This window comes from Haemaphysalis longicornis, unplaced genomic scaffold (assembly GCF_048455015.1).
Source record: "Haemaphysalis longicornis isolate Haplotype H1 unplaced genomic scaffold, Haemaphysalis longicornis Haplotype H1 scaffold_7, whole genome shotgun sequence".
NCBI classification, from domain to species: Eukaryota; Metazoa; Arthropoda; class Arachnida; order Ixodida; family Ixodidae; genus Haemaphysalis; species Haemaphysalis longicornis.
In genome coordinates, this window is record NW_027526422.1 from 51513465 (window position 1) to 51801822 (window position 288358).

Below are 288358 nucleotides of genomic sequence, written 5' to 3' on the forward strand. Positions count from 1 at the left end.
ATAAAACTTTCATCTTCACAAGATCATCTTCATCTTCACAATAACATATTCACAAGACATTATGTCTCTATCTGGCATGCTTAGAAGTCGTCTCGTAGATTGCTATTCAAAATTTTTGAGAACGTCGTCAAAACGGAGAATAAACGTTTTGTTGCTTTCAATCCAGATAGTTATGAGGTGTTTAGTATTCGTCCTGTAAACGTCTTGTTGGAATTTTTAGCAGTCTCAGATATCATCAAGAATATCTTGCAAGACATCTTGTAGCTCAGGCATAGCGTCGCGTTAGCCGAGCTACAGGATGGCTATCTCCCGTCTTGGCAATGTCTATAAAAATCTTGATCAGGTGTTGCGTAGACATCTTGGAGGTCTTGCCAAGATGTCGTATAGAAGTGTGGTAGTTGTCCTAATGTGCAGATTAAGATGTCTTGGACAGCTACCCAAGATAAGTTTGAGACTTCTACAAGACGTGCTTGCGTTCACTGGGTAGGAGACATAGGGGAAGCAGGGGACACATGCACACTCAACGCTGGGAGGCAGCCAGGCCTAGAGCTAAATGGAGAACCTACAGACGTAACTGAGAACGTTGACAGAAGCGATTTAAGTGGAAACAATGGAGCGAACAATTTTGTAAAAGACAAAAATAGACCCCGTAAACGGAAAGGGAAAACCAAATACAATAAATATTTAATCAGCTATATAAATATGCAGTGAGGCAGAAAGCCTGATTAGTGGGTGGAAATTCTAAAGCAACTTGAACAAGAAGGAATAGACGTTCACGCTTTAGCCGAGACTCACCTCCGAGACGTAGAAGCCCCACCGGTCATAGGCAATTATGTTTGGGAAGGTTGCAACAGGACCACAGGAATGAAGAAAGGGGGAGGCGTTGGCATGCTCATTAAACAAGGGAGCGACTGGCAGAGAGTGCATGAAAGCTGTAAAGAGCATCTATGGGTTAGAGGCACCATTGAGGGTAAAAATACATGGTAAGGAGTTGTATATCTGTGGACCGGAAGTAGTGCTAGGGAGGAAAATGAGGAAATGGTAAACTGTTTTAGAAGAGATATAAACGGGTTCAAAGATTCGGGAGAAATAATCTTAGTGGGGATATGAATGCCCATATAGAAGGTTTGGATGGATACACAGACCACAACGGTTATCTAGTGATAGATCTATGTCAGGAAAACCGGCTTGTTATGGTAAACACGGAAAGCAAGTGTGACGGACAAATAACGTGGGAAAACGGTAACAGACAGTCCAGCATAGAATACAGTTTAGTATCTGAGACAGTATACGAAAGGTTGCGGGAAATGAGGATAGATGAAAATGGAAGCGACCACAAGCGGCTTAGCTTGCACTTTGGAGGCGCAACCGGACAAATGTAGATGTAGGTACAATAGGAGGAACTAATTTGAACAATGAGCAGTTCAGGATCATCGCTGATAGATTGGAAGAAGAAATCAATAAATACCCAGGCAAAAATTGGGATTACGACGAAATGATTGCGTTCATAAAGGCTAAGATGAATGAAGCAAAGCAACGAAACCGATGGAAAGGGAAGAGAAAGCCGAGAAGCTGGTGGAATAAGGAAATAAAACAGGCTATTTACCAGCGAAGAAAGGCGTCGAGAGAACATAGAGAAGCAAAAAGAACTGGTATGGAACCGGAGGTACTGAAAGAGAAGTGGGATATGTACCGTGGGAAAAAACTAGAAGTGCAGAAAATGGTGCAAGCAAAGATCAAGCAGAATAGCGAACAATGGATAGCAGAAATACGGAAGAAGGACAAAAGCGCACCCAAGAAGTGTTGGAACCATGTAAAATTACTAAGCTCAAAAAACGATATCCATCAAAAATTCCTGATTGATGAGGAAGGGAAACATTTAGAAGGAGAGCACGTGTTGGCGCACATTCATCGAGTGATTAGTGAGAAGTTTAGGGCAATAGTGATAGGGAAGCCTGCACCGATAACATCAGCGCCGCAGAAAACTTCGGAAAGGGAAATAAGTTTGAGCAACATTGATTGGAAAAAAGCAGAGCAAAAGGTTTCCCCCCTGACAGCAGTGGGCCCGGACGGAATACCAATGCAACTGATAAACCTATTTGGACCTAAAAGTAAGGAATCGTTTATGAGGGCAATAGATAAGGTGATAGAAACCAAACAAATACCAGACGACTGGTTAGAAAGTAGGATGAATTTAATATATAAAGGCAGAGGACACAAAGCCAGTATTGATTCATACAGACCACTCACAGTAACGTCAGTGGTGTATAGATTCGTAATGCATGCGATAAAATCAGAAATTCAAGCATGGATGGAAGAAAATGAAATACTTGGGGAACTGCAGAATAGATTTAGACAAGACACTGGATGACAATTTTTTCGTGATAACGCAATGCATTGGAATTGCGAAAGCACAGAATAGACCATTATGGATCACGTTCTTGGACATTAAAGGAGCATATGACAACGTAAACAGAGAACGGCTGTGGAGGATGCTGAAACTTCAGGGATTAGATGACGAGTTAATACAGTTCCTTATGGCAATCTATAAAGACAATAGAGTGCACCTTACATGGGAAGGACAGAAATGCGCCCAGCAGGTCAACATCCATCGGGGACTGAAACGGAGACCCTATGAGCCCAATACTGTTTATGCTTTACATGGCAGGGTTAGAAAAGAAACTATAAGAAAGTCAAGTAGGGTTTAGCCTAACCCATATGCTACAAGGTGAAGTGGTTCAACAGCATATTCAAGGAATGTTATACGCAGACGACATTGTTCTTTTAGCTGATAACCAAACCGATATGCAACGGCTAATAAATATTAGCAGTCAGAGAGCCACCGACCACGGATTAAATTTTAGTGCAGAAAAATCAGGGATAATGGTTTTCAATGATGCTACCACTGACGTAGTGCCTATCCAGCAAGGCGAATTACCCAGAGTGAAGGAATATAAATATTTAGGAGAGTGAATAAACGAAGGGGATAACTACTTAAGAACTCACGAGGAGCAACTTAAGGTTAAGGGAAAGCGAAATGCAGCTATAATGAAGCATAGAGCGCTGTGGGGGTATAACAAATATGAAGTAGTAAGAGGAATGTGGAAAGGAGTAATGGTTCCGGGTCTCACGTTTGCGAATGCTGTACTCTGCTTAAAATCAGAAGTTCTAGCAGGCCTTGAAGTAAACCAGAGAACGGTAGGACGTTTGGCCTTAGGCGCGCATGGAAAAACAACTAACGAAGCAGTACCAAGAGATATGGGCTGGGCGTCGTTTGAAGTTCGAGAAGCACAGAGTAAAATATGTTTTGAGATGAGGTTGAGAGCAATGGATCAACGAAGGGGGGCAGCTAAGGTTTTTAGGTACCTATACTTGAAAAGCGTGGACACGCAGTGGTTAAGAAAGACTAGAAGGCTAACGACGAAATGCGGAAAGAACAGTGGAGAATCCAAAACAGCCATGGTAACCAAAAAAGAGGCAAGGCAGATTGAAACGAATAAATGGAGGGGAAAAAATGGAAGCTAAAACGTCGTTAGAGATGTACAGGGCTGAGAAATTGAACATCAGAACGGAAAATTTCTACGATAATACCCAGGGAAGTGCTTTGCTTTTTGAGGCTAGAGCAGGTTGCCTGCGAACTAAGAGCTTTGTGGGGAAGTATTCACAAAATGATGGGGTATGCGTGGTCTGCGGAAAAGAAACAGAAACTATGCGGCAAATAGTGTTAGAATGTGAGGGTATCCATCCAAATCTACACGAGGGAAATATTCGGGTTCCAGAAGCGCTAGGATTTAAGGGTATCACAGAGGAAGTTAACTTCAAGGCTGTCGAGGGGACGAAAAGAAGATTAGAATGCTGGTGGCCGAAAAGCAGAGAGGGGAATATTGCCTAAGACAGTTACCACCTGTAACAGAAAAAAAAAGTATTTTGTGCCTAATAAGCTTTTTGTGCCTGCCCTAAGGAGCGCTAGTATTGAACCAAGAGTGTAAACCATAGGTATATTAGTCCTTTTTGGTAAAATGACATGTCATCACCCCGATACAAAGGGGAAACCAATAGAAATCGTCATCATCATCAGAATGTTGAATTTGTGTTGTGCAAAAAAATCCATGTTTTATGACATGCAATGCCATATGCATTGTAGCGTATTCCTAGAGAGGAATCAACATTACGTTTGTACTGACCGTTACTGAAATTTTGGTTATTGCTCTGAATGTGCTGCACTGAAAAATAACCGCACATATTTCGTCCATTAAAAGCTCTTTCTTGCATCTCGCCCTCGCTCGCCCACATATTTTCGCTGCTCGCGTGTCTTTGCGCAGCTTGCCGACACCTATCGCCGTAGTTGCTGAATTCACGCTTATAAAATGCCAAAAAAATAAATAATCACGGCACGATGGCCAAAAACCGGCAATTGACGGCCGGTTTTAAAGGAGCCACGAAGAGAAAATACAACTTCGTTTAATTTGAAAGAACTAGGATTCAGTATCTCACTCAGTTCCATTAGAGCCACAAAAGATGTTTTTTTAACGAAAAAAAAGCAAGAAGTATTTAAAAACTTTCAAATTTTGCGCCACAGGGACGTGTTATGAGCAAGAATGACGTCATACGGGCCAACAATAAAATAATTTTCAGTGCGTTAACTGCACGTTAGCATTCAAGTGATGCGGTCAAATGGAACTAGAGGCCCCATTACAGACGTCCAGTCATGTGTCGAGCGACAGGGCAGTTAGGAGGCCGCCAATCGCACAAACAAGGTTCCGTGACGTCATAGAAAAGTTGCCAAGGGAAATTGGCTAGGGGGTCGCGACTGCTTCACACGTTTTCTTTAATATCTCCGTTATTTGTTCGAAGATTGCGATGATATTGGTATCATTGTTATCGGGACTAAGCAGTCTTCCTAATAAACCCAACTTGTATTTTGTTTTCATGGCTCCTTTAAGTACGGACCGGCAACCGGTACGCTGTCTAAAAAACCGGTCGGGCCGTCAAAAACCGGGCAGGTGGCAACACACATACCAGGAAATGTGCGGTTCCAAGATATTCCAACAAATCCTGCACGAATTGTTCAAATAAATGTTCCAGTGAATTCAAGGTAAATTCTAAGCAAATTACAAGTGTTTTCAAGTTAAGGTTGAAGAGCTCTATGTAGAAAAGTAAAAAATTACCTCCAACAAATGACCTCCGCTGGCATTAATTATTACTGGTTACAAATATTTCTGTATGAATAAATCAACTCTGCGAGTAATTACCAAACTGCTTTGCGTGTAAACAGAACCATCGGAGACTAATTGTATTTTGGTTTCTCACCTTGGTTTCTCACCTGTTTTCCGACCTTCAAACCGAGAAGGGTGCTGGAAGTACTGGAGGGAGGGGGGAGGGGAGGAGATTCGAAGTTAATTTTGCTTGATACAAATCTGTCGTACAACTGGAAGACTGTTAATTGCATGAGGTGACCAGTTGTCTGACATCGGTTCTGCCCGAATTTTTGTAGCCCCAGTTTAGTTACGTCGCTTGACTTGTGCGTGGCAAAACATATCACATGAAAAATTTGCACACATTTTTCTCTGTGTGTGTGTGTGTGTTGGTTCCACGCAAATTAGTGAGTACTCGGTAATGTCATTTCTGTATTTTTTATGTATGCAATTTTGTATTGTCAATCGCTGCAGCCATTACTAAAAAAAAGGTGCGCAGTTTTTTATGTCCTCGCACTTTCTTTTTCTTCTTCTTCTTTTTTTTTTTATAAGAAGGAAATGAATAGTGACCTTGATCGAAATCTCTACCGATGGGGACTGATTGAATGTGTACCCTAACCAGACATATAAAAACCACCTAAAAGAATACGTTTAGGAGGTTGTTGGTCAAATACTGTCGCTATGCTAGAATAAGCCGCGGTCTCCAGACCGCTCGTTGCCCAGCGCAACTGCCACAGCTGCAGTCTTCATATCGCGTTCGCGCTTCAGTGCGCTTGCTTGGGCGAGAGAAAGAAGGCGTGGAAACGAGGAAGCGGAACTGACGTAGATATGCGGTTGCGCGCTGTTTGACGCGATCCGCATGAGGAGCGAATACTACGAGGGAGGCATGTTTAAAAAACTAGCGGGAGGTCTGCCCCCCGGGGAGAGTAGCGGCTAGGGAGGAGGAGATCGAGACATCATCGAGCGGTCTGACGTCGTAGCGTCGTAGTAGCCGCCGAGAGCTTCATCTACGGGCGCCGCTCTCCTCCGCTCTCCTTGAGAGAGAAGAGAGAGAGGAAGAGCTGAACGAGCGAGGAAGGAGAAAAGCGCTTGCTGCGTACGGCCGACCGCCAGTGCAGTGCGCATCTTCGGACCCCGCGGCAGCGCTTCGCCACACGCTTTCTCGGCGGCCGTGCGCGTGCGTGAGCAGACGATTAGCAGACGACAACTTCGGGCGGCTACTTCGCGGGTTTGTTTTTTTGCGAGCAGACGACTGACGTCGGCTGCTGTCGTGGGAAGTTTGTGGGTGTCGTGGTGTCAGCGAGGAAGCAAACACACAAGTCATGGCGGATGAGCTTTCCGAAAAGTTTGCTCGCCGGGAAGCGATCGAAAAAGGCGAGATCACGGACTTGAAAGTGAGCACGGGATTCAACCCGTACATCGAGTTCTCGCGCAAGGAGATCAAGGAATACGAGAAGCACTTCAAAAAGTGAGTATCGTGCATGACCTCATGCTTTTGCGCTTGTAAAGCTGAAAACAAACAACTTTAAAATATGCGAAGAGCTGTCGCTGGATTTGTATTTGACATAAAAAAGAGCCGCTGTAACAGTGTTGTTCCACGATATGAACTTCGAAGACATCTGTCAATAGCAGTTCAAGCCATTAATACCTTTCAGCGGTGCGCGAATTTTACCGGTAAAGAAAAACATGCCGCTAACGTTTCTGTCGTGCATTTAAAAAAGCCAAATCTCGACAACTGCAAATATGCAATTGAGAGAATGCGATAGGCAGGGAATCACAAATTTCTTTAGCGTCGTCTGCGCTCGGCCGGCAACCGGTTCAGTTTCGTTTTTGGATAAAAGCGTCTGCTTTCGTCTAGCATGCGTTAGGACTTGAAAAGGCAGAGTGATGTCGGGCATCAGACGGGCTCCAAAAGGGGGTAGAGTGCTCTGGAAGTACGACTCGCAGAGTTTTCATGTTCTTTATGATGACAAAGCCAACAAGATGACATTAAGTGTAACTGTGACGCAAGCTCGTAACTTTCACTAGATTCTGCTGGAACAGAGTGTTACCTTCTGTGAAAAGAACCCTTACGTGAGCTGTCAGAGGTTCGAATAACCATAAATGCACACAAGAAAAGGGAGACACGACATTGCAAGCAGGCAAGAGTCTTTTTCTGCGCGTTTTTTTTTTTTTTTTTAGCTGTACGAAATCCGAGCACGTGTTTAACGTTGGTTACCAATGAACAGCGCAGGAAACTCGTACTAAAATCTCTTGACCGACACATGCGAGTTGCATGATGTCCACGACGTGCTGTGATCCGCGTTCTGTGCCCTTTTCAGAGTTTTCGGAGTTCCATCTAGTGGTCTGTGTATGAATCAGCCAGATCGGATAGACGGAGTTCGGTCGTATAATTTATGGCTAGGCCGTCGTCTCTTCGGTAAACCAGACACGATAAACTGCGTCAGACATGTACCGTAAACAGTTCGTGCAACTCAAAGGGAAAAAAAAAGTGTTTTGACCTTAGTAAACTTCATCACGACACATTGGTGCGAGCTCTGGCAGGTGTACTGAAGAATTCATTGTTCAAAAGTAATTTCTGTACGTGACAGACTGGGCGTGTTAGTTTAATTTTATTGTTGCCTGGCGAACAACGCATCCCCGAATCTTGGCCGTGTTTCTTTTCTCACTTTTACAGCTACAACAGCGGTAGTTTTGCAAGCCCAGGTCGCGACAACCATTAAGGTTAACAAAAAAAAAAAGATTTTCCAGCCATCTTTCTTTAAAAAAAAACCGAGGAAACGTGTCTTCAAATTATTTGGAAAACATTAAAATCTGTCTGCCTGTCAACAGTGCAGTCGATGATGATGATAATAATAAAAATAATAATTACAACAGCAACAAAACGCCAGCTCTCGTACATAGTTGGCAATATTCGGGAAGAAACGAAACCAGCGAGAAACACGTGTATACGCTTACATCCCAAGTTCTGCTGGCTCGAGACTTCTCAAGGGTGCGCGTCGTCAAGAAGCGCGCGTTTCTCGGCCGTTCTTTCCCGACGGCGTGAGCGGCATTTAATTATCTACCCGCGTCATGCTCTTCGTACAAGGAAAAGAAGCGACGGCTCTTACTGACCGCTCCCCATTACCGATTCCGACGCGTGGGCGATTCTGCCACGATATGCGTGAGACTCGCCGGCTACTCACCGTGATGAACGAGGTATACCAACGCGCCAACTTACGTGGTTTTACCCACCAAGCTAGGTAACACGTGGGCTATATCGGGTGTCTCGTAGTGGGTTGGGATTCGAATCATCGGCCTTGCGCTGAATGGAGCCACGCTGCACGACACTTTCATCTTAAGAACTCGATTCTCGGCGGAGATGTGAAAATGTCAATACGTTCGTAATCACGCATAACTTGCACGTATGAGGTAGGCTCCCGGCTAGCACGAACTCGGAAAGACGGGGAAAATCCGGGCTTCCGTAGTGATTTTACCTATCTTGCGGAAACGAAGCAATAGACGTTTCTTTCTGAGCTGCTTCGATGTACAGTCGAACCTCGTGAAAACGAAGTGGTATCGGGACAGCAAATTAGTTCGTTATATCCGATATTCGTTGTAACAGTAGAGGTAAAAATCGGCTCTAACAAATCGAAAATCTGGCTCACAGAAAAATACTCGATACAAACTTTGCATTTTTGGGGGCTTCGAATCCACTACAAACAAGGTAACCCTTACCTTTTCTCCTTGTTGCATTTCAAGCTCAATGAACCGGAACATGAGTACGTGAAATTACAAAAGAACAAAGTTCGCTTGACAAAACAGTCCTGCGTCGTGGTCTTCGTCTGGTGGCTACTCACAGCACTGAGCAGTGTGAAGTTTTCCACAGTGTCCACGAACAAAAGGGCCTTTATACTTCTGCAATTTCGGACGACGGGTTTTCTTTTTTTTTTTTCCAAGTAGCTTCTGACACTCCTGGTCAAATATTTCTTCGTTATATTCGGTATGGCGCGCGGCTATCACGTTTTCAGTGTCGTTATAAAAGAATACGTGTCATTGAAATAAAGCGTGACCAACCAAAGTTGTATTTAGTTCGCTCGATTATTCGCTATGTCAGTATTCGTTATAACGAGGTTCAGCTATTATTAAATTCGCAATAACAGAAACACGCTTTATTTACGTTGAACTAAAATGCAAGTGCCGCGATTTAGTGCGCGGCGCCTGCACGGTGGGTTTACGACGAGGTGCTGCATGAACACGCCGTTTCACTGCTTTGTTGTTTTTATTTATTTATTTATTTATTTATTTATTTATTTATTTATTTATTTATTTATTTATTTATTTATTTATTTATTTATTTATTTATTTATTCATTTATTTATTTATTTATTTATTTATTTATTTATGACCAAGGCGTTGCGCTGCTAGATACACAACACGAGGTCCTGGGTTAGATTTTCGGCCACAAAGGTTTACATTTCTGATTGAGATGAAATAGAAAGGACCTCCGTCTCTAGGAGATTGCGGTGCACGTCGAATACTTCCGAGTATCTGAATTAACGTGTATAGCCCACCACCACTATACGGTGCGCTTCAGGTCAAATGTTTCGGCGCGCCGGCTCAGTTTAAACTTTAATTTTTGTTTGCTTGCTTATTTTCATTCAGGTATTTCCCCATTTATGCACGGCTAACTGTTGCACTAAATTGAGTATGATTGGTGAACTGCAGGCACTTCGTCAATCGTATTCCACAGTTATCTCACACGTCTGGTGTTATTGGCGAGTAATTTCCGCTGCCTCTTTCTTACCGCTGTGAAACGTAACGGATGTGTCCGCTTTTGCGGAACTTTACGGTGATAAATCTCCATATCCCGTGCGAGTTATTCCGCGTCGTCGAATACGTGCCTTATCGTCGGGCTCGGCTCCACAATCGTTCGTTCACCGACAAACAACAACGTCGGTCGCGGCCGGCTATTCGTCATCGTTCACTGCAAACACAGGACGCGTTGAGACTCCACCGATACCTTTTTGGGATGAAAACCGTGATACAGTCCTGGCTATAGGCGTGAGTCATGGCAAAGGCTACGGCGGCACCTTTGCGGCGATGAGCTAAGGTTAAAAAATCGGTCATTGCCTCGCACACAAAATACCGACCTGTGATTTGCGCCGTGGTTCGGTCGCTTTTGTATCACCGCCGAAGATAAAGTGTTGAGATGGTTTTCCCCCAGATGTCCGTTCATGAGATAAAACTTCCCGATGCAGGTGCTCTATTTCCTTCTTTACATTTTTTTTCTGCACAGGAACATTTTTTCTACTCAAATGAAGCAGTCTTTTTTATTATTTAAGGGAACTTACTTGGAAGATAGCGCATACTTCTTTTTATACATTCTTGCTTCAGATTTGCTTACGTGTTGAACCTGGGTTCTTTAGGCCCTGCAGCGACTATATATGACTTTCAGTGTCTATACATCGATATTCAGCTGATGAGTTATTTAAGATGTGAGTTTTACATAATGTATTCCTTGAGTATAAATATTCCCTGTTATAGAGATACCGTCATAACAATATTTTTTGATGAGGTATACCTTATTTGCTTCCGCCAAATTGCAGTATTTAAAAATTCACGTGCTAAGAAATGCGCAGTGTCCACCTCTCAATTTCTTTCTCTTACGTGCTTTTATACGGGCCCTATACAGTGTACCAACGTAAGCAAAGGTTGATGTCAAACCAAAGGCCGGCGCAGTCGACAGGCTTCGCACCGGTTCTTTTTTTATTGCGTTCATAAATCCCTGCAAACATTCCGTCTGTGTGATGATAGTGCTGCTATTTCAGCGAATTATATTTGCGTAATTGTTGCACTAAGCAAATATGGCAAGCCAGGATCGCCCTTAGAGTCGTACGGTTAGTTAGTGCTTAAATACGTTAACGCCACCGTGAATATTATATTTCGAGATGTAAATATATAGGTGTGTATGTATTGGAGGTGACGCGGTGAGAATTTGGACAGCTCCTATACCTAAAAAGGTTTCACATCAGAAGTGGGCCGCGCGCCTGCGCGGGCACGTATAACTATAGGAGAGCCTGTGACGACTGTATGCATAGCCACGAAGCTCTGCAGGTGCAAGCTGCTGGCGGATGTTTGCGGAACCTTCGCTTCGGAACAGCTGCTCATCGCCCGTGGAATTCTCTGACGTATACAGAGCGAAAATGCCGAAAACAGCTACTGTGTACGTGCACCTGGACGCGTGCCTGCGATTCTTTGGTTGCTAACCCACGACAACACAATTTCGTGTCCTCGCCAGCGCCCTCAGAAGCGTCACCATAACGCAACAGGTATACATTACAGGTACTTACATGGCCCGTTCTGCGAAAATCTAGCGTCGTGGGCGTCGTCGGCGTGACTAAGGTGGTATCAAAAATACCATTGGTTGAGATGTCAAAATACCGACCCGCAATTCTCCTTCCATTCGCTGCGAACGCGGGTATGCTCCGGCCCGACGTTAGGCCTAACATTGCACTTTGATATCCGTCGTCAACTGGTACCCGAGCAGGTTGACGTACAATGTACTTGATATTACTTGGCACAGTCGTTGTGTTCAACTTTCAGGTCGCTGACGTACACTACCAGTGATTTGCACTACCGCACTAACCACGCCGCGACAGTGCCAACCTCGTGTCCGAAATCAAGCAAAAAAGTAAAAGGGCGTAAGAAAAGTATTCGCGTTTTTCTGTCTCCTATACATCCGTATTTGCTGTTTTCAGGCACAGGGAAAAACTTTTCAAAGCTACGTTGGCCAAATACAAGTCTAAGCAGCTAACGAAGCAGCTAAGCCTGCCAACATTGCGAGTGTCGACCCGACCCCGGCGCCCCTCTGAACGCTTGGGCTTCTCCACTGAGCGCTTTAGCTATCACGGGAAGAGGGGTGAAAGGGAGGGAGATGATACGTCATCATCATCGGCAACCATAAGAGAACGTGACTATAATCATCATCGGCAAACGATTGCTGGAATAAATCATCTATCATTTTGCCGCGTTTTTCCTGGCTGATGGCCCGAGCTCTGTCCGCTCTGGAGCGACAGCAGTGAACTTCGTGCTATCTAAATCTTGTGGGCGTTTTTGCGCTCCGCCTTTATAAAAAAAATGGCGCATCTTGCACTATCGGTGCAAGGCTGGAGAAACAGCAGAGCTGGCCGCCCCTCTCCATTTTTCGGAGATCCGGCTGTCGCAGCTCACATGGATTTCCGAACTTTTGTTCAACATGACTGGCAGGCCCGGATAGCTTCTGTCCGCAGGCTTTCACATCTCTCCAAAAGTGGACCACGTTTAGCACGCGCTAGAACCCGCTGAAACTGGCTTCGCGAACTCGGCGTCTGTACTCGCCACTTCTGGTGCGAGCGCACGTGAACTGGCGGGGAGAACAGCACGCGGGAGACCACGCCACGAACGCTGGGTTAAAGGTCCAGCTGGCCGGGCGCTCCTCGCGAGGCACACACTCACGTGCGCTCAGTATTTTTCTTTATATTGTTTTAGCTGCTCACGTGGTGGAAACCTGGACGACGCCGGACGCTCCTCAAGAGGCGTACGCTCACGTGCGCTCGGTATTTTTTTGGCATTTTTTCTGGTAATTAACGCTGGACGGCGGAACTAAAAGCTCTAACAGCTCTGCTGTTAAAAAAAAAATGGCAGCCGCGGCAACGGGGAATCGACCGACTCTTGCTCTCTAGCGCAACGCCTTAGCCACGGAGTTCCACTGTAGATATCGATTTGTATACAATGACCTCGCTTCGCGTGATTTCCGCTGGTATATAACGAATGATGTACGCGTAATGCGCCAGATGTCGATGTTCTCCCACGACAACAACAGCCGGGTTGAGCCCCTAAAGATAGCCAGAGAACGGGGTCAAGGGAGCCTTGTGTCTCGTGTCCTTTCTTGTCTTGTGTCCTTATCTTGTGTCCTTCTCGCAACAAGTATACCCTATCGTAGTTTTTTAGTGCGCCAGACAAATGGGATACAAGAGCAGAAATTTTACGCATGCAAAAAAAAGGGGGGAATTCGATAGGGTCTGAGATCTTGAAGTGATGTATATAACCCAATCTCCCGGAAGTGTGCAGATAAGGTTAAGTCAGTGCATATAGGCAGAGTACTTCGACTCTGATATAGGCAAGCAACCAAAAAATCTGGCCGCGCTCTATAACCTGGCTTGTTGCGTATTTTTGTGGGAAATACCACGTTAAAAGTGTACTCACTGCGCTTCACTCAATTAGCTAAATGCAAGTACTAAATTAGGAACACGTGGTTGTTCGACTGAAAGTCACGTCTTTATATATAGAAAACTGGGGCAATACGCTATAAGGGCGCCATAGTGAGCTGAGGACCTTTTTGTAAAGCTTCTGGGGGGTCGCCTAGTAGTAGTCCTCCGTCGAACCAATCTGTGGTCATTTGGGGCTGTCTAGGTGATGCGAGAGACGGATGCCGAGTGAGGAGGAGGAGCTTTTACCACTTTCGGCAGCTCTTTACGTATACGTACACACGGTATGCTGGGGATGGATGTTGGTTAGCACTATAACTGCTGTCGCGTCCAAACTATAGAGAGGAAGTTTGAAAAGGCGAGGATTACAAGGTTCAGTAACCGGCGCTCCGCCAACAGTCGGGCGGGAAGCGGAGACTTGGCGCAAGTAGAGGACCGTGTAACCGGAGTGATTTCCCCTGCGGAGACACAGATTAGGGCGACCTTGATTTCTTCTTAGGAGCCGGCGTATGCGCGTGGTCGCGATGGCGGGGTTCCTAGTCCCCGTTTCGGGCGCATCCACGGAATGTGCTCGTCGCGGGCGTGTATATACACGCGCAGTTGATGGAAACCGGCGCACGCTCCCCTATTATACAATTCTTGTTCTCTCGTATTTTATTTCTCCTTCTGTCTCTCCCTCTCTCTGTGATGCGCCGCCTTTTCAGTGAACGATCTGACTGCTATGATACCACAGGTCGGTTGGCTGCCCTCGTCAGCCACAGGCGCGCAATGAGCGATGCTGCCTCCTTCTCTGAATCGACACCGCCCGGGTCGCGAAGGCCTGATGACTTCTTCCCGCGTCCCGGTTTCCTACCTGTCGGCGACGCCTTTTGATCCGAGTTACTCAATTAGGCGCCTTCGAGCTGCCGCACTTCCTCCCTCGTGCATCTCACTGAGCGCTCGAAGGCGTCGTTTGCTGGGCCACCGTGCTGAGGAGCGTGAGTGCGCTCGTGAGCGCGACGTCATCAGCCAGACGATGTAAAAAAGCGGCTCCCGCACTGCTGAAGTCCTCGCCACTACCACCGACACACAAGCCCGAGGGTAGCGTCGACGTGACTAGACTGATCGCGAAGGCTTCGCCCGTTTCCGCTTGGTTGGGGTCATGACACGGATAAGAGTAGGAATGATTTGACGGCCGATCAAGCAGCCGTGGGGCAGAGGTATCACGGGAGGAGGAGGAGGAGAAAGTATTGTGACCTGGGAGGTGAGTGCGCTGCGCGGAATCGGACCACATTCCTGCCGCGGGCCGGCCATCCTCCGAGTTGAACACCGTCGCCGCCGACGTGGCCTCGATATGTGCGCGAAGACGAGGGGGAGAGGAGAGCGCCGGCAGAGGAGTCGCGCTTATTTTCAACGGCGGCTTCTATGCGGCATATAGCGCGAGCTGGCCAACTGCATAGCGCCTATTCAGAGCTGCAGGTTGCCCGCAAATCTTGCACCACTTTTCTTTCTTTTCTCTCTCCCCTGTTATTCTCGTTGTGGCGTCGTCGTCGCTTTGTTGCCGTCGTGAGGTCTCTACTTTTTGATCCAATTCTTCGTGGCCCCTTTCTGACGGGCTCTGCCCTGGATGTCGTGAATACCCGCCGCTTATGACGTAATCGATCACAATGCGCACCACACGTGGCCTGCAAAGAGCCCGCATGCAGGCTCTTTCCTTCTTTTCTGCTGCGCGATAGCTTGTCGGCCTCTCTGACCTGCCCACCTCCCTTGAGCTGTTCGCAGCAGCATTGCATACGCACTGCCCTCGGGGTATGCACCTCTTCAAGCCTGTCGTTCCAGGAATGTCACACATCAAATCGCGAAAAAGCGTTCCGTACCCTGCTGGACTCTTTCGTTCCGTGCCCTGCCGGACCGCTAAAATTTCCCTCGCGGATCCCCTGGGGTCCGCAGACCCTTATTTCAGAACCATTGCTCTATGGTATACCACAGGTCGTGCTGTCATATATACATGGGAAACTTAAGCCTTCGCGTTGCGTCTCGACACATCCGCTTGCAGTCCGGGACTGGTAATCGAGGAAGTCCCCAATGGTGGTGATAACGACAGAGACGCCGCGACATATGCGTGCATACGAGCGATAGAAGGCGCATATTCTCGCTTTTATCCACTGGCATACATCACTTTCGGTGGTGAAAAGTCGGCGCTAAATTCGTTTTCAGAGGAATCGGTAAGAACAACCCGTTGACAGGTTATGCGACGAAAGAGGGAAAGACGCAAAACCACGGGGTTTTAGTGCTGTATAAGCTTCAGAAAACAGGCTGCGCCCGAATGCTGCGTATGAATGCGGCGCCTATATTGTTAAAACAACACTTCAGCTTGTTTTTCTGCCTAGTTCTCACGTAACGAGGCAAGTAAAAAAAGAAAAGAAAACGAAACTGACTATGGGTATGCTTTCTAGCTAACATGAGAGAGAGAGAGAGAGAGAGAGAGAGAGAGAAAGAGAGAGAAAGAGAGAGAGAGAAATAGAGAGAGAGAAAGAGAGAGCTTTTTATTAGAAGAGAAAGCCGAGATGTTTCCCGGAAGTTCAGCGGGGCAAGGGAGGAAAGAAAAGGCCCCATAGATAGCATGGCAGAAGAAAGAGGAAGAACGAAAATCAATTAAAGAAGAGAGAAAAAACACAAAAAATTGAACGTCCAGTTTGTGTCAGTATTGCGATGAAGCAGTCTGAATATGCTGTTTTTGTAAATTTTAAATCACTGCAATGACTACCATGAATTAACAACATTAATATGTTTGGTATTCCGGTACGTATGCGGAGCGGCGAATGGGAAGGGTGGTGTAAGTGCTATCGCAACTGCAATTGCCACGAGCAATGAAAACTCGTTGCAATAAAAATAATTCTCGCTTGTTAACCCATCCTTCGTGAAATACCCCTGAGGGGGTTTTAAGGAAGTAAAGCGATGGAATGATAATGTGGTTTAAAAAGGACCCTAGTGGGAGATACTTACCTAACAAATCCTTCCAGGTGGACGCCCTTGTACTACCATATCAGTATTCTTACCCCGCAAACCGAAACGCGGGGCATTAATTCCGTGCAATGTTCGACACGAACAAAGCGGAGAGCACGACGACAGGAGGCAGCTCAGCAGCTCCTCGATTTCGTTTCAAGGGAGGAGGGCGTTGCTTCCTCTGATTCACGGAGGAAGCACGTGTGGCGGCTTCGGACTGCGCCAATGCTTGCGAATCGCGCCCGGAAACTATAAGACCGCGGGCAACCAAGGCGACGATAACCACCGCCGTGAAGTTGCTGAGTCCGTTCGAATTTAAGCTGGCGCGGACGAGATGTCACCATTTATTGATTGCATGCTGCGACGGCCGTGTCTGACGCGGTGAGACTTCCTCATTTTTTTTGTTCTGTTCAGCCCTGCAGCGCTAGAAGAAATTGCATGTTCCGCTTCGTGGCCTCATTTTATTGTTAACTTATGGAATACCGTTGTCTCCAGCAATGACGTCCTTATCCCGCGCCTTTGTAAAGAAACGCTGACAGCTGGAGGTATCATGGGCCAGTAGTCGTGACGAAGGGAGGACTGCCTCAGGGCAAACCTTCCTTACACAGGGGCTGCACTTGTTTCAATTCTCCGAGGAAACATGGCATCCACCCCGGGAGCACCACACGTACAACTCAAAGGAGAACCGTGAAGCTTTCTCAAATTTTGGTATATTTAAACGGAAATTGTGATGGGCCAGAGCTCGATCGTGGGGTGGAAGGTTAGTCACTAATTGAGATCACAAGATGCCGACCGCTTGGCTGCAGAGTACTGCTTTGGGCTAGCTGGTACGCGTGAGCGAAGCGACCACCAGCTCAAACTAGTAGTGCTATTTTATCTTACAGGGGTCTTTTATCGCTACGCCAATTTTAACTTTACAGTACAAACTGCAGTTAGTTTCGCGCCAGTTGCCGTAACGTACAGGTGCCGTCATAAGTGATTTGAACAAGGATTTGTGAATATCACAAAAATATTTGTCTTACTGGCTTTATCACAGGCGTTACCGATTTACAGCAAGCTCTTTCTATTAAGTAAAACTCCTTTAAACGCTCATCAATGCAGCGAAGCAGTTTCCGCAAGAAGAAATTCCTGGAAATTTACGAGACCGTGTTCAGATTACTCTTGGCGGTACCTGTACGTGGTCGTATACACTGCCTAATCTAGACTTTCTATGTTTCTAATCTAGACCTAATTTAGATTTCGATCCCGCTGAACGAAGCGCGAAATTATCATGCCCATCCCCCCCCCCCCCCCCCCTGTTTTTCTCGTGGTTTCAATTTTAAAGTAGACACATGGAAATAAAAGTTTCGCCTAGTGGCATCTATTCTGTATTTTTATACTCTCAAAACGTAGCGTGGCAGAAAAGAAGCTACAGCCCTGCTCCGACAGTCGCCCCTGCACGCGAGAGAAACTCATTACCGAGCGCGGATCGATGCGCTCTCGTCGGCAGCCCGCACGTACTGTACATACGACGTTGACGACGACCTTGTCTTTGGCTGGGTTGCTGAGGTGCGGCGAAGGACGCCTCACTGCGACCTGCTTCCCCCGGGTTTCGCCTCCGCGGCTTGGCTCGTGTGAGGCGGTCACGTGACGTGACTCACTCGCCTCGAGGGCCCCACGAGTTCGCTTTAAAGCGCCACGCCTCGCCGACCGAAGAATCCGTTTAGTACCCGGGGCAATTAGCACCGATGATTGGGTTCGATTTCAACTGCGTCGCAGTTTGCGGGCGCCGATGTCGCCTCAGTTTGTGGCGCGGCGCAACAGTGGAGCGAGGCCGTAAAAGAGGCGTACACTTCACGACTCCTACATGTGTACAACGAAGCCCCATTTGAGCGAATTCGGTTTTAGGTGCGAAGCACCTTAGGACCTCGCTTTGTCCGTGCCTTGGCGTCCGTGTACACAGTGTGCTGCGCATGCGCGAGGAGCATCGGATTGGATTGGATTGAGATGGATTGGATTTGGATTGGGTTGGATTGGATTGGATTGGATTGGATTGGATTGGATTGGATTGGGTTGGGTTGGGTTGGATTGGATTGAATATAATTGTATTGTATTGGAATTGTATATGCTGTACAAACGCGTTGTCACTCATTTACACGCGCGAGTGGGCAATGCCACGAGTGATTTACGGTAAGAACGATCCCCAGTGCTTCATCCACTCATCATGAGTCACTTCGTGGAGATGCGTGAACTATTCCCCCGTAATGTCAGTTAACCTCCCCACGAATGCGTTCTATAGTTAGTGGAGCCAAATATACAGCAGTACCACCATGTTACGCACATGACTCACGGTTATCTAAAATTCCTGAAACATTGATGGCGATAAGTCCCCTTCCCGCATTTTCTCCTTTCCTTTACGAGCAACACTCGGTGCAAGCCACACGGTTGATATTGAGTGATCTGTCGCCATTGGACTGCCACGGTTGGATTCACTGGACGTAGCAACTTCAGTACTGATGGACCTACATTGAATTCTCTGGGTGTGCAAGAACTGCGAATTGATTAAAACACCTTCCCTCCCTCCCTCTTTGAACCATACGTACACGCACCACAATGTTTCGCACCTAAAGGCTCATTGAGTTGGTTTCGTTTTCATCTAGGTTGTCTTTATCGCGTTAGTGTATACAAACGACACTTGGGAAACAATGGAACGCAAAAGGTCAACAAATGTCGACGGCAATTGGCCGTGTTGTCGAAACGGACAAAGCACTCTGTAGTGCGGGTCATCAGATATCGCCAGCTATATTGCAAGCGATGGAGAAACAAACGGTGCGTTGCAAGTAAAAAAAAAGCAAAAATAAATACGCAAGGGTGGTAGGAAAGTGAGTAACTTTTGTTTCCCAGCTTTCAGGTACGGGAGGCAAGTCTTCCTTTGTTTCAATGGAGTGGACACTTGCGATACTGCGTGTTTGTTTGTTTGTTTTGAATCGTCCTATATATTGCAACAGCCCAGGACACTGCCGGATGTGTGGCAAGAAGGAATAAACACGTCTGAAAACACAGGAATAGAACGCGCATTCTCGCCGGATGTTTGCATCACTCTTTTTTGCATGCAACGCCGCCCTGTGAGCGCTGTTGTTTTATTGCGTTGCCTCATTTAAAGGCCTCGTATCTACGCTACAGCTGCTATCCGTTAGCGGTTCGGCGCGTGTGTATACAAACATCAGATTTCCCAATCTCCAGCACTTCGTCGTTTCATCGTCATCAATATAGGAAGCTGCTGTTGGTGATTTTTGAGAAGTGCTCCTGTACTTCCCTGATTCTTGTCGGATCGTTTTTGTTTTGGTCCAATCAATCAATCAATCAATCAATCAATCAATCAATCAATCAGTATCTGGAAATTGTTATTCTTTGTTCTTGTACCCAACATAATAGTGAATGTTGCGCCGAAGAGAATATTCTTTTTCAGCCGACTCGCAAATTATAGGTCCCGAGCAACTAACAAAAAGTTTGTTGCTCGGAACTAGTTTCTTTGAAGTACGTACACATACTTGTTGACGGTGAACAGCACCGAAATGCTTGGATATTGTAGTTGTCATATTTTGTTAGATGTTCGGACTGGTACCACGTTTTGCCTTCCAGAAGTTCTAAAGCCGTGTCGGCAACAGTTTGTTCGGGAAACATGGAGGAAATTTAAAACTTTAGGGTGTGTGTGTGTGTGTGGAGGGGGGGGGGTGCATACCGATTGATTTTCACCTCCTGGAGATACCGAACGCCCGCTAAAGGGACGTATTCCTCATATTAGCAATAAGTTTTCAGTTTAAACTGTTCTCTTGTTCGTTCAAATCAACCCTCTGGAACCGTAAATCTCACCCCACCAGTATCTGAAGGGAAGCTCCTGTCACACGGCACATGCATGCCTATGGGCGGTGCAGTGAACCGTTGCGCCTTATCAGAGAGCCCTTACACTTTACCCTTCGTCAAGCCCTGACGAAGGCAACTTTTCTTGCCGAAACGTTGACACCGGACTGAGGCGCCGCGACCTCGTCCGAAGTCTTGTCCCTTATATATGTTCCTTTCTCTTATTCTCTCCACCTTTTTCGACGTGGAAGCACCATGCTAATCGAAAATCGATGGCCTCTCATAAAACGAGATAAGTGTCATTGCGCGCACGCGCTCAACGGAGGAGCACGCGCGCGGTCAACACCACTGAGGTCAGAATGCCCGATGGCTTGCTCTTCTCGCCGGTTTTTCTCGTAAACTCTCAACCTGCGCACGCCACACGTTAATTTGCGAACATATCATTCAGTTTCGCTGAACAAAGATTGCTGAACAAAGATAAGTTGCGCGGAGCGTAGTGGTGCGTATACGGCCTCGTCATCTGGGTGACGGTAGCGCACGATACACGACCAGGGACTTTCACCTCCGCCAGAAAGCTGCGGGTCGCGAGCCTTTCGCAGCAGAAGCAATCTTGGCCAGTCTCCGCTTCCGGCTTCCTCCGCACGCAGCCGGTGGCTTCGGAGAAAGCATCCGGACACGCCGCTGCTGTCTCGGCGAAACAAGAAACCACCCCCAGCGGGGAGCAACCGCGTGAGGTAGAAAGGGACCCGGCATGCACGCGGTATAAATACCTACACACGCTTTGCCGGTCACTACCTATTTGTGCTACAAACAGCTGCTGTTCCCCTTGTGTCACAAGCCGGTCACGATCGGCACTTTCCGTTCTTGTTCGGTCGCGACTGGTACGCCACTGTGCACTTTGTTTATCGCGCGCCGTGTGTACGACGCCGCGAGTGTCCATAAGGGGCTGTCATCTAGAGTATCGGTCGGCAGGATGCGATTGGAAGCATTCGGCCGAGTCGCACTACAGGCTCGACTTTCTATGCACGACTCACTCTTACAGCCGCGAAAACAGCCGCGAAAGCGTCCATCGGAAACGAAACTGACCAGCCGTTCAGTACCGGTATCCTATATACTGCTGATCAAACCGACGGACCTATAGTAGTTTAATTTACAATACACGTAGGTCTGTTCTTCCCCGCTGTCACATGCAAAGCAGTGACGGCACGGGCGAGGGAGTGAATCACTGTCGCGCTACAAAAGAATGGGTAGGGTTTATGGCGGCAGCAACTGACAAAGGTTAATTTGTTCTAATTGGCTCCCGCTCGTCAAAACAAGTAGCGCTCGTATATTTTCCTCGCCTCGTATAGCGTCCGCTGTTAGCGGGGCGTGCCGTCAACTGAGGTTCGCCGGTTTATAATTCACACCGCCTAGACAGCCGCTGAAGGCTGACATCCAGCTCAGAGACCTCGAGTGACGAAAGAATGCTTTTATAGCTGGCGTCGCCAAACAAAGGGTCGCTTAATTTGTGCCTCTAGCCTTGACAGCTGATCTGTCCCAGCGCGTGCACACGTATACCTGCAACGTATTTTCTGACGTACAATACGCAGTAAACCCTTGCTAAAACGAACTCATAGAGGCAGGAAGCTGACTTGGTTATAAGCGTCACCTCGTTTAAAGCGGAGATGACTTGCTTTCAATGCACGCAGTGGGGACCATGAACTGCTTCGAATAAAGCCAGCTTTTTAAGAAAGCGATTTTGTTATAACGGGGGTTCGTTATAACGAAGTCCTCGGTACATAAAACCGGCTTCATTATAAGCGATACTTCGTTAAAAGCGAAGGCGATTTGCTTTCAATGCACGCAGTGGGGACCATGAACCTTTTCGAATAAAGCTAGCTCTTTAATAAAGCGATGTCGTGGTATTAAGGGGTTCGTTATAACGAAGTCCTCGGTACTGAAAACAGGCTTCGTTATAAACGATACTTCGCTAAAAGCGGATATTACTGGTTCAATTCACTGCAGAGAAGACAATGAAACCGTTTGAACAAAGCGAGAGTTCGGATGAAGTGATTTCGTTATAACGAGAAACCCAGTAAGCGCGTTCGTTATAACAACGTCCTAGGTACAGGAGACTGGAACGTCAAAAACCCTTTTTTTTTATTCCGTTCTCAATAGACAGCAGGCGGTGGTGACCCCTCCCCCGGGTCGTCCCTTTTGCAGACTTTCAGTCACGACTGGGCGAGTTCGCCGCGGCCCGTCGAAGCAGGAACTGGGCTGTCCCCAGCAGCGGGACGGGCGTCCGCTGCTACTCCCACGCGCACTTCCGACTGTTTCCGACGCTTTCTTCACTTCCTGCTCGTTTCCTTCAGACACAGCCGGCGATTTCCGGCGGCACGACAGCGGCTGGCCCCTTTGTTCTTCACCACGCTGCGCCCTGTTCGCGTGAGGGCATTGTTGCGCCCTCCTCAAACTCTGCAGGGAGCGACGCACGCGTGAGACAGTCCGCGCAATCCACTCGGGGACAAGATACGGAGAAAGAAAAAAAAAAGAAATCGCGTGTTACGTGCGAAGAGGAGCGCGCTGAGAGGAACGGCGTCACACTATCGTTGCTTGTGCATGGCTGTATCGGCTTACTGTCTTGAGGAACTGTGTTTTTCGCGACGAGGTCCGGACCTTTCCGAGTCCTTCCTTATCCAAGCTTACGTTTACGTAAACAAACACAAGGCCTGCAGAGCTGGCGTCGTGTGCTAAGACAGGTGATCCTGGCATAAAAAAAAAAAAAAACCTGAACGAACTGAGGCGCAGCCAAGGAACTACGGTACAATATGAGCTGGAAGTTTGCTTTAACGAAAGGTAGTGGGGGAGTATGCTTTCCAAAAACGCTTCGTACATATCTGACCGCTAAACATTGCCATCGGTTGAATCAAATGCAGCAACTGTGGCACAGTAATTGTAGTTGCAACGGCGTGTTTTCTTTCTTTATTTTCTTTTTCTTTTCTGGAAGGCAGGGGAAAGCTCAACCTGTCGACAATTCGTAGCAACAGTCCAGGAATAAAGATTGCTGCCTACACGGAAAAACTTAATTACGCTTCCAGCTAAATAACTAATTTCCTCATTTTTTTTTTTTCGGGGCCCTGCACCTAACTGCAGTGCTGGAACTTGTATGCCATGGGCGAGGCAGGAGACCCTAACTCGGACAGCCATTCATAGTGGCAGTGTGATGACGCTTTGGAGGCCGAAGTTTTCGGTCAGTGAGCCTTAATATTAAGACATCGTATGGGAATTGTGGGCTGCTTGCAAGGCTCCGGACATGGTTATCCACCACAAAAAAGCTGGAGGTTCTCATCAAGTTAAGTCATTTTCCGCGTTTTTTTTTTTTCGCTTCGTTTCATCTTCCGTTTTGGTCATAAACGAGTTGTATTTTAGGACACGGCACAGTAACCGGTCGGTTTTTATATAATTTTTTTTCCGCCCTGAGCCCATAAAAACACTCGCCGCAAGAAGAGGTCGATCTTTATAGGCTATATATCTTGCCTATGTATCGGCGGCTTGGATGCATCTTCGCGAAATGGTCGCGCTGAGTCCAGGTTGCCGTCCGCGAAGTAGGCATTGTGTCCGCACCATCGTTACGCCGTTAGAAGAGCAGCAGCAGTATAGCATTGCGCATACGTGGCCCAGATGCCGTCGGCAACGTGCGTTTTCGACAGCGCCGGCAATAATATATGTAGGCGTGGCTCGCGTATCGGGAAACTCCGAAGTCCGCGGCATGCGGCCGAGCGGTAGCTTGCTTTGTTTGCGAGGGTCGCATGCGAAAAAGTGGCTACGTTTCGTCAGGTTCCTTGTCCCACTTGCAGATGCTCGTCTGCTCTTTCCCCTGAGGCTATGGAATATTCGGTATTCACCAATACCGTGAATGGGGAAAAGCAGCCACGTTGAAGTTGGTGTTTATCATCGTTAAAAAAAAAACACCAGCGCGAAGATATATGGCGTTGTAGGAAATGAGGAAGGGTCGACGTGAATTAAAAAGATTAGGAATGGTTAGTAAAATACAAAAGTAGAGCAAAATATCCTCACCCTCGTACGATACTACCAAACATAACATCCGGACTCCAGTGTCAAGTGCCTAAACCCGAGGTTGTGGGTGTGGATAGAGCTCAATAAAATATTAAATGAACTTTAAACATCAATCCACCTCACAAAGACGGCCGTCACAGGGAGTGGCCCACCGTGTGTAGTCATTTGACCGGCCCTCTGGTTCAGCACGCACACACTGGATGCAGACACGTCAGCGCGACTCAGCTGAATTTCGCTTCGCCTTTCAGTGAGTGGGCAGCTGAGTCCGCGGGTGCTCGGGGTCACGGCGAATCGGCCACCCCGGCTGCTGCCGCCCTTGTGTACGCTTTTCCTCGTGCATCGCTTACGAACACTGCTGCGTTTTACTCCCACCCCCTCTCTCTCCCTCCTTATTCCGATTTGCTTGCTCCTGCGTGAGGCGCGCATTACCAAGCGTCTTATCCCGTCAATCTTGGTCGATCGAGTAGGCGTTCCGACACAGCGGCCGAGGCTATGCGAATGACTGTTTGGCGGCCTTCAGTGGGCGCCCTGCGACTCCGGCGACTGCGATTACCTCGCTCACTCTTTCATTCATTCGCTATTTCTTCATTATATGGCTGTAGAGGAGCGAGCGCTGCAGCTCCTGCCACCGCGATTCATTCGCTATCCTTTAAAGGCGCTCCAGATGGAGACATCATCAGGCCCTGCATTGTAGCATGGGCTCTAAGGGGCCAACGCCAGAGCGGCTCAATCGTTGCGAAGAGGGAATTCCTGCTTTGGGGAGGTTAATCGAAATAAGAGATAATCTTGCCCAGCAATTTCGACGGCTGGTCGAATGAGCACACTAACCGGGCGATTCATACAACACCGATGTTCCTGTTTCGAGTACGGTTACTTTAAAGGCGAGCGCGACATTCCGCATGATACTGATCCATGCGCACAAATGACTAATCTGCGGTAGAACCAGCGCAGTTCTCGCACACGTGGATATTCTTTCCGAATGCGCCCGCTGGGCTCTTTTGTTTCGGCCACATAAATTGTGCTGTTCAAGGAGGTGAAACGCGTGTCTAAGGGAGGTGGAACATCCATCGTTCAAAAACGCCCCGTAAACTGGCGTGAACGAATGCAAGCTTGGTGTTTACGCAGTTTGCCGACATCCTCTTCGAACTGAGCGCGCTGAAAAAGCCGTCTTCCAGGTGTTCTTCCGTAGCAGCCAAACCTCAGTCAACGTATACAGCGCTGTAAGATAAGAGTTTTTTAACTCATATTATGCACGACAACTTATATGTGCGAATAAGCCAAACCCATCAGTAAACATGTGGAGGTGCCCTGCAGCAGCGGTAGTTTTACAGACAGGTGTTTACACAGAAGGTGTAGCTATAAATTGTGAGAGCACACCAAACACAGGACAGAAAATGAAAAGAAAAGTGTGGCGAAATAAAGCATTGCTGGGTACCTCACCTCAGCCACTCCCGAAAGAAAGTTTTACCACTCTCAGCTTGCCTCTTGAACTTGGTAAAAAAAAAATACACTCAATCTGGTAGCTGGTAGTTCATTAAAATTGCTGGAGCATACCATGGTCGTGCATGGTTCTCTCGTATAGAGTGTTTGAGACAGCTTCTGGTACAGCATAGAAAGAACTTTTGTGTTACAAAATTTCTAATCACTTCTAAAAAAATTACGACGTCCTTTATAAATACGCTTGGCAGAACTAAGATATCCTGCATATTTAAGTACTTTTCGTTTCGCACTCTATAGATATCACAAGTACGAAAAACTGGGCTAGTTGGATTAGACTAATGGTTCACAGCTCCAGATGGACAAAACACACCTGCATAGACATATACACAAAAAGACAAAACACACCTGCACTAGAAAGACAAAACACAACCTATATACACCTGTTACACACCCATTTGCCCTGTATGGATGCACCAATTTATGTTAGCTGGGTGCGTTTCTCGAAGGTCAAAGCCCCCCTCATCGCGTGCGCAATCCCACGGCTATCGTTCGAGTGCGTCCGCACGAGCCCCGGATATCAGCTAAAGCTGGGTCGTGGCAAGGGCAAGAGATCGCAGGTAGCGCGCGCGTGTATTCGCCTCCCCCGAAGGTCAAGCGTCCTCGCGCGAGGACGAGATGCTTCCGATGCCGACGGCGCCGTCGTTGTACGCGCAACTCGGGCATCACGAAGATTGCCTCACAGAGGTCCTTGGGGCCAACGATAGCTCGCCCAGAAAACCGGCAGCGGATAATGGACGTAGAAGACTCGCTGGATCTCATCCCGTGGCTTCTTCCCGACTGCCGCCTCACCGCGACCTCCTTTCTCGTAAAGTCAGGAACGACAATCGGCTCTGAGATGCCTCGTCGGCCGGCCCTCTTGCCTCGGGCAGTATTCCAAGTCCTTTCCTTCGGCTTCCGCGACGCGTAACTGAGCTGTTTACGAGATATAGTTCGCTCGCACGTGCGTGACCCTTTGTCTTTTTGCCGGCTTCGCTGCAAGATGCGGTCACGAATGGAATGCTGATGCAGTAAGCTAAAGTGAGCGATGCGTATCTTATCCCCGTTATTTGTGCCCTGACACTTCTCTTTATGCTTACTACAAGCTCTCTCTCTCTCTGTCCAGCGGACGTTTTCGTTTGATTGATTGATTGATTGATTGATTTATTGATTGTAGCGTTTAACGCGCCGACGCAGCGCAGGCGATGCGGTGCGCCGTAGTGGAGGGCTCCGGATTAATTTTGACCACCTGGGGATCTTTAACGCGCGCCGAAATTTCGTACACACGGGCGTTCTTTCTTTTCGCCTCCATCAGAAAAGCGGCCGCCGCGGCCGGGAATCGAACCCGCGTTCTCGTGCTCAGCAGCGCAACGGGAGTTTTCGTTAAATTTTGGCGCTTTAACGCGCTGGAGCTACACCTGGGGTATGAGGTGCGCCGTAGAGGGGGGCTGCGGAACACCTGGGTATTTGTGACGTGCGCCGAAATATCGACACACGGGCGTCTTCGTTTCTCGCCTCCACCAGAAAAACGGCCGCCGCGGCCGGGATCGATCACACGTCCGGCGCAGCGCAGCAACGCCTCAGCAGCTGAGCCATAACATTTTAGCTGAAGCTGAGAGAACTTGAAACCCCTGCTCGAAGCGGGCTATTAGGTAGTTGTGTACGGCGCGTTAAACCTCACAATTAATCAAATCGGTTGTGCACGAGGGCGCCTCGAGATCCTTTTCGAAAGTGGGCCGTTACGGCGAGTCGTGTCACGTTGGTGGACAGTTTGCGAAAGCAGCTTGCGTTCAAACAGGGGCGGAACTGCGAGTGTTTGCCCGTTTCAAGTAACGTCCATTTTGGTTATCGCACGCAAGGGACGAAACGGAAGCCGGAAGTGACTGTCCTGCCACGTCATGTGCACGCTGTTTCTGTTACAGCCGCCCAGAAGGTGCAGAATTTTGAAACGCACACAACTCGAAGTTGCGTCCCAGGTTACTCCTCTCGGCTGAATCACGGCGGTTTATTTTACAGGCTTCGAGTTTCCAAGTTCCGACGCTAGCCGGATCTGACATCTAGAGACGCCCCGCAAATGCAATTGGATTCCGTAAAGAAGCCCCTGCCTTATTCATATCCTCTTCCATTTCACCAGCACAATTAGATACTGTAAAGAACCCCGTGCCTTCCTTGCTTATTCACCTCTTCTTCCATTTCATGCGACGGCGCGTGTCTCAAGAAATGCGCTGATGCCGAAAAACAAGGCGGAGAGAAAGAACAACGTGGGCAAACTTTCAGTCCTTTGCAGTCCTGCTACGTCGCAATCTGCAGATGACAGAGCGATGGCGGCACAGATTACGCGACGCAGAAGATGTACCGCTTTCTTCGCCTCCCGCCCCTTTCTTTTGTATCCGCATACGATTCGGCTTAAGACGGCCGGCATATCTATCGAGAGCCCGTTTCCCAGGGCTGGTGTGTTCTTCCCCCGAGGGCCCCGGGATGCTGCAATCGAGTTACCGCGCGCCCGGCGAAATTGCGCGAGTAAGTACCGGAGAGCACTCTGGGAAAACCGCGGATCACGGAATGCTTTGATATCTGGACCAAGGTGGCTGCTTTAATTTCCTTGGTCTCTTAATGCACCGACGTTTTTGACTCACTTTGTTTCCTCGATTGCATTTGTCGTTCAGCTCGATCTGCCATTTGTACTCTTTTTTTTTTAAATCTCAGAACGTCGCGTTCACTCCTGGTACCAACGAAAAACTTGTTCGTCCGCAAATGCCTCTGTCGGAACGTGCGTAGGTCACGATGTCCTCCAGCTCGAAATTTGGTGATGTCGTGCCCCTTACTCACTATGGGGGTAACACTCCAGAGTAAGCCTGTGGCGTTGCGTACCGCGCCTCACTTAACGTGCGAAGCTTGTATAGAAGCTACTTAAAGGGCGCACCCAGACAACAAGGTGTCCTGTAACACCTCATTGCATGAAACCTTTCTTTTTTACCCTGAATAATCAGCTCCTACCTGCTTCGCATGAGTACATTCCATGTTAAACTGACTGCCTGGACAGCCTAGGTTGAATAACGGGATAAAGGGTATCCTGAATATAAACGGCAACAGTGTCATCTTAGCTGTAAGCGGTTGGCAGACAGAGCCGAGCATTTCAACTTCAGAGCACCATATATTCGGATCTCATAATGCTGAGCCCAAGGGCGCAGGTTCGATTCCCGGCGGCTGCGGCCGATTTTCTGATGGAGGCGCATAGCGAACACGTCAGTGTGCTCGAGATTTCGGCGCGACTTAAACTACCCCAGGTGGTCAAAATTAATCCGGAGCCTTCCTCCAGGGCGCGCCTTATCGCCTTTGTAGCGTCGACACTTTAAATCTCATATTCAATGGTCAATCGAATTTGCAGAAGCAGTGGCAATTTTCTTGATTAAAAAAATAGAAAAGCCCGTCCGCGTGTTATGGAAGCTCGTGGTGGTCTACATTAATCCGCGACCCATGGGGGCAGTCACCGTTCACCGCGGGGAGCGGGAAAGCATCCATGGAAACTGGGAATGAACAAAAAAAAAAAAACCCGTTCGTTGCGTAATTCGAAATTGCGGCAACACGCTCCCCTCGTGTCTGTCTTCGCTGAGTGAGCAGTGGGATGAAACGCGGCCGTCCTGTGCCTAAATAGCTCATCACTACGATCCTTGCATTAGGAATTGAACTAGGACGGAATGTCGCCGCCTTCCGCACTCCGAGACGTCATTTCTATTGCTGCATTGTACTTCTATTGCAAACAGTGTAAATATTTACGCCATTTACAGTGATTGCACTGACGACGTCAAAGGCTGATGATGATGACGATTCTCTCGATGTTTTTGGCTCGTACCACAAAGGGGGATTGGCCAGGACTATGCGGCACAGCAACATCTCCTTCTTGAGCTCGAGATTTGTGAGTAGTAGAAGTAGTAAACGCTATTCGCAACAAAGGTGGAAGGTGAGGGAGTGGAGTTAAGGGTGGGATCCTATTTCCAGGACTCCAGTGGCGAAAGCCCCCCAGCTTGGCTCTTTCCAGCAGTTCTCGCTGACTGGAGAGGTCCGAGCTGGACAGTGTCGCTTCCCAGGACTCTATTGATGTGTTGTAGTTGTTCTGTTGCCATATGGTCTGGAAGTTCCATATAGTGGGGAAGAGGCCTGCCTTCTGATGGCATTTACGGCAGTCTTCGCTGTACTTTTCTGGAAACATATATGTGCTGATCTGGACTTATGTATAGGTAGGTATTGGTCTGGATTTTCCTAAGATTTCTGAACCCTGTCGAGCTTTTTCTTCTTCTCCGAGCGTTCTCGTCTTCATCGTAACTATCTCCGTGACACCATTTCTTACTCACCAACTCAGGTATTGCTTCCAGTATTTGCGTATTCGTATTGCTCGTAGATATTCGGAAGTCTGCCACCCTCTTTTTTACATATCTAGCTTAAAAAACAAACAAAAGAAAAAAAAATAAGCTATGTGGCTTCCAGTACGCACACTGTCACGGTGTCTTTCTATTCTCCGGAAGTTCTTTTTTGTTTTTTTGTTTTTTGTTTTTAGGCAGCTCGCGGCAATTTCCTCGGACCGCGCTCTCGCGCCGCGTCGTGCTCCGTCGTTGACCGCAACGCGCGTCGTCCGGCACATCCAAAATTGCGCGCTCTAACCGCTAGGCCCCGGCGCTGGCTGAAACGGCCCAGAAATCTATTTTCGCCCGCATACACAGAGAAGCCGAGCCATATACGACGTCGCGCCGGCTCGAGCAATAAACAAGGCACAGCTGTCGACAGCACTGCACGTGCGTCCCTGCGTGAGGTCGCGCCGCTCGAGAGGGAAAGGGGGAGGGAGAGGCAGTTTTGCTCTCCACGGCCCTTTGGTTTGTGTACGCGTAAAGAACGCTGTTTGCTTTGCGAACGACCATTTTGGGGCAACCCGCCCCCTGCGTAGAGAAGAATGTCGCGAGCGTTTTGAAATTCCCAGTGAAAGAAGGACGTAAACGGTAAAGATCAGTCGCCATATATAGACCTTGCCAACTTCTTCGCCATGGGAGCAGCGATTTCATTATCGGGCCGGGCTAGCGCTAGTGCGATTAGCGACTAGTCGGCGGCAGATGATCTTATATACTGCGTATTGCCAGCACAACCGAGAACGGGTCAAGGCGTTATCAGTGTTTCAAGAATGATTCATTGCCCACGTGGGCATATGACCAGTGAAATTCGTGTTTCTCAGAAGCATATTTTGAAAAATAAGCGTTTATTTAAGATAGCTCGGGGCGTAAAAGGCGCGGAAAAACGAGGCAACGTGCAGGGAACAGGACAATGCTCTTGCCTCGTTACCTCGTTTTCCTCCGATTTTTTTCTCCGTGAGTTACACCTAATTAGCTCAATTTTCGATTTTATTTTCAAAATAAGATTCAATCACTTGGTGGCGAGGTAGAAAGCACGAGGATTACAGGGCGTTATTAAAAGAATTCCGGGCCATCTCCACTAACGTGAAACCTGGGGAGGGGTGAAGCATATGGTGTATAGGTGTATTATTGGCGCCTTGGCGCTTTTTCCCACTGAGATGAAACCCTTAAGGGGTAGAGGTATACAGCTATGCTGTAAAGGTCTCCTGTCTTTGAAGCACGAAGCGTTCTAGCGCGAGGCGTAAACGAGTGTCCCGGTGTTTTAGTACCGTGACCACATGAGACGACGCTTACGACGACGGCACGGGACGCCAACAACCCCAGCCCCTAAGGGGATTCGACCCTAAAAAGCGAATGGCTATAGAGGACAGACCAGCTGGGTGGAGTAAGGTGGAGCGGAAGCCATTCCCAGCCATTCGACAGGTACTGGCGCAAAGCCTTTAGAGTCACAACAGGGGGTTAAAACAGTCCCCTTCACAACGAAAGTTGCTATGGGTGCAACCCTTGCTCGCTCAGGCCGCATCAGCGAACGCGAACCGCCTGGCTTCCACTGGACCGGTGCTCGATATCGCTAGCGATGTTCTTTCGAGCGCACTATAGTCCCACACGGCAGGGGAATACAGCTGAACTGGTGAAAGCCCGCCTCTGCGTCCTGATTCCCCCCTACTGCAGCGGCATCCCCCATCTGGTCTCTCGATCCAGGTCGACTTTGCTTTGTCGACTGTAGTTTTGAGGGCTTTCCCGAAATCTATACTCCTGTCTTGTCGGGATGGCCAGCAGTGATCGCTGAGATGCCCGAAGGGCTGAAGAGACTGCTGATAAAGTACCTTGTCGTTGCCCTTAATGCATACTTGAGAGATGCGTGTTTTTCGCGGTGTTCAGCAGATAGGACGGTATCGGCCATTAACGGCGGAGGCAGCCTTAGGTCATTTGTCCCAACTGTCGCTGACAAAGAAGGCGTCTTAAGCTTTCTCCCGTTCACTCAAAATCAAAATATTGACACAAACGTTTGTAGAGCAGTTCATAATTCACACTGGCCGGCATTCAGTTTGCCCCTTTTCCCGTGCCTAGTATTTTTCTTTTTTTCAATTCTCTTCCCCGTATTTCAGGGAAGCAAACCGGGCTCTATGTTTTGTTAGTCCCTCTTCCTTTATATGTATTCGCTTTGTACTCTTTCGCCTCTTTCATGCTCTCACCTAAACAGTAGAGAAACCGCTTCCCTGTTTTTAGTTTACTATTGTATATATAGAGATAGTATACGGGCAATACTCAAGACAATATATAGGCTAGCCCCTTACCGGTACGTCAGTAAACGCCGTTGTTATTGCTCTCCATGTGCACGTGCTTCCGACTTCTCAGGCATCTATTTCTACGCTCTCGTTGCGAGTTTTCTTTCTTCCTATATTATATACATAGAAGGCCGAACTCTCGGCCGAAACGACGAAGAAATCCTTCTGTTGTCGCTTTCATCGAGGGTTCTCTTCTGCATATATATATATATATATATATATATATATATATACAGAAAGATAGGTCGGCAGTCTTCAATGCCTAAGGAGGCATAGGGGAATGATTAGGCTATTTTTTACGATGGTTAGTGAGGTTAACATTTTTTAAAGTTACATAACAAGGAAAGAAAGAGAAAAAAACACGCGCCCAGAGTGGGGACCAAACCCACGCCTTTCGATATATATATATATATCTGGCTAAATCATAACAAAGTTTATAATTATATTACTCTTTTGCGCTTTGTTCTGATCAGTGCATGTCGCGAAACCCGCATTCTTATGCGTGTGACGACGTCTTCTCCGGTTCCTCGGAGAAGGTGCATGCATGCACGCACGCTTCGATCGCGGGCGGCCGCGAATTCGTCGGCACCCCCAACGACAAGCAACGCTAGGCACAGACAATGCCAGCGGTGCACCGTCTCTGCACCGCACGAGCTCGCAGCACGGGGCGGAGGGGACGCCGGCGCAGCGAGAAGAGAACGTCGGGGACTGCGGCCCCGTGCTTCGCGTCCGTGAAAAACTATATGCGGAGCCATTGTTTTTCCCTCTCGAGATCGATGCGCCCTCGTGAGTCACGCGCCGAAGGAACCAAGGCGGTGGGCCTTCTCAGATGGCAAAACAATTGTAGGCTAGGCGCGGGTCAGGGTCAGTTGTCCGAGGCCATATGTTATTCGCGAACATCGCGGACACTTGAGATATGGATGCATATATAGAACGACCTGCACGCAGCCGGGCGGCCGCATTTCGGGAAATAGACAACTTCAGACGGCCTCCTTCGTTACTTCGATTCAATTCAATTCAATTCAATTATTTTATTTGTACGGAGAAAACGTTGGTGCCAAGAACATCTTGGCCCTTAGCAAGGCTGCTAAAAGTGGGCCCATGCAATACGTTTATGCAAATTAAAACACCGACTCAGGTTATAGGACATAAACCAAGTGTACAGGACTGATAATAATGTATGCGTGCAACAAAATGTGGAAACCAATTCGGTCCCCACAAAATATACGTAATATCTATGGCAATTACCAAAACGACACTGACAGAATCAGGCTGAAATATTTACAGGTGATGAATATAGAGTACACAAGAGGTTAAGCTTCATTTTATCCTAGATGCTTTTGTAACGCAAGACGGAAATTAGTGCTCTGCTTTACATTCATCTGGGGGCAATTCCATATTTTTGTTCTAATGTAGTTTATTGTGCGGTTACTCGCCGCTTACACCATGAGGCACCCGGACAATATTATCTACATTTCTGGCATGTATCTCCGGCTTTGGCGCATGCGTGGATGCCGGTATGGGCCCGAGGAAGGATGTAGTGTGTGTGTGTGAACACAATAGAAAAAGGACAAAGATGCGGAAGTCGATGAACGTCAAAAACATGTCATTACAACTGTGTTAAGTATGTGTGTATAGAATCAAAAGCAATTAAAGCCATAAACGACACAATAAGCCCGCATGTGCGGTTAAAAGATAGCACATATCACCAAACGACAAAAAAAAAAGATTAGAATTAACAAGTGCGTAAAAAGTGAAGTTGAGCGAAAGATTACTGTGCATAATAGTTAGACGCGAGGTGACGAGAAGTTGTAACAGATGCGATGTCGTCGGGTAGGTCATTCCAGAGGCGTATGGCATGTGGGAGGGCAGATGACTTGAAGGAATGAGTGGAACCATAAACGCGGGAGAAGCTGTGCCGGTTGTACAGTCTACGTGACGTGGTAAATGGGTGTCCAAAATTAAACGGGGATAAAAGTTGAATCACGTGCATGTCTTCTCGTGGGCATCGCGCCCGGGGCGCCTACACTAAAGCTTTCGGCACGATAAATATAGCTTACAAGTACCGGATCACTCATGCTAGGAGTGTCTCAGTGCTTGCAAAATGTTATTGCATTGATGTCAGTTCATTGGATGGACATTCCCAACCACGTGCATGTTCCAGTGCCGCTTTGTTCGTACGAATTGGACACGGACTCGCTGCGACACTTCAACGGTGCTAACACCGTCGTCGTCGTCGTCGTTTCTAGCGCGGGGTGTTCACCACAGCCCTTCGTCGAACGCTATAGCCGCGAGCAAGCACTCGCTGCAGGATCAATCCGTCGCCGGCGATGCGATATTCTGATCGTCATCGATATGGCTGGTCTGGCAGCCTCAAGCGACAACGCTTACTTTCGACTCGAAAGTAAGCGTTGTCGCTTGAAGCGTTGTCGCTTGAGCAATTAGTCCCTTTTGTCGTCCTAGTAGGACGACAAAAGGGACTAATTGCTTTTGCACCTCGTTAGTCGCACTGTTTAATACAAGGACACGTACGCATATGAAACAGCGTAAACAGAGCGAAGCACAATTCGTCCCGTCCACGCCGTTTATTTATTTTGTCCTCGCAATGCACAGCGCGAGTAACACAAATCGTTTCTGAATCGCTTGAATATTGTCATGTCCATTTCGCAGTAGTTGCGATATACTATCTTTCATTGGAGGCGGCGCTTTGCGACGTACTTTCATGCACGTTGCAATTTGCCTTCGTCCTGACGGAGGCAAGTCCCTTCGCCGAAACGCTGGCAATCACGCGGAGGCCGCTACCATGTTCTCTCTCTCTCTCTCTCTCTCTCTCTCTCTCTCTCTCTCTCTCTCTCTCTCTCTCTCTCTCTCTCTCTCTCTCTCTCTCTCTCTCTCTCTCTCTCTCTCTCTCTCTCTCTCTCTCTCTCTCTCTCTCGCTCTCTCTCTCTCAGATATATATATGTATATATATATATATATATATATATATATTCCAAATTCTTTTTCTGTTACCACATCCTCTCCTTTGCTTTCCGAGGTTTTATTTACTGCCAACTCTTATTTCTATATATATATATATATATATATATATATATATATATATATATATATATATATATATATTTATTTATATGCGAACACACAGAAATAGGGGACAGCAGTAAATAACGCCAATTGAGGCAAAGGGGAAAATAACTAAAAAAATGATTCGTCATTTATTCTTCTTGAAACAGATATAGTTCTTGTAATATTTAAAAAATAGAAAGAAAGTGGAGAAAAATATGCTCCCCTGGTGGGAACCGAACCCACGACCTCCACAATAGCGGTCTGGTGCGGTACAAAGTATACTTTACCTGGGAGACTGTGCTCCCTCCACTTGTTTATTTATGTTAGGGTAGTTGTTTCCTTCGCTTGGGGGCGGTAGCCATAGCCCGCTCTCCGACATGTCGGGGTGAAGGGAACTTCATTTTAATATACAGTAGGCTCCGGTTAAGACGAATTTCTGATTATACGAACAGATTTGCACGGTCCATACGAGTTTGTATTAACAGACGTCTAGTCTCTCTCTCTCTCTATCTATCTCTGTATATATATTAATATATATATATATATATATATATATATATATATATATATACATATATATATATATATATATATATTCTACGTTTGATTTTCGATATTACCTATACGCTCTACCGCAGTTGCCACACCCAGCTTGGCCGCTAGTCAAAGCGGATTCCATTGCGCGCAAGGCGATGAAGGGAGTTCAAAACCGCTGCGATGTGACAGGTATGGGCCAGAGCAGAGAACAGGTGCGTTGAGGCGATCTATGGGATATATAAATAGATTGTCAGGACAGACCCAGCGGTCTAAGCGCAGAAGCAGTAAAAAAGTATACGATTTGAAAATGGGACAAGGGAATCACTGGGCGTAGCCGCACCTCGGGCGCCATCGTCGCTGTAGATGTATATATTTTATACAGATGGGGACTTCGTTTCGAGCTCTCATACTCTCTCCGTCGCATGCTTTGCGCTTGGCTGCAACCACACGTCATAAAACGCAATCCGCAACCACACTTTATAAATACGAAAATTTCCGCTCTTAGAAACAAGGAATGTCAAAAAGTACGAAAAAAATTACAGGCAAATTACATACAGCTAGAACGGGCCACTTTTTTGTTCTTATAACGTTCAACGAGTCTGCTTTATACTTTTAAAATTGTAATGCGGATTTAGTGCTGCTGCCACTAAATGGCTTGGGAATTATTCAGTGCTATGCTGCCAGGGGCCAGCCGCAATTCGCCAAAGCCCGAGGATTATATTAGGTTCATAAAACTGCGCCCGCCTGCCTTCTTTTTCTTGCAACAGCCAAGCGCGTTTTAGCTTTACAAACACATTCATTCTCGTCGGGGCCATTCGTGTAATCCTCATTTATGTGTATCCACAATATCCTCATTTATGTGTAATCCACAATATTTATTGTAACGTTTCGACCAGGGGCCGGTTTTTTCAAAGATGAAAGAACCTTTCAAAGAACCTTTTTCAAAGGTTCTTTGAAAAAGACTGGCCCCTGGTCGAAACGTTACAATAAATATTGTTATGTTTTTCAATGTGACTTCTCTATCGTATATATATATATATATATATATATATATATATATATATATATATATATATATATATATATATATATATATATATATATATATATATATATATATATATATATATATATATATATTATAAGTCTGAAAACAAGAAACTAGCAAAGAGAGCGAGAAAATAACGCAAGTAAGGACAGGGACAAACGAGGAAAACATTTAAAAATGAAGTTTACTGACGGTTCAGGAACAGGAGGAAGTCCTCTTCCTCAACCACCAGTAAACTTTTATTTTTTGACCTATGCTGACTCCAAGTGACAAGTCGCCCGTACCTAAGGATTTCGTTTACTGTTTATCGCCATCGTCACGGCACTGATAGGCAACAATTAATCGTCTAACACAATTCAGTACCCCGAATAACGGCATAAGCAGTCTGCTTCGAGGCTGCGTATACACGCCCCTCCAATCGGGACCGTAACATTTGTATTGCGGTTAAACCTCGTTCGGCCTGCTCAGGCGAGATCTCGGGAGATCCGAGCGTCTTCGTTTTCTCGGCGCGGCGGCCTACATTCGAAGCGCGATATACCATATATGCCTGACAGCGCTCCCTCAGGCTCCTCCCGCGTTTATATTCGTCGCTGCCTGCTCCGTCACAGGCGGCGCACACGTGGCGGAATCGACTAGTACGCGAATCGTTATGCGGTGCGTTGACACGAGCAGAAATAATGCCCGACGCGTCCGCATTCTCGACGCTTCTTGTGTCCCCACGGCTGTTGGCGCCTTGTTTTCATCGTCGGCGGCGAAGCAAGGAGCGTATCCTCCTTATAGTCGTGCCGCAACCTTCGTGTCGAGAGGTGAAATACACAATGAGAAAACGGGGAGGAAATGAGGGCGGGGTGGCGACACATTTATTTTTAATCCCGTCTGCCGATAAGTGCGAATCTCCGAAGCGATCGCGTTTTCTCGACCGCCAATTACTTGAGAAAGTGACCCTTCCTTGCAAGTTTTTTTTTTTCTTGCAGAATTCCGCTGCGGACTAAACGAGGCAATCTGTCTGTCCGCCTGTAACGCTTGCTAACTCACGTTTCCGCCGCACAAGGAAATGTTAATAAAAAAGCCCGCCCTAGGGCCTTCATATTTTTCTACAAGACGCGTCTTTATTGCCCCCAAAAATGTCTTCTCAGCGAAACATCTGTGTGTAGTACTGAAGCTGGCTTTAAAGGGGACCGTTATTTACTCGTTCTTTCGTAAGCATACTATGGAGGTATTTATAATCAGCTACCCCTCTGTCTAAACGACCATGATGGGGGAACGCGAAGTTCTCCAAAATCAAGTCCAACGCCAAACGACCCAACCCAGAAGCCACATGCGAATGGACGTGTCTAATTTTGCACGTCCGTGCACCCCTCTCCAACCCAAACTGCTTCGACCGCACCGGAGTGGCGCGAGCGGATAGACGGCGGCTTCACGACGCGAGGGACCCAGGTTCCATTCCGACCACGGGACGCGTTTTAATTTTTCTTCCCTTCACTCACGATCATCATCATCATCGTCAGAGTAAGGTGGCTTTACTGCAGTGCGTTTTTGGGTAGACTGCAGACGACATCAGTGATAGGTTGAAAGCTTCGCGTTAAAATAAGGCCCTAGGGCCTTACTCGTCTCCAGGACTGAGACACAATGGCCGAACTTTTATGGTCTTCATAGTCAACGGATTATGTTGTGTTCGAAAAGATGTCTTTCCAGCTATGCACGTGTGCAGTAGTGAAGGCGACTTTAAACGTGCTCGAGGGGGAGGGGGAGGGAGGGTTGAGTGTCAGCATTTTCTAAAAGCGAAAGCTTTCTTGGTGTCCTGCCAAAAAACTAAGGCATTTCCCCATAGACCGGTCGGTCTACCGAAAAGATCTGATAATATCTCTGTACACACGGCGCGTGCGTGAAAGCGGGTTTCTATTGTGTCAAAACGGTTACCTGAAAATCGCGAAAGAGTAACGGTTCTAGATATAACAATGCACGCATCGATCATGAAAAAGGATTACAATAGTACACGTATTTCTCATACACCACGTATCGGTATGCATTTAGATCGCTCGTAGACGCGCTTACTTAGTGCGCGAGAAATCGTCGCATGGGCTCGTTCTTAGTTTGCGACTTGGGTCGTCGAGGGTTTGACGATCGAGTGGACGCACTTTCAGCGAAGATTGGACGCACTTTCAGCTTTCATTCTTCTCTCAATGTTATTTAGGAAGGGGTAGATTTTTTTTTCTAGCTTCGAGGAGTGTTTGTCGTTCGGTATGCGCTGCTTTTCCGCTGCGCTGTATTGACGACGCGTGCTGTTTCGCCGTCGATTGTATCGTCGCAATTCCGCGAATGTGATAAGCGTGCATGCTGCGGGTTTCTTTCGCGGAAAATAACGTTCCGCTAAACGACTTTCCAGGCACATTTGAAGACGTGACTGCGTAAACCGAGAACGCATTAGGAGGTTCGGCTGGCGGCCGCTGCTCCTCCTGATAGGCGCACGTGCTGCAACGGGAATTCGAACGGGTAGAACTTCTCTGCCCCTCAATAACACGATACACCTGTCTTGTTTTCCTGCGTGCCGCTTTTCTGACGCACCAAGGGAGAAGGAAACAGCAAACTCCGCCATGAGGAATGTTAGATGCGTAACGGGCTGACTGATTGAAAAGGAATGCAACTTTTTGTGAATTGATTGATTGTAGGGTTTAACGCGCCGACGCAACGCAGGCGATGAGGCGCGCCGTAGTGGAGGGCTCCGGATTAATTTTGACCACCTGGGGATCTTTAACGTGCGCCGAAATCTCGTACACACGGGCGTTTTTGCTTTTCGCCTCCATCAGAAACGCGGCCGCCGCGGCCGGGAATCGAACCCGCGACCTTGTGCTCAGCAGCGCAACGCCTTAGCCACTGAGCCACCGCGGCGGGTAACTTTTTGTGAAACTTTCGCTGAAACTATGCTGGGCTTCGGTGTAATATGCATATTTAAGTTGCCTTTTCGGCTACGCCGTGTCGCTGGAGCCTGGACCAAACGGTAAACACGAGGGTAATTAAATAACAATAATAAATCATAAAAAGTACTCGTAGTAGGCAGCAAAGTGTCGTGGTATTAGGGCATGAACTTAGATACACGCGTGAACAAAATTAAACAAAAGGCTCAGCGCGTAATGTGGGTAATGAGGCTAGGCATGCGGGGGGCAATTAATTTAGGCCGCCTTGATAGCCTGCCTTAATGAGCACTACACATGCTGCACGCCGGTAATTGTACATAAAAGACGGGCCCAAAGTAAACGCTGTCATTCGACGGCTTGCCAAAAGCGCTGACCTGTTGTTCGGCTATTGCAAGCAGCACGAATAAAAAAATGCAAAAAAGGACTTTTTACGCATTTCTACATTGTTTTCGTATATTCAGGAAAGGAATAATGGCCGATGATTGATTTTAGCGGTGACCGTCGAATGTATGCGTTTCGCCGGGAAAGTAATCAGCATATGCAAGTCGGCGTCCAATCCAAAGCTCGTTTATTTAAATCTGAAGAAATGGTGGCATAAAAAAGGGCGCATTTGACAGCGGCGTCAGCATTTCTAGAGTCGTTCTTCACCTGCGTTAGACAAGATTGTCTGTTGGAACCTTTAATTGTTGGAGCGTCGACTAGACGTGTGAAGAAAATACGAGCACGATCGATGAGGCGAACGTATAGTTTGGGAACTGTATATTTTGCCGAGAGCTGAGAACGCAGTCACAGGCCGCATATCCGGGTGACTGCCAGGAGTGCCCACGTTTTTACGTGACCAATTCCAGAAACAAATGGAAAGTACGTTTGTCGTTGTAAAAAATATATCCACCGACTCAAACTCCTCATACAGCCGCGCAGCGCTCGGTTCACGCGTTATCAAACCACCTGTACCCGTGGGGCAGCCAGAAATATTTTTAACGGCGGAGCTGTTATTGTTACTGGCCGTAAGTTCGGGGTTCGTGCGCGCCGAAAACTCCCCGCAAGGAACGCTATCAAGTTGGAGTCGCGCAGCTGTCACAATACCCACTCTATAACGGAAATACACGTGACATTTCGGGGGGTGCACGTTATACGCCGCCGGTAAAAAAGCAAGAGTAAATAAAAAGCTTACGTCCCAACAAAACTTTAGTCACTTTTCGGCCTTACTAAACTGACACCCTTCGTATTTATTTTTGTTTTTACACTACAGTATATCGATTCGGTGTGTAAATAGCATAGGCAAAAAAAAAAAGGGCGAGCGGAAAGGGGGGGGGGGGTTAGAAAATTTCTGGGGGTGTTCTGACACCGAAACGCTATACCCCTCTGGTCTGTACGCATTGTATATAGCCGCTCATTACAGTGGCGGCAGCTACTGAAAATCCGGCGCTGTCGTGATTAAATTAACGGCCCACACTTTCGCAACGCTTTGTCAGCCAAGGCAGTTTCCCTCCCAACCCCGTAATTAACGGTCGCCCGCCTAACATCCCACCAGCAGCATGCATATACATACGCGGCTAGTCAGCTGGCGCACAGCGGGACGAGCGTCTCATTAGTAGAGAACGAAAAGCAGGATGCGGGAGCAGGGAGCTGCCTGCAGCGCACGTGTTTACACCCGGCAGCTAACATGTGCACTCGATAAACAGCCCACGAGCGGGGGAGACGTCTTGGCCTCTGGTCTGGGTGCACGCCGCCGGCTTTTCCTCACAAGATCGGCGGGGGCATTGCTTGTTGCTGTTCGACTCCCGCCGCCAGCGCGTTGCATGGCTGCGCGCGTGTTTATTATGCGGACTCGACATCGTTCCCGGAACGTTCGGTGAACTTGAGGCCGGGGTTTTCCTCCTCGTGCGCTGGTCTCATATTTGCATGAGGGGGTGACGAGGCTAATCAAAGGTCGCCGCTCCTGTTCTGAATCCTTGTGCAATCCCTAGCCTAGTGATTCAGCCTATCACCCATGCTTTTGTTTTCGATGCTGGCTTCGCTTCGGCGTATTGCTTGCTCTCATATTGCGCCGTCGAGTAGTCATCATTTCTGACTAATTAAAACTTTTGCGCATGTGTGGAATAAGTGCCTCCCGTGATTTCTTCCTTAAACTTAAATCCGGCTGCAGTTTCTTAACTGATTACCCAACGGAATCATGCTTTCTGAGCATTACTCTGCCTTCAAAGCGAACACATTTGTCAAATCATTATGCCTGTTCTTCTACTATCCCTAGAGGTGCGTGTATCCGGAAGTGTTTCATAATGCTTATAAACAACCGGTAACCGTTTCTACGGTGGCTGTCAAAATCATTTTTTCATTGCAGTACGAAACTCGCAAGTTGCACCAACTGTTGCGTAATTTTGGCGCCGTAAAATACTGAGTGTTATTCTCCGTGTTAGTGGATATAATAGAGTGTCATGTTCCTGATGCGGGAACAGCGGACATTTGTACGAAGGGCGAAGGAAAGAGGCATACAACTCAATTGCGGTGGCTGAATGGAGAGAAGGCAGCAAACGGCAGTAGTGATTACGATGATGGCGATCGCGTTGTTCAAGTTTATTTTCATTAATTTGTTTGCCCGTTACACATGCAGGTTCGACATTAACGGCGACCACGTGCTGGACTTCGAGGAGCTGAAGCGCATGATGGAGATCCTGGGGGCGCCGCAGACCCACTTGGCGCTCAAGGAGATGATCCGTCAAGTGGACGAAGACTTCGATGGAACCATCAACTTCAGAGAGGTCCGTTGTCGTCCGTTACCGTCCGTAGTCCTCCAGCGATTTGTAAAGCCTGTTTTTCTTCTCCTTCCGAGCAGCAAAACGAATTGCAACGGAAAACGGGGTTCCATCGCTCCGCGACCGAACTCTCTCTTCCGTAGAACCGGTTTTTGGGAGTACGGAGCGCCGTCCTCGGCACGAGAGAGAAGAGAACAGTCGTTACGCAACGCTCACGCGTTTTGTTCGTACACACGCGCAAAATAGTGTGCTAGTTCTTGCGTGCATTTGAGTCGTTCATATGAGTCCTTCATTCGTTCACTAATATGAGTCCTTCATTCGTCCCCTAAATTATCCGGAATTAGAATCTCGTGTTGATAGATTAGTGACGGATTCACAAGCTGCGTATACGAATATGTTCTGCTCAATTGCATTTTACTTCCCACTGAGCAGATCGGCTGAGTATTTTCGGAACAAGGCAACGTACGTCTTCTAACCGATTGTGTTCCGTGCCTTGTAAAAAAGAACATTTGAGGATGGCACCGCTGCTTTTCTTATGTTATCTCCGCTTTGTAGGCTGCTGAAGAACAAACTGGAATTAGTGCTTCGCGCAGCCTTAAAGTAGACATTTCTTAAAGGGGCGCTAAATAGGGTGGCGAAGGCTATAAGGCCGGAGGTTTCTCCCTTTCCTCGCGCCTCAAAGCGCTGTGGATGCTACGAACTGATAAGCTCAAGCGAAACAGCCTAGAGGCACTTTTCAGCGCGCTTGCGCTCCGAGGTACGCGCAGCCACTGGCTCTGCTCAGCGGTTCGTCCGGATTTTTATGTTTAGCAACCGGCGCGCATGCTCCGCCTACTACTGGCTGCGTGGCACTGCTTTTTGCGTCGGCCGTGCTAACAATGGCACGTCAGTTCTATCATAGGGGAAACTAGCGTTTTAAGGCCAGATAGGAGGGCTCACGACCATAATTTAAGATTTCCACCTACGACTAGCGGCCCGCTTGCGTTTCCTGCATGCGGCGCTGTTGAGGCGAACAGGTCTCGGAGCCGGGTAGCGCAAAAAAAGACACCATAGCCGCAGTTATTCAGTCACCTCTTTATAAAGCCGCGCCGACGGCGATCCCCAGCACTATCTTTCACCGCACCCCTTTCACACATATTAGACTGATTTTCAGCACTGGCAGGCGGCGAAGAGGTCGGTCTAGCTGGTGGGATGTGGGGCGATTCGTGCGCAATCCATGCCCAACAAGAAGGCAGATGGTTTCCGCGGTCGCGTGCGTAGCATTTCCGCCTGTAGAAGGCGCTCCGTGCTTGTCAGCATTAAGGTCACCTTAGTCAGCATTATTCATATCTTGCAAACGACGCGCTATATCAGCAAATTCGACTAAGCTCGTGGGACGGATGGCGACGATCGACATTCGTCCCTACAAAGTTACGCCGTGCCGCAGTGTCGCTCTCGTAGCCGCCGCCCGAGCCGCTGAAACCACCTGCGGCTACCCCCCAGAGCCGGAAACGCTGATCGGCTGCACCACTTGATGGGACCCGCCAATACCAGCGCCGTAGTCTTCAGCGCCAGCTGCGTCATAGAGGATACGCCACAGGCAAAAAAAAAATTGCGTCAGAGCTCCGTTGAATGGTGGCGAGACGTCACATTTAAACAAGGAAAGAAAAAAGAAAAAACGCTTACCTAGCGATAGCGCGCTTGAAATCGACAAGGGCCACTTTAAAACGTGAGAACACAAAGCTGATACATCTGTGAACACACGAAATGTCGTTATCTCCGCTTGAAGTGCTGTCTGGAGGTTGGCTGTGCCACATACAAATTTATATGCCTGGCACAGAAAAACCACTGCTTTAACTGCGACCGTCCGGCGTAATTAAGTGTCCTCTTGCTGTGCACAAGTGGGAAAAAAAACGAAAAAAAAAAAACGGGCCATGTTATTCACTAACGTGAAACCGGGGTGAAGCATGCATGCAGTGTATAAATGCATGGTGCGGTTTCGATGTATGATGCGGTTTACAAGTTATGAATAAGTGTATAATGCGGTTTCGATGCTGGGCGCTCGGTGACTTAGTCCTTGGCGTTTTTGCCCACGGAGATGAAACGTTTGGGGTGTAGAGGTATACAGCCTTGCTATAAAACTCTCGTGTCTTTTCAGCACGAAGCGCCCTAGCTCGAGGCATTGGAAAACGAGTGTCCCGGTGTTTTAGTACCGCGACTACATGAGACGCCGACAGCCCGAGCACGTAAGGTGCTTCGCCCCTAAAACTAAAGAAGATTGCAGGGCACAAGAGCTCTTTGGTGGTTCCGGAAGCTATTGACTAGCGAGGGGCCCTCGCTAATGATCTCACATGTGCGCAGCAGTCTTCGAGCAAACATTCGATCTGTACTCAGAAAACCGCGCAAGAAAAGATGAATGGGGGAAGGGAAGGAGGGTTTGCTCTCCAGGGAATGCCAAAGATAGCGGGACTGCGTATTCCCGGGAAGTGCTGACGCATGTCCGCCGTCCGAGATAGAGTTCCTTCCCCGTCAGGTCCCATCGCAGCAGTGTGCTTTCCTGGCGGATAAGGCTGCATCGGGCAGAGCACGCCTTGCAGTGAAACACCTCCAAACCTACGAGGCATGCACTATTCGTCGGAAGTGTGCCACTGGCTACACCCGGCTACTAAGTTGCGAAGCCACACAAAAGGACACTACCGTCGTAGCCTTAAGCCGACCAAAGGGTCTGCGAGAGGAACACGGGGAAGGTGTTCAACAGGAAGTCCTTTCGTTCGCCTGGACGTTGTTGGCACGCGCCACACGTATACACACACACGCAGTACGCACGCCGGGCACGGCCTCTTGCGAATCGGTCAATTGAATTAGTCACGCGGCGACGCTGATTCACACGGCTGATTCGCGTATCCTGCGTCGGTGCAAGCATGCAGGCTCGCTACGTCCGCGCGAGCTCTTTCTTTTTCCTCTCTTGCGCGCTCTTATTAAGCACCCTCGACCGACTCGACAAGTGCTGTCTGCGATTGTTCCGCGCATGCTCTGCACACTGTACGCGGCGCGAGTTCGTTGACTTGAAGAAGGCGAATGTGCTGACGCATTCGGCCGTCTGCGGCCCTCCTGCGCAGAGTTTGTCACGTGTAGGCGTCTTATTCTGTGTTGCCAAGTGAGAAGGGCAAGAAGGGATGACATGGTGGGCTCGAGGCGAAGTGTCAGCACATTTCTCGCCCTCAACGTTTAGCGCTGGTTGAGGAGCCTCGGTAGAGATTAATCCACAGCTTCCCACTCCGACGCACGAAACGGGCACAAGCTACGTTTCTCTTCGAAGATAGGGAGAAAAAACAAAACCAAAATTGAAGTGTCAAATTATTGTGTGTGCCTTGCTCCGAGAAAAATTTGTCCATTTCATTCCTACGTCATGGCATCCTAACCATCATCATCGTTAGTATTACTATTATTATCATCGTAATCATCACCACCACACCATCTTCGCCGTCAGGATCATCATCATCATCATCATTAGTATCACAATTCCGCCACTACGACAGTGGGATTCTGCCACGGGGATCTTTGCAGTGCGTTGCACTCATTCATCCTGTAATCAGGCCGTCTGCCGTGCTAGACATAATTTAGCCCTACTGGATTCGCTTGTCAAGAATACGCGCGCCCAGCTCACTGCTTCGTCTGTACCACTTTCTTCGTGTTTCTTACTTCCAATTTTCATTAAATGGTGTTCGTTTTTACCTTTTTTCTTTCTTTCTCTAATCTCCTTACCTTTATTTCTCTACTCATCTACTGCTAATCCATCCTAATATTTAAATATTTTTCTTTCCCTACAAAAATTACCTAATTTCTTTCGGTAAGGCGCCCATTTCCTGGCCAATCCCCCTGAGTGGGTACGCGCCATTTCACTGGAACCACCACCACCACCGATAATCCCGATCTTCGTGACAGGCAGATGCAAATGAGTCCCTCTCGAGAAGGAGCATCATTATTTCTCGTAAAGCCAATTATTCATTCATTCATTCATATTCACAATAGGGACAATGGAGGACGCCCAGAGGAGCGAATAATCAAGGAAGTTTGAGCCTGTGTGTGTCTGTTTTGCCCATGAATACGGTACGTGTCGTTGTACTCTGTGCTGATATATTAACGCAGTAGCGTTATCAGTATCATTTTTTTTTTGTCGTGGCTGCTAGCCGTCCGCTATCAGCCGTGCTTATCAAGTGGAAGCACGTCATGAATGCTAACAGGAAACTAAAACTGACCCAGCCAGATCCGAGGTCTTGCCGTCAGTACAGGAGCAGCGGCAGATAGTGGAGAGAAGGACAATGACACCACTGCCGAGGCAAAAAAAAAAAAAAAAAGCCTGCCATTTCAACAGGCGCCGCGCCTGCGCAGTGATGTTCTTTCTGCGATCCGTGTGTAGTCGCATGTTCAGCAGACATGGACGCCAGCCGTGCACGCAACTTGCGCTACCACCAACGCGCCTCTCCAATGACGGAAAGTGAGGCCAGCGCCAACATTGTGTCACTTAGCTAAAAAGGAGAAAGGAAGAACAACACAAGGGTCTCAAAAGCCAAGAAAAGCCTTGATATAACCAGGAATGGCCAAAATGTGTCCCAATAAGAAATAAAACCGAGTATATGGTGTCTCATTACACAAATTTTAAACTCGCATCTAGGATTTTTCGCAGCTCTGCCACCGGTGCAGGCTCTCTCTGGCAAACCATGAATGGTCCCACGCGGCCAATTAAAAAACACCCCTAAAGATAGGTGAGAATCTGGCTGGACGTCTGGATGCCATGATGGATATGTAACCGATCCAGCGGCTGTCCATAAAAGCTTTCACACTAGCCAAAAACACGCACCTAAATCTGCACCAGGAGCTATAGGATTAAATTCCGTCGATGAAAGCCCCAAAACTATGAAAACACCGCCTACGTCGACTCCGGGACGTTCGAAAGGACGAAGGCAACAATTGTCGTAAAGGATACATTGGAAATCGCTGTGACATCATTACCCTCCTACACATAGAAAAGCGTAAATCTCCTTGGTGATCTGCCTAGCCTAACTACCGCATAGATGCTTAAACATCATTACCCACACTCAAAAGGCCATTAGTCTCTTGGCTGCAATCGTGGTACCTAAAAGCTTGAAGAGCATTTTTAAATCCACAATGATAAAAGTTCACAGCACATCAACTTCCGGATCAAAGGGTCTGGGAAGGAAGGTGGCGCCGACGAAGATTCGCGCAAACTCGCATACAGTGCTCCCCCTTGACAACGACTGTCACACCTCCCTCCCCGAATAATATTTAGAACGTCTCCTCATCCTGCGCCTGTAGGAATTCCCTGCTTCCCTGTGCCACACGGGAATCTCAACGCCGAAGAATAGAAAACTCCGCGCGGGATACAAGCCAGCACATATATGCACAAGTGCACGTGGGTGAATATGTTAAATAGGAAACGTGCGACACTAACCTTAAACTGTGCTAAACACGGGGAACCACCCACTATCCTTACTCAACCTGCTCATATTGAAGGATATGCTCAGGGGTGAACAACACAAACATTGCATATTACACTTACATCGACATACACGAAACTGTCCTGGCCAGCCTAAGCTGGGGCTTTGGAGTTTCAGTTCCACCCTTCGGGTCTACCTTCTCTTTAGCGCATTTTCCTAAACTACCATTAAACTTTTCTCAATAAAGGTATCTCTAAATGTGCGTGTGTTATAAAAAAACGAAACGTTCAGCCAGGCCACGACGCTCCAGAATAAACACTTTGAGGCACTAACACTGTCACCTTCTTGCTCAAACTGAAAAACACACCGCAGCCTCCATTTTCCACGCCCACATCCTGAGCCACAAAACATAAATGGCCTCTGCCTTCGCTGTACCGCAGTGGTCAAAAAATCGTTGCTGCTACTCTAGCTCTCGTCGCTGGAAAGCATAAATGGTATACATGCACGACCTCCAATTCAAAGCGCTCCCTGCACACCGAAATGACGTTATCGCGCCATACATCGTGAGACCTAAACGTGGATGTCACCCGCAACTTTTTTCTGGCTTTTCCAATCCAATCTGGCTTTTCTTCGAAAGAGCCAACAAACTTGCATTTTCATATCACGCGGCCAAAATAATTCAAATTTATTTTAACACAGCTATAGGGCTCCTTAATTCGGAAGTCTTATTGCTGATATTTTAAGCGCCATTTACAGCAGATGACGCGCGCATCGCGCTTTATCTTTCACTTCATTGTTGGCAAACAATGTTAGATTTCTTCTGAACCTGTCGCTTCAAACACACCATGTCCAGAAGAAATCGCCGAAGGATATAAACGGCATCTTCACAGCACAGTAGGGAGTCTCGGGTTGTTACCGTATTTTCGCGATTCTAAGCACCCCCCGATACTAAGCATCCCCCTACTTTCACAAAAAAAATCGAAAAAGAAAAGTTTGCATGCTAATCTAACCACTCCATTTTCTGCGAGGAACCGCGCCATGCCTAGGCTTCAGATTTATACGGTCCAGGCCGCCAACCGCGCATTTGCGCCATGTTTTTGAGCCTTTCACTGCACTTGAGTCATGTATGAAATGTATGACTGAACAAAAGACAACACGCCGTGGGATACTGAGAGCAGCGGCTCAAGCGGTGCTACACACTCGAGTGGTATTGCAAGTGACTGAGTATCACACGTAAATGGTGAGATCACTGTCTGTGCCTGTTTTTTTGAATGTTTGCTGTATAAAACATTATTCCTTGAGCCTGTCTTCTATAAGTATACAGCCGGGAAAAGTGTGTGTGTATGGAGGGGGGGGGGGGTTCATTTTAGGTTTCTCAAATCTGAGCACGCCCCCCCCCCCCCCCCCCCCCCCCCTTCACTTTAAGCATTGCTATCTTGTAAAAAAAGGGGGTGCTTAGAATCAAGTGAATACGTTATATTGCGATAGCCACAAGCGATAAACCAGACTTCTAGACCGGTCCCGGTCGAAGAATTTCGGCTTTATCATTGGTGCGAGAGCCTCTTAGAGGCTGCAGTAGTAAGACGCACGAACATTTCGGCATGCCTATAGTGATTAGTTTGCTAATATTGCCAATGCTACGCAGTAAGGGCGCCGGTGGCTTATATATAGTCGGTGCCAAGGGGTCATTTCGGCGACGCCTCGCGAGTTTGCGTTGGACCGGCCGCATGGAGAGTAACACGTGTTCATTATTCCCGCGCAGTTCCTTCTGATCTTCAAGAAGGCCCGCGACGGCGAGCTGAGCACAGACGGAGGCCTGTGCGCGCTGGCGCGGCTCACCAGCATCGACGTCGAGAAGGCGGGCGTCGGAGGCGCCAAGAACTTCTTCGAGGCCAAGGTAAACACGCCCCAACCGCACCTACCGTGTGTGCGCACTTCACGCGCGATCTTTTACTGCCGGTGAGATAAGCGCAAGAACACGCGGTGTCGCGTTATATCAGCAAAAATGCGCTGTCCAAATGCTTTCAGCTCGGGCACGGTGGCTATCGGACGCTGACTATTCTGTAACCTTAGGCGTCGTATACGTCATCAAAATCTTCCTAACCTGCTGCACACTGCTGCAGCAAGTAGCCTGGGCCGGGCATTTTATTGTGGGAATTCTGCTCAGGTGTCTGGCGACATACGTTACTAACGGTTAACCCAATTGAATGCGAAAGCATTTATAGGGAAAGCCTCAGCGCTTCCGTGTCCGTTCTTACAGTATACACCTATGGTTGTTCGTTTTCGTGTACTATAACCTGATTTTACCCTATTTTTACACCCAGAGCATGTTTGAGGAGAATCGAATTAAACCCGATTTCTCCCGAATGGACCTTTCCAAATAAGCGATCTGCACAACCGTGCGCTGACGGTCCTCCGCTCTCAAACAGTACTCGCTGGAAGCAAGCCCCACAAGCACAGCTTTCGAACTCGTTGAGCATTGGCATGACTCTAGCGCTCGCTACCCCAGGCTAGCAGATGCTGCACTGACATGGTTGTGCCTAACCAATGGATGCCGTGATGTCGAGAAAACTTCCTCCCAGCTGAGATACTTTAAAGCAACGATCGCACAGGTCTCGAACGGAGACCAACATGTTGCACATGCAGACGAGGATGTGTGTAAACAAAGATGTGTAAAAAAAATCGATGACTAGCTTTTCGTAAGTAATATGTTTCATTTCTTAGAAGTTATCAATGTTCTTTACTGTCATCATTGCTGATAAATTTCCAAACACGCCAAATATCGGAGAGTATTTGCTAGGAAACCCTGATGTCTCCTCCATTACGAGCTTGAAACGAACACCTATTTTAACACGTTAGAGTTATGAAGCTCGTCATATACGAGTACCTCCTGATAAAATAAACTGAGTATTATTTAGTACTATCGTGATGTGTGAAACGCCATCGTTCGATGTGTGAGCGTTTTGGTTTGCTTTCCCGTCGCGTTCGGCGCCCGCTCATAGGAGCGTTATCTAACTTTGTTGCTGCGCTGAGTGAAAACGCCGCACGCAGCTATATTCCTTTATTTTTATTTTTTTATTTCGTGCTGAGCGCCCAACGGACAATGGAAATAGGATGGTCTTTCCATATCAAGGTTGGTCACAAACTCTCGTAATCTGTTCGCACTGCGCATACGAGGCCCGTCGATCGCCAGGATGCGCAGCATGCACTGAAAGCCACGCGCTCCGTTGTTCGTAAGTTCAATTTATCGCGATAGTACAGCCGCCCCAATTTTTAATAATATAGCGGGAGCGACGACCGATCGGCATGTCAGCGCCTTATTACGGAGTTCACCGGCAAAATAGGCGAGGGTACGCGCACGCGCATAGAACTGTCTGTTGTGGGAGCGTTGTCTGCTTTGCTGTTCTTCTCAGGGCAACACACCCCATGTTCCTCTTATCGTGCAAGGCCGTTTCGCTACCGCCAAATGTGGCTAAGCAGCGTGGGGCACAAAGTCATTCAGGTGCAGTTGCAGGGGGTGTACCACTCCCAAGGAAACAGCGTAACAGACGACACTCTCGCAGCAGGTAGCCCTATGCGCGTGCGCGTATACTTTCGCCGTGGCCTCCGCGATTTGCTGCCGGCGGCGCGCCGCCGGTAGCCGATCGCGGAGGCCACGCTTTCGTCTATTTCGCTGCCGCCGAACACCGTGATAAGGCGCTGACGTGCCGATCGGTCGTCGCTCCCGCTATATTATTAATAATCTGGGAGGCTGCACATCTGTATATTTAACCCGAAAAAACTCGAATTTCAGACTGGTTTCACAAAGAAAATTCTGATTTCTCCCCGAATATCAGTTTGAAAAATAGCGCCCGATTTTCACCCCGCTTCCCCCCCCCCCCCTTCCCTTGATGAAAAAAATAAAAAATTTCCCCGCATTTCCCCGAGGGGAAGAATGTGAAAGTGCGAAGGCACGAGTTGAATTTGCGCGGTTCGGTAATGTTCGCGAAAGAGAGATCACACACACACACACAACTACAAAGAAAGAAAGACGCATTTATTCACAGACACCTATTTGTGTTGTCGTTGTACTTGATTGCTAGAGCGGATCTCAGCTTTGAAATTTCGTGTCAGTACTCCTTTAAGCGGGTGCATTAGCCCTTCTCACGCCCGATTCCTGGCCAATCCCCCACGTGGGTATGTGCCATGTCAGCGGCCAGGCAGCGCGCGCCCATCTCCCCCCGTTGCCAAGGAAGACGAGGAGATTCCTGGCCAATCCCCCACGTGGGTATGTGCCATGTCAGCGGCCAGGCAGCGCGCGCCCATCTCCCCCCGTTGCCAAGGAAGACGAGGAGTGCGCGCACCCGCAGCTGTTGCTATGTGGACGGACGGCGGTCGCCGGAATTCAGGGTCGCTTATAAAGTACATTCGCACTTAATAAAATCCGAAAACGAACAACCCTAAGTTTACCTAACGGCTTGCATGTGCGAAGAAAGGCGTAAAGGCTACTTATTACGCGTGCGAACTTGCTTGGTGCCCTTTCTGCACCCAATGACGGCATATATTTATCACCGTCTCGTCAGACCATTAGAGATGTCGGGACTCGTGTGATTTTCGCCGGACGGGGAAGTTGCCTGGATAGGAGTATACGCGCTGGAAAAATAGGAAGACGGAAGTTTGGCTGGACGTGCGTTTCCTATTGTTTTGTTGCACGGCTAGACCCCTCTCATTCTAAGAAAGATAAATTACGATAAAAAGTAAGTTGACAGACATAAGGGGAAATTCCTCTCTGAGATCGCTGGCCCGTGCTGGCCGGAAACCGAGCCGGAAAGCACGCGGATGGAAATAAAGCCACCGAATGAGTTCCCACAGCAGAATCCCGCTACCCATGCAGAAGCTGGAATGTGCGCTTCGATTTAGACTGGAATTCAGAAAGGAATTCGATACACTCTCAAGGGCAGACCACCGCATAGCCAAACTGTGGCCAGCTTTCGTCTCGGTCGGGGTATGCGTATACGTAGTATGTATCGAGGCTGCCGCCACGCAGATTTTCAGTTCAGCTCCAGAAACCGCAAGATGCATTTTTAAGCTGTTTGTTTCTCTTCCTTCCTCGTATAAGGCCTCGCGAACCACCCCCGTGGAAAGCGGCCATGCGCTACGCGGGATTACCGTAAAAAACGCGGAATAAGGAAACGCCGCCCCGGTTGTAAAAACACACAAAAAACGGGGAAATAACCCCCGCAAGTCGAGGTTAATACGAGGGGGAAAAAAGATAAGAACGCGATGTACGTTTACGCTCCAGTATTGCGCGTTACAATTGGTGTGCGATGGGGATCAAATTGGTACGAACGGTAATATTTTAGGTGTGTACGTATACCCAGAAGCCTTCGTCATGCAGTGGACATTGAAAGGATTATTGTTATTAGTCACGTGACGTAATATGGGTCTCCTGCGAGACGGCCTCGAAATTTCCTTGTCGTATGTACACGACACGGAAAGTACGATAGAGTGGTTTCAGTGTCACGCTACTCAGCGGGATTTCGAGTCGAATGGAGGATGCTGCGGAGGTCTATTCCTTGTTCCCGCTGCAATGCCTCGCAGTGCTCGCACAACATTGAATTACAGGTTTAGACTCACAGATCGCACGTTTGTATGTCACTGTTCCGTGCAGCTTAGTTTCGTCGTAACGTATACATTCCAAAAAGCACTTCCGCTTCTAGCAACAGGTACCTCCATTTTCCTAGCTCCTGGACATTCTAAGGCCATGGTTTTACTCTTCAAGTCAGTGAGAGGGCTAATTGCGTGATCTTTTTTTTTTTAAAAAAAGAATGCCTTAAAGGGGTCCTGCAACACTTTTCAACTATTTTTCGAGAGCCTAAATGCTTGCGGAACATAGTCAACCAACACATCTAGATTAGGGGGCCGCAAAGTACATCAGCCAAAAAAAAAAAAAAACTGCTGTGTGCCCATCAGATAACTTAAAAAGTTGCTCAATAGATTTTTCTCTCTTTCCCGGCCTTGGGGTTCTTCGACCGCTGGAATTACATCATAACAGCGATGTAGCTGGTATTGGTCGTCTTTCTTTTAGCTGCAGCAATGAACGCATTCGATAGCCACTTCGAAAAGAAAGCCACAAAAACAAAGCAGAAAAGCAAGGCGTATCTGCTGCCACGAGCAAATCACGCAGTGCCGCTCCATGCTGGCGATAACAACAGCTTTCGCAGTACTTTTAGACGCGAACGAAAGAGTGAAAGCGTTTATCGGAGGTGTTGGAGAGTCCCTTAGTTGTACGAATTCCTTGCTCTGTCATTCTCCACTTTTCCAACACCAATCGTTTACTTCATTCCCCTTCCATCGCTTTGGTACCACAGGTGCGGTTTAAAAAAAATATATTACAGATGTCCATTGAACTGGCTCTGCACTTTTCATTAGGGACCACCGACCTATGACACTCGTGCTGAGAAAAGGACGTCGCCGAGACCCACCCCGATGTGTCTTTAATAAAAAATTCCCCCGCATTTCCCCGAGGGGGAGAATGTGAAAGTGCGAATGCACGGTTGTCGGCCCGCTTGCGGCGCTTGCGCTCGGCCCCCGCAGCCCACCGCCTCGCCGCCTTCTCTTCCATCTCTTCCATCGGGTTTGTAGTATCACGTGTACACCACGCAGTTATCAAGCCGCTATAACGCCGCTGAGTCGCCAACGCACGCCGCTGACGACGTAGTTTGAATGCGTTAAAGATATAAGGCGCGTTACTAACACTGATATCAGCGTCGCGTCCGTGGCTTAGTCGGTAGAGCGTCGCGCTGCGGCCGCAAAGTCATCGGATCGAAACCTGGCGCCGGGTGCTGTTTTTTTAAGTGCGAATGCACTTAAAAAAAACAGCACCCGGCGAATGCACTTAAAAAAAACAGCACCCGGCGCCAGGTTTCGATCCGATGACTTTGCGGCCGCAGCGCGACGCTCTACCGACTAAGCCACGGACGCGACGCTGATATCAGTGTTAGTAACGCGCCTTATATCTTTAACGCATTCAAACTACGTCGTCAGCGGCGTGCGTTGGCGACTCAGCGGCGTTATAGCGGCTTGATAACTGCGTGGTGTACACGTGATACTACAAACCCGATGGAAGAGATGCAAGAGAAGGCGGCGAGGCGGTGGGCTGCGGGGGCCGAGCGCAAGCGCCGCAAGCGGGCCGACAACCGTGCATTCGCACTTTCACATTCTCCCCCTCGGGGAAATGCGGGGGAATTTTTTTTATATAGAGAGGAGGGATGCGGACGCCGCCGCCGCCGCCGCCGGCGGTGGAAGGTTTGGGGTCGCTTATAAAGTGCATTCGCACTTAAAACAAGCTTTTGATGATGATGTGCGCGAGGGAGGCAAGGTATCTTGTTTTTCAACAACGTCAACAGAAATGTGACTATGGCTTTGTTTCTATTGCTAGATTCGGCGCGCAACGAAACTCACTTGTTTTGAATGCTACTCAGTCACCAACTATAACAGCCACATGTTATTTTATTCCGTAGAATCAAAGCATATGTGAAGGCGAACATGCGGGCTGCTGCCTACGTAGCAATAGTAGGGCGCGAAATTCAATCTGCGTGCTTGAGCAAAGGGTGCTAATGTGCAAGTGCACTTTCGCACGTACTCCCGCGCTTTTCCGGCCGTACAAAAGGCCAAAAAAGGCCGTACTCCCCGCATGCGGACATTAAATGTTAATAAATGAATAAAAAAAAAAACACAGTTTAAATACACCCTGACCGGCTTTTAATATTATTCAACTGCATGTCTCCTAAACGCGAACGCACTTCATCTCGACTCAGTTTCCGGGTTCCTTTTCGAACTAACTCGGAAATAAATATGGCTTCCGATTATATATTCTGTTAGTAGCGATATTGTTCCTAGGCACCATAGTAGCGAGTTTTAGCTGACCGTTTACGGTCCGCTCCGCTCCGATAGCAAGCGGGAGCACCATTGCGCATGCGTGGCGCGCTTGGCCGCGAACGGCATTGGCTCCGCTTGCGCTGCCGGGCTGCCGATACCGGAGCGGAGCGTCGAAAACGGTCAGCTAAAACTCTCTATTGGCTCTGGTTGCGCTGAGTGGGCCTGAGCGGACCGTCGAAGACGGTCAGCTAAAACCCTCTAGTAACTCCTCGTCTACCGAACAGCTGCGATCGCTGCGTCGTCTTTAAGCTACCCGAAAAGTGTAAACTGCAGCTTAATTAGCTTTTATTTTTCTCCACCGTGCTGTACCAAGCAGGCTGGCAGTTCTGCTGTTCCGATCGTCTGTTGTGAATGATAAAGCGATTACGCGTAAAGCGCGTGCACTAACGAGACCTCCTCGTGCAGGCCATGGAGCTGAACCGGGGCAACAAGTTCGAGGAGGAGATCAAGCAGGAGCAGATGGAGAAGAAGATCGAGGAGGAGGAGCGCAAGAAGCGCCAGGCGGCCTTCAGGGAGAAGGCCAACTTCTTCAAGAACGCCACGACAACCTCGTAGGCAGCAGGGAAGACGTTATACGTGTTCAAGGTACGTGCGTATAAACACCACAGTCGCTCGTTGTGGAAAAGGCGCTTGGCCGGCCTCGAATGAAGACCCTCGAAGCCGGCCTCCAAGAAGCAACTGTCGCGGCCAGTCCCTTTCCACTGACCCACCTCTCCGCCGACCTCTATATGTGCTCTCAGACTGCGCTTGCGCCTCTCTGGTTATTATAAGCTGGCCACGACGTAATCGGGCGAGTGAGATTGGAGATCGATCGAGATGACACGCGCCCGTTCGGCTTACACCCACTTACGCGCCACACGCCCGTGCCCTGCGGTGGTGCACGGACGGGCGAAGGTTGTCCGCACCTTTGGTGCGAACGACCGCCAACGGTGCTATCACTTGAACAGCTTGTTCGTCGGGGCGCGAAATGGAGGCCGTTATACTTTCATCGAGGACGCCTTTTGCCAGACTGGTCATCTACTGCCCAGTGCCCCTCCAAGCGAGAGTGGCCGATCCATCCTCGTAACCGTCGCGGAGGCTGAGCGTTTGTCCCGGTCGTGTAGGTCGTAAACACGGTCACAAAGTCTGCTATGGGTTCTTTCTTTCCCATAGGCATTCACATTTTGTACCCGAAAACGAGTCGATAGCTTCGGAGTCGTAGAAATAAGGTAAACAAAGAAGAGAAAGGCGTGTTCGCACACTTTCGGGCTCTATTTAGTCCCAAGGACGAACGCAGTCGACTGCGCGGAAGCAACGGAGCATAGCCGAAGTTTGCACGCGATAGTAATTTACCCAGTGCGTAAAAAAGAAGAAAAAGAAAGAAAAACCTCCTCCGTCGCCGACGCCGTTTCGCGAGGAAAGAAAATGAGCGAACCGCGCAGAGAAAGCCCGCCTCGGGAACTGGAAAGCGTGTGAGCCCTTTTATGCGTCGTGGGGCAAAAAATGCGCTGCTGGGTTTGAAAGACAGCTATTTTTCAGGGAACCGATGAAAAACGACCCTGTACCAGGGCTGCTGGATGAGAGCGCAGCGGCCGGGGAATAGAGGCGCTCTCCTCCTCCTCCTCCTCCTCCTCCTCCTCCTCCTCCTCCTCCTCCTCCTCCTCCTCCTCCTCATCATCATCATCATCATCATCATCATCATCATCATCATCCTCACCATCATCACACCATCATCATCAGTCTATCTACGTCCACTGCAGCACGCGTAGACCGCTCCTATGTTCCTCCAGTCGTTTCTGTATGACGGTGCCCTAGTCCATAAGGGGAATGGAGCCTTCGTGAGGCTGTCGATGTTCCTAAACTAATGCAAGTGGATTTAAATGGATGGCTAAAAGTTGCTCCTTCTGGACCAACAGCGGCGACGGATTTCGGAGGAAAAAACACGTAACAATGGCAAGTGTGATTGCGAGTTTGAAAAAAATTTGATAACCGAAATTGTTATAACGGGTGTAATAATATCGATACACAAAAGACGTATTCCGTGTGGGCTGAATGGAAAATATTTCCGAAGTGGTTTTTTTTAAAGGACATCCCAAAGGAACACTGCGCCCCAACAATGAAGAAAGACATGCTCCAGAGTTTCGGGTTGTTTACAAACGGGGCAGTCGGTTCCCCATGGCCCTGAGAGCCCCATTTCCTCCATCCAGGTTGCGACTGAAAGTGTACCAGTGTGCGATTTAAAGAAGAAAGACTTTGCCCCAGGTGACACTTCCATTCGCTTAACCCGCTTTAACACATCTTGTCCTGGACCATTACTGTATAGAGCACGTCTGTACAGTGGCACGGGGAAGGCGTCACATACATCTTATATAATTTTTTTCCTGGTTACATTGCATTAAAAAAATGGGTTGCCAAAAATCGGAATGAAAAAACAATTTCTTTAAAATATCTATAAACACCACCTGGCATAAAATATCTATAAACACCACCTGGCATGCAACTTGAAGAAACCACATATTCTGGCAAAGCACGCATTAACCGAACTTGCATTACAGTACGCACATCGCGCACATCGCGCCCTGTACATCGCGGTGGTGGTGGTGGTGGTGAAAAACGTTCTTTACTGAGCTCAAGGGGTAGGGAAAGAGGTGTGGTCAGCCTCCTTCGTCCAGGAGGCCGCGGGCCTGCGCTGCATCCGTGGCTCGTTGCACCAGCGCGAGTTGACGCTCCGGCGCCGAGCTGGTCAGCGCAGACTCCCACTGCTCAGGGGATGGGGATGGGATGGGGTGAGGGTGGTGGGGACAGGAGTATACTAGGTGGTAAGTTGAGAGTGGGATGTCACACTGTGGGCAATTGTAGGGGAACAGAGATGGGGAGATGTGGGACAGGATGGTGTTGTTGTAGTATGTCTCGGTTTGCAGTCGCCGGTAGCTTGATGGTTGGAAAGAGTGTGATGAGGAGGTGGGTATATCCTTCTTGTGTTTGTGTAATGAGAGAGAATGGAGCTGTATGTGAGGTCGAGTGGGGTCAGTGCCTGTGGGACAGGTGGGGCTTGTCCGGTTCTTCCTGGCCTTGCTGTTGGGAGTGCCCGGTTGAGGAGGTCGCGGGCTACGGCGTGGGCCACCTCATTCCCTTCAAGGCCGGTGTGGCCTGGTGTCCAGATGATAGAGATGTCGATGTCTTCGGGGAGGTGTTGTAGGATCTGGATGGCTTGAGGGGGTGCGAGGCCGGCTTGGTATAGGCGAAAAAAAAAAAACGGTTTACGAGCTGCCGTACAAACAGTTGAGTCAGCCCTAAACGGCCATCAAGGATACGCCGATACATATTCGTCCTACTGCTCCTCTCCCGCGTGGACCCCCACACAAAAACGGCAAATACATGCTTGTAGCTACTGGACATTCAAACCTGAGCAATGCAGTACTTGCATCACAAACCAAAGCTTTGCCACAAAGAAAAGATTACAAGTCGTGGCTCTCGCGAACACTGACAGTCCAGTTGCTTTCAGTTTTTTAGCCTTCTCCCTCAGTGCTCGCACCTGCCCCGCCAGTAGGGTTCTCTGTCGCCGCGGGGTTCCCAAGTACTTTAATGGGGTGGTGACCCAAGTTACCCAGGCGCAAAGGTCGGTGACGTTGACAGCCATTCACCGTGCCAAAACCCCAGGCATAAGATGGGCAGACCTAAGAAAAGCCAAGTGAAGACCAGCATGTCTCCGCTGTTTCGCTGTCTCAATTGTGAAGGTGGCCGAATTATTTTTCATTTCTTTCGTTAAGGAAGGCGGGGTATTGCGGGAAACCTATGTGGTTCTAAGAAGAAGTAATTTAGTGTAGTCTCTCTCATTTATGTCTGTCGCGAATTCTCTTCTCAAGGAATACCGGGACATGATGTACGAGCGGGCCCACACCTTGCACTGCCGCGACAGCGTGAAACGGCTCGCTGCACTGTAAAACACCATTTCCCACAGTGCAGTTCGACTCATTAATGTGCTTTGGAGACCAATCAATGCACACTGTGCCAGCAAGACATTGAAAGGGGGGAAATTAAGACACGGAGGTAATATTTGATTATTGATTTCTGAATTCTTTAAATGCAGGGGTCTCAAGCATGCGGACCGGCCCGCCCGCTCATGAGTGTCTTCGTTCATATATACTATTTTTTTTTAAAGAACCAATGCGTGAGTGCGCGCCTTGCTCGCCTAGCCAAGGACGCAAATGGCCACAGATTGCTCGCGAAAGCGTTGAAAATCGTCTTTCACGGCTTCACGTTACCAGTGTGGACACCCCTCATTTGAGCTCGGAGCTCTAGGTCACTCAACTCAGGCGCCGTTAAGTCGGGTGCACAATGGTCGCCAGCAACTGTGATTTGTGAATCGAACACAGCACAGTGCACAAGGGACTGGGCGAGCACGCGGCGTTTTATGATTCTGCGGACGGCTCTGCACGTCCATAATGAAATGACAACGCCTTTACCGGAGTTTTCCAGGCTTCCACGAGAGTGCAAAGGTTTCAAGTGCGTTGTGCGGTGTTGGTGAAGTTTGTTTTCCTATTCGCCTTAGTGCCAGACACTTTTACTGCGCTCCGGATGGGGCGAAAATGGCGAAGCCGCGCGTCAAACTCTAGCTTCTGGCGCCAACATGTGTCCACACGTGTTTAGGGGCGTGTCGAAGCGTTATTTATGGCCTGGGCGAAAGCAACATCGCGCTGCTGAGGAAGAGACTGCACCTTGCACTTTATTTCCACCCTGCACCTCGCGATTAATAACGCCTTGTTCTGGTAAGCTACCAGATGTGACTGGCCTCAAGCATTTTTTTTTTCGTGAGGTACCAACGCGGTCACCACATGTGTTGAAGCACCACCATGAAAAAAATTTGCGTCCAGGTTTTAGTCATCTTGAAAATCGGTATTGATATGTTTCTCGAATCCTGATGCCAAATGGCATTCAGAAATGACCCGGCATATTTGCAAGATATCGGAAAGGACTTGCTTCCTTCAAATGGCAGCGTATCTTATTACCCCCCCCCCCCCCCCCTCTTTTTCGTTTCAACTTTCTTCGCCGTTCCAGACCTTGCAGGACTAAATTTCGTGACTGCGGCCTGCTCACTGATGCGAGTTTGAGACTCCTGGTTTAATGGATCCCTAATAGACCTAGCCGATACCCGTCTCTACGGATACTCAAATATTTTTTTCTATTTCTGCGCTACTAGCTCGTGTGATGCTGATTCAGTAAGGCAACGTGGTGTTTAGTATTAGACGTGCTAAACCTTTTTTAAGAATTCGCAATGTGTACGTATAATATTTTCGTAGTTTGCATACCTCAATACGTTTCCATAACGTTGTGCTCTACTTACTGGGCCAGTCACATTACAGCAGTGAAAACTGTATATGGCAAGGTGTCTGGTATCTTGCCGAGAGCGTGATGTCACGTCATTAATGTATTGCAGGGAAACCAACTTTGCAGAGAAAGCTAACTTTCAAGTAAAGTGAGCAATGTACACTGGTGCAAATGGTGGTTGGTTGTACATTCCTGTTCATGCAATCGCAGCCCGCATGTTGTGACCCTATAGAGATTCGCCAGTTTTGCTGCTGTAAAACTAAGACCAGCACAAAGACGCTGAAAGAGTGGCTCATAAGGTTTCTATTACCGGCAAGCAGGGCTGGTACAAACCTTCAACAGCAGACGTGAAACACACCCGGAAGCGACGTCATCAGAAGTGGCGTAAGCAGAAGTCGACGTCAATGGGGCGTGGTGAAGCAGCAGTGGGGGCAGAACTACATAGTTGATCCTGTGGCCAAAGACGGCAGGACTGAGTGTACAAGGCCCAGCTCTGGTGTTTTCACTGCAGCTTTTGGCAAACTTTACTCTCTTTCGAACTTTCACTCTTTTTGTATTTTACTCCCGTTTTAACTTTACTCTTTTGTACTTTACTTTCTGGTGAAGAAATTGAGAACTTGGTGCAAAACAAGAACACTGTTAGTAATTTCCAAACTTGCTTCATTTGGACTCGAAAGAGCGTGCACTGACTAACGATTGAAAATTCGTGCAAACCAGTTGAATTTCTTCCTTCTCCCCTTTCCAGTATTATGCGCCTGCTGCCCCAACGGACCAGTGCGAGATCCAGTTACGAGCCAAGCCCCGGCTACAAGTCACTCCTTGCCGTTTGTTGCACCTTGTCAGCTTATATATTTAATACAGCCATACCGATATTTTTATAATTGTTCTACAAAATGCAGTTTGTGCCTTTCATTGTAAATCTAAGAAAACACCGCCAAGAGACGCAAAATATGTGTTCACAAAGAGAGCAATTTACTTTGTTGGCGAAATTTGATTTTGATAGCTATTTTGATGAGGGCACAACCGCAGATTTACCAACCTGTTGCGTGTGTAAATACATGTGTAAATAAAAAGAGGACCAAAAATTTTCGTACGTCTGTTGTTACTTTATTGAACAGGACTTCTAAATGTACACTGAAGGCATGGTGGGTTGTTGTACAGACAATAAAGCAAAGAAAGACCCGAAACATCTTTTTTCCGGCCAGCTTGTCCTGGTCCCAAGTTTTGAAATTTTTTCCTTTACAAATCATTAAGGCACTGTCCAGGAACATTTCTCTAACGAGCGTCTAACTCTTACCATTGCATCTAGCATGGTGTCTTTGTCATGTTGAAAAGAATTAAGAAGGAAAAAAGCCTTTGCACTTGTACAAAATGAGGTCCTCAGAGTAGCAGATTGGTGCACCACACATAATGCAGTTGTACACCTGTTTAGGACTCCGAGATGCGACCAGGATGTTCGACAAGCACACAGAAGTTTACCTCAACCAGGCCCGTGCGCTTGTTTGGCTGGCACAAAACGCAAACCTCAAACAATCCACTTTCTAAAAATACTGTTTAATGAGCATCAGTTGCCACACTTGATTTTGTACTCGCCATTTTGCTTTAAAAAACTGAAAAATAAGCTCTCACAGTACAGTAAAACCACCTGTTTGCAATACGAGCACCACACCCGCTTTGTACACCGGTTTAAGATTGTAGTGTATAATAATTTATCACGAAAAAAACTCCTAGCAATTCTCAATGCCAAAACTAAAGGAACAAAATTCAATTTTACACAACTGAACACAAACGTCATGTCATTGACTCCTCCTGTTGAGAAAACATTTATCGGCCACTTCAAGTGTACAATCCTGCTTTGGTTAGCCAATGATTGCCTGCCATTTCTGGATTCTCTCTAGAAGCAGTAGTACAGCAAGTAATACCACTATGAATACAACAGTGTACAAATAACATTAGAATAATAGCAAACAATATATGTACAAGGAGCACCACATTTCGCTCTCTCCACACTCTCTTACACTATTTACAACAAAAACAACGGGCTGCCTTGTACTGCTGCAGCTTGAAGCATCGCACTCGGCGTGTGCCGTAAGTTTGTACCAGCAGTCGCCCGTCGTCACAATCACACATGCACGCACACACGCTCAGGTAAGGGTTGTTCACAACATCGAAGCATCCCCAACTTCGACATTCTTAAGCAACATGACAACAGACAGGCCAAATGTGGGCAGAACAGTACCAACATCGGAAAGCTGTGTTCATCATGGATGCCAACTTTTGGTTTGGGCACGTCACTTGGCCAGAGAGAACATAAGCGCAAGAAGGTTAACCGGAGACAGCACTACAATTTTCTCAACACAAGGCAAGGTCTGAAGAATGATGCTGTTGATCTAAAAAGTATCGAATAAAAACACTCGTGCGACGTTTTAGTTTCGCCCCTTGCAGATTTAACTAAACGAAGCCCGCCCACATTGGCATCACAAATGGCGATGCGAGAAGTTCCTTGGTGGTAGGAAGGAAAGCTACCGGGGGCAGTTCTGGATGGAAAGACGTCCTCTGATGAACGAGATCTGCGGACAATGCATCAATTTTGTTTCTCTTCTACGGGGCAGTTTCACGGTGCCTACGTGGCTCGCTGGATCGCTTGCGCGGTTCCACCAGCAACGCCCGAGACAGCGATGGCAACAGAAAAAGCAGCAGGTAGGTGCTGCTTCCTTCCAAGCGGGCTGACGTGCGCAAGGAACTCTGGGTGTCCTGAAGGAAGGTGTTGTACCACGGATGGCCTCAGTCGTCGTCCAGATCGGCGGCCGAGGCGCTGTACACGGCCGGCGACAGCATGTACACGACGGCTTCGTAGGTGGCCATCATGATGGCAGTGTTGGGAATCTGCCGCACCAGCTGTGTGGCCAGGCCGCGGTACAGGCCCTGGTAGCCCTCCTCGCGCCACACGAGCAGCAGCGTCTGGAAGAAGGACCGGTACTTCTCGCCTTCCTGCCGTAGCCGCGTCCTCGCCACTTCTGCATGGACGGTAAAGAACGAGGAGGGAGTAAGACCTCGCGTGAAAAACTCAATGATCGCAATACCAGAAAACCAAATGACCAGTTTCCTTTACCCTTCCTGCCAGAGCGCTCACAGATTCAACTGTCAGCAACCAGTTGCATCAATACAGGCTTGCTGTGTCTTAACTAGCATTCAAGCTAAGATGATGTGGTACCCACGGTAACAATGGCAAGCTCTGCGTGTCAGCAAGAAAGAACTACTTTCAGTGAGCCCGATATGGCTGGACTACCAAGCTTTGTTTTTACAGGCACCACCATCATTGCTAACTTCGCTAGCATAGCACATGCTACACCAATAAAAATCAGGCATGACAGACCATTGGAAGCCAAAAGGACCACAGGTGAGAAATCGGCCACCAATAGTCAACTGAAAAGCGACATTCCATGCATTCGTTAGAACTGAATTTACGTGAGCATGTGGTAGCAAGGTTCTTAAATGATGATGCTAAGCTATTCCTGCAAACTTCATTCTGAAGGGAGGAGTCATGTTTAGTAGTAGTGGTAGTAAAGGCTTTTTATTCGGACGAAACTACAGGCAGAGCATGTCAACCGCCTCGGCAACCAGTTTGCGCTGTGGAAATTTGTATAACACGTCAGGAATTTTAATGCTAATAAAAAAAAGGTGTGATGGGCTAGAAGCAAACAGCCAGGCTATTCCCAAACGACTCTAGATGCAACACATTATTGAGGCCCCTTTAACCATTATGTGTTGCCTGGCTAACTATTTGACCCCTTGTGCCGAATTACCTTTCACAACTGCCGTTAGCATAAAAAGTGCTACACGCCAGGCATGCAAGCATGTGCAAACTGCTGGATAACGTTCCTGTAAGCACCCAGGGGTTCTTACAATACTTCGCAATTTAAGATAATAGTCAGATTTATCCGTCCTGCAATGTTTTTTTTCCCCCCTCAATAATGTTACATTCCAATCACGTATGAGCTCTCCCCCCCCCCCCCCCCGCCACACACACGTCACAACGAAATCTCCAACCATAGAGTACACTATACATAGAGGGTACCTCCGACCGCACAGCACCCGCCACCTGGGGTCAGGAAGCCAAGCCGCAGCAAAGATAATTTAACCCCAGAAGAAAAAAAAAAGAAATCCGACGAACCAAAAGCTAAGTGAAGCGCTAAAAACCTCCACGCGCCCAACGCACCTCAGGCCACCTGACGGCAGAGCGAAGAAAACCTTTCACGCGCAGTGGCAGTGGCTGAGCGCCAGCCACCTAGCGGCACAGAGCCGCAAATACCAAGCCAGATCAGACTGCCGCTGTGAGCACGAGATGGCGCAGCTGCTCGACGCAGCGCCACAACAACGCGAGCACCTCTGACCCCCCCCCCCCCCCTCCCCTTCCTCCATGCCCTTATCCCCGTCCTTTACACCGCCACGGAAAACACGTCGCATGGACGCAACAAAAGCGCAGCTGCCCCGCGCGCACGACGGACGAAGGCAGGCGCCTCGTTCACCTCTACCGACGGAGTAAAAGCGCAGCAAGGTGTCCGCCACGGGGCTTGGCCTTCGCGCCCACCTCGACTACGTCGCCGCCGCTGCTCCTAACTGCGCCGCACTTTCAAGTGGGCACCGGAACCATTTCGCACGCGCATTTTTTGCCAGACAGGTTGCCGTAAACAACGTTTCAGGGCGCGAAACGTTGTTTTTACGGTCCTTGCGGAAGCTCTTCGCTCAGATTTGGTGGTAACTCACTTTTTTTTTTCTTGCTGTGTGCCCAGAAGCATCATTAATAATAAAAATACCAGTGCAAAATACATACCGTTCCCACTTAAGCTTATTGCGAATCATAGTATATATATATATATTGGGCAAAAACTTAGGTCGGCTAAACGAGCAACTGAGCTTGGATTTGGGACTCGGGGGTCCAGCTCAAATTAAGAAAACGAAGTAAGTTGCGAAGGACACGTAAACCGTCCAAATGAAAATACATTAATGCTAACACTGAATTAAAACACCGACGCGCGCAGCAGTGGAGGGCTCCTGATTACTTTAAACCACCTGGAGATCTTTAACGTGCGATGAAATCTCGACAAAAGGGCGTTTTCGCTCCTCGCCTCTATCTGAAAAATTAATCCTATCATGGCACTGCTTACGTTAAGTTGGGGAATTTCGCACTGTTTCTTATCTGTTTTCTTCGGCGAAAACAACGTCTTTGGGGGCCGCAATGAGTAAGTTACCAAAGGCTGTATGTAGTTCGCGTTCATGATCCTCTCAAACACAAGCATAACGAGGCACCGCCACGGTCGCGGAAAGTAAATGCTAGAAGTAGCTTCACAGGACACGGAAAAAGGCACACCGCGAACGCGGCAAAGAAAATTGTTTTAAATTGAAATTCCAAACCAGACTCGCAACCACGAGAACAAACGCAGCTGCCCACAATGAGCGGTATTTAAAAACTTCCGCTTAGAAAAAAAAAAAAGCCTTAAAACGCAACGCTTCAACGAATGAAGAAAAAGAACACAAGCTGAGCCACCGCGGCGACCTCGGATGAAAACAAGGCGCCGCGGAAAGCGAGCGGCTACCCGATAAAAACACGAGTCAAGGCCTCGCACGGCGGCACTTATCTAATGCTCGTCCAGAAACGTGTATTTTTCGCTCTTTCGGTTACGCGCACCACTCTCGGAGACCTCTTCAATGTCCGCCGTTATCTCCCAAAACTGTTTACAACTTTTCTTCTTTCATCTAAACTGGTCACGTGTTGCACCCGACCCGGAGCCACGCTAATCTTCGCTACAACCGCGCGGGCAAAACGTGACGCTAGCCCGACCAACGAGCGCTCTGCACGCGCAGCGCGCGTGTGCCGATTTGCGAATGCGGCAGCGTCACGACTCAGCGGCTTTCGGAGCAATGAAATTTTATCTTTTCTCCAACGCGGCGGCTGTCAGCGTTTGGCACCTGCGGAGTCCAAGACAGACGCAAAGAAGAGCGAGGAGTGGGCCTGGGGTGTAGGGCAGGAGTCGAACAATACGGCGGTCGTGAAGCTCGCTTCTCCGCACTCCCCCGAAGCGAACTAAGAAACCCGCTTTACAGGAGGCCCGAACAGAGGCACCCCGAAACAACCAACGAGAACCGTAAGGTCAATCCGCTGGGAGCGATATTGCCGTGCGTTGAATTATACTTTAACTGCACAAATTGCGACGCATTAACTGATTCATTAATGCATGGATTCAAGCTCACATGAAGTCGCATGCCTTCAGCGACTCGTACATCTGCGACCTCAAACTTTACTATAAAATAAACCAATGCCGTGGTGTGCGGTGAGGCCGGACCTTCGCCCCCACACGTTAAACCATTCGAAGAAGGATTCCCCACACCGATTTAGTATGATGGTGATGATAACGATGACGATGGGAATGCAGCGTCACACGTACGTTTGTACAAATGTCTATTCGGAAGCCAGGTATATCATATCATACAGCAGGAGAAAAAGCTGTATTTATGTGGCGCTTAAAACACCAAGAATGATACCTCGCGAAAGACAACGTAGAGAGGTGCCAATATCTCTTCCGCTCATACAACTTGTTACGAGAGAAACGTCACGCGGAGATACCTGCGCTCACTGGCTGCCTATTACTGAGAAAGCAAGGCATCCTTCGCCGCCTAACGAGCAACAAAACGGCTTCAAATGGCTCGACCTATCGCGGCCCAATGTTTTCGCTGCGGCTTAGAAAGAACACACGACGCTCACAACCTCAGCTTTTTCGTGCCCTCGCGTGCTTCCCCACCCGACTATTTTTTTTGTTCTGTATTCAGTGCAGCCTGCGCGAGCACAGCCTTTTTTAAACAAGACTTGACGCTGACTTTCGTATTTGACGACGCTTCGAACAGTATTTGCGCAACCGTAGGGAATGTCGCGCAAACTTCGCTTTAGGGGGACGGATTCCCGCGACAGACGAGCTATTTATTGGCGGCGACAGCGCGCGGTATTGGCCGAGGTCCATAATAACCAGACCTGAGGGCGGCGCGAGGAGCTTTTTTCATGCTAAGCACACGCAGAAAACCAAAAACAAACACACAGCGTTTGTGGGGGGTCCTAGGGTAAATATTTATAGACGCCTCGGGCAGATTGTGTTTACAAGACTCGCTACTCAATGTCTGCCGCGACAACGCAGAAAGCTAGGCGGAAATAGAAGCAAACAGGGGCGGTACACGGGGCACGAAAACTTGGGCGCTAATAGTAAATTGATGCGTCAGTGCCCCTCCTTGCATTGGTGAGGGGTATAGGCATCCGGCCAGCTGATGCTATAACAATTGGGGCGATATTCTCGTGTTTTGTCCCCGCTTCAAAAGTGTCCGTTTTCAGCAAGCCCTGATTGGCTAGAAACGAACGCCCGGATGTGACGCCTAGCAAGCACGGTGGAGCTCTAGTACACTCTAGCGGAGCTATGAGCCGCAGCTTCTCGGAGCAGACGATTTTGAGCAGACGATTTGTCGTCGCGTTGTTGTTGGTTCACTGGCGGAACAATAAACACATAAAAGACAGTTTAAAATAGGTCTCGTGGTTTAAAATGTGTTTAAATGAACAGTTTCGCAAAAGTCAACCCAAAGCCCACCTACAACTGGAAGTACGTCACAATAGAAAAAGGACGTAAAACGGACATTTACAAAACGGACAAACACGAGAATACCGCCCCTGATGTTATTACGAGCGATACGCCTTCGGCAAATCTCCTTATTGAAGGGACCACGAACACAAATACCAACTTTGTTTCGTTTGAAAGGACTAGGAAACCCTACCCATGTTAACGCCAGCTATTATAAAATGGCGTAAGTACTGGGGCCTTATAGATTTATATGAAGAGAGCGAGACAGGGGAACAAGCACCATGCAGAAAACCGCGCAAAGGAACAACGAAGGTCAGTAACTCCCACTCAACGCGGCGCCGTTTCACAAACACCCTTAAAATAGCCTATCGAGTTGCTTCCGCACATCGTATCGCAACGTTGTTAAATTACTGTAATATAAAAAAAACGCATTGACATTTATTGATGCGCCTCGTCCTCGACCCCGGCGGAAAATTCCACCGTCGCCGAGGCTAGAGTGAAGAAGATTCGGGACTTCGATCGGCGAAACAAAGTCCGTATACGTAACCTTTGTTTTATTTACGCGCACAATGCGGACAAATTTTCGGCACGCGCGAGCTTAGAACACTCCCTATGCGATCGCCAGATTAGCCTACGCAAAAAGGGGGCGGCGGTAAAAGCGCATGCGCTGGGCAAGGCCGTTACATGCAGGGGTATAGGCGCAAAGTCACCGACGGCCACCAAAGAGCGCCAAAAACAATTGCTTGGCCATTCTATGATTAAAAGGAGGACTAAAATGTACTGGGTACGTTTGCGATGTGGTTAAAATTGGCTAGTCTGTTCTGTGGGTGGGTGTAACTGCAGGAGGCGCACGGGGAACATACGGTATACGGTGATTGATTGACTGATTGTGGGGTTTAACGCGCCGACGCAACGCAGGCGATGAGGCGCGCCGTAGTGGAGGGCTCCGGATTAATTTTGACCACCTGGGGATCTCTAACGTGCGCCGGAATCTCGCACACACGGGCTTATTGCTTTTCGCCTCCATCAGAAAAGCGGCCGCCGCGGCCGGGAATCGGACCCACGACCTCGTGCTCAGCAGCGCAACGCCTTAGCCACTGAGCTACCGCGGCGGGTCGGTTTACGGTGGTGTCAACTTTTCAAAACTCTGACCTTATTCAACAAAGTAGTCAACAGTTAATTTCAAAACCAGAGTTTCGAAAACTTGGCAATGATATTCCCTGGTCTTCGGAGAACATTTTCGGCATACGGTATGCAGTGAACACTCCCAAACGAGAAACCAGCCTAGCCAACGTAAAATTACGCGCAAATAGATAAGCACAATAAATCCCTGGATGTAAATCCTCGCTACTACGGGCGGCAAAAAAGGAACTATCACTCGACTATTCTCAGGAAGAATCAGCCATGAGCGGTTCTTCAGAAGCACTAGAAGGGATATGTGAGAGCTTATACGAGGCTTGTTTGGACATTAAAGGAATCTAAAGCGACGTAGAGCTCCCCAAGCACTGCTTAGCGGCCTACCCAACGCAACATCTCCCTATCAGAAATGCGGTTCACTGGGAGTCTGCTGCACACCCACCACAAGCCCCGACTAACCGCGAGCTATTTACAGAGTTAATGCGTGGCCCGAGCCTTAATTGCGGGCAAACAGCGGCCCGCGCTACTTCAACTGGCACACGGCACCGCGCTGGCGGCGAGCTCGCTATAAAGAGGAGCGGCAGTACGGCGCATATGCGACGAAACGTGAATACGCTGGAAGCTAGCACACGCAATTGGAGCGGCCTAAAAGTCGCATTTCGTGAGCACCACACGCAAAAAAATAAAATAGAAAGCAAATAAAAAAAAAAGAAACGCGTATACCATCGAGAAGAGCGAAGAACATTCGGCTTCTGTTCGGTCAGCGGCAGTTTCTTCTTTTTCTTTTTTTTTGAAAACATGCATTAAAAAAAAAAAAAAAAAACAACTGCGACAATCTCGAAATACCGGGGTGGGGAAAGTGTCGGCTAGCTGGCCTGTCATTCGCGAACACACACGTTTTGCTTCCTTTTTGAAACCAAAAATTTAAAGGGGCACTGACACAAAATTTTGAAGGCGAGATAACGTCGGAGATAGATTGGTGGGAACACATATACATCATCTGCAAAATATCAGCGGCGAATACAGCCTAGAACATATTTAAAATCAATTTTGAAGTGTGCGAAACGCAACCGAGCAGCCAGCAGAGGACCACGCGCAATTATAAATAAACAACATCCAAACACGTCACGAGTTTGTGTTTGCCGCTTCCGCACTACCGGCGTTTTACGCGGGCTCGCCCGGCTCGCCGCTCCAATCGGAGGGCCGGAGGGCGGAGCTTCTGCTCTCGAGAACGAACGACCCGATCGTTGGCGGCGGAGGCGCCGTGATTTCGTCAGCTAATCGGGTAGCTGGCCGCGACCAAAGTTCTACAGCGATTCCAGGCACTCTGTTTCTATTACTGTTTATTACCATTGGATGCGAAAACGCGCCGGAGGCACGAAAAGCCCACTGAGCTTGCCGCACGGTCGCTGTGCAGGCGGCGGCCACGGCCGCGAAGTGGCCCAGGCCGGCGCAGGTAGCTCGAGTGATAGCTTGTTACCGCTGCACGAAATTGTCCCGAAGTCCCGACCATAGTGGCTTAAATGAGAAAGGAGTTAATGATGCGATGGCGGGTTGCATTAAAAATTGTCATCTGCACCGCTTACGAGAGCGGCACTCGAATATCCGCCGCAGTGCTGAGCCGAACACATCTGTAGGCGGACCTGTAGGCAGACCGGCCGGCTGCTCCCAGCGCGCGTCTTGCCACCCACCGCCTCGAGCGTCGCGCGTCGTTCTTTAGCCGCGGTAGCATTTGCACTCGCAGCGCCTGCGTCACATCCACGGTCGCTTTTTAATTAAGCGCCTCACGAGATCAGTACGTGGGGGCATTCGCAGAAACTGCCGTCGATGCGGATTCGACAGTGCTACGGCGGCTCTGCTCTGTGATATCCCTCCGACGGTCACGTGGTCAGCTTTGTTCACACAAAATCCACAAAATCCATCGTTTCGCGGCACTCGCTGAAACCGAAACTGCGACTGGCCGCATTTAAAATGCCTCTAATTAAACAACCGTCGCACGCTGAAGCAAATGAGGTTTCTACAGGTTATAAGTAGGTCACTAGCTACTTATCGCAACGAAAAAAACAAGATGCTAAATTTTTGTGTCAGTGCCCCTTTAAATCGGACAGGATGGTTTGCAGCGTGCACTACTAATTGCGGCGGTATCTGCTAAAGATGAACCAAAATTCACGCCCCTCGAACTGAACAGGCACTTGAACGGCTCGAAAGAAGGCCCAATCAGCTCACCGGTTCAGATACTACTAATAGAAAAAAAAAAGTATCGCGCCTCCAATTCCGGGCTGCGTGCACGCACACACGCACACACACACACGCACACCTGACAAAATGTCCCTGCTATGCATAGTCCCGACCTACGTTTTCGAGTGTTATGTGCAGCTCTCCCACTCGACTACATTGGCCGATGCGCTGGAGCGTTAAAACGGCGTTTACCACCTTGCTCTAGCAGTTTACACTGGAGCACCCAGCGGCGTGATAGCACTGCTAAACTCCTACGCCACGCGAACGTAAAATGTAAGCGCGGTGGGTCCACAACGTTGCGTAAGTCACAGCCATGTCAGTCACGAGGCGCCGAGTGTTTTCGTACTAAAATGCGAAAAGCGGGAAGAAGAGAGGAAAAAATCGGGGAAGGGGAGTTTGAAGACAGATAAGAAAAGCGGCGCAGAAATAGCCGCCAAACAAGGGGAAAAAAAAACCCCAGAACGCGCGTTCCGGGGACAACGGAGGAGCTATGACGGAAAGGCGGAAATCCGACCACAAGAGGAGACGACCGCGTGCGACGAAACAAGATACGGAGAGGGAACGACGGGCTGGCTGCGTACGAGAACCCGATCACGCGATGCGCGGAATATCTCGCTCGTACAGCTGCGCACCTCCGCTGTACCGGGCGCAGCTCCACGGTCGAGCGCGCGCGCGAAAGCCTGCGCAAGCAACCGACAGGCTTCCGCGGATCGCTCGCAGGTAGAGAAGAGACCACGGGCGTAGCCGGAAGGGAGTGTTCGGTGTCAGAACAACCCCCGAAATTATCTGGCCGCTGCCTCCCCCTCCTCCTTTCGGCACTCTTTCTGCCCACGCTATTTACACACTACTTCGATATATTAAAATGTGAAAACAAATAAAAATGACTTCAATTATGAGTCCAAATGACTCCAATTAGTGATCGTCCTGTCTGCTGCTTCTTGGTCCCTGTCTTCTTTTTGCTGGCAGTATGTTTCAAAGTCAACACCAACTAGCCAACTTTCGGCCTTAACTAAACATGACTAAAATGAAAACACAATGCCTGCTTGGACGCAGGCATGCTTCCTTTCTAAGCTTTTACTGGCGGTTTTGAACACCCGCCGAAAAATATTTCTGGCTAAGCCACTGGTAGAGACGGTCCGTCTCTCTCTCTCTCTCTCTCTCTCTCTCTCTCTCTCTCTCTCTCTCTCTCTCTCTCTCTCTCTCTCTCTCTCTCTCTCTCTCTCTCTCTCTCTCTCATGAATACTGAAGAGGTCAGCCCCACTAACAGGTAAAGCTGGCTACTTCAGACGACAGACAGACCGCATGAGTGGACGGTATACGACACTGAGCGCGAGACCGGCAAAGGCCGCAGACATTCCGTTATTGCGGCCACCCGCCGACGGGGAGGGGACTATAATCACGCTCGGCTCAGCCAAATGCGTCTTAAAAAAGGTACGCAGGCCCGATAGGTCACCCGTGTACGCTGAAAAGCGCGCCATTGTTTTTCACGGATCAAACACACTCGCAAACAATTCTTCGGTCGCCGACAGCGAGCTTCTCCGATGTCAACAAGGAAAATGCTGCGCGACGGAAGGGGTGCTCGAATCAGCGAAGATTTCCCCCATTCAATCTCCCGAGCGGGATATAACCAGTGGGCGGCTGGTTGCGCGAGCGATAACAGCGCGGCAAATGCGCAGAAAAGATGACGGCGCATTCCGTGCGCGCGCGCAACGGGTGACCCAGATAGGACGCGTGGCGGTGTCTTTTACGAAACCGGCGCTCTTCACGGGCGGCGTGTTTACCAAGCGCGGCCGAACCACGTGGCTCGGGGCCTGCGCGTGCCGAAAGGGCGCCGTGGCGAGCGAGGCTGCCTTTTCTCAAAGCTCAGCCGGCGAGAACGAGCAATGTTTTCGCGTCGTAGCGGGCGGCGGGTAAACATCAATGTTTACCTCTACTTTCGGAGCGCTACTCTGCGTGGCATCTGAGAACTCCCAAGCCGTTCGTTCATCGGCCTCCTCGAAACTCTGAAAGGATACGTGGCTTGGACAGCGTTCGATGCAACGTGGCCGGCTGGAGTCATTTCTACGCGCCTCATTACGGCCATGAAACTTTCATGGAGTCTCCTATCCGCGAGCGTGCATTTCCGCTGCACTAGACCGCACGACGTTGGTAGAATGTTTTCGATCACAGTGCGCACACAATGTACTGGAAAAAAAAAAAAAAAAAAAAAAACGGCTTGTTCCGCCAATTGGGCTTTGGCATCTTCCCATCTAGCGCCAACACACGCATAGGAGTGCCGATTAGCACGCCGAAACGAAACTATAATCACGATACTGAGGCCGCCACGCTACTTGCGCCCTCCGCGGGGCAAAGTTCCGCCGCCGAACAGCTCACGCTAACTCGGCCTTTTTCGAGATGTAGGAGCAACAAGAGACTTGATGACAGAGGCAGGCAGAGGGAGCGAAACCAGTGCAGAGAAGATAGCCTGAGCAGGCCCTGGAGGAAAAATGGCCGCGTTCGTAAAGACTCAGTGACGAGAATGGACCACTGCGGTGAGCCTGAGGCTGCTAATTTACAGTCACGCGAAATATGCGAAACCTATAATACCACCGCGCTCACTGGAAACCAAAGCCGGCCCACAGGGGTTCCAGCACCGTATGCGGACTTTCGATCTTTAGGTAAATACGGCATCCGCCAACGTCGGCCGCAATACGGCGAAATGTGTCCACCCAAAACGACTCGCACACAGTTCAACGCGAAACGCTTGAACAATAAGTACGCACACGGCTGGACTCTCAATCAGTGTCGAGCGCGAATGAGTCATACGGACGTACAGGACTAAAAATGACACCGTATAGCTGTCTCAAAAAAGTGTGTCGTTGGGCGAAGTGGTTCACAATAGTGAAGGCGCTTTGTTTTGAAATGATTTTTTTTACATTTTGTACCGCACTGTCTCTTTGTGAGCGCTTGTGAGTGCGATTCGTATGACTCACGAATCCCAAATGGGAGCGGAAACGACCTTCGTAGAGCGGATGGTGCCGACACAGGGAGCAGTGTATTGCGTGAAAGCCATCGATCAGTGGAACTGGCACGGACGGGCAGATTGACATACACATAACCACACGGTAGCAGTATAGAAAGCGGAATCAACTGCTTCCGGTGCGCTACGGACCAGCTGGCCGTACATGCCCAAGTTAAGCAGCCCAAGCAAGTGTATTAGTCAAACACAAGCTAACTAAAGACACTGAAGCACGACTAACAATTATCCAGTAAGCGTCCTAAAATAAAGCAGACGGATGAAAAGGCGAGGCCAACAACAGCTCCGCGGTTAAAAGAAGCGCATAAGCGTGGCCCGTCGAATAACAATATGTTGCGTGTCCGCATCCCTTCTCGTATTCGTAGTGGGTTCGCCTTTCCCCACATCAAAGAAAACACATTATCCTCGGAAATATATATGTACGTGTGTGTGTAAGAGAGAGAGAGAGAGAGAGAGAGAGAGAGAGAGAGAGAGAGAGAGAGAGAGAGAGAGAGAGAGATTAGCCGCCGCTGCGGGAGTATCAACAATCCGGTGTTGTGTCTGGGTCTCGCTCGTTCCCAACAGCAGTTATCGCGCGCCCCCGAAGACACGGCGTGCGCGACGGCACGTAGTACACGTAGTCACGCACGCACACCGAGACGAAACCTAAATGGCCCCCTGCTTCTCGGCACCTGATGACGGACACGCAGCAGCGACAGCCACGGCTCGCCGCCGCTATCGCAGTGCGGCGGCGACAATGCCGTAAACAGCGCCGCACTAAGGTCGGTGCCGCAAACGTCAGCGGCGGCGGCGGCTTTCTCAGAATGCAAACACCGCCAGTCCTCTCTACAAACAACTGACCCGCTATTTGTGTCCTCAGCTAGACCATTGTGTGCGCGCATTATCGCAATTAGTCACAGCCAGTGCACACAGAAGAACCCTGTCAGGTGTTCAGCTTCTGTGAGCGAGTGTAGCCTCAAAGTGATGGATCATCTTTACCAACTTAATCGGCCCATTTCTGTTGTTGACATAACGGCAGATGAGAGCGCTGCACAGCCAGCGCAGCAAAACAGGGAGGCCTCACTGCACAACATTGCGTTGCTCAGGAACCCGTTTAACACAAGGACGTTTTAAAGGCATTCCTTAACACCCTGTGCTTTCAACGGTCGCATCCATCCTTAATTCTTGCGGCTACGCCAGAGAAAAATTGCACCACTAGAATGACAAAAAAAAAAAAAAAGAACGTAGAAGAGGTGCGTTTTCTCCCTGGTCTATCCACTCACGTTGTGCGCTTCAAGGCGTCAAGGCAAACGACGTTTGCTCTGCTGATCCCCTTCTATTAAGCACCCATTGGGACGCGATGGGTAGCTTTTGGCCACTCCGATAATCCGACGCGACAAATCTTCGCACGGCTCCCCCTTTTCCACTGCAAATGCGAACCAGTGATCTCCTTACGGGCTCCGGCTTCTGCTACATAAGGGCACGAGTAGATTTAAAGGGCCTTACAACACTTTTTTCAACTTTCTTCGAAAATGTCCAGAACGTAGTCAACCAACACATCCTGTACTTAGATAAGGGGGACGCAAGGTACCTCAGCCAAGAATAACTGCTCCCAACCCATCAGTGCAACTTAGAAACTTGCTCAAAAGATTTATCTCTCCTACCCGGCCTCTGCGTTCTTCGACCGCTGGAATTACGTCATCCCAGCGGTGTGTCGGCTATTGGTCGGTTTTCCTTCAGTTGCAGGAATGAACGCATTGGACAGTCGTTTTAGAAAAAAGAAAAAGCGGTCACAAAGCAAGGCAGAAACGGAAGCCATATCTGCTGCGACGAGCAAATCACGCAGTGCTTCCAGGTGCGAAGTAAAGAGTGAAAGCGTTTATCGGGAGTGTTGAAGAGTCCCTGTAAGCTCGCGTCTTTGTACGAGCTCACTAAAAGTTCATCTTTTGCGTGCTTCACACAGCGGTGTCAAGACAACGAGCAGAGAACATGAGCCGATGATGATGACAATGGTTAGGATATGTGTCGCCCTGTTAACCGAGCCAGGCGTCCGCTGCTCAATGCCAGGACGACTCTCCACCTCGACGCTCGTATACACTGCGCACCGCATGCACAGCGCGTGCGACGCAGCTCACTTGGCAACCAACGGCTCCAGCAAGGATGGCACCGTAAATTCGGGTCTAGGCAACAGACAGGCGCCAACCACCGGGAAGGCAAGACAGCCTGTTGCCAGGACGGGAATACGCGCAGTGCTAGGCTAGCAGCGGAATTGGCTTGCGGTTAACTGAACCAGGCTAGGCTCGGCCCGGCAGGGCTGATGCAAGTGGTGATGTCGCCGTTGTTACTGCTTAACCTGCGCTAAAGGGCACCATTTTATGCTACGTTATATATAAAGAAAACTGGCAGCCTAGCACGCTAACGAAAGCATAGGGCAAGTAGTTAAGTACTTTCGCAATGCAGATAAAAATGCTTTGAAATGTTGGGAAAGTGGAGAAAAACGCGCGCCCACGGTGGGGCCCGCACCCAGGCTACCTTGGCGGCTGTTGCATTGAATGTAGCCTGGAATACAGGCTGCATTCTCCACCACTTTCCGGAGGTATTTATGTCTATGTAACTGTACCCGGTAGCCAGCGCTGCTACGGCAACTCGGTTTGGAGGGGCGTTTTTTATCCCCGAACCATGACTCGAACATCTACGTGGTGATGAATCACGAAGGCGCGCTCTGAATTTTCATAGCGACAAAACAGCAATAAAAAACACTGTCGTCGAGGGCCAATACGCGCCTCGGGCGAGCATTAGATTTTATGTTGCAAAGCGCGTCCCCCCCCCCCCCCCCCCCCCCTTTTTTTTTGCGATGAATGTCCACCGCGAGATTGCATTCCGCAAAGTAATGCCGTGCGACGTGTCATCGTCGCCGGGCACCGCGATGGCGTGACGGAGATAACCAAGATGAGAAGATTGCTGTGATGCAACTACTATAGCACAGGCAAAGATGATTATGCCTTCCTACAGAAAAAAACAACAAAACTCTGCTGTGTCTTTGCTCACCTTGCAGCAAACTGCGCTGATAAGAGACAGAATATCAGGGCACCTCTTGCGTTTACTTATACCGCCATATACCCTCTGGACCTTCGGCTAGCCGTATCGGCCGCTATAAAGCATTGCGGCTACAGCTTAGGAAATGCTACCTTACGAACGGGATATGCTAAAAACTTTTGTATATGCGGCTAAAGAAGTTTCCAGCACGAGTTGAGTTAGACAAGATATCTAGACAGATAAGACGACAGAGTCAGACATGCTATACATAGTTCTGCCATTTTCTTGCAATAGAGAAAGTATTGCGGTTGCAGGAGTTTTATCAAGCTTAACTCCAGTTTGGAGGAAACACAGCCGATGAACTACGCGTTATGTAACAAGGTTTGCTGCATAAAGTAAGTTCTCGCACTCCTTGGGCCATGCACCTCTAGCGCACAATAAAGAAATATGCAATTAATAAGTACAATAACCGAAGTGGACGCAGTGCACGTAGCCACTGATGGTTGGTGCGTAACGGAAGGAACAAACGTATCTGAACTACATATAGTACATGTAGTAGAAACGCTCTAGCCGTGCGCGCAGTCCCCAATAAAAACAACTGATCTGCGGTGTTTCGCAAAAGGATGACCGGTTGAAGCCGGCCGGTCGTAGCCGATAAGGACAGAATGATAATGTCCGACGCGCGCGATCCCTCACTACGCGATGCGTATATCGTAGCTTGTGTAAAAAGGTTTCGAGAGGAAATTTCGCAAGGTGTGGCAGATAAAAGGGCTCCCAAGAGAAGCCACAAACGCGGCCGCGATATAGTCGCAGTAGAGTAGTAGTATCTGGGCAGCTCCTAGAGTGATAGGGGGGACACGCAAGAAATAGTGGACACCGCGCATGCACACACGAAGCTTCCATGACGAAATCGCACGCAGAGAAAGGAGTGAGAGGGTGAAAAAAAAAAAAAAAAAAAAAGGCAACGGGGCCAAGGGCAGGGGTTATCACCGCTTGACGGAACAGCGGGCATTGCGCCAGGGAAACCCCAAAGGCTGAAGCAGCCCTCGCTATTACGTCGTTGCCCAAGACGGACGATAACCAGTGAGGTTCCGAGCGTGGAATTTTCCGTTTTGGGGGGAATTTTCGGCTGCAATCTCGGCCAAATGGGAATCTTTAATAGACGCAGGGAATTTTAGAAGTCGCGGAGTAAAAATGAAAATTAATGCCAATAAACCGAACCTCGCGTCAGTTATTAATCTGTTTTCTCTAAAAACAGTTCTCTAAACACTTCGTCAGATTTATGTTCAAATATCCGCAGTCGTGTTTCCGCAAGCTATAAGCACACAAGACCGCTTCCAATCCAGTTCAAACAGGAAAGACCACATAGGAAAGAATACTCCACGAGAGCGAGCTAGTAAAGCGAGAAGTGGCGGTGGCTGAAGGGCTGAAGTCTATATTCACATGTGTTCCTGCGAAATATACAGGGTGGTGCGACGATAATTGGAACACTTTAAAAAACTTTCCTGAGCGAACCGCCACTCTGTTCGCGCCCAAACTTCACGTGGTCTATTTTGCTTGACACCGGGAACAACGACGGTACTTACCTGTTTATTCTGAAAATAAATAAGCATTTTCGCCTATGGGAAAATGGCGGCCGATCTGGACGTGCGAGCCAGCACAAATTGATCATGGGACTACGGCGCCACCTGGGCCATGCAGAGCGAAACGCACGTTTGAGATTCACACTAGGAAGGAGCCAAATAGAGCAGCAGACTATCAGAAAATGCACCTAGGAAGGAGCCAAATGAGCTAGCAGACGATCAGAAAACCAGCTTTCACATTTTCTGAACGTCTGCTACACCATTTGGCTCCCTACCGTGAATCCCAAACGTGCGTTTCGCTCTGAATACTCCAGGTGGCGCCGTCGTTCCAAGATCAACTTGCGCTGGCTCGCACGTCCAAATCAGCCGCCATTTTCCCATAGGCAAAAATCGTTTTTATTTACTTTCAGAATAACCACGTGAGTACCGTCGTTGTTCCTGGCGTCAAACAAAATAGACCACAAAATGCGTCCTTCGTGTGAAGTTTGAGCGCGAAAAGAGCGGCGGGTCGTTTAGGAAAAAAATCTAAAGTGTTCCAATTATCGTCGCACCACCCTGTACAAAAAAAAAAAAAATTATTTTGGGTACGCCTTAGTCGGCGTGCTGTAAACAAGATATTGCTACAGCGGTTCCGCAGCTGAGCTAAAATTACCTCAATTACCCAACAATGTCGTTCACTCATACGGGCAGTTTTAAATTAAAGCTGTAACATCCAAAGTAAGCATGTTGTGTAGTAGAAATTGTGAAATGCATAGTCGAATTCTACTGAGCGGCAGATATTGAGGAATTTAGTTCACGCTTACACTCTGATCCTCTAAACGGCGTCTACGTCAGGAAGGCTACGTAAAGTAGGCATAAGTGGCGCTGGCAAACGCCCAAAACAGAACAGAAAACCACGTAATGATCTACATGCTGCAAAAAGAGAATGCAGGGAAATTTGCAGGAAATTTTGGAGAAACCCGCGGGAGACAATGCTAAAAATAGGGAATTTCTGAACCTAGAAGTGGGAATTTTTCTCCCAAGTACGGAACATCACTGACGATAACCACACGTGTGAACAGCCATGGCGATGTAAAAAGACCTTAAGACTGGCATCTAATCCGCGGGTTATTTCTAGAATAAAAAGAAAAAGCATCCCCTGGCTATATTAAAAAGTATTGGTCGCGTATCTGCTCACCTCGCTGCAAACGTCGAAAGATGACAATCTTCTGCCGACCCTGCAACCGGACACGCCCTCATCTCTCCCCTCTCCCTCCCACACGCTCAGGCTCTTACCCTCCCCTCTTACTCCTCCCGTGCCCATTTTCAAATACAATTAGATTTTCCCGCGCTTGCACTGCTCGCGCGCCATCTGATGGGAGAGGGCGCAACTTGCATTTCAATTATTTAGTGTTTTTTTTTCTTTTCGGTCGCTATCGGTTATGTACTGACACTATGCCGCTGTGGGGTGGAGTGCATTCGGCAGGCATTCCCAGATAATGAATGGCAGCCTACCATTGTCCCTGAAGAAGAAAGTGTAAGACAGCTGCATCTTACCGGTACTCACCTACGGGGCAGAAACTTGGAGGCTCACTAAGAGGGTTCAACTTAAATTGAGGACGACTCAGCGAGCAATGGAAAGGAAGATGATATGTGTAACATTAAGGAACAAGAAGAGTGGGTCATAGAACAAACGCGTGTGAAGGACATAGTTGAAATTCACAAGAAGAAATGGCCGTGGGCGGGTATGTAATGCGAAAGCAAGATAACCGTTTGTCAATAACGGTTAACAGAGTGGATCCCTAGAGAAGGCAAGCGTGGCAGGCGGCGGCAGAAGGTTAGATGGTGAGATGAGATCAAGAAGTTTACGGGGATAAATTGGTCGCAGTTAGCACAGGACCGGTGTAATTGGAGATCTATGGGAGAGGCCTTAGCCCTGAAATGGGCGTATATAGGCTGATGATGATGATGCCTGTACCGCGAACCCACCTGAGATTACTTTGGCGCTGCATAAATCAACATGTATGACCTATGCCACTCGGTTTGGTAGTTGAAATGGTCTTGCCTACATATACTTCCTACTTATTGTTAAAGAATTGCTTCAGCTTTCCGCCGGGCAGCTGGATCGAGTGACAGGCACACAGACCGACCAACATTCTGGCGTTTGGCCAGCCCAAGAAAGACTATCGTCCGTAAAAAGTTTCCCGCCTTGGCTGCAGCCGACAACGCGTACAGTACTCAATCAAGAAGTGGAAAAACGAAAGCCAGCGGTCATTAAGCGATAGGAATCCGTAAGATAAAAAGGGCACAGAACAAAAACACACGCGACAAGGTGACACGATGAACTCGAGATATGAAGGCCATTTAGCTGCTCCTCAATGACAGAATGAAACGCGCACGTCGAGTGCCTCTGTGCATACTTTTTTTTTGATCGATTGATTGTAGGCTTTAACGCGCCGACGCAGCGCAGGCGATGAGGCGCGCCGAAGTTTGGGGCTCCGGATTTATTTTGACCACCTGGGGATCTTTAACGTGCGCCGAAATCTCGTACACACCGTCGTTCTTGCTTTTCGCCTCCACCAGAAAAGCGGGCAGGAATCGAACTCGCGTCCTCGTGCTCAGCAACACAACGCACTTTTTTTAGGCGGCTAAAGATAACAAAATAGCCTGGAACACTACCCGCTACCGCCGAACTCGCAACAAATCAGAGGAGATCGGGTAAAGGCGAAGCTTGAAGTCACTATAACGAAACGGGCAACGAAGAATCATCGGATGTAACAAAGTAATCGTGATTTTCCTTCATATCACAGGCAGCGCAAGTCGACAACGGTTAAAACGAAGCAATTCCGGCTCCCATTTCAACATCGTTATAATGAGGTTTAGTATCATCGCAAGTATGCAAACGAAGATCAAGCATCTCCACCGAGCACGTGGCTTTCTGCCGACCGTTTTCATTCGTTCATTCCCGGTGTGAACGTACGCGCTAGGAAGACGGCCGATACGGACCGTCTCGGCGGAAGGAAATTCTAAATGCCGACTGCAATGCACCGCCGACATACCGGCAGTGTAACGTGACACTGTCGATCGACAGCGCGTGATCGCACATATCATGCACGGTCCGGAAGATGTAGGCGCGCACGGCAGCTCACGTGTTGCGTGCGCGGCCGCCGTATCGAATGCCTGGTGCCGCCGTCGCCCGCACTTGTGCCCCAGACGTGGCGTGTTTACGTCTGCGACGGGGAACGTCGAGAAATCGGGGACGCCGACGGGCGGTGGCGGCCGTCACGTAGCGCGCGGCACACGTGGGCGCGATGTGGATGCGCGGCGCGGTTTTGCAATTTCACTGTGCCGCAACTGCGCATTAAAACAGCTACCACCGGTTGTCTGAATACGCATCTAAGGGCCCCATTTTGATGACACTTCCCCTGCTGCAGCGAGCTCTGTCCCCCTTCCCCTTACCCCGATTCGTTTACAAATATGCAAACACGTTTACGCGTCGACGAGAGTCAAAGTTCTCGTCACTCCTTGAACACTTCGCCCTCCGCCGATCCTTTTCCCACATACGCGGATATCCTTGTTTTTCACCTTATCAAGGAAATCAAGAGCAATGATCCAACGCCTGAGCGATGTATCATGCCAGCACTCTCCTCTGCGCGCCCTAGCAGGCTCGACTTATCATTCAGGTATAGAATAACGAAGTAATCAAATAAACTGCTTATGCGATGCCGCCGGCCTTCCCAACAGCCGCGTGCGACGAAACTCGCGCAGACAAGCGAATGCCCCAGAAACTGCCCACAGGACAGTGATGGATGGCGGTTGTGGCCTTTGTACACCGCAGCGCCGAAAAAGGCTTAGCGCCGAGCCACGGGCGGCGGCCGTGGCCAGTGTTGCCGGAAGCCGCGCGGAGGACATGCTCAAGTTACTCCGTAGGCGCCCGTCGTGGTTCCGCGTTCGAGCGATCGATGCGACAGCCACCACTACACTGACCGGGAACGAATGGACCTCTCCCTGTATGTAAACACCGTGACGTCACGAAGCGCACGTGCGCGACGGTTGGCGCCTGCTGGCGGCCGCGAAATGCGGCTTCGGTTGGCAGAACGCGCCTGCGCCGCCGGCCCGGCCTGGCCGCGCAGTGCCCGAAAAGAACGATGTGCCGATAGTTCGGGCCGTCGCTGGCCGCCTACATTACAGGTGGGGGTCTAGCTATCCTAGCTGCGGACGTCGCACCTCCATGTAGCTTTCTGCACCAACAACCTCCGCAACACTTTCGTATATGACGAGTGACGCTTTCGGATAATCAGTGCGTGACAGCATTAACGAGTCATTCTGAAGATTGGTGCGTTTGCGACGCGTTCCAAGAATGTTTTGTTATGATGCTTTATGCTAGGACACATACCAAGGAAAGCTCATTCATTGTTGTTTTCGAGGTCCGCTTAAGCTGAGCGCGGTGCCTCAGGCAGCGTATACGCTCCCTGTTCTTGGTATCTCTGCGTCGCCCGGATACAGTGGCTCACGAATGATTTCATGTCGAGGGGGGAAAGGAAAAGTAAAGCATGAAAAGAATAAAAAGAAGGCAAAGCATGAAAAGATTAAAAAGTAAAATTAGCAGCAACAAAACAAAAATATAAAGAGCAAAAACCGAAAATTATTCAAATAAAATTATGGCGATGATGTCGTGCTCTACGTAGGTGACCGATTGCTTTGTTACATTTTTCCCCAGTAAAATCGCGAAACGGCTCATCGCCATTGTGAGAGTAACATAGCAGCCACATATTGTTAGTGCGTATAGCTTGCGACAGTGGCACTGAAATAATTATCCGTACTCGTTATTTCATGATAGTTAAAGTTAGTGTCCTTGTACACCCGCTGAATTCGCCGGCGTCGGGAGGCCGCAACAAAAGAATACATTCACTGAGTCCGTTCGCTTAGGGCCAACAGATATCGAGTTTTTTCGAGGCGCGTGAGCGGCCCATCTCACGCCGAAGGCATGATGCTACATGCATGTGAGCACGGCAAGCATGTCAGTTTTGCCGCGTCCTCAAGGCATAATATTATTGATCAAGGTACAACTTTATTGCATTTACAAGCAATGAATTTCGTTCGTCTTGAACAGATCTCCCCATACAACCAAACTTGTCGTGGTCGATTTGGCGGCAGGCGGCTATCGCGGATACTTCTTCGAAACATTTATTTCGCGTAGCTATAGCAGGTCAGGCATTCATTGTATTTTTAATACAGTACTATATCTCATAAAAAAATGACAATATTTCCCAGCAAGAAAGTTTCCATCTGACCCCAACCCCCGGTACTATTTCTGCTGGTACTACATGATAGCAGATGGTTAATAAACAGCATCATTTCATGGCAGTAATTAGCGCGGACTGCTAATTAAGAGAATATGACTGCGCTTTGAAGAACAGCAGAAGTTCGAGAATGAGAAACGTTGCTATGAGTAAGAGCGGACGATGTCGCTGCTTGGGCTGCTAGCCTCTTCGGCGCATTGCGCGCATCCACAATACCTGCCGAATTTACCTGTTTGGGGACGCGGCAAAGCCTGATGCCGCTGATTTTGCTCGCACGATTTGCTTAGCCGAGAGCACAGCAACCCACCGGCATCAGAAAAAACCGAACACATAAACACAAACTCCACTTTTGCGCTCGTGTAATGCAGCCTCACTGCATACGCGCCGCGCGCGGGTCCGAATGTTTTGCCAACCACCCTCCCGGCCACACCCAGCACGTGCGCTCGCCGTGACGTCACGGCCGCCGCGTGACGTACCCCGGGAGAGGTCCATTGGATTGGATTGACCCCGTCGCAAAGCGCGCGTGCGTGCGTGGGCAGGAGGAGAGACAATACATCCGGGGGCCGCACCCACTCCTCCTTGCTGCGTTCGCTGCGCAGTGCCCGATTACTGGAATTAGGCTGCGAAGATGATGCAGGGGCAGAAAACGGTCGGGACCCTTTCTACTCGAGAAAAACTCCAATAACCTGAAGCGATTCAACGCAACAATTTCGAAACGTAGTTAGGCCCATGCGCTTCTTTAGTAGACCAACGCGTATTCAGAACAAGAACAATAAAGGTTTTATATTCCGCCCTCATTCGCCAAAGCGAAGAAAATACAACACGAAAAAAACAGGGTTTCAATACGGACTACACTTTTCAATGCTAGGCTTTTCGGTAACCGGCACGTTAACTATATCAACACTAAAACCCTGGTATGGTTTCAACACCATTGAAACTGAATGTTCCACCCGTCACGTGCGTGATCGATTGCTCGTTTTATTTTTATTTTATGTTTTGCGTTTTGTTTTCTTTTGCTTCGCAGCTGTGGACGGTGGGTCACGTGAATGAATTTCAGCAAGCTAGTTACTAAGCGATTTTCTGAGAGCTGCAAGAACAGCACATGCACTTGAACGCAACGCACAACAGCCTCACAAGGGCATTTGGGGGACGTCGCGCGCTGCTCATTTCCTGGCGGCGCGATGCGAATGACAGACAACCCGAATTGATCGACAGACAAAGAAACAAACAAATCAGACCGTTACTTCAACTTTTTGCGTACAGAAAAAAAAAAAAAAGAAAAGCCGAGGGTAGCGAGAAAAAAAAAAAAAGCGGTGTTACACCCCTGCTGCACTGGTCCCGTTATCGTAGTGCACGATGATCAGACCAGAACAGGAGTCATCGCAGATGTAGTGACGGGGAAAAATTACAGCGAAATTTCCGGTTCGACGACGGCGCCATCCCACTACGCAGTCGTATACCCACTGCCACGAATTTTCAGGATAACTTAGTCTTTCCGCACGAGCACACGCGCTTTACGTTGGACTAAAAAGAAAGGCTCCGAAGTTTTCTTGCGCATGAAGTTGGCACTGAAGGTGAAACTACGAGTTAGTATTAACTCTAGAGATTAAAAAGCCACGAGGCGCGAGTCTATGGGCACCATCTTATGAAGACTAACGCCCAAGGTACTTCGACAAAGATCGTATTCGCAGTAATATCTCGCTGTATACGAAGAACCACTTCTATTAAACGGTTCTGTAGGGTTCTTGCGAAGGTCAACAGATGTTGGGCTAGCGCCTCACGAGAGAATAATTTTCAGGTGCTTCTCTGTTTATCCTTCTTGTTTACGCACACATCCCGTGCCAATGAGTAATGAAAGTAGTTCGGCACTTAAGGCCAACATTAGCCGTCGGATCAGGAGCGGACACCCAGTTTAGGAGCACGGCGTCAAAACAGAGCGAGAGGCAATCTACGCTCAGGGGGGAGGGCACACAACCACCGGCGACCAACGCCGCGCTGCCATCGGGCCAACACCAGTCAGCCAAACGTCGCCGACCCATGGACCGAGGCGCCCCAGGCAGCGACGGGGCAAGGCTATGTTTAGCAACGCGCCCTCAGAATCGCGCCGCTCTGCGCATCGGGCAACGTCGCCAAGATCGCAGGGGACACCTCGATGGCTTTATTTCCGCGCTCCTAGAGCTCTTGGCTTTTTTTCTTTTCGCCAATCTGTGAGCTACTTCCGGCCTCCACATGCGACGCCAACAAGGTGGATCCTGGCGTTCACACACGCGTGCGATCGTACGACGCACCGCGAACTTCGTTGTTGCGTAGGTGGCGTTACCACTTGCGACGAGGATGCGTCCGCTAAACCGGACCCGAACGCCCAAGTACGCGAGTTTGCCAAGCCAGACAGCACACCTCCCGTCTTCCGCCCGGTTTCTTTATTCTTTCCGCGTCGTTCGCATTTTGACGACCGTTATGTAAGACTACTAAAAAAATACAGCAAAAACGGAGTCTGCGGGTGACTAAAAGACAGCTGTATACTCGCTCCAAAAGTTGACTAACAACCACGAAGACCGTTGCTGCGAAAGTAGACTTTTTTTTTTCCTTTCCGAATTATCGTTTAATTCAAACTTTTTTTTTTTGTGTGTGGTCGTGATGGTAACATCGGCGTGAGACAAGTTTCCCACTTTGCGCCGTCATCATTTGACGGACACGCCTTTTTTGACAGCGTTCTTGGATGCTTCGTCTGCTTCGTTACAACGAAAAGGCTTACTGCAAGCGTACGTACAATGTATTCGGACGTCTGCGTGGCTTAGACGCGGCTGAGAACGGACCCATTCAGGGTGCCAAGGTTTTTTATAAAAAAAAAAACCCAAACAACGGCCACACTGCCATTCTATATCGCGCACCCGCAAAGCCAGTAACGCAAGCCGAAGAGCAAAGGTTCGGCGACACATTAAGCGGCAGGATGTAATAAAATGACATGCGGCAGAAAGAACAGGTCCCGTAATTTGTTTCGGTGTTGTGTTTCCCCTGCACGAAGAGACATCACCACGACTTCAAAAATTCACGACGCATAAACGCTACTTCGTCCGCGTTGTCATACTGTTACTATCGGGGTGCCAAACAAACATTAAAAACCCACCTAGCACCCGTTTCCCAGACGCACTTCTGCATTCGAGAATCATCGGCAAGTCTCTCGAATAGCGCAAATGAAACATAATCCCCACTACGATTTCACCAAGCAAGAACTTTCAAAACAGGCGAGCGACACTGCACGTATTGCGCCACGAACCTACATATTTCCGGCGACGTCGCACTCTTTCACCCAGACAACCGCAAAAGACTTCTAGCAATCATCCCACCACGGAGATTGCATCAGCGATGATTGCATCAGCCATCTAACGAAAGCGAATCGTCTCGCGAGACGATCATTCCAAGCTCTTTCATACATTCTTCGTTCGCGAACGCAGCAGCAGGAAGCACCAAGCGCCGCCAACCCGCTGAAAAACCTTTTGAAATCGTTACTCGCCGCAGTGCACCGTGGCTATCGCAACCAAAAAACGTAGGGCTGAAGTAGGGCTATTACAACATGCGTTCCGATTTAAACTACGGCGCTAGTCGCGAAGTTACGTTTACATGAGAAACATCTAGCCGCGGCCTGGCGTAGATAAGTACCTAAGTCGCTCGCATCGTGAGCTACCCCGATAGCTCACATGATTGACGTACGCTAGCTACCCTTACGGAAGTCGTGAAACAAATTCGAAGCCGGTTTCACTCAACGTATGCGATGAAACCTATGACGTCACAAATTTAAGCAGGACAAACGTTGTTTGGCTTGGCCAGCCTTTAATTTTCGAATCTTAAAGTAGTACGGGACCCGAGTAGCCAAGAGCTGTGCAAATAATGAATTTCCTTTCGTCATACGTCGAGAGGATAAAAACGCAAAAGCGGGAAGGGGAGTGCGTCCCAACCCCAGTGGCAAGAAAAAAAACACAGACGTTTCTCTCTTTCTTCTGACGTCACACATTCCCATCACATCGACCGCAGGTGACGCGAAAGGTCGCGGATACAGATGGCAATGCGTGGTGATGACCGACGTGAGAGCATGACTAAGGAATGATTAGCTACACTGCCACCTGTACGTTCGAACTAAATTTTATTTGAGCGTTGAACTCTCACCCGACGTGTGCTGTCCCGAGTGACGTGCGACATTTTTCTATCACGGACATCCCAGATCGTGCAACAGAGCGCGTGCTCACCTATGTTTGAAGAACCGCGATGGAGAGCCGCCCCGCATGCTTCCCTCCCCCTCCCTCTCGCACCCGACTATCAAAAACCGAAGCCCAGTGACATACACACCTAATTCGTGCACACGTCGGTCGCGTGTTCTCAGTGCAACTACAGAACTACAAAAGCGAGGCGAAACTACTAGTTCGTCGAACCGCTACGTGAAGCCAGAACAAAATGTCACAAGCTGCTAACTCACCCCCGTCAAACCATAATTGCACAGGCACTCTCTGAAAGCAGCTGCGAATCAGCGCAACAGTTCAGATTCGAAAACTGACTGTTCTTTTTTTTTTTCGTCAACACCTGAACCATCACGTACAACGTAAAGGACGTTGCAAAGGCTGCCGACCTTTTGATATCAAGCTAGACAAATCCAATTAGACGGACCGCTTAGTCCACACGTTTGTACTGTCACTTAATTCACGCATTTATTCCGAAAAAATTAAAGTGGTTTAGGAAACTGCAGTTTTACTTCTACCATTCCTACTCCATGATCTACTTATACTTCGCTGTGCACGGCCACACACGCTCGCACAATTAATCGCACATAACATCGCGAGAGCCTGTAGCCGGTCTAAATCGTGCCTTGTGTAAAACAGTCGGGAAACGTAGGCTAACAGTCGAATTTTTATCAAGAACATTGAGATACAACACGACTAGCCTGCCGCATCTCTTTCCGCGGCGCGTGCGTCATAAGAGGAACAGCCAAAATCAGCATGTACGCCACCAAGTGTCCATCGGAGGCGCCGTGATCTAACTAAATTTCGTCCAAACAACATTCAACGTCTACAAGCACTGCCTATGCGCAACAGCTCGAGCCTCCGCGCCGTCCCCAAGCGCTCAATCACGATTCCGCCATGGCAGACACGTGCACAGTAGCGGGCACGTACTATCGGCGTCAAATGAAACGCGAACACGAAAATACGAACCAGAACGTGCAAAATTGAAAAAATACTGTTCGTAAAGTTCATATAATGGCATGCTATTGGCATGTTTGAAAATCCACTTTTCCCAACTTTGTTTTTGTAACTAATTCACGCGTCAATTTGGCTTGCATGGAAATAAATCGCGCTATTTGTGTGTTCAGGTTCATATTTTCGAGTTCGCGTTTCATTTGACGCCGATAGTACGTACTTAGCAACACCCTCCTCCTCTCTCTTTACATCTCTCTCTGGGGGGGGGCAGCGGGAAACCGTAAGGATTGATAAGCTGTCAACACCTATTTCACAGGAAGTTTCTCAATCACGCACGCACGCACGCACGCGCACACGCACACACACACACACACACACACACACACACACACACACACACACACACACACACACACACACACACACACACAGGGAGAGTCAAATGATGAATGAAACCATTCGCGTTGCATTAACATCCACAAAAGACGTTTTTTTTTTCTTGCTTTCTTTTTACCGTTGTGCTCGGAAGCAGCGACAGCGTAAACCGCAGCAGCAGGCAGGACGCGCACGTGCCAAGAAGCAAGCCGGCATCTGGGCGCGACGGCCTGATGCAGCGACAGAGAGAAATGCCACCCGTTGCTTTCAACCGCTGTACCGTTGTATGTACGCTCACTGTGCGAACATACGTCACAGCACGCACTCGTTACACATGTACATCGGACCCTCCTCCAGTCCCGGGAAGGGGGCAACTGTCAATAACGCGCCGGGCGACGTTCTGCCGCGCGTGACGATGTGACGAGACGTCGACGGGAGCGCAAATAGAAAGCGCAGCGCGTTAAAAATAGGCCGCGGGCGTGGCACGCGGGGAATAGCGCGACGGCGCGGCGACTTGGAAATAAATCGGGCATGACAAACGCCTTCGGCCCTCTCGTTCTCTCCGACTGTACCGTTTAGAGCCGGCCAACGATAAAAAAAACTACAAGATAACGAAGATAGACTTTTTTCCTTCCAAGCATTCAGCATCGCGGGTGCTACAAGACGGTTTAGAAATACATAAACAAAGAGGCGAAAAAAAAAAAAAAAGCGGGAAACGAGATCCTGTACGAGCTGCATCCTGTACAGTGCTCAGCGATTGAAACGCGATACTCGGAGCGCGTGGCTGCCGGTGCTTGTTGCGCCACCGGTGAGCGCTTGTGAAAGCGAGCTGACGCATTGTGGTATACGGTGAGGGTGAGAGCGTTTGTGACGCAGGCTGACGGCATCCGGGAGACCGCCCTTCAGTGTGCGGTTCTTGGCGGCACCATAGGGGTGCTACATGCCATGGCTTCAAAACGCTGCGCCTGCGTGCCGCGCCGCGCCCCGCGAAGCTGGGCGAGCTGGCACCGCGCGCGTTATGAAGAAGTTGAATGCGCATTTATCGCGATGGGTTATCGTGGCGATCACGGCACGCAGGCGCAGCGTTTTGAAGCCATGACATGTTGCACCCCTATGGCGCCGCCAAGAACCACACACTGAAAGGCTGTCTCCCGGATGCAGTCAGCCTGCGTCACAAACGCTCTCACCCTCACCGTATACCACAATGCGTCAGCTCGCTTTCACAAGCGCTCGCCGGTGGCGCAACAAGCACCGGCAGCCACGCGCTCCGAGTATCGCGTTTCAATCGCTGAGCACTGTACAATTAATTTCTTCTCGGCTCGCCTTTCAATACGGCCTCCCAAAACGTTGGCACGGCGCGCCGGGCACTGGTTGTGGTCAAAAAATTGCCACTCCGCTTTTTGAAGACCTAGCGTGCACTGCGGGTAGATAAAACAAACAGAAATTGGTGCTCCCACAACGGCCTCTGTGCAGTGCAGGATGCCAACACCGCCAGGTTTGCAAACAGGAGTGCTCCAAATTCCAATCGCACTGTAACGCTGACAGACGGCGTACCGTGCAAAGCCCCAGCACTTCCCACACTTCTGCGAGGTAACGCGCTGATTCCTCAGCTCCATCGCATCCTACTTTCAACAATGCAACGAGAAGGGGAAAAAAAAAAGAAGAAAAAGAAAAAGTTCTAGAGTAAACTGCTTGGGGCGCGTTGGGCCTTCCAGACGGCGGAATGACGGCCCCCTGCTGTGCTCCGGAGAGCTCAGTTTCGCAAAACCACGAAATACAGCGAGAGTGCGGTGCACTTGGGAAAGACTGCGGATGCAACCAGCGGGGGAGGAGAGGGCGCCGAGTGATTGACGCCTACCTATAAGTGGCGACCAGGGAAGGCGCCTGGTCGCACTACGCGGAGATGCCCAGGGTATAGTGCCTCTGGGCACTATACCCAGGGCACGCGCCCTGCTGATTAGTCAGCCGAAAGAAACGGGAGGATGAGAGCGAGAGGGAAAGACCCGAGGAAGAGCTGCGCATGCAAGCCAAGTCCAACGTCCTCGAGGACGGAAACAGAAACACAACACAGGAGGAGGGGCACTCCTTTTTGTTGTGGGCTGTCCAAACGTCAAGACCTCTCTGTATGGGTGTCAGAAAAAAGCTTCTAGAGGAAGAAAGCACGGGTGAATAAAGCAAAGTACATCCGACCAGTGTGCAGTACGAATAACGCCACCCGCGGCACAATGGTCTTTAAATGGGAGCATTTACGCAGCGACGCGGGAAAGCTGGAGGCGACAAGAGAACTTCAGAAGGCTCACTGATCTCAATTGCAGACACCCTGGACACTTGGCGCGAAGTTACCGATGGAAAAATAATCCGCAACGACTCCTTGCAAGTCAAACGTGGGAAAACATGAAAACTTTTGGCAGACCGCCTTCGTAAAACGAACGTACGTGGCATAAAAAAAAAAAGCAACACGCCAAAACTTTTTTTTTTTGCGTCATTGTCGGTTGAAACGAGCCTCATCTATAACTGCCTCCCGTCTGTATTACAATGATAAAGTTTCCACCTACCGCCAGGAAGACGTCAACTACTTCGCGACGACCGGCGGTACGAATTGGCCAAGCATACAGTTATTCTTGTAGCGCGCACTTAGCAACTGCGACACTGGCCTACGTGAGAACTACACCTGCCAACAAGAGATCTCCACCGGCATACATGAAAACTACATCAGCCAACACGAGATCTACAAGGGCATCGTGCTGCCGCAACGAATCTAAGAAATGACCGAAGAGGAAGAGCTGCGCCAACACCGGCGACGGGGCAGCAGAACGCCGACATCGTAATACACGCGCGATTACGGGACCCTCCTGGCCACAATTGCGACGCGTGTGCTGCACCACCGAGCAACAACAGCGCGAACGGTCACGCGCACCATTGTTCGCTTTTTTTCCGTTCGGCGTCAACAACATTTTCAATTGCACAGCCGTCGACACATGTTTAGGTTCCGCTTGAACGAACCCGCACTCTCACAACCAGGAAACGACACCTCGCAATTGAATCCACTCGAGTTTTAAATGCGTCCAACAAAATCACGGGTTACGACGTGTACCACCCGCACGTAGTGGTCGGCGACGGACTAATCTAGGCCACCGGGTGTCTCTAAAGGGACCCTGAAACAATTTTTACAGCTCTACCGCTATACTACTGCCCGACAAACATCAGATAACTGATTGTAGGGTTTAACGCACCGACACAACGCAGGCGATGAGGCGCGCCGTAGTCTAGGGCTCCGGATTAATTTTGACCACCTGGGGATCTTTAACGTGCGCCGAAATCTCGTACACAGGGGCGTTTTTGCTTTTCGCCTCCACCAGAAAAGCGTCCGCGTGAAATATTTTGACGAAGTATCTAAGTCACCTGATGAGCATAGAGCACTAATTTTTGTCTGAGGTACTTTGCAACACCCCAATCTAAGTACTGGATGCGTTGGTTGGCTACGCCCTCCAAACATCAGATTTCGACAAAAGTTGAAAAAAAAAAAATTGTTAGGGCCCCTTTAAAGGGAGCCTGCAACACTTTGTTCAACTTTTTTTGAAATCTTAAATGCTCGCAAACCTTAGTCACACAACCCAGCCTTGTACTTAAATTAGGGGCTCGCAAAGTACCTCAGCTAAAAATTACTGCTTCTCATCAGATAACTTGGAAACTCGCTCAAAAGATTTTTCTCTCTTTCCCGGTCTTGAGGTTCTTCGACGGCCCGAATTAAGTCACTGAGACCATGTAGCAGCTGTTGGCCGGTTTTCCTTCAGTTGCAGCAATGAACTCTTTTCGATAGCAACTTTAAAAATAAAGCGACAAATGCAAAGCAGAAACGGAAGGCGTATCTGGTGCGACGAGCCAATCACGCAGTGCCGCTCCGTGCTGGCGATAAGTGTAGCTTTCGCAGTGCTTCCAGACGCGAAGGAAAGAGTGAAAGCGTTTATCGGAAGTGTTGCAGGGCCCCTTTAAGAGTCTGTAACACAAAAGGCCAGGAACTGAACCCGCGTAACATTTCGCCTACCTAGCTTGGCGCCGCTACAAACGGCAACTGTTGCTGCTCGATCGTGCCCATATTGGGCGCTTACCGCACAGCGCAGGATGGCCGTGCCCAATACCGTTCGCTCACCCCGCCGCGCCGGCGACGCTCTCAAGGGCGTACGGGAAAGGAAACAGCTTTCCCCGAGCACGCAGGCAGGCAGGCGGGCCGAACGCGTGCGCGCCGCGTACACCGACCCAGTCCCTGCGAAGGACGACGCCAAGGGCGGAAAAACAAACGCCCGGCGCGGCCGACACAAACACCAGGAGACCGCGTGATAGGCAAACGGTATGCGCCTCGATGATCCCCTTCCGCTTTCTGGCTCGTTCAAAAACGGAAATAGATGAGAATTGAAACGATCAAGCGTCAAGCGCACCTGTTTAACGTCCTCCTCGTCCACTTTCGCGCCCTTGAATCACGCAACAAAGACCTACACCCCCCCCCCCCCCCCCCACACACACACACATTGCAGTAGAATTATTAAACCGTACCCGCATAAGCCGTAGTTTTTTTATTTAAGCGTAATCCCCAACTCGTCTCCTTTTAACCTAATGCATTCGGGTAAACCGTAGTGCCGGTTAGTACGTACTTTCTTAGCGTCCGCGTCAGGTTCAGTTTAACGAAGTTTCACAATATATATATATATATATATATATATATATATATATATATATATATATATATATATATATATATATATATATATATATATATATATAGATTGCCAGAAGGGCTGTCCGACCGAAACGTCGACCAATAAACAGTTTTGTTAGAAGCTATACCCATTTTTTACTATTTTTTACGGCAGCCTAAGACAGCCCTTCTCGCGACATTATAATAGCACTCACTGGCAATACGGACTGCATCTTTGACACATATATCAAAGATGCAGTCCGTATTGCCAGTGCTATTCGGCTACTTGAAGGTGCTTTATAGCGCCGAGTGAGGTGATTGTCATTATTTTTTTATGATACAGGAATAAAGAAATCAAAGTCGAGAAACAATCCGTCGCGATGGGAAGCGATAATCGAACCCACGACCTTCGCATAACGCGTGCGGTGCGCTACCAGCCACCAGCCACACGCACACACACATATTATATATATATATATATATATATATATATATATATATATATATATATATATATATATATATATATATATATATCGGACACAGGAGAGGAAGGAGAGCAATCCTGCTCCGTCAACGTCCAATTCGCTACAACTCCAGCTGCGCGCAACACCTGCTGCGGTAAAAAAAAAGAGCAAGAGGTCATCATAAGCTTCCACTAAAGGGGGACCCAAAACGTGAAAGCTGTTGGTGCTGTTAACGAGCTTCCCGACCACTCGTTGTAACGGAGCTCCGTTACAATTTAAGCCATTCAAAGCACGTTTCAGCTGCCGCCTAACCGTCTGGGCGGAATGGGAGGCCCGCAGAAACGACTAGACTACCGAAGGGCGGCGAAGTGATACTGTGTACACAAAACGGCAGCGAACACCGCTTTATTAAAATGCGAGAGCTCTCGGAATTGTATGAAGCCCTGACTAAACTACAGATCTATTCTTTGTGATAAATTTTTTTAAACCGCCGTCTTCTTACGAAAACAACACGCACGTTGAATTTCTTGCACTGGGAGTTGGTTGGCATATTTAGGTATTACAGCTTTCTTTTTTCTTTTGTAACTGACGAAGTTCTGTTCCCGAACAATCAATAAGCGCATTTCCTCGGTCTAACGTCGCAAAAATACACCGTGAATTGCTCTCGACTGTTCGTGGTGGCGCTCCGAGTACTGTACAAGGCTAGCCTTCTCGTTGTCAAAACAGACTTCGGGAATATCAATCTGAATAATCCCCCAAATCCAGTTGAATGGAGTGAAAAAAAAAAGTGCACAGAAATCCCGAGGACTATCTACTAATGCGTAAGAATTCTTACGCCGCTCCTCCGGTTCACAAACCTCGCGTGCCCTTGCTGGCACTAAAGGTGCGTATCTAGACTCAACTGACTTTTTCAAAGAAATCTTATTAACTTGGGATTTTGCGCAGACGCAACTGTTTTTTTTTCCACTCTCCCCCCCCCCTCCCCTCCCCCCCCCCCCTGTCCCAACCCTGACGCGGCGATGTCACCAACCGCATAATGTTACTAATATACAACTATTGCATCAACCAGTAAGACGTCACTTTTAACCCAGCAGCCCCACAGATGGTTCTCTCTGCAGAGACACCCGTAAGGCTAAAAAAGTATGCACTAACTTTTCATGCGGACCTGACGAGAAGGGTTCTCTCTCGGATCATCTATTGTTTAAACTGTTCCTTGCAGACTGTAAAGCCACCAATCATCAACATTTACAATATTACAACGATTAAATGTGTTAACTTCGCCAATTGCGCATTTTTGTGCCAGCGCAAGGCGCTGCACCTTACGGGTTACAGACAGCTGTTGCTGCTCTTGTGCGAGGATTCGAAAACGTAAGTGTGCCGCGCGGTGTTAGATTCGAATGCAGCTTGATCAAACACGTTCGGTTGCAGCAGCCGCCGCAACCAGCAGTGGACGTCGAAGGAGCCATGGAACGTGGAAAATACGCAGAAGCGGCCGTTGATACAACGTGCCCTTTTACCCCCTGAGAGTTACGTTAGGCGTTACGCTAGGCCTAACGTCGGGCCGACGACACATACCCGCGTCTCTTCCCCCGATGCGACGCTAGCAGTTCGGCTGGGCCCTTAGCGAAAATAAAGCCGTCGCGCGCTTCTTTTCCTTTGCTTTACATTTACTTCCGAGGCATGACGCGTGCTTGAAGCCACATGACGCGTCGCAGACAATAGAAATTTTCTCGCCGCCAACGCCGTTTCTTCCACTCCATGGGCCACTAGGCTACCGCAAAAAGACCGTTCCGATATATGAACGAAAGTGCGACCGAGACTGCTGCCAACGGCACGCACAAATAGGGAGAGAAGGGAGGGGCCTCCAGCCAGCCGGGAGACCTTGCTATCGCTACAATGTGTCGGCGCAGCCCTGGTGGCGGAAGCTCAGGACCGGAAGGCAAACGACCAAGAGAAGTACTTCGCAGCCTCGGGCATTCGGAGACGCGGCGGAAGCGGCACTCAGTTTGCGGAACCAAACCACGTACGCAGTTTGCCCAACAACAACGCGTCGAACAGCTTCTCGAAGAGTAGGAAAAATAGACGAATACTACTAGAGTTACGTCACTGAAATTTGAATGCTGGACAATTCGGTGGTTCCCTTCAAGCGTTATTGGGGCGGTAGCATCTCCGCTACAGCAAAAACGCCTTCAACTAAAATCTAGGTTAGAAAGCGACGCACATAAAAACTTGCCGGTGTTCGACAAATAATACGCCCCGACTAGACCCGCACATAATATGTAAGCGCTGGGCTCCCATTACATGAAAAAAGTCTTATTATAAGTACCTCACACGGTCCGTTATACCCATGGAGCGCATAATGTCACGCGTAACTGACCGACAAATTTAGGGGTGGAAGAGCGGCTAAAACACGCTTACGCATTTTGAAAAGCCCGCGTGACTGCTCTCATCGATCCGACGCTGGGAGCGGAGGTGGTAAACACCCGCGACGTGCACGTCGTCAGCGAACTGCCCACGAACAGAGCACAACAAAGCGAGCTCCGTCCTTCGCCCTCTCCATCCAATGACACGCCACGGCGCGCTGCCAAGCCTCGCTTATTACACGGCGCACATATTCACAGAACGGTGGACGCCGCGCCGCGATCACAACAAAAGTGGGTCAACGAACCAAACAGCAACGGACGGGGAAGGACGAAGGAGGAGGGCCTACGTGACGGGGAGCACGCATGCGCACGCGCCGCCATCGTGTCACGCACGCATGCGCAAGGAGCGCGAGAGCAAGCCATCAGGCACGAAGGTGACCAGTGCGCGGGAGAAAGTGGCGGGGGGGGGGGCACCCCGACCTCCACGGTCACCGGTTCCCCAGACCCGAAGGTAAAACAGGCAATGAGGCGTTTTTTCGAAGGCGTCCTCTTCGTCCCACGTTGCCCGCGCTGCCTCAGTGGCTGGTGAACGTTTCCGATGACCGCGCGATAATATACTTCGACACACAGAACTCGACCACTGCAATCAGTTTCATTGCAAACGGTACAAAAGAAAGCGCCGCAAATTAACGTTTGAAGCGTCATCAACGCTAACCGCGTCGGCGCGCTTCCGAGAAACTGGTGCCAGTGTCCTATTTCTGCAAATCCGACTATAGTACGGGATGAAAGCTCGGTCCAGCCACTTGACGCGAGGACGACATATGTCACTGCGGAAGGATTGTGGCCATTTTCTCCCCCCCCCCCCCCCACCCCTCTCTCTCATTGTGGTGCATTACGTAACTTGGGGCAGGATGAAATGCAGAACGTTTCCGCATTTTTTTTTTTATGGTCACACCCTGGTTACTGCTGAGTCCCAAGGGATCCCGAACCGACAGCTACGGGCGGCAAGGGAGGACCTTGCTGTCGTGAATGGACAGGTGGACGAATTATTATTATTATTCTTTATTCAGAAGGGGTTACCGCCTTCCCCGTCTCGTGAGGGACGGGGAAGGCGGTAAAAGAGGTAAGGGCGTCTACATCCTCTTACACATACCACCGTATGTGTATTTTTTGGATAGCTGGACAGTAATGAGCAAAGATACACTGAATCAAAACGGTGGATATCGTCCCACTGCGACATTGTAAGGTGCCTAATAAAACCGCCGAGTGCTGCCGTTTGGTAAAAATTAGTTCAAAAATTTTTAAACACTAACGGACTAATTCTGGCCGCCTGGGGATCTTTAACGTGCGCCGAAATTTCGAACACACGGACGTTTTTGATTTTCGCCTCCATCAGAAAATAGGCCGCCGCGGCCGGGAATCGAACCCGCGTCCTTGGGCTCAGCAGCACAACGCCATAGTCACTGAGACACTGCGGCGGGTAACGCCCAGTACAGAGCGAATGTAGGAGGCAACAGGAATAAGAAGGGGAGGGGGAGGGCAGTAACATTCAAAGCAGCGCGCAACGACCGACAGAGTTGAATAATCTAAATTAAGAGATGAGCCCCCGGAGAAGAGAGAAATTGACGTTGAAAGTCGAAACCATGTCCCATCAACTTTTGACCTCTGGTGTAATACGAGCGAGATACGGGATAGATTTCCAGGCAGAGCAAGAAGCCCCCACTCATGAGGGCGAGATAAGTGAAGGGTCAGAGATTTGCATAGCGCGAGTGTAGATAACGGCGGAAGGAGGGAGATCACGCGCATCAAACTGTTACCGAGAGCTCTTTCTTTCGCCGCGATTGTGGCCGGAAAAATAGCCCTCGAGATAAAGAGGGAGAGGAGTGTCGACCGGTCACGAAACACACGGCGCCGTTCACGTCGAGAGGGCGAGGTCGGATACCTCTGCGTGAAAGAGGAGCGAATCCGGAAAAGACGCGCGTGGTGGAGAGAACGAACGCGCCGGCTTGGCGCCACGAAACCGGAGCTAGCGAGAGCGTCCGAAGAGAGTAGTCATCCTCCTACGCTTATCGCGCGGGTCTACATCAATGCAATTATCACGTGCGCGCGCGCGTTTGCGGAACTGCGCCGCCTCGCATCCCCCTTTATCTCTCGGCCCTTAAATAAAAAGCGGAGGGGGTGTTGACAGTTGGGTGAGCGCGCGCTCGCATGCACACAGACCTCGAGCATTGCGCGATAGCGCGCGATGAACGCAACCCCCGCTCGCTTGCTTGACCACAGCCCTTTTTATCAGCGCCACAAGTTGCGTTTGTTGGCGCCAGCGTGGGACGCGTCGCGGCGTGCCGACTTTTCCAAACGCGCCCCGGCCACGGGCTCCTGCAGCTCCATTCATGCAAACTTTACCGCCGCCTTGGTGGTAGGCATTCAACTTATAATCAGCAGATGACTCGTACCCTGACGCGACGACCTTAGAGAACGCCGGGACAGAGTATAACTCGAATGAGATGAGCGCGCACGGTTGTAAATATTATTGTTATTGATAAAAACAATAGAAGAACAAGAGAGATGAAGTGGCAACGAGCGAGGCGAAATTTCGACATAATTTGCTTTCCCTGGAGTCAAATGCGGGCTCCTAGCCGGCAGGAGGGACACTGGCGGCACGTGAGTGAGTCCTAAAGCCCTTTCCTTCTCTCCCAGTGCTGCAAAAACAGACTCCAACGGGACGGGTTCCGTAAGGTAAACCAGTTTTCAGAATAACGGAAACCCCTCCCGATGGGGCACGTTCTTTTGTTTCGTACGGCGAGAAAATAGAACGGGCCAAGCCACCGGTTAGGCCGCCTCTGTCCATGATACAAAAACGGACCCCGACGTAAGGTGTTCAGTTAAACTCGTACTGAAAATCCGTTTTCCTACACCACAGAACTCGCTCCAGGAACGACTTTTCACGGAAACCGTTCCATTGAGATCCGTTTTTGCAGCACGGGGAAAGAAGAACGCGGGCTCTGACGAGTAATTAAGCTTAGGCAACGTTATCTCAGTTTCTGTGCCAACGATACCTTAGAGCCCCAGAGTGCACTGGACGCTGGCAATCCCGGAATAACACACCCGGGCGTCTTATCTCGCGAAACGACAACATGCGGTCACGAGGGTTGGGGAAAACGACAACATGCGGTCACGAGGGTTGGGGGCAGCTAATAGGCATCGCACCATGACGAGTGAAAATAAAAACGGTCGGCGGCGATATCGCGAGCGCGCAAATGACGCCTCCTAAACGGTGTCACGCCAGTACCCGCCTTCCACGTGCACCTTCGGGACGCCGTCACGACGAAAACAAAAGCACGCGCTCTCGCAGCCCCGCAGCCCTGGGCGTGCTCTTCTAATCGGCGCCGCGATAACCGCTGCAGCCTCCTTCAATCCTCCTCACAGTTTGTTTGCCTGGCGTTTTTTTCCTCCTCGACAAATACGAGCCCGCACGGCGGAGAGCGCGACGACCGCGATTGAACGCTGCAACATCGTTTGTGGCGGCGCAATGATACCGTAAAGCTAGAGCAGGGCCGACGTTGTATCGGCGAAGAGGGCTGCAAACAGGGCGGCTTAACTAAGTCCAACTCTCAAAGCGGGCGCTGCTGTAACGCGATAAGGCCGACAAGGGCCTGTCCGAGATACGGACCCCTTGTAGGGCATTGTAGGCCTGCGAAATGTATTCCTGGCACTTCCCGATATATACGCGCCGCTGTCTAACAAAAAAGGGACAGAAAATGCCCCCGCTCCTATCGTCGCTGATACTTCTAGCGCCACTTGCGTGAAGAAACCAATGCAGGCACGTGGCGTGCATGCATACTGGCGCCGCAAATCAGGCCAGACAGTGGGACCGGCCAGCTGCCCTATCCGTGCCGAGATTGTGCCCTAATCTAGGCGATTCTGTTTACCGGCCGTGCAGTTTGCGCAGAGGAGCATTGCTCCACACAGTGAACGAGGCACTCAAGGAGGCAAGGACCGACGCAAGTGGTGCTGAAGTCCGGCTTATGCAAAGCTGAAAGAAGGGACAGGCATGGCAACGACAACAGCTCTAGGGAATCTGCGATCTAGCTTCCATTCTGTAATGCCCTTACTGCGCATGAAAATGAAGACTGGCTGCTCCTTAACAGTGTTATTAAATAATGCACTGAATGCATCTGCCAGGAGAAATCTTCAGCTTGTTTAAACTAAACACCCTGAGGAACTGCTCTAAGCTAAACTTGGCAGTTTTTGAATTAGGCAAAGTTTCTAGTTTCGATCTAGTGACAACATTAAATTGAGCAAGGGCTAACGCAATGAGTTTTAACAGCAGCCCCAATTTTTTTTTCGTATACGTCTCCAATAGATAGAAAAAAGGTTCCTTAGGAAGCAGGCTAGCAAGTCTGCATCAATAAAGACAAGTGTTGGGCCCACAGGAAAGCCCTGGGGTACACACCGAGTCAAATGGCGCACAGCCATAACTGTGCCATAACCAAAACTGGGTAAGTTAGCAATGGCTTTCATCTATGCAAGCCTGGGAAAGACCGCACATCCTTGCTAGTACTGTTTGGAAACTGGCAATGCATTGCGCCAAACAGGCACGGCAGGCTCACCATGAGGGTAGGCGAGGGTGGAGGCACAGGTCTTGGAGACGGCACCGGCCGCCATGAACTGTACAAAGTCCCGGGTGGACTTGACGTCGGGGTTGTACGAGTCCCTCGAGGACTCCTTGCGCTGTCGCAGTTGAGCCTTGATGAACTCGTAGATGACAAAATGAATGATGGTCTCCGAGATGCCAAAGTAGGACGCCGTGATGCCCTTGTAGAAGCCCACCAGGCCGTGCCTCTGGTAGATGTCGCGAATGCACTGCAGGGCAGAGATGCTGCCATACATCCTGCACAAAACAAAAAAGTGGGGGAAGGGGGGAAAAACAACGTGAGTGCATTGCTTACTGGGCACAGGAGGGAATCTGCAAGTCTCCAAGCAACCAAATCGTTAAATGAAGCCTTGCTAGCGGCAGCCACTTCATTTCATGCTTAGTGAACTATGCACACCAATATCCAGAAGCTGTCTTTAAAGCTCTATGAAGACCAGAACTACAAACGGGCTGCCGTGATGTATATGATGCCTTTGTAGGTGCGCTTAGTAGCTAGACAGTGTAATTGTGCAAAAATTGGCAGGAAAGGAAAAAAAAAGGAAGAACCAGACACTTTCACAACAAAAAAGTAGGGAGCGAATATTTCCGTGGCACTGAAGCTACGAACACACTAGGACTGGACCACAAAGTCTTGCTTAAAGAGTGCAGAAATAGTTTCTGGCGCCCCAGAACCTGCAGGATGCGTTGAATGCCTCACCTTTGATCAAGTTGGAGCCTCGTCTTCACGAACCAAATGGGATTGGTGGCCGTGCAGGACATGAAGCCTGAAACGACAGCAGACACAGACACACCTCATGGAGCTATGCGCCCTTCCACAGCAGCAAGTGCACAAACGGTGATACGGCCAGCATCAAGCTGCCGGCCGGCCCCCGCCCAAAACAAGCGCCAAGCACTCGCACGCACAAGTCCTTCGCTGCACGGGGCCACATTGGCGAAGAACAAACACAGGCAGGCCACAGCAGTGGTGCGGGGCGAGATGGGGACAAAAAGGGGAAGGAATAAACGTCAATAATGGTAAAGGAGGAACCAAAAAAAAACAAGAGCTACTAAACTATGCAACACCCAAATCTGGCGGGGTGGGGTCTTACCAGCGCTGGCTGCAGAACAGATATGTACAATGGGAGTATCCGAAGGGAGAAGCTCGTTGAAGATGCTCTTGGAGTTGGAGTATGTACAGAAGTAGATGGCCCTGGTGTGGCAAAACATGGAAGAACCGTGTGAGTCGGAGTCCGCTGGAAGACGGAGTACGGGGGGGAGGAAAGAAATGGAAGAGAGAAAAAGCGGGAGGAGGAGGAAGGAAGGAGCGCCGCGCCCTCGCGCATGCCCCGGTCAGCGGCCGAGCAGCGGCGGCTGTCAGAAGAAAAAATGATGTACCTCGATGGCGCCACCCCGACCAGGTTAGGCCCGAGACCCTTGAAAAGAGCTTTGGTGCCTTCCATCTCGACTATTTGCCTGGGTTGAGTTGGGGATGAGACAGAGAGAGAAAGAGAGAGAGAGGGGGAGAAAAAAAAGTGTTAGACTTTTCGTGAAGCAGCCGTCACACCTGCGCGCAGGGTGCGCGTGCGAGTGCGTGGCCGGTGGCAAAGCAAGTGACACACAGGTCAGTTCCACAGTCACACAAAAAATGACTCAGAAAGGCTGCCAACATGGTGGCAAAAAGGTCTCCGGCGAAGTTAAAAGTGTCCACATGTGTCAAGTAGAAACCAATGCTTTGGACGTTAATTTTTTGAAAACTACTTTAATTTGAATCACTCATAGCCTCCATCACAGTGGGGGCAATGATCTTCACACGGCACACAGTTGGTACCCTACAAAAGTGTTCGCAAAAAACGCTGGCATTATTGATTACAGAGATGCATTTGTACTTAGAGTACAACACCCTCTGCGGTGGCTCACTGGCTAAGGCGTTGCGCTGTTGAGCCCAAGGACGCCGGTTCATTTACAGGTGCAGCGGCCACTTTTCTGGTGAGGTGGAAACCAAAACTGCCCGCGTGTTTGGGATTTCGGTGCACGCTAATGATCCACAGATGGTCAATACTGTTCCGGAGTCCTCCACTATGCCGCGCCTCATCACCTGTGTAGCATTGGTTGCCATATGACTCAATAATAAACAAAATGAGTTTCACTTTGCTTTGTTAGAATAACACTGACATCACTTGTAACGCAAGCTTCCCTCAGCCAAGCTGTATAATGACGAAAACATATTGCATGCGACTCACTAACTACCTTCCGCACTAAAGTTACGTCATATTATGCGCAGCTCGCTGATATGGCAGTGGCCAAAAAAACTGACACAAATTAAACCGGGACCATAAGTTCGCAGAAAGAGCTATTTGTGCTTGAATTTAGTACACACTCTTTTTAAAGCAGTAAGGGTGGTAGGGTAAACAACGACAGTTCGTAACAAGCGCGTTAACATAGAAGCAATTAGTGTGGCCCTTTGCCAGGTGACACAGCCCAACACAGCTGAAGATGCAGACTCGCAGCACAAACAAATTGCGCAGCTTCTGCAAGAATACAATTACACAACCATGCTGAAACGAGGTCAGACAACTCTGTATGTACCCTGCATTCTGCAGGTAAGTACAGACAATTCAGCACCTTTAAAAAAGTCCGGGTGTTCCCAGCTTCAAAACGACTAAAAGAAAAACAACGATCTCGCCTAAAAACGCAAAGGCAAAGGCTGTCTCTAGAACTGCAAAAATCTGTACTCTCATTAAGCGGCTCCAATGACAGGAAATAAGTTTCTCCAGTCGAACCTCCACAGTGACACTGCTGGAATTTTTGACAGCGTGCAGTGATGTGCGGCGTGTTCCTGTGGCCCCGGAACCCCTTATTTCCCCCCTCGTTGGGAGTAAAAACAACATGTGGAACTCACTTGAGGCAGCGCCATATTCCTATGGAGGGTGCCCGTGCGGTGGTGCTGTTGGTGTTGATCACAGAGGTGGAGAAGCCCCCGCTGCCCCCCGTTGGAGTAGGGTCGCATGCGCACGCATTGAGGCCCAGGCGGTCAGCGATGGCCTGGACGGTTGCCGGCGAGTTGCCGGGTCCTGACACAAAGTGGAAGTTGGCGACGGACGACTGGAGGCGTGTCTTCACGACTTCCAACGGACAGGTCGCAATGGCACCAGCTGTTCCACCCAGCCTGCACAACAAAGAAGAAATGTTTCTTGCAGCGAGCACACAGGATTCCAGGTCAAAATTGGCCAATAGCCCTACCCTGTATCAAATGCATGGCCAGTAAACAAATTAGCAGGACAAATGTGCAACGCATCTGGATGTTTTTGAATACAGGTGCAGGTGTTTATAGAAAATTCAGGCACCAAGCGTTTGTGGACTTAGTAATTTTCAACATATTCGTCACTAGTTCGATGCAGTTTTTGTCCCAAAGAAGGCTATTGTTACATAGCCACTTCGATATCTGGATAAATTATTGGTGCTATTGAACATGGTGGCTGCATTTCAAATACAGAAAGAAAAAGAGGATTTAGATTATGCTCAGAGGCACAACCTGGCACTCCCGAATAATGAAAAGTAAGCTACCTCTATCACTCAAAAGGACAATATACAACCAATGCGTCCTGCCAGTGATGACATAAGGAGCAGAAACTTGGCGCCTTACGAAACAACTTGAAAGCAAACTTGAGTCCGCTCAACGAGCCATGGAGCGAATAATGATAGGAGTAACTAACACTCAGCAACAGTAAACAAGCTCCATGGATCAGGGAACAAACTCGAGTAGACGATATCATAGTTCAAATAAAGAAAAAGAAATTGACTTGGGCTGGCCATGTAGTAAGAGAACCGGCAACCGTTCGACAATTAGGGTAACAAAGTGAATACCAAGAGATGGGTCTAGGGATGGAATGGAATGGAGGGATGGAAACAGAGAAATTTAAAGGTAAACTGTCGACTCGAGCAGTGCAGGACAGGAGCGGTTGGAGGTCAATAGGAAAGGCCTTTGTTCCGCAGTGGACCCGAGTAGGCTGACAATGCGATGATGACGACATTGCGCCTTTTCCTTGCTTGTCACCATTTCTCTTACATGTCTGTCCTGGTAGAATATTTAATATTTGGTAGAAGTTGCTGATCTTTGCCGCTAAGAGAACAAAACAATTTTCACGTTTTTTGTCGTCATCGAATGCACGCAAGCGAAAAATCTTCGTTGTTCCGTAATGCAAAAGTACATTTCAAGCTCTTCCCTTACGCCAACGGAACTTGCGATTTGTAGAAGTGGCTGTGTGTGCTGCGCGCTGTTTTTATGCAGCCGTCTCTCTTGGAATGTCAACACATAAACTTAATGAAATTGTAGTATAGCCGCGGCACAGTCATTATTACTTTTGTAGGAAATTGCGCGCACGTAGCGTGCAGACTCCACCGAAGCTTCGGGGATTACGCCAGAATAAAGCAGCGGGTATGGCTAACAAGAGGAAGTTTGCGGCGGTAAACCAGCCGTTCTTTTGAGGCCATCAAGGACTTGCAGACGGCGTCACAGCTTGTTTAATGAGCACCGTTTTCCTTTCGGCAGCCTATCTATGCAAATGCTCCGGCTGCTTTTCGGTGCGACCAGCTAGAACGGCAACGGGCACTAAACGCAGCGACCCGCATGACTTGCAGTACTTGTCGCCTGTCTTCAACAAACGATAGGGCCGAGATTCTAGGAGCGACGAAGGACGCCACAGACGCTCGCGACCTTAAACGTTGCGCGATCGACTGCGGCATCAGATTTCACAGCGTATCCCGAATAGCCTCAGACAAATCAAAACGGGCAAAAAAAAAAAAAAAAAATAGAGTTCCGGTGTTACTGTTACCGCCAATAATAAAACAGGAACAATCACTCCGTGGGGCTCGCGAACGTCAAGCTGCGGATAGCAGCGCTTGCGTAATTTGCAAGAACGTCGCGCATCTTGCACCGTGGCCAGCGATTCTCGCTCACGAGCGCTGCGCATTTTCCGCGACGAAAGCGCGGCTGCGGTAACGAACAAGATCGGCGAGCGGAAACGGCTGTTGGGTGGGGCCGGGAAACAACAGAAACTCTCGGGCGGAAACTAAAACCGGCGCAGGCCGAAGAAGTTTCCCAGACGTTTGTTTTCGAGCGCCGAAATATGCGCGCAACGCCACGCCGACGCTGTCTGGCTCGGGCAAGAACGCCGACGTCCGGAGGGCATTCACCGGCGACGCCAAGACAGAATACGTAAATAAATCATTACGCTTAAACTACAACTAAAAAAAAAAAAAAACTAGCAAAAATCCTGCACGGCAGAAGTTTTGAGCGTTGATAAACAACACTTCTCTCCTCCGCCGTGTAATACAATCCTGATTATTTTTATTCACGATAAACATAACAAGCAAATGCAAACGACCTTCAAGCCGCAACTAACGCTATCCCCCTCTCTCTTTCGGAATGGAAATATTCCGAAAAAAGCTTATCACGAATTATGGAAGTCACTAACGCAGAGAGATTCCGCGGAGTTGAGTCGGCGTTGGAAAGGCCAATGCCGCAAGAAAGAACATCACAAGCAATCGGGACAGACCTTACGGCCCGCCGCTGCTGCGAACGTGACCGACACGGCGTCCGCACGCTGTGTGCAATTCCCAAACAATAACAATGGAGCCGTGCGTCCCATATTTCCAATCCCACTCGGTTGCATAGAAATGCGGTTTAGTGGGCTCAAACTTTCGGAATTCGAAAGAATACTGTCCATGACACTAAACAGATGGCTAAACACGTTTGGACATGCCCGGAAGACCTGCGGAAGAGCCCTTTAACAAATTAACTGCAAGCATATGCGTGTGAAAAAGCCATTTGCGTAACGTTCTATTTTTAAGCAGGGTACAGCTGCTTATCAAAGTACTGCGAACTAATCAGGACATTATTAAAGCGTTAAAGTTACAGGGACTGAATGCATCTGCCAGTGCTCATGCGAGATCTAAAAACGCTCTACAATTTGAAGCATTTTAGAAGCACCGAGATCCGATAAATTCCCTAACATTTCCACCAAACGAAGAATACGAGACGGTTTCGATGGGATTTTACGATAGATACCTTAGCAGCTCTCGAAACCGATCCGAGCATAACCAGAGAACATAGTTTCCGGCGTAAGGCGGCTGACTGTGCGGCGACACTCGCCTTCGCAAAACACGGTCACGTCCCGGTCGCCGCCGCATGGCTGGTTCGGGATTTTTGCCTGCGCTACGTTCTGTTAAAACGGGCCACTTACCCTCCTGCCAAGAGGTGTATTATGGCATCGTAATGAGACATCCCATCCAGAACACATGAAGATCGCGCACAACAACTTCGACGCTGCTCCTGAACACACTGCTGAGAATTTTTTCAGAGCTGCGAGGACGCATCTCACGGCTCCACTGATTTACCGATCATTTGGCGAGCACGTGAACACTTGGCCGGCATTGGCTCTCGTAGGTCACGTGGCATAATGTTTACCACGACAAAAACAGAGCCCCTGGCGTTCTTGCAAGAAAATACCTAGCGCAAAAAAAATACCGCTTTTATACTCTGCCTAAAATTGTAGTGATCTTACTTACGAGCACAGGTTAGATAAAAATTGTGAAAGTATTCTTTTTAGCAAACCCTAGGTGTAGTGCTTTTTTTAGGCTAAAGACGGCGTTAGTGTTTTTAACAGTGATGATGATAATAACTTTGGATTTGTTTACAAGTTTTGCTATTTTCAACCTCACTTGACTTTTAACATCGCCGAGAATATGGGTATTTCCATATATTTAGACAAATATAAAAAGAAAAGCTGATTTTCTGTTTATCAGGGTAAATATTGTGTAACTTTGTTGCTTGTAAAGAAGGAAAAGAGCAGAAAAGAGGCTTGAAAGAGGCGCTGCCGGCGCTAGCGATGCAACCATGGATGCAAGCAGCAAGCGGTGCACTGCCGCAACTGCCGCAACTGCGCGAGTGAAGTTGCGATCATCTGTTATTCCGATCTCATGTTTTATATCACCTAACACATTCATGAAACGTGGTTTTTAGTGTTCTCTACAGAATGAAAGCCGCGATTGACAACGCGAGGTCGTCTGCACCGAGCGCAGGCATTATCTTTCAGGGCGGCCTTCGTGAGCGTAGGGCGAAATGAGCCGGACGCGCGCAGCACGTGCTACCTTATTTCTGAAATATTATTACCTCATCACAACGTTTAGCTCACATCCTAACGCTACGTGACGAAACCTTATTAACGACGGAAATCAATTAGCGCATACGGCATTTGCGTTACGTCATATTTCGTTTCACCGAGACAGAGTAAGGTTTTATAGACCCTGAACCAATCGGATATCATACAGGCAATAGTTACGGTAAGGGCAGCATTAAAAAAGTCTTGGGATTATTAATTAGTTTGCTAATTAAGGTAAACTGTTTTTCCAATGACGACAGCTTACAATAGCCCCACGTTAACGAAAAACACCGCTCAATCGACATGTCTTAATAAACAAGATTGCTAGGAAGGGGCTGCATTGTAAAATGGTTTAAAAAAAAGGTGCTGCTAAAATCAAATCCCACGCCAACAAGACAGAGAGGGAGTTCTGTTACTATTCAACTTAAGAGACAAGCTGGTCACGCACAGACGGTCCATGCACGCATCGGACCACAAAGCCATTGAAAGTGCGTCAGCTGCCATAAGAAATACTCTCTTCTGAAGTGGGTACTACTAGTGCCTACACGGCGTAACACAATTAGTGACAGCAGCAGCATAGGCTTCTGTCAGAGTAACTGCGCGTCACTTGCTCTGTCACTCAATTTCTGCCAGGGCAGAAAATTAGCTTGACGCCTCGTGTAGCTCTGACACATCAAAAGATTTCATTCGCCGCTTCACTCCAGGTTGTAATAGAATTGGAAGTATGGTAATATTCAATAGTAAAATTCAGGAAAAATGAGACATTTGTTATTGTGTTTATACAATTACTAGAAAGGAAAAAGAGCCGTGAAAAAGTGTTTTTTAACAGTTCCAAAAGTTTTATAAAATTGGAGAAGGAATCCAACTTGTTGCTGACTTCACCATTCTGGTGTACGAGTCTACATATGCGACTGATTTGGCCAATTACAAAAAAAAAAAATTAATTATACTCCGCCAACTCCTGGGTGCAAGAGTTGCTGAAGCTGGGAACGACAGTTTGAGTGAAAACCTGCTTTGCTAATATTGACAAACTCTGTGGAGTACCCTTGGTCAAGGATAAAATTTGACTCCTGGGTACAATACATGATCGTTCTATCATTCACAATGTGGCTTTCCAACTTGCATTTTGATTCCCACCCTTTCTTTAATGAACGTGTGGAGATTCTATTGGTTTTATAGAAAGCCAAGCAATATTTAAAGAATACACAAAGTTTCCAAAGATTAAAATTACGATTTTACATGATGACGTTGTGCCTAAGCTATGAGGTGCACTGTAATGAACGGAGTTTCAAATGTTCACAAAACTGCGCTAGTAATGACACAGAAGCATTGACATGAGTCAAAACCAACTACATAAGTATATTTCAGTTTCAGCCATAAAAACAGCCAATACGACGACAATGGTACTTACCGCAAACGAGCTAGATTGAGAGTCGAGTCAGGATTCGCGGTTTCATTCTAACATGTCAAGCACAAATAGAACGCTCCAGAAAATTTATTCAGGGAAATAAACAACAATTAAAACAATTATGTAAACAATTTCCTCCGGGCACGGCTGTTCCAAAAGAAGTCACCATACATGTACCCTTCGGGGGAACTTCTGGGTGCTTGATTGTACCGTCTGTGCCTCCGTCTTATTTGTCCATAAGGCAACGATTCTTCAACAATCGAAACTAACTGGCGAGGTTCACAAACTAGGCGTAAGCCACTCGTCAGAGATCCGCTTCGTAAACTTGAACCCCAGAACTGCAACGACCTCCCACCCAGTCGGTACTGAACTGCCCGAAACCCAAACACGTCTCCGATTCACATGATGATCTCGGAGAAGATGGAGGCCGGGTCGTCGATGGCGACCTGGGCAATGGCGAGGTCCTCGATGATCTCCGGCAGGCCCGCCGTCCAGCGGGACTTGGCCGCAGAGGCGGCAGGGGAGCGGTGGCTGTTGGTGGCCTTGTGCGACTGGAGCAGGTGCTGGCGCAGCTTGAGCTGGCTCACCACCCCCTTGGCGCAGAGCGGGCAGAAGAGCTTGAACTCCTTGGTGTGCTGGGTGACCACGTGGTTCTTGAGGTTGTGTGGGATGCTGAAGGCCCGGCCGCAGTGCGGGCACACGTGGGGCTTCTCGGCCGTGTGCGAGCGCAGGTGCAGCGCCAGCACCCCCTGCGAGTGGAAGCGGCGGCTGCAGTAGGTGCACGTCAGCCGCTCCGTGTCCACGTGCCGCGACAGTCGGTGGGCGGCCAGGCTGCTGTGGTACTTGAAGCGGATGCGGCACACGTCGCAGCTGTGGCGCCACGTGTGGTCCCCGTTCTGCCACAGGCTCTTCCCTTCCCGACGATGCTGGAACCGGCGGTGCACCGAGAGGCCCTGAGGGGAAGGAAGGACGATTGCCCCGCCACAGTTCTTCAATGCGTAAGGGTTCAATGCGTAAGGGTTCAATGCCTAAGGGTTCAATGCGTAAGGGTTCGAACGTGTTCAATGCGTAAGGGTTCAATGTGTAAGGGTTCAATGCGTAAGGGTTCAATGCGTAAGGGTTCCTCCTCCACCTCCGTTTCAACACACGACGTAGTTGCACTTGCGAGGCTTTTACACTGCACCACTGCACAGAAACTAATGCACCACTTTGTTTGTCTTGCATCAGATGCGGCGTGTCATCTTCCCCTCAGCCAATCGGGGCGCACTTGAAACGGGCACTTTAAAACGGACATGATAATGGCGAAAATGTCTGCCCCAGCAGTGAATCGTCGCATCGAACTCTGACACCCATATGTCTGATGATGTCAAGTCTGCTGGCGAAGGACCGAGTGTGTGGGAGCCGAATAGAAACTTTTGCAAACTTTTAACGTGTCACGAAAGAGGAAAAAAGGCCTTTTTGGAAAGGAGGAAAAGCACAAGAAAGGCTACATTGAGAAGAAACAACGACAAGACAGCACTGCACTTTATTCACTCGTGCTGGTTTCAAAAAATGAATTGATGCCAGGTTGCCTCTGCTTTTGGCCATTATCATCATTACACTGCTGACATCCACTGCAGGACAAAGGCCTCTCTCTCTCACATGTCATCAGAACCCATTACTTGCCTTTATATTTTCTGATCACATCCCTTCACCAAGTTCTCTGCGCTTAAAGAGGCCATGCAGACAAAACACAAGTTTGTTCTGTTCGAACGATTTGGTGTTTTATAGTGCCCTTAGTGCTTTTCCGGCAGCAAACGATGCTTTATTCACTGAGAAATTAAAGATTTTAAGCCGAAATTTTTATTCTCCCGCTAAGTCGTGTGTCTTGTGATGTTGGCAATGATGTATCCAGACAGGGCCTTAAAACTAAAGACAGTCTCCTGACCAGGGCTGCTACCATCTCAGACGGCCGTTTGGTCACCTTGTTTATCACCCAGTTTCACAGAAAGCGCTGCAATAGCGCTGAAGTGCCAGTGTTTGCACTTTGCTTCTGGCCAGACTTCTGGACCTGCCATATTTTTGTTAAGGCCGATACTAATCGTTTCCAAAAACATCAGCTATGACTCGACAAACGCGGCCACGCAAATGGCTGTGCCGCTTAAGTCATTGGTCAGTGTTGTGTCAGACAAGGCAGTGTCAGCGTCAAAGCGCCGCAGTAATTGCTATGATGCTTCCGTGTTCGTCCGTAAGTTCAATTGCTCACCCCACCATTTTTACTGCTACAAAAAGAATGTGCCTTAAATTTAAGCGGAAATACGCTGTTCAGCAAGCTTATAAGCCCTGCCTAATTTGCATTTGCTTTTGCCGGCCTCAGCCAATCAATCGCACAGCTGAGCATATGACATCATAGGTTCTGTTGCGATGAATGAGCTAGTGGGTCGCACGGCCATTCTCCTTTTTCCTAATTGTATAGCTTATTTGAGTGAAGTTCGCGTTATAAGTGCTGTCAGTGTTAATCTAACGAGGCAATCTTTTGAATCGAAGAAAGTTGCATTTTGTCTGCATGGCCCCTTTAACTCTTTCGTGACTGAGCCATAGGCCATCGTTTACGGGTGAACGATGATTTGCAAACCTCCTGCAAAAACTAAAAACGGTGCAATTCGAACAACTGACACCATCTGGCGTGCTATTGGAAATGCCTTTCTCAGTTTCGTTGCCGTTTGTTTACATTTCGCATGGGTAGACGGCGTTGTGAGTGAAATTTGAACCCAAGGTAGTGGCAAGTTGGGCGATAATGGTGTCCTGTTTCACTGCACAGCGGTTTCAGGGACTTTGGCCGCTGCTGCTGGTGATTTTTTTTTTACCCTAGCAGCAGTGATTCTTCGGATTTTAGTTCTTATTAAGACTCTCCCATTCAACAGCCTCAGACTTCGGCAAGTGCTGCCAGAAAATGTTCGTTTTTGACTTCGCGCCGTATTTATAAACAAAATATGCCTAATATAGGACGGCAGCGGTATTAGTTTTGGGTGCAGGGTCTGGACACGTGTGGCGGGGATATTTTGCCAAATGCACCGCGTCGTATCTCACTATCACCTTCAAGATAGTCCGGCGCTCGCATAAAATTAGCGCTGCGGAGTGACGCATGCTGCTTTTGAAGGGCGCGATTTTTCTTCTTCTTGTTTCTTACCACTGCAGTGATAAGGATTTTGCATGAGAACACAAACAAGCATGCTGGGATGCATATTTTAGAGATACTGGCTGACTCTTGAGTGGCTTCACGGAGTGGCGCAGCCGTCAGGGCTGTTAGGTTGGGGGCCTCGCAGAAATTCAGAACTTGGCTGGTGTACAGCATTGATTTATGTATTGAATCATAGCTTAGGAACGTAGAAACATTTTGTATATCTTAGAATTGCTAAAATAATTTTTAGGCTCAGTAATAGTATCACCTATTTGTGTTTTGTGTATACTTTCTTGCACATTTTTTTGTTTCATTGACCAATAAACTGTCAATACATAATTACATCTTTCGCAAAACTGCTGTTGTGTGTTTGAAAGAGAAATCTATAAGCTACAATTTTGTGCATACCAATGCTAAATGTGTCCAGTAGCTCAAGAGAAAAAAAATTTTTTTTCTGTAAGCACTCAAAATCGGCCATTTTTTCCACGGTCGTGAAAGAGTTAATTCCCAAGACATCCTTCAGTAGCCATTCTGCTACTGTCGTGTTCCACCTGTTTATGGTCCTTCACATAAAGGCCTTCCGAAGGCTTTCCAACCAATTGTCTATCATGAGCAAACGTTGTAAATACACAGGGCGAACTTGTAACTGAGCGTTCAACTGTCAATCAAAAGTTCCCACGTAGCACAGGCATTACACAACCTTGTTTGCCAGTCCAAGATGCTGGTTTTTTTTATCTGCAAGCACTACCTTTACAATCTCTCTTTCTGCGAATATAAAATTGTGGTCACTGACCAAGACAAAAGGAAAAAATTTGACGTTTCGGAGCCCATACGGGTTCCTTGTTCATAATAAAGCGGGCAAGAGGCCGTCGTCAATTTATATGCAAGATATGGCGCAATGACTTCGTGTAGATTGCAGGCATGTTGCCATCAGTCCGGTTGACAGTATGAGGTGTGGTTTGGATGATGAGTGACTAGAGGAAAAGACGGGAGGCCAAATTTCTTTCTTTTGCTACGATAGCGGTGTCGTACCAACCGATGCGGTGATTGTGCTGGCAGGCGTGCTCTTTTGACTTGGTCAGTGATCACGATTTTATATTCACAAATATGACCCTTGACTAGACGAAGTTTTGTCGAACACTCGACTACCAATCTCTCTTTCTATGGGCGTGTTACCAGATTAAATTGTAGAATACTTGGGCCACAATCCAAGCAGTTTACACGCATTTTCAAATGAGAAAGGTGAGAGCGCCAATTCCTTAGCATCATTTTACCCTTCGGTTTGCTCATGCTGGCTCTGGCGCCGTGTGCAGAAGTCCATACAACGAAAATGAACGGACTTTGAGCTCGTTCAGCCTGTGTAAATGGTGTGTGAACAAACAAGAAGTCGATAACCAGTGTGGAATCATCGCACAATTTCGTTTCGACTTCCCTTCAAGACTAGTTACGTTGACAGCAAAAGGCTAGTAGTACCTGTGAAAACTTGAAGCGCTGCTTGCACAGGTCACACTCAAAGGGCAGGCTCTCTGAGTGGCTCTGGCTGTGGTGCTCCAACGCGGCCTTGGTTTCATAAAAGTTGTTGCAGATCCTGCCACGAGAGAAATGATGTAAAAAAAGATTAAAGTGTTGCAAAGAAAAGGAGCAATGTCTACATTACAGACTTTAGTGCAGAGCAGAAACAAAGACCCCCCGGCCAATGGCAATAAGCAGGCAATAATTTGAGTTTAAATTTCTGCTGGTACTTTTTTTCCCTTAAGGGACTGCTCTTAAAACAGCTTCCTTTCACTGTTAAGTAAACTCAGTAAAACTTGCCGGTCTTGCTGCTTTTTTTGCACTGATTTCAAATATTCCATTATTTTTTGAGTCAGTCAATTAGTTCCCAAGATAATTAGAGATAATTCCCATTTTTGGAGGAACAATTGACAAAACAGTGTTTGTCATAAAGCTGTAATCTTTATATTTTCCAAATACTATGAACCCTGGTGAGTGCAATAAGAGAATTGGTTTTTTGAAGTACCGCTTGGAACTAATTTTACAGCTCATTAAACTTTGGTGGCACCAGTGGCAAGGTACCATTTTGAATACCCATTTCAAACACCAAAGTTTAATGAGCTGTGCAGTAAACTTTAGGACTAAACTTGCAGTATCTGCTTCAAGAAAAAGAGCGCTAAAAACCACAACAGACAAAACGAAAAACGACGAGACGGATGTGCTCTGTCGTCCTTCGTTTTGTCTGTCGTGGTTTTTAGCACTCTTTTTCTTGAAGCAATATGCACCAACTAGCCCAACAACATATTTTATTGCAGTATCTGCAGTTTGTTACGTTTCAATATTAGTGTCAGCAACAACCCCACAAAATCTACCAGAAAGCCGGATAGAGGTGCAAGGTGGGTGTTCCGTGACAACTGATTGCTGGCTTTGAGGGTTATTAACAGCGGAGCTGTTGTTGCTGGCCATAATGTGTGTGATGTGCAGCGTCAACAGAAAGCCTGAGTCATAGTTACTACCACCGTTTACTGCACGCACGAGCACATGCTTTATGAGGAGTGCCCGGCATCATCTGGGCTTGTGCGTGGCGCTCGAAAAAAAAATACCAAGAGAATAGTTCACGTGCATCCGCGCCTCAAGGGGGAAGCCCAAGAAAACTCACACTACAGACGCCCAGTTCGCGAAGCTGGTTGCTGCCTGTTCTAGCGCGCGCTGACGCGTTCCACTTTGGGAGAAATGTGACAGCCTGCGGAAAAAATGATCCACGCCTGCCAGTCATGCATGAGGAAGACAACGAAAATGGATATGATGACGACTACTACTACCACAGTGAAAAGAGACGACGGAACATGTAAATCCTAACTCAATCCTAATGCAATGTGTGGTGGTGTGTCCTTCAGGGCTTACAAAGAAATCCTCTAGCTTCGCTATGGTTGAAGCCTTGTGCGACTTAGTGCAAGCTTCACCATTTTTTTTTTTTTTTTTGGCTAACCTGAGTGAGCATTGTATGCCCAACTGCAACGCTAGAATTCTCTGCCAGGTGCAAGAGGGATGACAGTGTCCTCAAGAAGTATGCCACATTTTGTACCAAATTTTAAAAGCACCGTCAAAGGAAATGAGTGCAAGAACAGGAGCACCACCTGAGAAACAACAATACGGCCTGTGGGGATCGTGCGGGAGGAAAAGCAAGCACAAAAAGAACAGATCTCCTGCTGGCGCAATTTCAGGCAGGGGGCGCGCGAGCACTGCGATGGCGGGAAATTTGAAATGCATTGGAAGAACCTCCGTTGAATTGATTGATTGATTGATTGATTGATTGATTGTAGGGCTTAACGCGCCGACGCAACGCAAGCGATGAGCCACGCAAAGTGGAGGGCTCCGGATGAATTTTTACCACCTGGAGATCTTTAACGTACGCCGAAATCTCATACACATGGGCATTTTTTCTTTTCGACTCCATCTAAAAAGCGGCCACCGCGGCCGGGAATCCAACCCGCAACCTCGTGCTCAGCAGCGCAACGCCTTAGCCACTAAGCCACCGCGGAGGGTTCTGTTGAATTCATCAGGCGAAGAATGAGACAGGGCGGCGAAGAGCATGATGGGTGGTAAGCGTGAGCGGATAACGGCGCCACAGCCCATTATGGCGAATCGTTGCTCTGCACTCCCAACAGCCCTCACATTGAGTGGAACGGCTTTAATTTTTTGGCTAGCTTTCCTTCACGGCCTCTGTTACCTAAGCGACAGACCTTGCGCACGTGCTATGGGAGAGCCTCTGCACTCAGCAGGTTCCCTTTTTGTGAGGGTGGGACCCTTGCCCCTTTTCTCCGCTGCCTTGGCTGGTAGCCGGCTCCTGCACAGCAACTATAGTGCCACGAAGTCTAGCAGGACGTCGTGGGGAACACCTAGCGAAAGGACGTTTCCGACAATCTTGGAGCGCAATCCCACAGCTGCACGTGCAGCGTCCTGCTGCTATGGTATCCCATCGGTGAATCGAACCATCTAGAACTTAAGCCCTCGTCTCCAATGTCACTGTTATGGCCTACGATTTAGTCTGTATGCAGTACAGTGTTCACATGTGGAAATAAAGGCTGCCTGTGAGGTTTTACCCTGTCATCTCCTGCCTTTATCCGTCTCCATGAACAACAGACTTTCCACAATCCAGCGCTTGTACGGATTGTCTGTAGAGCATGGATGGCTCTGGGCCCTGGGGTGGGGAATAAGTAACGTGCGAATGTACCGATAACCCCATAGGCTAGGGCAAAAACAGCCAAGCAAGCACAGCACAGCTTGGAGATTTAATGCGATTGCTTTATGCTATTGCGGCTCTGGTTTTCCCAAGAGATCAGCGAAAGTACTCCTAGTGCTCAAAACAGCTTTCATTCCTTGAACCAGCCTTCTTCCTGACATTGTTTTCTAGCATGGGAAGCATTACTTTCACGTTTGTCAGGGAGACTCCATGAGTGTTCCTGTTTTCACCCTGTTCCTATTTTGTTGTGCCGCTGTTCCTCACATGGAGTGGGACTCGCCTGTAATGCAACATCTTATCAACATGAGGTGCAAAGCAAGACTTTCCCTTGTGTTATCAGGTCCTGATTGGCCATTAACTCCCACACATTAGCTGCTGAGCGGCCACGTGGGTAAGATACCTTTACAACCTGTCACCTTGTGGTACCCAAATTTTTGCTGATAATTGTGCATTAACAATCAATTGATCCTCGCTCTCACTCCCAGTGTCTTGAAGTTAAACGAGGCCATCCCCATGCACCTTTTCCTCAATTCATTGCTCACCGCATGATCCCATCATACCTTGATCTAAAGTTTCACATGTGTGTTGTCCAAGTCACTGAACACAACATCCAAAATCCTTCGTGCGTTTCCGACGGCCGATAACACTCGTAATAGACTTCAAAGGTGACAGTGCGCAGTATACAGTCAAATGAAGCCCCAAAACTGCGACGCTCTATCAGGGGATCAGGACATAGCTTATAACTCATGACCTCTCTCACCAATGGCTTGCCAAACTATTACCTGCTCTCTGTTATTCCCATTTCACTTCCTCTCATGACAAAAACAATCGCGATACCACTCCGCCACAGAGGAAGCTAAGCTTAGGAGTACAGGGAGCTGTTCTCTGAGCAGTTTCGGGGAGCAGGACTTCTGCACTTACGGAAAGGGACATAAGTCTGTAAAGAGCTTTAGTTTCATGGTCAAGACTGGTGGAGAGGCAAATTAATAGTTCCCGTTGTTTATTTTTCAAACATGACGGTTTCGTCCCCTCCCCCCTTTCCCTTTTGGAAAAATTTCTGTGGACTGCTGTCTCTCATAGGAAGCGGGGTGAGCATTTTAATTCCTCGCGTTAGCGGTGTGAGGCAGTTCATCTCTGATAGTTCCTTCCCGATTATAAAGTGATGATGATCCTGAGTATGATGGCGATGCCATGACGACAAACTTTTGCTCAGAGACGGGCAGCTGACCAGAGGCAGAAGAGCAAGGGAAGAGGAGAGCAAGCAACGCACATGCAGGGAAAGCCCTGTGCCAGCCGGTGGGTGTCCAGGTGGTGCTGGTAGTGGCGGTCGGAGAAGAATGTGCGGGGGCAGTCGGGACAGGCCAGCCGTGCCCGCCGGTGCACGCTCTGCACGTGTCGCGTCAGGTGGTCCCGGAACACAAACTGCTTGCCGCACTCGGGGCACTGGTGCGGGTATACGCCCGTGTGCGTCACCCTGCAGGCAAGGAAACGCGGAAACGTATAATATAACGCACACTCTCGCTAACCATAATGCCACCGGCACCATGAAAAACAAGATGGCTGCAAACATCTCCCTGTTCGAAGCACTTGCAAATCAGTGGCATACAACCATGTCAGAGCTATACATAACAACCCTAGCTTCATGCTGTGCAGCAATTAAAAAAAGAAGAAGAAGGGGAAAACAATGTTACGGACCTTTTACACTTAGTTACACACTGTATACATAACCCATCAGTTGGCTCCACCCAGTCTCTCTTACATTTTAGGTAGTCACTGAAAAGGAACGAGAGATTTTCATTTTGTTTATGATGTCTTCTGCCAAAGTCTAGCCGAATGCATCTAGTGGACTTCACATAAAGTTTGGGCTTGCGGTTTCACTTGCTTCTGTGTTTACGATACTGCAAGGCAGGAGGCTGCTTGCAGGCATGCGATACGCTGCGTAACACTAGCATAAGAGTAACTGGGTAACTCGTAATTCCTTGGGAGCTGATCATTTGCACCAGATTTGGGTGGTATCCTATACCGACAGATGGTAGAGGAGTTATTTACCACGGCAGGCACCCCTGGAGCACCCTCTAACGGGGCAAAACAAAGGCGCAGGCCACCCCAAATTTTCTGCGAATCTGGGTTTTTACTCTGTGCCACACTTTGCAGTGATGGGAATCCACTTGGACGCCTGCTATACCAACCAATGTTGCTATTTCCCACGGCTTTGTCTGAAAAGTGTTGTTGCCATACCAGTCATCCTGCTGTTCCGCACAGGACCATGGCACTGTGGAATGCACTGCGACGAGTTTTGTTGATGGAGAAACGTGCACAGCTGTAAGTAGGCCATTTCTGGATTGGATGTAGCAAGCCAAACCAATCTGCTTGGGTCTGCAAGACTTCACGATCTCCGGACTGCAGCAAGTAAGCGGGACATTTCACCTCCCTCTGTGATGCTGGACCTACTAGCTTCCCGTCTTCCCTCTGAAGTAGCTCTTCAGTCAACCACAGCGCAGTAACCTGGCTCACAAGCCATATCACACACGTTTAATCCTACCAGCATCCACATGAAGTTGCAGTCTTGCCCTGGTCTACTCGAAAACTGCCAATGCTTGGGATACTGGTCCAGTATGTGAACCTCTGTTGGACACTGGCAGCCAGTGAACGCCGATTCACTGAGACGTGTCGTGAGCACTGGCCTGTGCTCCTGAAGGCATTCAGCAGCTGATGCTAGTCCCATTTGCGAAGTTGTGACGAATGGTTCCCATGACTTGAAACTGCATTTCTGCAAACACCATGAATGCTGGTTGGTCACACTAGAGGTACCTTGAAGATGGCTGCTCCGCTGGAAATTTCCTCTCACAAGTGCAGAGGTTCTGCACACCAAAACTGCTTATGATTTCACTGCCGCTGATGCACACTTCTCAAAGACACACATAGCAGACCGAGTCAGCCTTAGATTAGGGCTGACCTTCACGGGATGGCCTCAAAATGCGTTTCACATCTGACGCCACATTTGACCTGCTGCTGAGACCTTTTTTTGGGTGGACCATCCAAGGATCCTGTGGTGGCAGCCAGTTACCTTGCATCAGCTGGATCCGGCGCACTTTTACTGGCCATTGGTGAAAGTTCTGTTGCCAATCGCTGGGTTGACATCACCCCATAAATTATGTGGTGCCTAAAAGCCATAGACATGCAGTACTGTGTGTGGCAGACAACCTGGCAGTTGAGCAGTCATATAAGGGCACCGCTACGAAGTGTCGCTGCTCATACAAGACCCTGACCTTGATGCTGGTGACAACTATGAACTATTTGAGCAAACACTGTTCATGCAGTTGTGGCACTTTGGTGTACAACTGAAACTGCTTCCCCAGTACGATGAAGGTGTCTGGGCTTACTTTAACGAACGGTGAAGGCCACAGATAGAAACTAAAAGGTTTAACATATTTTACACACCACACTGTAAAGTTTTACATTCAATGCTGTCACCACTAAACTGGGTCTTGCATTCGACACTTCGTTGTATGCCTCCTGTGAGTTGTTGCTAAATGATGTACTTTTGAAAGGGCCTTATTGAAACGCAGATCTTCCTAGGCTCCGAGTCGGCTTTCAATGCCATTTGCTAGTGATGGTTGCAGACATCGAGAAGATCGACTTCCAGGCGGTCACCCGGGATAACCATCAAAATATGCTGCGATTCCCATGGGTTTGCAGCTTCCTACCAAAATACGCCTCAACTTCGAGTAGCAGAATGGCCTGAGTACTTTCAAAGCTGCCTCCAGCCCATTTTTTGCTGGTTGTGATGCTGCAATGCCACTTACAAGCCCCTAGGGAAGCTTTTCTGGAAACAATCACCAGTATGCAAGACTCCTATGCAAATGACATTATAATTGGCACAGGCACCGCTCAGAGTGGCAATCCTTAAAGCCCTTAAACAATGGCAATCCTTAAAGGAGTTTATCGTCTCAACATCTCTAGTACTCTCATCTTCCTAAGGTGCCACATTAGATAGCTGACGTGGGTCGTCTGGCTTGGTTACTGATGGCGGACAAAGTTGCATTGAGGCTTGGGCCGCCCTTGAAGCCGTCCCTAAATCAAACGTGAAGAATTTTTATCCCGCTTTGCCATGTGGCTTGCACTGAGGTCACGATGCTCTCCTCACTACCCCACAGAAAGGATAGGTTTACGCATGACCTGTGGCGTAGAGATGAAAAACGTGGCTGCCAGGTACTGGTAACAAAGCGAACACTGCTTCGTCAGGACATGTGCGAGCCGAAAAATGGGTTTCCGTCATACCCTTTCTTCACGCCTCCTGCGAAATCAGTTCCTCAAATAAAAGATTGCTTTTGAAGACGTGAGTGTTGATCCACGCACAATGGAAATCTCTGGCCTAAGCTGGGACAAAAGCAATGACACCAGCATGCTCAGTGAGAAGGACGTAACCACGTTCCTCACTGCTTGACAGGTTACGGAGCAGACAACGCTGCAGTCATTTGTGCCGCTGTACGACCTGCTTGGATCCCAGATTCCATTCGGCATTCAGGCCAAATTAATCTTTCGGGAGTTATGGAGTCCTCCCTTTGACAGTCCCTTGTCACTGACGCAGCTTACAGACTGGAATGGCTGGGGTTCTAAGCTAGCTGCCCTATCGTTGGTTCGCCAACCTGTCACATGTTGTCCTTGCCAGGGCATACCAATATAGCCAGGAGCGTCATTGTTTTGTAGCCACAAGTCTGTGGGCATGTGGCGTGGCAGTCTACGTGCACTACTACTCTGTCAACACAGATGCATCACACCAATGAAGGCAACATTGCTTCCCCCATCCATTAAGTTTCTCGTTTGCTGCATTGCTGCCTGCATGTACGGCTTCACCGAGCGATTTCCCAGCCTTTCATCTATGCAACCTGTTTTTTGGGAATATGGACACAACGCACTCGATTGAATTTCCCCAGAACCTAATTGCTAGCCACTCTTTGTCAGCAATTGTGTAACGGAAGTAAATGGTAATATTGGCTTAACAATCCTTCTACACTCAGGCCAGCCCGACTGCCTTAAAAAACTCTGGATGTTGAAGATGACCCAGAAAATAAGACGTTGTCCTGTCTTGCCATTACTTCGCAATCACACCAGGAGCTGTGCGTAGTCAGTTGCTACCGTGTCCCCAAGCGCATGATCATAAGTAAAAAAAAAAAAAAAAAAAAAAAAAAAAAACACAGCTCAATTCTACAAAAAACAACCACTGAAAACACAAATGTCACTCGTAAGCAGCAAGCAAAGCCCTTCTTTCAGGCATTGAATTTATGCGAAGAAGGCCATCAACCGCCAGTTCTAAGTATCAAAACAGAAACTTCTAATTATGGGGTTCAACGCGCCCCGAAGCTACAGTCCTGGGCTATTAGGCGCACTTTAGTGGAGGGTTCCGGATTAATTTTGACCACCTGGGGATGTTTAACTTGCGCCAGAATTTTGATGCACGGGAGTTTTTGCCTTTCGTCTCCATCTGAAAAGCAGTGACCGTGGTCGTGATCGACCCGGTGCCCTCAGCCTCAGCACCACAACGTTTTAGCCACTGAGCCCCCGCAGCGGGTAAAACAGAAACTTCATTTTATCTCTGGTGTCGTTCAGATGCACCTTAGCAACAGATCACGCACACACACCCACCTGTGCCTCTTAAGTCGTGGGTAGCTGAAGGTCTTGAAGTTGCAGTCGCTGCACCTGTGAACGGCGAGCAGAGGAAAGGTCCTGCCTTCCGAGCCGGCAACATCGCCAAAGTGCGTCAGGGCTAAGTGTAGTTGGAGCTTCTTTTCCGTCGCCAGCAGCTTGCCACACAGGTCGCACTGCCGCCTGTCCTTCTGCCCGTGAACCGCCCGCACATGGATGTTCAGCGACCGCTTCAGCTTGAAAACCTGTCAACGAAAGGATAGTGAAGATGCTGATAAAAACACTGGTTATTTCCTTGCTTAAAGTTAAATTTTTGCTGTCGCAGAACGCCGTAGCACCTACATCCCTGCAGTGCTTCTCAGGATTACCAATCATTTGCAAAACAGAAACAAGGTTTGGGAACACAAATGGTAGCCTTAAATGAAAAGAAAGCAGGCTATCCTTAAGTTCGCATGATATGTGAAACACTTGGGCAAGTGAACAAGGTCCCCAAAATGTATGGGCTCCTGGACTGAGGAACTACTCTCGCATTATTGTTTAATAAAGATTTTCCCTCTCGCTCTCTCCCATTGTAAACATACTGCATTTTAGTGACTACCTACTGCAAAAAAAGAAATGCAATTATTTTTAGCCATTTCATTGCAAAGACATCAATGAAAACAAAAGAAACTGATACTTTCCACCTTCAATTACTGGTTCTATTTAGAAGACCCACACTGCAGGGACAGATTGAACGTAACCTTGTGAAAAGGTGACACAGTAACCTTCTGACAGGTTACTTTCAAAGTAACCTTTAAAGTAACCTTTTGAAAGGTGAGAAGATCGAGACTAAGTAGCCCTAGTTTTAAGGGGGCCCGCAGTCAGAGAGTGGGAGGCATTCTCCTTGTATCAGTGTGATTTGCTTACCCAACTGTTATCATACAAGCAGCAAATTCACGTTCACCTTTGCGCGGATAAAAACAGCTGTAGTCTATTGATAGCACGACTCTGCGGTTCACGCTGCGTTGATAAGAAACCGTCACTGTGTTTCACCAAGTATGATTGGAAAGGACCTCAGTAAGAAGGTTAAAAATGAAAGGAAACTTACTAACAATGACACAATGGAACAAAGCCCATGAAGTCGGCCAGTTTGGTTCACGACTTGGCTTCAAAACAGTTGCACAAAAAACTCAGCACAGGAAACATAAAAGGCATGCACACAGACTGCTTGGATGTTTCACTGTCTCCTGCGCAGGGTTTATTTTAAGATGTTTTGAAGATAAGATGAAACGGGTTTGGTAACTCTATTTTTAGGAGGCGAGCATTTAAGTGCATGAAAGGGGAAGCAAAACAATTACCTAAACCACGATCATTTTTTTTGCTGGTTATGCTTATAAGTGTGGTAAAGGGGCCCTACAGCACTTACCATCGACTACTCGGAATGTATTTTGGGGAAAATTCCATTGTCGCAGGAATCTCCTCCCACAAAAATTATGAAAATCCGTTCACTATCACCGAAACTATGCGCGATGAGAAATCGCGCATAATTGTTCCCTCTCAACTCGACCGCGGACAACGTGACGAAAGCTGTGCGCTCTCTCCCGGAGAGGGGGGCGGCTCACGGCGTTCTCTTCAGCAGCCTTGGATATGTCACATGCCGGGGAGTTTTCTCCTTTCCTCCGCAATGTGGGGGGGTCTATTTCCGGTCTGGTGCCACAAGAAGGCAGGCATGGCTGCCTGCTCGCAAGCGCTTGCTCAGGGTGGTAGGGCATTTTTGAAGCAATGAACGTTTGTTGTCGAGTGGTGTCGTTGAAAGGGGAGTATTGAGTTCGTCACTAGAACTCCGTGCGCACTCAAAACACAAAAGAAATGCCAAAACTGTGCGTACAGGTTCAGGCATAGAAGAGGTTGGTACACAGTGCCGACGGCAGATCGTCACAGGAAATACGAGACATAAGCCGCTAAGCTGATCAGCGACAGCCAATAAGACAGCCATGGCTTCAATGACATCGTTTATGCCATGCCAGCGGTGCATAATGAGGCAAATTGAAGAGCGTGGTTCGTTTTTCGCGTTCTTCAGAGCAATTTGCGTGCTCAGCGCTTCATGTGCCCGTGAAATATTTCACTGAGGTATTCCTGGCAGTGTAAACACCGCGCAGGTTTACTTGCACTGCTCAAAGTGTTGCAGGGTCCTTTTCATAATTTGGTTTCTTAGCCTGAATTTCCTTTCACAGTGCCGACAAATCGCCCAGTCAAGTGCCTGAATACCAGACTACTAGACTCCACAAATCTTTTTGATAGCGTGCGAAAGTATTGCTAGTGACAGCATACTCCGCAATGATCTCAGGCCAAGTGAGGTTTATCTGTGTTTCACAAGTTATAGATTGCATGCAGTTCCACTCTTATGGTATGTACTTTGCACATGGTTTCGTAAAGCGCTACACAATACATGACAAGTCAGTAAGCTCCTTTGCCTGTCTTCATTTCAAGCAAAGAAAAAAGTATCCTCACCTCATTTTATCCTCCCATGACTTTCACTTCAAAATTAAATGAGGCAAGTCATCATGGGACGGTCAGGTTATCACACGAGATAGCTAGAATTCTCCCAGCACACACTGAAACTTCAACAAGTGAGAACATTTGTGTATGAACTTTGTTGACATACATGTAGTTTGTAGAATGCAAGGTTGAACAATTGAGCTTGTATGCATAGCAGAAGCTATTTCATGTACGATGTTCTAACTTCAAAATTAATGTACTTAAGCGTCAGGTTTCTGGTATACATAGTAGTTTGCATGTGATGTTAGTGGCACAACTGCAGAACCCCACTTGCAGCTTTTTTTCTTTTCTTCGAGATTAGGTGCAGTTGATAAGGTGCTAGCCATAGCAATAACGAAGACCTTATGGTATGGTAGCCACTGTGACGTCATAGGGAAACTATCTGTCCACTATTAACCATATAACACCTCAAATCTTCCTTTTCTTTCAAGCTCAAACTGCTCATAAATAAGGTCGGCTTGGATTGCCTTTTTTTCGAACAATGAGGAAAAGAAAAGAAGGGTATTTTTCAGAATACTCACTCAGCTGCCAGTATGTCAGAATACAAAGCAGCCTCAAACTATCATCCCTGACATCCTCGAGGGCGAGAGCGCATAAAACTGGCAAGGCTTTCGGGAGTTAAAGGGTGCCAACCTTAGGACAGTGTGGGCACTTGGCGTTGTCACCAGGGTTGCCATGAATGCTGACCATATGTGCTCTCAGGTTGCCTATTGATGACAACGAGGCCCCGCACTTGCGGCACTCGTACGGACGAAGGTTCTTGTGCATGTTTGTGTGGGCTTGGATGCCCTGGAGACTCTTGAACACACGGTCGCAGAATGTACAAGGATAGAGACAAGCGGCATTGCCATTCTTCTTTTTGCATACGCCTTCCTTGGAAACTTCTTCGTCCTCTAGCGACGACGACGTCGAGTGCACCGTTTCCACATGATGCGCACACATTGCGGCATGCAGGAATGGCCTCTGGCAATGGGTGCAATGGTGCAGAGGCACAGTGGGGTGCTTTTCGGCCACGTGGTCGCACACATTGGCGTAGGTGTCCGTGATGAAAGAGCAGTGAGAACAGATGAATTCCTGGCGTTTGCGCTTGGAGGTGGCGCACGCTACACCGCAGGTCGCCTTATGGCTGTTGAACGCGTCCTCGCTGATGAAAACTGTCATGCACAGTGTGCAGTAGAAGCAGACTCCTTTCCCATGTGCTTCCGTCACGTGGAGTTCCAGGCGATGGGCTTCACTGAACACCTCGCCGCAGATGTGGCAGAAGTGCGTCCCTGGATGCACCGACTGTCGATGGGAATTTAGCTCGACTGCGGAGGCAAAGTCTTTGGTGCACCCCAAACAGAAAAATGAGTTGGCGGCACTGATATTAACATCATGCAATTGGGGTTCCACAACTTCGTCAAGGGTTCCCTGAGGGAGGTGTGGCAAAGAGGTGTGTGAAGAACCACTGTTGTTTCCTACAATAACGCTCCCAGAAATATTCACTGGTTTATCGGTGCGCAGTATGTCGACAACAATGTCTTTCCGTGCAGAATTTGCAGGCACGGCGTTACCACTTTGACTAGTGTGGCTACGCCGGTGCGTTTCAAGGCTCTCCTGTGAGGGAAACGAGCGTGGGCACGTGCTGCAAGAAAACCTGTATTTACGAGGCCTGCCGCGCCTTGGAAGGTTCGAAGCCGTGGTATTCGATACCGGTGAAGGGACAATGGAAGTAAGGTGCGACTTGCAGTGCTCTACTGCCTCTTCCTTGTCTGAAGTGCGGTGAGAGCATTCAGTGCACACGAACACAGTCTTCGTCGCGGGCTCTCCAGCCTTGATTATGTCGTCAAGCGCCTTCTTGCATTCGTCCGGGCTTTCCGCGATCACCATTTCCGAATCGCGAGAGCCTGCACGCACCGCCGTTCTCGCCGCGTCCGCCGTCGATGTTTGTTCGGTCACCAAGGGTTTGCTCTCTCTCTCAAACGACCCTCTGCGAACGTTCCTCACCTGGCACACGCGTAGCCCGTTGAGCAGGGGCGAACGGACCTGAAGACCCTTTTGCAAGTAGGATGATTTGTAGGTATGCTCGAAGTTGTTTCTCGCGATAGGAACTTTCCTGCCGCCGACAAGGGCGTGAGTCAGAGAAAACGGCCGCTTGGGATCATCTTCCTTCTCTGAATGCGAAGGCGAAATTGTCAAGTCTACAGTGCCCCCGGCGACAAGACCAAATGGGAAGAAAAGCTCAGCGGTCAAGGGCTCGGCACCAGCGTTCACTGTTACGGATATTCCCATAGTGTGCGGGAACAACGCCCACCGCGGCCTTCTACTTCCGTCCTATTAACGTACTTGAAGCCTTGAGGAATGAAAAGGTGTGGCTTGCCTTGACAACACAACACCACACTAGCTCTACACACCACAAATGCCACAACATTCCCACACGACGATGCATCACACGGACATTTTGTAAACGCCCCAACTTCCAACTACGGGCCTCGTGCACTGCAGTTTAAAATAAACATGTGGCGCCACCTGGGAGCGGCGGCGGAATTTTTTCTTAAGAAAAAAATAAACATATACAGCAGTTCGCTACGCGGCTTAGTTTAAACAACAACCGTAAAATAAGTATACAACAATTACCACGTTTTTTTTTAATTCACAATTGTTATAATAATAGAAATATTACGCTGACGAGTTGTACGGGAATACAAGCCGAAATAATTTAGAAAGCGCCCCTTCTCCAATACAAGCAGACGACAGTACACGGATCAGCTGCCTGCGACGCCGACGTTCCCGAAGCACATGGTACCCGAAAAGAAATAAAAAGAACAGATCCATAAATGCATTTGCGTATGTGCACGCTACTTGCCGTAAGACCGCTGCAAAAAAAATGCCGTGTATACAGTGCATATTTTTGTAGCGCCTCAATCAGCCTTTGGTGTTCACGCATCAGAAAATACATGGAGCAACCAACGGATATGCATGCTTGAATTGTACGTAGTCATACCAGCAAAATATGAAGCTTTAAAATGAAAACAGAAACGTAAATATTCACGCTACACTGCGACACAACCGTAAACAGATGGACACACACCAGCCACAATTCGGAGACTCGCATCTACACTTTTATTTAAAGGACTCTCAAATATCTCAAACATGTACAACTTGTAGTTTGCGTTTGAAAAACGAGTTGAAGTGGGGCTTGTTGCGCAAAATATTTTTGCTGACAAAGATAACTTGCAGCGTAGTCACACAAACATCACGTACAACTGTCAGCTTTGAAACAATCTCCATTATTCAAAATGGTCTTATTTTATCAAGGTCACTCCGAATGCGAGAGGAATCATTCGTGCACAATTAAAGCTCCTGTTGTGCAATCTACCATATCTGTGCCCGTGTCTATGTCGAGCGATAAACAAGGTAAATAAACGTTCAGAGGCTTTCATGAAAGCCTCGTCTCGCGCATCTACGTCCAAAATTATTCGCATATTAAGTATGCATATATAAACCTATGAAAGCACTTCAAAAAGCACTGTAATATTTTTATGAGCCCATCCAACGAACTCATCGTAGTTTCAGCAGTTTGAGGTAGAGTTTACTCAAGCAGTTGGCATTTTCAAATACCTGCCTCTACAAACCTGAATCTTCGGGCTCTTGAAGCCGCTTATCCTTGGTGTCGCAATTTATACACACAAACCTTTCGCCGCGATTTCACACACACAACACATCAAATCACTTCCTGACATGTACAAGGCACAGGGGAGTGTACACACGGGAGAAATTCGCTTCTGCAAGCACCATGAAGTCGCGTAGTCGGTCTTCTCCTCACAATAAGCTTTCCGCCAACTGCTTGGTTATGCCAGCAGTTCTAACCCAGACGTTCTGATCTACGGCTAAATAAATCAAATCCACCAAAGCCACCAAAGCGACCACAGCAACGAAGGCGTTGCTGGCGTCGTTTGGACGTTATGCCGTTATTTCATGCTGTTCGGGGGCCGGCGGCCCCACAAAAAATTTTCCACTGGTGGAGCCAGCGATCACACCCTCCCTCACACATACATTATCGGTTCCGGGAGGCGATGCACACACAGACGCACACTCCTGCACTCCTCTCGTTCTCTTGGTAACATCGCGGGCTTCCGTCTTTTTATTTTTATCTTTTATTTGGGCGGCGCTGCTGGTGTTCAGTGGAAGCCGTTGCGAAATGACAGCGTGACCGCGCGCTGCGCGGAGACCAAACCGCGCTTGTTTAAAACTGTTTTTTTGTGTGATGCATCGCTTTCCTGTCGCCTTTGCGAACCATATACCATATTCTATTTAATAAAGTACCGTTTGGCTGTTCGTATCGCATGGCAACAGAATAGCGGTCATTCCTTCTTTCTCTTCTAATAATCGTACTGCGCGGAATACTATCCTCCGGACGTCGTTTGCTCACGGACTTCAGAAATTATGCCTCCGTTGTCCGCAAGATGGCGCTGAACACAGCGCATCAGTGGCGCCACCATACAAGCGCACGAGGCCCACAGCGACTGGGGGTGTCGCGACATGCACACTCATACAATTAAAAATAAAGAAAGCATTAATAAAAACAAAAGATGCACAATATGCATAACCAAAAGAAACTATGTTCCAACTATTACAATATTTCGAAGAAAACTTTGCCCTTTGCCGCTCGGTATGAATAGCGCGGGCAATTTGAATGATGCAGACTTTTATATGGCTGGTTCCCGGTTCAAACTAGGGCTCTAGTTCGACTTGACCGAACCATTTTCTTCTGCGTTAAAAATATATGCGAACTAATGCGGTATTAAGTTGATAAAATTTTGGTTTAACAGATAAATGTCAGTTTTACGGATAGAGAACTAGAAGTGCCCCAGAAACACGTTTTGAACACAGGAAAGCTCGCACGATCGTGAAATTTTGTGGTCTAGGAAATTTGAGCAAAAGTTCACTTTTTGTAATAGCAGCGGTAGAGTCACAATCATGCTAAAATAATTCAACCCCTTTACCCGCCGCGGTGGCTCAGTGGCTAAGGCGTTGTGCTGCTGCTGAGCACGAGGACGCGGGTTCGTTTCCCGGCCGCGGCGGCCGCTTTTCTGATGGAGGCGAAAAGCAAAAACGCCCGTGTGTACGAGATTTCGGCGCACGTTAAAGATGCCCAGGTGGTAAAAATTAATCCAGAGCCTTCCACTATGGCGCGCCTCATCGTCTGCGTTGCGTCGGCGCGTTAAACCCTACAATCAATCAATTCAACCCCTTTCCACCTCCATTTCAGAATTGCCCATTTTTCTTGCGGCATTTTTGCGTCATACGAGTTTTGTAAATGACATTCTTTCTTGGGCTAATCTAACGCGAAAATTCTCAAAGTAAAAGTCAGTCTGTCTGTCTGGCTGCCTATCCCTCGATTCAGCCATTTTTTTCAACAATAATTTTACACAAATAAATATGGGTACAGCTGACATGAAAGCAAGAGATGTAATATGAAAGTACAAGAGCACAGCCTATGGTCGCTACATTAATACACATGGACACGGGGACACATAAATACTGTAGCGTGGAGCTGAGAGCCACTACGGTTGAGTAGCTATTTTAATGAGGAAACGGCAGAACTCGGTCACAAGAATGATGGTGCAGCCAACAGACGGAGCACGAACAAGGCTCCTCCTCTTCTCCGAGCCAGCACACACACATACCCGCTGCTGCTCTGTGGCGGGAAAAAATTAGCAGTGGCTTAGCTCGGCTATGCCAGGATATACGTAGCGTGAGCTAAGATTCAGCTGGTTATTCTTAGCTTTCCTGGTTGTCTAGGAGTAGCTTGATTATCATGCTTACTGCTGCTTCAATGACACACACATGGCATACGCATTATGTGAGAGAGAGAGAGAGAGAGAGAGAAAACATCTTTATTTGTCCTGCAAACGCGACGCGGCCTCACGTCGTGTCAGCCGGCCACTCGGCTTCCGTCACCTACTCATGCCTATACCCCCGGGTGGGGGTGACACTTTCGGGCGTTGAAGCTCGAGGGCGTCCGACACTTGCTGGACGGCCATGTGTTGTATGACGTAGTCTTTGCACGCCGCCGCACTGACAAGGTACGGCGGGAACGTCTCTGCTGCACTGGCCTCGCTCGGGTGTCTTCTGCAGTCCCACAGGATGTGGGCCGCCGTGGCCCTGTCCTTCTTGCACATCACACACACATCACTGGGGTACACCTCCGGGCGCATTATGTGACACAAGTATATTTATCAAGCCGCTCCGGCACAGCGTCGCCAATCACCTCAGAGCTAAGCTGGTTCCACAGGCGCACGCTGGTGTTGCTGCGACGCACGAGCCGTCGGTTCCGCACCCGACCACCCCTCGCATGATCATCAAGTGGACCGGGCCGCCCCGTGCGGAACGGAGGTGGGCGAAGACGCTGGGCGCGTGGAGTGTGTGAGAGACGCCGGGCAGCGAGCAACGTTCTGTGCGCCATGTGACGTCACTGCTACTCGCGCATACGCAGCACGACCCTCCAGGAGCCGCGCGAAACTGCTCAACCTCGTCCTGTGTAGCCCACGCTACAGAAAAGATCTCGGTTACAGGCAGTAAAGAGGTTTGTAGCATGAAAAAAAAAAAAAAAAACACCTCGCAGTGCATCAATAAAAACACGCCAATAACAAGTTACGGACTCTACGGTATATACACAAAGCATGAATCAGACTTGACGAGAGGCATCAAAGAAAAGAAAAGGAAAATAAGGAGACGGATCAGGTAAATAGTGCCGCGTGCAGTATCTGGCGGTCAGGCCTTCGACGACCACTCATCCCGTGCAGCGTATAGGCTACACGGGATAAGTAGGCGAGACAAACACGTGTTTGTCTCGGCGGATGACCTCTCTTGTTTGAAAGGAACTCGCCGCCTGACCACCTTTCGCCAGTGCCTCGCGCACTGCCTCGTCCGCCTCGGGCCACTCTAGCGCACTCGCCGTCCAGTTAACTGAGTTGGCCATGGATGCTCATTTCCGCCCCAGAGAAGCGGCAGAAACAGCGAGCTTGCTCAACTACCTCACCCGCCTGCGACGGGAATGAGCAAAAAAAAAAAAAAAAAAGGGCCACATCGTCCGCATATGCCAGGACTCACTCGCAATTCCTTCTCCCCGAGATCAAGGCCTGTGATTGTGTCTGACGCGGTGATCATCCGGCAGAGTGGCTCAAGGTACAGGCCGAAAAGCAATGTTGACTTCGGGCATCCCTGACGTACTGAGATGGGAACTCCAGGCAGACCGTTTAAGACCAGGCTGGCGGTAGCGAGTAGCGAGTCCCTGTAGCGAGTCTCTATCCATTCGAGAATAATGTCCCCAATCCTACAGTGACGTGGAAACGCGAACAGATAGGGGCGTTTTACCTGGTCGAAAGCTTGCCTGGAGCACTGCCAACAGAGTAACGCCTAGCTCTGCCGCCTCGCAGGCGCTCCTCATCCGGTGTAAGTTGGCGATAATAGAGCGGCCCAACCAGGTCTGATGGTTTCCCCATGCCTCCGATTGCCGCATCGAGCTGAATGGCCAGGATCTTAGCGAGAATTTTGTAGTCAGCTGGTAGTGGCGTAATGGGACGGAAGTCATTCACATCTGGGGTGGATTCTGTTAACGGTTTTTTCGGTGTTAGTACCAGATGACTGCCACGCATGGACGGTGGCAGGAGTTTCTCTTTGCGTATGCCTCCAAAGACACCAGCTAGGATGGGGCTAAAGGCTGAGTTCTTTGCGGAAAATTAAGTACAGAACTCTACGACAATTCCGTCCGGGCCATCCGGCCAAAAAAAGAAGGTTAAAAGACTTCTCGAACGAGGAGTTTAAATTGCCAAAACCTTTCCGAACCACTGAGTCTGGGAGCATACTTTATACTTGTCGACATTGGTGGGCAAAAAGAAAACATTGGGCACACTTAACTGAGGCAAAAACCATTCCATTCCAACCCCGTTCCATTCCGGGTCTTTGAAAATGAGAAAAGGGGGAAGAGGACCGAGGAGGATCTCCAACCTCTTCCTTTTCCCACCGGGCACAAATAAAGTTGTTCTCTCTCTCTCTCCTAGAATAATTCTGATACCGGAACTACTACACTTTGTCTGACAATCTGCGTACAAAGCTGCAGCGAACCATGCGCGAGTTCACCGCCTTCTTATTCCGCCTAGCTCTGAAAACGACCCGAAAAGTAGCTACGCGGTTACCTGGGTTGGGGTGGCTGCGTGGGTCACCACTTGTAAAATGTCGGCTTGGATCGACTTGGATCAGTATCGACCTGGAGTGCTTCCAACTCTAACCTCGCTCTCCACGGCGCGCTTGTTAGTCCCAAGCACGACCGGCTTTGGTCCCAAGAGGCAGCGCGGCTACGGCGTCCCAGCATCGGGCCCGCGCGCCGGCGAACCAGCGCGTGGGGTGCATAAACGCCGCGTCATTAATTGGCTCAGTCCCACGTGTGATAACGATCTGCTTGGCCGTTGGGCGTGTCACGTGGGTATGACCGGGGCGCCGGCAAAATCCTTGGATTGCTGAACTCTCTGCATTGTAAACGGCTTTGGTCATCCGTAGAAACTAGAGCCGCGCCTGTTTCGATCGCCTACCAACTCGTGCAGCGGAACCCCCAACATCCTGGCAATATGCTAATCCAGTGGTTGGGTGGTTGTAGTGAGTACATGTTCACATTAATCTGAAGATATATATTAGATATAAGATATAAGATATAACAGAGGTTTTGCCAAAACAGAATTTTGGCAAAAACCTCTGAGTTGCTTTTTTTTTCTGAGCGGTGGGCTATTTTGCCTGGCTCACGATGGGCCAGGCAGTTGCGATGGGCTCATGTCAAGAGTGGGGCCGAAAAGAACTGAACCCACATCAGCCCGAGCAATCAGCGACGCAGTGAAGTCCAAGCAACGTACCAGTGCTTTAACTCTACTTTCCCCTTTCTCCTTCCCTGTTCAATCAATCAATCAATCAATCAATCAATCAATCAATCAATCAATCAATCAATCAATCAATCAATCAATCAATCAATCAATCAATCAATCAATCAATCAATCAATCAATCAATCAATCAGTGGTCCTGAGTCAGGAGGGTGACGCTCGCGAGCGAAGCGACCTGTCTAAAGGCTGAGAATCCCTTATTTGGTATTTTCTCAATAGCCGCACCTTTAGGTCAGCGAATGCCATTCCAGGCAACCGAGGCATTTTTCACGAGGCGCGACAGACAGTTGAGTACAGTTTCAAGAAGGACCCGGTGCTACGCACTTCTTTACACACAAACCTTGCAAGCGCCGCCCAAATAGCGAGGACTTCGCTGTTTAATACATGTAACACGCGATGTGATGAAAAGTAGATACCGGATTTTGGGCAATTGCCTATTCTGTTCCATGCGCTTCTATGGCGCCACTTTGAAATATGAGCACGGATTAGAGGTTAAGAAGAACTTGTATGGCTGATTGATTATGAGGGTTAACGCGCCGACACTTTACAGGCGATGCATGAGGCGCGCCGTAGCGGATGTCTCCGAATTAATTTTGGCCACTTGGGGATCTTTTACGTGCGCCGAAATCCGGATTCTATGGTGTTTTTATACTGCCTCTAAATGCCGATTTTGCTGCTTGTGCCTAAGTGCCTATAAATGCCTGTAAATGCCCATTTTCAATGCATATTTTCAATATTGGCGCATATATATGAACAACAGTCAACCTTAAGTTTCGCTTTGGGTGCAGTTTGAGATCGTTATTCGCATTACCGGGCAGCATTGACTGTTCAGAACTCTACGGTTCAACCTACTCATCTAGTTCTATCAACTCCTGGAAGGCAACCCCTAGCACCAAGTAAAGATTTTGTTCGTTGTTCTTCTTGGTGATGATCTGTGTTGGTGCCTGATGGTTACGGCACTGATGACACGACCACGGTGGTTGATGGAGGGTTTTTAAAACTGTATGTTTTCACGGAAGGCATATACAGAAGATTTACAGACTGAGGACATAAAAAAGTAAGAAATAAAGTGGGGTTCTAGGTCAGCTAAGACTGTGCACGCGGCACCCCCGTCAGCGACGGACCCTGACCTAAAACTACCCAATTGGTGAGATCCTCCCTAGCCTGACCTGGCTAGCCCGGCAATACGCCGGCAGTACATACTGTATATGCATACAGTTTTCAAAACCCTCCATCAACCACCGTCGTCGTGTCATCAGTGCCGTAACCATCAGGTACCAACGCAGATCATCCTCAAGAAGAACAACGAACAAAATCTTTACTCACCACCAGAATGGTGGACTTATTCTCGGTGGCAAGAGGCTCCATTTCGAATATGAAAATCTGGAGATGGGGGTAGTTTGCTGTTGTTTCCACCATTTTCACAGTGATCCTTAGACTTCATTCCGCCTGATCTCCAAACAGATTTCTTCAAACACGAACGAGCTGTCGCATCCTCGTTTCTAGAAGCATACTCAAATCTAACTGTATTTTCAACGCAATGGTTGGGCATATCGAACACACGCACGCACGCACGCACGCACGCACGCACGCACGCACACACGCACGCACGCACACACACACACACACACACACACGCACGCACGCACGCACGCACGCACGCGCGCGCACACACACACACACACACACACGCACGCACACGCACACGCACACGCACACGCACACACACACACACACACACACACACACACACACACACACACACACACACACAACGAAGGAACTGATCGCCAAACGTAAGAACATGAAAGTGTCAAGTACGGCAGATCGGATTGAATTGGCCGAGTTGTCGAAACTGATTAACAGAAATAAAACAAAAGAAATTCATGCTTATAACATGGCAGTGGTCGAGGAAACGCTGCAAATAGGGGGAAGCTTGAAAGCAACTAAGAGAAAGCCAGCCATCGGCAAAGACAGGATGTATGCACTCAGAGACGAGCAGGGTAACATAAGGCACAACCTGGACGATATAACAAAGGTAGCAGAACGATTCTACACCAGACTTTATGCCAGTGACCAGGGGATACTGCTGAGAGTACAAGCTTAACTTGCGATAAGGCCCTCAAGATCATGAAATGAGGAAAAGCTGCAGGTGACGATGGCACAACCATAGATATTTTGAAGGAGGGAGGAGATATTGTTCTGGAAAAGCTCGCTGTACTATTTTCAGAATGCTTGAAGAATCAAAAAGTGCCCACAGCCCGGAAAAAAAAGTCAACATTATTCTGATTCATAACAAAGGAGATCTCAAGGACCTCAGGAATTAGCCTACTCTCCGTTGTTTACAAGCTCCAAAGTTATAGTTAGCCGCATAGGTGGCCGCCTGGATTGCCATCAACTTAGAAAACAGGCTGGGTTTAGGAAAGGGTACTCAACCATGGATCACATCCATGTCGCCAACCAAGTGATAGGAAAATCCGCCGAGTACACTAAACCCCTTTACATGGCATATATACATTACGAGAAAGCGTTTGATTCTGTACTCTCCACAGTCGTTTTAGAAGCTCTAAAAGACCAGGGAATAGAGGAGGCCTACATAAGACTTCTAGAAGACATATATAAGTGATGCACGAGCAGGATAACCCTCCACAAGCAAAGCGATAAATTTCCGACCCATCCCATTGCTTTTGCGTGCTTGAAGGAAATTAGGTTTTCTGTAGTAGGATACCTGCGGAGGACCCCCCAGGCCTTATTCTGAGCATTTCTGGCCTTCTTGCAATCGTCATTCCACCAGGGCCTCCGAAGATTACGTGTGGTACCGGAGGTCTAAGGAATAGAAACGCTAGCAGCATCAAGTATATGTGCTGTGATGAAGAAGCACGCTTCATCAATACCCAAGTGTGTTATTGATGTGTAAGTAAGTTTCGACATCTCTTTAAACGTTGCCCAGTCGGCACCAGCTTCTTTAAACTTTTCATCTGAAGTGTAACTGTAGGGTCATTTTTCTAAATATCTGAGGGTGACTGGGAAGTGGTCGCTCCCGTAGGGATTCGTATCCACTTCCCATTCGATGGACGGAAAAAGAACGGGGGAGCCTATAGCAAGATCAATGTGTGAATATGTGTGGTGTGCTATATTGTAGTATGTCGGCTGTTTTTTGTTAAAGAGACAAGCTCCGGATGACAAGAGAAAGTTTTCTATCGACCGGCCCCGGGAATGTGTGCGTTCCGATCCCCATAGTGGGCTGTGCGTATTAAGGTCACCAACTAGTAAAAACGGCTCTGGCAGTTGATCTATAAGGGACTCAAATTCGTAACTGGACGGACGATATTCAGGGGGAATGTACAGTGAGCAAATTGTTGTTAACTTATTGAAGATAATTGCCCGAACAGCAACCGCTTCTAGGCCGGTGCGCAAATGAATAGATTGACAAGAGACAGCTTTTTGCATAACGATTGCCACGCCACCAGAGCAGTGCGAGCAGCTGTCTCTGTCTCCTCTAAATACTGAGTATTGGTTTAGGAAGTTGGTATGCTTAGAGTTCAAGTGAGTCTCTTGTAAACACAGGACAGTTGTTAGAGTTTTGTGTAGGATTTCATATATATCATCTAGGTTTTTAATTAATCCTCTACAGTTCCACTGCGTAACTATTTGTGCTACCATAAATGTTTAAAGAAGATTTTGGCTGGTGAAGACTAGGGATGGATGTATCACCTACCACACTCAGGTATGATTTGGGCCAGTGACACGGGGGACTGCTGGCTTTTTTCCCCGCCCCGCCATGGAGCGCTGTTCTTTCACCGCCTTTGGTGCTGGCCGAGACGGTGTCGTGTCTATGTCCTCGTCTGAGTGCTGGGACAGCGACGAGATGGAGTCCTTTCGGCCTCCGACACGGAATATGTTCGAAGTGGATCGAATCCCTCCCACCACCGTTTGTCGCGTGTTGGACGCAGAGGCGGTCGAAGGACCCGCCACATCTACATCCATGGCCACCTGAGGTCTGGTAGCCGGAAAAAGGGGACCAACGGCAGAGCCGTCACTCCTGGCGTTCGTGGCCGACGCAACACTTGCGGGTGCCACAGGTGTTGTGTCAGCTGGTTGGGCTGCCGCAGGCAGCACCTTGGGGGGCTGGGGCGGCACCAAGTCTGCTTCGCAGTACTGGGTGGCCGCAGTGACAAGACGCCGCTCCGCCCCCCGGCGAGCTGCGTCGGCATACTTCGCAGAAGCAAAGGCGCTGAGCCTTTTACGCGCTTTTAGGTAGGAGATGTTCTCGCTGACTTTAAGATTGAGTATTTTCTTCTCAAGTTTGAATGTTTCACACGTCCTTGAGTACGCTGTGTGCGGGCCACTGCAGTTCGGATACTTAATCAAAGTGCTGTTGCAATTCTCTTTGGGGTGGTCGTGCTCTGAGCACTTTGCACACGTTAAACGCCCACGGCAGTTGTTAGTACTGTGCCCATAACGTTGGCACTTAAAGCACCGACGCGGGTTGGGGATATATGGTCGGACGGTACATCGAAGAAAGCCTGCATTCACAAATTCAGGTAAGGTACTGCGGTCAAAGGTGAGGACAACATGTTTGGTTTTGATTTTCTGATTTTCTCGACGCATAGTGATCCTCCTTACTGCAATGACGCTCTGGTCGCGCAGGCCCTCGAGGATGTCAGAGTCAGTTTCATTGCAGAGATTAGATTCGGATATCACACCTTGGGATGTATTTAGCGTTCGGTGGGGAGTGACTTTGATTTTCAGGTCGCCAATGAGAATTTGTTCAAGAAGCTTTTTTGATTGTGCCGGGTTGTTTACTTCTATAAGGATCTCTATCAGAGGTCAGTTTCTTGGCTTTGTAGTGTTTTCCTACAACACGTTCAATGCACTTAGCTATTAAGAAAACGGATGTAGATGTCACTGGCTTTGTATAGCCTTCGGATGAATGATCAAGAATTGGGGAAAGTTGTCAGGTATTTGGAACGATAGGGCAGGCAATGGGGGAAAGTTCGCTTCGGTGCGGCCCCTTTTGGGGGGCCGATCAGTGGGTTTAGAAAATTTTGAAAGAACCATGCAGCATAGAAAAAAAGCAGGGAACGGGGGTACTTCCTTCGCTCGGTTTACCCTGATGCCGAGAGAGGTCCCGGAGCTCCCTGCCTGGTAAACAGACAGGGAGCCCATCCACCGGAGCTTGACCACGGCTCCGAGAGCCACCGTTTGTGGTTTCTACCCTTCACCTTAAAACTCCTAGCCACGGTAGGATACAGCGTGAGTATGGGGGCTCGGGGTCCGCGGTATCGCCAGTACCGTCACCAAGACTGCTCAAGCTGCCCCGTGCGGGGAGTTCAGTCCGTACTCATCAGCCGCCTTGCCTACCACGTCCCCTTCCACAATTTGGTGCACTCCGAACTCCAGCCCCTCAACACTGCCTTACGGACGGGAATCAAAGCTGCCCTGGGACTTCCCCCCTACACTTCTACACAACGTCTCCTTCAATTGGGTGTCCACAACACGATATAGGAAATTATTGAGGCACAACGAGCTGGTCAGCTTGTCAGCTTATCCGCCTTAGCACCACCCGCACCGGTCGTCACGTGCTTGCCCGCCTGGGATACCCCGAGCCGTCGTCACCTCTCACACCAAACCCTGTGGCTCTTGCCCCTGTCCTTCGTGCACGTTTACAAGTTGCCCCGCTCCCCAAGAACATGCACGCGGAAACCAACCAGGGCCGACGCCGCGCCCGAGCCTAAGCGCTAGCCCGCCAGTACGGCCATGACCCACATGTGATTTACACCGACGCAGCCAGTTACCCAGCCAACCCCAACGCTAGAGTGGCAGTGGCCTCTACAGTTGCTGGCAATGCGCAAACAACTTGCTCTGTACGCACCGATTTCATCAGGGTGGCCGAGGAAACAGCCATAGCATTGGCTGTGTCCCACATCACCACCACCCGACCCGCGGAAGCTGACGACGACGATACCCGGGCAATTATAACAGACTCGCAAGCCGCCTGCCGGGCATATTCTTCTGGAATCCTCTCCATCCAAGCAAACAACATTCTTCGACACTCCGCTCCATCCAAGCTTCCCTTCATTCGTATCGTCTGGACCCCTAGTCATGCCTCCCTTCCTGGAAATGAGCACGCACACGCGCTCGCTTGAGAAATGGCCCACGGGGCGTCAGAGGAAGCGGACAGACAGATCCAGGGTGGCTCCAAGACATCAGCTTCAATCATCCCATCCCACGAACCTCTCAACTATACACTCACACTCGCCTACTACCGCACACAAAGAAAAACACTACCTCCACCCCACCACTCCCTATCCCGCGCCGACGCCACGTCATGGCGGCAGCTCCAGACACACACGTTCCCGAACTTAAACCACAAACACCTCTTCTTCCCCACCCAATACGCTAGCAACTGCCCGGCTTGCCAGAGCCCCACTCCCACCCTCTACCACTCTGTATGGGAGTGTCCGCCTCCACCAGACGGGCTAACCCCTATACGCATCCCCACCCTCTCCTCTTGGGAGGCTGCTCTGTCCAGCACTGCCCCGCAAGGCCAGCAACGGCTGATCGAGCGGGCCCGCCGGATAGCGTCTGCCATTGGAGTTCTGTACTGAGGACCCCACTCATAGAGGTTGCTGTTCGGCTAACAAATGTTCAATAAATGTTTTCACCACCACCACCACCCGCCGACATAAAAAAACATAAGCAAACGGGCGTAGACCAAGGAGGTTGTATAGCGTAGACAGTGGAGCGCGCGTCGCCGTTTGAATTGTATGTATGAGACTTCGAAGCGAAAGCTGACGAAACTTCACTCCGCAGCATCTCAAGAATCACAGTTCTTCATTGTTGGCTTACGCCTGTTCTACTCACGCGCCGTGGCGTCATCCGTCACGCGATCTGACGTTAGCGTCCTAGGCTAACTCTTGCTCCGCACCTGGAAACTTGCTGAGGCAGCATGTAGCGAGATCAAATTCTCATACGATCTGACAGCTGTTGCTTTTATTACTCTATCCAGCGGCGGCCATTTTCAGTACCTAACTGCAACGACAACGCCGATTTTTCCAGAATTAGGCCCTGAGGCTTATGCATTAAAAAAAAAAAGGTAAAAAAATTGGCTCCAATCCACGCTGTGAAGGTGATTGGAAAGCAAGGCTTTAAACGACACCAATAACAATTGCCCATACGGCGCCACTTGAATTCACACACGTGGCTCTACAAAGAGGGAAACCAATGATTCTGCCAGCCGTTACCTGGAATTCGCGGGGCGGTGTCCCGAACGCAGCAGCGTCGGCCGCGGCCGCGCTCGAGTGGCGGACGCCGCCGCTGTAGCCCGGCCGTGCGTCGGCAGAAAGAAAACGGAGAGGAGCGTTTTTCGAAGGGTGAGACAGCGGAACCTAGCCATCCTGATGTGCTAGCTCGAGGCTACACCACCGCGTGACACAAGCGCAGGCAGCGAAACTATTCGGCATGTGAGCTTAGTGATTCCCATTTATACCGATTAAAACTAGTCAGTTTAGTAAATATGAGAATTGCGAGAAAGCTGGGGGAAATTTTTATAATCGCTATTTATCAGAACCAGTTTCTCCTTTCGCCATTTGTAATACTTCTAAAAACACAACCGAATTGGTATTCACCAATTTAGAAAACGGATTTTCATTCGCGGCAAGCAGTGCGCAAAAAATAGCGTTTCTCTAGCGGCCAGATGTCTATGTGATCTCTACATTTTGTTTTCCCGCCCTGCAAACCAATTCTTAACGTATGTTTGCCGTACGACCACTTAATTCAGTCGGGTCCGGGTTGTCCAGGACGTGCTATCGAACAAGTTAATCAAGCCGTGCGAAAGAAGCGCGCAATGGACGCGAAGCTGCGCCAAAACAGGCCCAAAACAACCGTCGCTAAAGCGCACGACAAAGCCGTACCGCCAACGCACTCGCCGGTGAGCAGGTACCTCCGCGCGAGGAACAGGAACGCTGGGTAAATTCGCCGCGCCATCTAAAGTGTGCTCCGTGAGTGAAACCCTCCGCACCCCATCCCCCTCCCGCCGCCGTCTCACCGAGTTGGGAGTTTATTGTCCCGCACGTCACGAAAGAACCGTTGGCTCGTAGAGGTAGAAAGCTTTGCTTTAAAAGCTTCTACCTCGCGCTGTCACGGCTAAGGCATTGTACTGCTGAGCACGAGGACGCGGGTTCGATTCCCGGCCGCGGCGGCCGCTTTTCTGGTGGAGCCTAGAAGCAAAAACGCCCGTGTGTACGAGATTTGGGAGCACGTTGAATATGCCCAGGTGGTCAAAATTATTCCAAAGCCCTCCACTACGGCGCGCTTCATCAGCGGCGTTGCGTCAGCGCGTTAAACCATATAATCAATGAAATTGCGCTGTCACGAGCGACAACCAACAGAACAAAAACAAAAACAAACAAAAACCATGCTGACTGGCACTATCGGCGTCCATGCCGTCAGCCTACGTGATCATCGTTGTTGATGATAATTACTTCACTCGAGTCGTGTATAAAACATACATACTGCACATTTTCTTTTCGCACAGTATGTATCTATGCAATATGTATGTATGTTTCTTGACTTGAGGTGGAGCGCTGCGCAAATAGGGAAGAACATTCGGAATAGGGAAGAACAACGGGGAAGAACAGAAATAGGGAGAACGTAGCAGGAGCGACAGCGCGCATTGTTTCAACGATGAATTCTGCACACTGTATGATGATTCTCCACTAAGGATTTTCGGCGCCATTGTCTTTAGAGCAGGGAATGCAGACCGAAAAGAAAGGCGACGCTGCAGTTAAGAATAGAGGAAGTCAAAGAGGAAATTAATGTGTTTCCGTCATTGTTGAGATAGATGCATTTGTCTATCCGCACGTTCGTCCAGGCGTCGATCTGTTCTTTTTATTCGTTATTACGTCACTGGAAGGATGGTTGGTTTCAGTCCCCTCACTCAACGTTTCAGTCCCCTCCCCCGTAATTACAAATGTCTTTTAAAAAGATCTCTAGAACAGTGCTGGTTTATTGTTATTTATTTATTTATTCAATAAATAAGCGTTTATTGATAAAAGACAATGGGGAAAGCCAATGTTCTGATGTTAAAAGCCAACTGAGCGTGATGGGTGGGACTAGCTTCCTGTGGGGGTTCTTCATAGCCGGGAAAACCAATGTCCTTGGTTCAAGTCCGGGCCCTGGTCTCCAGGTCTCTCTGGTAGGGGTGCTCAGAACTGTTCAGCCGGGCCGCCCACATCTCATAACTGCGGTTCGTATTAGGGGTGAGGTGGGGGGTTTTGGTGGACTCCCATATCATGTGGAACAGGGCGCAGGTTGCTGGGTTGTGGGTATGGGTGGGTACATGGCGTATAGTAAAGTACCTTCAGTATAAGAATTCGTCTGTAGCTGGCGTAAAATGGTTGCTTCAGCTCTTGCAAGAGAGGAATAGATCGGGTGGGGACGTGTTTAGCGCTAGTGACGGTATATATCCGTCTATTGCAGTACAGGCTGCGATCATATAGTTCCTTGTCGTCTTGGAAAATGCCCCGGAATGCTTGAGCGCGGGCTGCGGCATGCGCCACTTCGCTTCCCTCTAGGGACGCGTGTCCCAGTGTCCAGACGACATGGATGTGATGAAGTCTCTTTGCTTTACGGGGTAACGTAGGCGCTTGCGAGGAGATACGGCCGATGGTGTAGTTTCAGCGGCTGTATGGAACTCCGTAGTGGCCTGCAGAGCGACCCCACAGCGAACACGTCAGGTGTGACGCGTTCGCTGCGGGGGTGGCATGGGTAGTGCAGTCGTGATGGCCAACTCCACTGCACCTTTGGCATTAAAACCTGGTTCCCTTAACCTTTTATCTAGGCGTTCTTGTATCCTGTATGCTATACCTGGAAATATGTAAATACACTCCCTGCATCCCTTGATAGCGTGCATACTTTTGCTTCCACTCAGAATTGGTGGTTAATGACCGTTCACTTTGTCAACACAGCACTGCATGTTCGGAATTCCAGGATTGCATATTTAATCACTACACAATGTTGGGCCGCATAGTATAAATCCACAATTAGGGCTTTGTTCCGACTGTGCTTTTTGGTGGCAGATGCCATATGAACGTGCGGTTCTTTGCGAGCGTCATAATAAACAGTGCTAGAAGAAGGGGTAAAAAACTGGCACGAAACTTGTTTTCGAATGTGTCTTTTCATTCTGCTGCTCGTCCCACTTTGTGATACCATCTCAATTCACCAGTACAGCTCTGCTCCGCCGTATACGCATTGGTGAAGCGTTGTGCGATGCGCAGACTCACCGTGCGTATTTTTATTTTTTTCCTTCCACACGCGCGTTCCCCAGTGGAGGCCATTCCAACCAACCACCATCCGTTCGTCGACGAAGCAGAAGAAGACGAAAAGGAACCTCCGCGTGGCACGCCAGCCGTGTGCGGCGGATGGGAGCCTCGTCTGCACTGATTCTTCTCTAGATCTATTATATAATTCGGTAACCGTTTCCCCAATTCCTACAGGCTGATTATATAGGGCTATGAGGTGGGCGTTTCAGCCCCGAAAAGCCACCCCGTTTCTTGACCAATCCCCCACGTGGGTATGTGCCACTAGAAGAGGAACAACAACAACAACAACAGCAACATCTGCCCTGCTTTCATAGGGGCTGGTCCCCTGAAATACGCAGGCTTGCGTCGACAAGAGAGACTGAATCACTTTACTCCCCCATAGATGCGTGACGAGAGCACACAGATTTGAGAAAATTTTCTCGTCGATACACCAGAGGTATCGTCACGGAAAATGATTCTGTAGGAGACCCTTACATCACAGAACTAAGACTGTATACCGCGTATATATGAGACGTTATCCGGGACGGGATTCAGAGTATACGTCCTCATGGAGCTGTTTCTCGGAGAAGTGCGGATCTTGATCGACAACGCATGGCGCCAAGTCACCGCACCGCATCGGATGCACGCGCGCATTCAGGTATTCAAACACCCACGCACTCACACACGCTACCACGCAAACACACATTGTTCGAGTGTTGTGGGTTCGGATGCCACGGGGGTGTACATGTTCTTCCAATGTAATTTTTCTTCAAATTGCAAGGTCTTTATTTGCAGAAATTAAGATGGGAAGGAAACCGTTAACTTGGTCGAGGGATGAATTAAGAAAATTATTTGGCAAGGAATGGACTCGGGTAGCGCAGGACAGGAGCGGTTGGAGGTCAATGGCAGAGACAATCGTCCTGCAGTTGCCTTAAATATGTTGGTGGTAATAACTACGACGACGACGACGGCGATGATGATGATGATGATGATGATGTGCGGGCTTGCAGATGTGGTGAGTCCCACACCCGGGGCGGGCGCAGCCAATTTTGGACAATGTTTGTGTGGCTGCTGTGGCGCGTCAATTTGCACCATATACATAGCTTATGTGTCATTGAAAAGTACAAATTTTCTATTTTGAGATGATACTAAACAATGATTTTTAGTTACCATTCTATTGTAAGTAAATGTGCAATTTCATATGAGAAAAACCTGTTTTCAGCATGCATTTTCTTCCAGAAGGCTGAACGAGCGCTATTCGACGTCATTAGATGCGGCTTCTTGTTGGCTTAGAACACATGCCAATGCAAATCTCATTCTCAAACATTCTTGTTTCAGAAAAATAGATTTTGTTATGACGCCATTCAACTTTAGCTACAAAAAAGGAAATTCGTAAGCAGAAAACGTCTACATCACTTAATACAGAGCAATAAGTCGTGGCATACGTGTTGCTAGCGTACGTAATTCTATAATACCAAAATTTTGATGCATTAGGTACAGCGGTTTTTAAGTTGTATATGTCTACATATACATTTGCTTTGTCACTTGTTTTTAAAATTGTCTCACCCCTGTTTGAAAGCCCCTTCAATATTTACACAGAGCAAATTTGAAGTCCTCCTTCAGATGCGTATCTAAGCAATTGTGCTTCGAAACTGATGGGTATGGCAGATTTCTTCCTACCAGCCGAAAGTGCGGAAACATGCTGATTTATCGGTATACACAGAAAAATTTTAAGTATGCTACTTGGAATATAATGTTGATGTCGTATACTCTTATAACATTACAAAGCAATGCTTCAAATAATACTGTTTTAATATTGTGTGACCTGTTTTTTAGCAACTGTAGAAATAAAGTGTCACTTGGCACCACCCATAGAAAAATCATGAAGCTGCTTTTTGGCAGTTTCTGCCTTCTCCAACTGTGGACCCACTAAACGAACGATTAAAGCCAATGTGTATGATATTTCGGCACACGTTAAAGGTCCCCAGGGGGTCTAAATTAATCCGGAGCCCTTCACTACTGCGCGCCTCATCGTCTGCGTTGCGTTGGCGCGTTAAACCGTACAATCAATCAATCAATCAATCAATCAATCAATCAATCAATCAATCAATCAATCAATCAATCAATCAATCAATCAATCAATCAATCAATCAATCAATCAATCAATCAATCAATCAATCAATGAAAAATATTTCGTATTTTTTTACAGCGTCCCCGAGTGGTTCCAAGGAATACAGGCGGCAGGCCTTCGTACGCTGGCGCCCCTGGAAAGTTTGAAGCAGACAGGGCGAGTGGGGTGATATCGCTAGCGCGAAGGGAGAGAGTGATTCCGCTGTACTTCCTATGGCACGGTGGGAGTACGGATATCTGCGCGCGTGCACTTCGTGGCGAAACGAGAGTAGCGCAGTTGACGTTGTGAGTCACTGCGACAAGCAGCAATCGTGTGGATGGGTGCGTGGCTCTGGTAGTGCAATGGAGGGCCGTCAGGACGCTGGAGACGGTGTGCGCGAAGAGGTGGCTGCACTGGAAAGCCCGAATGTCCGCAACAACGCAGACCTGTGTTTACAGCTGAGACCGAAACTCAATTACAAGCCCCTCTTCGGACAGGTAATGCTACCGTCGTTTTGCCGCGCTTGCAGACGACGTTTTTCTTGTACCCGCTTAGCGGAAGAAGCGTTGTTGCATTCGGCTTTCTCGATGATGGCGATTATGATGCTGATGGCAATAGCGTGATGTGTCCTTAGTTCGACGCACTGATTGCTTTTTGGTGTGATTTAACTGTTCCATTATTTAAGCGACAAAAATAGGAAGAAAACTCGAACTCGTAGCCAGAGAATGCCTTTCATTATTTCAACTTCTTATGAGGTTGGCGCCTCAGAGTTGCGACCTCTTAGCCGTCGATTGATTGATTGTAGGGTCTTACACGCCGAGGCTGCACTTCGACTATGAGGTGCGCCGTAGTGGAGGCATCCGGGTTAATTTTTACCACATGGAGATCTTTAACATGTGCCGAAATCTCGACACGCGGGCGTTTTCACTTTTCGCGTTTATCAGAAAAGCAGCCAGCGCACGCGGGACCAAACCCACGTACTTGGGCTCAGCAGCACAACGCCATAGCCACCGAGCCACCGCGGTGGATGACCTCCTTGCCGTCATATAGCACCAGGCATGGCGTTGATAAATGGGTCGCCTTTTGCGAACCTCCTTTTCATAACTCTGTCCATACCTTTCCGAAAGGCATGGGTGATAACGCCGACAAACATTGTTCTGTGTCGGTTAGCCGATAAGCAACCTCCATCGCGTGCTGTCCCAAACAAATCATTCCCTGTTCCGAAGCTGGCTCGACTTCTTGATTGCCGTGCGGCGCGGGTCGCTTTGCACCCTGTACACGACAGGAATGGAACTAAAACGACCTGGAATTTGTTTTTAGATGCTCAACTGTCAATCCTAGCTTCGATATTGTGCATGCAGAGCGAGACTGGCCTCATAGTAACGACCTGCCAGTACACGGCGATCGCGTGCGACAAATTTGCTTTTGCTTGTAAGCGTTTTGAAGCAAAGCTTTACTAACCTATTCGATGGCAGTTTCGCCGTCGTTAGCAATTTGTCCTTAATTTAACCACAGCTGCTCCGTAGTCTTGGCAAAGCGTCACCTGACTCGACGCACCGAGCTCCGCCATCGCCGAGTTCGCTATCCACCTCCGCCGCCACCGGCTTGGCGCATGCGCTCTGCGCAAGTGGGTCGCCACCTGACCACGTGTCTCGCCGCGTAGTGAGTGCGAGCTTGGCCATGGATAAGAGCGAGGTCGGGCCGTCTTCTCTGAGCGTTGCGCGGGAGCGGTAGACTTTGAGCCGTCGTCGGCAAGTGGCGTCTGACCACCCCGCGGATACAGCCCGCGAGCTGTTTCACTGGGAAGGGTCCGGAATGGCAAGCGCGCGAAGCTAGCGTCGGAGGCCGAGGAAGAGGCAGCCGTTCGGCTCGCAAAATCAACTTAACCAGGCAAAACCAAGACTTAACATGGTTAAGTGTTAAAGGAGTACTGACACCAAAGTTCGATTTCTAATAACTGGTATGGTTCGCTTCATTAAGCTGCCAAGAATGCCTTCCTACGATTATGGGCGTCACACGTTGCCCGAAACCAATTTTAAATGGATATTATGGCCGTAGTTTTGAGAGCCCTAGAAGCGCCATGCTCAGCCGCTCCGTGACGTAAGTACCGCCGGTGGAGGAGTGTGGCGGAGAAGCATACTGCGGGTCTAACTCGGAGTGGTCTGTCTGTCCCTTCATTTTCAGCGAGTGACACGCATATTAGCTGGATCGAAACCGACAACACAAAGTAAACATTTTGGTAAGGCCCTTTATCCCGTTTCGCACCGCTAGCCGCAATTCTGGGCAGTTTCAGACCAGCTGAATGCGGCGGAATTAATCTTTCATTGAGATAGGGGGAGGCGTCGTCGTAAAAGCTGGCGTTTTGGCTTGAACAGAACATGTGGCGTCATGGCCGCCGCAGAGCCCCCGCGATTGCTCCCGTGCTGACAGCGGCCGAAACTGAAACTGACACCATGAATGGCGCTGTAATTCATAATCGGCAGCACTTTGGCCAGTCTTGACTCGCGCCTTATGTTTTATGGGGTAGTACGGACACATCGGACCCCCCCCCCTGCCCCCCCCCCCCCCCCAAAAAAAAAAAAGAAACCGGAATACACAAATTTGGTGTCACTACTCCTTTAAGACTTCACCATCTAAGACTTAACCAAACTTTCGGTTGACGATTCATACTTTATTTCGGACATGTGAATTTAGTCCTTGTCTATTCACCCTGGGTGGAGTGCAGGGCAGAAATTTACGGCCAAAGCCTTAAGCGTCGTGTTGTATAAACCCGGCATTGTTGCCTGGTACAGAAAATGAACTAAGCCGTGAAGAATAAATAAAGGAAAGTCACCCAGGCACTCCTTTGGGGGTTGTATAAATGATGTGGCATAAACAAATTATGTTTATCCAATCTGCAGCATGGCTTCCGGAAGGGGTTTAGCCCGTGAACTCAACTAACAGAATTCACGCACGACATTTATCTAAGCCGTGATTCTGGCAACCAGATCGACGTAATATTCGACTTCTCAAGGGCTTTCGATACTTTCCTTCACTGCTGACAAGAAAACTCTGCCTAGTACTAAAAACTTTTCTCTAGTAGATCTAATTGACAATTTCCTTCTCCATCAATCAAAGTACGTTAGCTTTCGCTTGAGTAATTCGCGTTTAATTGACGTCACATCCGGTGTATCCCAAGGGCCTGCTCTTGTCCTCGGTTGGCTTTGATTTTTATTAACGACTTGCCTCAAACCATCACTTCTAGACTGCGGGTTTACGTCGATGATTGTGCTTTGAATAACACTGGTACGTCTCTTCAGGATCACCACCTGCATAATGAGTCGTTTAATGCTTTATGCTCTTGGTATGATACGTGTCAAATGAATATTAATTTCCGCGAAACAGTCACCATGTTATTTCATACGAGAACGCAGACTTAAGTTTTAAACTACACTTTTAAAGATTTAATACTCAAAAGGGTTTCAGACTACAGGAATCCTGGCGTGAATTAATTTAAAGTTGCAGTTTGGAGGTTTTACACAGTACTAGAGAAGAAAACCGCGAACTTGGTGTACAAAGAATTATTAGGGGTACCAAGATGGCTGCAGCGTCTTCAATGACTTATTACGGGTGTTGTTATTGTGTTGCTACATGCCCATATTAGTTTTGTATTGCTGAGCTAATTAAGTAGCGCGTACCTGCGCTTACAAATTTTTGCAGCCAAATATTCAGTCATTGGTGAAGCAGTCGCAAATTTCTAACCGGCTCTTTTCTTGCAAGCTTAAATTCAGAAACCTTATTCACGCCAGTAGTAATGAATTTGTCACACTAGATTTTCACTATTATATTGCTTTCGTGATCCAAAAATGTGAGTTAGTTTGGCGTCGCAAAAATATATTTTTTTGGAACCTGATGTATTAACGTGGAGTAAGGGGTTTCGCATTAGGCTTGCAGTCTCGAATTACATTTTTGAACGCAATAGATGAGGCTTCAAATGCTAAATCCCGTCATGTGGCTTTCAACAGCATGCGTGATATGCATCAGGTCCGCACATATTCCTTATTTGTTCATACCTGTTGCTTCGGCCTCTGTACTTCCTGTTGAGGGAGATATATTTACTTGGGACCCAACAGGTGACCTATTTGTTCTTGCAGTATAAGCCGTTGGAAACTCTACGCAAGGTCGAGTGGGCGTTTATTCTCACCTCAACATTGGGCCTTTCGGCGTCGCTGGGCTTTTGCATTCGTGAACTGGTCATCCTTCCGAAGAATGCTGATGATTACACATTTTCCATCATGGTATGCTTCACGACGGGTAAGTTTAAATTTTGAAGCGTTAAAAATACTGCCTTTTGAAACGGCAATGGTTGTAGAATTCTTTGATTAAAAAACAAATGACCCTCCCTGCAATAAAACTCAAATTTCGTTTAAAGGTGGGATCCGAACCCACGGATCCGCCAGGTGGGATCCGAACCCAAGGATCCGCCAGGTGGGATCCGAACCCACGATTTCCAGAATACCGGTCTGGTGCGATTCTGGAGGTCGTGGGTTCGGATCCCACCTGGCGGGCATTTTTTCTCCACTTTCTTATTTTCCAAATTCTTTATCTTGAGCTACTACATCCTCCCCTTTGCTTTCCGAGGTCTTCTTGACTACGAATTCTTATTTCTGTCTTATTTTCAACGAGCCCCTCATTTCCTATTCTGATTCGCTATATATATATATATATATATATATATATATATATATATATATATATATATATATATATATAACACAGAAATAAGGGTTGGCAGTCAAGAAAACCTCGGAAAGCAAAGGGGAGGTTGTGGTAGGCCATTGAAACAGATAAAGAATTTGGAAGGAAAGAAAGAAAGAAAGCGGAGAAAAAATGCCCGCCAGGTGGGATCCGAACCCACGACCTCCACAATAACATAATAACCACTACGCTGCCGGCGGGGCGATTTCCACCCCCCCCCCCGCTTTCTGGGGTATTTATGTCAATGTAACTTTTTCTGTGCTGGGGGTGGTAGCCAGCGCGACTCTGACTTCTCGGGGTGAAAAATGAAGTGTATATATATATATATATATATATATATATATATATATATATATATATATATATATATATATATATATATATATATATATATATATATATACAGGGGGCAATAAAACTTGGACGATGGTATGGAACACAAGAAAAGAAAGCTTCGAACAAGGTAGCGACCACGATTGTTGCCAACGTTTCAGCAATTCAGCAAGAGACTTGCCAGGACGAAGGCAAGTATCTTGCTGAAAGGCAAGTCAATCGTGGTCGCTACCTTGTTCGAAGTTTTGTTTTCTTGTGTTGCATACCATCGTCCAAGTTTTATTGCCCCCTATACGTATATGTATGTATGTATGTATGTATGTATGTATGTATGTATGTATGTATGTATTGTTGCGACATTGATTCCCCGAAAACCTGCGTTTGACCCTCTTTTTTTAATTGCGATAGTTTGCTCTGCAGCATAAAACGGTGGAGGCGAGTGTGTTTAAATGTACGTAAACAGGAAGTTTTCACTAAAAAAATCTAAAAGGCTCCGGTGATACGGCCCAAAGAGCCAGCGTCTGTAGTCGGGAGGCCGGCCTGGGTTGAGTCCCACACTATGTAGTAGTTGCTGTCGGGAACGTTGGACGCCACGACCCTCAGTCATCGAGTTTCCAGGAACCAGCGTATTCACAGTGGCGACTGTGCGGCTACGTGGCTATACATCCGTCATCGACTTTCCACGAACCGGCGTATTCACAGCTACTTGAACTATGCACCTTTCAACAACCTCGTGGCTTCTCAAGCGCCAACCGCTAAAAAAGGCAAGTGCTAACAATAGCATTGCTTTGCGCCCTGCACTGCAAGCCTCGGCGGCGTGCCCGCTCCTCATTGTTACTCCCTTTTGTGGCGTGTTGTCTTCAATAAGCCACTCGAAGAATATTACCTCCGAGGGATGCAAGACGTCTTCGTGGTAGTGCAACATCGCCAGGACAAAGAGGGGCTCTGACCCACGGCGGATTGCCACGGCTGGAGCAACCTAGCGCTCACCTGCCCAGGAAAGGAGCGGGTCTCTCGTGCGTGTGTGTGTGTGTGTGTGTGCGTGTGTTTGTGTGTGGGGCGCTGCCATCAGTGCCATGATTTCTGTGATTGGTGCGTCCTGACGTCGGCCGGAGAAAAGGGGTGAAGGGGAATGGACCCAACGTGCCTATTTAATCTTGCGCGGGCAGGAGCGCACTGCCCGTTCTGATTTCAAGATGTAAATAATTGTATATAAAGTTTCCTTCTTCTCCGTCAACTTCGCCACGCCACCATGACTGCCCCGGCACAACACCCACCTCGGTCCACATCAACCACGCTACCATGGTTCGCGACAGTGGAGTCAGCCCCTGGCTTCCCAACAGTATGTATGTATGTATGTATGTATGTATGTATGTATGTATGTATGTATGTATGTATGTATGTATGTATGTATGTATGTATGTATGTATGTATGTATGTATGTATGTATGTATGTATGTATGTATGTATGTATGTATGTATGCAGAGAGAGAGAGAGAGAGAGAGAGAGAGAGAGAGAGAGAGAGAGAGAGAGAGGAGTCTTAATTTCGGCAGGTCAAGTGGGGGTAGTGGGAGTAGAAGGGGGTTGTGTGTGGCAGCTGGCACATCCCCAACGCCGACAGTTCGAACAGAAACAGGTGGGCTCCTTGAGAAAGCGGGGGAGGCCACGTGGGGTGAGGAGAGCAGAGTCACGGCTCTAAACTGCTCGCGCTAGACCGCTTTCTAGAGAACAGTGTGCAAATAAAGTCATCGTGGAAGGTTCCAATGTATGAGCGTCGATTTATAAGGAGGGTGTGGGTTAACCCATATGTTAGATTGATCTATAACATTTTCTATGCAGTACGTACGAAGTGTACTGTGTACACAGTACGTATGTACAGTGTGTACAACTTAAGTTGTGTTCTGACGAACACGCATTTCAATTTAGGTGCGGTTAAAGGGAAGAGATGGCTAGGCGAAATAAAAATCCGGCGGTCCCGTGTATGCAGAGAACTCCTCCAGCGCAATCTCACGCACATTCGCAAAAAAAAGACAGGTTGGAGTGTAGTTACAAGTAAATAGAGAGTGATTGGCGGGGTTTATAGATGACGTAGCTACACTCTAGCATCTACACTAACACTTTTTAAATGGGTACGGCGCATGGGAGGGAGCGAAAAGAGTCGCTCTCGCAGCAGAGCACGCGCGCAGCGAGCTACTGAGTGAAGCACAGCTCAAGCGACAACGGCGGGCAGAGACGGTGGATGTTAGTTCATATTTAGGTTTTGTAGCGACAGCAACACTATGCTACCTCGGGCAGTCTTCGCGAAATGACCAGTTTTGCCCTTGAGAGCTAGAGGTCAAAGCAGTCAAAGCCCACCCCTTTCCGCACCCGGCACAAAGCAGTGGCCCGGTGGCGAGAGATAGACGAGAAGGGAACGGAGACGTGCGCGGGACCTGTGTCGCCACCTGGCGGAGGAAGGCGAGGAGGGCGCCACCGCAGCGATAAGCGCGCGCCGCGAAGGAAGGCCAGGAGGCCACGTGCGGCGCAGAGGCGTGTGCGATGGAGGAAGACGAACATCCAGCTGTGGTCGCTAGTACAGCGGCTAGGCTTAATCAAAGTCGTGAGGCAAAAGAGATGATGAACAAACAGTGTATTCATTGCAAAAAATGTGTGTATATTATTGAGAAACCACACCTCGACAATGGGCCTGGCCAGGGCAGTGAAGCTTTCGCTATCAACTAGGGTTAACCAAAGCTAAACCACAGCATTTTTTTATTTTTTACTCCTTTTTGGATACCCCGATACCCAGTGCAATAAGCAATTTATAAGCATCACTTAGTAGAAGCGTTTCCGTACCGTCATTATGGGTTTGTCAATCGTCAGACCACAATTGACGGGCATCTGTCACTTTCTATGAAAGGAGTACCGACACCAACGTTGATTTAAACTGATTTGGTTCGCTTCATAAAGATGCCGAGATGCTGTCCTGCAATTATTTGCGTCAAACGTTGCTTGGAACCAGTTTCAAACGCTATTGTTGCCGCAATTTTGGGATACCTGGAAACGGCGGTTCATTCCTTCTGTGACGTCAAACCAGCCTCCGGAGGCGTGTGACAGAGAAGCTTCCAGCCGGTCAATCTCGGAATGGACCTTTTTCCAGTACCGATCCTCCTAGCGGCCGCCACGCCGAACTAAAATTGGCAGCAATGCACGCCCACAAAACGTCGAGCTTTCGTAGAACTCGTCCACAAAAAATATCCTGGTACTGTAGCCCCTTCCGCACCAACCGGTCACCCGTGCCTTTCACGTGAATGTCACCGTAGCAGGCGTCGTTCCCGTGACTAATTCGCAGTGGTTGAAGCGCCCCTTTTTCTTTACTTTTTTTCATTTTTGTTACTACCCCACTGGCTTGTATGTGCTTCCAGTGTCAGCCTCAAATGTATTTGCCCCTTTCCCTAGAAAGCCCTCTTTGTGTGCACTTACGGACCCACTTCGACCTGTTGAAAGAGAAAAAATAAAAACGCGCAGCTCTGGACAGCATAGCCTCTCCCCAAACAGAAAGCTGGGGGGGGGGGGGGGGGGCGCCCTTTTGTTTATTTTGCCGGAGGCTACTGCCAAGAATGGCGGACCAGCAGCCCGCGCATGCGCAGATCGCTACTGGAAAAAGGTCCATTGTCTGTTCCTTCCTCTACACAGCCACCGTAGCTTCAGTGACATGAAAGGGGCGCAGCTAGGCTGCCTGTATTAGCTTCTTGCCGGGTAAGGCGGCCCCTACAATCCCCCAGCTACTCAACTATATGGCTTAGAAGAACACCAACCTAAGCTAGTTGGTGGGTCCATTGTGAAAAGCTGCGCCCACACAACCAACAGTTTCTTCTTATAGAGTGTTTGTTTTAGAATGCACCCAGCCATCGTCCCCCCACTCGGAACACTCCAGAACTTTACTGGAGGGCAATAACTGGTTCATCAACCATCCTGCGCTCTTACAACTCAGACTACCTAGGACGCTTTGGACACTTCGCCCAGGTCACCTTTTAAGACATCACCCCAGATTTTCGCGCCATCAGATACACCATCCAAAACTACTCAATTAACGATAAAAAATATACTCTCCGCAGTATACCGCGAACACGCTCACCTCTCCTCGCCTGGCTAGTGTACGTGCAGCCAACCAAATTTTTTTATTTTATTTATTTCAAAAAACCCTAAAGGCCCTCTGGGGAGGGTATTACGTAGGGTAGGGGGGTTACACAGGTGTCACATAAACTAGAACAAGAACAAAATAAAGAACAAGAACAAAATAATACCAGGCACCCTCAACACCGGGTATGATCGTAAGCCAGCGCTTACACGTCTTAGCTCCCCTGTTCCTCTTTTTGGGCTCTGGGTAAACCTGCGGCTAGCGCTGATTTGGACGCCCAACAACTACTGGTTCCCAGGACAGTGGCCGCGAAGTTGTCATTGGGTTTTCGGAGTGAAAAACCACATCCATTTCTTTCATGCATAGCTTCTTCTCAACTACTCAGCGACACGCATATTAGTCGAAAACGAAACGGGCAAGCCTGTGCATGAGAAAAAATAGCAACACAAAGTAAACCTTCCGGTGGGGCTTGTCGTTCGCCTAACCACCTCCACCCCTGGACAGCTTCAGACCGGTGGAGTGTGGCTGGGATAATTTTTAATCGCGCTTGAAGGATATTGCGCTGCCTAACTGGCTGCTTGGATGCTAAATAGGACTCTAGCCATAAGGATTGGTCATCTAAGGTGGCCGCAGCTGACGAAAGCACTGACACCTGTCGACGCTATATTTTTTATCAAGGCGCCGCGTACCTGCGTTAGCGACGTTTACAATGAAAGTACATTTCTATAAAGCTAACTGGTAGGGCGCGTGTAAAGAAGAACGCTAACTTCCTCTGAGAAGACATTTATTCGAGGCACTGAATGTTGTGACAACGGGTATACGAAGGCAAAATACCTTCGGTTCCTGCAGAGCGCTGCTTTGTCCCTATAACAATGATGACAATTTTTGTACAAACTTGAAGGTAATAATTGAGATAATGAAAACTGATTTAGTAGTGGCGATTCACCAGGAGATTTTCCACTGAGCTTTCATTACCTCACAGACATTTGCTTCTGCGATTGGCGGTCGGGGACGAAAGCCACCCAAAAGAAACATGGCTGTACGATTGTGTGTGTGCGAGAGAGAAACTTTAATGAAGACCAGCGAGGTTATCTGAACGATTGTAGTGTTGACTGTAGCGACCACTTACCACTCACTAACTATCCTAACGCGCTCTCCTACCAACTGCGAAAGAGGCGGCTATTGCGCTGGCGCTCACTCATCGTCCTACGTCAACAATTGTTATCTCCGATTCGAAAACGGCCATTCGAAAATTTGCCCGGGGGAATATTTCCCCGCAGGCTCTCAAAATTCTCCTTCAAACGACTCCCACCTCCCACGCGGTGCTGATTTGGACTTCTGCCCATGCGGGGTTGGAAGGAAATGAAGAGGCTAACCTCGCAGCTCGAGAGCTAACCGACCTAGCCCGGCCAAGCCGCTGCCCTTACCATGGAGCCCAACAAATGCGCGGCAGCCGTTATACTTTCTACAAAATTGCCCCACTACTGCATCTCTAGTCAGCGCTGCCCTCCATATTTCTATCATGGAGGAACAATACTGGCGCCTTCTCCAAACTAACATCCTCCCCTGTCGCTCCAGACTACACCCAGTTCATTCCTCTATATTTCCCTCTCTCGAATGCTTCGACTGCAGAGCCTACTTTGTCAAAATCCTACGTGATCTCCCCCCCCCCCCCAAAAAAAAAAAAAAAAAAACAATGCCTCGACGTACTGAACATTTATAGCGCCATTAAACAGACGCAAAATCTCACGTTACTTCGGCAGAAGGCCTGGTCCTACGCTACGCCCACCCGCTGCTTATTGTCGGCGACTTCAACGCTCCGCACCCTGAACGGGGGTATCCCATTAAGGTTGCTCTCTACTGTGGGGTGCCCCCTACGATCCTCCCACATCAGATGCGCCTCCTCACGGGCCCGGCACACCCTACGCGGGAAGTCAACATAGCCCAGAGAGACACCACTCTTGCTCTGACAATCACACATAGCATCGCCAACTGAGTCTTTCGCAACACTGGTCATGATTTGGGAAGTGATCACTATGTGGTTGAAACCCTCACTCAGGAGGGACCCACACTGACGAGCGCCCGTTCCCATTGGCTGCTTGACTGGGGCGTTTTCCGATCCTTCGGTGAGGCAAACCTACCCGACCACTTGGAAGATTTGTATGGCTGGATTGCCAAACTCCTCGAACAACGTGATGGTGCTACCAAAACAGTCCCCGAACAAGCCCACCTTGATGTGGTTGTCTCTCGTTTCCTCTGCCAAGAAGGGTTTTGCGTACCGACTTTAAAGGCAGTCTTAGGCCTGGCTAAACTCAACCAGGATCTTAGCAAGCACGCGACATACTTGACCAACCAGCGTTGGACTAATGCCCTCGGTGACCTGACGGAGGGCAATACGAATGTTCCGCAGACCTGGAATATTCTCCGCGGCCTCCTAAATCCACAGAAGAAAAAAGAACGCACCGATAATGAGATGATTACCCTCCACCACAAGCGCTCGGGTTCCGAGCAGGAGCTTCTTTTACAGCTGCAGGAGCTCTATGTTCCGTCCGCTGCCTCCATTCCTCCCCCCGGATTATACCGGCGGCCCCAACGACACCTTAGATCGTCCCATCATGGCCGCCGAAGTAAGGGATTCTTTCACTCGTGTCAACCTTTGATCAGCCCCGGGTCCTGACGGCGTCACCAACAAGGTTCTGCGGAACCTCACTGGAGCCACGGAGTAGGCGCTCACAGATTACATTAACACAGTGTGGACGTCGGGCCATCTCCCCGCCTCCTGGAAAACGGCAAACATCTCGGTGATCCCCAAACCGGGCAAGGAATTGTTTCTAGCCCATTTGAGACAGATTTGCCTAACCTCTTCTCTAGGCAAGTTACTTGAATATGTCATACGGGCCCGTCTACAAGTCTATATGGAGTATCAAGGTCTTTTCCTTCACACCACGCTGGGATTCCGTACTAAACCCTCTGCCCAGTATCTCATGCTGCAGTTTCAACATCAAGTTTTCGATAACTCCCTTATATCCAGGCAAGACACTAAAGTCATTATGGGCATTGATTTGACCGAGGCATTTGATAACGTCACTCATCAAAGTATACTGACCGGGCTTAATCAACTCCGTGAGTGCCCCCCTAAACTACCAGTACATTGCCATTTTTTTACTGGTCGCACAACACGCCTCTCGGTAAAAGGCCTGGAATCTGACCCCATGCCCTTGGACAGTGAAGGCACACCTCGCGGGTCAGTAATTTCCTTTTTCTGTTCAATGTGGCTGTGCTCTAGCTCCCTCCCCTCTTGGAACGCATCCCGGGCCTGCACCACAGCCCCTCCACGGAACAAATCCCCGTTTGCACACTCCTTCGCTTGGTGTAAGCATTCATCACTAGTCGCATCACGTACGCCACCCCTTTACTCGAGCTGGCCCAGACAGAAATTGGACGCCTACAATGGGTCATCCGCAAGGCGTTCAAGCTAGCCATGGGACTCCCCCGTCACACCTTTACTGGCAAGGTTCTTCAAACCGGGACAGACAATACCTTTGAAGAGTTGGTTCAAGCCCAACGTATTGGCCAACTCCACCGTCTGGCCTCTACTCCGACCAGTCGGTCCACCCTAACAAAGCTGGGCATCTCCTTCGCTACGCAGCACGGAGATAAGCTCAGTTCGGATGTCTCTCTCCGATCCCACTAAAGTGTGGCCCCCAACCCACGGAACATGAATCCTACCCTCCATCAAAGAACGTCGCCCTACCGAGACTAAGGCCTTACACGAGGATTGAGCTTCGTAAACCTCGACCATGTGTGTCGATGCAGCAAGATATCCTGACCATGCAGCCTACGTTGCGGTAGTTGTCAACTCCTGAGAAGACTCTGCTTCCTTGTGCTCGGTCTCCACACGTCACCCTGAAGTTGGTGAAGAAGTCGCCATTGCCCTAGCCCCTGCAGCTACCGCGACACCGCAATGATCTTCGATTCGCAGACGGCTCTTCAGAACTTTGCGACGGGTCGTGTATCCCCAATCACCGCACGCATCCTGCCTACTGCACCGAATCCGCCTGTACATTGTCCGCACCTAGTATGGACACCGGCCCATTCGTCCCTTCCGGGTAACGAGCTGGCTAACGAGGAAGCCCGAGATCTCTGCTGACGGTAGGCCTCGGATGCTTCCTATCCAACCAGGGTTGGTGGGAGGAATCGCCTGGTCACCTATCGGCACATTAACCAGTATTACCGCCTTAGTCGGACAGTCTTTCCCGGCACCGCTCCCACCTTAAAGCGCAGGGATTCTGTTCACTGGCGTCGACTGCGGACAAACACCTCGCATCATGCATTGTGTAACCTCCACTTCCCTGCGCAATACTGCCACAAGCAACGTTACTAGAATAAGCTAACGAGTGCACGTGGTACGGCGCGCCTTTCGCTTCCCTCCACCACAAAGTGGGCGCCTTGCCCTGCCAAACAGCCGCTCCATCCTACTCTGTCTCTGCCCCATACTACGCAATAGCGATGGGAGGCTACGCTGCTCATCTCCGACCCACAAGTGTAAGGGCGTGTGATCCAGCTGGCCGTCGACTAGGGGACTGCAGTGTGCCGGTGCTCCTAGCCGGTGCCTTTGCTATTCAGCTTTGGGTCAATAAAATGTTTACCTTCACCAACACCTCCATCCACGAAACAGTTGATCGCATCATTTGGCAATGCCCTCATAAACCACTCCCTGTCATCTCTAGTGTGGAGCACTGGGAGGCGGCTTTAGGCAGCTCGAATCCTTGTGTCCAGCGAGGACTCGCTGAACGGCGGCCAGCCCAGGTCACCGTCTCTCTCCAAGCGTTGGTGACCAAGTGTCGTTGACCTAATCAAGGCTCAATATAGCTTATTCTTTCTCCTTCTCTCTAGTTCCGTTTGAGCCCCACGTGAATGCTAACGCAGAATTAATACACTCACCACTCCGTCTTCAGAATTTCCCCCATTACGTAACTGCTGGCATTGTTTTGTGCGATATTTGAAACATTTTTTATATTTGAATGCTGTTTTCGAATACAACGTTTTAGGGGCTAGAATGGAGTTGGATAAGACATTATAGGCTAGCTGCTGTAAATTCAACAAGGCTGCATTTTATCTTGAAGGCCCTCTTAACTAAAAACATTACTGGAGGTATACGAAGTGTAAAGTGTACAGTAAAGCATTTTTGACAGACTTGATGCTGTATTTGGCGCTTTCAGTATCTGTGACGTTTTCGACTCTACATTTTCCCCATCCTTGAAGTGGTCACTTTCTACTACATCGTCCACGGCGTTTTCAAGGAGAGATGGCCGGAGCTTATCGTCTTTATTGTGTCTGGTGTCGACTTTACGGTGTACCTGGTTCTAAATGTGGCATACTCGAGAGAAACGTCCGACAGGATCGTGCAACAGGTAAGAAAAACTGGAGGTGCGTATGTGAGAACGTCGCACAGCTTACACCCATGATTACATCGGCGCCATGCCCACCTTGGCGGCTAAGCACGCCTTGGATAATTACCCGGCACCCGTACCAGATGTCATGCATTCAAGAGTGACGCTAAAATCTCGTAGTAATGAAAATTTATTAGAGCGAACGTGCGCTCCCAAATAAACTAGAATAAAAGTACGAACGTAGACGAAGCATTCAACAAAGTTATTTGCACAGCCGACCGTCGGCACATCGAATGGTGCGCCGTGTGGTTTGCATACATGATGTTTCGAGAGGCAAACTGGCGAAACTTTACGCCACAGAGTCCCAAGAATCCCAGTTCTCCATGGTTGGCGTACTCCTGTTATACTCACACACCGTGACGTCCCCCATCACGTTTCGCTTCTGGAAACTTCCTGAGGTAGCATGATGGTAACGCACTCACCTTATAGTCTGAAGGATCTAGTCGAAATTGTTAGACGAACACAGAGTTGTTTTTCATTTACTCATCCCAGTGATAGTCATGTCATTTACTATTCTGGACAGCGACAACGCCAATTTTTCGCACAATGGGGCACTTATGGCTTTTACCATAAACAAAGGTCAAAACGCTTCTGCCTCGCGCTGTCACGAGCGGCAACGAACACAACAAAAACAAAAGAAAAGAAAACTTGCTGAATGGCGCTGTAAGGCTACGTGATCCTTGTCGCTGATGCTACTGACTTTGCTCGAGTCGTGTATAAAACATACATAATGCGCTTTTTCTTGTCGCACAGTATGTATCTATGCAGTATATATGTATGTTTCTTGACCCTAGTTGGAGCACTGCGAAGCAATAGGGATGAACGTTGTGATAGCAGGCGCGACAGCGCGCGTTGTTTCAACGATGAATTCTGCACACTGTATGACGATTCTCCACTAAAGATTTTCGGCGCCATTGTCTTTAGAACAGGGAATGCAGTCGGAAAAGAAAGGCCACGATGTTGTTAAGAGTCAAATTGGAAATTTAGTATTTCCGTCATGGTTGAGTGCTGTGATTGTATACGTGATACACGTTGTTCGAATGAGAGATGCGTTCGTCTATCCGCAGGTTCGTCTAGGCGTCGATGTGTTCTTTTTAATCGTGATTACATCGCTGGGAGGATGGTTGGTGCGAGACTACTATTCCAGACACGAGATGGTCTGCCTCATCAACTGCAGATCGGACGCGGTGGTCAAGTTGAACTGGTTTTTCACCTGTGCCTCCCTCATCACCTTGGACTGGCAGCTGCAGGTACGACTAAAGTGAGGCCTTTGTCAATACTTCAAGCCTGCCTCCTTCCAATGACAAGCTTAGCAATGGGGGCTCTGTGGAGGTGCGTTTGTAATTCACAAAGAACTGCTGTAGTGCGGGAAGTGCGAAAGACTGCGTAAACAAAGTAGATTCTGAGAGTTCGAACCACGGGAACTAAGAACCAAATAAATTTATTCGAGCCCACAATGACTGCTAATCTGAACACTGAACACACGAACTTTTATGAAGCGCAGTAAAAAAAAAAGGCAGACAGAAACATAAAGGTTCCGCCTTACTTTAACACGGAAGTGTTTTATTCCGGGATTCACGAAGTTGTTACTTACGTCATATCCGTCACGGAAATGACGCCAGTACAACGAAGCAAGCGGCCTGTAAAGGGTGCACCCCTGTACACAGAGTCTTCTTGCGGGGAAACAACCTTTAGTACTACAGAGTTCATTAACTTAGGGTTGTTCGTTTTCAGGTTTTATATTTTATCACGAAAGTGTTTTATGCCGGGATACACAAAGATTTCACTGACATCATATCCGCCACGCAAACGACGCCAGTATACATTTGCCGAAGCGACCCGCCAGCAGGACGTCGCTTGCCAAGCACACCCATAAGACAGCCGCCGACTCGCAAATCATGCTCAGCCGCAGATTTCGCCGCACATTTCACTTTCGTGTTTTACCGACTCCTATGACAGAGGAATCAACCACATTTGTTTTTGTATTTGGATCTTCACAAGCAGAAAATGTGACGTCACACTTGTGGCGATAACTTTGTTGAAATCAGGAGCCCTCTGCTATGCTGTGCGATTTATTTTCGATGTTTTCCCCTCTGACACCTCGCAGTTACGCAGGGTACTGTCGTTGAAATATCGTAATCGACCCCCGCATTTATCATGTTATTGGACCTCCACTGTACGTAATTATGTCGCCAGAAACGTTGTATGCGAGCTTCTGAGGAAGTAAAAAGTTATCTAGTTATGTCACCGCTCAAAAAACCGATCATTTACTCATCGGTAAAAAATATTAAATTGTTATCTGTATACACACACGATAACTTGAGCATGGTAAAATTTATCTGACTGAAGTTCCGCTCTTCAGCAGTTTATGGCGTTTCTTCATGATCAGTCGGCTCATGAGAAATACGCCCTGCACATCCAATCAATAAATCAGCACCAAAGAATATGTAGTGCATTATTTTCAGAAATACTTACAAGCTTTAGATGCATTATTACACATTCTGTTACGACTCGGCAAATAATTGCGTTGTCATGGTGTCAACAAAAAAAGAAAACCCTCCTGAATGACCCTCTCAAGCACGTCATCACACGCCTAACTTGTCAAAATCAGTTTCACTGCTTTTATTTAATTTTCGCAGAGTTGATAAAAAAACTTGATGCAATGAACGCCTTCGTGTACACATGCTCTGCTGACATGGTCGTAGGTACGGAATCGGGGTTGTCCGACGACGTAACGAACAGCGAACTTTCGTTTCCGTCATCGTTCGTTCTGTTTCGTAAACACAGAATGGGTTTCCGAGGTGGCGGCGTAATTATTGCGAAAAAAGAAATCTATCACCCATCCCTTCTTTCTTTAAATTACCCCGTTGAAATTGTCTGGGTTTCATAATAATTTGATCACATTCACAGCACCATTGGTGCCTGTTACCGATCACGGGAAAGCCGGCAGGATTTCGTAGAGCTTCTTCAAGAAGCCATAGATTCCATTTTTCTCAAGTTTCCTAATTGTTTTTAATACTTGGTGGCCACGTTAACTACCCTTCAATCAACTGGTCCACTTTATTTGTCCCTGTTCATCCTAATCGCCATGAACAGCGGAGCTTTTTGCGTCTTCATTACCATAATCTACAGCAAATTGTGCAAGAACGAGAACGTGACAACAATATTTTAGGCTTCATAATAACCAGTCATCCAGACAGGACTAACGTTCAGATCCTGGAAGAAATAAGTGATCATAGTTGTTGTTGTGTCCATTTATTTTAGAAAATTCAAAACTGCCTTGGATGGCATGGCAAAAGGCAAACAAAACTGCATGATGGGGACCTGCCACCCGTAAAAATCAGAGGAGCAGCGGGATCACAAGGGACAACAACTAGAGGAAGAAGATAACAAAAACAAACAAACAAAAAAATACAAAAAGCGAGTTACATACGTTCGCCAAAATAAAAGGTGCACACTGGCGTAATCATACCAGAACAAAATAATGAACACACATCTGGTATCGGAACCAACAAAACAAGAAACAAAGCAACCACAATGCACACATCCTTCAGCCACTGGAAAGTGACAAAATTAGAGCGCTAACAACTGCTGTCACCGGTAATTTTTATTTGCCTCAACAATTTTTCTTTCGTAAATTTAGATACTTTGTTTGGGCTACGATATCGAATGAGATCAAGAATATCAGGGTACGGGTTGAGGAGGTGCGGAATCTGCCATTTAACCTTTGATCCCCATAGCCTGTCCGGGAACGGCATTGTTCTACCAAGCACGTTCTCAGTTCATACGGACTTCTATGTACAGCCGTGAGCTGAAGTAAATGGACCACGGGAGCGGTGGCCAAAACTAATCGCTGCGCCGTCTGGTTGCGCGGCGCCTGCTGTCGAGATCGCGCACAGCGCACGCGCGGCTTAGCAGTACAGCACACATGCCGCTATCGCTCGCTGCTTCGCGATTGTCTCACGCTCCGATAAAATGACGCCAGGGGAGCCGCACTGCCCTTTTACGGCCTGCGGGTCAACACACCTTCAGTATAAATGGCGCGCTAGCGCAATCGGCGGCAACGCGGCTCCGCTGGCAGAGTTGGCGCGCTGGTGATTATCTCGGGCTTAAAGCTTTATTTTTTAAATGCGGAGCATTTCTTAGGCTCGCGATGTCACTCGTCGATGTTGTCGGCGCCGTCGACACGCTCACTGCGCATGCGCGTCGCGTCGAGGCGCAGGTGCGCGTCTCTCCCCCGTACCCTTCTCGCTCTCAACAACAGGTGCGGCGGTGCGGGAGGAGCGCGTGTACCCAACACCACCTAGACTTTTGTGTACCCCGTGCGCTCCGTCGCTCTCAACAACAGCTGCGGCGGTGCGGGGGGAGCGCGTCTGTGCGCGCATGCGTCGTAGCTACCCGTGCGCTGCGTCGCACTCAGCAGTAACGGCGGCAGGGCGTGTACACGTGATAACGGTGTGGTGGGTGCGTGGAAAGTTCGCGCGATTGTGTACGGAAGTGTGCGCATGCGCGTCTCTCCCCCGTACTCCTCTCCCTCGAACGCGGGCGGTGTGTATATAAGCGGCGGAGCGCGCGTTCGGAATTCAGTCAAGGGCGTCTTTGCTTGGCTTTCGCTTGACTTGACGCTTTGCTTGACGGCACCAAGCAATCAAGACAGACTTTAACTTTACACTCCTTGCCTTCGCTTCTCATTCATTCAATAAATAAGAATAATAAAGACGAAATAACAATTAAGCATTCCCAAACCATACCCAATTACGCAACATTCACGCGATACCCCCACCACTCTGCGACGCATTTACTCGAGTTCCCCTCGTGGGAAGATGCGGGCGGGTTTTTTTTCAACGTGAGCGGCCTCAACTGGGCGCTCTGATAATGGCTAAGCGTGCTTCGCGCGATTGCGCCGGTGTCGCTTGAGGTTTATCGGATGCTGCACTACCACTATTTTGTTAACTCGAGCAACAAGAAACTCGGGACCGAGCTATCTCAGGCCTTCTGGAATAGCGCCCCAAAATATGGTTTATTAGAAAAAAAAGGGGTACACTGAAGCGTCGGGAACAAATGCATCGGATGATTGGCGGAACTATAAAAACGTTTCCAAACAAACAGAAATGGAAATTCTTGAACTGAAAAATAAGTATTACAATGACACACTTCCCAAAATGTTTAAAAGTGACCCCGAAAAGTTCTAGAGTACTCTTAATCCTAAGAAAAGCGACTCAGTTCCCGCACTCTGTGGAATATGGCAACACCTTGAGCTTAGCCGGCTGCGCTGAAAAACTTAGCCATTTCTTTTCCGAAGTGCACACTATCGAACGACCGCTTGGTAGTAACCTAAACTTGCCACAGCTAATTATCCCTAATCAATTTTCTGCTATCACAATTACTGCGCAGGGTGTAGCTTGTGCAATTCATCGTTTAGCACTTAAAACCAGCCTAGGCCTTGATGGTGTTTGCGCTAAGCCTTTAAAACTAATCAGCCACTTCTCAGCCGTCCTGCTGGTGTTAATTTTCAACAATCCTTAGATACAGGTTGTCTGCCAAAGGACTGGAAGTCTGGTTATGCAATTCCAGTATTCAAATCTGGTGAAAATTCACAGCCAAATAACTAAAAATTAATTTCTGTGACATACATATGTTGTAAACTTCTCGAACGTATCCTCTTCACAAATATAATGGCTCATTTCAATCTAAATAACTTGCTCCGAAACAACCAACATGGTTTTCGTCAAAACTTCTTATGTCAATCGCAACTCTTCGAACTAGATACTGACCTTCATTCTGCGCTGAACTCTTCTCGTCGTGTCGATGCCAGCTTTATTGATTTCTCTAAGGCATTTGATAGGGTCCCCTACAAACGTTTAGAACTCAAAATTCGCAATCTCAAGCTTGACAATAAGACAACACAGTGGATCCTGGAGTTTCTTATTGACCACTCCAAATCTATAAAACTAAAGAACTATGTCTCTAACCGTACTATCGTTTCATCCGGTGTCCCACAAGGCTCGGTTCTAGGCTCTCTTTTGTTTTTAATATACATTAATGAAATAATGCAGCATAAGTTCGCCAATTCGCCTATTTGAAGACGACTGCGTAATTTACAAAAAAAAAAAAACAAGTCCTGCCGACATTACCATGTTACAATGTGACCTTAATCTGACTAAGGGGTGCGGCATGTGGCAAATGGAAATAAATGTGGAAAAAACTAAGTACTTACAATTTAGTTCTGCTTCAAACCCCTCCAATAACACACACACCATAAATGATACCCGAATTAAATCAGTGCTATCCTTTAAATACCTTGGGGTGTTTTTCACAGCCAATCTAGACTAGACCACTCACATTGAACATATCCCAACTTAAGCAATAAAAAAAACTTGGCATCTTCAAAAGGCGACTATATCTTGCTAACAAAGAAACTACATCCCATTCATACACTCCCCTGTAAAGATCATCGCTCGAATATGCATCAGTCATATGGCATCCTCACACTGAAAATTTAACTAACCCTGGTTCAATACATTCAAAACAAAGCTGCGCGCTTCATAACATCGTCATACTCGCGTTATGAAAGCGAAACTGCCTTATGAAAATCGCTTAATCTGCCCTCCCTTGCCACGCACCGTAAACTGCGTGGCTGTCATTTTTCCACTCCCTGTTCCACAGCAACTCCCAGTTCGTGCGCAACCATATCCCCTGGCCATCACACATTTCAACCCGTGTTGAGCATCCCAACAAAGTGTTGAGCATCCTAACAAATTCCGAGAACAACAACAACAACAACAACAACAACAACAACAACAAACAACAACAAAAACAGCCAAAACTCGCCTTTAGCCCTGTAATTAACTGAATAGAATTCTTTTCCCGATAATATTGCAACTATAACAGAGTCTTCATCCTTTCTTAAGTATTAAAAGTGTTCTTAGAAATTTCATTTGATTAGTGTATTTATGCGGTGATGTTGCTGATGTTATTTATTTATTTGATTGTTTGGTGTGAGTGTTATTTGCGCGCACACTTGTTACCTGGGGCACATTGTTTTGTTGTTAACGTACCTGATCTTGAGCACAGAGTTTACATGCATGCTTTTTTCCCTTATTACTTATGTTGTAGTTTTCCAGTGCTTTTACATTTTGACCTTTATATAATGATGTCTGGCAACATTGAGTGTATTGTGCAGGCATAACAAACTGGTTGGATATCTTCATAATCCGCCATATAGTATACCAGGTTGTGTTAACCGATCTCCCTACCCCTTCCAGGCCTCCTTGACTATCTTCGTCCTGGAGAATGGCGTAGCAGCGACGCCGTTTGAAATCATTATTGTGGTTGGGAACGCTGCGGTTATCACGCTGTGGATTTTTGCTGGATACCTGACTGTGAGCATGGCTTCCACTTACCTTTTCTTCAATGCCCAAAAGGAAAATAGCCGGTTCCCCCATGGCTGTGGCTGTTGGGTGGCAGTTACGCTCTTTGCTCCCTGACCCATAGCTAAGCTCGAATCCGTGCCTTCGCCTGTTTTTCTGCGCCCTTTCTCCTTTATTGCCTTTTAAAAATAAACCCACAGCCATCCCGCCTCTTCCATTTTACGAATGGTACTTTTCTGGTTTTCATGGGTGCGTATAAGGGGCCACATTGGGCTCATGTGAAGTTACTGTGCAGGTTTCGCCAAGGTTGGTTAATAGTCATGCTAAGACTCCGTAAAAAAAATTAAAACATGGGAGAAAGTTCGGGAAAGTTCACTATTTTCAACTCGCGTCTGCTGGTGATGTAGCACGCTTTAGAACGAATTGTGAAGTTGTCTGGGACTTACTGTCACTATAGATAATTTCATGGTATGTTAAAATTTGTATTCGAGCACATTGCAAGATACCCCATGAAAAGCATACCTGACGTGAAGATTCTTATGGCGCAAATAAAATATGACACCCTCCAACGAGTCGCGAATGGCTTTGAGCGTTCTGAGTTCGCTATAGGGGTGTTCCGGTAGCCAGCTTCAGGCTCGAGCCGATTGGCTACAGAGCGCCGAAACAAAGGTGGTCTACATAAAATTGCCTGCGCTTTATCGAAACTGTCGATATTTCCGGTCGTCCGGCATTCGTATTCGGGAGGCAGGCCGAGGTTCTTCCCGAGAAATTTCTAGGTGGCTGGATTCTACCAAAAGACGGCGTGATTGTCTCTGTTCGACTCGACTCAGCCCAGGTTCGAGATGTCACGGTTAGAACACCAACATGTTCAGTCATGAACAAATGAAACGCAAATAGTGTGCTTTCTTTTCATGCAAGTCAAACTGATGCGTGAAGAAACTGCAGTAACAAAGTTGGGATGTGTGACTTTCCAAATATCCCATTAGCGCGCAATAATTGGACCTCCACAAGCAGTTTTTTCAATTTTGCGTGTTCTGGTTCCTTATATAGTGTTCGCATTTTATTGGTCCATGACTGTTCCTTCAGCAGGCAGGATTCAGATTAGGTTTTGTAACTTTGACGCATTTGTGCCGTTTTCAAGCTGAACTGTGGCAGCTGCAGAACAAATTACACGTTCACAAACATCAAATCAAGCGGGAATTCGTTTCAGATATACAAAGAGAGCAAAGTCTGGCTCTGTGCCTTCGTCATACTATGGATTCCTAGCGTGAACTACATGGTCTACAAATGCGTAAGGCTATACAAGGTGAGTACTCTGGCAATATGGCACAGCAATATAATTTTAACACGAAAGTGGCTTATTCCGGGATTCACGAAGATTTCAGTTACGTCATATCCGCCTCGAAAGTGACGCGAGTACAACGAAACAAGTGAACTGTAAAGGGTGCACCCCTGCAGGCACGGTCTTCTTGCGGGAAAGCAACCTTTAGTACTTACTCATTGGGCTGTCACTGTGGGGAGAGGAATCAAGTCACCTGCTCGACACAGAACACGTGATAGGGTACAAGTTGCACCTTCGGGAGCCTACTTTAAGTGTGCGCGTTCCGTTCGTTCGTTCTGCTTCTTCTTCGCCGTTATAGCAAGAAAGATGGAGTAAAGGTCGTTGCAGCAGCAAAGAAGAAGCAGATCGGTTGCAATCGCGGACTTAAACCGTCGTGACGGTAGTGAAGGTTGCTTACAGCTTCGCTACCTTCAATACTTACGCGTTAGTGTGAGCTTCCTTCATTTTGTTTTTAAGGTCGGCTTCACGTCTTACCACAAATTTATTGCGGGGAAGATTGCTTTCTTCAGGTTGTTCGTATTCGTGTTTTACATTTCATCAGGAAAGTGTTTTATGCCAGGATACACCCAGATTTCACTGACGTCATATCCGTCATAGAAATGACGCCAGTACAGCTTGGCCGAAACTTCCCGCCAGCAGGACGTCGCTCGCCAAGCACACCCACAAGGCAGCCACCGACCCGCAAATGATGTTCAGCTGCAGATGTCGCTGCGCATTTCACTTTTGTGTTTTACATAATCCTATGACAGAGGAATCAACCACACTTTTTTGTTTCATTTTGTAGCGGTAAATGACAGTGACATCATTCCAGACCGATGGCAGCTTCCTTTTCTCCTGAATTTATCGTCGTACACTGATACTCAATGCGCAAAATACAAGTCGAATTGATTAGAATGGAATGTTACTGGTACTGCAAAGGGACATTTAGGCGTTCTTAAAAATTATAATGCAGCATGCATATCTCAGCGGAGATGTTATAGGATGACTCACCCGTTATTTTTCATGCGTGCGTAGACCGATAAAAAGCCGCTCCCCTCCTTCTGCTCACTTCGGCACAACCTATCTCTTCTGCCGCCTGTTCACCTCCGGTCCTTCATAGTTGATACGCAATGACGTATACTCTCCATAGAAAATGGTCTTCCCCACCATAAATTTGTGTTTAGAAGTGAAGCCAACCTTAAAAACAAAATGAAGGAAGCTCATACTAACGCGTAAGTATTGAAGGTAGCAGCGAAGCTGTAAGCAACCTTCACTACCGTCACGATGGTTTCAGTCCGCGATTGCAACCGATTTGCTTCTTCTTTGCTGCCGCAACGACCTTTACTCCATCTTTCTTGCTATAACGGCGAAGAAGAATCAGAGCGAACGAACGGAACGCGCACACTTAAAGTAGGCGCCCGCAGGGGCAACTTGTACCCTATCACGTGTTCTGTGTCGAGCAGGTGACGTGATTCCTCTTCCTGCAGTGACAGCCGAATGAGTAAAAGCCGTTTGACTCTCGGGTACTAACTCATGGTTGTAGCCGACTGGGTAAGACGAGTGACTAGTAGATAAACTTTGATCTACCCGACACGGGCTCGAATCCTGCCTATGATTTATTTTAGTTATACTTTTATACTGAGTCTTGTGGAACGCCGGCATCAACTTATTGCTAAACCGTTTCACTGTTAAAAGACCAGTGTTAACTTGGTTTTAGATGCGAAGCATCTCATGGTCGGGGCTATGTCCAGCCCTTGTCGTTGTCGTTGTTGCGCCATCCACACCCCCACTGCGCATGCTCGGCTTGCTGAACGCCCGGTGGTGTCTTACCCTTCTATGGCTCCTGGAGCGACAGTGTTGATGGTGTCTTCCTGGGCCAGCACGAGACGAGCACGTTTCCACTTTAAGGGCTCCTGGAGCGACAGTGTTGCCGGTGTCTTCCTGGGCCAGCACGAGACAAGCACGCTGAGCGCCTTCGACGTTTCATCGTAGTCGGCAGCGGCGTGCGTCGGCGAGTCTCGGCGGGCCGTGATTACAAGCAGCCCACAACCAACCAGGGAACGAGCATCGGCCTATTCTTCAGCAACTTTAGGGTTCATCCACTACAACAGCCCTAGACTTTGCATTTCACAGACCATAAGGCGGTCATAACCAAAGCGGAACGCCAGCCACTACGTTGAACATGACGATAATACAGTCAAACCCGTTTATAGGGAACTGCAATATGCACCGTGATTTGTTCGATATATCCAATAGTTCCATATAGCCGAACCCGCCTATAACGAGCTTATTGTTATGAGTTCGCATTGCGCGGTAGCCCCCCCCCCCCCTCCTCAACTCCACCATCCCCGCATGCAGAAACAAACACAGTAAAGTAGCCATTAATCATACCCAAAATAATCCATTTATTGCTATTAATGAAGCTTCTTTCCGCCTTAACTGCCTAGTTTGCGAAAAAACGGTGATTTTTGTTTTCACTTTTGTTTTGGCGGCTACAACTAGCATAGCATTCTCTACATGAAACATTGTTTGGAGCAGTACGAGTCTGCGTTCTCCAAAATCGAGGAAGCATTGGCGGAACACATCGACTGCCGAAAACGCTTCACTATAAGCATCGGCCGGCTTTCACTCGCGACATCATCGGCAACGTTGGCGAGCTCTTCACACAGTTCACCGATGCTGCTGTCTTGGTACGGACTCGCTGACTGGGCGGGTTCCGTCGTACGTCCCACGTGTCGGAAATAGTAACGGAAAGTGTCGGCCGTCACGTCGCTCCGTGCAAGGCTCAATGTCCCAGTCGCGGCTCTTGCTCCGTGGTCGCAGCCAATCCACATCTCAATCGCCGCTCCGAGACTATGCATTTCGGCGGCCATTCTAGGCGCGCGGAGTTCGATATATCGGATGTGAACTTCGTTATAAGGAATATGTTTCCTATGTATTTCCGTAATTGATTTTTTTTGTTTGATATATAGCATAATTCGATCTATCCGGGTTCGTTATAGCCGGGTTTGACTGTAATGGTTATATAAAGACAAACTCATACCACGTACAACGTCTTTCTCTCTCTCTCTCTCTTTAATGCCTCTCCACTCTAACACCTCCTTCCCTTTCCAATAAAAATTTCCCCGCATTTCCCCGAGGGGAAGAATGTGAAAGTGCGAATGCAGGAGTTGAATTTGCGCGGTTCGGTAATGTTCGCGAAAGAGAGATCACACACACACACACAACTACAAAGAAAGAAAGATGCATTTATTCACAGACACCTATTTGTGTTGTCGTTGTACTTGATTGCTAGAGCGGATCTCAGCTTTGAAATTTCGTGTCAGTACTCCTTTAACCGGGTGCATTAGCCCTTCTCACGCCCGATTCCTGGCCAATCCCCCTCGTGGGTATGTGCCATGCACAGACACCTATTTGTGTTGTCGTTGCACTTGATTGCTAGAGCGGATCTCAGCTTTGAAATTTCGTGTCAGTACTCCTTTAAGCGGGTGCATTAGCCCTTCTCACGCCCGATTCCTGGCCAATCCCCCACGTGGGTATGTGCCATGTCAGCGGCCAGGCAGCGCGCGCCCATCTCCCCCCGTTGCCAAGGAAGACGAGGAGATTCCTGGCCAATCCCCCACGTGGGTATGTGCCATGTCAGCGGCCAGGTAGAGCGCGCCCATCTCCCCCCGTTGCCAAGGAAGACGAGGAGCGCGCGCACCCGCAGCTGTTGCTATATGGACGGACGGCGGTTACCGGAATTCAGGGTCGCTTATAAAGTGCATTCGCACTTAAAATTACACCATCTTCCCGTAGGGGAGTAGTATGCGAAACAGCCATGGGGTCAACGCAATTTCCGATTTCGTAGTTCCGGTAAGTGAAAAGTGTGGTAGTTACCATGCAAACCAAACGGTAAATATAATGGTAGCTACGTGCTTCAACCTCAGGGAAACGACGAACTGAAAACTAATGGGCACTTGAATCGACCCCATGCCTGCTTCGCATACTACTCAGGGTTCCCCTACGGAAAGATGGTGTAATTGTTTTTTGTAAGCTGGCCTTCCCACACTGAATTCGGTGCAGTGAAGCCTGCTCACTCATCACTTCGGCCCAATATCTCTCTCTTCGGCCCCCTTTCCTCCTACGGAACTTCATATTTTGATGTAAGGCGCCGTACACTGTACCTTAAGTAATGTTTTTCCAACAATGCATTTGCGCTTAGAAATGAAGCCGACGTTAAAAGTGTCAATGTTAGCTTGTGTTTTGTAAGCTGGCTTTTTCTCATTATATGTCGCACAGTGAAGCCTACTGACAGTCCCGCTGACTGATTTCCCGGCGCGACGGATCGGTTGGAACGGGGGGTTTTTGGCCAACCAATAACCCGCTAACAGCTCCGCTGGTCATCCTTATTGACAGAGTAGAATAGCACTGATTTTTTTTTCCTCACCAGAACAAAGTTAAAATATGCGTGCTGTTGTGGGGCGCCGCGCTTTGACGTGGACGGATTGTCTTGGCTGTGGCGCTCTCGTTGACAAGACGGAGTAAGCAGGAGGAAGAACGTGGGTTGCTTTTAGATGCTTTTGAGGATACGGGCCAGTTCCTGACAGGGGTTTCTTAGGACATACGTTGCTACTGGGAACCTTAAAGGAAGTCTACTACTCTTTTAAATTCCCGGCTTTCCCAACGCTTATAGATTCTCTCTGAGATATTTGAGGTACCCTTTATTAAATTTTGAAACATCTCAAATGCTTTTGAACAAGGTGGAAAAACCAGTCCAGTCCGCAGGATAAGGGATCGTTAAACATCTGATCCAAATGTTACCTGACAAGCACTGGCTCGGCCCCATGTAGGTGGCTCGGCGCTTCCCCAGGCATTTTCCTGGGCCATATATACTATGCCGCACCCTCATGTGCTGTGAATAAACCAGCCCTGACGTTCGCCTTCCACGCAGCGGGCACACATTGAAGAGTGGACGTCGTTGTACCAAACCACTCTGGCAATCGTCGTGGCCTCTATAGCTAACAAGTTGTTCCTGGCAGTAGCCATGTTCGTGGTTGTCCGCAACTTCGGCCAGGGCCTAAAGGAGGCAGGTAAGTGGGCACCACTCTGTCTTTTACTGCGACTTTTCTCGCCCCCTAGGAACGCGAAGTATCAGCTGACCACAATGGGCGAATGAAGCGAGAGCACATTCTCGATGTAAATACGAGAAAATGGCAGAGCTTCTAGAATGGTGGTAAACAGCCAAACAGGGAGACGACACTTCAGCAAAGGTAATTAAATGTCAGAAGATGTAAGTGAATATCGTTATCTTGAACGACTTGCAGTGCTCTTCGCAGACATAGACCCCTTTCTAGATGTGCACTCGAGTGTGGCACAGTATACGATACCTTTGTTTCAAGAAAGAACGGCATACAGTTGGTGTTTGCTTCCGGTGACACTTATTGAACAGAAATTTCTGTATTTACGAGCCACACTGAAATAAAACTTAAGCGAGCCCACCGAGCTATGGAGGGAGGGATAAAACTTTGCAGTAGAGCGTGAGCATCGCCAATTCGGGAATAAACTTCCGTTAAAGACTTTTTAGCTCAAATTAAAACTCGGCATTGGTTCGCAAATGCGATGGAAAGGACAAAGACGAGGTCATCCTAGGGGGGCGGTTAAAAGAAGCTCGGGCCGACAGAAATCTCGTTAAATATATGAGATGAAAAAATTTGGGCAAAAAAATGAATGCTTATGAAGGACAAAAGGGCCTTAAAGCTCGATGCATGTCGTTGATTGTCATTTGTCGCCAACTTCCCCTTTAATTGGCTTACTGAAATATTGGCCACATAGTGGAAGGTGACGGCGGCCGGTTGATAAACCGACACTCATTCCAAAGATTTGAAAGGTTTGAAACAATGTTTCAGTCCTCTCATCCGTAATTACAAATGTCTGAAAAAAGATCCTTGAAACTGTATTTATTTATTTTTCTGTTTATTTACTTATTGATTTATTGAATAAACGTTTATTGAGAAAAGCCAATTGGAAAAGCCAGTGTTCCGGGAGATAATCGACAATTGAGCCTAATTGCAGGGACGATCACCCTGTGGGGGTTATTCATAGCCAGGAAAACCGAAGTCCGTGGTTGAAGTCCGGGCCCTGGTCTCCAGGTCTCGCTTGTAAGAGCGGTCAGAACTGGTCAGCCGGGCCAGGCACATCTCAAACCTGCGGTTCGTATTAGGGGAGAGGCGAGAGAGTAGGGCCGAGGGGGTAGTTTGGACGGGCTGGTCTGGGAGCCTGTAATGGTCGTCAGGTATGCCGTGTTCGCTGCCCGGGTGACGGTGGTAGGTGCAAGTGCGATGGCCATCTCCTTCGCATCTCGGGCATGAAAACCTGCTTTTCTGCACTTTTTCTTGTAGGTCTATTGTGTGCTCTGCCTGGAAATGTGTAAATATACTGTCACGGGTAAAATGATCGGTCTTGATTCTTGGTTCGTATCTATTGCAGCAATATGCACGCACACCTCGGTTGCGTGCGTACGTATGCTTTCGTTCTCAATAGGGGTTAATGAGAGTTCATTTCGTTTACAAAATAATGTAGTCTCAGAAGTCCAGGTTTACACATTTAATAACTACATCATGTGGGCCGTGTAAGTTCACAAGTAGAGGTATGTGCCGACTGGGTATTTTTGGCTACAGATACCATATACACGTGAGGATCTTAGACAGCTTTAAAAGAAGTGTAAAAAACTGGCATTAACTGAGGAATCAATAAGTGCCAGCTTGTTTTGTATTGTGTGTTCGTTCTGCAGCTCGTTCCACTGTAGGATCCCATTTGACTAAATTTCAAGGCAACCCCGTGGTTTAGGTTTACAATGCACTCGAACGTCCAATCCAAGCCACCAACAAAGCAAATTCGGCGAATGACAGAGACGATAATAAAATTTGAGTCAGAAATGCAGTCTGCGCTGTAGCACCCGCTTGCATTGCGTGATGCCACAGCGAAGAATGAACTTCTGGATCAAGAGGTATGCCCGGTACCGTCTTCTACAGAATTTCATTGTCGGCGGCGTGGATTGGTCAGTCGAGGGTATTGTGATGGATTGATTGTAGTGTTTAACGCGCCGACGCAACGCAGGCAATGAGGCGCGCCGTAGTGGAGGGCTCCGGATTAATTTTGGCCACCGGGGGATCTTTAACGTGCACCGAAATTTCGTACACACGGACGTTTTTGTTTTTCGCCTCCATCAGAAAAGCGGAGGGCATTGTGGTGGAGCTTAACGACACTAGTGCCTTCGAGTGTATGGTCTGCAGTATATGCCACTGTAAAGCCCTGAGCGAAGCACAAACTCATCCTGCTTATTTTCCTTTGTTCCGCAGTGGAGGCCGTCCCGACCAACCATCACCCACTCATCGACGAAGCCGAAGAAGACGAAGAGGAACCTCGTCGCGACACGCCAGCCGTGTGCGGTGGACGGGAGCCTCGGTTGCCTTGCTTTCATAGGAGCTGGTCACCCGAGATACGCAGGCTCGCATCGACAAGAGAGACTGAATCACCTTACCCGTGATAGATGCGTGACGAGAGCAGACTAGTGGACATTTGCTCATGCATACTTCTGATGGAACTGTTTCTCGGAGAAATGCAGCTATTGATGGACAACACATGGCACAGGCTCACCGCCCCGCATTAAAAGCACGCACGCACGCACGCACGCACGCACGCACGCACGCACGCACGCATGCACGCACGCACAAACGGAAAATGTTCAAGTGTTGTGGGTTCAGATCCCACCGGGGTGGATACGCTCCTCCAGTTTATTCTTTAGGCGGAGCTTTATATAGGCGAAAGGATAGCCCGGCGGTGTTGTGTACGCAGGAAATTCCTCCAGTGTAACCCGATGCGCATCCATGAAAAAAACAAGCTGGAGAGAAGGTAAAATTTTGTGAAATTTTATGATTTGTATTTTCACACAAATCTGGTGGAAAGAAAGGAGGAATGACTTGAGAAAATTCGGGGGCAAAGAATGGATTCGAGCAGCGCAGGGCAGTGCTGGTTGGAGGTTGATAGGAAAGGCCTGAGTCCTGCAGTGAACTTGAGTAGGCTGCTGCTGCTGCTGATGTTAACGATGTCCGTGCGTGCGTGCGGATGTGAGTGTGTGTGTGTCGGTCCTCCTCCCGTGGCACGAGCAATACTGGACGAGGCTTGTGTGGCCGCTGATGCGCGTATTTTCATTAGAAAGTACAAATTTTCTAGTTTCACCTGATACAAAACAATATTCTGCAGCTGCTATTTCATTGAAAGCAAATGCGAGATTTCAAATGTGAAAAACTAAGCTTTTGCTTCACTTGCATCTTATTAAAAACTGATATACGACTACTCGTAATTAGACGCGGCTTGGTGTGTGCTTAGAATACATGTCAATAAAAATGTCGTTCTCACACATTTTTGTTCCATACAAATAAATTTGGCATACGACCATTCAAAATTAGTTAAAAAAGAGAAGTTCATGATCAGGAAACGTTTACATGACTAATAAAAAGCAATAAATTCTAGTATGCACGTCGCTAGCATCCGCATTCGTAAAATAGCGAAAGTGTGATGCATTCTTTGAGCGGTGTTTTAGTTGTTTGATATTTTAACAATTAATATCCCAAAGATTGATTGTAATGCAACAAAATGGATTGATTAATTCATCAGAAAGCGCCCGCAGTCTGTTAAACTGAATCCTTCAATTTCCGGTACTATATATGCACGTTACGTCAGCAGTCTGAATAAAAAAGCTAGTAAAAGGGTAGTAACGGCTGTATTTACTAACTCCTTACCAGCTTTACTATTCCGCAGAACGGCCGTAAGCTTTGCCACTAAGCATGGACCCTAAAGGCTATTGTTACTAGTCTAGACCATGTACTTTAGTAACTGCTGATTATTTGATACTAACATTCATTGATACTAACAAAATGATATGACTCATTGAACATAATAACTACATCCTTTTCCCACTTTCACAAATTCGCATGCGACTTGTTTATAATCATATTAAAATGCCTAATTACAAAATTATCGCTAAAATGTTTGATTTTTGCGACAAGCCCACCTACTCTATCAGAGAGCTTTCCGCTGCTGTCTATAAAAGGTAGAGCAGATGTATTTCTAAGGTACTGAGTTATACTCACTCTCCCCGTGCATCTTGTCGCGGTTTTCTTGCTCAATTTATTTGTGGTGTAAGTGTGATATGTGCGCGTTGAATGTGTCTTTATGTCGTGCTGCGTGCTCAGCTGATCCACAGTGTCACGCGTAGCTGCGCTGCCCACACCTTTACGCTATGGTGTTCACAAGCACGCACTTTTTTATCCTTACAGCCTTTCGTAGTTAAAACACCTTTTAAAGGTGTGTGCTATGGGACAAGATTTGTACACCCTTTGCGGCCAACAAGGGTGGGAAAAAATAGAGTGCGTACAAACTAGATTAAGGTCCGCTTTTTGCCAGGTTATGCATGAGCAGTTAGTAAAAGCACGTTGATAAGGGGAGCATTATTCACTAGGACATTTCTGTTGAGGGTAATGGCGCTTACTACCGGCTTTAGTTAGTAAACTTATTAGTGGTACATTTACTACCTCCAGTCCCGAAGTACCTAGTGGATGATGTGAAAAGTAACTGGTTAGTTTTCTTTCAGTAAATGCAACCCCCTTTTTTTTAGAGTGAGGTGTCCAACATAGCTCTGTGCTTGAGCCTCTTTTATTTTTATTTGTATCAGTGACATCGCAACTGACATAACCTATTCAATTCACCTTTTTGTAGACGATTCTGTAATTGTCAGGCACAGAACCAACTCGATATCTGCGCTCCGGTCCGACCCAACGAAACTATAGAAATCAAGTCATCGGAACGTATCTGCCTGAAGACATGCCTTTATCATTATACGCAGAAAATATCTCCGTTTTCTTTTTTCACTCTGATTTCCGCCCTGATTTTTTTGCTGTTTTTCCCGACTCAACCATTCGCGTAGAATTGAACCAATTTTCGCGTCAACAGCAAACAACTATAACCAACAACAACAATAAAAGCAGCAGCAACAACAACAACAACAAAATAAACGCATCTCTAGTCCTCAGCATCGCAGAGTGGAATATGTTGCCGGATTGATAAATATACATGTGTCACATAATGCGTGTACCCTGGGTGTGTCATTGAAGCAGCAGTAAGCATGATAATGAAGCTAATCCTAGACAACCAGGAAAGCTAAGAATAACCAGCTGAACCTTAACTCACGCTACGTGAATCCTGGCATAGCCGCGCTAAGCCACAGCTATTTTTTTTCAAACAGCACTGATATCGTTAATTCAAAATGAGTACCTAACGCGAATTGATATATCTTGCCTTTAATGATGTTGAAAACAATGGGTAAATATTCGAAATTTATTGCATGTAAATAGGTGTTTAGATTGTAATACGCATATGCATAATTTGTAACCTTGGATTCCTGTGTAGGCTTATCCTTTCTCTGTTACTTGTTTGACTATTCTCTTTTTCCAATTTCCTTGCGTAATGCCCTTCGGGGCCCTTAGGTTATTAAACAAATGAACCAACAAACGGATCACAATGCGCCATTTTAAATTATCAAGGCCAACTCCCACTTTATAGACTTTTCACCCCGTACTAGATGTTCTGTGCTCCTATTGTGGCAATAAATCAATATAATACTGCGGTTAATATTGTAAAATCGTTTACTATAATTAACATCAGTATCTAATCAAATACTGGAAGGAATGTCTAACATGCCTTGACACAATGTAACTATTTTCGATGTTTCCGCTCTAATGGAAATAAACACAAGCGCAACACGTCCACCAACCAGTTAAACTTACCAGGTTTCACCTCACATTTTACGTGTAGGCCTAAAGGCCGAGATGGTGGGCTTATCGTTCTTTTTAAATACGGCTGGCTGTGTTCTGCTGTGCGGATGTTTTGTGATGCACATCAATCCTTCTCCTTAAAGGGGCCATGAAGACAAAACACAAGTTTAGTTCACTCACAAGATTGCCTCGTTAGAATCCTGCTGACTACCTTTGCCGTAAACTTCGTTCAAATAAGGTGTATAATTAGGAAAAAAGGGAATGGCCATGCGACCCACTACACTCGGATACAACTCAAGAAAAATGCGGCTTTTCCTCATCAAAAGGCCCCCATCCAGCCAATGGTGTCACCGTATCAACGTGACGTCATGGTAGACCGCCTCCACGCCGCGTTCACGGAAGAAATCAAAGAGCATGTTCTTCCGCGCTTACGGACTTCTACCAAAATGGCCACCTCCGCTGTTCGCATGGCTGTTCGCGTCAATCCATCGGCGTCGTCCGGCTCTGAGAATGATTTTTGTGCCGTTAAGTCGTATTCCTTGTTTGCGTGTTGTGTGCAGTGTTCTTTACATGCTCGATATAACGCAATCGCTATGGTGTTTTTTCTTCTGCTTTGTGAGCGGCCGGCGTTGCCGGGAAATAGCCGCCGCCGCAGGTACTGGATTCTGTGTACGCTGTGTGATACAAAGCGGTCGTCGTCATCCTGTGCGGGTGTTTCATCTTGAGCGTGAAGTGCTTCTCATTCTAACGTTTAGTCCCTCCTGTGTCTGTGCTACCCACGTTATCGCACCAGTTACTGCGATAGGGGGCCATAACTCCTTGTTTATTTCTCGTAGATTACTCCAGTCGTAAATATTACTGCTGTGCATAGCGCACGACGTTAACGTCATGGGGTGTTATGCACGGGGCCACTATATTATCTCTATGCACGGGGCGAAACGCAAACAGCGCGACGTCGGGCGCTGCATTTCGTTAGAGCATGTGTCGAGCCGTGTGTCCCAAGTCCATGCCCGGCGCAAGCGTATTCGCCCAAATTGTGAACAAGTCACCAAATACAAGAAGCTGAATTTTAGCTTTTTTTAACGTGAATGCGTACGAGCTGTAGCTTAGCTCCGTGATGTGATTTAATATGCCACCTTTTCTATTTTGATTCTCGGTTACGTTGAGATTCCGTTGTTAAATGTGTCATTTGCAGCTGGTATGCTTTCGTCGCCTGTTTTAGATGCAAAGTATCTCTTGGTCGACCCTCCGTCGTCCGGCGTCCGCACCTCTCCCCCTACACTATATAAAAAGAAATAGTTAGCGGCGCCCGGTTTCGATCTCACGGCTCTCTGACAGCAAAGGGAGATACGTGGCGCTCTTCCCACTGCGCTACAAAACCGGGTCAGGAGCAAGCGCTACGAACGCGCCTTATGTCCTTGACTCATTCAAACTACGTCAAGAAGCTACTGATACAACGAAGGCATGCGAAGCTGAACGTCAATGGAAACGACGAACTGAAAACTGAAGGATGTTGAATTTCCCGTGGGAAAGCTGTGGCGGGAAGCTCCACGCGCCTTGCAGTTCAACCAGAGAAGAGGACGAAGAGGGCGGGCAGCGGGGTAGGAGCGTGAGTCCGCAATAAAGAAAGACGAGAACCAGGAGGTGTTCGATCAGATAACGCCGGTGTCGGTCTCTTCGCTGTCTCTACATTTCTCTACATTTTTCTGACTCTACATGGGGGTTCACACTGCATTCTCATTCGTGCTCCGATTAATGAAACAACATATCGGCAACACAATGGAACCTACACAGAACCCCTATGATGCTTCGCGTCCTCCTCATGGTTCCCCACGGGAAGATGGTGTAATTTTTAAAGACGATAGTCTTTCTTGGGCTACTTAATCCCAGAAATTTTGGTCTGTCTGTATGTCTGTCTGTCTTTTTTTTTCTTTATTATCTGTCTGTCTGTCTGTCTGTCCGTCTGTCTGTCTGTGACTCGATTCAGCCACCCGGCAAAGTAAAACAATGCCTGCGCAATAGTCTTATATAGTCACAGCTAAATGTGCCCGTCTAAGTCCGGTGTAATGTTCATACTTGTCAATATTGTTGAAGAACAACAAGACATTACGCATATATAAGACAACAAATTAATACAGAAGTGATATTTGCAGCGTTCCTTTATAAAATTCGTACATGTTTGATTTTGGCGAGATTAAATACTTCATCAACTGAAGAAAAAAATATCACTCCGCCGTCACCTGCTGTCGCCCGCGCCATATAGCTTCTGGCGGCATTTGAAGAAATCAAGTGGGAAGAGTTACGAAAGGTTCCACTAGATAGGTTCCACATTCTGCTTGGAGCGCACGTGGACTAGGGAAACGCGGTTCTATAAACGTTGAAGTAAGGCGCTTCGATTCACACGTGTCTTCGCCGTACGGCAGCGTTGGCATCGAGACACCCGGTTTGGAGCAGTGGAACGCGGGAAATTTAGAATGATTTAAGCAAACCTTCGGCGTCTTTACCTTGGGAGGTGCGCGATGCAACAGGAACAACATGAGAGGTGAGCGGGAAAGCGAAGGAAGGCATTTACTTGGCAAAAGTCGATGAAGACTATCGTCTTTTGATGACATTTGCAACGAAAGGAGCAGATACGCGGCCAATTTTTTAAAGACGACAGTCTTTCTTGGGCTACTTAAACCCAGAAATTTTGGTCTGTCTGTATGTCTGTCTGTCTGTCTGTCTGTCCGTCTATCTGTCTGTAACTCGATTCAGCCACCCGGCCAAAGTAAAATGCTTACTGCGCAATAGTCTTATATACTCACAGCCAAATGTAAACGTCTAAGCCCGGTTTATATGTACATACTTGTCAACTTTGTTGAACAAGAACAAGGCATTGCGCAAATATAAGATAGGAAATTAGGACACAAGGGATATTTACATGTTCCTTTATTAAAAAATTTCTTGGTGCTTGGTTTTTCGATAGCAAATGATATTCTACATCTACTGCAGAAAACCGCCGCCTCCTGGCGGCATATGAAAAATCACGCGGCAATAGCAACGAATGGTTCCACTAGCTAGGTTCCACGTTCTGCTTGGAACGCACGTGCAGCACGGCCACGCGGTTCTATAAACCTTGTAGTTGGCCGCCCCCATTCACGCGCGTCTCCGCCGTACTGCAGCGCTGGCATCGAGGAACCCCGCCTGTAGCAGTGGAACGCGGTAAATTCAAATCGCCTTGCGGAAACCTTTAGTGTGTTTACCTTGGGATGAGCGCGACGGAACAGGAACCAACGTTACTAGAATTCTAGTAACGTTGACGGGAACAGCATGAGAGGTGAGCGGGAAAGCGAAGGGGGGCATTTCCTTGGCAAAAGCCTACAAAGACTATCGTCTTTTGACGACATTTGCAACGAAAGGAGCAGATGCGAGGCCAATTTTTTTGTTGTAGCACTTTAAGTTGTTGTTTTGGACAAAAACCTTTGTGAAATAAATACGAATAGGAATCTGCGTTCAGTTTGCATGGTCTATGATAACAAAGATTATACATGAGTACTACCACTGTAAGTTCAATTTCATTGTCTTGCTTAGGCTTCGTATGGTCGGCTATAGAAAATCCTTTTTATGGTCATCTTTAGCTATTTGGCCCAATAATCTTTAGACTTTTCTATGGCTGTCTTTAGCGATTCGTATCGCCATTCCTATGGGTGTCTTTAGCTTCTTCTATAGCCGGTTCTACGGCTGTCTTTAGCTATTCTTATCGACATTCCTATGGGTGTCTTTAGGTTCTTCTATAGCCGGTTGTATGGATGTCTTTAGCTATTCGTATTGAAATCCCTATGGGTGTCTTTAGCTGCTTCTATAGCCGGTTCTATGGCTGTCTTATGTCTTCTTTGGATATCGCTATGGCTATAGAAGAATCTAAAGACACCCATAGGAATGTCGATAGGAATGGCTAAAGAAAGCCATAGAAATGTCTAAAGATAATTGGGCCAAATAGCTAAAGACAACCATAAGAAGGTTTGTCAATAGCCGACCATACAATATTTTTGCATGAGCTGCAGCCAGAAGAGAATCACCACTACTTGAAACACAGCGACAGCAGCAGCCGCTGAGAAATTATTGGCACGCTGCCATGCCGGCATAGAGCCTTGCAGATCTCTAGAACTTGTCCTGTGGCACTTAGGTGCATTCTGTAATATATGCTCCGTGAACACTTCAGCGATATAGGGGGAGCGCGAGGTTGCGATTGCAAACACTTCGCCAGTTTTCATTCACGAAAGGCTTAAACACAGGCATTCAAGGAAAGCAAAATCAAGGGGTTTATTCATTCCATTCATCACATAAATGGCTAATATCTATGCTACTTCACCACCAGTAAACAGTTGTTCACATACGCTGATCGAAAAACACAGCACACGCATTCCAACACCCTGGCTCACGCTTAAGTGACTCGCTCGACAGCCACACTACGCGGCACATTCCCCGCGAACGTCCGCCGAGACACAAATACCTACAGGTGCTGGGTAGTCCATAGAAAAGAAAGCACTCGGAAGTCGTTCATTACACTCAGTACTCAACGCACACAGCTGCAAGTTCGGTAGCTAAAATGGAAATGCACTCTCAATAAAACAATGAAGACGGTCGCACACAATGCAATGATAAAAAAAACCGTTTTTCCAAGTTCACTCAATTAGTTCCTAGTAAGTTTTCTCAGTTCGCGAAAAAATTATTTTTGTCACATCACCGCGGCCAAATCTTCACTTCTGTCTACGTTGCAGTGCCCATGTGGTGCAGGGTAGTTTAGAAAAGTATTCGTGAACACCAAAAAACGTCCTGCATTTCTCGCACTATAGAGTCTCTTCAGTTCGTAAGATCACTCACCCTAGAGTTTTGCGTACGATGAAATTCCTGTCACAATATCGCAGGTATCCATTTTCGCATGACTTGAAGTTGATGTTGAATTAATCGTAACACTGTCACCGTAAACACCGAAATTCACGACACCAAAAAGCGACACATTTGCTTGGCATCACACCATCTACACGAGCACATTGCCGTCGAGTCGAAATTCCCAGCACCAGGCAACACGTGCCATGCCCGCGCACATGAACAAGGAGACGAAATGTGGCTGACTGAGTACATCCAGGTATAAGCAGGTCCATCGCGATAGCAAATAGTGCGGAGATACATGCCCATCTTTCGATCTTTTTCTAACTTGTTTGCTGGTAATTTTTTTTGGTAAGTACAAGATCGCTTAACGTTTTGTTTTCTTCATCCGAAAAAAGTTGTATCTGTTCTCAGTACTCAGGGAACATTGTCACTAGCATTGCTGCGCGCAGGAATACTAACACAGCGCGGGCCGCACGGCCATGTCCTTCGGTACCCATCGCCAAAACCAGTATGTCAAACAAACAAAAGAAAATAAAACAGGAAGCAGGGGTGTCCCCTCTACCCTTTCATTGCTTCCCAGAATTTCTTCACCGCGCCTCCTTCGCCCGGCGTGGGTCGCTCTCCCCCTTTCTCAATGACTAATCTGAAAGTGGGGTTCGCGGGAGAAAGAATGCGGTTGTTCGCAGCTTCCACCATATTTCTGAGAGAGCGTACCCTGGGCCGCGAAAGTTAGTTCCAATCTGCTTCGACGCTGTGAGGGCCGTTTTCAGAGAAGCCCGCTTTTTCACTTGACCGCGGCAGCGAAGGGCCACAGAGGAATAATTCTACGAAATTATACATCTTTCGGTCAACGTTCATTTGCAAGCTTTGCGGACGCGCAGTATCCAAAGTTGCAACCTGAATTTGAGCGTTAATCAGTAGCTTCTTTTAATTGTACTTTTCCCGTATTGTTGGTATAATAAGTACCTAACCTTATTGAACAAATACGTTCATATAACCGGCCGATCAACCTCATCATCGTTATCCAATCTGTGTTGTAGATGTAGCTAGGTAAATCATGAGTATATGAATTTCGCGTCATAAGTCATATTGAAACCAGCAGAATAGGATTTAATGGTTGCTCGAATTATACCTTTATAGGCGAACACTTTTCGATTAGCGGCTGGAAACTTGGAGCCGTATGTTACTATGTAGTTAGTTAAAGAAGTCTTTATGGATGCAGGCTTGTCAGTTCTGCGCCAAACGCTTTCTTAATGCCGGCAAAATGTTGCTTAATTATCACACATCTAAAGGTTTACAGTTATATATTGTACTGTACCCAGCAGCAGAAGCTTTTATGGCTGCCTCATTTTAGCTTTAAAGCAAATTCTCTCCAATAGCTAGCAGAAGACATCCGTATGGTTCCAAGTTTGTAGACTTAGAGCTAAACAACGGCCCATAGCCAGCCAAATGAGCTTTTATGGCTTTCTCTCTATAGCTTTAGGACGAACTCTTTTCAATAGCTGGCAAAAGACAGCTGAATGGCTTGAAGTCTGTAGACTTAGAGCGAAACAACGGCCTATAGCCAGCCGAATGAGCTTTTATGGCTTTCTCTCTGTAGCTTTACGACGAACTCTTTTCAATAGCTGGCAAAAGACAGCTGAATGGTTTTGAGTCTGTAGACTTCAAGCTAAAAAATGGTCTATAGCCAGCCAAAAGAGCTTTGCCGCGGCTGGTCTGTAGAACTAAAGCCGTACACATTTCTTTAGCTGGCTACAGTTACCTGAATAGCTGTGACTCTATAGACTAAACACATTAGGATGTTCTATAATCGTCTAAAGAGAATTGTATGGTTTACAGTCTTTAGTGCAGGATCTATAAAAACTTCAATAGCTGGCTATAGCCTAATTTATGCCTTTTTATGGGTGACCATAGAGACCCATAGGCGGCCATAGCTCACCATACATTTTTCAATAGACGCCCATAAGGCATTTTTGTATGGGTGAGCTGTGCTTCGCGGCAGTGAAATTTCTTAAGCTAGATTTTAACGGTATTACCAGCTGCAACAATGCCTGTGAAGACATGAAACGCAGTACTGAAATCAAATAAATCTCCTTTCAGCTTTTCCTACACATGCGCATGCATATTTTTCACCAAATCAAATTCTTAGATCAGATATGTGCATTATTGAAGCTATATAGGCACTGCTCGCCTTGTGTTTATGTAACTTAAGTAACAAGCTGCTGCTGTAATGGTCATCTGCATGCATGTGCTGTAACTTCGAGATAGAGCATTAAGGGTGGAAAACATGTCAGCATTTTACCCATTCTCTCTATCACATCACATGTGGCTGCTGGAGCGAGAAGCTCGCTGCTCCAGCAGTGCTCAACATCGTGGATGCCAAGTCGAATAGTAAGCTTAACGCTCTATCAGAAGACAACTTGGCTCAGCCAGCCACACAAGCACACAATGTTCAGTTACATGCTTTCATGTAGGCATTTTATTTGCAACTGTTTCCGCATCCCATACGTGCATAAATGTCCAAACAATGTAAAAAACTTGCAGTGAAAACCCAAACTAGTGTCTTGTCCTGTAGGTGAATCGTGCCTTTATCACCATTTACAGTGTCGCACAAGGCTCTCCAACGCCACACACCGCAGAAGTGATTCTGCTTGAAGTTAATTTGTGAACTCGCTTGACTCGGCTTGCACACACCTCATGCTATACATGCGAATAGTCACCCTCCTGCAGCGAAAACTATCGCACAGTGTAAGCGTCGCCTTCCTTACAGAAAATAGTTTGGAACAGTGCGGGTTTTCTCTAGCTCGAGATGTACGATTTCCTTTTATGAATACATCTGCCACGCAGTATCCTGTCACGACTGAACTTATTAGGTTTAATTCCTGCACCACACTTATAATAAATGAGATCAAAAACCAAGCACTGCAACAGCCTTTTCTTATTCTTATAGCTACATATCAAGGCGTCAATCGGCCACCAGGAGCCAGTACCACACAACACACCACTCCGTTCACTACAGCAAATGTGGTCATAACCCGATTGTTGAAATAGCTTCTGCCGCCCTAGATATTAATACTGGAAGATCACTGTTTAGTCTACAACACAGCAGACGAGACCGAGTAATGTCAAATGAGATTACAAACCAATCATTGCAATGGTCTCTTCTGATTCTCATAGCTACATGTCAAAGCAATGAACCCTGAGCAAGTTACTCACCACACACAGGCTGCTCAGTTAATTCCAGAAATAAGCCTTAATAAAGCATACAAACAGCATATCTGGTCTTCTCTGCTGTCTGAAGGAGTTTCTTGCTTCTGCAACTATGGATACACAGGTATTTAAGCTAAACGCCGCACTCCACACTAATGAACGAGGTAAAGGTGGTACTGGCGAATAGGTCGCAGCCTTACACATCTTGAAAGGACTCGATAGCAGATAGGTCACTGTCGGAGTTCACGTTGTCTTCACCCAGATGTATTATAATAGGTTGAACATGCGTACTTGCTCCACCGTCTCCTCTGAACTTTGTTTCAATGCTGATCATATGCTGAACAGTGTTTGCCCAGTGGTGAGCTGTTATCTTAACTTCTTCACTCAGGAGCACCTCTACATCTGCCAGCTTAATTGTGTCATTTCTTGCTGCGACGCCTTACCTCATTTGTGCCCATATGCGCTCAATAGGACTGAGCTCACAACGGCAGGGCTCCCGAATACATCCTGTCCTCTCAGCTGCATCGTCAATACGATACGTGATTTACCGTGTCTTCACAGAGGCCACAAGGCTGAGGATCTCCTTTTTAAGCGTTTTTTCATCACAAGCAAGTCCTTCGGACGTCACCCAGTCCTGACCAACACTTTCCCGCGAAGTCGTCGTAGGCACTGCTTCTTCCAGCCACGAGTGGTACAAAGCATTGTCCATGGCAATTGCACCACCGAGTGGCAGTTGTGACAAAACGGCCTCAAGCCACCTTTCAAAGCGGGTGTCGTCCGTCTTTTCGTGGTAGTTTCCCGTCTTCGTACCCCTAAAGGTGTCCAGGCACCCACCGACGAAGCTGCCGTCGCTGTCGATGCGGGTTAAAATCAGGCGCTGTCCTTTCCCTCACGGCTGCTTCAAAGCCGTCGTCAGACCACGAATGAAGGCGTCGTGGTGGGAAGCAACCGTCGTGTCCATCCAAACAGTCGATATCGTGTGTCCAGCATTCACCCAGGTTTCATCAAAGTAGAATATTTTTCAATCTTCAATCCTGTACCTGGCAATATCGTAGAGGTACTTCTGCTGCCACGCGGCAATGTCGTGCCGCTCGATCAGCAGCGAGTTCCGGCCCCTCTTCTCGTATCTGAACCCTATGTCATTCAGCAGTCGGCGCACAGTCCATGGCTTGAGAGGAGTAACATCGCCGCTAGCGTTGACATCCGCAGCAATTCCCTTAACTGTCGGGATACCATTGCGGCGAAAAAGGCGATGCACGAACGACCGCAATGCGCACTTCTGTGCGTCGTCTGTTTCCACCGCGGCTTCACGGGCACTTTCGGGATGGCGTCGCAAGATTGCCATCGTTATTAAAAACGATAGTCTCTCTTGGGCTACTTAAACCCAGAAATTTTGGTCTGTCTGTATGTCTGTCTGTCTGTGTGTCCGTCTGTCTGTCTGTAACTCGATTCAGCCACCCGGCCAAACTAAAATTGATATTGCGCAATAGTCTTATATACTCACAGCCAAATGTAAACGTCTAAGCCCGGTTTATATGTTCATACTTGTGAACTTTGTTGAACAAGAACAAGGCATTACGCAAATATAAGATAGGAAATTAGGACACAAGGGATATTTACATGTCCTTTTATTAAAAAAATCATGGAGGCTTGGTTTTTTGACAACAAATGATATTCTACATCTACTGCAGAAAACCGCCGCCGCCTGGCGGCATATGAAAAATCACGCGGCAGTAGCAACGAAAGGTTCCACTAGCTAGGTTCCACTTTCTGCTTGGAACGCACGTGGAGCACGGCCACGCGGTTCTATAAACCTTGTAGTCGGCCGCCTCCATTCACGCGCGTCTCCGCCGTACTGCATCGCTGGCATCGAGGAATCCGGCCTGTAGCAGTGGAACGCGGTAAATTCAAAACGCCTTGCGCAAACCTTTAGTGTGTTTACCTTGGGATGAGCGCGACGGTTCAGGAACAGCATGAGAGGTGAGCCGGAAAGCAAAGGGTGGCATTTCTTTGGCAAATGTCTACAAAGACTATCGTCTTTTGACGACCTTTGCAACGAAAGTAGCAGATACGCGGTAATTTTTTTCATCTCCTTCTTCACGTCCATCACCAAACTCACGCTGATTCCAAGAAGATCGCTCATTGTCGCGACCGTTTCTTCAACGCTACGCTCTGAGTGTAGAGGCCGCAAGCGAACGTACGCGTTGCGGATCATCTCCCGCCCGCAGCTGCAGATGACACGGCGATTTTGTTTTTCTTGTACCATCGGCGTGGCGTGGATGGGAACGCACCACAATCCTCAGTCGAGAACGACAATGCAGACTCAGACGCAACTTCTTCGGGCTCCAAACCGGAAAAGGGACTGGACTGGAAAGGACTACAGGCAATGCATAAAACCAGAAGCAAGCGGTTGAGAGAAAACATGGGAAAGCAGAAATTTACCATCAGCAATAAAATTGAAACTCACTGATCCGGCTGACGTATAAGTTCTTTCACGCGTTGCATTATACTGGCAAATAAAGAATTTTCAGCTAAGGTTTTTGTCTCGGCTCAAAATGAAGGCGTCCGGCGCAGACTCACTGAGAAAAGCTTGGATCCGAGCGCTGCCTGCAGGTGCAAGGCGGTTGGCCGCGACGTCACGTTGATAGAGCGACACCATTGGCTGGAAGGGGGTACTGGAAGGGGGATTGGGCTACGTCCCTTTTTTCTTGACTTGTATCCGGGTATATAGCTCATTTACCGCAACAGAACCTATGCTGTCATACCAGCCAGCTCTGGGATTGGCGGAGGCCGGAAAAAGCAAACGCAAATTAAGCAGAACTTATAAGCTTGCGGAAGGAGCTATTGGCGCTTAAATTTGGGGCACGTTTTTTTTATATCAGTAAGAATGGTAAGACAAACAGCGGAAGTTACGATAGCACACGTAAACATACAAGTACCGATGCGTCCTTGTTTTGGTACTGCGCGCACTATGCTTCGTTTAGATGCACACATCCTCCATGTTCTGTGATGCACAGCACTGCGGGGCTTTGGGGATGTCTCAGACGACACTGGCCGATTGACGCAAGCGACGGTGTCTTACGTGACCATGTTTGTCGAGTGAGCATGTTTCCCGAAGCGATTATTTTCTCCCTGAACAAAAACAAGCCAGGTTTGAATACGGTAACAAACAAACCAAAGGCAAAAAACGGCTTGCCGTGGTGTGGTGGTGCCATCGAGGTTGACTAACAGTAAGCAAGTCACCGCTCCACACCAAGTTTAGCTGAAAAACCTGTTATGATGTAATTGCAAACGTCGTTCAAACACACTTTTTGGCGCGAGAATCAAAAGTTTAACTTCAAGTGCTTAATTTCTAAGAGAATAAAGCATCGTTTGCTTCCGGACAAGCACTGGGGGCACTATAGAACACGAAATCTTTTGAAGTAATCAAACCTGTATTTTGTCTTCATGGCCCCTCACCTTTCACACACCCGCTTCTCACAATATTAGCCAGTTCTTTCCAGGGATGTACACATTTACGAGCTCTTTACATATAAATTAAACATATTTGTCTCATCATTGAGAATAACATAGACTTGCTAATTTGTATAGACTGATGGTTAATGACTACGACATTATCATCACGGAATTCGAAATATGGCGCGCTCTTTCTGTGACCACACGGCATGACCTTCATGACAATGCGAAACCTGTTTCTTATCCTGATCATATATACATTGTTAGGTTGTTAGGTAATTTACAGATTACCAGCAGTGCCGTTCATTTCAAATGGGGGTTGAAGACAAAATGCCATTTTGTTTAATTTGAAACAACTAGCGTTTCATACCTTACTCAAGGGCACTGTAGCCACGAAAAACACTTTTTAACCCCAAATAAATAAATAAATAAATAAATAAATAAATAAATAAATAAATAAATAAATAAAGCGCGAGAAATATTGAAAAACCTTCGAATATCGCGCTACAGCGACGTAATACGAGCAGGAGTAGCGTAACATGGGCCAGCCCTAAAATACAGTTAGCAGTGTTTTAACTTCGCGTTAGCATTCAAGTAATAATATGAGTCGGAACTAGAGGCCCCGCTACAACCGCCCAGTCATGTTTTTCGGCGCTGGCTTTGGTCGAAGGCCGCCAATCGCACAAACAGGATTCTGTGACGTCATAGGAAAATCGCCGGAAAGTGGCTTGGCTGCAGTCGCCATTGCTTCGCAGGAAAGTGTTCCGGTTGTGTCAATGTCGTAAAATTTACTACAACAATGCGTTGTCCCCACGAACTTTGTCCCCACCAACTTACGTTTCAAATCGCATTGATCAACGTCACAAAGTAGGTATTCCGTCAGCGCACACCAAGTGTTTTCAGGACTCATTCGAGTCAAATGCTTCCGTATGTTGGAATCGTCTTCCTTATGACTTTGTTGGTATACAAGACGCTGTTTTATTTGAAGTGGCTGTAATTAATTTTTTGTGTACGTAGCATTTAATTCAAACCTGCATCAAGCGATGTTACTTGATTGTAATTTTTCTGTTGTATTTTGATTTGTATTTAGGAGATGTGTGTACCCACTCCCATCTGCAATGCCTTCGGGTCTTCTGGATAAATAAATAAATAAATAAATAAATAAATAAATAAATAAATAAATAAATAAATAAATAAATGTTATTTTTAACATCTCGGTTATTCTTTAGAAGTTTGCGATAAAATTGGCGTACTTGTTATCGCTACAAAGCGGTCTTTTTAGTGAACAAAACTTGTGTTTTAAAGCGAAGCTTTCAGCCTGTCACTGATGTCTGTAGTCACATAGAACACGCTGCAGGACATCCAATTTTCTATGCTGCTGCTGCTGCTGCTGATGATGATGATCATGGGTGACGTGAAGATAAATTGAAACGCTTCCTGTGGTTGGTATTGAACCTGGGTCCTTCGCTTTATGAAGCCGATGTTTATCCTTTTGCGCCACTCCATCAGGGTTAACGCAGGTAGGATTTGGACGCGGAGCATGGACGGGAAAAATTAGACAGAAAATGCACCCTCCGTTCAACGATGACGAACGTGACCATACTAATCAACATAAATAAATAGGCTACATGCTGTTACAAGCATACACTCTATATAATGCAAAAGTTTCTGTCTTACAATACGCAAGCTTGTCGCTCATTCGTTGGCTTAGGTATGGAATATTTTGTTTTGTCATTGTTTCTTTGAAGTGGCATTGTAAAATCAAACCCCACTTTAAAGTATCTTTCTTAAAAGTGTTACACACAATGCTTTTTTGCATGCAGAGAACCTATTTGATGTCTGGCACATGCCCTCTTTTGCATCTTTTTCGCAATCAATTGCATTAAATTATGTCTGGCCTCGGTACAAAAATAATTTAATGCAGAACAGACCCGGACAGCGCAAGACAGAAGCTTCTGGAGGTCAATGGGAGATGCCTTGGTCCTGCAGTGGACCCAAATAGGCCGTTGGTGGCGACGGCGATTTTTGGTCCGACTTAGTAAAGAACTGCTTGAAGAGAAACAGGCGACCAGACAGAATTCTGGAGCGCTTTAATGTGCCAAGAGTTTTCACACGACATGGCGAAAGTGTTAATTGGCCCTACATGGCTAAAGTATTCAATAACGTGCCTGTTTTTTTCTTGTCGATACTCCTTCTCAGAACAAATTGAGAAAAATGCTAAACAAGCCATCGTACATTTTTACAGATTAACTTTTTGAAGTGCTGGACTTTAATGTTGTGGTTTAGACCGTGTTGGGCTTTCTTTTTGCCTTTTTTTTTTGTTTAGGGAGCCGCCTTTTATTTTCGTAATTCTGTTTGCGTTGTAAAGCGTGCCGCTTATTTTCCCTTGCCTCTGCCCGGTAGCGCCCACAAGTACTTGACGGCTTAGGCGATCACGTTTCTGTATGAGTGGTTTATGTGCGTTTTGTAATAACAATTTTTTAGTAATAATATTACTACTATTCTAATTCAGTTCCTCCCCCCTAAAGATTTTGTATTTTGTCTACAGCGCCACCGAGCGCAGGATGCGTCAATTACGACGTTCGGGCGCTGGCGCCCCCCGTTAAGCTTGCAGCTGATTGCGCAAGCGGCGTGCAATCACTCGGCGTCGGCGAGAGAGTGGTTCCGTTGGCTGTACTTCCCCGTTGGGGGCCGGAGCGCCGGCAGCGTATGAAAGTGGCGTGGTTGGCGTTGTGTGCGTGACAAGTAGCCGTCGGGTGCGGGGCTTTTGTAGTAAAAGGCCGCCGACAGGGTGCCGAAACTCGTGTGCGGAAAGGGATGGCTACACCGGAAATCCCAAATGTCGGCGACAGTGCCGACCTGTGTTTACAGCTGCGTCCGAAACTTAAGTACAAGGCCATCTTCGGACAGGTAAAGCTGCCGTGGTTTTCTGTGCTTGCAGACGACGTTTTTTCTTGCACCCGCCTCGCGGAGGCTTTGTTGCGTTTTCCTCTCACTCGTTAATGATGACGGCAATAGTGTGCTTTTTTTCTGGTGTGATCTAGCCATTCCGTCGTGCTATGCGGCAAAAAATACAAAATTTATGTCCAAAGAATGCATGCAGTTGTATTAACGTTTCACTCGATTGACGCCTCACAGTTGCCACCTTTAGGTTCTTTGGGGTGATATAGCACCACGCACGATGTTCACAAACGCGTCCCCGTTAGCGAAATTACTTATACAGGGTGTTGCGACGATAATTGCAACACTTTAAAAAGTTTTTCCTGAGCGAACCGTCGCTCTGTTCGCGCTCAAACTTGCCATAAAGGTCGTATTTTGTGGTCTATTTTGTTTGATACCGGGAACAACCGTGTTACTTACCTGTGTATTCTGAAAATAAATGAAAACGATTTTTAGCTATGGGAAAATGGCGGCTGATTTGGACGTGCGAGCCAGCGCAAGTTGATGTTGGAACGACGGAACCACCTGGGGTGTGCAGAGCGAAACGCACGGTTGGGATTCACGGTACGAAGGTGCCAAATGGTGCAGCAGACGATCAGAAAATGTACCTAGGAATGAGCCAACAGACGATCAGAAAACCCGGTTTTCGGGCTCGCACGTCCAAATCACCGCCATTTTCCCATAGGCGAAAATCGTTTTTATTTATTTTCAGGATAAACAGGTAAGTACCGTCACTGTTCCCGGTGTCAAACAAAATAGACCACAAAATGCGACCTTCCTGTGAAGTTTGAGCGCGAACAGAGGAGCGGTTCACTCAGGAAAATTTTTTGAAGTGTTCCAATTATCGACGCAACACCCTGTACTAAAGCCATTTAACCCTCGCGCAATAATATCCGGAACGTAGGTAGAAAAAAGCATTACAACGGGCGCCGACAGTGCGACTAATACAATCTCGAATGCTCAACCGTCATTCTTGTTTCATGGTGTATGTAGAGCTCCAACGTGCCGTCGCAGCGTGAATGACAACAGCAGATGGTTCGGTACAACAGAGTTTAATTTCGTGCTGTCGTTTAAGAAAATATGGAGGTTAAGCTTTTCGTGCTAAAATGACTTTTCGGGAGTTTATGCTTTTCGTGCTCAAATGACTCTAACAAAATATACTTCCGCTTCAGTTCAGTAACCGTGTCATTGACGAACACTTCCTTGCTCTTCACCAGATAAAATTCATAGCCTAAAGGTTACAAGTTTAACCGTAATCTCCTAGCTAGCGTTATTTCGCAATGTGAACGAATGCGGGGGCAGAAAACAAATTCAAATTCAAAATTAGGTTTTACCCGCCGATGTTATTCACGAGGGGCGGGGGGGGGGGGGGGGGAGGTGACAAAACGGTACGCTACATAAAGGCACGCGTCAGAGCAGAGCAGCAAAACGACAAAACAACAGCGTCAAAACAGCACGTCTATGTGGGACACCTCTTATCTGCCACACAAACATTGCACTTCTCTTTCTGTGAAAAAAGCAGTTCCAATTTCGGTTCTATCATAGAACACCGCTCATTCCTCTGCCCAGTGGCACATATTTGAAACGAAACCACGATATTTCACTTTTTTTAATAAATTTCAGACATTTTTTCTATCGGTCTGGATAAATACATTGTCTATTTTTCTGAGAACGCAAAATACGGCAAAATATTGCTTCCTGCTCGCCACGTGTTATAAAAGATAAAATTCCTTCCGTTTAATTTTTCTGAATTTAATTATACGGTAGCATCAAAATTTCGTTTTGAACCATTTCCTAAGACTCAATAGGCTAGTTGCTGTCACACAAGACGAAGAGTTTTCAATTTTCTGCGACAACCTCAATCATAACAGGGACGGCCGAGTATAACTTGCTTCGAACCATTTTAACGTTACTGGCGTTTGCATCCTATCCCAAATATTCTTTAAAATTTTCCTGCATTCTTCCGTAGGATAACCCACTCAATCCAACATGACTTTGCACCCCCCCCCCCCCTCACCCCCCCCCCCCCCTATTCTAGGTTGGCCTTCAGCCTTCAGCATTTTCCTTTGTTCGGATTATATATTTTCAGCGTGCGCCAGCCGACTGTTTTCGCATTCCAGTGCCTCTGTACCCCCGTTGTGCAATTGAAGAATTTATGGCTACCTTTTTATGGCGTTTATGTAACACGCAAAAAGGCTGAACATCGAAGCGGAGTGCGCGTTTGCATTCTTGGTCCTTACTAAAAGCAAAAGCTCTGAATATCAAAATGCGTGCGTGCAGCATACAGTACAGCTTGCGGACCGAAGTCAACCGCTTCACACGCGTGTCGCACAGCGATATGTACACCGGCTTCATGCTTAGCTATATGCTATGTAAATAGCATATAGACATATCTGATAATACACTGCATATAGCTATAAAATACAGCAGTTTCTATATACCCGCTTTATACAGGCTATATATGACTGTATACATAGTGCTGCGCTCGGCCTTAATGATCGCAGTGCTATCTCTGCTGACAGCGGTCTAATATTTTTTGGCTAGATTGTATGGCCTAGTGGCCATTGAGTAAGGTACGTTTGCCCCTTTTGCGTTCAGAAGTCGAATACGAACCTTTTAGTCTCGCAGTTAGAAACCTAACTGTAGCAGCACCGGTCCACTGAAAGAGACGCAGTGTTGTGAGATGCTCATATCTTATAATGGGGCGAGTTAACTAGCCCCACGCGGCTTCAGGAGCAACCTAGAAGTGGGGGGGTGCAGAGTCATGTTGGATTGAGTGGGTTATCCTACGGAAGAATTCGAAAAGAGCTGCTAATGGTGGCACGGGGTTCTCTTCATGTATAGTTCTACTGTTCTCGAAGCCCTGTTGCATATGTTTGATGCCTTTTCGGAAAATATCGATCTCGATTTTCTTGAAAGTCGATTGAAGCATAGTTTTCTTATCAATGTCGCATCAACTTGAGTATTTCAATTCAATATGAGCCAAATCCAAACTTATCATCCCAATATTGCTGAAATTCACCGCATAATTTTTAATTACTTGTCGCCATCCCCTAGCTCACATGTAAAACTTATCATATAATAGCTTTGACAGCGTTACGTTTAGGTTCGGTAACAAACCTTCGCTTTTTTCTCAAATTCGCTTTAAGTGGATTTGGCTCATTTCAAAAAAAAAAAAAAAAAAAAAAAAAACCTTTGTTTGTGTATAGCCGTATCGCATGACTCACGTCGGCACCTGTGCTTTGTTCGTTCGAGTTCACTTCCTTCGCCTCTGTGCTTCCCGTCGAGTCGAGATATCTTATCTTCGACCTGAGAGGTTCCTTTTTTGCTCTTGCAGTATAAGCCATTGGAAACCCTACGCAAGGTGGAGTGGGCCTTCATTGTCATCTCCACTTTGAGCACCTTGACGTCACTTGGCTTTTCCATTGAACGACTCGTCATTCTTCCGAAGAATTCGGATGATTACACGTTCACCATCATGGTATGCTTCACAACGTGTAAGTTAAAAATTTTGAAGGGTCAGCACTCTCCGTGTAACGGAAACCCCGGAGGAGAAGTCAAACTTCGTTACAATATCAAAATAATTACCTTTAAAGTAAGAAATGGGGCTGGTCAATTTACAGGTTAGCTTGACCAACATTACTTTGTGTACGAAATTGGGTTCAAATGGGCTACCATTTACTTATGGCGCTTTTAAAGTTACACCTGATTCGCCTCCATGATCTACTTTTTGATAGCCTGGTTGGTTTTCTAAATGTTCACCAACATTAACGAATGGCTACCTCGCTGAAAAAACCTAGTGTTTCTTTGAACTCTTGTTTTCATTGGATTTCTCTCTTTCCACCAATTTTTTCGCTAAGCGTAACTGACAGTCTCTACCTCAAATTCACCCGCCGCGGTGGCTCAGTGGCTAAGGCGTTGTGCTGCTGAGCACGAGGTGGCGGGTTCGATTCCCGGCCGCGGCGGCCGCTTTTCTGATGGAGGCGAAAAGCAAAAACGCCCGTGTGTACGAGATTTCGGCGCACGTTAAAGATCCCCAGGTGGTCGAAATTAATCCGGAGCCCTCCACTACGGCGCGCCTCATCGCCTGCGTTGCGTCGGCTCGTTAAACCCTATAATCAATCAAATCAATCAAATCTACCTCAAATTCAAACCATAATTTGTCTTATTTGAAGAATTTATACTTTCTGTATCACCGAAAGTGTGTATGAGATTAAAGGCACAAAAGGCCTGGAAAAATATCCCCCCCTCTTTGCTACAGCTTCATCAGTATCGCCTTCTTTCTGTAGACAGTAAAGAGATTTTACGTATCATGAATGTATTCATAATTACAGTTCCTGCAAACAGTGAGGAAGAACAAACGAGAAAAAGAATAGATCAGCAAAAATCCACAGAAAAAAAAAGAACGTCAGAACATGGTAACTTTTATAATATAGCAAACACCACAAGTTTGCCAGTCAGATTGCAGTTATTAATCACTTAGCACGATGTTTTGAAGGTGTTAGGTTAGTAACAAATTAAGCGTGAACAGAGGTTGAGTGAAAAAACGTCCCTTCCAGTTGCTCTTGACTCATATTAACTGTGGCACGGTTCAACACTGATCTCTCCTGGTACCCGCACTGGATTCAAATCAATGCTCTGCCTCCAATCATTGTTTTCGTTCGTTTCTTTTGTTGCTGACCCTGAAATAACCTACAGGATATCATTTCTTAGGCAAAAGTGCCCCCCCCCCTCCCCTTGAAAAGAGAGATTTAGGAAAAGAAATACAACGTGAAAGAGAACACTTCGTGGCTAACTCTCCCTGTTTGTATGGGGGCAAATTTTTTATGAGGCCTGCTATGAGGACTGTTTGTAATCTGTGCCACTACAGACACGGGCCTTACATTATTTCAGCATCATAAAGAGTAGCCCCACTGTTTGCAAAATGAGCAGATCAAAACTGATGGCTTCTTGCGGCACGCTCAAATGCAGCGAATTGATGGGAAATTTGCCCGAAAACGAGAGAACAATACAATTTCTCTGTCAAACAAACTGCGTTTCGTCTAAAAAAAAAAAATGTGGGGCTTGTGGAGAAATCCGGCTGCGCTAATTGACGAGCCACGTTCCAGATCATTCGCAGAGATAATTTGTACGATGCCAGTTCAACTTAGCTAGCCGAATAACGCCCCGAAGCGCTATATTGTTACGTATATGCGTCACTGATACGCAATCGCAGGGAATTTCAGCTAGCGATATCGTCGTCGCTATTTTCGTAACCACGCCAGTTATTAGATCTTGGGCTCCACTGAGGCACCGACGAGATAGCTGAAAACGCTTTCATTCACTTGTTCATATCGCGTGCACTGAGTAGCGTCTGCATGCTATTGAAGCAGTGCACGCGGGAACCAGGTGCTTCACGCACCGTGCCCAGATCTGGCCGGCAGTTCATTGTCAATTACTCCGAAATAGTGTAATAAAAAGGCGAATGATTAATGCGTTGGTTGGGGAAAGTCGTGAGCGATGTTGTTACAACATGTTCTGCGTGTTGACTGGGAGACTAAGGTAGGTTAAGATAAAAGACAACCTTCGATAACAGGATATTATTTTCAAATTTTTCAAAGCAAGCAACACTCGAAATGCTTGCTATTTTCTGTGTGGGTTGTGACGTTTAGACACGACAGTGCTGTCTACATGATGCCCCTTAGTTAATATACCCACAGCCAAATCTAAACGTCTAAGTCCGGTGTCGATGATTATACTTGTCAACATTGTTGAACAAGAACAACAGATTACGCAAATATAAGGAAGAAAATCACTACATAAGTGAAATTTACAGTGTTACTTCGCAAAAAAATTATGGATGCTTGACTATTACGAAATGATGATGGAATACGATGAGTGGACTATCATTCAGCGTATACAGGAAACCTACGCACTCCGGAAGGTACCTGAGCTTCCATTCGGTGCACCCCATGTCCCAAAAACGTTCAGTGGTGACGTCACTTGTCAACAGAGCAAAACGGACGTGCTCTGAACCGGAAAGCCTGAAAGAAGAAATGAAGAAGATCGAAAGAGACCTGCAACGGAATGGCTACCCAAAGCACTTTATCCGAAAAGAGGCAAAGAGGGCGACGAACACGACTATGCATCAAGGTGAGCAAGCAGAAGCGTCCACAAGAAGCGCGCCAAAGCGTGCTGCGGTTCCCTACGTCCCACATATCAGTGATGCTCTCGCACGCATTTTCAAGAAACGCGTTGTGCACATCGCGCACGTGCCAACTAGCAAACTGCGTTCTGACCTCGTCAACGTAAAAGACCCCCTCTCACGCTCCAAGTTTCCAGGTGTTGTTTACAAGATTCCGTGCGCCGATTGCAAATCAGTGTACATTGGCGAAACGGGCAATCTTCACAGAAGATTAACGCAGCACCGGAACGACGTAAACAAGGGCCATGCAAGAACAAGCGCCCTGGCGGAGCACTGTGAGAAAACGGGACACGTGGTCGACTGGGACGAGGCGAAAGTTCTGACAACCGAGCGAAATCTGTCTTCCCGATTGCTGCTCGAATCCCTCATCATTCAGACGACGGCCGACACTATGAACAGAACAGACGACAATCTGCACCGTATCTATGCGACCTCATTGCGACGCCTCATGCCCAATATATAGCTTCGTTTTCCACGCACATGATCATTGTGATCAAGGTACCCGTAGGGGTACCGAAACGTCAAACCGCTTCTTTGACTTGGTCAGTGACCTACGTTTCATCGTCACAACCATGATGGAATACTACATCCACTGAAATGAAATACTACATCCTACAAAAATGAAATACTACAGAAATGAAATACTGCATCCACTGCAGGAAAAAAATTCACTCCGTCGCCTGCTGTCACCCGCGCCACTGTAGCTTCTGGCGGCATTTCAAAAAGTCAAGCGGAAACAGTTGCAAAAGGTTCGACTAGATAGGTCCCACATTCTGTTTGGAACGCACGTGAAGTAGGGCAAAGTGGTTCTATAAACGTTGTAGTAGGGTGCCTAGATTCACGCGCGTCTCCGCCATAGGGAAGCACCGGCATCGATGAATCCAGCCTGGAGCAGTGGAACACGGTAAATTTAAATTGACTTGAGCAAACCTCTGGCGTGTTTACCTTGAGAGGAGCGCGACGGAAGAGGAAAGCAAAGGGAGGCGCTTACTTGGCAAATTTATGTCTACGAAACACTATCGTCTTTTGCCGACATTTGCACCAAAAGAAGAAGATACGCGGCCAATTTTTTATCCTAAATTCCAGAACGTGCTTGCAATTAGTAGTCAGCAGAAAACGCCAAATTGTTGATGTCTCCATTAGCAACGCATGCGTCGCGGCAGCAAGAACTACAATACATTACGGGCATGAACTTTCCCCGCCATGCATGCGTTAAATCCCCCCCAAAACAAGAACAGGGGCCCGGATTCACGCCACTGAGATCACTTAGCTGCGCGTCTGCGGTTGATTACGTCATTGTTGACGTCATACTCGAAACGTAGTCACCAAATTTAGTTTATTCGTTTTTTTTCTGATGATCTTTGCTAGGCCATAAAGTACACGCATTAAGCCTGGCCAATGGGCAGCCCCTAATTAATCACGGTGCCTTTTGTGGCCTCAGTTTCGTTTTCAGCCGCCGAGAACCCTGGAGCAGGTATGAAGGGGGGGGGGGGGGTGATCCTGAGGGTGTAGTGCAGTGATGTTTCGTGCGGGGCATTCTCCCTTTTTCGAGGAATTTTCGGCTGCATTTTGGCCGAAAAGAAAAAAAACAACAAGAATCTGTAATAGATGTACAGAGTTTTAGAAGTCGTGAATATTGTCAGTAAAGTGGACCTTGCATCCTTTATTACTTTGTTTTCTTTTGAAAGTTCCGTTAAAACTTCGTCAGATTTATGTTCAAATATGCTCACTCGTGTTCCCGCAAGCCACACGCTTGAAAGACCGCTTCAAATCCAGTTTAAAAACAGGAGGGAGCATAGGGGAAAGAATACTCCATGAGAAAGAGCTAGTAAAGCGTGAAGCGGCGGCGGCTCAAGGTATGAAGCCTGTTCGCATGCATTCCTGCGCAATATAGAAAAAAAAAGCATTTCGGGTGCGCCTTAGCCTGCGGACTGTCAACAAGAAAGGCGCCAGCAATCCCGGCGCTGTGCTAAACTTGCGTCAATTATCTAAAGCTGTCTTGTTCTCCTTCGTACGGGCAGTTCTAACTTAGAGCTTTAGCATGCAAAGTAATCGATATTTGGCAAAAAACGTGAAAGGAATAGTCAGAAGTTGCTGAGTGGCATATGTAGTAGACTTTAGTTCACGCTGAAACTGAACGGCATCTGCGTGCGCAAGACCAGGTAAAGTAAGCATAGGTGGCGCTGACTAACCCCCAAAATCGAGTAGGAATACACCTAAAGATCTATCAGCCATAGAGTTTCATTAGCGGCAGAAAGAGAATGCGGGGAAATTTGCGGGGAATTCTTGAGAAACCTGCGGGGGGAAACGTTAAAAAAAGGGAATTTCTGTACCCAGAATTGGAATTTTTCTCCTCAGTACGGAACATCATTGGTGTAGTGCGTGTCACTTTCTTCTGCCGAAGCAAGACGTGAGCATTGTCGTTGGCTTCAAAAGTAGCAAAAGCTACTTATCGCGACTACTAATACACCGCTTTCCTGCTAGCCTGATTGAAGATGATCCTCTCCACATTCAGGAGATTTTAATTAAGCTACCCAGATGGGGAGACGGTGGGCGAAAGAAGTGAAATTATTTTACAAGGCCTATTAAAATGTTTACTTTGCGTTGCTATTTTTGCCACGCACGGGCTTGTCGGTTTTGTTTCCAACTAATATTTGCCACTGAAAGTGTGGTGTGTGTACAGGAAAGGGCAGACAACTTCGAGTTTGACCGGTTGGAAGCCATGCCCCTCTGGAGGCCGTTTTAACGTCACAGCGCGAATGAGGCGCCGTCTCACCTCTAAAACTGCAGCAATGATATGAATTTAAAATTGGTTCCAAGCAGCGTTTGACACCCATGGGGTCCGCCGATGGGCAAACCAATTAACAATAAAACCGAAACGCCATGATTACAAACTCCTTATTGATATGACCGACTGGCTGCTAAAAAAACCCCTAAGCATTACATTGGATATTCAAGGTAGCCGAGCCTGGCGAGAAGGCTGATACCGGCCGACGGTATCTTTTGTTACATGGCCTCGCGTACGCGTGTTGCCGTTATCGCCCCGAAAGCACATTTCTGAACATGGCTTGCACTGACCTCAGCGCAGCTGCCCTGTCGGAAAACCCCAATACATGGCGAAAGGCTCGCACTTATCTGATATTCTTATCTTCGTGTGCGCTGTTGAATCTCGAAGCGGTCCACCAGAGAGGCTCGTGGTGACATCTCAGCCGTATACTGGCGCAAGCGCACCTGCTATGTCGGCAAACGACATGCATGGCCAAAGGTTGCGCCTTTATTTAACGTTATTTATCTCCGGGAGGACTCTAAAAGCTGGAAGTGGTTCACTAGAAAGGGCTGTGGTGGCTTCATGTGCGGTCTGTGTATAAATTTAACTGATAACACTTTTGCTTAAAGAAGGAACCTTATCTTTTTCTGGGAAGCAATATATTTTCGAGGCAGGAGAAATTCAGTTAACGGTACGATAAGACAAAATACGTTTGATGCATTCAAAAGACTGCTCTGTCCGCATAACAAAGGTGGTAGTTCTATAGCAAGATTTACTCAACTAACCCAGATAACAAGAAAAACCGGTGAAGAATAGTGGCTACTCAGCAGGAACCGTTAAGCCCGGCGTTTATGACGCCACAAAGACCTGTTGGCGTGATTTGCGAACGTCACCAAAGCCACGGCCAGACAACATGATACTGCGATTGTAGTGATGCATCTAGTTGCCTTAGGTAGACCACGTAAATATTGTCTCGGAGTGAACCCACTGATAATTCTGTTTTTAGTATCGCACCTATACTACGTCTCTGGTGAGGTCATGTAGTATGAATTTTGTTCAAGATAGAGAGAAATAACTTTATTGGCAGAGGCAGGTGATCCTAGACGTAGGCCAAGAGCGCTTGGGTTCTAGCAGCGTCCTCAGCCAGCTTGACGGCCCAGACTTGATCCGCTCGGTCGGAGCTGAGCAACACGGTCTCCCATTGCTCCGCCTGAGTGATTCTGCACGCGGGTGTAGCCGCCTGCCTGCAGGCCCATAGCATATGTGCTAAATCTGCACTTTCTTTGCATTTGTGGCATTTGTCGGATTGTTGCCTTGGGTAGCAGTAGCTCTGCATAACCGGTTTCGGATTCTAATTCATCTGAAGTAGTCGCCATACAACAGATTGCCTCTTATTGAGTGACGGGTGAGCGGGGGGAGAAGCAGCCCCGTTACAGACGGTAGTGATTTGTTCTAGCCGATTCCTGCCCGACCATCGGAGCGAATGAGCGATTGTGGTGTTAGGGTCGATGCCAGCTCGCTCGGTGAATCCTCGAGCAAGTATTAGATGCGACGCTGAGAGCATCTCTTGTCGGCGGCCCTGTCCTTCCTGCGTGCGTCCGTCGTCGGCGTCCGCACTCTCCTCCGCTCACCCCCTCTCCTCTCCGATAGCGAGCACTCTCTCGCGAGGGGCATTGGGTTGGATTCGATTGGATTGGGTTGGCTCGGCTTGGCTTGGCTTGGCTTGGATGGGATTTGGATTTGGATTGGATTGGATTAAAGTGGATTGTGTTGGATTGTGTTGCGTCATAGCCGCGGCAGACGCACTGGCGCCGGCGCTCACTTCGCCGGTGGGCGGCGCTGCACGCGGTGCTGCGCATGTGCAGTACTCTCTCTCTCCGCGGTCTCCTCTCCTTCGGGCGCGCTGCGCATAAACCGGTGTGCCGCTCTCCGGCGGCCTTTCGGTCGACGGTTGCTCTCCGCTTGCGCTTGAACCCCCCTCAGCGTCGCATCACACCAGGGTTCCCGCGAGGGGAGGTGGGCGTAATTTTTTCTTTTTTGATCCTTTGTCTTTTTTTTTTCGTCGAAAAAAAAGTCCTTAGGTTCGGAATGAAGTCGAGTGAGTTACGGTAGGCGCGCTATATTTTTCCAAAATAAACAAGGTTGTATTTTTGTTGTATAGCCCCTGTAACCAGAATAATTTATTTACGACAAATTAAAGTCAAGGTGCTCAAGTATTTGAGACATTCGGTGCTTTCATCAGTTGTGACGCTTTCCTCTTTACAATTTTGCCCCCTTTTCAATAAAGTGGTCAGTTTCTACTACATCACCCACGGCGTGCTCAAGGAGAGATGGCCGGAGCTGTTGGTTTTCATCGCGGGCGGCCTCGTACTTACGGTGTACCTGATCCTGAACGTGGTATACTCGGACAAAACTCCCGCATTGCTCGATAAACAGGTGAGTAAAACCGACCCTGCGTAGGGGGAAAAAAAGCTTTACCATCCCTTTCTCAAGAAAGTCAAAAGAAGCGCCAAATATTTCTGACATCAAACTCGCGTCAAAATTGCGTCCGAACCTTCGCTAAAATGCGTCCAACCTTCGCTGAAAATGGGACCATTCGATCGTTAAACCTTCAAAAAGACCAAAATCGGAAACGAAGGGCGAATCCAAGCGAAGATTTTTCTCACATTATGAAAAAGCATCTACAAACGGTCTAAATATTATGTTGATGAGTGGTTAATGAGGTAGAGGTATACTATTGTACTCCTCCTTCATGATCGATGCGTGTATTGTCTTATCTAGAAGCATTCCTTTTCGCTATTTTCAAGTAACTGTTTTGACTCAATGGATGCCCGTTTTCACCCAAGCGCCGTGTGTCCAGATATCTCATCGGAGCTTTTCGTTATACCAACTGGTCTATGGGGAAATACACTAGTTTTTTCCACAGGACGCCTTTTGTCCCACTTATAACGATTTCGCTTTAAAAGCTGCACCACTCCCACCCGCCATCTCATCGGCGCTATCCAGTTACGCCCAGCGCGCGTTAAAGGGGCCGCAAAATACAAGTCTGGAGAGAAAATATTCGAGGGATGGGTGACTCCCAAGCCACTGTCCGGGTACTTCTCTATGACGTCACAGAATCTTGTTTGTGCGATTGGCGGCTGTCGAATTAAGCCACCGCCCACAAAACATGACTGGGAAATAGTATATAGTGAGGCCTCTATAGTCCCGTTTGATGGTGTCACTGGAATGATAACTTGATATGAATGCATTGTTGAATATGTTCTTGGGGCTGGCCTATAGCTTGTATTCAATGGCTAGGCACGCATGCAGGCAACCGTGAGAGTGCGCCGTCACTGGTTACGTCGGGCTCAGCGGGATGGCGGTATTTGTCCGGGCTAAGCAGACGATTTGTGTTGTACTTTCAAACTCTATCCCAGCGAACGCAAAGTAATGCCTCGAGTCCAATGTGAGTGCGATTAATAGCATCTCTGTTGACACTACCGTTGAGAATCGGGATGAAACGGAGCAGATGACCTCCACGCCGGTGTTCTTTTCTTCAGCGTGCGGGCGCAGTGGCACAAGCCGCGCCATGTCCGTCATGCAGCGGCCATGTCCGTGTCCGTTTCCGGTGTTGCCAAGCGAATAAATTAACAGCTAAACTTTTCAGTGAATACCACTTATACTATGTCACTCCTGCCCATATTACGTCCCTGCAGCGAAAAATTTGAAAGTCTTTCAATATTTCTTGTTTTCTTTGTTTGAAAACAACAAAGGGAGCTTTACTGTGTTACAAAAAAGATGGTAATTTCGAATTGAACAAAGTTATGTTTTGTCTTCGTGGTCTCTTTGAGAGTAAAGAATGTCTAAGCTGAAATTTAGTGTTTCCAGCATGGTAAATTGAAATGAAAGTATGCGTGCGCGGTACATGTTCTAATGAGTGATGTGTTTGTCTATGCGCAGATTCGTCTAGGCATCGGTGTGTTCTTTTTCGTCGTCATTGCATTACTGGGAGGATGGTTGGTGCGAGACTATTATTCCAGGCACGAGATGGTCTGTACAATCAACTGCAGAGCAGACATGGTGGGAAGGTTGAAGTGGTTTTTCTTCTGTGCCTCCCTCATCACCCTGGACTGGCAGCTGCAGGTACGACGAAAGTGTGGCATGTGTCAATCCTGGAATCCTGCCTCCGTTGAACGACAGGCTTAGAAACGTGGTTTTGCGCAGGAGATCTTGTAATGACCCGCCGTGGTGGCTCAGTGGCTAAGGCGTTGTGCTGCTGAGCACGAGAACGCGCGTTCGATTCCCGGCCACGAAGGCCCCTTTTCTGATGGAGGCGAAAAAGCAAAAACGCCCGAGTGAACGAGATTTTGGCGCGCGTTAAAGATACCCAGGTGGTCAAAATTAATCCGGAGCCCTCCACTACGGCGCGCCTCATCGCCTGCGTTGCATTGGCGCGTTAAACCCTGCAATCAATCAATCAATCAATCAATCAATCAATCAATCAATCAATCAATCAATCAATCAATCAATCAATCAATCAATCAATCAATCAATCAATCAATCAATCAATCAATCAATCAATAAATCAATAAATCAGATCACAAGGGCTTGCAATGCATAAACAAGTATTGCAGCCTGAGGAGAAAGACTGCGCTAAGCTAAGCGGGTTCTGACAGTTCGAACGAATGAAGTTGTGACCTAAATAATTTATTTGAGCCACAATATTCGTTCATTCTGCACACGAATGCAGCGAGCAAACTTAGGAAACAGACAATAATTTTTCCGCATTAAGTCTGTTATTTGGAGCTTTGAAAACAGAAAACAGTGACACCAAGTTTGCTTCAGCAACTTTGTTGGGCGGATTATCATTCCGCCATGCGTTGCTATTAACTTGTGATGTTTTACCGCTGACACCTTGCGGTTCAGCTGGGTATTGCCGTTGGAATATTTGTAGCAAACCTCGCATCTATCATTTGTTTGTGGACTTCCGCTTCAAGGAATTCTGCCGCCTAGAACATTTAAAAAAACACGCAGTCGTATATTTAGGCTCCTACATAAAAGCCGACACGCCCAATGACAAGAAAAAATGACTGAATCGTTATGTCTATAACGTACATCACGAAGTTGCGCTGGATGATTGAATTGTGGAGTTCGAATCTCCCGCGTTTATGTCGACAGGTACGTATAGCAAACACGCGTACGATGCCTTTGTTGGAAAATAGACTGCCTCCTCTCTGAAAGCAGGATTGGTGGAAAGGCCGAATTTATAATTTCTCAGACGAGAGAACAAGAGAGGGGAGAGAGAGAAAGTTTTAATGAGCGAGATATGTCAGCCTGGTGGCACGCTGCCTGACTTGCTTAATCAGATGGTGATGACCATAATACAAAGTGCACAAACCAAATAATAAATAGGAACTCACATGCGGGTGGACTGGGAACAGCGCTGTGTCCGAGCGTCTACATGGCTTTCATGAGGCGGCTGCTCTATTAAAAGCACAATACTTTTGTGTGCGTGGCACCGCGCCGGAAGATGTACACTGATTTTGAACGTTCCTTAGGGTTATCGTAGCTCTAAAGACTCCCTCATCGCCAGTGTAACGATGAAATACACATACAAGATGCTTAACGCCTGCGCTGACTGAAAGCTTCGGGCTCCGAGGGGAGGGAGCATGAACAAGGAAGCAATGCATAGCATAGGCCACGTTCGAACGGAAGCGTTGTTGAGCGTGCGCCTCCCGCCCGGCATCCGGAGCTACAGTTAGGGTCAATGGCATAAGGGGCTGATAAGGTCCGTCTGCGTAGCTCGAAATCGGCCAGTGCGAGATCCTGCTGCTGCTTGTCTCGTAAAAAGCAGTGGTATAAGGCGTAAGGACCGTGTCGTGGCGGACCGAGGGTCGGCCTCAATGTTGCAACGCTTCCCGTCGTGTGCGCCTGAGGCCAGTGAAGCACAAAATGTGGCGCTTATTTATTGCGTGGGTGTGCAGGACTTTAATTTCGCAAGACAGCTTGTGGTGGGGAAGCGTGATCAAGTACTGAAGGGCGGTACTTGAGTCAGAGAAAATGGTCCGACCGTGGACTCGTTGTGTTATGATGTGCGGCGATGCAGCGCGCATGGCAGCCAGCTTTGTCGCCAGCGAGGATGATTGATCGCCAAGCGAAGCAGCGATTATAGTGCATGCTGTTTGAATGCATGTTTCTATGGGAGAAGATGTGTCCGTCGTTGAAACAACTGGGTAAACAAGAATGCGGGTTTCATAGCGGTTCGTAATGGGCTCCAATTAGATAAGAATTCAGAGCAGGCAGACGCGCCCTTGCGCCATTACCAAAACCGTACACGTAATTTTTAATTGACTAAGCTTTGCCCGCAATATTGAAATGTTCGACTTTTGACCGCCGCCGACAGTTGGCCTGTGGTTGGGGCCGTTGTCGGCGTGGAGTGACATTGGCACCGACAGTTCATTGACACGGTGCCGAATCGGCCGGCTTCCGGCTTGTGTGACCCAGCCTCTTCCAAAACAAAGACGGGCCAGACGCGATCCAAAGGTGCTGGCAAAACGCCTCGCAGTTGAGCCGTCACTCATAACCGATGGCGCACGGGGCGTTCAACCGCCTTGTGTCCGTCAATTACGTATTTTTGTGCAAATGTAGGGCGTTACACGGTTGGTCCATTTTTCACAATTTTTTATGTTTTTGCGTTATCCTTTCATCGGCTTTTTTTGCCTTTGTCTGGGGGGGGGGGGGAGATGTATAGGACTCATATTTTGTATTTAGTAAATTGACTTCGACATTTCTTTTTTTCTATTTTTGTATTTTACAGTATTTTATTATTTTATTAGGCCAGTTATCTCTATCTACACTATTAAACAACTAAATGTGTTGACTCCACCAATTATTAATTTTTCTGCAAATGCGGGGCGTTTACACGGTTGGGGTTGGGGTTACCCGGCGAAGAGTGCGGCGCATTAAAACAGGTCAATGAATGGTCGGAACTCGGCTCTAATTGAACTGTCCTCTTCTTCCAGGCCTCGATGATCATCTTCGCCCTGGAGAACGGGTTTGCTACGACGCCGCTTGAAATCATCATTATGGGTGTGGGCGCCGCAGTCATTACACTGTGGGTTTTCGCTGGATACCTGACGGTGAGCGTGGCTTCGTCTTATTTTCGAAATGCTAAAAAGCAACTTACCTGGAGGGGACGACTTGTGATGTCGTCTTCCTTAATTTTTTTCCATTTATTGCACTCTTCCTGCAATGTAGTGTTTCGCATATAGGCGGTCGGGTGACAGTGAAGCCCATAGCTCTGCCTAAGTTTTTGTGACTTCCAGCTTTTAGAACACCCCTTTAGGTGCGGACTACCTTAGGACCGCACAATGTCCGTCCGTGTTCGTGCGCATAGCATTTACAATCGCAAAAAACTACACAGGCAGCGGCAGGATTCGAGCCTGCGTCTGGTAGACCAGACAGAGTTAGTGTCAGTCGTCTTACCCATTGGTCTACGACCGTGAGTTAGCTCCCGAGAGTCAAACGGCTTACTCCTTCACCTGTAACGGTGCGGTGTACCTTAGGACCTCCCAATGTCCGTCCGCGTCCATCCGTGCGCACACCACCACCAAACGAAAATAAAGCGAAATTCGATTTGAGCCGTGAGTTGCAGTTTCATTTCAGGAATAATCAAGGTGCAACTCACGGCTCAAATTGAATGACGATGGGGGCGCAAATCGGATGTCATTTGGGGCGCAACTTGGATGTCATTTCGGATCCCCATACTCCGCACCCTCGCCACCATCCACGGAGTGGAGATGCTGCCATTTTTTTTTCTCCCCGCTTTTTTGTACAACAAAACCCCCCGTCATTTCCCCCCTTCTCCGCCCCCCCCCCTCCCCCCTCCGGTCTACATGTTACCTTGCTGATTGCCGTGTGCATGTTTAACGGTCACACTGTTTTCATAGTGGACGCATAAATTGGCGCGCATTCTCAGACGATGTACAGAATCAAAGGGCTTCGAAGTGAGAGTACGAGCCTGCTCTGGTGACGCGAGAGAGTCACATCCACAATTGGTGGTTGGTAGGCACAATTGAATTTCAGTTATTAATGAGGACTGTGTAATAAAGGAAACTGCAGTTTGCGGTTAAGCGCAGCGGTGGTTCGTTAATGTGGACTTGCCACCAATTGTAGCCATTGCATCGATAGGTAGGCGGGCAGCATTTGCTGTTATAAACTCCCATCAAACAGCGTTGCACGTTTTAGGACGCTGTGAAGCTGTCTGCGTCTTGATTCCAGCTCAAGGACAATTTCATGGCATGTTAAAAGTCGATATGCGAACATATAGATAGTTTTCACTGAAAAGGTTAGCTGTCAAATTCTTCGCTTGGCAACACTGGAAACGGCCACGGACATGGCCGAAGCGCCACGGGCATGGCGCGGCTTGTGCCGTTGCGCCCGCACTCCGCAGAAAAAAAAAACACCGGCGTGCGTTGTCTGCTCCGTTTCAACCCCATTTTCAACGGTGGTGTCAACAGAGGTGTCATTAATCGCACTCACATTGGACTCGAGGCATTACTTTGCGTTCGGGGGGGGGGGGGGGGGGGGTAGAGTTTGGAACGTACAACACAAATCGTGTGCTTAGCACGGACAAATACAGCCATCTCGCGGAGCCCGACGTAACCAGTGACGGCGCACTCACATGGGTGCCTGTATCCGTGCCTCGAAAATGAATACAACCTATTGCTATTGTTATGCTGCTAGCATAGTGCAAGAAGAGCACAACTGGCGTGAAGAACGGAAGGAATTGATTGGGGATGGAATAAAACACGACAGCCTCTGAAGACTTCCGAATGGCGTTATAACTTTGTGTTTGCAGTATGGGGGTTCCGGCAGCCGGGCTCAAGATTGAGCCTATTGCCTGCATAGAAATGCTACAATAGTTGTCTACGTGCATGTGCTTTATTGAAATGGTCGCCTTTCTAGATGTCCTGCATTTTCGTACTGAAGTGGTGGGCTGAGCTTCTTCGTAAGAAGGTTCAAAATGGTTGGGCTCTAGCTAAGGACAGAGTGCTGTTCTTATTCTACCTGTTCATTGCGCGCAATCTTACGGCTGAAGCACGAAGACGTATCTTCAGCATTCAGACGTCAGGTTAACTAATTTTGACGCTTTGGCGTTGTTCCGCAAGGGACATATATTAAAGAACTAGCTCATGCTCTGGGCCTTCTATGCTTTCGGTGCAGCGGCTTCCAAACAAGTTATGCATTCACAAAAATCACCGCTATCAGCAATTAAATCTTGAAGATGACCGCGCCCATTAATTGCAGATTTACAAGGAGAGCAAAGCCTGGCTCGGCGTCTTCATAATACTGTGGATTCCCAGCTTCATCTACGCAGGCTACAAATGCTACAGGCTGTACAAGGTGGGTCTTCTGGCGCTATGGCTCAACAATACCTTTTATACTTCCCATTTTTGCAATGAATGGTTCTGGCTTCAATCCAGACCGATTTCAGCTTTCTATTTTACTGAATGTTGTCGAATATTGCTGCGCAGTATTCATTAAAACGAGTCAGACTGAACGGAATTAAATATTTTGTGTTAGTTTTCAATGTTTTCTTCGCCTTTGCTTGAGTTTTTGTTTGGTGTATTAAGTAAAATAATAATTCGAGGCCTTTTTGCGGAACCCTGCAGGTTAACACGTTTGACTAAAAAGAAGGCGCAAACTGTCTGCAGTTTAAAGTACTTCCAGAAAGGGCCAACCAATTAGGATGCATGTCATTTAAAGGTCAAGGATTAGAAGGCTTCAGGTTGCAAAACGAAGTGGCGGATAGACCGTCACCACGTTGGGGACACCGTGTCTGTGACCATGACCTTAGACAGCATTGCCAAGTAAATTCTTAATATTATAGGTAAACTGCACTTGACGAGATTACTGTTACCATTTTATTACGTAGATAATAGCTAACGCAACGGCTATTGGGATAAGAAAACAGGCTAATCCTGCGCACAGTTAATAAAAATAGTTTCATGCATTGAAAGTTTTGCAGTACGTTGACAAAAATTAATGTTTCAGCATCATAACAACACGGAGATGTTCTGCATAGTGGCCGGTAAAGTTTTTGTCGAAGGAGGTGAATACGCAATTCGACAACAAAGGTGGAAAGCGATCTTTCACATCATCTATGCAGCACCAGTTACGCCCTCAGTGGTGCCTCATGAATCATCAGTTTCAGGGTGCAGACACATAAACTTTGCAACGCACGATGGTCTTGCTGTTCTCGCACACTGTTTGCACGAACATAAATATCTTGAAACTTAATCACGCATGGCCATTGTCTTAATGAAATAGAAAGTACATTAAAAACGCTTATTTACTTCTATATGGCTTAAAGGAGCCATGAAGACAATATACAAGTTGGGTTTATTAGAAAGACTGCTTAGTCCCGATAACAATGATAGCAATATCATCGCAATCTTCGAAAAAATAACGGTTATATTAAAGAAAACGTGTGAAGCAGTCGCGACCCCCTGGCCAATTTCCCGCAACTTTTCTATGACGTCACGGAATCTTGTTTGTGCGATTGGCGGCCGCCTAACTGACCTGTCGCGACGACAGATGACTGGACGTCTGTAATGGGGCCTCTAGTTCCATTTGACCGCATCACTTGAATGCTAACGTGCAGTTAACGCACTGAAAATTATAATTTATTGTTGGCCCGTATGACGTCATTCTCGCTCATAACACGTCACTGTGGCGCAAAATTTGAAAGTTTTTAAATACTTCTTGCTTTTTTTTTTCGTTAAAAAAACATCTTTTGTGGCTCTAATGGAGCTGAGTGAGATACTGAATCCTAGTTCTTTCAAATTACAAAAAGTTGTATTTTCTCTTCATGGCTCCTTTAAGCCCGTAAAAAAAGCAAATAAGAGTGTCTGACAATAACTGACTAACCTTATGTAGTCACTGGGAGCTTGACAAGGCATTGACAAGGTAAGCGGCACCCTTACCTCCTCTGAGTAAACCGGCCTTGATAGTTATTTACCTTTCACGCAGCTGGCACCCGTCGAAGAGTGGACACCGCTGTACCAAGCCATCGTGGCGTGTGTTGTGGTCTCAATAGCTACCAAGTTGGTTCTGGCCGTGGCTATGGTTATGGTTGTACGCAACTTCGGCCATGGCCTGAAGCAGACGCGTAAGTGCGCACACACTTTTCTTTCATTTGCCTTCCCAAAAAACGTTATGAGCAAATCCTATGCAGGCCAAAGCTCATACCAAAATAGCAATTCTGTGGGCAAATAAAATATGGAGCTGCTTGTTAGCACTTCTGAGTTACAAATAAAAGAAACCTGGTGTCTTTTGTTTCGGCCCTTCTCGCTGTTGTGGAGCACGGAGGGCAAATTGAATGATAAAGAGAAATGAACCGAGAGTACTTTCTCGAACTAAATACGAGGGAACCACAATAAATCCAGAATATTGGCAAACAGCCAAACTAAAGTCCCCGGAAAAAAAATTCAACGGACTACAGCCAAACAGTGAGGTGACGCTTCAGCATACGTATTTGAAAACGTAAGTGAATATCGTCATCTTGAACAAGTCCAATCTTCCAAGTCATGGAAAAGAAATCAGGCGTGGGATAACTATGAAGTGAGGAGAATTCTAAAAAGTACGCTCAGGTAGTGCACAGTACGCTACCTTTATTTCCAAAAAGAACGTCATGCAATCAGTGGGGCTATTCGTTTTACAGTCTAGGACTCACCTCGGATAGTCCGAGGGTAGTCCGAGGATTCCCAACGTCATAGGGAAGTATTTGACAAACGAATGCCGGACTGCCTCTAGGGGGAGTCCGCGGTGAGTCCGAGACTGTAAATCGAATAAACTCAGTGATTGTTTTCGATGGTGACTTATAAGGCAGGCACTTGAGGACTCACGAGACACACTGAAATAAAAATGAAGTCAGGCCAACGAACCATGGAGAGAAGGATGACAGGTAAAATAGAGTTAGCATACGGGCATTATGAATTAGGAAACAAACTTGTTTCAAAGACTTTCTAGCTTAAATTAACAAAAAAAGTGGAATCGCTGCGGGAATGTGATTCAATGGGCCAACAACAGGTCCTCACAAGCAACAAAATGTGTATCTATAGGGGCAGGGTATACAGGAAGGGCCAGATAAGAAGCTTGTTAGAGAAATGAGATAACGAAATTCGGGGCAAAAACATGGATAGCGATGGCTTAGGATTCAGAGGTTTGAAGTCTGTAAATACGGTTTTGGTCTTGAAATAGACACTTCAGATGATTACGGCTTTAAAGCTTTATCTGGATTCCGCCCTCCGTTCTCATCATGTCTAGTGGGAGTGCCTAAGTCAGCCATTCAGTGTACACAAAAAGTCTTAATTTTATTCGTAAGAATCCATATTACGAATATTCCGCACATTTCCCAATTCACTTTCCAGTTTCTTCATCATTTCATAATGCCATGTTGAAACTCGTTTACGCTTGGGTTTTTTCCCGCCGTCACAGCTTTTTTTCTTTCCTTTCACTCTTTTTTTTCTGTTTGCATACAACGGTGCGTGGCTTTTACGTCACTTTCGTGACCCGCAAGGAAAGCCTCTAATCCGAAAGTGGTACCAGAACTGCCTTTCCGCATCGCTTTGGACTCCGCTCTTGCAACTCTAGCAACAACAATGCACATTAGGGCATTAAAAATAGGTGCTATCACATTTAAACTAGGCAGCTAACAGCAATCCCATTAAAGGGACACTGAAGTGAATTTGTCAAGCTTCTGTTTTTGCTTGAATTTCGTAGACTGGCTCAAATGGACACAGTTACCGCCGTTTATGTGGTCGATAAGGCGATATTTATTTTATAAAGCCCGACACAAGAAAAACTTCCATGCGCGGCCTGCGGCGGCCGCACCAACTAAAGCAGGGACGTCCATACGGGTGCTACTGTGATTGGACGATGTCCAAGAAAAGAATTCAAACCAGTTTTGGCTTCGGTTGTGTAAAGCGCACATGCTTGGCATCTGTCGTTATCGTTGGCTGGGCATTCTCGATATCTCAGTAATCGTCGTACCGCGCTTCTGCCATGTTGTCGGCTGTTATAAATGTGTCAGATAAGACTACCAGCACGGCTTCGAATCGTAACAAACAAACAATTTGAATTCCTTAGTACCTATATTAACTTCACTGACTCTTCTCCCCCCCTTCAATTGGCTTAGATGTTTCTACTAGAGTACCAGTCAGCGAAGCGTCGCATGTGCGCTTGTGTGGAGCGACTTGGACATAGAGCTTGACACAGTCTACTAACATACGCAAGGCACATTCATCCAGGCACAAATGTGTCGTGCCTTAGTTTCAACTGAGCGAATGAATTCCATTAGCGTGTTAGACTGACCCGTACCTCGACTGCCTAAATATTTTTAACAATATTTTCGCATTTATTAACAGGAGGTCTCCCCGACAGTTTTACTTTAGGACCTCCTTCTGTACTAATAACTACGTGTGATGTGCATGTAACGAAAAATGTTTAATAAAATCGTTGAATCCTTGACGACCCACTGGCGGCCGGCCGACTAAACGCTGGGCCGACTGATACTCTCAGAGGGTCGGCGAGCCCTGCAGTAGCGCAGTCAAGCCAATCCATCTCATTTTGTCGCCATACAAAACGTCATAGGGAATCGGCCAGGAGGATGCAGACAGAAGGACAGCACTTTCGAATTGATTTTTCTACTGAGCAAGGTCGCGTAAACGCAGCGAGAGTGGTCGAAACATGGCCTTGATACTTCTGACTACAATTTGTGCTAGTAATCCCGCAATGTTTACAAATCACTTCAGTGACCCTTTTTCTGGGAGTGTAAAGTACTTTTATCGTTACCATTAGTAAAGGGGTCATGAAGACAAAATACAAGTTTGTTTTATTCGAAAGATTTGGTGTTTTACAGTGCTCCCCGCGCTTGTCCGGCAGCAAACGATGCGGTATTCACAAAGAAATTACGCAATTTTAGCCAAAATTTCAATTCTCCCGCTGCACTGTGTGTTTCGTGACGTCAGTGATAAACATGTTCAGGGAAGGGACCCAAAAACAAAAGTTAGTATGTTTACTAAGGCTGTCGCGTGCCTGCTTTGTTTACCTTCCGCTTCCCTAAATGGTGTAGTGATGCCGTTCAAAAACCGCTCTCCCCACTCGCTTTGTTTTTTACCGGATTTGTACGTGGCTTAGTTTTGTTACCATTGACAGTTACCTTTTCGTGAAACATTTGGTATGCTCTACAAACAGGGTCAAGTAAGTGGCAATGTCACATATGCCAGTTGGCCAGTGTGGCTTCAGACAAGTCCAACGCGCCCGATAACTGCCCTGCTTCGGCCGGCACAGTGCACGCCGTACGCACTAGTTCTTCTATGTGTACGCGTTCCTTCGTAACTTCCACTCCCAACATTCTTACTTCTAAAACAGAATGTGCACTAAGCGCAAATAGCTTGGCCTGCAAGCTTACACTGCAAGCTCACAAGCAATCACTGTTTAATTTGCGTTGGACCTTGTCGGCCTCAACCAATCGCAACGAGCTGCCCATAATACGTCATAACGTCAATGCGGAAAAGTAGCTAGAGTATCGCACTGCCTATTCTAGGTTTTCCTCATTATATAGCTTATTTGAGTGAAGTTTACGTCATAAGCAGGGTGTCGAACCGAAATATATGCAGTTCGGTTACGGTTCGGGTTCGGGTGAAATAATTTCGTTTTGGTTCAGTTCCGATTCGACTAAATTACACACCGAACCGGTTCGTTAACCGGTTCAGAACGATTAATTATAGCTAAGTGCGAAAAAAATGGTTTGTAGTTAAAGGGACCGTGACCGAAAAATACAAGTTTGGTTCATACAGCAGATGGCTTCGTCTCAATACCAAAGATGTCGATCTTAAATGGCAACTTTGAACAATTTAGCTAGATAATCAGGAAAATAAATGAAGTTGTTGCCGTTCAAGAGGCACTTTCCTGCACAGCTCTTGTGACGTCACAGGGGATTGTTTGTGCGATTGCAGCCGCCGACGAAAGCCACAGCTAAAAATCAGGTTTGTGAGATTTAGTCGTGGCTCCAATTTTGTTTCACCGTACCTCTTGATAGCTGACGTAAAATTAAATTCCTGATAAATCTGTTTCGTCACATTACGTTGACGTTGGTTATAGTCAAACTTTAAATGTTTTTCAATGCTTATTGTCATTTTTTGGTGAACGCAACGTTCTGTGGGGCCGGTATAGCGTTGGGCGCGTTACCAAAGGCTGCTACTTTCAAATAAAACAAGGTCACAGTTTATTATGCGTTCATGGTTGCTTTGAACTCTCATGCACAGCGGGTAAGTAGATGCGCCAGGGGAATCGCGCGCACCACGACATTAGGCGGCTTCGCTATGGAGCTTCCTTTCAAGCTCAGGAAAAGCAGATTCTACCTGCGCTTTTATGCCAGTAACGATCTACAAGAAATGCTACAAACCTTCTGACAGTTGCCTACTAACGCGTAAACATCCTTTCCAGCCGCTATTTTTTGCAACGAGCCTCTGTAGAGTCGGCTTCACTCCTATACAGAAGTGAGTTGGTGGGACTGCACTTTGCCAAGACCGTCCCACTAAGCGGCTTTATATCACAGTATGAAATGACCATGTGCCTTCCTCCATCCCCAGAAATGTTAAAATGAGACAAGTACGCACTCTGGGGGTGTGGGCCGCCGTTTCACGGTGCAGCTGCCCGGTGGCCTGCCTGCCCCTGCACATTTTTTAAAAGCGAACCTTTATTGTTCCCACCGATGCCGTTGTACGCCAAAACGCGTTGCAGGAAAGCCAACTTTCTCTGTCGATGATTATGAATGATCGTAGGTGAAGTGAAAAAAAAAAAAAAAACGCTTCCGGCGGCCGGAATCGAACCTTTGACATTTCTTTTTCTCTATTACATGGGAGAATACTCTCAGACGTGACAGTACGACGACTACATAGTCAAGCAAACAAAAGAATACACTGAAGTTAGGAGAAGCACATAAATGGCAGCATCTCCACTACGTGGATGATGGCGAGGGCGCGGAGTACGGGGACTCGAAATGACATCCAAGTTGCGCCCCGAGTGATATCCGATTTGCGCCCCGACCGTCATTAGATTTGAGCAGTGAGTTGCACCTTGATTACTCCCTAAATGAAACTGCAACTCGCGGCTCAAATCGAATTTCGGTTGATGGTGGTGTGCGCACGGATGGACGCGGACGGACATTGGTAGGTCCTAAGGTACTCCGCACCGTTACAGGCGAGGGAGTAAGTTGTTTGACTCTCGGGTACTAACTCATGGTCGTAGCCCAATGGGTGAGACGACTGATACTAATTCTGTCTGGTCTACCAGACACAGGCTTGAATCCTGCTGGTGCCTGTGTGATTTTTTGCGATTGTAAATGCTATGCGCATGGACGCGGACGGACATTGTGCGGTCCTAATGTACTCCGCACCTAATACATAAAAATTCAGGCAAACACACACAAGTGTTCAAAAGAGGGAACCAGTCAGTTGGTTGGTCAAGCGAATTATACACACTATGTACAAATGCCAGAGTTTCTCGGAAATATGACTTGGTTGATCTCGGTGGCTCAGCATGCCTATCACATAAGCGACATCGCCACAGACTGTACAAACCAATCAAGACAAACATGTCATAAGGTGGCTGACCAGGATAGTCGAATGGAAAAAATCGGATTGAGAAAGTGTAATGTCCATGTATTTTCTGAGCGTTCGCTGTAAAATGTCCCAGAAAAAGACAGCATCTCTGCAATCTACAAAACAGTGATCAATTTTCTCTGGTCGAGAACTGACCCGACAGTCTGTGGACCAAGCTATAAACAGACCCCGGTCTTTCATCCAAGTTTTGGTCCAAGGAAATGCCGAGCAACAGGTACCGATGCGCACCGTACACCCCAATCCCATAGAGATTCTTATAATAGACACTAGAGAGTAATCTGGCGCTAGCGTCTATGCGGCTCACATCAAGGCCGTCTGTGTCATCATGGGCCGCCATTATACCGTTCGCTCGCCTTAGTTTCATTATTGGCTTGAATTGAAATGTTTTAGTCGCCGTGAATTCAAATACAATGTCGCAAAACGCAAAGAAGAGTCTGTAATTATACAATTGTAAAATAAAACACGCCGTTTTAAGGCTAAAAAATAAAAAATAAAGCATGCTATTTTTACTGAGAGTCTGCCAGAACGGTTATGGCTTCTATTCTGTAGACCAAGTTCGTAGTTAGCAATAATGTAAAATTTTGCGAGAAACCCATTAAAGACTTATTTTGCAAACATTTCAAATAATAAATTGTTTCAAAGGCTCAGAAAGGTTTTATGTGCGTACCTACGAAAACGAGCACCTCGCCATCGCAGTTTTTACTTCAAGTGTTCGTAACAGAACGTCTGCTATAACTGTCGCAGCGGCAAATTACCGGCTCACTCAAGATGTCCGGCCGCTGTTAACGTATGTACTGCTACTGCAAAAAAGAACCGGGAAGGGCACCCTCCTTACCACAAACTAACGTGTCTACATTGTGGGCTTGTACTAATGTAACAATGTACTGATGGTCTCTCGTCGGCTCTTGTCCTCCACTTGCTTATATAATGAAGCACAGCTGTCTTACGTGAACTAATTTAGGAAATTTCTATAGAAATTAGTTTCTATAGAAATTATAGAAACAAAAGTTTCCAAGCGAAGCTAGAGAAGCGAAGAGAGGGAAGCAAAGCGAGTTTCGGCCATTTTGACCGGAGCGGCTACCTCGTAGACCTAGCACTGCATAGTGAAGAAAACAAACCCAAGAAGACACTTAAGAATCCAATAGACATGCCAAGCCATACGCTGTGGTCTTCCCATAAGGCCATAGCCGACCACGCCGACATATATTCCCAGGCGCAGTTTCCTCCACTAGTATACTGACTAAAACTCTATGCTCAAACCCAAACGTCAGACCTACGGAGTGCCAACCGGAGAGTGGCTGTGGGTATTCTAGAAATGTGGTGCATACCTCTACAGTAGCACGTACTCGTAGTTTGGGACTGACCAACCAAAGAATCCATCACGAGAAAGCTTCGCGTTCAACCATCGTCGTCGTTAGACGGAGGGGTGCATGACTTTTAAAGACGATAGTCTTTCTTGGGCTACTTAAACCCAGAAATTTTGGTCTGTCTGTATGTCTGTCTGTCTGTCCGTCTGTGACTCGATTCAGCCACCCGGCCAAAGCAAAACAATGCCTGCGCAATAGTCTTATATAGTCACAGCTAAATCTACCCGTCTATGTCCGGTGTAATGTTCATACTTGTCAACATTGTTGAAGAAGAACAAGACATTACGCAAATATGAGTCAACAAATCAATACAGAAGTGATATTTGCAGTGTTCCTTTATAAAAAATCAAACATGCTTGACTTTTGTGAAATTAAATACTTCATCAACTGCAGAAAAAGAATTCACTCCGCCGTCGCCTGCTGTCACCCGCGCCACTATAGCTTCTGGCGCCATTTTAAGAAATCAACTGGCAACAGTTACGCAAGGTTCCACTAGATAGGTTCCACGTTCTGCTTGCAACGCACGTGGAGTAGGGAAACGCGGTTCTATAAACGTTGAAGTAGGGCGCCTCGATTAACGCGCGTCTTCGCCGTACGGCAGCGTTCGCATCGAGACACCCGGTTTGGAACAGTGGAACGCGGGAAATTTAAAATGATTTAAGCAAACCTTTGGCGTCTTTACCTTTAGAGGAGCGCGACGCAAGAGGAACAACATGAGAGGTGAGCGGGAAAGCGAAGGGAGGCATTTACTTCGCAAAAGCCGATAAAGACTATCGTCTTTTGACGGCATTTGCAATGAAAGGAGCAGATACGCGGCCAATTTTTTTAAAGACGATAGTCTTTCTTGGGCTACTTAAACTCAGAAATTTTGGTCTGTCTGTAGGTCTGTCTGTCTGTCTGTCTGTGACTCGATTCAGCCACCCGGACAAAGTAAAATTGATATTGCGCAATAGTCTTATATACTCACAGCCACATGTAAACGTCTAAGCCCGGTTTATATGTTCATACTTGTCAACTTTGTTGAACAAGAACAAGACATTACGCAAATATAAGACAGGAGATTACTACACAAGGGATATTTACAGTGTTCCTTTATTAAAAAAATTCATGGATGCTTAGTTTTTCGATAGCAAGTGATATTCTACAGCTACTGCAGAAAACCGCCGCCTCCTGGCGGCATATGGAAAATCACGCGGCAACAGCAATGAAAGGTTCCACTAGCTAGGTTCCATGTTCTGCTTGGAACGCACGTGGAGCATGGCAACGCGGCTCTATAAACCTTCTAGTCGGCCCCCTCCATTCACGCGCGTCTCCGCCGTACTGCAGCGCTGGCATCGAGGAACCCGGCCTGTAGCAGTGGAACGCGGTATGGCAACGCGGCTCTATAAACTTTCTAGTCGGCCCCCTCCATTCACGCGCGTCTCCGCCGTACTGCAGCGCTGGCATCGAGGAACCCGGCCTGTAGCAGTGGAACGCGGTAAATTCAAATTGCCTTGCGCAAACCTTTAGTGTGTTTACCTTGGAATGAGTGCGACGGTACAGGAACCGCATGAGAGGTGAGCGGGAAAGCAAAGGGGGGCATTTCCTTGGCAAATGTCTACAAAGACTATCGTCTTTTGACGACATTTGCAACGAAAGTAGCAGATACGCGGCCAATTTTTTTATTGCCCGGGCTTTCTTGTTAACCGGAATGTGGGTGACTTCTCCCTCAGATCGGCCAGGGGACGCAAGAAAACGTACCATGAGGTAGTTATTCATTACCGCCTGGACATAAATAAATATCCTCCCCCTCATAAATCCATCAACATTATGCAGCAAGCCACCTGGAGGGAGCTCTAAACTAATAAAATCTATGCCACGTGAAAATTACCATTGATTTATCCAGAAGCTTACCGACCTTACGTAAAGCCGAAAGACGAGATTTAGTTCACCACCGCCTAGCGGTCTGCAGTTACCCCATTCATAGCTGTGGGAGGGCGCGATGCCCAGCACCCACCCGTCGATGCAAGTTTGGGCCTTGACACATGCGCTGGAGGTTGCTGGAAGGTATCGTCTTGTCCCCCACCCCCGTCCAATAACCCACTATTCATTGCCCATTTTTGACGAAATTAAAGTTTTATTTGTCAATCCATTAAAGGGGCCCTGAAAGGCATTTTGAGCACACTAAATGAACTAGCGCCACCGTTAGATTGGGTCGTCAACGTCCTCTGTGCCAAGTATTACTCTTTTACGCGCAGCGGAAAGCTCACACTTTTGTTGCAAAGTTTGTCGTTTTTTTCTCACCCTTCCCTTCGTGTTTTTGGACGCCGCCATCTTCACATGTCTACGTCATCGATCCCCAGATGTTCGTCATGAGCTAGACATCCTGTTATTGGGCGGCTTTTTCACGCACTTCCGGCAAAGAGATGAGTCGTCTGCTCAGCGTCGGCTCGCCGGCTGATCTGCCAGCGGAGTGCCGGAGTGCTTGGGCATTTTACGACAAACGAAACAAGTGTAAAACAAACGCTTAACCGTTTGTATTGAATGCAACACGGCCATAACACGACATGGATATTCTGTTACCTGAGTACGTTCCATAAAGAAAGCGTTGAAGCCCCGTGGCACTTCTTTCGTGCAATGGCAGAGAACGCCCTGAGCCGAATGCCCGGGTTTGACACATACATTTTATTCTACTTCAAAACAATCCAGAGATGCGTTTCTAACGAAAACAACGTCACAACATGCGTTGAAAGTCTGAACCACGATTGACAGAGGATGGGTTGCCTGCTGCCCGTCGTAAATTCGGTACTCACCTCGCGCGCGCTTTGCGGGGACGAACAGCAAGTCACTTAACTCTGGCGCACAAGCCGATGGCTTTTAGCCACGCACACTGCACATACCCCATGCGAGGTTGAGTCGTACGTCGCTCGAGAAAGATAATCCAGACCATGGGAAGCACTATCCACCCGCAGAAGCACAACGTCGCATTTCATCGCGAAACAAAAGCGTCCACAACACACACACCATCGCCTCCTGTAATGCCAAACGCATCTCGCACTTCCCAATGGGAGTGAGTGGTACGCCTGCAGTGCCCACATGTCGCGAAGTGGGGCCCCAAGCTGAACCGGGATCCCGCAACCGTAACTGACTTCTGGAGCGGTTTGTGCCTTGTTGCCAAGGCAACCGATGTTCGAGATTGTCAAAGAAATGGCGCTCGCTTCAGCGCTAGAAAGCTCAGAGCCGCGGAGGAGCATGTTTTGCCAACGTTGCCGCTCTCCACCACGCGTCGCCCCAAGCTGAACTGGTCACATGATTGAAGTGTTTTGTGCACGGGTTCTGTATCGGTTTAATATGACTTTTTCACATGCCGCCGGCAGGAATTACCACCGCCGCAAAATAAGACCCGGCACCATCGGGGCCACATCTGATACGGCGCTTTTTGGATAAACAGTGCGCGGTGCATCAAGGGAACGAGCGCACGACCCTCCCCGTGCGGCTGCGAGTTCGCCGCCGATAAAAAGTCATGTGTCGCCAGCAACGTACACCGCGAAAGTGCAAGGCCAGGCCGCCGCATACATGCGGCCAGATTTTTCGGTCGTTTTTCCAGCCTTGAGCGGAGTGCGGGATTCATGTTTCAACAAAGCTTGCCCGTAGCAGACGACAGTCTGAGCAGCGCAGTAGCGGAAGTACGTCACCGCTGCGGAGCGCAGCATCATGGGAGGCAAGGCTCTCGCGCCGTCAACAGCGGAGAGTAAGTCGAAAGGAGGAGGAAACGCGGAGCGACGATAATGCGCGGTTTTTGATTTACGATTTCTCAGCTAATACTCATCGCTTTAACAAAATTCTTGCGGGAGGAGATTGCAAATACATTGCTTTATTTGGGTACATGTACCTCCATGCATCGGCGGAAGGTATTTCAGGACCCCTTTAAGCGGGCCAGTACAAAGACACCATTGCTCCTCCAAAGAAGCATAAAAGGTTAAAAAAAGGAATGTTAAAAGTTCGTTTTTATTGCGGTATAAACATAAAATATAAACCAAGGTAATCATTAAAAAATCATGCCCCCTTCCGTCTAACAACGACGATGGTTGAACGCGAAGCTTTCTCGTGACCGATTCTTAGCTGTCGTCTGAGTTTTCCGAACCGTTTCGACCATATCGATATAGAACGTCCCAGTGACAACATGGTTGCGCGAAAAAGAAATGTCTATTCCTTGGTCCGACAATTGCCGCTTATGTAAACACCCTGAAACCATTAATAATGGTTTGGCTTTGTACCGAGATGACGTGTTTTTCTGGGATGTTTTGCAACGAACTGTTAAAAAGGACGTCGACCCCTTATACAATTCGGTTCTTGACTTTTCGAGATGCTACTGGAGTGCCCTATGATATATCTGTTGTGATGAGATTGTATAGCTCGTGGAAGTGCCGTATGGCTGACAGGCATGGGGAACCCCCTCGCCCAACGAAGTCTATTTTCTTCAGGAGCAGGCTGCATTAGTGCGGAGAGTTTATGCGGCGCAAAGTGACCCACCAGAATGGCTGCATCTGTCGGGCTCGTGCGTCTGCTTGTCGGAGTTTTGACGGACGGCTTATTTCAGCTGCAGGGATGTGCATCTTCTTGGATGGCTTATAGCTTTTGTAGGTTGTAATATTTGCAGTTTTTCACGCAGTAAAAAAGAAAGTCGAAATGGGGCAATCGGATAGACACCGGCTTCATAACGTGAGGGATCCAGGTTCGATTCCGCCCACAGGAAGCGTTTTTTTTTTCTTTTTCACTCAACCCACGATCATTCATCATCATCGTCAGAGAAGGTTGGCTTTCCTGCAGGGAGTTTTCGGGTTACAGATGCCATCAGTGAGCACACTAAAGCTTCGCTTTAAAACCTATCCTGTCATTGTTTTAGCGTTCGTTTTTTGCCGATGTGCTATGCTTGTATAGTCGGAGCGAGACCTGTACCTGGAAGCACAAAGCATGTTTTATATCGCCTGCAGGCAGCCAATAGTGGGATATTCTGCGGACGGCCAGCAGAAACATACGATTTCAGTATTGGTGCGCATTTCTTTCCTCTGGTTGCGACCGCATATAGGGAGGGCGTTGATAATGTTGTGATTGATCTAAAGGGTAAAAGTCCGTGGATGATCACTAAGCTGGTGGTACGTAAAGAGGATGGTCGAATCGTTTTGTCGTGAACCGGCAACCGTTATTTATTTTTTAGGTTCAGTTCCGGTTCGGAAAAAAAATATCGGTTCAGTTCCGGTTTTCGGTTCGGTTTGGTTCCGTTTCGACACCCTGGTTATAAGTGGTGTCAGCGCTATTAGACACCTAGGGCCGTCCTACTTGAGCATGTCCCATCGAGACAGAATCTTCTCAATTAGCGAAATTATTTTAAAATTTTTCTGAACTTTGCATGGGCCGGTTTACGGGTTTACGTGAGCTGAAAGTAGTTTAACGTTAGACATTGCTGGTAGAGGAATGTGTTCACGCAGGAAAATGGAGGCATTTATCACTTAGAACTGAAGAATGTACGAACTGACCACTCAAAGCACGTCACTCGTCCCGGCGTAATTTGTACTTTTGTTTTGCAACGGCAAGCTGTTGGCGCACTTTGCGAAGTCGTGTCCCGTTTTCTCATATCGAGCGACGTTGCAATTATTAAGAGGGCAGCGCTAGCCGCGCCGTTATTATGGCGACGAGGTGGTAGCGCGCAGGTGTTAGTTGCATCAGTACAAATCCGAGTATACATGTTGGATTACACCTTGTGAGAAGTAAACAGCGGAGAAGCTACAAGAGCGCACGCAAACTTGTATTGTTTAGAAAAGTTATGTGACAGCAAAAAGGTCGCATTGAAATCGAGGCAATGTCGCAGCAACCATGTTGTAGCAAGTTCGCGGCAACATTGCCAGTTCCTCGGATAAGCTGTCGTTGTTCGCAATGGTGGTTCATATAATGTCCCGTGTATACTTTAAATAGACCCTGCCACACTTTTTTCAACTTTTTTGAAATCTTAAATGCTTGCAGAACGTAGTCACCCAACACACCCAGTACTTAGATTAGGGAGTCGCAAAGTACACCAGCCAAAAATCACTGCTCTATGCCCATCAGATAACTTGGAAACTCGCTCAAAAGACTTTCCTCTCTTTCCCGGTCTTGACGTTCTTCGACCGCTCGAATTACGTCATTGAGGCCATGTAGCGGCTGTTGGCCGGTTTTTCTTCAGTTGCAGCAATGAACGCTTTTCGACAGTAACTTTAAAAATAAAGCCACAAAACAAAGCAGAAACGGAAGGCGTATCTGCTGCGACGAGCAAATCACGCAGTGCCGCTCCGTGCTGGCAATAACTGTAGCTTTCGCAGTGTTTCTAGACGCGAAGGAAAGAGTGAAAGCGTTTGTCGAAAGTGTTGCAGGGTCCCTTTAATTGCATATCATCAACAGCGAACAGGTTCCTAACACGGCGGACAGGGGAAATGCAATAAAAGCAGAGAAATGGGTAATGGGTAACTTTAAAATGGGTAACTTTAGGTCCGGGTGCGAATCGTCTTCATACTTGCGGAATGCGAGTCGAGCGCGCATCTGCACACTTAGGTTCGACTTCATGACAGGAGCTTTCTAAAGATTAACCGAAATTTCCGAAAACTTGCGTGACATAGACTGTAATCAGATTTAAGCCCACTCATCGTGAAAACAAATGAGGTGTAAACTGAGAACACACAAACTGAAAGCTCTTTTTTCTTATTATGTGTTTTCACCTTGCTGCTCGTTCTATTGTAAAATACAACCTTGCTGTACGATAGTTACACTCTGCGGTATACGCAATGGTAAATCGACAACCAACAGAACCGATGAACCGACAACGGGTAGACAATTAGGGTATCAGAGTGAATACCAAGGGGTGGGTCTAGAAGAAGGGCAAGGCCATTGACCCGATAGAGGAGTGATATAAAGAAATTCGGGGGTAAACTGTGGCCTCGAGCCGCGCAGGACAGAAGCGGCTGGAGGTCAAAGGAAGAGGCCTTCTTCCTGCAGTGCACCTGAGTAGGCTAACGATGATTGTGATGATGATGATGAAATCACTGAGCATTGCATTGTACTCATCCTGCGTATTGTTCTTTTCTCTGCCCCCAGTGGAGGACGTCCCGAACAACCACCGTGTTCTTATCAACGATACCGAAGAAGAAGAGGAAACACGTCGCTCCAGGCCAGCCGTGAGCAGTCGACGCTGTCCCCGGCTTCCCTGCTCCCACGGGGGATTGTCGCCGGAAATACGCAGGCTTCGACCAACAAATTATCCTAAATCGCCCTACGGCGCTATTGGTGTCTGAGAAGAGCAGACTCGTGGAAGTTCGCTCCTCGATAGCGCTCATGGAAGTGTTTCTTGAGAGGCACGGCGCTTGAGCGACAACTTGTGATACAAAGCCCCCGCATCGCATTCACAAACTCAAGCGAGCACGCGTTGAGTACTGCGCTTGCAGTATGTAACACAAGCCACTTACCTCAGCCGTACTAGCGTCACTAAATAAGCTACGCTTAAGAGTACCGCCACTTCGTGCACCCGGAAGCGTCTGGGGGCCATTTTGTTTCTGGATTGCAGTGTTGCCATCTCTTCGTAACCGCCGCCGGTTGTGACGGGCAGAGTGTGACCGGCCGCTCTAGCGTCCGCGCAGAAAGAGAGAGAGAGAGAAGAAGAGGAGAGGCGCCCAGAAACAAAAAGGCTGCGCCCACATGTAAACAAATATCACGTGGTGCCGACCGACCAATGAAAATCCTGGCGGCAAATAACAATGAAAGAAAAGAGTGCCGATACTCTGAAAGCCTTTATTTAGTGACGCTAAGCCGCACGGGAAAAGAACGGCGGAGTGAAGGAGGACAGCCTGACTGCTCCCTGAACTTTCCCCGAGTAGCGCAAGCACGAAGGCAGCTTTCGAGACTGTACGTGACGGCCCTCGGTAACGAAACAACAAACAAACAAAAAACTAAGAATTCGTAGCATCGACAATTTTGGGTTTTGATCTCCGGATTTACACTGCCCTAACCCTTCACGGTAATTTAGGAGCTGTCTTTACCAGAAGTCCTTGCTTCTGCACCATATATATTCAATCAAGAGTTCAACAGCATTTATACACGTTGCGCTCTTATACCGCTAGTCTTATACCATTCTTCCTCACGCCACTTCGCTCCTGACTTCCCTTACTCTGCATATGGGTATGCATGTGTGCAATTACGTAAGGTACCTTGTTTCCTTACAATTCTGCTCGTAAGGAATCCGTGTCGCTTGCCAGTCCTTGACTTTTGCGACGGGTGGTTTACCGGTGGACATTTTTCACTGCCGAAGATGTAGGTGACTGAAGTTAGGGGCAACACGAGATCCTATCCATGCATATTATACATACATACATATAGACAATTCTCCTGATGATACAAACATGTTTTTGTTTTCTGGTCGGATCCTGAGAATGCACAAAAGGCCGCTAATTGTTGAAGGGATGCACATTTATACTGGACACCTTTCAATAATCTGATACTAAATATAGCTGAAAAAATAATTGATTATTCAGAATACTGCATTACACGCTTTCAAGCTTATTTTCTAAGCCGGCATTTTGACATACAAAAGCTGGATTAAGTTTTTAGTGTTATTCGCAACGAAAATTTGCTTTTGTCATGGCAAAGGGAATGTCAAATAACTGCGCATTATGTTGGATTGGTTAAATAATTTTTAACTGCTGCGCCAGTAGCAGTTAAAGTACAACCTTACTGCTCGCTCGCATACTGAGGTATGAACTACTGCCGAATGCTGAGAGGAATAAAATCTGCAATTAGCCAGAAAAATGATATGTAACTATACGAAAAGGTGTCATCTGCAGTATCCAAGATAGCTGCCACTTTAAAAACAGGCGACGCTTCTCACAACGTGTAGGTTCTTGACTGTCGTTGAAATTTGGAATAAAAAATATCAATACACATAGGAAATATTAGTCGTAACAAAGCAAATTAGTTACAAAATGCAGCCGACAATCGTATTCCATATACAGTTCGTGAGGCTCGCATAAAGTGCGGCTTTCAAGTGCTGCCGCATCAAACTACTGGTTCATTGAACTCATAGAATCGAATTTTCCTTCCGACACACGAGTGCATGTACTGTGTTTAAGCTAGGAAAATTGGTTCGTGCTGTACCACTGCCAAGCATAATCCGAAGCTTTGTCTTTTGTACTTGCCATTACATGGCGAATTTTGATTGCGCAATAATTATTTTGCAAGTATTGCCTACTTGGGTGCTAATGACTTCACATCACATCACATTACTTTATTTCCTTAAAGACCCCTCGAGGGGGTATTACATAAGGGGTGGGTTGACAATATAATTTTTTATTTGCTACGAGTTTTTCATTGTGAAGGATAAGTAGACAACTGGTTCAAAAATCTTGATGGGCAGGAAATGATGACTACGTCGTGAGGAAGGTCATTGCAGTCGTTGGTACTTTACGTTATAAACAGTATAAACTGTCTCTGATGTCACGCCCATTATGTCCCGATTGCTGTAACCTAGTTTATTGCTCGCTAGTTTATTTTTCTTTTTACGCGCATTCTGCGAGGGAAATATGATGTGTACAGTTCAAGAAAAAAGATTTCCCAAATCGTAATCCAGGTCTCAAAGTCGATTTCTCTGTTGCCTGAAAGCGCAGTACTTGCTTTGTTTTCGTAAGTGACGCATCACGCTTAAGACCATCCTTTCCATTCGCGTAAGTGCAACTTCTCCGGGGGGAACTTGACTTTGAGGTCTTAAATATATAGCGTCATGGTGACTTCTGTACGCGAGAGTGTACGTTGTTGGACGTAACGTTAGAGAGAAATCTCCCTAAATGCTTGTTACTCTAGTCTAGGAAACTGTGTAAGATGATTTGTGATCGCTGCCAAAACTGTCCTGACAGGGCAGGTCCCAGATCTATGTGACCTATCTTTTGCCTGCTGCATCAACAGTTTGTGATGTGTCAACCATGATCAACTTTTGAAGAATGGCCTAGGTTGATTTTCGATTTAGTGACACTACAGCGAAGCTGCGCGCTGATTTATCGTAGCAATGCAATAGTTGGATTGCCATATAGTGGCGTTCCTCCTTGTCCGTCTCTTCGATCTGGGCGTCACTGCCACCGGTCATCCAGAGGGTGAATTCATCGGCGTTTACGGAAGCGTGTAGGTTGGGGATGGTTAGTAGGGCGGTGGCCACAGGGATCATGACAAGGTTAAAGAGAAGGGGGATATAACCGAACCCTTGGGGGTGCCGACGGGTGGCAGGGGGAAGAGGTCGGAAGTAAGGGGCCCTTGGCGAAGGGTTGCTGTGCGGTTACTGAGAAAGGAGGCGACATAGTAGTAAGTGCGTGATCCCAGGTTGACCGAATTTAGAGACCGTAGGATGGCTTCGTGAGAGACGTTATCGAATGCTTTGTGCTAGTCAAGGGCTAGGATAGCCACACTGTCGCTCTTGGATGGGGAAAGAAGAAGGTCATTGTGTAGTTGAAGGTGGGTGTCCAGAGTGGAGAGGCCGGGGCGGGAGCCGGTGAGTTTGTGAGGAGGGGAGGGGGGAGGTCATGATATTCTAAGAAGGTTGTGAGGCGGGTTTTGATAATGTGTTCAGAAGTTTTCCTAGACGCGAGGGGAGGGATATCGGATGGAGGTGTTCGATTTTGACGGGTTTATTGTGCCTGGGTATGAGGGAGATGTCAGCATGGTACCATGAAGTGGGAAGGGTGCCGGATCGCCAGTGGTGGTTGAAAAGGCTCAAGATGGTTTCGTGCACCCATCTAGCTTACGTAGGAGTTTATTTGTTATGATATCTGTTCCTCGGGCTGTTTGGCGCCAAAGTTGTGTGATGGCATGTTCGACCTCGGCAATAGTGATGTCGTCATTGAGGGTGGTGTTAGGCAAGCCCGTGTATGTACCCGTCGGTGTTGAGGTAGTAGTGAGGGGATGTGTTGGGAATGGAGCTCGGAGAGCATGTTGGCTGTGGTAACAAGGTATGTGTGGATAAGGGAATGAATGCGGGATGATGTGTATGCTTTGGTAGTGAGGGGTTCGAGTAAATGTCGTAGTAGCGCTCACGCGCGTTTCATGGAGAGCCCACTGCGTACATCGTCGCATATTTGGTGCCAGTGAGCTCGGGTGTGTGATGCGGCGTGTTCTTGAATTTGCGCTTGGAGGTGTGCAAATTTGTGGCGCAGGACACGTCTATGTTTGCTGGTACGCCACCTACGATCGATGCTTCCAAGAAGTGTGTCATTCGGGCGTCGGCAAGGGCAGGGGTTATTTCGGGGTCGACGGCTGTCATGACACCACCGTCAACCCCGAAATACCACTTGCCCATTCCGGTACAATGAATAACGTTACTTAAACGTGTTTATATGCTGCACATCCCCCCTACACCGACCTAAAGATGCCAAACCGTTCTTATTTACAAAAAAAGAAGTTCAGAAGTGACTTAAGAAAATATTTTGCAGTAAAATAAATTGCTAGTCCTGGCGAAAAATATCCGCACGGCTGAGGGTCGTACCCGGAACATTCGCACCAAAACCCGGGATATTACCTCTAGGCTACTGAGGTATTCTTTTCTTCATTGCCATACTTTCACAATACAAACATCGAAAAACAAAAACACTACACTGATATAAGTGCTAGCCGGAACTTGGGTAGCAGAAACTCGGCTAAAATTGTTTTACGCTTGTTAAGGTTTCCATCACTGGCAACATTCTGGACGATCAGCCTGAGCCCCCCTTACATGAAAAATCAACTGAATGGACTCAGAAAAATAACCTTTAGAGCGTTTGGCATCAATATCAAGGTGGCGTATGGCCATACGGGACTTCCAAATACCATTCAGAGCCAGAACCATGATGAGGTCACACGGCACACCATCATCACTGTCGATGGGTAGGAACCAGATCCCGTATGCGTCTAGAGGGAAATGTTTATTTTTGCGCTGAGGAACATCCCAGAAAAAGAGCCCATCTCAGCACTTTAAAACAAATGTTCGATTGACTCGTTTTTTTTTTTTTTACAGAAAACATTGAATGAACTATGGAAGGTATAACCTTTGTCTTCCTGCCACGTCTTTACGGCTAGAACGCCTATACTATTAAGGCCGAACAACGAAGTTGTTTTATATATATATATATATATATATATATATATATATATATATATATATATATATATATATATATATATATATATATATATATATATATATATATATATAATATATATATAGAACAGGTAAAAAGAAGAGAAGGAGCGTTTCAAGCGAATCAGTAAAAAGGCGCTGGATGCGTACATGAAGTGTCGGGCTTGTACCTATATTTTAAAGGAATGTCACACCTCTCCCATCTAAAAAAAAATTCTCCGCATTTTCCCGAGGGGAAGAATGTGAAAGTGCGAATGCACGAGTTGAATTTGCGCGGTTCGGTAATGTTCGCGAAAGAGAGATCCCGCACACACACACACAACTACAAAGAAAGAAAGATGCATTTATTCACAGACACCTATTTGTGTTGTCGTTGTACTTGATTGCTAGAGCGGATCTCAGCTTTGAAATTTCGTGTCAGTACTCCTTTAAGCGGGTGCATTAGCCCTTCTCACGCCCGATTCCTGGCCAATCCCCCACGTGGGTATGTGCCATGTCAGCGGCCAGGCAGCGCGCGCCCATCTCCCCCCGTTGCCAAGGAAGACGAGGAGATTCCTGGCCAATCCCCCACGTGGGTATGTGCCATGTCAGCGGCCAGGCGGCGCGCGCCCATCTCCCCCCGTTGCCAAGGAAGACGAGGAGCGCGCGCACCCGCAGCTGTTGCTATGCGGACTACGGCGGCGGACGCTTCAGGCTCGCTTAAGAAGTGGATTCGCACTTAAAACAATGCTGAGTCATCACTCGTCACTTACGTGATAGGGAGTGCGAATCGACGAGGACCTTTATTTTTTTTTTTTTGATGACGACGACGACGATGACGAGGAACAGGAAAGATTCTGAGGAAAGAAACATTGACAGCTTGGCTGTACAACACACATTCCGTGCCATTTATTGGCTATTCATGATAATGATACCGGGTAGGCCGGTATTTACAAGTGGCACGGTATATGAGAGCGCCGCCCAAGCAAGGAACCGAACTGCACGCGTGTCCCTGTTCTTCATCTTCCCTCCTTGATGATCCCGACCCACAGCTCATCTCGCGTACCCTTTACAGCGAGCGTATAAAATGTCTCGTAACAGTATTTATGATGTCTGTTTTCAGGCCATTCATTTAAAAATTCTAGCTCATTTCATGGCATTCATCGTCGGTATGTCATTTTATGCACCTGGATGTGGCATGATATGCCCGTTGTTCGTTAGCATAATCGTTAAAAAAATCTAAATTTTGTATAGTACATGCTTAAGACGGGTAGTTTGACCCGTGGTTTACTCATTTTCAACATATTGTGTTTTTTCTGCTTGCCAGATGTGACTTTAAACTGTGCTTCTTACCGAAACGAGGTATAGAAGCATTTACAACAATGGCTTGAATGGCATCGCCGTTACTGCCGTTTATATTGTGCTGTTACTTAAATCACCTTCATCTGTTACGTTTCACTTTTATGCTTTGATCCGTGCCATACCATTTCTGTTCAGTTTTATGAGTGTTTTTAAATAAACGCTTCCAATCAGAGTGAGTGCTTGCCTCGTGTGCTTCTTCACATTTAGGTAGGTAGTTCGGACAGTTGCTCTCTGTTAAAAGAAAAAAAAGATTGCTGGTGGTACCGAAGTCCGCGTACGTGCTTTAAACGCGCAAGCAATTTGGCAACGGGAATCCGAGGATCGGCCGTAAGTTTCTCGCAGCACCTATCATTTCTAGGGGTAAATTCTCTCGCGTGGGTAACATGAGAATTTCGGGTGGATATGTTGACATCGCAGCCAAAAGAGACGAAGTGCGTTTCTTGGCAGTAGGGGAAAAAACTGAAGCGTTGGATCAGATGGATCGTGAGATGGCGTTACTGGCTACTCACCACGATTCTTTGCTGTCAGGTGTGGACGAGTTAGAGGATAGGTGACGCCGAAATAACCTGATCTTTTATGATTTTTCGGACTTACCCTGGGAGACTTGGGATCAATTCTTGTGAGGTGTGTGCTCACTGACGCTCTCCCCATGTTTCCTGATAAGGTGTTCGAACGGGCACATCGGTTATAAACTTTTTCTCCTAACCCTGTCCAATTATTGTCAAATTTTCAAGCTTTAAAACAAATATCAAATACTTTCTGCGCGCAAGAAACTGAAAGAAAAGAACATAACGGTGTCTGGCTATTTCTGTCCTGCAACGCGGGAAATTCGGAACAACCTAACCGCGTTCGCAAAAAGCCATCCTGGTGAACCACTCTTTCACTTGCGTTATAACAGACTCGTCATTAACAAGACACACTACATCGACATTATGGCTACGGGTGAAATATCCGAAGTCGTACGACGATCCACAACTACTAACGATCAGTCTCGCTGGAACCCGCGTACGTCCCCGGAGGGGCGCGCTAGACTCAGGGTCAGGGTCTGTGGTAAGGGTCTGTCGCGCGTATCGGTTCTTTTCACTAAAAATCGTAGTATTCGTAACAAGAGGGATGCACTAACATCGGCAGTTGATACAATTAATCAGGACATTTTAGTCTCGACTGAGACCTGGCTACGTCCGCAGATTTCTGATCACGAATTATTTTTCCCTGCACAACGCTTTTCGGTTTTCCGGTGCGACCACACTTTACGATAGGGGGCGGTGTCCTTCTAGCCATTAATAAAATATCCAATTCCAACGTGTTCATGTTCAAAGTAACCTAGAAATAGTTTGGGGGGCTATCATCGACCTACATTAACAAAAACTTACTTTCGGTGGTTGTTACCGTCGACCTCACAACTCCCCCACTCTTGCCAATGAGTTACATGACGCTATCAACCTCGTTTACACGCTTTTTTCTAATATTTCGTTATTCCTACTTGGTAACTTTACCATGCAAAATATATCTTGGGAAAACGAATCGCCCACAATGCACCCCTTTTCAACCTTAGCTAAAAAATTCCTAGACGCGTGTCCTGTTTTTTCTTTAACCCAGGTTATGAGGCAGATGACTAGATCAACATATACTACCGCGAACATCCTTCACCTTGTAATATCCTCCAGGCGAGAATACGTTTCCAGGATTGCGCATTTACCCGGTTGAGCGACCACTGTATAGATGCGAAGCAGCTTATGGTCGAGCCTGTTCCCTCCGCCGTTGTGTGGGCGCCGTTGTGCGGCGTCCACACCCCCACTGCGCATACCTGGCCAGGCACCGCTGATGATGATTGTGGCAGGATGCCCCTAGGGATTGGCCAACCAAAGAATCCCTCACGAGATAGCTTCGCGTTCAACCACCGCCGTCATCTTCCCGTAGGGGAACCCTGAGTAGTATGCGAGGCATTCCTCCTCTCCTCTCCGACGCTCCTCTCCTCTCCGGCATTCCTCCTATCCGCTCCGAGGCTCCTCTCCTCTCCGGGATTGCGCAATGAATGGCAGCACCTGCGGCTCCGCGCGCGATAATGCGAAGCGGCTTGGGGTTAGAGACGCGCCGGTAGCCGCTGCATACTCCGCTGGGGGCGCCGCTGTGGCTCCGCGGTATAAATGACGCGCGCGCGCTCCGCTCCCCTGATTCTCCTCCCGCAACGCCGCGATCGAACTGAAAACTAATGGGAACTTGAGTAGACCCCATGGCTGCTTCGCATACTACTCAGGTTTCCCCTACAGGAGGATGGTGAATTTTTTTTTATCGTTTAACATGAACTTCTGCCACGTCCGAAATCTAAAAATAAGACGAAAAGAATTTGGCTTTCTTAAAAAGGTAATTTTAGAACCATTAACGAAGAGCTATCCAGTTTCCTTGACACCTTCCTCGCAGATTTTGACCGTCGCTCTGTACGAACCTATCGGAACACGTTTTGTGATAAAATAATTGAACCGACAGATGTGTACTAACCAACTCACAGTGTGCTGTCTAATGATAACGTGTCATGGTACTCTACCCACTTTAAACGCGTATCTAGTCGAAAGAAGCATTTGTACAAGTTAGCCAGGCTTTCTCCCAGCTCTGGTCGGTGGGATGCCTAGAAGGCGACATCCAAAGGTTATGTCAACGCTCTTAAAAATATCAAAGAAAAGTTTTTGATTAACACATTTCCATCGATGTTAACGACTGACGATAAAAGGTTTTGGTGCGTTATAAACCCCCCTAAAGATGGCTACTCTTTAATGCTTTCTGATAATAGCAATACCTCTATTCCATCTTACCGATGTGCCGAAGTTCTTTACAATGTCTTTTCATTTAACTTTTCTGAAACTAATAATGTCCTATTACCGTCAACTCGCAGCTACTATCACAGGCAGATGTCTCCTCTTACGATCGATTCTTGTGGTGTAGAAAAACTGATTAGGTCATTGAAACCATCAACTGCAGCGGGCTGCGACGTCATCAGCTCAAAATGTTTGATCAGTACCAGTTTCTATTCTTCCAAAATGCTAACTCATGTTCTCCAGCAGTCGCTTGATCATGGGGTCTTACCAGCTCAATATAAAATCGAAAAAACCGGTTCCACTTTATAAACACGGTAACAGACACCCACCCTTTAACTACCGCCCCATTTCGTTAACTAGTATACATGCCAACTAATTAACATATATTATTCTCTAATCTAGTTAAATTTGCGGAATCCAATTCTTACTTTTCTGCATCACAACACGGCTTTAGAAAAACGTAGTTATGTGAAGCACAGCTTGCATTGTTCACTCAAAAATTGCATACTTTTCTTGACCGGTCCTCTACGGCCGATTGCATTTCCCTTGACTTTTGAAAGCATTTGATAAGGTGTTAAGGCGTGTCACAAATTTTATTTATTTATTTATTTATTCCCATACCTACATTTCTCCCAGAGGGCATTACAGTAGGGGGGTAAGAACACATTTTCATACATGAAATGCGCGCCAACAAAGTGAAAGGTATAAAGAATTATTGTTGCCTAAACAGCACCAGCTTAACCTTTATTCCAAACTTTTTCAATATTCTGTTCGACCATGGATCTCCATTTACGATATTATACCGATTAAAAGTGGGCCTTCCGCGAAATCTCAATTTTTGTGTGAATGCAGGGCGTTACACGATTTGCCATTTTCAGTATTTGTGTTATATTTTTCTTATTTTTTGGTTTTTCGAAAATCTGTCCGACCAATTGTCTCCATTTAGGCTATTGTAGCGATTAAACGTGGAACTTTGGCGAAATCTGCTTTATTGTGGAAATGTTGGGAGTTGCGCCGTGCTGGCTGGGGGAGTGGGGGGGGGGGGGTGGGGTGGGGTATTCGGCAAGGAATCTTACACATTAAAACAGAAGCACAGGTCTCGGGGCGTCGATGTTTTCATATAATATTGTCACGAAGCCAGAGACGACGCAGTTGTCTTGAAGGAAAACACGTTTATTGGAGCGAACTTGTGCTCCCCTAACAACTCAAAGAATACACAGGCGGCGAAGCAGCAGTCAACAAAGTGACGTGTGCGAGCGAGCGTCGACGATCGGAGTCCTGTGGCGTCTGCTCTGCAGGCTTTTATCTTTCGGCGGGAGTGTTTCTGGAACCGTCGATTTACATCCAGAACATTGTAGATCAGAGAAGATTATTCTGGGCTAGTGACGTTAACACGAAACAGTCTGCTTATCTGAATGAGATAGCCTGTGGGGCATAAACATAAAGAATGCAAGACGCGCTTCGCTTGACACAGATAACAGAGCCGGGCGTAGCCGGGCAGTAAAAACAAACAATAAATAAACAAACAAACGCATACATGGTTCGGGGCATTACCCCCCCTCTAAGAGTGCATAGACTCGATGCTAAAACAAAAGACAGCCCGAACAAACAACAAAAAATCCGTCGCATAGTAAGGTTTCAAGCGAACCACGTGGACGACTTCGGGCCGCGTGCGTCGTCGTGATGTGCCGGAATCACCATCGGGGATTATCTCGTAGGTAAGTTGGCCGACACGCCGTAGAATCTGGTAGGGTCCGAAATACTGTCGCAGAAGCTTCTCACTGAGCCCGCGTCGTCGGATGGGAGTGACTCCAAACCCAAACACGATCCCCAGGGTGGTACTCGGCATGTCGGCGTCGAAGATTATAGCGTCCGGCATCCACCAGCTGCTGGTCCGTTATACGAACTCGAGCGAGCTGGCGGGCCTCCTCCGCACGTTGAAGGTATCCTTGGACGTCGGCGTTGAGGTCGTCGCTTCTACGTGCGGAAGCATGGCGTCGAGCATCGTAGTCGGCCGTCTTTCGTAGACAAGCTCGAACGGTGTCATCTGCGTAGTTTCCTGCGTCACTGTATTGTACGAAAACGTGACATACGGGAGGACTTCGTCCCAAGTCTTATGCTCAGCGTCGACGTACATGGACAACATATCCGCAATCGTCTTGTTCAGACGTTCCGTTAGTCCGTTCGTTTGGGGGTGGTACGCCGTCGTTCTTCGGTGATCCGTAATGCTGTAGCGTAAGAACGCTTGAATAAGTTCCGCAGTGAAGGCAGTCCCGTGGTCCGTGATTAGGACTTCAGGGGCTCCATGTCGCAGCACAACTTGGTTTGTAAAGAACTTGGCGATTTCTTGTGCAGTCCCCCTCGGAGGAGCGGCGGTCTCTGCGTAGCGCGTCATGTAGTCTGTCGCTACGACAATCCACTTGTTCTCTGATCGTGACGTAGGGAATGGGCCTAGAAGGTCCATTCCAATCTGTTGAAAGGGCTTCGATGGGACGGCGATCGGTTGCAGAAGTTCGGCGGGTCTTGTCGGCGGCGTTTTTCGTCGCTGGCAGTCACGGCGACTCCGAACGTAGTGGGTGACGTCGGATGTAAGGCGGGGCCAGAAGTACTTCGCCTTAATTTTTGCAATAGTGCGAGCTGTGCCGAGATGTCCGGAAGACGGGTCGTCGTGGCACGCTTCCAAAATTTCGTCACGAAGGTCTGCGGGGATGGCAAGTAGATAATTCGTTCTCGTTCCGGGGCTGAAATTCTTCACGAGGACGGAGTTTTTGATGCTGAATGCTGGTAACTTCCGCTTGAACGCCCTAGGCAGGGCGACGTTGCGTCCTTCGAGGTAGTCGATCATGCCGCGCAAGTCGGGGTCGGCACGCTGCTGGGCGGCTAGGTCGCTCTCCGTAACGACTCAGAAGAACGCGCTGTCTCCATCGGAGTCTTGTGGTGGTTGGTGGGTCGACGGGAGCGCGGTACAGGCAGTCGGCGTCGGAGTGTTTCCTGCCGGATTTGTAGACGATTGTAACGTCTAACTCTTGCAGGCGCAAACTCCATCGCCCAAGACGGACAGAGGGGTCCTTCAAATTGGCGAGCCAACACAGCGCATGGTGGTCTATCACAACCTTGAACGGTCTACCATACACGTATGAGCGAAATTTTGAAATGGCCCATATGATAGCCAGGCACTCTTTTTCGGAGGCAGAGTAGTTTTAAATGCAGAGCATTTCAGCAACTCATGATGTCACCCGCGTTGTCCCGTCGTAGTCCGCACCGTCCTTGTCCGCACCCCTCCCCCTACACTATATAAAAGAAAATACTATCGGGCGCCAGATTTCGATCCCTCGACCCTGCGGGGGGAACGCAATGTGCATGGTGCTCTACCGACTGCGCCACAAAGGCGACACAGAACGGAACGCTATGAACGCGCCTTATAACGTTGACTCATTCAAATTACTGCTGACGAGCGCTCTCTCGTCAGCAGTTGCCACAAGTGCAACTACATTAACGTAACGCAAACTACTTAACGTCATGCGCCCCCGGAAATGCTCTGCATTTGATCGTGCCCCTCGCGAGGGGGATGTTTATACAGGAACTCCTACTTCTAGCGGACTCCTGGCGCCCTCTTTCTGCCATTGTAGAGACTATGAGGCTGTCTTCGAAGGGCGCCAAATTTGAATTCTACAAAATCGATTTTTTTCTCCTCCTTCGACAGACCACGGCTTGCATAGGTGATTACCTTTTCGCAACCGCTTTGCTTTTGGACGAGGACAGCACCCAAACCTATATCGCTGGCGTCCGTGTGCATTTCCGTTTCGGTGTTTTCGTCGAAATGAGCGAGCACGTGCGCGTTTCGCAGGCGTTGTTGTAGCTCGCAGAATGCTTTTAAAGACGATAGTCTTTCTTGGGCTACTTAAACCCAGAAATTTTGGTCTGTCTGTATGTCTGTATGTCTGTCTGTCTGTCTGTCTGTCTGTCCGTCTGTCCGTCTGTGACTCGATTCAGCCACCCGGCCAAAGCAAAAGAATGCCTGCGCAATAGTCTTATATAGTCACAGCTAAATCTACCCGTCTATGTCCGGTGTAAGGTTCATACTTGTCAACATTGTTGAAGAAGAACAAGACATTACGCAAATATGAGGCAACAAATCAATACAGAAGTGATATTTGCAGTGTTCCTTTATAAAAAAATCAAGCATGCTAGACTTTTGCGAAATTAAATACTTCATCAACTGCAGAAGAAGAATTCTGTCCGCCGTCGCCTGCTGTCGCCCGCACCACTATAGCTTCTGGCGCCATTTCAAGAAATCAACCGGCAACAGTTACGCAAGGTTCCACTAGATAGGTTCCACGTTCTGCTTGCAACGCACGTGGAGTAGGGAAACGCGGTTCTATAAACGCTGAAGTAGGGCGCCTCGATTAACGCGCGTCTTCGCCGTACGGCAGCGTTCGCATCGAGACACCCGGTTTGAAGCAGTGGAACGCGGGAAATTTAAAATGATTTAAGCAAACCTTTGGCGTCTTTACCTTGGGAGGAGCGCGACGCAAGAGGAAAAACATGACAGGTGAGCGAGAAAGCGAAGGGAGGCATTTACTTCGCAAAAGCCGATAAAGACTATCGTCTTTTGACGACATTTGCAACGAAAGGAGCAGATACGCGGCCAATTTTTTTAAAGACGATAGTATTAAAGACGATAGTCTTTCTTGGGCTCCTTAAACCCAGAAATTTTGGTCTGTCTGTATGTCTGTATGTCTGTATGTCTGTCCGTCTGTCTGTCTGTGACTCGATTCAGCCACCCGGCCAAAGCAAAACAATGCCTGCGCATTAGTCTTATATAGTCACAGCTAAATCTACCCGTCTATGTCCGGTGTAAGATTCATACTTGTCAACATTGTTGAAGAAGAACAAGACATTACGCAAATATGAGACAGCAAATCAATACAGAAGTGATATTTGCAGTGTTCCTTTATAAAAAAATCAAACAGGCTTGTTTTTGCGAATTTAGATACTTCATCAACTGCAGAAAAAGAATTCACTCCGCCGTCGCCTGCTGTCGCCCGCGCCACTATAGCTTCTTGCGCCATTTTAAGAAATCAACCGGCAACAGTTACGAAAGGTTCCACTAGATAGGTTACACGTTCTGCTTGCAACGCACGTGGAGTAGGGAAACGCGGTTCTATAAACGTTGAAGTAGGGCGCCTCGATTAACGCGCGTCTCCGCCGTACGGCAGCGTTCGCATCGAGACACCCGGTTTGGAGCAGTGGAACGCGGGAAATTTAAAATGATTTAAGCAAACGTTTGGCGTCTTTACCTTGGGAGGAGCGCGACGCATGAGGAACAACATGAGAGGTGAGCGGGAAAGCGAAGGGAGGCATTTACTTCGCAATAGCCGATAAAGATTATCGTCTTTTGACGACATTTGCAACGAAAGGAGCAGATACGCGGCCAATTTTTTCTTGGGCTACTTAAACCCAAAAATTTTGGTCTGCCTGTATGTCTGTCTGTCCGTCTGTCTGTCTGTAACTCGATTCAGCCACCCGGCCAAAGTAAACTGCTTACTGCGCAATAGTCTTATATACTCACAGCCAAATGTAAACGTCTAAGCCTGGTTTATATGTTCATACTTGTCAACTTTGTTGAACAAGAACAAGACGTTACGCAAATATAAGACAAGAAATTAGTACACAAGGAATATTTACAGTGTTCCTTTAATAAAAAATTCATGGATGCTTGGTTTTTTGATAAAAAATGATATTCTACATCTACTGAAGAAAAACGCCGCGTCCTGGCGGCATATGAAAAATCACGCGGCAACAGCAACGAAAGGTTCCACTAGCTAGGTTCCATGCTCTGCTTGGAACGCACGTGGAGCACGGCCACGCGGTTCTATAAACCTTGTAGTCGGCCGCCTCCATTCACGCGCGTCTCCGCCGTACTGCAGCGCTGGCATCGAGGAACCCGGCCTGTAGCAGTGGAACGCGGTAAATTCGAATCGCCTTGCGCAAACGTTTAGTGTGTTTACCTTGGGATGAGCGCAACGGTACAGAAACAGCCTGAGAGGTGAGCGGGAAAGCAAAGGGGGGGGGGGGGCATTTTCTTGGCAAATGTCTACAAAGACTATCGTCTTTTGACGACATTTGCAACGAAAGGAGCAGATACGTGGTCAATTTTTTTCTTTGGCGTTTTCCCAGGCGAAAGGGGTGCTATCTTTTGTGGGGTGCGTGAGTGGCTCTGCAATGCGTGCGAAGCTTGCGACGAAGCGCCGGTAGTATGCGCACAGTCCGAGAAATCTTCGCACGCTCTTTTTATCTTTCGGTCTTGGCAAGTTCGCTATGGCTGATGTTTTCGCCGGGTCAGGCAGGACTCCCGGCGGCATTGACGACATGGCCCAAAAACGTAAGTTCCTCGTACGCGAAACGACACTTTTCGGGCGTAAGCGTTAACCCCGTCGTACGAATGGCCTCGAGTACAGACTGCAACCTTGCAAAGTGTTCGTCGAAAGTCCGGGAGAATACCACAACGTCGTCAAGGTATACGAGGCAGGTGTGCCACTTCAGGCCAGCTAGCACAGTGTCCATGACTCTCTGAAACGTTGCTGGCGCCGTGCATAGCCCAAACGGCATCACCTTGAACTCGTATAGGCCGTCCGGGGTTATGAATGCAGTCTTCTCTCGATCTCTCCCGTCCACTTCAATTTGCCAGTAGCCTGTCTTCAGATCCATCGATGAGAAGTACTTCGCGTGGCAGAGGTGGTCGAGGGCGTCGTCGATTCGTGGCAGGGGGTACACGTCCTTTTTGGTGATCTTGTTCAATCGCCGGTAGTCAACGCAGTACCTTAGTGTGCCGTCTTTCTTCTTTACGAGTACGACCGGCACACCAAGGTTCTGCGTTGACTACCGGCGATTGAACAAGATACCGCAAGTAGATGAACAATGCCGCGAACCTTGTATGCGTTTGTTTGTTTATTAATTGTTTGTTTTTACTGCCCGGCTACGCCCGGCTCTGTTATCTGTGTCAAGCGAAGCGCGTCTTGCATTCTTTATGTTTATGCCGCACGGGCTATCTCATTGAGATAAGCAGACTGTTTCGTGTTAACGTCACTAGCACAGAATAATCTTCTGTGATCTACAATGTTCTGGATGTAAATCGACGGTTCCAGAAACACTCGCGCCGAAAGATAAAAGCCTGCAGAGCAGACGCCACAGGATTCCGATCGTCGACGCTCGCTCGCACACGTCACTTCGTTGACTGCTGCTTCGCCGCCTGTGTATTCTTTGAGTTGTTAGGGGAACAGAAGTTCACTCCAATAAACGTGTTTTCCTTGAAGACAACTGCGTCGTCTCTGGCTTCGTGAAATCTGGTGGAGGTGCCGGGTACGCACCCTTCATGCTCTCTACGACATCTGGAAGCCGCCAAGCCAGTCCAACCAGGGAAAGCCTCCGACTGCAAGGATTACTACCCGAGTTCGGTCTTCTGCCAGATGGGCCCAAGAGAACGAACGCTGCAACCAACACCATGGTGCAAGAAGCAACATCACCAATCGTCCTGCAGCAGCCACGGGAACCGCCACCATTCCGAGGAGCCCCCGCACAAGACCCAGAAGAATGGTTGGAGAAACTGGAGCGCGTCCGGAAATTCAACAGGTGGAACGACGCAAAAACGTTCCGGCATGTTTTCTTTTACTTGGAAGATTCAGCTCGCTCTTGGTTCGAGAACCACGAGAGCGCCTTGACCAACTGGGCTCACTTCAAAAGCGAGTTCATTAAGACCTTCACTACCGTGGTCAGAAAAGAACGCGCTACGCTTTTGCTTGAAACTCGAACGCAGCACCCCAACGAAGGAGTCGTCATTTTCGCTGAGGAGATGAAGCGACTTTTTCGCCGTGCGGACCCAGAAATGACGGAGGAAAAGAAACTAAGGTTTCTGATGAGAGGAGTAAAGCAAGAAGTCTTTGCTTGCCTTGTCCGCAACCCCCCTAAAACGGTGGCCGAATTCGCGCCTGAAGCTGTAGCGCTGGAGAAGACGCTGGAAATTCGAACGAGGCAGTACGACCGCCCTGTCAACGCGCTGTTCTCGGAGACCATCGGTGCCGTAACTGGGAGCTCCGATACATTGCGCGAGAACATCCGAGCAGTGGTCAGGGAGGAGCTTCGGAAGCTTTTTCCAACGACGCCGCAACCTCAAGTAGCTTCCCTGACCGACGTAATCCGAGAAGTCCAAAACGCATACATGGTTTGCGGCAATATGCGTATATTGCACTTGAAAACAATGTGTTTCTAGCAACGCGCTTGTGTTTAAAGGCGAAGCCGAATTTTAAAAATGGCGAAAGCTTGGTTTTTGTAAGCTGGCTTTCCCACAGTATATGTTGCGCAGTGAAGCATGGCCATATACTGAGGGAGTATGGTTAGGGTCCCACTTTACACTCCTTTCCACCATCAACGCCTCTTCCCTGAGTGTTGCCACGCGCGGCGCCTCTGTCGTCCCTGCCATTTTTAGGCGCGGCTGTCGGGGGAATAGCAACTCGCTGGCAGGTTTCACGCACCCACCGTTGGCATACCCGCTCTGCTGCGGGGAGATCTACACGTGGACGTATCCCGGACCGATGCGCCCGGGCTGCTGTCCTCGTGGCCGAGCCGTTTGGGTTGGTGTACGTGTTACACAGGGAGCGGCATGCCTACCACCGCGGAGGGCAACGGAGAGCCCTATGCTTATCCTCTAGACAAAAACAGCACTCCTTCCTGGTTTCGTTCAGCTAATTAGCCTGGCAGCACGCTCAACCGCGAATTTCAAACAAACGTGTTCTGTTTCGTGCACCCTTCGCACTGGTCCCACCTTCGCTGGTCATCCTTCTTGATAGAGCGGGAGGGCACTGTTTTCTTTCTTTTGTTTCGGAATGACGAGAATTCCCCTAGAGATTCACACCCCAAATGTGCTTCTTCGGGCATATTTTGTTGTCGCCTTATGACGTCTTGCAGCAAAAGCACGCCGTGAGATTCCGAATAGGCATGCAACACTGCCCTCCTGGTGTTTCCGAAAGGTACGCAAGGTCGCAAACGCCAAATCTTGGAAGTTACCTGTCACAGCCCACCCATCCCCAAAGCCCGGGTTTCCGCATCCTGCGCCTCAAAATATGGTCGCAAGGTATATCCACGACCCATCAACTAGAGCGTATACCCTGGTACAAACCACAGATATCGTCCGACGCATTGCCCACCATGGTCAAGGGGTTAAAGAGTCGGCCTTTATATGAGTCATTCAGGCCCTTGTTATTAACCTATTAACCGCACCACATATGAACCCCCCTTCCCCCTCTCCAGCCCACACACAGAGACAGGGAAACTGGAAAACTAGACATAACCATTCGTCTGGCATAAAGCCCTATGCGATTTCCCCAAACAACTTCCGCTCTCAAGCGACTCTAGATTACCCCTGGGACGAACTTTGCGAGGCCCATCCCGTCAGCCTGACTGAACGCTTAAAACTCGCCCTTGCCGCATGCTCCCCATTTCTCTGCCTCGGCTGCCAATCCACCGCAGAAGCAGCCCTCGAATACGACTCCCGTTTTTCTCAGGCAGCCGACAAGCCCCCCATTCGTGCGCCTGTTTCAGGATGCTGGAATCCAATCCTCAAGAATTCCTCTAGTTGATGCCGCCCAGTAGCGGGCCCAGCCAGCGTTCGTGCTCTCCACCATGAGTCATGGGGGAAGCGAAATAACCGCTTCTGCCGAGGAAATCGCCATCACGCTCGCCGCCACCACTGCCAAAGATGTGGTCGTAGTTGCAGTCCCAACCTTCGCAGGCGCGTGGCCTGCCGCCACTACGCCGCAAGCAGCCTGTAAAGGGTGCACCCCTGCACACTGGGTGTTCTTGCGGGGAAGCAACCTTTAGTACTGAAGGTGCGTTATCCTTGGGATCGTTCGTTTTCGGGTTTTGTATTTTGAACACGAAGTGTTTCATGCCAGTATAGACCAAGATTTCACTGACGTCATATCCGTCACAGAAATGACGCCAGTACCCCTTGGGAGAAGCGATTCGGCAGCAGGACGTCGCTCACCAAGCACACCCACAAGGCAGCCGCTGAACCGTCATGCTCAGCTGCAGATTTGGCTGCACGTTTCACTTTCGTGTTTTACCGATTCCTATGACAGAAATCAACCACAGCTATTGGCTTCACCTACTACGCCATCACGGAGGGCATGCGGACAGGCAATGATTGGGATGGAGAGACTGTGACGTACTCACCTATGGACAATGCATTAAATTAAGTCATGCCTATATCACATTCTAGGATCAGAAAATAGTTGTATCATAACTTACGCGTGTACCCGGAAAGCTGCGGATCAGCGTTTCTGGAGTAGCCGGACATGCAAAAGTTGGGTGTCTCGCCTGGTTTCCGCTTTTTCGCGTATCGATGCGCCAGAAAAAAGAAATGCGTTCATTGACTGAGCTTGAAATAACCTATCATTTTCCGAAGTCGCGAAATACCAAAGTCGACGCCGCCTTCGTACGCGATCATTGCATTCGCACAAAGGTTGCACTACCTTCTTTTTATTCTCGTGTCGCGTTCCGGCACGGCTTTCAGGAGTAGAGTCTTTTTTTCGGAACTTGCTATAGGAGCTATCGCTCGTCGCTTGGGCGGAGCCCCCTTCTTAAAAGAGGTGTGGTGAGCGCGCAGGAACGTTCTTCGCCACAATTTTCTCCCGTCTCATGTGGGGAAAAATACTCCCCCGCATGCGGGGAATCGCAACGTCCATCACGCCTCGAGCCCGACGGCCGGCTATCGGACAAAGATCGCGGGGCGCTTTTAGAGCGTTGGTGCAACGCCGTCTAGACGAGGAAGCCTTTGCGCGGGGTCATCGTGCTGTAAAGCTTTTTTTAAACGGATTCCAAGGAAGCTTGGGGAAGGGTTTGCTTGGGTCGAGACGCGTTGACCTAAAAGAGCATTCACTTATTCATCAGCCTATCTATGTACCCTGCAGGACGAATGCGTCTTTCGATGTGGGCAGTTTCAGGCTAATAGTACACTGAGAAGCCAGCCTTGTTCCTCTGAGGGAATGTTGTTGGTGTCCCCAAAAACCAAGCCAGTATGTGTGCAGCTGTCTAATGTGGCCTGCCAGGTATCTCGCGATGTTATGCCTTACCAGACCAGGCAGCATTTTAGAACTGGTCATATAAATGAGCGCGGCACCTGTACCAGACTTGAAGTTGTTCAAGCACAGACGGAATGGGCCTTTTTCCAGTAGCGTAGCCCTCTTGCGGCGGCCGCCCGAACCACACTTGGGGTATTATAGAAGAACACACCCCTTTTCGCGGCTGCCTTGCGCAGTTGAGGAAGCTGTCCAAGGAGCCAAGCATGGTTTTGGTGGCAGAGAAATTTTCCGATGGCAGCTGTAGCACCTACCTGTCGGCCGCTTCTTTCATGGCTGAGAAAAAGGGAGAGCACTTAGCTGGCTCATTCACAACTAATTCAACATGGCGCCATTTTGTTTACATTTTGCCCCCCAAGAATGACGGATTAGTTGTTCGGAGCGAGAGTAGCGCATGCGCAGAGCTCTACTGGAAAAAGGTCAATTCTCATCAGAATTTGCACGGAAATCTTATACTTAGCTTTGCACCAATCTACTAGGTTTAGGAGCAATCCCGAAGGTGGAGTAAGTTCCTAAGAACGAAACTTGAAAAGAAAAATTGCTGTGGTTTAGCTTTGGTTAACCCTAGTTTATAGCGAAAGCTTCACTGACCTGGCTAGGCCCATTGTCGAGGTGAGGAGTTGCAAAGAAATACAGGCACGTTTGAAATGAATACAGGGCTTATTCATCATATTTTTTCGCCTCACGGCGTTTTTTAAGCTTCGCCGTTGTACGAGCGACCACAGCTGGATGTTCGTCTTCCTCCATCGCTCACGGCTCTGCGCCACACATGGCTCCCTGACCTTCCTTTGTGGCGCCCGCTTATCGCTGCGGCGGCGGCCTCCTAGCCTTCCTTCGCCAGATGGTGACACGGGTTCCTCGGATGTCTCCGTTGGCTGTCCCTATCCGCATGCCTCGCGCGGATAATTTTTAAAACTGTCCGCACGTCTTGCGCGGATAACTTTTAAAATTGCCCGCACGCCTCGCGCGGGGATTACTTTTAAAACTGTCCGCACGCCTCGAGCCCGAATACAGCGCCGTGTGCCAAGTTTCTTTTTCCGGGTGCCCCAGTTTCTTCCGCTCTCAACTTGGATGCTATCCGCGTGTTACGTTGTCGTGGCCGGTTACCTAAACCAAGTGCAGCGTCGGTCTGCTAACGCTCGGCTTCGAGTTTGTGCTGTCCTGAGCCAGCTCACGGATGAAGCCGGCGTGCTAAGCCCTCGTCGGAGAAGCGGCGACCACGACGACACCGATCCATCTCCTGAAGAATCGAGGACGAATTTTGCCATCGCTAGTTCTGCACTTACTATCCTACAAGCCACGTTGCAACAATGTGCCAGAGATCACCACACGAACAAATGCCGTGCTGTGATATGGCGAATACTGTGAGGTGAAGATGACTGTGTTCATCGGGGCATAGAGCTGGATGTACTACCACATTCGGCTTGTGATTGCGGTGACGGCGTAGTGCATGGTAAATACGCAAATGAGGTGTGGTCGAGTGCAGGGTGTGCTCTCTGCGCTATCGCACTTCATGTCGGCGCATTCGGCGGCTGAGTGCGATGCTTGCACGGGCAGCGATTGTTGCACGCAGCCGTGTAATGCGGACTTCGCGCTGCAAGTGCTGCGCCTTTACATCGCCCACTTGATGAAACGCGTGAACGTTAAAACATAGATCAGCGGCGTGCCGACAAAACACAAGTTTGGTTCATTCGAAAGATTGCCTCGTTAGAATCATACTGACTCCATTCTTAACGTAAATTTCACTCAAATAAGCTATATAATTAAGAAAAAAGGGAATGGTCGTGCAACCCACTAGCTCATTTCACGCAACATAACCTATGATGTCATATGCGCCAGTTGTGCGATTGGCTGAGGCCGGCCAAAGCAAACGCAAATTAGGCATAGCTTATAAGCTTGGAAAACAAGCTATTTACGCTTAAATTTAGGGCGCATTCTTTTTATAGCACTAAGAATGGTGGGATAAACAGTGGCAGTTACGAATAGAAGCACCGATGCGTACTGCTGTTGGTACTTCGCGCACTATGCTTGTTTTATCTGCACAGCACTGCGGCTCTTTAGGGTTGTCTCAGACGATACTGGCCGATTGGCGTAAGCGACGGACGGCGTCTTATGGGACCATATTTGTCGAGCGAGCACTCTGTTTCACGAAATCATTATTTTCTCCCTGAACAAACACAAGCCAGTTACAAATACGCTCAAAAACAAAGCAAAGACAGAAAATGGCCCGCTACGGTATGCTGGCGCCACCTCGGCTGACTAACGGTAGATAAATCTCTACTTCACACCAAGTTTACTTTGAAGACCCGCTCTTATGATGTTGTTGCAGACGTCGTTAAAACACGCAATTTGGTGGGAGAATGAAAATTTTAGCTTACATTGGTTAATTTCACAGTGAATAAAGCATCGCTTGCTTCCGTACAAGCACTAGGGGCACTATAAAAGACGAAATCTTTCGAATAAAACAAACTTGTATTTTGCCTGCATGGCCCCTTTAAAGGAGCCATGAAGAGAAAATGCAAGTTGGTTTTATTCGAAAGATTTCGTGTTTTATAGTGCCCCCAGCGCTTGTCCGGATACAAACGGTGCTTTATTCACTGAGAAATTAAACAATTTAGGTTAAAATTGTGATTTTCCCGCTCAATCGTGCGTTTTCGTGGTCCCAAGTGACATCACGGGAACCGACCGCTCTGCAGCCTAGAGTACCTTCATTCACGCATCCGCCGTACAGGGTAGAGACACGTAACGCTGGCGCCGCCATGTTCGGTTGCTCGCTCGCCGCCGAAGCAAGTCATTGTGTCAAAACCGCGCTAAAATTATCGCCGCAACGCGGTTTACTAAAGAAGTTTGAATCATATTGTCTGTTTCGCGTTGCTAGGTCTCGTGGGAAACGAAAAGAATAACGCGTTGAGCCCGTTGGCCCAATTGCGGCGGCACGGGACCGTTCAAAGGTTGTCTCCACCCTGTACAGCGGTGTTGGTTTGTTCCCGCGTTTCTTTACGTTCCGTAACCTAGATGGCGCCACCATACCGTGGCAAGCGTTTGGTTTGTTTTTGCCCGCATTTAAACCTGGCTTGTTTTTGTTCTGGGAGAAAATATTCGTTCCCTGAAACAGTGCTCGCTCGACAAATGGGGTCACGTAAGGCACCGTTGCTTGCGTCAATCGGCCAGTGTCGTCTGAGACAACCCCAAGCCCCGTAGTGCTGTGCAGCTAAACCAAAGCATGCTGTGCGCAGTACGAACAGCAGAACGCATCAGTACTTCTATGTTTACATGTGCTTTCGTAACTTCCACTGTTTGTCCCATCATTCTTATTGCTTTGTAAAGAATGTGCCCTAAATTTAAGCGCAAATCGCTCGTTCGTCTAGTTTGTAAGCTCTACCTAATTTGCGTCTGCTTCTGCCAGCCTCCGCCAATCGCAGAGCTTAGCCCATGTGACATCACAGGTTCTGTTGCGGGAAATGAGCTGGTGGGTCGCATGACCATTCCCGTTTTTCCTAATTATGTAGCTTATTTGAGCGAAGTTTACGTTAAAAGTGGTGTCAGTATGATTCTAATGAGACAATCTTTTGAATGAACCAAACTTGTGTTTTCTCTTCATGGCTCCTTTAAAGCATGGAAAGTGAGGTAATATATCTCTGCACTTCGCACGGCATACCGCTTCAGCAAGTGGTGAGCCAATCTGAAGTTCACCTCCTGCAGCCGCGACTGCCCTACCTGGCCTAATTACACCCAGTAACGGCACAAGATGACGGTAATAACAGATAGGCCATCTGCACTTTCGGAGTGCTTTGGTGTCCGTATGTTTCCTTGTGCACGAACACACCCAGCTCAGCATCATCACGGACTTTGTAAATGAGAGCAAAAAAAAAAAGCGAAGTTTCTCCGGTTTCTAGTGGCCTCGGTGCTCTATCCTCATTTTCACAGCGAGCCTCCTATGACCGTAACACCTTCCCTTGTGGTGTTATACAGTCATTGCTACTATTTCTAAGGCCCACTTTGTGTTGCACACAGAAGTATCCATTCCACTGAGAGGAGGGGGAATCACCTCCGCAAGCCTCACTCACTCAGACGTCGTCACCTGTTCTCATACTCTAAGACGTACGTTGGGCTTGTGCTGTCAATGCTGCAAGCATTGTACGACACAAGATAATGTGTATGCTAGTTCAATCAACACAGTGAAGCATCTGCTTGGTGATGCTTTGAGTCTGCCAGCGTATCCATGGTCGCAGTTCAATATCTCTATACAGTGGTTGCAAGAGCACAGCCTGAATGTTAGTAACCACTTTGCCAACCATATTTTCTCTTCGCCTTATGTGAATCCTTGCCAAGTTACTGCCATCAGGTTCTGTTGCCTTCTTAAGCTAAAAAATCTCTGCCTTCTAATGTCCTGCTCCCTGCCTTGCGCTGTTTGCAGGAGGAGGAAGCTCTTCTAACACAAATGCAGTCTTGACCGGCCGACCTATTGCTGAGGAGGGTGCTGATCATCACCCGTGGGACCAAGGCCATTTTTGACAGTGTGTGCAGTTAAGGTAGTCTATTAGCTGTTGACCTGTGTGAGGGACCGCTGATAGCACTGCACCGTTCCATTACTCTTCACTGTCCTTTCCTTTACCGCCTTTCCGACCCTTTTGCTCACTTTCTTCTCAATCCCATTTAGGTCTCCCTTTTTTACTCTAAAAGGCAACCTGTGAAGGAAGAAAAAAATGCGTAGGGGGAGTAGAAAAAACTTGCAAGCCAGATAGTGCTCAACAGAAGTTGTTATGCAACAACGGTAGGGGTTTTCAATTATCAGTCCTGGGCTCCCTACGAACTCCCCGAGTGGCAATCTGGCATTTCTTGCTCACATGTATTCCTGTGGTGTGGACAATCTTGTGACTACCCGTGGACGACGGGTGAAATGTCACTGTAAAGACCCAGTATATGGTTCAGAAATTAAGTCAACTTAATGCATATAGATGAAACTAAATCTTTGTCACGTGAAAAATCTTGCATATTCTTCACATTTGGCCTGATGTTAGTTCCTTCTGCACAGGCAGGCTTAGTGAAACTATGTATGAACTCGCTGCACATTGGCTCCAGGGTACCATTTTCGGTCGAATAGCCTGCTGAAAAATACCGAACACTTTCCAATATCAACTTCAGGTTAGTTTTAGTGCAGTGGGAAAGTTTGTCATGCAATCAGAAGCCATAATGTTTTTCATGGCTAAAGCTATGGCTACGTGATAAATCCAACGTGTAACATGAGTTGTTAGACCAGCGGCCGTCCTTGTGTTCTTTCCCCGCTCTTCCTTTCTGTTGCACCGATTCCATCCTAAAAACGCCCTCTAAATGTCTGCACAGTTTCAGCAAAAAAGTAGACCATAAGCTACAGTTGAGGCTAACATCAGCCACCCGGTGTTATCATCTGTGGGGGAAAAGGTGAGGAGCATGATCCACAAAAAAAATTGACAACGATATGAGGCTTTCGGAAAAAAAATTACTAGCGAGTGAAAGTGGATTTCAGAGATAAGTTTATCTTCAGCATTTCTTTCCCTTTCTCCTCTCTAATCTTTCATCCCTCCTCCTCCTCCTCCCCGCACTGGGTTGTATGCAGGTGAGCCCCCAGATGGGCTCAATAATATCCCCAGTGCACTTCCTTTCCTTTCCACCTGAACCACCATCTCTTTCTCTCTCTCTCTCTCTCTCTCTCTCTCTCTCTCTCTCTCTCTCTCTCTCTCTCTCTCTCTCTCTCTCTCTCTCTCTCTCTCTCTCAGCATTTCTTTCAGTAAAGTTTACTAAGGCTGCTCTCATTTCACAAGCTGCCATCACAAGCACGGTGAGTTAGGCAACAGCACTGCCTCGACATTAAAATTGTATCATGTAAGGTTTTTCAACTGTGGTGATTCCGGCACTCAATAAAATGCAACAATAATGCGTTTAACAATCACGCATATCACTCCACATTACTACCCCCCCCCCCCCCCCCCTTTGCGTATTACCACCAAAAGCTACTGCATTCTACCTGCACTTGACATGAATAAAAACAACCTCCGGGCACCTTTCTCTGACGCTGATGTCGCCTATTTCCCTTTTCATTACAAAATCATGAACAAGGTAATGGTCCTTTTATAGCAACCTGAAACGAAATTTTGTGTTTACTTTTTCCTTTGTGCTGATTGAAGAATGGTGTTACAAAGGCACCTATGTCGAAAGCAGCCCTGTTTTCATCTTTCTTGCCCTTGTGAAGAATAAAGTCGATTTAAGGTCACAGGGTAAGCCCTATAATTCCCATGCATTTTTGGCAATTTTGAGGTGCATTTTTCTTGGCATCTACTAAAGGCATCTACATAATGCGTACATGATTTTCTTTTAAATTTGGGACCCGCCGCGGTGGCTCAGTGGCTAAGGCGTTGCGCTGCTGAGCACAAGGTCGCGGGTTCGATTCCCGGCCACGGCGGCCGCTTTTCTGATGGAGGTGAAAAGCAAAAACGCCCGTGTGTACGAGATTTTCGCGCACGATAAAGATCCCCAGGTGGTCAAAATTAATCCGGAGCCCTCCACTGCGGCGCGCCTCATCGCCTGCGTTGCGTAGGCGCCTTAAAAACTGCAATCAATCACAATCAATCTTTTAAATTTGGGGCTGTTTAAACTGTATCAGAATGATTGAAATCAGACTAAAATGAAAATATTTATGAATTTTTTTCTGCCAGTATCTATATTTTGGCTTACTTTACATATTAAAAAAAATTGTAACAAGAACACCATTGCTTGCGTATTTTTAATTCTAGCACAGTAAATGTGACAACTTATGTAGATGACTGGAAAAAAGAATCAGCTGGTTATCCTGGAAGATATAGGAAATAATGGTACCTATGTAAAAAAACAGTTTTGAGATAATTGAGTTTAAAGTAAGACATTAGGTAAAAAAAACAATACTTTTTTGCCTCAAACACAACTCGAGTCATTTATTTAAAAGGCGCCAGCTTCGTAATCACTGTCTAAATCATGTTTTTGCTTTTCAGCCAGTCGTTTGTACTGCCTTGCCTATTTCGTGGGCTCCTGTGCAGCTCGTTCGCAAAGTATCTTTGCTTCTGGTCGACTTCTTTTAGCCACTTGGTGGTGGTGTTGCGCCCAGGGCTCAATCTGAATTATTTCAAAACGCTGGCTCGTGCGATGCTACCATCATTGAATGAAAGAACAGCACCCGATGTTGCAATCTTGAGAGGGTGACGCCCACAAAGACATTTTCTGGCGCGCGGCTTTGAAGCACGAATGTGGAAAAAACGTGCACAGCGTTTTTGGATTGCCTTGGCTGAAGCATCAGCTATGCAATGGTTGCCAAGCAATTTCTTAATACAGCTGGTTCCAGACTAGCATTTTTATCTGGAGCTGAGAGCTTCTTGATGGACAAAACGACAATAAGCACCGAGCACATTCTAAAATGGGACGTGGCCAGTTACTACTTGCCTACAGAAAAATTGGTTTTGAACCAGAAATACAACCTTCTAAGATGAGTGTGATTATGGAAAATGTGCATAAGGAGGTGAACTTCCCTAAATACAGAGACAAAAAGAGTCACTTTTTTTTTTAAATTCAGCTTCCTTGTGCCCTTAATAAAAGGACTGACATGAAATGTCTAATTTGTGCAACCATGCAAATAGCTTCTTGTGTATGTAATCTTTCAGAAGTGGGAACTTTACCGTTTTATAAAACAATTTCAATCTTCGCACGTTTCAAAAGGCGAGAACGGAGAGAGAGAGAGAGAGAGAGAGAGAGAGAGAGAGAGAGAGAGAGAGAGAGAGAAAACATGTTTTATTCCTGGCCAGGCTTAGTACGGACGGTGGAGCCGCGGAAGCGCAGCTTTATAGTTAAGATAAGCGTCATATGATGCACGCCATGGTCACCAAGAGAAAGATAGAGGGGGCTCCGTAATGTGAACTGGTGAGGTCAGCCCTGCTAGTGAAAAGGCTTGCTACGCCAGACTACAATGAGTGGTAAATGTTGGAACTTAGGGGTACAGCAAGGAAAAGACAAACAAGAAACGTTAAAAATGAGAAACAAGGGAATGCTGCTGGCAGAGTTCAGACATAAAAATAAATTTGAAAATGAAATTGTTAATGTAAACTCTGAATCAAAATACAAAGTAAAAGGTGCAAACAAAAGGCAGTACACCAACCCAAGAAAAAGAAATAGAGAAACACCACAACACGAGCGAGTACATATCTTGAAACACTTGCACTGCCCATGGTCTAAAAATATTTGTCCAGTTCAGTCTCGTAGGAAGAACCGAACATTGTGAGTAATACTCTTTTAATATGTGTGCCGTTTCATGCATACATAATACAAATGATTAACGGATACATCCTCTCTGGAAAGAACTTTCAAAGGCACACAGTGTGATGACTGTGATATAATTCCCCTACTCAAGAGTGAATGTGTACACTGGCAGCGCAGTTTGGAATTATCAGCTTTTGAAGTGTTTGCTTTTGGCTGTAGCTCCTCTATTACCATATAGAGTATATTGAACAGAAAAAGTTTGACCTACACATGATGCACGAACATTGAATTTTTGGCTAGGGGTCAACACATATCGCATCATGTGATAAAATATACAACAGTGGCAGTGTCTTGGTTCTGCACAACAGGAAAAAACAGCATAGCTGAAACAACGACAAAGGAAAGACGTGCACACACCCAGAACTTATGTGTGATGAAATGCTTGCCAGTGCCCTTTTTGGCATCATAGCAGACCTTGAGTTGTGTACGATTTTGCTGAGAAGCTTTGTATATCCAAGCCCACATATTGCACATGTTCTAGTGCCAGTAGGCAGTGTTTCCCGGTCCCCCACCTCACCCGGCCCCGTGAAGCCGCATCTTTGGTCCGAAATGCACAAACCCCTTCCCTTCTTGCCCCGCCCCGTGTCCACTATATAAATGGAATCCTCCTGCCCCACCTGCCCCACACTCAACTGCTCTACACACCCCAGCAGAACTACCCCACTGCTGGGGGTGCCATCCACCATACGTGCCGCCACACGCTTCCTGGGAAGACTGGCTGAGCGCATATCATGGCGTGGACGTGAAGTCGATGCAAGAACTTCTGGCGGCCACGGCATCCGGGTTAGTGAGGAGCTCTGGGAGATTTGCGGACTGTCCGTCTTCTAATGAAGATTAGGAGACGGCCAGACAATCTGGACTATGGCTGCCTAGATAGTACAGTTTTCTCTCTCTCTCTAGGCATGCATAATACCACATTTATAATGCTTTAACGCGCTCATAATAGCAGTGCATACAATGTGCCGCTACTTAGAAAGAATGTGGCAATGATGTGTCGTTTAAATGCATCAGACTCGCTTCACACAGCAGCAGTTTCCACGCAAGCGAGTGCTTTAAAATGGAGCGCTTGTAATTTCGAACTAAATTTGCATAGACAAGAAGTAGACTGATTTTTGATACGACCCGCCGCGGTGGCTCAGTGGCTAAGGCGTTGCGCTGCTGAGCACGAGGTCGCGGGTTCGATTCCCGGCCGCGGCGGCCGCTTTTCTGATGGAGGCGAAAAGCAAAAACGCCCGTGTGTACGAGATTTCGGCGCACGTTAAAGATCCCCAGGTGGTCAAAATTAATCCGGAGCCCTCCACTACGGCGCGCCTCATCGCCTGCGTTGCGTCGGCGCGTTAAACCCCCCCAATCAATCAATCAATCAATCAATCAATTTTTGATACGCAGTGTTTTCGAAGGGTCTTTGGTGCCTCATCACATCTAGCATAGCTATGACATGAGGGGGCCAGCTAGTGGGTAAATCATAATGCTCAGAATAGAAAAAACGGGCAGATTAAAGGACACCAAACAGCGCTAGTTTGTTTTCCTTTTCCATGAGTTGTTTTTATTTTGAGCTGTGAGCGTTATTATACGTACCCTCGTGTTGTTTTCAAAACCAATGCATTAAAACACTTGATTCAGTATCCCTTTGGCACTGTGCCTGTTCCTCTATCCCGAAAATTAATACGCGCAGTAGCATGCAAGCACCCGCAGAACAATACTAAGCACTGAAGGTCTGATGACGTTGGTTAACTGCACAGAATATACCACACACGCATGCTCAGGTTATCAGTGCCGTGCAATAATCGCGCCCCCCCCCCCCCCTTCAATGTTACGCGGGTAGCAGCTACGTTGAAAAAAAAGAACCTCCAGCGCTAAACAAACGCCAAGGCGATCGGAGCTGACTAGTGCAACCGCGCATTACTCGCAACGGCTACCTGCAACAATCGCTGCCCGTGCAAGTATCGCACTCAGCCGCCGAATGCGCCGACATGAAGGGCGATAGCGCAGACATGGAGGAAACCTTTTCTTTCCTCCATGCGCAGAGAGCACACCCTGCCCTCGGCCACACCTAATTTGCGCATTTACCATGTACTACGCCGTCACCGCAATCACAAGCCGAATGTGGTAGTACATCAAGCTCTACGCCCCCATGCACAAAATCGTCTTCCCCTCACAGTATTCGCCATCTCACAGCACGGCGTTTGTTCGTATGGTGATCTCTGGCACATTGTTGCAACGTGGCTTGTAGGATAGGAAGTGCAGAACTAGCGATGGCAAACTTCGTTCTCGATTCTTCAGGAGATGGATTGGTGTCGTCGTGGTCGCCGCTTCTCCGACGAGGGCTTAGCACGCCCGCTTCACCCGTGAGCTGGCTCAGGACAGCACACAACGCGAAGCCAAGCGTTAGCAGACCGGCGCTGCACTTGGTTTAAGTAACGGGCCACGACAACGTAACACGCGGATAGCATCCAAGTTGAGAGCGGAAGAAACGGCGTCCATAATAACACCCGGAAAAAGAAACTTGGCACACGGCGCTGCATTCGGGCTCGAGGCGTGCGGAAAATTTTAAAAGTTATCCGCGCGAGGCATGCGGACGATTTTAAAAGTTATCCGCGCGAGGCGTGCGGACAGTTTCAAAAATCATCCGCGCGAGGCGTGCGGATAGGGAGACTCCTCGCCTATCTCTCCCCACCATCAAGCCGCTGCGGGCTGCACCGTGCCGGTGCCGGGCCCTCCACAAGGCGGCGGCATGGGTCCCACACACGTTGCCGTTCCATCCAGCCAAGCAAGCGTGTGTCTTCCTCCCGAAGAGATTGCATGTCTTCGTGGGCCATGACTGTAGCCGGTGTCTATGTAGTTGTCTTATCAGCATGGCTTTTGTAAGCTTGTTTTGCTCATGCGCAGTGTTTTTTTTTAAGTTTTTTATGCTAAATGTTTATATTTACCCTTCTTGATATTAACCTTTAGTTTCTAGACGAGCGGCTGTCCATGTGTACCCCTTTCTTTGTCTTTGTTTAATTTCGCGCTGGCTTCATCCAAGAATAAGCCTATCTCTCCACTGCCACCTATCTCTCCCCGCCATCGGGCCGCTGCTCCGTGCCTGGCGCTTGCTTAAGAGGGCGTTGTTTGAACTCTAGCTCTCAAGGTCAAAACTCGTCACTCCGCGAAGACTTCCCGAGGCTGCTTCTGTTGCCGACATCATTGATGCAATCGAAGACGTTGTGGGCCCCCATGGCCTCAAGGGCCTCCAGCACCTAGGAGGCATGAAGTTTTGTAGCGTAAGCTACACTGGCCGAGGTTGAGCAGTTTCGCGTGGGCCGTGATGGGCCGTTCTGCGCAAGCGCGAGGAGCATTGGATTGGTTTGGATCGATCGGATCGGATTGTATTGGCTTGGATTGGCTTGGCTTAGATTGCATTGGATTAAATTGGATTGTGTTGGATTGAAATCCAATCCAATTGGAGTACGGGTGTGTAGAGAATTGGGTCTGCATATTCGCCGGTATGCGCATTCCAGAGGGGTGACGTCATAGCCGCGGTAGACGCACAGGCACCGGCGCGTGCCTATAGCTGTGCGCCTCCGTTGCGCAGTAGCTAAGTATGACGCTGCGCAGGAGCCGCTTGATAGATGTTTCGCGTGGCTCCTGGAGAGCCGTGCTGCGCATGCGCGAGGAGCAGTGACTGGACTGGACTGGATTCGATTGAATTGGATTGGATTGGATTGGAAATCGTTTTAGCAGGAGTAATCATAATCAGCCAATCCTAGACAACCAGGAAACCTATGAATAACCAGCTGAACCTTAGCTCGCGCTACGTTTGCCCTGGCATAGCCGAGCTACGCCACTGCTAATTTTTTTGTGCTGCGGTTTCGTCCGCTGCTGCAGCTAAAACCCTCAACGAGCGTGGTGCCATTGTCGTGAATGGCACTTCGTGCCCCGCTACCTGCATCAGTCCCCATATAATCTACGTCACCGTGTATCGTTTCCAATGGTACATGAACGACCAAGACCTGGGTGGAGCCCTTTCGCCTTACGGCAAGGGTGCTTAGCGTTCACTGCCCGAGCTTCAACGGTAGGCCGCGCATTGAGTACGGCGTGCGCCTCGTCCGCATCGAAATGAAGTCTCCCATCCCAACTTCCTGTCGGGCCGAGGATACAAGGTGCAGTGCGAGTACCGGGGCGTGAAGAGAGTGTGCTCTCGGTGCGAGCGAGAGGGCGACAACCGTTCCGACTGCAAGACGCCATGGTGTCCTCGGTGCGAGTCCTTCGGACGCGAGTTCGAAACATGCTCGGCCGTATGTCGTCGCTGCCACGGAGGCCACGCCACGGCGGACAGCCTGCGACCTCGTTCTTATGCGGACGCAGCACGTGAATTCCCCGAACTCTCTCGAAACACCAACGAGATTCCTCAGGTGACTTTGGCCCGGCTACAGGCTTTACCAGACGACGTCCCCTGTAGCGCTTCGTCTTCCAGCGATGGCGATGCGCAAGCCACGATAATCATCGACAGATGCCGAAGGAAGATATGACAACCACGCCGACGCCTGCGGAGGACACGTCATCATACGACGAGCTTACTAGTCAGCGCAATGAAGCGACGGCGGGCAACTCGTACTCTTCATCCAACGAAGCGTCTCTTTCGCCCTCCCAGCTCCACAGACATCGACACGGAAGAAAGTGGCTCGGATTCTGGTAAACAGCTCCCGTCGTCCCAGCCAGTAGACCCCGCCCCTGTTTCAGCGGCAAAGCCCCGAGGTGCCCGCAACCACCGCGGACTCCGCGCCTCCTCCATCGACGAAGACGCCAAACCCTTCCGCCGAGAGGCGTCCAAACCTTATCGTCGTGACGCGACGGCGGCAGGCCCCCCTGGCGGGCCCTCACGACACCGGGACGACGTCTCGCTCCCTATCAACCTTCCGAACTCGACGGAACCTGCTTGTCCAACGAAAGCTAGAGATCCGCGTCTCATCAACCCGATCAACCAGGCTGCGGACTTGATGGACACCTCGCGTGTTTTTCCGGAAAACAAACACGTGTTATCGTCATCGACCGACTCGGACGATGTAGCAAACGCAAGAAGGTGCGTCTGCCTGCCCCTAGCGCTAGTCCGGATTTGTGGAATTAGAGTAGCACCCATCGGCTCTGTCTTCATTATCTTCTTTATTTTCCTGATGTCCCCGTTATTCTCAGTCGCTGGTGGGTACTCTCACTGGTGGGGGAGGCGGCAGAAGTTCCATCGAATGCCGACCCGAAAGCCCATTGATGTTTCTATTTTTGCGTCCTTTTATGTTTGGTTTCGTACTAGCATTCGCGCCATTGTGTGCTCCCTCCTGCTCATTTTCTTCTCCCGAGGTCACGTGACAGCGCTCCACGCTGCACACGGCTCCTGTCTGCCCCCGTTGTTGCTGCGTTCCTGATGCGCATGCCTTTTCACTGGAGGTACCTTTCTTTTTTATTTATTTTTTTTACTGTTTTTTGGGAGGGCTGCGCGTGGCCTTGGCGTTCGCCCAACCTTCGCGTTCCTGACCCGCGTGATGTTTCAGAGCGTTTGTTAAAGCTCCCGTATTTTTTCTAAAAATTTTTATGGCTAGTGCAGTACGTGCTAGTGTTTTATTTATTCTTATTCTGCTACGATTATTAACTTTAAATGTCCAAGGGTTTAAAAGCAGTGACAAACAAAGAGAGTTGATTCACTTTGCCAGAGAAAATTTTGTATATCTGGTCTTCCTCCAAGAAGTGAACTTTTTTTCCATTGAAGACGTCAGAACGTTTCAGCAGAACTTTAATATCCCGTCTCATTTTTTTTTGCGTCTAACCACTGCTGTGGGGTGGGCGTCCTAATCTTCAACCACACCATCCTTTGCTCCAGTTTTAGTTCTACCGATAGTGAGCGAAGATTGCTAGTCTTCAAATTTTCTCTTTCTGGGTCCCGCTTTAAAACCATAAACACGTATGCTCCCGCACGTGTCACAGATACAAACAACTTATTTCGTTGCCTTGGGGTGTGGACTTTTGTTGGGTCGCACATAGCCACATAAGTGAAATGAAGAGGACATGATTCGGGGACGCTACTGAGGAGAGATGAAGGAAGAAGAACTTTCGAACGCCATGATTGTAGTGACAAGCAATTCAGTGTGATTCAAATACAGTTATTCTTTCATTGCGGCGGCTTCGGAATCCATATTTCCGCAACATATGGTGCCTGTAAACCCGGGAACGAAGTCGGAGCTACGAGCAGATCAAGACTCAAACGGTCTGAAAGCGGTGACTGTGTCTACCAGTTAGAGGCAAGCAACGCAGCATGCACAAGCTGAAAGAAAAGAGAACGGCTCACAGGCAGCAAAACACCAGGCTCATAAAGGAAGCTAAGACGGTATTGAATACAGCGGATGTGGAAACGTTGGGTTCACTCATAGAGCGGCTGTAGTCGAACAATTATGAGTCGAGTAAGCTGAATGCCGAGCTGGAAGACGCTATACCCGACGAAGAGTTCGCGGCTGAGTTCGAAGCAATGATTAGATACGAGGACGCCGCCAAAGGCATGCTGGGCCAGCTTAAGGCCAAGGAGAAATGACTTCGGAGTGGTCCACGCCTGAATGAATCGACAGCCCCAGCTACGGCGGTGGATTCTCGCAGCGACGAGCGTCAGCGGGATGGAAGCTCCGTGAAGCTCCCGACGCTTCAGCTGCAAACCTTCAATGGCGAGTTGTGCCAGTGGCCGAGCTTTTGGACGCAGTTCAAGGCAGCCGTCCACGAAAACCCCAGCCTGAACAATAGAGAGAAGTTCCATTACCTTCGGTCGCTGCTGGGTGGGTCAGCTGTTTCATCCATTGCTGGGCTGCAACCGACGAAAAATTGTTACTAAGACGCCGTGGAAATTCTTTCCCGACGCTTCGGTGACACCCGCCGCATTGTGCAGGAGCATTTAGCGCAGCTTCGAGTGCTTCCTTCAGTGGTGTCCTCGAATGATGTCGGCGGACTACGACGACTGCTGGACCACGTGCAGTGTCATGTGCGTGGACTCGCGGCTCTGAAGGTTTCTTCTACTACGTACTCGACGATGATGGCTGATGTGCTACTGAGAGCCTTGCCATCCCACATGGTCGTTGCTTATCACCGCCAGATAGCACATAGTTCGCACAGGTCAAGCCTTCTAGAGGGAGAGTCCTCCGTCGGCGGAGCAGCTGCGCCACCGGCGTCCTTTGACGGTGAGCTTGACGAGCTTTTAACCCAGCTTATGATTGAAGTACAATGCCGAGAACGGATTAGGGTTTAAAGCAAAAAAATTGCGCCCACCTCCCCTCGCGGGAACCCTGGTGTGATGCGACGCTGAAGGGGGTTCCATTGTGCGTTTCCGTTGGGTCGATTACTCGAATTGCGTGAGCAATCGTCGGGTAATGCGAGAGAGAGAGAGAGAGAGAGAGAGAGAGAGAGAGAGAGAGAGAGAGAGAGAGAGAGAGAGAGAGAGAGAGAGAGAGAGAGAGAGAGAGAGAGAGAGAGAGAGAGAGAGCAACCGTAGCGCGGACGACCGTCGACTGAGAGACCGGCGCGCTGCCGAGTGCACCGCACTCGGGCGCGCAGCGGAGTGCAGCGCGCCCGAAGGAGAGGAGACCGCGGAGAGAGAGGGCGCCGCGCGCAGCGCCGCGCGCAGTTGTTGGGAGAGAGTGTTCGCTATCGGCGCTATCGGAGAGAGCAGAGGAGGCGAGCGGAGGAGAGACGCAGCTGTGCGGATGCGGACGACGACGCTGCAGGAAGGACAGGGCCGCCGGCAAGAGATGCTCCTCTCAGCGTCGCATCTAAAAGGAACAAGCTCGGCCTAAAGCAGAAGATCGAAAGGAAGGTTTGGGCATGCCGCCAACGGCTGCGGTGCTGAATTCTACCACCTTAGTCGAGTCCAAGTGTTTGTTCAGCGACTCCGACCAGCATTCCACGCCGCTATGCGACGGCAACATCCCTCGTAAGGATCGAATGAAGAAGTTGGCAGCTGGCAGACGATGCTTTCGGTGTACTTTGAATACTTTGAAAGGACACTTTTCCAAAGAGCGTCGTCACACTGTCAAGTGCGGAAACTGCAACGGGCGACATGTAGCATCAGTGTGCGATAATACCTGGCAGCCCAGAGGAACTGACAGTACCGATAACGTGAGGAAGTTGGATGCCAGTAGCCTTTACTCCAGCAATATACCCATTCTAGACACCGAAATACTGCTGCAGACTTGTCGGCTCGGGATTTATGGGGGTTGGCAATGTGCGTACGTCCGTGGCATCGTGGGTGGGAGAAGTCAGCGCTCTTTCACCCGCAAAGATGTCTCCCGTAACCTTGGTTTACGGGAGCTTGGGAAGACCAGCTTGCAACTCAACATCTTCTGTCAGGATACGTCAGCAACGAAGGAATGCCGTCTAGTGGAACTGGACGTCCGCAGTCAGCACAGCGACGAACATTTCGCTATGGAAGCCATAGAAGTTCCTTTCATTGGCAAGGACATCGTGCCCGTGCCACTAGAGAGTGACTTGGTTTTATCTATCGAAGCTACCGGTCAGCCTATTGCGGACAAGCTTCTTCAGCCAGGCATGGCGGCGGTGCCTGGGATTAGCCTGCTGCTTGGAGCCGACCATCTCTGGAAGGTAATTACGGGAGAGGTTCGGCGCCATCCCAGAGACAATCGGTTAGTTGCACTTAACTCGGTCTTTGGGTAGATGTTTCAGGGTCCCCTTTCCTTGCTCGGATCATCGAGTGTTGCATCAAACGCATGCGTGCTGCGAGCGAACCCCAACTACGAGGCAGTGGGTGAAGTTGGGAGACTCTGGGGTCTTCAAATTATTGGAAGTTTTGAAGCAAACCCACTAGATCACGAAAACAAAAGTAGCGTACCTTCCAAACACAGACAAGGCGACGCCAGCAAAGAATCGACTCGGCGAAAATGGCGTCCAGCTTTTCACAGACGCAGGCATGATTCTGAAAGCGATCAATACCAGGAGCGACCAGCTAGGGCGACAGAACCCAGCCGAAACGTAAGAAACTTACGAGAATTTTCTGTAGCCAAGGTACGCCATCTTCACAAGTTCAGTCTAAGAGCTCCCGGCGCCAATGATTTTCACAGAAGGGGAGCCAAAATCGGAGCGGTGAATGGTTTCGACGGAGAAGTTTACCGTCCGCGGCCCAATACAAAATGGAACAAGGTACAAAGAAGCGACATTCGGTCCTAGTAGGTCAAAGATCCGACTACGGTTCATCGCCTGGAAGATTATATACTCAAGAGGCACAAGAAAAAGGGAAACTGAACTGTGCCTGGTACAAGGTGGGGCTACGGATGAAAAGTAGCCAGGACATAAGAGGGCGCACATCACTGAGTGAGGAGGACTATCGGAAGCGACGAAACCGGAACTGATCCGGCTTGGAGCCAGCACCAGTGATTGAAGGAAGTTTGCGAACGTTAAACTTCTCGGTGGAAAGTAGTAGATGGGTTACCGAACATTTTTCTCCGTGAGACGAGCTCTATATGAAGTGTTTTCGGGGTACCGTGATAGTAGCATTTGAGTCAAAGGCTGTACGGACAACGCCAGGAGCTTGGACTACATTTTTTGTGGGGCGGGAAGGATGTGGAATTTTGTTGGGTCGCACATAGCCACGTAAGTGAGATGAAGAAGAGGACATGATTCGGGACGCTACTGAGGAAAGAAGAAGGAAGAACTTTGGGACGCCATGATCGTAGTGACAAGCAATTTAGTGTGATTCAAATACAGTTATTATCTCGTTACGGTGGCTTCGGACTCCATTCTTCCGCAACAATGGGTTTATATTTTGTAGCGCGTGCCCACAATTCTTTGCGGAGATTTCAACTGCGTCCTTGATAGTATGCGTGATGTACGCGGTCCGGGTCAGGAACGACCGACGTGGAACGCACGCGAACTGGGGTTCCTAGTGCAAGACTTTCACCTGGAGGATGTATGGCTGCTTCATTGCGGGAATAATTTCTCTCCCACGTGGAAGCGCGGTTCTTCAATGTCCAGACTAGACAGGACTTTTATAACTCCAGACCTTATCACCACTGTGTCAAACATAGAAGTAAATCAATTCCCTAGTATGGCCGGTTACCTTTCCGACCATTACCCAGTGTTCCTGTTCCTGTTTACAGGTCACCGTAGACTTGATGGCGCCCGACCCGACACTGGAAGCTTGATACTAGAATACTGCAAGATGACGTTGCATTATTGTAATTAAAAACGGATATTTCTTTTTCCCTGCCGGTCAAGGTTAGCATACAGCAGTGGGACAGTTTAAAATCCATATGGAGGCAACGAGCTCAAACAGTTGGCCAACAAAAAATTGGCCGCGTATCTGCTCCTTTCGTTGCAAATGTCGTCAAAAGACGATAGTCTTTGTAGCAATTTGCCAAGGAAATGGCCCCATTTGCTTTCCCGCTTACCTCTCATGCTGTTACTGTACCGTCGCTCTCATCCCAAGGTGAACACACTAAAGGTTTGCGCAAGGCGATTTGAATTTACCGCGTTCCACTGCTACAGGCCGGGTTCCTCGATGCCAGCGCTGCAGTACGGCGGAGACGCGCGTGAATGGAGGCGGCCGACTACAAGGTTTATAGAACCGCGTGGCTGTGCTCCACGTGCGTTCCAAGCAGAACGCGGAACCTAGCTAGTGGAACTTTTCGTTGCTGTTGCCGCGTGATTTTTCATATGCCGCCAGGAGGCGGCGGTTTTCTGCAGTAGATGTAGAATATCATTTGCTATCGAAAAACCAAGCATCCATGAATTTTTTAAATAAAGGAACACTGTAAACATCCCTTCTGTACTAATTTCCTGTCTTATATTTGCTTAATGTCAACAAAGTTGACAAGTATGAACATATAAACCGGGCTTAGACGTTTACATTTGGCTGTGAGTATATAAGACTATTGCGCAATATCAATTTTACTTTGGCCGGGTGGCTGAATCGAGTCACAGACAGACAGACAGACAGACAGACAGACAGACAGACAGACAGACAGACAGACAGACAGACAGACCATTAGTGTTTCATACTAATATATACTAAAGGGAAATCTGGCGCTGCATTCGCGGGGTGCCGTGGGCGGCGCCATTGCAGCTAGCCACGTTCCTCGCCTCCTTGGCTTGGTTAGCCACATGGCTTCTTTTTCGTCTTGAAGCCAAAAGGGGTAACATTGTTTTTTTGTTCATCTTCCATGAAGCTTTAAATAATCCCTGACAATTAGGTCTTTCGGGAGCTTTAATTTTATAATAACAGAACAAATTCGATCAATCTTCTGCAGTAATATTGTTGCATTTCCGCAGCCAAAGTCAACTTTTCAGCCTGTTCGTGAGCCATGCCAAGGACAAGTGGAACGTGCCTGCCCGGTACATGACGGCACGCCCGCTGAAGCGCGGCTCCCCTAGACAGTGGCGCCAGATTTCCCTCTAGTATATATTAGTATGCAACTCTATGAGACAGACAAACAGACAGACTACAGACATACAGACAGACCAAAATTTCTGCGTTTAAGTAGCCCAAGAAAGACTATCGTCTTTAAAAAAGGTTCGTGACACAGCTGCGCTTGACAACACGCTCAAGCGTATCCGGATAGTTTGATATGATAAAGAACTAACGCCTTTAATGAGTGAATATCTTGGCATCCTTAGGGAGTGGTACAAACGGCAACTAAATGAAATAATGCAACCATCCGCTTCGTACAATATTCATGCTCCTTGGAACGGTAGTTTAGAAATTCAAAGATTTTCGGGGACGCGTGAAACTTCAAACATTATAGAGTGTGTGCGCTGCCCGGATAACACCGTCTCCACAGACCCATCAGCTATAAAATCAGGGTTTCTTTTTTTTCTTTTCTAAGGTCTTTGCAGGAGATTCGCTCGAGGTAGATGAAAGACACATGGTAGCACAACTATGTTCTGCTTCAAATTCCCTACCTCAGGTTCCACAAAGCATACACTCCCAAATACTGAAGGACGTAACGTGTGCCGAGCTATACGACATTTTAAGGGAAATGAAAACCGGATCGGCACCTGGTCCGGACGGTTTGCCAACGGAATTCTACAAGCGTTGCTGGGCAGAATTAGGCTCTTCCTTAGTGCAACTTATAAATTCAATCCTAGCAGATCAGCGGCTTCCAAATTCGTTTAAGAGAGGCCGTCTAATCTTACTGTTTAAAAGAAGGAAAAGACCCCTCTCTCCCGAGTTCTTACAGACCAATAACCGTTTTGAATGCAAACTACAAGATTTTAACTTCCCTTTTGGTGCCCAGAATTAAAGCTCTTTGGGCGGACGTCCTCGTACTCTAGCAGGTTGGCTCAGTCCCATACAGGAATATTTTTTCGGCACTTAGCCTAACTCGAGATATACTAGCCTGTACGCACCAAACTGGTATTGCCGGCCTGTGTGTCTCTTGAGACCAAAAGCATGCATTTGATAGGGTCTATCATTCATACCTGTTTGCCATATTTCAGGCATATGGGTTTCCTTCTGATTTTGTTCAGCTTCTCCGAGAATTGTATGATAATTTATCAAGTGACCTGGTCATTAATGGTGTGGTACAGAGTGAAATTACAATTCATAGAGGTGTCAGACAAGGATGCCCCTTGTCGCCGCTTGTTTTTGTCTTATGTCTAGACCCCTTCATCAGAAAACTCGTCGACAACCACTCCCCTTGCCCAGACAAGGCTGGTCTAAAGTGACTGCGTTCGCAGATGACGTCACTATTTTTATCCGGGACACAGATAGCCTCACGGCTCTTTTCGGGGACTTCGAGTCTTATGCCCGACTTTCAGGTGCCGAGTTAAATGTCACAAAAAGTGCTGTCCTCCCTCTGGGAAACGCTACACTCGCCCCCAATCATAACTTAAAAATAGTTAGAGACCTGAAGATTCTCGGCGTCAAATTTACCGAAGAAGGTGTTTCTCCAGACATGTGGCCCGAGCTAGTTGATGATATTCAAAAGAATGTTGTCCGGGCTAGGTCTTCAAAATTCTCTTTTTCGGAGAAATCGTATCTGATTAAATGCATTTTTCTTGCTAAATCCTTTTTTATCTCCAGGATTGTGCTGCCTCCCAATCCGGTTGCGCACAAAGTGTCCAGCGACATTTTGTCTTTCTTTTGGAATGGAAGCACAAGCGTTTAGCGAGAGATGCCCCGCGCCTCCCGCGCCGCTCTGGAGGTTATAGTATACTTTGCATAGACCTCATGAGCCAGTTGTTGGCCCTTAGAGTCGTCTCTTTACTTCTCAGTGACGTAGAAGCTCCGGGTAGACGTTTGATTTTCTACTTTCTCGGCCCTTCTAGACGGGTTCTTTATCCAACTATTGCCAGCAACCTACACCCCAGAGCAGCTATCCCGTCGAGAGTCTTCAAGGCCGTCATTACATTAGCCAAGGAAATTCGTTCACTGGATGCTGATATCGATTTTGTGAATGAACAACCTGCCAGGCTGTGTGAAAAAATATTTACTGCGAGGTCTGGCAGGCGTGTAGATCCACCAGATTTTCCCTGGTTACGTCTAACTTTAGGTACGCTGCCAGAGGACGCCAAAAACATCCAGTGGAAAAAAGCTTGGCGAATTCTTCCCACAAAAGACAGATTATTTCGCTGGGGAGTAACACAGAACTCTTCCTGTACCGACTGCGGTCAACCAGATTCCACGGCTTACACCTTCTCATGCTGCACTGTTGCGCGTTGCTTTTGGCGCATCATACACCGTGCCGCTCCAAGTTTGGGGCTTGCACGGTATCAACTAAGAGAACAGTGTCCTGGCACTCTCCTAGGCAAATTATTCGAAGTAATTGGCAATTATGTACTTTAGCGTAATCGCTACAGGGCCGTTGCACAGAACCGCAGGCTACGTATGCAGTGGCCCTTGCTTTCCTTTTTCAGACAACACCGCGTGACCTTTCTCGAAGGTGAGTTGGCCCTGTTGGGTGAGGAAGAGTTTCTGCGACATTGGTCTACCCAGTTTATTGCGGTTTCGAACAAAATGGTTAATATTCATGCCAGCTTTCCAGACCTTTGTTCTCAGGAATTTTCGTTGTAATAATCGATTTTGGTATTTGAATTGGGTGTTAGTGCGCTACAGTACTCGTTGTGACATTAACCCCAACCTTGTTTTGTATATTACTGCATTCTTGAAGCGAATTATTTTTGTACCCTTGTTTCCCTCGAACGTTCATCTTTTGGTAATAAGCAGCTCAAAATTGTTTGTATGTTAATCTTTTGTCTACAGTGAACTTGAATTTGTTTGTGTGTTTCTGTAAGGGTCTGTAACTGGCCGCCTTCGGGATCTGTTAGTTTTGTAGCAACAGGCGCTGCACTTGTTTATTTGTTTCCGAGCTTTACATTCTATCATTGATACCAGGATTTTTTGATAACAAATTTATCCTTTCAGACAGCCATACAGACAGAGAGGCAGATAGACTAATGTTTTCGCGTTCAAGTAGCCCAATAAAGACTATCGTCTTTAAAAGTTGCCGCCTAAGAAAAAAAAAAAAAAACGCCGTGTTCGGGAAGCGTAGAAGGGCTGTAGGAGCACGTGCGAGATGAAAGCAAGCACAAAAAATTAGCAGTTCCTTAGCTCGGCTTACCACGGCTAAAATGATTTCCAATACAATCTAATCCAATCCAATCCAATCTAGTCCTGTCTAGTCCAGTCCAGTCCAGTCGCGGCGGCGGCGGATCCGGCGCGCCAGCTGTGCGTCGTGAGATGGCACTGCTCTTCGCGCATGCGCAGCACGGCTGTCCAGGAGCCACGCGAAACTGCTCAACCTCGGCCATTGTAGCTCACGCTACAAAAAGCGCTTGAACGGAGTTACAGCCCCTATGGCGAATCCCTGCTGGGAACTTCCGATGGATTCCACGTTGAGTAGAACTGCTTTAATTTTTTAACCGCCCGCCACGTGACCTTACCCCTGTTTACGTCGCATGTGTCTTCTGCCACGTGCGGCGGGGGCAGCACTCTCTTGTTTGCGTCTAATATGTAGCGGTGCCGCTTTGATTGTGCAAATTCAATTATCTCTCGCAATTCCTTTTCCTCGGCTTGAAATTATTCCTACTCCCGGCGGCATTCTTCACCAAGCAAGAGAAACGCCTGCTTCTTGTTTAAGCCTAACTTTCGAACTAATGCACGCAGCGTCACCAAAACCATCTTGCAAGGATTAAAATACAAGCAAGTGGGCAGGGTATACCATGCTGGCGGGCTATCCAATTATTTTGTCTCGTCTCTGGACGGGCGTGGAAAGATGTACAACAAACAGATCATTCGTCGCAAACGAGAAAGAAACCCTGAGCACAGTAAAGTGCCGTGAAACAATAAAACAACAAAAAGAAGAAAAGAATTCTCAAACACCTAAGCAGTCCTTGTGATCTAGGCAATCATAAGCGTTTGCGGAAAGGATAGGCCATTATTGCGTCCGCCGAAACATTTCAAAGCTGCTTTGATGCATTCGATTTAGAATGCACTGGAGCACGCAACCAGCCGATTGAATTTGTAGATGCGTCGCGTTGATTGGGAGGCAGCGCGCTTTCGTCCTGTGCACGGTAATGACGTGAGGCCTACAGTGGCACGTGTCCTCCCGTGTCCTCGGCTAATATAACTAAGCGGCCGGTCAATCTTCTTTGTTAGTTAGCCCTTTTTTACGGGCTAACGGGCTTTTTTATTCGCCTAATTGCTACCTGTGTAGTTATCATGCTCAAAAATGTCCTGCAGTAATCAGCACCTGCCTCTAAGACATATTTCAAAGTCCGAAGCCCCAACCCATTCGCTAGGTTTATCTTAGAATCATCGAGCTGTGCTGGTCCGGGGAGTTCGCGTCTAGCATTGCGGAAGACCGTGGTTCGAGTCCATCCCAGCGGGAAATAAGCCAAAGTTACTTTCAAATTCAATTATTTATTTTGTAATGAGGTAATGAGGAAGAGCGTACAGTGTTGATGGGGAACAGCGGAGAATGGCCCAACGATCAGTGTGACCATCATGTGCCATCGGACATCATCGTCGCCATGTCTCTGGCGTATAATCAGCCGCGCTTGGACTGCGCGGCTTTCGTTTTGACGTCTTCTTGCGTGGTTCTTGCCCTAGTGTGGGCCTGGACCAATAACACCATTTAAATTTGTTTATACAAGTTTTGTAGCGTTAGTTACACTGGCCGAGGTGGAGCAGTTTCGCGTGGCTCCCGGAGAGCCCTGCTGGGCATGCACGAGGAGCAGTGACATCACACGGCGCACAGCTGTCGCGCCGGAGCCGCCGCCGCCGCCGCGACTGGGTTGGATTGGATTGGATTGAAAATCGTTTTAGCAGCAGTAAGCAAGGTACTCAGCTAATCCTAGACAACCAGGGAAGCAAAGAATAACCAGCTGAACCTTAGCTCACGCTACGTATATCCTGGCATAGCCGAGCTAAGCCACTGCTAATTTTTTTTTCTGACAAATGTGGCGTCATTCCGAGGGTTCATTGACCTGTTTTAACAGCGTAGCGCTTAAGCTTGAGTTCCAGCCATGGCGGGCGCCGCTCAAAACTCGGCGCAGCAAAGTGGAGAGGAGGAAAAATGCTAGGACTCAAGTGTGAGGGGCAGTGGCGAGGAGGCAACGAACCGACGAGCGGGTGTGGAGAGGTCCGCGCCAAGGACTGGCTGCGCCTTGTCATGACGTAAGCTCTGAAGGTGTTCCCTAAGTTAAGTGAGACGGCGTGCACCCGGTGTCATCAGTGACCGATCTGTCTACTAAGTTAGAGCTCATGAAAAGTGAAGTTAAAGTTATACAAAGGCCAACGTAATGCAATAGAAAATGCAAAGTTACCCGCCGCGGTGGCTCAGTGGCTAAGACGTTGCGCTGCTGAGCACAAGGTCGCGGGTTCGATTCCCGGCCGCGGCGGCCGCCTTTCTGATGGAGGCGAAAAGCAAAAACGCCCGTGTGTACGAGATTTCGGCGCACGTTAAAGATCACGAGGTGGTCGAAATTCATCCGGGGCCCTCCACTACGGCGCGCCTCATCGCCTGCGCTGCGTCGGTGCGTTAAACCCTACAATCAATCAATCAATCAGAAAATGCAAAGTTAGAGCTATAGAAAAAGCCGAGTTAAACTAAGTGAAGACCACCAGCTCGGCTGTTTCCACAGTCTTAGCATCTTTTTAAACTCCGTTGTACACTAGGTTGTTTGCCCTCTGTCGGCCAATTTGGGTCCATCCGTAGGCGCCTTGAGGACCATGAACGCTGAATTTTCGACTACGACAGGTAACTAATGCTTTCGAACGAAAAAGAAACCCCCCAACTACTAACTAATAACCAAAACCAAGGACAAACTAAATCGGCTCCTTTATCCCCCACCTTCTACGCCCTCTTCCACTCAGTCTCTTGCGTACTGACAGCACCCTTCTTTGCCCCCTCTGGCTGGGTTTGTCATTCAGAAATGCTTGCGCCAAGATTATCGGAATGGCAGCAAGGGAGGAGTGTGGAGTTTGCAGCACAGCTGAGGCTATACACCTGATTTTATGGGGGTTCCCGCGTTTTTAATATGAAACAAAAAAAAAAAAAAAACCCGCCCGCATCTTCCCCCAGGGGGAACTCGAGTAAATGCGTCGCATCTACTCGAGTCAAGCAAAGCGTCACGTCAAGCGAAAGCCAAGCAAAGACGCCCTAGACTGAATTCCGAACGCGCGCTCCGCCGCTTATATATGTTGAGGGGACTGCGTAAGCCGGTCCCAGTCGATGACGACGTTGGCGTACTTGTAAAGCGGCGTGGACTCTAGGTGTTCGAGCCAAGCGCGGATGTTGCTTCGCCGGAGAACGGCACACCGGTTATATGCGCAGCGCGCCCGAAGGAGAGGAAACCGCGGAAGAGAGAGTACTGCACATGCGCCGGCCCCAGCGCGTCTGCCGCGGCTATGACGCAACGTGCCGCGGCTATGACGCAACACAATCCAACACAATCCACTTTAATCCAATCCAATCCAATCCAATTCAATCCAATCTAATCCAATCCAAGCCAATCCAATCCAAGCCAATCCAATCGAATCCAATCCAATGCCCCTCGCGAGAGAGTGTTCGCTATCGCCTCGACGCGACGCGCATGCGCAGTGAGCGTGTGGACGGCGCCGACGCCGACGCCGGACATCGTGCGACTAACAAATGCTCTGCATTTAAAAGGCTTTTTTTTTTAACTCCGCGCAACCTTGACCCTAAACACAGAGGTCATCTTACGTCACCAACTGACAGGGAGACGAAGCCGTTCACCCGCTTCCTGCAAGGAGACTTGTTCGTAACGCGTTACAATGAATGAATTACTGGTAATCGATTACATTTACGGTAATTTTGTAGCACTTCAATCACTTCCTTTAAGGGGTAACAATACCTCTAAATCAATTATTTATCCACTGTAATCCATTACAAAATTACCCATTACAATATTTCTCGACTTTTTTGTTATACGAGAGGAGCTGATATGCTGGAGCCATCCAGCCCTGAACAAAATAACGGTCACTGCTTTTCTTTCCTTTTTTCCCCAAACCACTTAGCACTGAACCTCGACGATTAGTACGCCACTAAAATAATCTTTGACACAAATTAGGGGTCTGTACGTGCAGGTACCAATCTTTCCCACTCTATTTAGCGGCGGTTTCGCTATTTAGGCTCCAGTATGTGCCGTACCGCAATAAAAAAAGTTGCATGAAAAGTAAAGTGGGAAGTAATCAATTACTATAGACTAATTTTTCGATTACCTTTTGGGGATTGAATTGTAATTGTAATCGGTTACTTTTCACAATGAAGTAATTGTAGTTGTAATCGTTTATTTTTTTCGGTAACGTGTACAAGTCTGCCTGCGAGTGACAAACGCGAAGAAAATATTAACTAGCAAGAAATAATCGACTGACATTCACTGAAATCGAACGCCTAGAGCCTCAATGCGGGGCATACCTGCCTACTCAGTGCTCCTACCTTTTATCTTTCGTTTAATCCCCCCCCCCCCTTTTTTTTTTGCCAGTTTCTTATTTTCGCATGTGCAGGATAGCAAACAAGCCAATACCTAGGTTGAAATGACTGCCTTCTTTTTACATCCTTTCTCCTACTTCCTTGTTCCCCTTATTCCTCTCCTCCTTTTACCGCTTGGCGTCTGGTTTCGGGCTTGGTGTTTGGATATACCGTATTTACTCCATTCTAGGCGCCCTCTTTTTTCCAAGATCGCTATGCCCAAAGTAAGGGGGGCGCTTAGATTCGAAAAACCTAAAATGACCCCCCCCCCCCCGACCACAAACACACACACACACACACACTTTCCGAGGCAGTTGCTAGAAGAGACCGGTGCAAGGAATACTGTTTTATACAGCAAACGTATAAAAATGTAGGCACAGACAGTAAACTCACCGTTTACGTCTGATAGTGAGTCGATGAATTTCATTCGACTGTGCAGCACCGCTTGAGCCGCTGCTCTCAGTATATCCCACAGCGTGTTGTCTTTTGTTCCGTCAAACATGTCTTTTAAATGACTCGGGTGCAGTGAAAGGCTCAAAAACAGCGAGGAAGCGCGGTTGGTGGTCTGGGCCGTATAAATTATAGGCTGGACCCCACACGCTTCCTCGCAGAAAAGAGGGGGTTTAGATTCGCATGCAAACCTTTTTTCCATTTTTTTTTCTGGTAGTAGAAGTGGTGCCCCCTCCCACCCTACTACCACAAAAAAAAAATTGGACAAAAGGTTTGCATGCGAATCTTAGAATCAGTGCGTTTAGAATCACTGCTTAGAATGAGTGTGTGCTTGGAATCGCGAAAATACGGTAATCTCTTTTTTTTTTCTGCTTCTCCTGCCTGTTCTTGCGTCATTTATTTTTTATTGCTTGTGCTTCGCGGCTCCTTGGTCCACGAGCGCAACTCTTTCGATGGGGCTGTGCACTAGGGGCCTCGTGGGAGTCTTGATGCGAGTCATACCACGCTTCACCGAGCTCTCCGGGACATCTTGTCGGACTATCTCTCCTTGTGGGTCAATTCAGAAGGGCAGCTAGCACACCTTCTTTTTCACGTCTGGCTACGCTGATCCAGAAACGACGACGCTCGTAGTCTCAGAGGAAGCTACTGGCTCCTCGGGAGGGCGGTGTCATAAACCGCGTCATCCTGGCCCAAGCCTCGTTGTCTCGAGGATTGAGAACGACGCACCTATCTTGCACATCGTGAGGGGTAATATACTTCAATGCCAATTTATTGACTTCAGTGGCAACTATGTATCAACACGAAACTGTGTCGGCTTTCGTTCACAGGGTTTCACCTGGTTTTATCTACATCGTGTGTTTTCACTTGTTTTTTTAGTTAGGACTCGGCGGAAGCAGCCTCTTCGAGCGGGCAAGATAGTAACGTCCACCTCTACGGGGACAGCATTCCTCCTTCAAGCGAAAAACATCGCGTACCGGGTTACAACTTAGATGAGAAGTTGTAAACAGGCACGCTGTAAATCCCTGTTTTTGACTCGGAGTACCGTCTGCTTCGCGGCCCAGTTGGCAGGATGAGTCCGCACCAACTCGCCCGTTTCTCCGTTCGCTCGTTGCAAGGTGCGGCTGCGAAGTTTTTGACGACTTTGCCCTATCCCAACCCGCCGGGTTTAATGTTCTAACGTCTCAACACGGGCGACAAATTCAGGGTGCTTGCCCTTGGGATGGCGATAGGACTGAACTAGCGTCTGTCTTGGGAAGGAACAGCGACACGAGTCTCCTCTTATTCGATGTCCGCTTTTTTTTTTCAGCGTTTATTTCTTCACGGGGTATTGGTGAAGGGGTTCGATCAGGTAATGAGTAAGCGGGTTTACATGGACATGAAGAGGTTTTTTTTTTTTTCATGGATAAAGTCGAGAAGCGAACTATGGCAGTGCCGTTGTGTTCACGCAAGGTTTCCGTCGTTAAATGAGTTGCCATAAGCTTACAGCTCGTTAACCTTCAAGCTTGAAGCTTAACGAGCAAGAAATTCGATTGGAGAGAACGAGGCACGCGTAGTCAAAGTTCTTGGGATTTAGAGGTCGGAACAAGTACGCGTACGTACCATTTAAAGGTCAATACCGAATGTGATAAAATCAGGAAATTCAACTTGCAAAGGAATTGGTGAGAGAATAGAACGTATGATGACTAGATACGAGCGTTTGATTACGCACGCGCAATTGTGCACACTTGTCACTTTAGAAAAGAATCTTTAGAAACCAAAATTCACTTGAAAATGTTACCAACCTAAGGGTGTTGAGGAATGTGTGAAAAAAAAAAACGTCAAAAACAATGGTCATCATCTGACATTTGTTCGGGCAAGAATTTTATTATTGCTGGAATTGATTTCCAGACATTTGTACAAATCATGTTCAGACGCGAACACCTACCAGAGTAACTTAATGGGCCTTCAAGGGGCCATGCACACAAAATACGTTTGTTTATTCGAAAGATTTAGTGTTTTATAGTTCCCCTCGTGCTTGTCCGGATGCGAACAATGTTTTATTCAGTGAGAAATTAATCATTCTAAGTTAAAATTTTGATTTTCCCGCTAAATCGTATGTTTTCGTGTTCTGCAATGACATCACAGGAATCGACCGCTCTGCAGCCGATGGCGAAGCCTTGTTTACCGTTAGTGAACCTGGATGGCGCCACCATACCGCGGCAAGCCGTTTTCGGCCTTTGGTTCGCTTTCGACCGTATTTAAACCTTGCTTGTTTTTGTTCAGGGAGAAAATAATCGTTGCCTGAAACATAGTGCTCGCTCGACAAATATGGTCACGTGAGACACCGTTGCGTGCGTCAATCGGCCAGTATCGTCTGAGGCAACCCAAAATCCCCGCAGTCCTGTGCAGCTAAACCAATCATAGTGCGCGCAGTACCAACAGCAGTACCCATCGGTATTTCTATGTTTACGTGGGCTTTCGTAACTACTTCTGTTTGTCCCGCCATTCTTACTGCTTTAAAAAGAATGTGCCCTAAATTTACGCGCAAATAGCCCGTTCAGCAAGCTTGTCAGCTCTTCTTAATTTGAGTTTGCTTTTTCCGGCCTCCGCCAATCGCACAGCTTTCTGGTATGACATCATAGGTTGTGTTGCGGGAAATGAGCTAGTGGGTCGCACGGCAATTCCCTTTTTTCCTAATTATATACCTTATTTGAGCGAAGTTTACGGTAAAAGTAGTGTCAGTATGATTCTAACGAGGCAGTCTTTTGAATGAACCAAACTTGTGTTGTGTCTTCATGGCGCCTTTAAAGATGCAGAGGGATTTGATGAAACAGGCGTAAGCTTTTCAACGCAATCAAATGCATTCAGCTGCGTCCTACCTTCAATTTTTTTTGTTCGTGCGTGGATCCATTCAACACATATAGGAGAAATGAAATCTTTTCTCAGTTTGAATGTTCGAGGTACCGTGCCCAAGCCTCTGTGGAGCGTTCAGCAACCAATGCGTTTTACGAGATCTTCGCCCGAAACTGATTGACATATCTGGTTTAGAAGAAGAAGAGGAAGACAAGGGGGCGGAACAGGCGTGAAACAGCGAATCATTAACCTATAAAACCGGGCGAAAACGTATTCACGCTAAGCCTCCAACTTTCCCCGAAAGTTCCTACAAAATTTGTTCTTTTTTTTCCATGAATACTAGTTCACGTATACAGTAGAATTTCTATAAACGAAAGCGGTTAAACGGAATTACCGCTTAAACGGAACACTAGCCTGTAAGTTAGTTGGTTTCGTATTCAGATAACGTAAAAACACTTTCGGTAATCGGAACTAAAATTTTCGCGTCACCCTGTAAACGGATCCGGAAAAGGAACTTCTTGTCAGACCCATTGCCGTGAGCATGAGCTGTTTCTGGTTCCGGCTGTTTTGTTTTTAGATGCGGAGCATCTCATGTTCGGGGCTGTGTCCCTCCCTCCCTTGTCCGCCGTCCGCACTCTACTGCGCATGCGCGTCTCTTCAGCCCCGTCAGCGTTTGGGCTGACATCAGCGCAGTCCACTACAAAAAGAAATAGTTAGGCGGCGCCCGGTTTCGATCCCACGACTCTCTTGCCGCAACGGAGGTACGTGGCGCTCTTCCCACTGCGCTACAAACCGAGACGGGAGCATGCGCTACGAACGCGCTTTATGTCCTTCACTCATTCACACTACGTCAAGAAGCTACTGATACAACGAAGGCACGCGAAGCTGAACGTCAATGAAAAAAACTCCCACCTCCCCTCGCGGGAACCCCTGTGTAGATGCGACGCACAGGCGGAGCGGCGAAGGGACCGCGTTTTATAGCGCGCATAACGTTGAGGGGACTGCGTAAGCCGGTCCCAGTCAATGACGACGTTGGCGTACTTGTAAAGCGGCGTGGACTCTAGGTGTTTGAGCCAAGCGTGGATGTTGCTTCGCCGGAGAACGGCACACCGGTTATATGCGCAGCGCGCCCGAAGGAGAGGAAACTGCGGAAGAGAGAGTACTGCACATGCGCCGGCCCCAGCGCGTCTGCCGCGGCTATGACGCAACACAATCTAACACAATCCACTTTAATCCAATCCAATCCAAATCCAATCCAAGCCAAGCCAATCCAATCCAATCCAATCCAATCAAATAAAATCCAATCCAATCGAATCGAATCGAATCGAATCCAATCCAATGCCCCTCGCGAGAGAGTGTTCGCTATCGGAGAGGAGAGGGGGTGAGTGGCGGAGAGCGCAGCTGGCGCGGCGAGGATAATGGGGGAGGGGTGGACAACGCCGAAGACAACGACGACGACGCCGGAGGGACAAGGCGAGTGAATCAGATGCTCTGCATCTAAAACGACGAACAGAAATCTAATGGGAACTTCAGTCGACCCCATGGCTGCTTCGCATACTACTCAGGGTTTCCCTACGGGAAGATGGTGTAATTTGTTTTCTTTTTTTAACCTTGTTGGCCTCGTAAGCCTCGGCTCGTTTGTAGTCAGCCTGTTAGCGCGACGAATGTAACATTGAAGTTCTTGTTCCAGTCGTTCGGTCTCGATTCGAGACGGCAAGGTTGCTGGGCTCAGCTCCTGCCGCCTCGTTCGTGCCATCGTGGTGCTATTCTCCCTGCATTACGCCATTTCCGTCTTCTAAACTCGGCGGTTAGGAAGCGCTCACGAAGTTGAGGCCTCTAGCCTCCGTGAAGATGCAGTTGCGAAGACTCAAACAAAAATAATTGATGCATTTTGTAGTGCACAGGAACTCATTGTTGCGAAACCAACTTTGTGATTGCTGTGCGTAAACCTCTTGTAGTTTTCTTGATTTCTGAAAAACTATCAGCTACATTCACCTTCCAGTGCTTAGAATTTCATGAAATGGTATTAAGGGTTTGTGCGCACATAAATTTGCACTTTCACACATCCATCCCAGTAAACGGAACTCCTGTTAAACGGGACTAATTTTTTTGGTCTCTTGAAGTTCCGTTTATCGAGAGACTGCTGTACAAACTGACAATATATGAATCATAACACTTAATCATCGCGAAAATTCTAGCATGTGTGTCTCTCTGTCGGTCTATCTGTCGCTCGAATGAGCCAGAAATGTTACGGGTGAGCCTGCGCACTACTGGGTTACTGACTCACTAGGCATTCGTGGGTGATAGGTGAGGAGGAGGGATGAGAGGAGGGAGGAGGAGGTACAGCCTGTGAGGGGAATAGACGGGGGAGAGAGAGAATATTGCGGGGAAAAGTGCGTAGGAGGAGACAGAAGGGGAGGACAGGAAGAAAATTGGGGAGGCGTGACATTGGAGTGACTTACCTACGGTACTCACCCACGGGGCAGAAACTTGGAGGCTCACTAACAGGGTTCAACTTAAATTGAGGACGACTCAGCGAGCAATGGAACGGAAGATGACATAGGTGTTGCCTTAAGGGACAAGAATAGAGCGGAGTGGGTCAGGGAACAAATGCGTGTTAAAGACACATTAGTAGAAATTAAGAAGAAATGGTCGTGCGCAGGGCATGTAATGCGAAGGCAAGATAAGTGTTGGTCATTAAGGGTAACAAACTGGATCCCTAGAGAAGGCAAGCGTGGTAAGGGGCGGCAGAAAGTCAGATGGGCAGATGAGATCAAGAAGTTTTCGGGGATAAGTTGGTCGGAGTTCGCACAGGACCGGGATGGGATAATTGGAGATCCGTGATAGAGGCCTTTGCCCTGCAGTGGCGTAGATAGGCTGATGATGATGGTGATGATGGTGATGATGATGATGATGATGATAATGGTGGTGACATTGGAGTGGAGTAATTTGAGGAGGAGCAGAAAGGGAAAGAAGTGAGAAAAGAAAAAAAAACGACGTTGGTGATAGCATCACTGGAGTAAAATAAGAGGGTAAGGGAAGAAGGGAGGAAGGCTAAGTGAAGCGGAAGAGGCAAGAAAGCAGCGCAAGGGGCTACAGTGAGAAAATGGAAGAGAAGAAAGAATAGGCCGAAAAAGGGTAGAAGAGAAGGGCGGAGTAGGGAGGAAAAGTGAGGATAAAAAAAAAGTGGAGCATCGATGAAGAATCCACGTGACGCCTCTACAAATTCAATCGGCTGGGCACATGCTCCAATGCATTCGGAACCGTCTACATCAACAGCAGCTTTGAAACGTTTCGGCGGACACAATATTGGCATATCCTCTCCGCAATTGACCACTTATGCTTTCGCAATCCCTACATCAAAAGAAGTGTTTAGGTGTTTCAGAATTCTTATTTTTTATGTTTTTGTTTTATATTTCATGGCACTTTGCCATGCGCAGGGCTTCTTTTTACTTTGCGACGAATTGTCTATTTGCTGTCCATCCTTCCATGCCAGTCCAGACACGATACGAGCCCGCCAACACGGTCTACCTGGCCAACTTACGTGTATTTTAATCCTTGCAAGATGGATTTGATGACGCTGCGTGCGTTAGTTCGAAGGTTAGGCTTGAACAAGAAGCAGGCGTTTCTCATCCATGACGTGAAGAATGCCGCCGGGAGTAGGAATAATTTGAAGCCGAGAAAAGGAATTGCGAGAGATAATTTAAGTTGTAGAATCAAAGCGGCACCGTGGTATAATCGATGCAAACGCTGCCCCCGCCGCACGGGGCAGAAGAAACGTGTGACGCAAACAGTGATGAGGTCACGTGGAGTACAGGTTAAAAAATTAAAGCACTTCTACTCAACGGGGAATCTACCGGAAGTGCAGAGCAGTGATTCGCCATGGGGGCTGTGGCTTGGTTCAAACGCTCTTTGCTAGCACCGCTGACGCCATTTTCCTCTCTGTCTAACTACAGTAGTCTAACTACTGTCTTGATGAGGTTTGTTAATAGCAATTCAAATTTCCCGCCTTCGCAGTTCTCGCGTGCCTTCTCCTAGGATAACCCGCACCCACCGTGCCCGCACCCTTGTTTTGTTTCTTGTTCTGCCTGTAACAGCACAAACGGTTTTTTTTTTTGCGCTTGCTTTTATCGCGCACGTGCTGCTGGAACCTTTCTGCGCCGTTTCGAACGCGGCGTGTTTTTCTTCGCCGGCAACCTTTTAGATGCAGATCATCTGATTGACTCGCCTTGTCCCTCGGGCGCCGTCGTCGTTGTTGTCGGCGTTGTCCACCCCTCTGCCATTCTCCTCGCCGCGCGAGCTGCGCTCTCCGCCGCTCTCCGCCGCTCACCCCCTCTCCTCTCCGATAACGAACACTCTCTCGCGAGGGGCATTGGATTGGATTGGATTGGATTTGATTGGATTGGATTGACTTGGCTTGGCTTGGCTTGGATTCGGTTGGATTGGATTTGGATTGGATTGGATTAAAGTGGATTGTGTTGGATTGTGTTGCGTCATAGCCGCGGCACGTTGCGTCACAGCCGCGGCAGACGCGCTGGGGCCGGCGCATGTGCAGTACTCTCTCTTCCGAGGTTTCCTCTCCTTCGGGCGCGCTGCGCATATAACCGGTGTGCCGTTCTCCGGTGAAGCAACATCCACGCTTGGCTCAAACACCTAGAATCCACGCCGCTTTACAAGTACGCCAACGTCGTCATCGACTGGGACCAGCTTACGCAGTCCCCTCAACGTTATGTGCGCTATAAAACGCGTTCCCTTCGCCGCTCCGCCTATGCGTCGCATCTACACAGGGGTTCCCGCGAGGGGAGGTGGGAGTTTTTAGTTTTTTTTGCTTACTTTCGTAGAACCCAACTCAATGAGCATGAGCATTTCTAACTAAATGGACGCGGGAACTGCCGCTTAGTCACATACATTTCGCCTCAAATGTATCTGCAGTTTTCTTTTCGCTAAATAATGGGGACATGTATGACAAGAGCCAGCGGTTCCAGGAGTTTCGAACGGTTCTGCTTATATAGACCCCTTGTTGAAGTGTCCTCTTAACTTTTGGCCGTAAGACTGAAGGGAGCAGCAAGCGGGTATTTTTTCGAAGCCTCTGTTTTTGCGCGTGGCGGCGTGGGGCTCTGTTTGGGTGCGTGACGCCGCCTGACAGCGGCGGCCAGATAGCGTGACCGCGGACGAGCTACGACGACTAGCCGTGCCCCTAAAGTGCTCTGCACTTAAAAGAGATAGGGTTCCCGCTTGAGTCTTCAATTTTGGAAGACGCGTTCGAAGGGGGAGATGTTATGAGTACGGCACTGTTGCATGCTCGCCGCGCAGACGTGAGCGTGCTAAACATGCTCATTGTGGAGGCCATTTGCTGTTCCCAGGGCTGCCTCCTATGGTTTCTCTATAGGTCCATGCAACAGCGCTTTGGTTGTGGTTTATAGGACCAACAAGCGAGGACACAGGATCGTTTTTTCTACGAAAGAGCAGTGCGAACTTTGGTTGTTAGAAGGTGTTAGAAGCGTACGAAGTTGTTAGAAAGGGGCACAATGCAGAGACTCCATAGTATTTTTAAAGTTTCGACCTTACTCCATCTTCGGGACTGCTCCTAAATCTAGTATATTAGTGCAAAGCTAAGTATAAGGTTTCCTGGAAAATTCCGAGGACACCCTACATCCAAGCTCTGCCCTGTTATTGAAGGGATGAGAATAAATGTGTCCGATAAAAATCAACGCAGGAGCGAATCATTCCGGGCAAATATGTCATGCGAGCTTAGTGTAAGCAAGGCCGAACTCAGAGATTAGGGCAACAACGTCAGCCCTGTAAATAACATGTCGAGCAAAATATGCGAAGTGCCTGAGGTACCGTCCTGTTTTGCATGGGTCGCTGTCTTTTGTTGAGGCGTTGCACTAAGCTGGTACGTATGCTAGCGGAACGGAGAAAGCAGGCTAACTGAAACGCTGTTCCTGCTAACCCTCAAAACTAGAGTGACACTCAAGCGATGGTTGCACCGACGCAGTGGCTTAAATTGGATGGCGTTGGATTCTAACGAAGCTATTGACCGAGAACCCTAGCTGAAGGAATGTTGATGATGAAGAAATAATCCGACGTCAGAAGCTAGCCGGCCGTGTAGCAAAGGGTGTTGAAGGTGTACAGCACAAAAATTCAAAGCTGAGATAACTGTGTGAGAAGTTTCCTTTGTATGTGGAGATCTCTCCCTCGAAGTTTC

At 47.9% G+C, this 288358-nt stretch overlaps 5 protein-coding genes across 8 annotated transcripts; 3 read left to right on the forward strand and 2 right to left on the reverse strand.

Annotated features, from left to right (window-relative positions):
* The first annotated feature begins 6278 nt into the window (after window positions 1-6278).
* On the forward strand, window positions 6279-62544 carry Swip-1 (EF-hand domain-containing protein D2 homolog Swip-1). Its single transcript, XM_077677281.1, has 5 exons — window positions 6279-6663; window positions 42649-42796; window positions 49991-50125; window positions 56554-56733; window positions 62201-62544. Exons 1-4 carry the CDS (start codon window positions 6518-6520, stop codon window positions 56701-56703), a joined length of 579 nt encoding a protein of 192 aa, XP_077533407.1. The 5' UTR covers window positions 6279-6517; the 3' UTR covers window positions 56704-56733; window positions 62201-62544.
* Window positions 62541-109472, reverse strand: Rim2 (replication in mitochondria 2). Its single transcript, XM_077677280.1, has 7 exons — window positions 109305-109472; window positions 105962-106228; window positions 104458-104535; window positions 104172-104272; window positions 103781-103847; window positions 103040-103320; window positions 62541-64472 (listed from the first exon to the last, which is right to left on the reverse strand). Exons 1-7 carry the CDS (start codon window positions 109343-109345, stop codon window positions 64240-64242), a joined length of 1068 nt encoding a protein of 355 aa, XP_077533406.1. The 5' UTR covers window positions 109346-109472; the 3' UTR covers window positions 62541-64239.
* Window positions 109473-111701: 2229 nt separating this feature from the next.
* LOC144145610 (uncharacterized) lies at window positions 111702-129678 on the reverse strand. Its single transcript, XM_077677283.1, has 5 exons — window positions 127842-129678; window positions 124671-124915; window positions 120295-120498; window positions 116264-116378; window positions 111702-112583 (listed from the first exon to the last, which is right to left on the reverse strand). Exons 1-5 carry the CDS (start codon window positions 129477-129479, stop codon window positions 112029-112031), a joined length of 2757 nt encoding a protein of 918 aa, XP_077533409.1. The 5' UTR covers window positions 129480-129678; the 3' UTR covers window positions 111702-112028.
* A 19115-nt stretch (window positions 129679-148793) lies between these two features.
* On the forward strand, window positions 148794-180202 carry LOC144145611 (uncharacterized). 4 transcript variants are annotated; one of them, XM_077677284.1, is made up of 8 exons: window positions 148795-149032; window positions 152669-152828; window positions 162992-163140; window positions 164247-164429; window positions 170445-170561; window positions 171760-171855; window positions 176804-176942; window positions 179211-180202. In XM_077677284.1, the coding sequence occupies exons 1-8, from the start codon at window positions 148898-148900 to the stop codon at window positions 179396-179398; spliced, it is 1167 nt and encodes a 388-aa protein (XP_077533410.1). In that variant the 5' UTR covers window positions 148795-148897; the 3' UTR covers window positions 179399-180202. The 4 variants fall into 4 exon arrangements, with proteins under 4 accessions (XP_077533412.1, XP_077533413.1, XP_077533410.1 ...); XM_077677286.1 differs by lacking the exon at window positions 162992-163140 and having other exon boundaries at window positions 148794-149032; window positions 164247-164440; XM_077677287.1 differs by lacking the exons at window positions 176804-176942; window positions 179211-180202 and adding an exon at window positions 173779-173937 and having other exon boundaries at window positions 148794-149032.
* Window positions 180203-196918: 16716 nt separating this feature from the next.
* LOC144145612 (uncharacterized) lies at window positions 196919-236314 on the forward strand. Its single transcript, XM_077677288.1, has 8 exons — window positions 196919-197132; window positions 200500-200659; window positions 208401-208549; window positions 210056-210238; window positions 213118-213234; window positions 215405-215500; window positions 217130-217268; window positions 231258-236314. Exons 1-8 carry the CDS (start codon window positions 197040-197042, stop codon window positions 231452-231454), a joined length of 1134 nt encoding a protein of 377 aa, XP_077533414.1. The 5' UTR covers window positions 196919-197039; the 3' UTR covers window positions 231455-236314.
* The last annotated feature ends 52044 nt before the right edge of the window (window positions 236315-288358 follow it).

Coding starts and splice junctions, on each gene's coding strand:
- Swip-1 (XM_077677281.1), top strand. CDS start 6,518: ATGGCGGATGAGCTTTCCGAAAAGTTTGCTCGCCGGGAAGCGATCGAA. Junction 6,664..42,648: donor TACGAGAAGCACTTCAAAAA/GTGAGTATCGTG, acceptor TTACACATGCAG/GTTCGACATTAACGGCGACC. Junction 50,126..56,553: donor AGAACTTCTTCGAGGCCAAG/GTAAACACGCCC, acceptor CTCCTCGTGCAG/GCCATGGAGCTGAACCGGGG.
- Rim2 (XM_077677280.1), bottom strand. CDS start 109,345: ATGTCTCATTACGATGCCATAATACACCTCTTGGCAGGAGG. Junction 106,229..109,304: donor ATACACCTCTTGGCAGGAGG/GTAAGTGGCCCG, acceptor TTTGTTGTGCAG/GCTGGGTGGAACAGCTGGTG. Junction 104,536..105,961: donor GGAATATGGCGCTGCCTCAA/GTGAGTTCCACA, acceptor AACTCAACCCAG/GCAAATAGTCGAGATGGAAG.
- LOC144145610 (XM_077677283.1), bottom strand. CDS start 129,479: ATGGGAATATCCGTAACAGTGAACGCTGGTGCCGAGCCCTTGACCGCT. Junction 120,499..124,670: donor CCACGACTTAAGAGGCACAG/GTGGGTGTGTGT, acceptor CCTTGCCTGCAG/GGTGACGCACACGGGCGTAT. Junction 116,379..120,294: donor GCACAGGGCTTTCCCTGCAT/GTGCGTTGCTTG, acceptor CTCTCGTGGCAG/GATCTGCAACAACTTTTATG.
- LOC144145611 (XM_077677284.1), top strand. CDS start 148,898: ATGGAGGGCCGTCAGGACGCTGGAGACGGTGTGCGCGAAGAGGTGGCT. Junction 149,033..152,668: donor ACAAGCCCCTCTTCGGACAG/GTAATGCTACCG, acceptor TTGTTCTTGCAG/TATAAGCCGTTGGAAACTCT. Junction 171,856..176,803: donor AATGCGTAAGGCTATACAAG/GTGAGTACTCTG, acceptor CCTTCCACGCAG/CGGGCACACATTGAAGAGTG.
- LOC144145612 (XM_077677288.1), top strand. CDS start 197,040: ATGGCTACACCGGAAATCCCAAATGTCGGCGACAGTGCCGACCTGTGT. Junction 197,133..200,499: donor ACAAGGCCATCTTCGGACAG/GTAAAGCTGCCG, acceptor TTGCTCTTGCAG/TATAAGCCATTGGAAACCCT. Junction 200,660..208,400: donor CATGGTATGCTTCACAACGT/GTAAGTTAAAAA, acceptor TTTTCAATAAAG/TGGTCAGTTTCTACTACATC.